Source organism: Rhinoderma darwinii, chromosome 8 (assembly GCF_050947455.1).
Source record: "Rhinoderma darwinii isolate aRhiDar2 chromosome 8, aRhiDar2.hap1, whole genome shotgun sequence".
Taxonomy (NCBI): Eukaryota; Metazoa; Chordata; class Amphibia; order Anura; family Rhinodermatidae; genus Rhinoderma; species Rhinoderma darwinii.
The window spans coordinates 12,499,567-12,738,785 of NC_134694.1; the positions used below are offsets into that span (position 1 = coordinate 12,499,567).

Genomic DNA, 239,219 nt, shown 5'->3' on the forward strand with positions numbered 1-239,219 from the left:
TAAAGATATTGTTGGAGCTCTCAGTGGGGGCCCATAATACCACCATACACTGTCCTCATAATACCACCATACAGTGCCCTCATAATACCACCATACAGTGCCCTCATAATACCACCATACACTGCCCTCATAATACCACCATACAGTGCCCTCATAATACCACCATACACTGCCCTCATAATACCACCATACACTGCCCTCATAATACCACCATACAGTGCCCTCATAATACCACCATACATTGCCCTCATAATACCCCCAGACAGTGCTCTCATAATACCACCATATAGTGCCCTCATAATACCACCATACTCTGCCCTCATAATACCACCATACACTGCCCTCATAATACCCCCAGACAGTGTCCTCATAATACCACCATACACTGCCCTCATAATACCCCCAGACAGTGCTCTCATAATACCACCATAGACTGCCCTCATAATACCCGACAGTGCCCTCATAATACCACCATACACTGCCCTCATAATACCCCCAGACAGTGTCCTCATAATACCACCATACACTGCCCTCATAATACCCCCAGACATTGCTCTCATAATACCACCATACACTGCCCTCATAATACCACCATACAGTGCCCTCATAATACCACCATACACTGCCCTCATAATACCCACAGACAGTGCTCTCATAATACCGCCATAGACTGCCCTCATAATACCCGACAGTGCCCTCATAATACCACCATACACTGCCCTCATAATACCCCCAGACAGTGCTCTCATGATACCACCATACACTGCCCTCATAATACCACCATACACTGCCCTCATAATACCCCCAGACAGTGCCCTCATAATACCACCATACACAGCCCTCATAAAACCACCATGCAGTGCCCTCATAATACCACCATACAGTGCCCTCATAATACCACCATACACAGCCCTCATAAAACCACCATGCAGTGCCCTCATAATACCACCATACACTGCCCTCATAATACCACCATACACTGCCTTCATAAAACCACCATACACTGCCCTCATAATACCACCATACACTACCCTCATAATAGCCCCAGACAGTGCTCTCATAATACCACCATACACTACCCTCATAATACCACCATACACTGCCCTCATAATACCACCATACACTGCCCTCATAATACCCCCAGACAGTGCTCTCATAATACCCCCATACACTGCCCTCATAATACCACCATACACTACCCTCATAATAGCCCCAGACAGTGCTCTCATAATACCACCATACACTACCCTCATAATACCACCATACACTGCCCTCATAATACCACCATACACTGCCCTCATAATACCCCCAGACAGTGCTCTCATAAAACCACCATACACTGCCCTCATAATACCACCATACACTGCCCTCATAATACCACCATACACTGCCCTCATAATACCACCATACACTACCCTCATAATAGCCCCAGACAGTGCTCTCATAATACCACCATACACTACCCTCATAATACCACCATACACTGCCCTCATAATACCACCATACACTGCCCTCATAATACCACCATACACTGCCCTCATAATACCCCCAGACAGTGCCCTCATAATACCACCATACACAGCCCTCATAAAACCACCATGCAGTGCCCTCATAATACCACCATACACTGCCCTCATAATACCACCATACAGTGCCCTCATAATACCACCATACACAGCCCTCATAAAACCACCATGCAGTGCCCTCATAATACCACCATACACTGCCCTCATAATACCACCATACACTGCCTTCATAAAACCACCATACACTGCCCTCATAATACCACCATACATTGCCCTCATAATACCACCATACACTACCCTCATAATAGCCCCAGACAGTGCTCTCATAATACCACCATACACTACCCTCATAATACCACCATACACTGACCTCATAATACCACCATACAGTGCCATCATAATACCCCCATACACTGCCCTCATAATACCCCCATACACTGCCCTCATAATATCATACCTCCCAACTTTCAAATATCATAAAGAAGGAATACCGTTGCGGATTGCTAGGGGCACCGTGGCAAATTTTTTATTTTAATCCACGCCTCTAATCCCACCCAATCCCCGCCAATACACACCCGGTTCTGCCCACGCAGTATCATGCTCCCATAGTGCCTCCCACACAGTATAATGCCAAATAGCTGCCACCATACCGTATAGATCCCCCAATACAGTATAAAGCCAACACAGATGCCCCCATGCAGTATAATGCCCAAACAAATTCCCCCCTACAGCATAATGCCCATAGCTGCCACATGCAACATAATGCCACCATAGCTGCTCCATACAGTATAATGCCCCCATACAGTATAATGCCCCCTAGCTGCCCCATACAGCATGCCCGCCTAGATGCCCTTATACAGTATAATGCTCTCAAAGCTGCCCCTAGTGCCAGTGCCCACATATAAAGTGCCAGTGCCGTTGTAGATAGTGCCACAGTGACCGTGTAGATAGTTCCCCTATATAGTGCCACAGTGTCCAAGTTGATAGTGCCACACACACTCCTGTAGATAGCGCCATTGGGACTCCCTCTAGGAGCGGAATCCCCAGCCAGAGCATAGGCCGGAGATTCACACAGTTTTTGTGCTGATGTTAATACCAGAGGAGGTTTGTACTCTGCAGTTATTGAGTCAGCAGAGCGCAGGTGACTTTTTACACTATGTTCCTCAGCACTCGGTGGCCCTGCTCTTTAACTTTACGTGGTCTGCACTTCGTGGCTGAGTAGTTGTGGCTCCTAAACGCTTCCACTTTACAATAATATCACTCACAGGTGACGGTGGAAGATCTAGGAGGGAAGAAATTTCATGAACTGACCTGTTACACAGGTCCTATTACAGGACCGCGCTGGAATTCAGGGAGCTCTTTACAATGACCCATTCTATTACCAATGTTTATAAAGGCGACTGCATGGCGAGGAACTGGATTTTATACCCATGTGGCAATGGGACTGAATAAAACGCCTCAATTCAGTGCCAGTCCCAATACTTTTGTCCATATAATGTATGTGTCCTGGCCCGTTGTGACGTAGAATAATATTGGCTTCTATGTGTCTGAGCACAGGCGGCTGTCTGATGACTAGAGATGAGTGACGATACGTGGTCAGTGCTGCTGTGAGATCAGTATAAAGCTCATCGGCCGGGATCCACCGCCACCATCTGCCGCTCCATGGATTACCAGATGGCTACAGAAAGCTTTTACTCCTGGCTCAGAAATACAGGAACATTTCTTACCACTGTAGACTGGTGTCTGCTGGGATTTTCCTTGAACTGTCCCTTCTATTACACATTCATTGTAAGGACATATTTACTAGTTGTGTCTAGATTGTGACCAGAAAAAGATTTATTGCCTGCCGGCAAAGAAAGCCCTATTTTCCAACTATGAATTGAAAAATAATAAAGTATTTATTAAGTTTTGCAACAAAGACAGACTACATATAATTAAAATTGAGGTCCATTGCTGACTGCAATCAGCTTAGTGCAAGGTATGAGGAGCTTGGAGCTAACGGCTGCAGCACGTAGCACCCAACCCACAGTTATATTCTAAGAGTCAGCAGGACACGTGTTTAAAATTAAGGTGGAAGCCCCCCCGACATGTTTCGCTACGATGTAGCGTCTTCAGGGGTATCGGGGCTAATGACAGCGCGAGGCGAGATGGCCCTGGTTATATGTATACCAGAGTTGCTCCACATGTTCCCTTGATTGGCCTATAGCCAATCAGAGAGAGAGCACAGGACGTGCCCTCTGCTCAGTGACGAACATCCCACGCCACCAATTAGCAGTTAGTTCAAGCGACCAATGAGGATATAATAAGGAGCGCAGGCGCATTAGAGTAAACACGGGTAATAGAATTACTCGCCGTGAATACATGCAAATCAGCGCGCATGCGTAGTAGCAAGAAATAAGGTGATAGATAAATCCCCAGATATCAAGAAGCTAGAATGGTAGCGATATTATGGTAGGTTGATAGTCGTAGTGGAAGGTAAGTGGAGCTAATTATTTGGTGGTAACATAGTGGGTCACGTTAGGCAGGGGAGGCAGATAGTCAGCCGAGGCTGAAATACCATACCATCCAAGCCAATACGATATCAACAGTGTCAGATAGTCAATACGATATCCACAGTGTCAGATAGTCAATACGATATCCACAGTGTCAGATAGTCAATACGATATCCACAGTGTCAGATAGTCAATACGATATCCACAGTGTCAGATAGTCAATACGATATCCACAGTGTCAGATAGTCAATACGATATCCACAGTGTCAGATAGTCAATACGATATCCACAGTGTCAGATAGTCAATACGATATCCACAGTGTCAGATAGATTGTGACCAGCACTCTATTCAATGTCTCTGGGGATCCCAATCCATGCGTCTTCCTCACACCTTATACCATTATGTGCAGCTTAAAGTCTTGTTTTATCACAGACAACGCCTTTAATATGAGAGCCAATGTGGCGATCATCTGATTGCTGCAAGTCTGTCCTCCATAAAAAGTTTCTGCTAATAGTTCATTTTCTCTGCAGTGCCCACTACAGGGGAAATGTAGTATTACATCTGGCCGTTCAAATTAAAGGGGTTGTGCTAAGGTAGACATTTATCACCTATCCACAGGGTAGGTGATAAATGTCTGATCGCTGAGAGCCCTACCGCTAGGGCACCGGCTGATAACTAGAATGGGGGTCACGAAACCATTGTTCCTCCTGACTGCACAACCGCAGTAAGGAGAACCCTGTGCAGAGTGGCGGCGGCGGTGGTAATGCTTCTTTTATCTATGGGACTGATAGAGTTGGCTGAGTACAGCGCTAAAGTTTCTATCAGCCCCGTAGACATTGAATGGGAGGGAGCATGCTCGACCTCAGTTCTATTCAAGCAGGACTTCTGTTCAAGTGATAGGGGGGGGGGCAGCAGTGGGGCCCCCAGCAATCAGACATTTATTACCAATCCTATGGTTAGGTGATAAATGTCTGTCTTGGGACAACCCCTTTAATGTCCGTCCAAGTAATATATAGACGGAACTGGTCCATGCAGCTCTCCATTCTGGCTCAAAGAGTGGGGGTCTCAAATAAGGAGGACTATCCCCTATAATGTCCATATGCCCTAATCTGACATGTAGAAAGGAATTGTCGAGATGAGACAACCCCTTTGAGGCTGGGTTCACAAATGGACATTCATAACTATGACTGCTAAAACTAGATGGGCTTAAAGGTCTTAAATTGGCAAAGCCGGCCTTAGGTTGGATGGTGCCCAGTGCAGTACCTTCTGCTGACTCCCCCTATATATTGCACTGTCATATAGTACACAGATAAACATACCAAACAGTGCGTAACACTATTCAGTGTGATGTAAAAATAACAGTGCCATATACGGCCAAATAATGTCCATACTTCCATACAGTAACCTAAATAGCAGTGCTACACAGTGCCCCCACCATACACTGCAAAATGAATATACTGTAGCACTGCCACCCATGTAAATACTGCCATACAGTGCCACCACCATACACTGCAAAATTAATATACTGTAGCACTGCCACCCATGTAAATACTGCCATACAGTGCCACCACCATACACTGCAAAAATAATATACTGTACCTAAGTAACACTGCCACCCATGTAAATACTGCCATACAGTGCTCAAATAATACTAACATAAAGTGACCACATTACAGCTCCATACATAATAAGGGTATGTTCATACGAGGGCGTCCGTAACGGCTGAAATTATGGGGATGTTTTCAGGAGGAAACATCCCCGTAATTTCAGCCGTAACGGCATGTGCAGGCGCTTGAACGCCGCGTCCATTACGGCAGGGATAGTTGGCATGTAATATAGCAAAACATTCAAATGCCAGGCAAGCGGCTGACTCCATGTGTGGGTTCAGTCTACTCCATCTGTGCAGTTTCACAAAATATATCTTTTTTTGCCTGTGAAAGAAAACTGGAAATTAATTTATTTATAGTGAAGTTCAGGAGTGGACCCCTTTTAAGTATTATATTAAAGGAGAATTCCCACTTCAGTTACGGAAACAGCTTAATTGAATGGGCCTCAGCTGCAATCTGGAAGTCGGACCCCCACCAATATTGATGACCTATCCAAAGAATGGGCCATCAATATAAAATCCCTGGAGAACCCCTTTAAGAAACGGACCTTGGCTTGCCTGACAGGTGTCAAGGACTCCGGTTGTCCCGATAAGTGGAGGTCCTTGAGGGGGGACGGTGACCTATCTGACATCTATGATTATGCCATTAATGTCTCTAGTATTAACTGCAGTCTGAGAGTAAATCACTAATATAATGTTATAATATATGAAAATTCTGTAAATAATATTTGTATAATAATCACCTTCTGATGTCAGAACCTGGAGATTATACAGAGATAAGTGTCGCCATGTAGGTGCCGCTCATCTCTTCCTGCAGATGTAGTCATAAATGCATAAAAAATGCTACTATAAGAATCCGTCTTTTCAAACTTTGCATGTTCTTATTAGAAAGTTCCAGAGTATAAGGGGTTATTCCTTATCGTCCTCGGCAGCATTACTGGGTTTTCTTCAGTGCTGTCCTTACACCGTGGCCAGGAACCGTGAGATACTCCAATGTGTGCACCAGAGTCGGATTGCAGAAAAAATTACTGACAGTTTTCGCCAGACCAACAGTGCCACAATGGGTCTCTGGGATGTTACCCCCTATTACAGAATGCCACTCGTGGGGTAACACTAGGCAGGGGTGTAGCTAAAGGCTCAAAGGCCCCGATTCAAAAGTCTTTCATGGGCCCCCTTCCACTTCTCCTCATAGCCGACGGCCCGCAGCTTTCAGCTGCATTGCTGGGTCTAAGTGACCCAATGATGCAGCAGCCAGGGGCGTCACTAAGGTCTTAAAACATAAGGGGCATTAGCCCCAATACATATATCCTCCCCCCCCCAAAAAATCTGTTTGTATGTATGTGTATGTATATATATTTGTAAGGGAGACAGCATATCTATAGCACTACGACCCTATAGATATGGATAGGATTAGATACAGTGGCTCAGCAGACAGTATTACACGTGATAGGATGAGATACAGTGGCTCAGCAGACAGTATCACACATGATAGGATTAGATACAACAGCTCAGCAGACAGTATTACACGTGATAGGATTAGATACAGTGGTTCAGCAGACAGTATCACACATGATAGGATTAGATACAGTGGCTCAGCAGACAGTATCACACATGATAGGATTAGATACAGTGGCTCAGCAGACAGTATCACACATGATAGGATTAGATACAGTGGCTCAGCAGACAGTATCACACATGATAGGATTAGATACAGTGGCTCAGCAGACAGTATCACACATGATTGGATTAGATACAGTGGCTCAGTAGACAGTATCACACATTATAGGATTAGATATAAGGCCCAGCTCGCTGACATTGTGGCTCCAGTGCTGGACCCAGGAAAGGTAAGAATAATAATTGTTGTTTTTTTATGCGTTACTAATATTTTTTGTGTGTTTCTGTTTTTTTACAGGTTCAGTTGTTGGACTCGAGGACTACTTCGATCACAGGGTTTTTTTTCATTCTTAATAGAATGGTTAACAAGGATTGTGTGTTTGTTTTTTTTGTATTTCATTCAAATATTTTTTCTGTCTATTTTTTTAATCTTTATTTCTACCGCCTTAGTAATGGCCAGCGTCCATTACTAAGGAGAGTCTTAGTGTTAGCCGGTGAAAAAGCTAACCCCCATTATTACCCCGTTACCCGCCGCCACCAGGGGTACCAGGAAGAGTTGGGTATGATCCAGCACGCAACCATCTGCAGATATGGTCGGGCACTGGGGCGGCTGCAGGCTGGTGTTATTAGGCTGAGAAAGGCGAGAAACCTTGGCCCATCCCATCTTGGTAATGCTAGGCCGCTGCTGCTGTGTTGTATCTGGTTGGTTATGAAAAATGGAGAGAAACAGAAAAATTACGTGGGTTCGCCCATATTTTTAATAACCTGCCAGATACAACATAGCAGCAGCAGCCTAGCATTACAAGGGTGGGAAGGGTCACGTTTTTTGGGCTTTCTCGGCTTAATAATACCAGCCTGCGGCCGCCCCAGTGCTTGCCCGTCACTTCAGATGGTCGGGTACTAGATCGCACCCGGCTCCTCCCCGGTACCCCTGGTGGCGGTGGGTACCGGGGTAATAATGGGGGTTAGTGTTAGCCTCTGTAACAGCTAACAATAAGCCCTGGCTTAGGCCTGATTTACACGAGCGTGTGCGTTTTGCGCGCGCAAAAAACGCTGCGTTTTGCGTGCGCAAAAGGCACTTGACAGCTCCGTGTGTCATCCGTGTATGATGCGCGGCTGCGTGATTTTCGCGCAGCCGCCATCATAGAGATGAGCCTAGTCGACGCCCGTCACTGTCCAAGGTGCTGAAAGAGCTAACTGATCGGCACTAACTCTTTCAGCACCCTCGACAGTGAATGCCGATCACAATATACAGCAACCTGTGAATAAAGAAAGACGTTCAAACTTACCATGAACTGCCTGCTTCCTCCAGTCCGGTCTCCCGGCCGTTGCCTTGGTGACGCGTCCCTCTCTTGTCGTCCGGCCCCACCTCCCAGGATGACACGGCAGTCCATGAGACCGCTGCAGCCTGTGATTGGCTGCAGCCTGTGCTTGGCCTGTGATTGGCTGGAGCTGTCACTTGGACTGAACTGTCATCCCGGGAGGTCGGACTGGAGGAAGGAGCTGGGACTTATCGGTAAGTCCGAACTTCTGTTTTTTTTTACACGTATATGTATATTGTGATCGAAAGTCACTGTCCATGGTGCTGAAACAGTTTAAGTCTTTCAGCACCGTGGGCAGTGACTGTCTCCTGACGTCGCGTACACGAACATTTTTTGCCGGGTTCGGTCAAAACGAGTTCGGCCGAACCCGGTGAAGTTCGGTGCGCTCATCTCTAATTTGACACTCCGTTTGGATGTTTGTAAACAGAAAAGCACGTGGTGCTTTTCTGTTTACATTCATCCTTTTGACAGCTCTTGCGCGAATCACGCAGTTCGCACGGAAGTGCTTCCGTGCGGCATGCGTGGTTTTCACGCACCCATTGACTTCAATGGGTGCGTGATGCGCGAAAAACGCACGATTATAGAACATGTCGTGAGTTTTACGCAACGCACTCACGCTGCGCAAAATTCACGCATCGTCTAAACTGCCCCATAGAGTAATATAGGTGCGTACGACACGCGTGAAAAGCACGCGCGTCGCACGCGCGTATATTACGCTCGTGTAAATGAGGCCTTAGTAATAGAGGCTGTCAATCAGCCAGGGGCCATTACTAAGGCTGTAGTAAAAGTTTTTTTTTAAAAATACATACAAAAATATAGAAAAAATATTTTATTTAAATAAATGAAAACATTTTTTTATTGAAAACCGCCACACAACACTCGTTTGACATTTTATTGAGAATAAAAAAAACCCCGTCATCGAAGTAGTCCTCGAATCCGACGTAGTCCAACAACCGAACCTGTAAAAAAACACAAACACAAAAAAAAAAAAACAATAGTAACACATGTGGTAGGCTAAGATACAGGGCCCAGCAGACAGTATCTCACCTGTCACCGGAGCAGGAGTGAGCGCTGGCGTCTCCTGGGAAGGAGATGCGAGCCAGCGCTCACAGATCCATGGCTGCGGCCGCCGGGGGGTGAGTAATCCTGGCAGTCCGCGACCATGGACGCTACACCACCAAATGGCCAACACAGTCTCAGTCCAAGTCCTTCTTATAAAGGGGTACCGTCACAGCTGCCTGACCTGATGTGTAACACCAACAATAACAGCAGTGATTCACACAGGAAAACTTGCTTTCAGAATACAATGCAATGCTTGAACTCCTCCACGCAGGAGGAAGAATTACTATCTACCACTTGGCTTATCTTCCAAGAACCCGGTGGGCATATAGGGATTTTCCAGTCATAAAAATTGATTGCCTATATTCAGAATAGGCCACAATCATCTGATTGGTCGGGGTCCGACTCCTGGCACCCCCGCCGATCAGCTGTTTTGAAGTGGCCGGGGTGCTCGTATGAACGCTGCTTCCCTTTCACTACTGCCACTGCTCGTACCGTGAATCGCCGACACGCTTTTAGCAGCGGTTCACAGTATTACAGCCTTCGGCCTTTCACTTCACGCCGCTACAAGTGTGTCAGTAATTCACAGTACGAGCAGGTAAGGAATGAAGGGGAAGCAACGCTTTACAGTACTCACCTAGCCCTGTTACCACGATGAGTGAAGAAGATCCCTCTCCTCCTCCGGTCTGTGCTCAGTGTGGCTTGGTGCAGACAAGCACGATGACGTCACTGCATCGCACCTATCTGCGCCGAGCTGCTTATGGCCGGTGTTACATCGTGAATGGTGGCACAGGGAGCTGAAGGCTCCCTGCTCCACCGTTGGGTTCAACTGTATCTGCGTCCTAAGGACGCAGATGCAGTTGACATTGGGAGATACCATTGGCCGAAGGGATCCAGGACTGTCCCGCAGGAGTCGGGACCGTTGGGAGGTATGGCCAACCACTCAATAACCGCTGGTCACTTCCTTTAACTCAGGACTGGCACTTCCAGGGCCCACACAGACCCAGCTATGGCAATCTCTCTCTCACTGGCAACAACACCTGGACCAACCATAGCAGCATCCCTCATAGTCTCTGGAACCTCTGGTCTCTACATTGGGCCCACGGACAGTCTCATGGCGGCTCCACTAGACCATGCAGCACCACTCCACTCACTCTATCTCTGTCCACAGCCCACTGGCTCACTCTACGATGGCTGTACTGACATATTATTGTGTATGTAGATTCTATATAACATGTCACTATTAGATACCGTCACATATGAGGTCATTGTCAGGAAGAGGATGATAATATAGCTTTTACACCAGAGCCCCAGGACATCCGAACAATGTCTCTGTATCTAAGGGAAAATGTATGGTAATTTCAAAGCCTTCAACAACTATATTCTCTGACTCCCCCATAAACACGTATCTTCAGATCAGCCAAATGTGCATGTTTTATCTGTAGTGGATGGGGATACACAGCAATGATACAAATGTTGTTTTGCTTATCTACAAGCGGAACATAGAATCATTCTGCGGCCATACACATTAGATTCTCGCCATATTACGTAGAAATCAGCGTGAACCTGTGACAATTAAGCATATGTGAAGCTTTATATGTAGATCAATAGAGAGAACGAAAAGTATGTGTAGGATGTGTTGAAATCTGTTTCCTTGCACAATGAAAATTTTAAATATAGCAAAATTAATACATTTTAAAAACTATATAAATAATAATAATTAATAATAATAATAATAATAATAATAATAATGATAATAATAATAATAATAATAATAATAATATGTCATTCACAGCATACAAATAGCCTGTGGCTAAGGCATTAACGTTAGTAGCCTGCGCCCTCTAGTGGCTGAAGACGGTAATTTCAGTTTAAATCCCCAGTATCTGCTTCCAAGCTGCACTTGAGTTGGCAATCATTGTCAATAGTAACGCACGCCCTCTAGTGGCCGAAGACTGTAAATTCCGTTTAAATCCCATAGGATCTGCTTGCTAGATGCGCCTGAGTTGGCATTCTGGAGAAGCGAAAGGAGCAGAGGAGGAGAAGCAGGACCGCGTAGAGCAGAGGGGTCCTACACATCCCCCCTCCCATAGTCACAGGGGACAAGGTGTGAGAGGCTTGTAGAGCGACGATCATACATACTGACACAGCCAGGAAGAGGCAGCAGCCTTCAAGATGGGCAACCGAGGGATGGAAGAGCTGATTCCGCTGGTCAACAAGCTCCAAGATGCCTTTTCAGCCATCGGACAGAATGCAAACCTAGATCTGCCCCAGATCGCTGTAGTCGGGGGTCAGAGCGCCGGGAAGAGCTCAGTCCTGGAGAATTTTGTGGGCAGGTAAGAGCATTGCAGCTGATGTGTTGACACCATTCATTGCAAGCTGGATTAGAAAAGCCACAAAGCAGATTTACATGTCTGTGTCCTAGAGGTACCATCTCCTTAGCCATAGTCCACTGCTGCCATCATCACTGTAATGAATAATGGAAGCAGATGCAGAATATGACACCCTAGGGTGCATTCACCTTGAGCCATATACATAGATGGAGCCCAACATAAACCTGCATAGACAGATGTATACATTGTTTAGCATTGCATCCTGATCTGTTACTTTTGCATCTGTGATTATTATTTTTTTTTTACCTAGAGGTTTATGTTGCATTATAAAATTTGATGGATGTAAAGGGTTAATGTGCAGCGGGGGATAGAGGAAAAATGGAGGAGGTGCTGAGGAATACAGTATGTCGCTGCAATGGAGGAAAAAGGGAGGGGGCTCACAAAACCAATGTCATCTGTTTACAGTCGCTGGTGTCATTTCTGCATTCATACTCCATCCCTTACATTCCATGAGGAAGATACATATATGATATAATGTCATATATATATACATATATATATATATATAGGGTGATGTCTGGCCATATATATGAATGGGGGTTATTGGTGACATCATGTACCACATCCATATCCGTTCAATGTGTCCTCACAGTCAACGAGAATCTAAAGATATATCCAATACATTGTTCTTAGGACTGATTGTCTTGGCGCCATAGATGTAAAGATTCTCATTGTTGAATAGGGACCAGCAGACATAAGGCTGTGTTCATCCGCTGCTTTCAAGGTGACACACGAATGTGCAGGCTCCATCATTGTGACACTGGCGCAGTGATGTCAGGACGGTGAAAGGTGACAATAAATTGACCCGCCACCATTGTGTCATCACGAAACAGAATGTTCCATAGGGTTTGTAGACAGACGCTGCACACACCATGCAGTATAAACACCACTGTGCACACATCCAGGTCCAGCGTGTACACCTATGTGTGTGCCGCCTCACTGCTGCCCTGTCAGGGCCTAAACAGACCATCGATGGGTTAAGTGGGATTATACTGCGGGAAGGTACCGACTCTGGGGAGATGGCAGCCTGGTGCTCATAACAGATGGTGCTCGCGACATATTCCTGTGTCACAGATCGTGTGTGGGAATATGTGTAATGTGTGTGTAGACTGGTCATATGTATGTGTACACGGGACATGTCCACGAAAGGGATCTATCTATCTATCTATCTATCTATCTTATATCTATCTATCTATCTATCTATCTCATATCTATCTATCTATCTCATATCTATCTATCTCATATCTATCTATCTATCTATCTCATATCTATCTCATATCTATCTCATATCTATCTCATATCTATCTATCTCATATCTATCTATCTATCTCATATCTATCTATCTCATATCTATCTATCTCATATCTATCTATCTCATATCTATCTATCTCATATCTATCTATCTATCTATCTATCTATCTATCTATCTATCTATCTATCTATCTATCTATCTATCTATCTATCTATCTATCTTATATCTATCTATCTATCTATCTATCTCATATCTATCTATCTATCTCATATCTATCTATCTCATATCTATCTATCTATCTATCTCATATCTATCTCATATCTATCTCATATCTATCTCATATCTATCTATCTCATATCTATCTCATATCTATCTATCTATCTCATATCTATCTATCTCATATCTATCTATCTCATATCTATCTATCTCATATCTATCTATCTCATATCTATCTATCTATCTATCTATCTATCTATCTATCTATCTATCTATCTATCTATCTATCTATCTATCTATCTATCTATCTATCTATCTATCTATCTATCTATCTATCTATCTATCTATCTATCTATCTATCTATCACAAAAGTTTCAACAGCACATTCCAACAAAATGATACTAAGGTTGGTTTTACATGAACGTGTAATACGTCCGTGCAACGCGCGTGCTTTTCACGCGCCTCGCACGGACCTATATTGGTCTATGGGGCAGTGCAGACAGTCAGTGATTTTTGCGCAGCGTGAGTCCGCTGCGTAAAACTCACGACAGGTCCTCTGTTTCTGCGTTTTTCGCGCATTACGCACCCATTGAAGTCAATGGGTGAGTGAAAATCACGCATGCCACACGGAGGCACCTCTGTGGGACGCGCGTGATTCGCGGAACAGCAGTCAAACTATGAATGTAAACAGAAAAGCACCACGTACTTTTCTGTTTGCAAACATACAAACAGTGTCATAATGATAGCGGCTGCGTGAAAAGCACGCAGCCGCGCACCATATGATCATGAGACACGGAGCTGTCAAGTGCCTTTTGCGCGCGCATAACTGCACATATACAGCACACAAAAAAATGACGGCAGCACACTGCGAACACTAATGTCACCTAAGCCACTAAATATAAATAAATCTGCATTACTGCTAAATCTACTTACAATAGGGAGGTTCTTAGTGCACATTTTTGATCAAATTGTGTGAGCCCACCCGCCACCGTTGTTTGTGTGGTCCATATGTGTGGGGTTAGTGACTGCCTCCATTTTTTAAAGAAAGAAATCAGCAGCACATCACAGTCCCACATAACATTCATGAGGAGCGTTTTAGCAGGAGAAAGTTTCACTCGGTGCAGGCAGTGTCGTGTCGTAGCCAATCCAACTCCAAAATAGACACAAGAGGGTAGAGAGACCGCAGCACACCATAATAAATAGCAAAGTTTCGACCCAAGAGAAAGACCCACACTTGGGTCGAAATTCGCTATTTATTATGGTGAAATAAAGACACCTTTTTTGATACCTTGATTACTGCGTGTGCTGCGGTCTCTCTATCCTCTTGTGTCACCATTTTTTGTTCTTGCACTCCTCCCATTCTCCCCCGGGTGATTTTAATTAGTTACGTATGCATTACTGCTGAATCTACTTACAATAGTGAGGTTTTTAGTGCACATTTTGATCAAATTGTGTGAGCCCACCTGCCACGACAAGGTGACCACACTTATCCCCAAGTGTATTCTGCAGGCTTAGACCCAGTTCTGGGTGTATGTTCAGTGTAGGGACCCATCTTATAGAGGTCGCCTTGTCAGGGCAGGTTGGCTCACACAATTTGATCAGAATGTGCGCTAAGAACCTCACTATTGAGATTCAACAGTAATGCATATTTATTTATATATAGTGTTTTAGGTGGCATTGGTGTTGGCAGAGTGCTTTCGCCATTTTCTTGTGTATTGTTTTGCCGTTACAGGAGTACTTGCACCTGTATACACATTTTATCTATCTATCTATCTATCTATCTATCTATCTATCTATCTATCTATCTATCTATCTATCTATCTATCTATCTATCTATCTATCTATCTATCTATCTATCTACCTATCTCAGGGCATGCTGGCCATACGGAGCAGACTGGCCAATCATTCCTGAGTACATGTATACATGTAATCAATACCTTCCCTGAAACAGCAGCTGCTAAGGCTTAATGACGCTGCCTGTAGAATATCATCAAATATATCAAAGAATATATAGAATATACCAAACTTCTGAAATCGGGGATAAGCATGGATTGGACAAGAACAGCAGTGCTCTAGGTGTCCGCAGGGCATTCATACATGGCCGTAATCAGCATTCATGTATACATACAGCAGTGTTAGTCGCCCTTTTGCACGGTGCTCTGGGTTTGGTACAGTGTGAACTGTGGTTTATGGGTTTTACCTACACACTGCTGTATCTGATGATGTCACTTCTAAGGTTTAGGGGTTCAATCTCTATTGGGACTGCAGTAACTCATATTCCTCTGCCACTGCAAATCAGGACCAAGATACAGTTTGGTAAAATAGGGCTTACACCTCAGGCTCTCCATTCATTTCTTAAAGGAACATCCCAGGTAAAAAAGATACTCTGCCTAGTGTAGGACGTGAGTTGGAGGTGCTTGACACAAGAACACTGAATCCGTGTGTCTCAGACCGTGCACTAGTCATAACACATGAAAAATCCTGTTTCCCTCGTAGCCGACTGAACCATGTTATCCCCCCCACTAGAAGGGCTCATTCACACGAACGTGAGTCTCGTCCGTGTAAGGGCCGTTAAAACAACGGCCGTCACATGGACACATGTATTTCAATGGGGCAGTTCACACGACCATTGTTTGTAAACGGTCCGTTGAATAATAGGACACGTCCTATTTTACTGCGTGTCACGCATCCCTCCGTACACTCTAGTCTGTGGGGGATCCGTGACAGCAGTTTTTCACGTCCGAGGTGGGCTACGTACATGTGAATGTAGTAAGGCCTCATGCACACTTCCGTTGGCCGCCATACGGCCGTTAATGATGGATCCTTGAAATACGGACCGCACGTGGATGGCTTCCGTGTGCAGTCCATTGTTTCACGGACCAAATCAATGAAAAGGCCGAGACTGTTCCGTCAAAAACGGACAGGAGTAAGACCTGTCCAATTTTTGACAAAACGGTCTACACGGTTCAGTTAAAACAACAGAAGTGTGCATGGCCCCATTGAAATGAATGTGTCCGGGTGCGATCAGTTTAAAAAAACGAGTAGCACCCTGAAGAAAAGAACTGAAGTGGGCATGAGGCCAAGGATTGCCATTTTTTAGGTCAGTCCATTCTGCCTATATAATACAGTTATTATTTCTACAATTGTTTCCGGTAGGAAACTCAGTGGTGCGACGTGGAATTAACCTTTTATAGTCTTTGTCCAAAGACAAAGGTCTGACATATTTATTGCCCGCTGTCTTTTACAAGACACAACATTTTGGGGTTTGAGACATTGAGACACAGCAGGTAGATTTGTCTGTATTTTGCAGGAGACGGTGGTTTTTTTCCATAGTCCATAGCAACCAATTTGAGTATAGCTGTCAAGTCATCGTACTGCACAGACTCAACCTTCTGTATATCAGAGAACCCTAGGTATATGTACAACATATGTTCTAAGCAGCGCCACCCTAGTGCCTGGTCATGTAGGGGATTGCACAATTGTTTGATATTGATTATTCTTCATTACTGACATTATGTGATTTGGGCAGAAGGATATATGTTACAATGGACAGTAGTCCCGACAATTACAACATTATGTGGGAACTATATGGCAGTATTATGTATGACCTATATGGCAGTATTATGTATGACCTATATGGCAGTATTATGTATGACCTATATGGCAGTATTATGTATGACCTATATGGCAGTATTATGTGGGAACTATATGGCAGTATTATGTATGACCTATATGGCAGTATTATGTGGGAACTATATGGCAGTATTATGTGGGAACTGTATGGCAGTATTATGTGGGAACTATATGGCGGTATTATGTGGGAACTATATGGCGGTATTATGTGGGAACTATATGGCAGTATTATGTGGGAACTGTATGGCAGTATTATGTGGGAACTATATGGCGGTATTATGTGGGAACTATATGGCGGTATTATGTGGGAACTATATGGCAGTATTATGTGGGAACTGTATGGCAGTATTATGTGGTAACTATATGGCGGTATTATGTGGGAATTATATGGCAGTATTATGTGGGAACTATATGGCGGTATTATGTGGGATATATATGGCGGTATTATGTGGGAACTATATGGCGGTATTATGTGGGAACTATATGGCGGTATTATGTATGACCTATATGGCAGTATTATGTGGGGACTGTATGGCAGTATTATGTGGTAACTATATGGCGGTATTATGTGGGAACTATATGGCAGTATTTTGTGGGGACTATATGACAGTATTATGTGGGAACTGTATGGCGCTATTATGTGGGGACTATAGACAATATGGCGGTATTATGTAAGAACTATATGGCAGTATTATGTGGGAACTAAATGGTGGTATTATGTGGGAACTATAAGGTGGTATTATGTGGGAACTATATGGTGGTATTATGTGGGAACTATATGGCAGTATTATGTGGGAACCATATGGTGGTATTATGTGGGAACTATGTGGTGGTATTATGTGAGAAATATATGGCGATATTATGTGGGAACTATATGGTGGTATTATGTGGGAACTATATGGCGGTATTATGTGGGAACTATGTGGTGGTATTATGTGAGAAATATATGGCGATATTATGTGGGAACTATATGGTGGTATTATGTGGGAACTATATGGCGGTATTATGTATGACCTATATGGCAGTATTATGTATGACCTATATGGCAGTATTATGTGGGAACTATATGGCAGTATTATGTATGACCTATATGGCAGTATTATGTATGACCTATATGGCAGTATTATGTGGGAACTATATGGCAGTATTATGTGGGAACTAGATGGCAGTATTATGTATGACCTATATGGCAGTATTATGTGGGAACTATATGGCAGTATTATGTGGGAACTGTATGGCAGTATTATGTGGGAACTATATGGCGGTATTATGTGGGAACTATATGGCGGTATTATGTGGGAACTATATGGCGGTATTATGTATGACCTATATGGCAGTATTATGTGGGAACTGTATGGCAGTATTATGTGGTAACTATATGGCGGTATTATGTGGGAACTATATGGCAGTATTATGTGGGAACTATATGGCAGTATTATGTGGGAACTGTATGGCGGTATTATGTGGGAACTATATGGCGGTATTATGTATTACCTATATGGCAGTATTATGTGGGGAATGTATGGCAGTATTATGTGGTAACTATATGGCGGTATTATGTGGGAACTATATGGCAGTATTTTGTGGGAACTGTATGGCGCTATTATGTGGGGACTGTATGGCAGTATTATGTGGGAACTGTATGGCGCTATTATGTGGGGACTATAGACAATATGGCGGTATTATGTGGGAACTATATGGCAGTATTATGTGGGAACTAAATGGTGGTATTATGTGGGAACTAAATGGTGGTATTATGTGGGAACTATATGGTGGTATTATGTGGGAACTATATGGCAGTATTATGTGGGGACTATATGGCGGTATTATGTGGGAACTATATGGCGGTATTATGTGGGAACTATATGGTGGTATTATGTGGGAACTATATGGTGGTATTATGTGGGAACTATATGGCGGTATTATGTGGGAACTATATGGCGGTATTATGTGGGAACTGTATGGCGGTATTATGTGGGAACTATATGGCAGTATTATGTGGGAACTGTATGGCAGTATTATGAGGGAACTGTATGGCGGTATTATGTGGGAACCATATGGCGGTATTATGTGGTAACTATATGGCGGTATTATGTGGGAACTGTATGGCACTATTATGTGGGAACTGTATGGCGGTATTATTTGGAGACTGTATGGCGGTATTATTTGGAGACTGTATGGCAGTATTATGTGGGAACTGTATAGCGGTATTATGTAGGAACTATATGGCGGTATTATGTGGGAACCATATGGTGGTATTATGTGGGAACTACATGGCAGTATTATGTGGGAACTATGTGGTGGTATTATGTGAGAAATATATGGCGGTATTATGTGGGAACTATATGGCGGTATTATGTGGGAACTATATGGCAGTATTATGTATGACCTATATGGCAATATTATGTGGGAACTATATGTCGGTATTATGTGGGAACTATATGGCGGTATTATGTGGGATATATATGGCGGTATTATGTGGGAGCTATATGGCGGTATTATGTGGGAACTATATGGCAGTATTATGTATGACCTATATGGCAATATTATGTAGGAACTATATGGCGGTATTATGTGGGAACTATATGGCGGTATTATGTGGGAACTATATGGCGGTATTATGTGGGAACTATATGGCGGTATTATGTGGGAACTATATGGCGATATTATGTGGGAACTATATGGCAGTATTATGTATGACCTATATGGCAGTATTATGTGGGAACTATATGTCGGTATTATGTGGGAACTATATGGCGGTATTATGTGGGGACTATATGGCGGTATTATGTGGGAGCTATATGGCGGTATTATGTGGGAACTATATGGCGGTATTATGTGGGATATATATGGCGGTATTATGTGGGAGCTATATGGCGGTATTATGTGGGAGCTATATGGCGGTATTATGTGGGAGCTATATGGCGGTATTATGTGGGAGCTATATGGCGGTATTATGTGGGAGCTATATGGCGGTATTATGTGGGAGCTATATGGCGGTATTATGTGGACTCTGTTCACATGGCTGAATTTTCACATAGGACTGCCATGGCTTTCTGACGTGGTTTCATGGCCAATTCCACGTCAGATTTGTTCACATGAAAAATCTGCCGTGTAAACATAGCCTCAAGCAGTATTATTTGGATACTGAACATTAGTTGGGCACTATATGGTGGCATTTTTTGGGTCATATATGGAATCAATATCTTGGCACACTATGGCAGTATTATGTGAAGCCTTAAAAGGGTTTATCCAGGACTTTTCTAAATTTTTCCTAGGGCAGGTAATAGTATAAAATAATATACTGTCCGATACCCCTGAATTGCCCACCCCCGCTTCAGCACAGCTCCATTCCCCGTTGCTCTCATCCTGGAAGCTCCGGTAGCGGTCAAATACCATTTATCAGTCACATGCCGTTGCTGCCAATTACTGACCTCATCGATGAATGGCATGGGACCGCTGCAGGAGCCTTCGGAACCGGAGCAACGGTGAACGGAGCCGCTGCGCTGAAGCAGGAGGGGGCATTTCAGGAGTGAGTATGAGATAGTTTTTTTATTTTATACGATTACCTGCCCTAGAATTTTTTTTTTAAAAAAAGGCCCTAATAACCCTTTTAAGGGAGTTATATTTGGATGCTACATATTAGATGGGCACTATATTTGGTGTTATATGGGGCATATATGGCATTAATATCTTGGAAGAAGACTGAAATTTCCCAGAGTCCGACTTTCTAGGGTCTATTAATGTATATAACCCATGCAGCAGGGTCTATTAATGTATATAACCCATGTAGCAGAGTCTAGCTATGTATATATATCTCATGTAGCAGAGTCTAGCTATGTATATATATCTCATGTAGCAGAGTCTAGCTATGTATATATCGCATGTAGCAGAGTTTAGCTATGTATATAACCTATGTAGCAGAGTCTAGCTATGTATATAACCTATGTAGCAGAGTCTAGCTATGTATATAACCTATGTAGCAGAGTCTAGCTATGTATATATCTCATGTAGCAGAGTCTAGCTATGTATATATCTCATGTAGCAGAGTCTAGCTATGTATATAACCTATGTAGCAGAGTCTAGCTATGTATATAACCCATGTAGCAGAGTCTAGCTATGTATATAACATATGTAGCAGAGTCTAGCTATGTATGTAACCTATGTAGCAGAGTCTAGCTATGTATATAACCTATCTAGCAGAGTCTAGCTATGTATATAACCTATGTAGCAGAGTCTAGCTATGTATATAACATATGTAGCAGAGTCTAGCTATGTATATAACATATGTAGCAGAGTCTAGCTATGTATATATCTCATGTAGCAGTGTCTAGCTATGTATATAACCTATGTAGCAGAGTCTAGCTATGTATATAACCCATGTAGCAGAGTCTAGCTATGTATATAACATATGTAGCAGAGTCTAGCTATGTATATAACCTATGTAGCAGAGTCTAGCTATGTATATAACCTATGTAGCAGAGTCTAGCTATGTATATAACCTATGTAGCAGAGTCTAGCTATGTATATAACCTTTGTAGCAGAGTCTAGCTATGTATATAACATATGTAGCAGAGTCTAGCAATACCTGCATCTGCTCTTAATTCCAGCTTATAAGCAGCAAGGAATGCCTGCCTATAGTACTTTTCATGGTGGGCCACCAGATGTATACATCCGTTAACAGATGTCGTTCTTACAGTGCAGAATAATGATGTCACGAAGGCAAAGTCAATGAGGGAAACGTTTGTGTGATTCTGGATTTCCTTCCTGCCTAGGCCAAATTTATTAGAGGGGACCTGTCATCACTCTTCACCTGCCTTACTTGTATTCCCCATGAAATAACACTTCTGGAGCTTCTTTTTTCAGAATTCTGCATTGTACCTCTGTTATTCCTCCTGTAAATTAATTAATTCATTGACAACTGGGTGTTACCAGTTGGGGGTGTGTGTCCCAGCACAGACTGACAATGCCCAATCAGTGCTGACAGAGTGAGACTGTTTAGGAACACATCCCTGTCACGGCACGGGGTGTGGACCCACTGGGCCGTACTGCGTAGCGGGATAGCAGCTGGCCAAACAGGTATAATGCAATGTCTATAGTTTTGAAAGGGTACCTGAGGCAATGTAGACAGTAGAGGTGGTTTCAGGCTAAGATGAGGCTCCGGCAGTAGACAGACACCCGGCGTGGGTGCGGTACAGTAGATGCAGCATAGGGCACAACACGACTCCAAATCTTGGAGGCACGGTAGCACGGGATACAAGGTACAGGCGGCAGGAGCGGGAAACACTGGGAACTGGAAAACACTTAGGGTATGTGCACACACACTAATTACGTCCGTAATTGACGGACGTATTTCGGCCGCAAGTCCCGGACCGAACACAGTGCAGGGAGCCGGGCTCCTAGCATCATACTTATGTACGACGCTAGGAGTCCCTGCCTCGCTGCAGGACCACTGTCACGTACTGAAAACATGATTACAGTACGGGACAGTTGTCCTGCAGCGAGGCAGAGACTCCTAGCATCGTACATAAGTATGATGGTAGGAGCCCGGCTCCCTGCACTGTGTTCGGTCCGGGACTTGCGGCCGAAATACGTCCGTCAATTACGGACGTAATTAGCGTGTGTGCACATACCCTTAGGAGACCGTTTGCAAGGACAAACTAGGGTAACACAACAATGCTCAGGCAATGATTGAGAGGGCAGAGCCCCTTTTATAGTCCAGAGGCATTCTGGGCTAATTGCAGCTATTCTGCAAATGTGCGCGTACTGGCCTTTTAAGGTTGAGCACGCGAGTGGGCGCGCGGACCGTGCGGGAGACAGTGTCTGAACGAGGAAGTGAGTGCCGGTGTCTCAAAGGACGGGGATGCCGCCCGGAACTCACCCGTCCATGGCCGCGGCAGTCAGACGATCCGCGGCCATAGACATTACAACCCCTTTAACAGGGAAAATGGTAACACCCAGTTGTCAATTGATTTTTACATTTCTAGGAGTAATAACAGAGGAATGGCACGATGCAGACTTCTAAGAAAAGGTTCTTCAGAATTATATTTTGATGGGTAATACAGGTATTTACTAAAACAGACACATCAGGGGAGATGACAGTCCTTTCATAAAGGGGTTATCCGGGTTTTTAAAATTCCTGGCGAATCCTTTATTGTTTACATAGGTTTCACTCCTGTTCGTACTTTCACACGCCGCTACCTTCGTAGTGGCTGTGCGAGGTATTGCAGCGCTGTCCCATTCACTTGAATAGGGCAACTCTGCAATAGCTTGCATAGCCGATACAAAAGTAAGTACAAGAGTTGGACCCCCACCAATCTAATATTGATGGCCTATCCTAAGAATAAGTTATCAATGTTAAAATCTCGGATAATAACCCTTAAACATAGGTAAAAAGTAGTTCTCATTCCTAGGTCTTGTACACAAGTTTGTGCATGAGTTTTTTTCTTTATTTTAGCCACTTATCCACTTCCGATCTCCCCTATAAACATGCAGGATCGGCCGAGCCTGTATGTTTGTCTGTTGCCATAGGAAGTCGGAGATAAGCGTTTGTAAAACACCTATGGCGGTGCTTATCCCCTGGACGAAATCCAACATCCCCAATCCTTATTTCCCCAACAGCAGACTGTTTGGCTGCCCCCATATACATTAGTTTGTGCCTGGTACTGCAGATCACTGTTGCTCATTCCCATTCAAGTGAAGGGGACTGCGCTGCAGTACCAGGAACAGGCACTAACAAATATATATATACGGTGTCTGGTAAATAATGGAGAGGACGCAGCACGCGATGGAGCGCCGCGGCACCTTTAGTCAGCTTATTGGCGTGGGTGCCCGTAGTCAGTCCTCCATCTGATATTGATGGACTATCCTACGGAAAAAACCTCTTGACCAGTGCTTGAGTATGCAGGGTGCGTTCTCTATAGGAATGGTGCTGGATGACTGCACAGATAACTACACTTGACACCACAGGTGCTATCGGGCATGTTGTGTTAACCGGTGTCACAATGTCATCTCCGATAATATTTTTCCAGGCAGGAAAAAGAGCGCGATGTCCCCGGCGGTTTCAGTACTGAGTTGATTTTTGCATTATAGAAACTGGTAAAGATACATGAACATTAATGCAGTCTGGCAGATGGGGGGGGGGGGGGCACTTTTTTAAAAATGTTTTCTGATATTACCATTACAGCTATGGTGATCATGAATGGCGCATCTGTGCAGAAAGAAGATGAAATCTTCTTTTTTTCCGTGGCGATTTAGTCTTTGTAGTTTATAATTATTTTATCTTGGCTGTAAAGGAAATCTGCTCTCTAGGTAAATGATTGTTCTGTGGTCGTCTTGGGCTCAGACATGGCAGCCAATCTGAACAAGCAGGGCTGCAGTGTAAAGTATGGGGAGGAATGGAGGTGGATCGCAGGCTACATCGTAGGGAGAAATAATCACTGGTTACCTCACTGTACCTTCCATGTTACAGGTTGGCACAGGGGCAGCTAAATCTGCTCTACCATGGGAGAACCCCCACCATACAGCTCTTTATATCTCAGGGGGGATTACACTTGAATTATCAGATTTTGGGGGATTTCCATTTACAGAATGTAATATTTTTACTTTTCCACAATGACGTGTCGTACACGGACACATGACCACGCAGTTCTTAGGGGTTAAACAACCAACTTTAAAAGGGTATTCCGAAAGTTTTTTCTCATTTTTTTGTAAACTGCTTACAGCTCCGTACGGGCACCCTGACGACCCAAATACATTTGAACCTGTTTTAAAGTTTTCTGGCGCTTTCCATGACACCATTCAACGATTCCATTTGTTTATCATATACATTTCCGGTCAGCGTCCATTTCCATTTACGTCATAGCAATGATGTCTCTTCCGTCTCCATATCTATACACCTAATGAAATGTAAGGCCAGCCCGCCCACTTCAATACCCTTTGCCCACGTACTCCACCCCTCTGTGCCCGCCTACTCCACCTCTCTGTGCCCGCCTACTCCACCTCCCTACACCCTCATGTGACAAAATCCTACACCTCCCGGCGTCCGTCCACTTTACCTCGGTGCGCCATTTTCTGTCTGCCACAGACGCAATGGGAGCGCTGAACTGAACATGCGTCTGGCAAGCCAATTTTTTTTTAACGTCCGAGTCGTGCTTTCTGTCACCCAAAGTGCAAAAAAGTGCAGAGGTGCCACACAAAAAAAATGCACAAAGGATGCGGTTTATCGCAGCCCTACTCCTAAAGGAGAGAGGCCCCCGTTTAACCATTCCCGACCCTCCAAACCGTAGGCCCAAAGGATCGAGGATCGATGGTCCTCCCTCGCCGAAGCTCAGGAAGACCCAACAACGCTCCTACCTGGGTTGTCACCCCAGTGCCACCTAGTAGCCTGTATCTGGCTTGCACCTCCCCATCTCAGATAAAGAAGGGAGGCCGGGGTTGTAGGGGAAAATATGGCCACACATTTTCCCCCTAGACCTCAGGAGGGTCGCAAAAGGGGACCACATCCCAGAAATCCTTGTGACAATCCTTGTGATGATTACTAACCTCAGATAAGAGCACCTACACTCGATCTTAGCCAAAGGGCCGAGAAGCAAGAACCTGGCCAGAAAGTCCCAATCTCACCTTAGTGATCATGGTATCTCCCCTGTCTGGCAAGCCAATTGGTCAGTTATACATGTAGAAAGGACGTCCCACTCCGTGTGTACTCGTCCATGACGTACCCGTACACAGTGTCGAACAGCATTATGGGGGAGGTGTGCGTGACGTAAGCGGAACAAGAGGATTTTGAGAAAGCTACAAAATGGGGTAACTGTACATTTACAGGACGCACAATAAATTAGTAACGTGCTTAATTACATTAGAATAAATGATTGAATGGTGGTTTGTGTTATCGGACAACCTCTTCGTGCACATGCATGTAAAGTATGAAGGTAGTATTGTCGACGACAGCGGGTCACCTGGCAGCGGGTCACCTGGCAGCGGGTCACCTGGCAGCGGGTCACCTCACCCGTCATTGTTCTAGTGCAGATCAGGAAATCAAAACCAAATAATGTGGTTTTTTTGCACGTCATATTCCCCTTTGATAGAAGTAAAATGGGAGCCTTATCTTAATCCTCGTGCTTCTCTCTTTATGTCATTCTCCTTTATTCTCTCACATTCATGGCGGCGCCTCGCACTTTTACATTCAGCACCCTCGCTGTGACAGTTATCTATAATGACAGTATCACAGCCCTCTTTCTACTTTGCTGACTTGTTTCTATGGAAACTGACAAATTTTACTCCCCCCCCCCCCATCCTCCCGGGTAGGAAGCGAGCGTCTTTCCTTACCACCCAGTCCAGCTTTGTTTTCGGCTGGGGGGCACTTATGCCTGATTCGTGAGCTATGTATATATTATTTTTTTTGGGGGGGGGGGGGGTGCTGCTCGTCCTCAGGCTGCTCATGTTTTGTTGGTTTTTACTGTGATTCTTTTGCTAAAATCTCCCACAGCCCAAGGACTGTCATTAAAATTGTATTCTTTAAACTTTATTGATAAAATACGCTATGAACAATTTCTGCGGATTAGATCATTTAAAGGGAATTTACTTCTTATTTTAAAAAACAAACAAAAACAAAACAGCAGTAAAGTTTTTTTTCCGGGATTTTAATATTGATGACCTATTCTTTAAAAGAGTTGTCCATGATTAGAAAAACATGGCGGCTTCTTTCCAGAAACAGCACCAAACCTGTCCATGGGTTGTGTCTGGTATTGCTGATCAGCTCTATTGAAGGGAATATGACTGAGCTGCAATACTGCACACAACCTGTGGACAGGTGTGGCGCTGTTCTTCGATAAAGGAGGCATTTTTTTATAATCCTGGAAACCACCTTTAAGGATAGATCATCAATATGAGATCGGTGGGGACCAGACTCCCAACACCCACAACGATCAGTTGATTGAATGGGCCGCATTGCGCTGGCTTCTTCATTGCTTACCTCGCCCAGCTCTGTGCCTTTGGTAGTTCTTTGTAGCTCTGTCCCATTCTAGTGAATGAGACTGAGCTGCAGTACCAGGCACAGCCACTACGGAATATACGGAGCTGTGCCAGCTAAGCAATAAAGATTCTGCAGCGCCCATCCAATCAGCCAATTGGGGGTACTAAGAATCAGACCCCACCGATCAGAGATATTGCTGAACTATCCCTAATAAAACAATAGATAGAGGTCTCCCATTCAGGAGCCTTATCTATTATCCAGGGCGGCTACAGAGCATCTCTTGCTCTGGAGGACCCAGCATGTCCCTGCATAGAAGGGGCAGCCCAGTGATTTCAATAGGAACTGTGTAATGCTTCATTTCTCCTGTGGTGGTGCTGCAGGGGAATTAAACACTTTCCACCAGGTTCCTCCACGGATTACAATGGTCGCTGGGGTCTCAGCAGCGGGCCACCCTGGAATTATCTTATCGTCAGGGGACCCTTCTAACAAGGAGATATTGTCCAAAGTGGACAACCCCTTTAAGTAAAAACAAAAATCATAGTGATTGCTGAGGCATGCCTACAGGAGGAACATACACCGATCCCTTTATTATATTATAATATTATATTATGCAGAGAGATGTCAGAGTAATGTAAGCTGAGGCCGTCCTAGGGTAAGATTGCATAACAATGGAGATTTATATGGTGCAGGGTCTCTGTAAAGCACGGTGACAACCCCTATGGGACCTGTAATGGCTGCCAGTAGTGGTTGTCACCACTTAGGCATAGTTTTTAACATTTTAGGGTGAACACTAGATTGCAAACTTTTAGAGTATGTGCCCACACAAAATCAAGGCAAAACCGCTTCTGATTTTCAGCCGTTGTTTAGCAACTTTTTCGCAGCGTTTTTTACGGCTGTTTTTGGAGCTGTTTTTCTATGGAATCAATGAAAAACGGCTCCAAAAACAGCTCAAGAAGTGACATGCACTTCTTTTCTGCAGGTGTTTTTTTACGCGGCCGTTTTTTAAAAATGGCCTGTCGGAACAGAACGCCGTTTTTCCCAATTAAATCAATGGGCAGATGTTTGTATGTGTTCAGCCCCCGTAATTTCAGCCATTTTTCGGCCCGAAAAACGGCCAAAAATAGCCCGTGTGAACATACCCTTACAATTGCTATTCACTTGGCTCAGCTGTGGTGTTATGTACAGAAACACATGGCATTGACAGATTGGGGTATTTCTCACGCAAAGTTTGTGCACCTAAGAGGCCGTTCTCTTCCAGGTCCTGCTGCTCTTTAAACAATGATTTGCAGTTTCCATGTATGTTGTTCAGGCTAAAAAAAATTATGACATATTGTTGACAGACTAATAAAGCGACACAGGGGTTGAGTGATAGAAAGGTGGGCGAGTAGGGCATGGGTCAAAAGTGGCTTTATACAAGTAAAGTCTGAACATTGAATAATGAAAAGTTATTCCACTTTCTCTTATACTTTGTGTTTCGATTCCTTACCATTTTCAAGATCTCAGCTTGCTGTCAATGCATGACAACATCCTTTCTCAGAACTAAAGGCTGAAACCCATCCTGTTCTAGTTGTGTTCACACAGTGTGTTACAATATATACAGTGTACTCAATCCTCTGGGAGCTAAACAACCTGGACCCCAGACTAATATATGTTGCCTGGACATCAGAACAGGAGAGAGGTATTTTTTTGTTTTTTTAAAGTGCTGGTTTATTTAATTCACATATTACTTGTCTTAACGATTTATAAATCCTCAGCTATGAGAAATACGAGTTCAAGTTTTTAGTCTGTAGGTATAAAAATAATAATAATAAAAATATATATATGTGTGTGTGTGTTTTCATATTCACTGACAGCAAGCAGAGATCTTTAAAATGATGAAGACTGGAAACTAAAAGTATATTTAAAAACTTGCATTACTTTTTACTATAGTTAAAGGGCTTATCCACTAATAACTCAGAATTTTCTAATAGGGTATTTGAAAAAAAATAAAAAATCTAAACCAGACAACACGGAAAACCTTTTTAATGTTCGGCACACTTGACTGATTTAAAGAAAGAACGAGGGAATTGCTTAACTAGAAATTACCTAATATGATGTGACCTCATAACTGTGGTGGCCCTACAAACCCCCCCTACATGTTAGTGGCTTTCTCACTGCAGCCTGCAGTTTTTCGGTGTCTACTAGCCACAATGAATGTCAGTCTTCTGTCACTTATATACCAAAAATGGCCAAAAATTCTAGACACGGCTACACCCCCCCCCCCCCCCCCGTACCTTATTTAGGGTGAGTTGACATAGTCAAAACATGGTGCTTAGACTTGTTTAAGTTGGATAACGGTTCGACTCTAGTGGAAATGGGCATGGGCAGTTAAAGAAGAACTCCAGCAAATAATTTTTTTTAACAACTAAAAGCATACAGATTATTTATATCACTAAATATGAAATCACTTCTATATAAGGATTGTAGAAATTTTTATTTCACTACAAAAAAAAAACAACTCTGGTGGGACTCGAACCCACAACCTTTGAATGTCTACACAAACCTAGAAGTCCAATGCGCTATCCATTGCGCCACAGAGCCCCATGAGGTGGGCTGTGGAGGGGACAATATGTCAAAGGGAATGGGAATGCTCACATGCACTGAAAGCACCACCAACCTTATGTCACAAAATAAAAGTCTGTACCGCAAAAAGGTCTAACTTTTTGATCACCTTTTATTGTTTTGTTTTTTTTGGGAGGCGGGATGAACAAAACATTGAAATTCTGTCATTGTTTTTTTAGTGTTGGGGTTTTTTATTACAATGTGATAATTTTATAGCATGGGACTGTGATACCAACTATGTATCATTTTTACAATTATTTTTTTCTATAATAAAGCATTTTATTTTTGTGGGGTTTTTTTTAAACTTATTTTTAACTTTTTTTATTCCTGCTCAGGGACTTGACTTTTTTTTTCACATGTACTGTTGATAAGTTTGGCTCATAGCTCTAACGTGAGCAAAATCCCCACTGAAATTAATCGAGGGATATATATATCTTTCTAATATCTGGAAGCGTACAGATTGTTTATGTCACCAATTGGATTGAAATTGCAGATTTTGAAAGATCTTAAAATTTTCGTTTCCCGACATGAAAAATGCAATGCTGGTGGGACTCGAACACACAACCTTCGAACGGCTATATTATGCCAGCAGTCTAATTGTGCCATGAGTAGTTGAGGAAGAGCTCCAGAATTTTTGTTAATAACTACAAACATACAGATTATTTGTATCACTAATCGTTACAAAATTGCCATTTTTTTTAAAGAATTTTAGAAAACTTAGATTCACTACAAAAAAAAACGACTCTGGTGGGACTCAAACCCACAACCTTTGAATGTCCACATTACATCTAGAAGTCCAATGCGCTATCCATTGCGCCACAGAGCCCATCTGAAAAGATATCTGTTTTTTGTGGGAGGAGTTGTAGTTTTCATCGGTACCATTTTGGAGTTCATAGGACTGATATTTTCATAGCATGGGCACTCTGAAAAGATATGGTATATCCATCATATAATGTGACCACATTGTCTCCAGCACAGATTAGAGTTCCCTGTGTACACCCGACTTGAAGGGGTTGTCCAGGATTAGGGAAACGTGGCTGCTTTCTTCCATATACAGTGCCACACCTGTCCACAGGTCGTGTGTGGTATTGCAGCTCAGCCTCACTCCATTCAATGTAGCTGAGATGCAATACCACCATTGACAAGTATGGCACTGTTTTTTGGAAGAAAGTTGCCGTGTTTTTCTAATCCTTTACAACCCCTCTAATGATCTACCTTAAAGCGATAGCCCACTGTTCTGCTGGTAAATGCAGATGGAGTTAATTTTGACAGTCATCGTATATATCCCGATTGCTTCATAATCAGCTGATGCTCGGTTTGGTGACCACAGAATGAGTAATAATAATTTTTACTCACTGTCTGCGCCGACTTTTTAGAAAAAAATATATAGGAGACCTCTTTTTCTCAGTCCCTTTTCACACAGTGTTCGTCTGAGCTATACGTCGGGAGATGCTTCCAAAATATACGCCTCTGAGATATACTGTGCCACTGTATAGGCATAAAGTGCCATACGCCGCATATAGGATTACATTGTAAAAACCTTATACCGTGCTGATACCTTTGTATGGAATATGCTATTCCTTACAGCAGAAAAAAAGGTGTACTGACGTATATCAGCCCAAAAGGATGCTCTTTTGGCCTCCATCGGGTGACTGGGGGGCCTATGGATAAGTTTAACGTGTATGACGGGAGCCTTCCTACCGTAAACGTACTTCGCAGAAGCAGTGTGAAAAGGGCCTTACACAACTGTAGCCATAAGCAGGTGCATACGTATGATAGAGGGAGTCCCTGCGTCTGATATGGGACCTATGGAGGTTTGGAGCACTCCTACCACACCTATGGGCTGCTCAAGGCCGGATTCCCACAGGTCGGATATGCTGCGTAAAAATCACGCCGCGTATCCGACCTGGAACCTGCAGAGCACTCCGTCAGTTTTTCGGATGGAATTTCCGCTGCGTAAAAAAGCGCTCATACTTACCCCCTCCTTCCTTTGACGTCCACTCCGGCCTCCTCCGATGATGTTGCAGGCCATGTGTCGCTGTAGCCTGTGATTGGCTGCAGCAGTCACATGTGATGAAACGTCACCCCAGGAGACCAGACTGCAGGAAGGAGGAGATCATTCTGGCTAAGTGAGTTGCGATTATTGAGGTGTAATCGCTGTGAATACGCTGCAAAAGTCGCAAAACACTTGACTTTCTGTTGCGGGTTTTGCATCCCCATTGAATTCAATGGGGAAAACCGGCAACAGAAAATCAACAAAAATGCAGCATAAATTTAAATTCCGCACCGCAGGTCAATTTATTAACGTTTACGCTGCGTTTTTTTTTGTGTAAATGCTGTCGAATTTTCGGTTGCGGAAATTCTGTAGCGTTTACGCTATGTGGGAACCCGGCCTTAAGGTGATCATGCTGCTTTTCTTTCCTACAAGGTTACTCCCCTCTACCACGGACCCCATATAAGTCACGTGGCCATTATACCACTAGTGACACACACATTGATTTCTATGTGCACGTTGTGTCCATGTCTATAGAAGTTATGATAATATATTCACACGTCTCCAGTGTTGCTGACAGTCCACTACCCCAACCTTGTACTCTCTTGTTCTGTGCTGTAATCCGGCTTTACCTTGGGCGCAGATTGATGTTCTGCACGACAAGATTACTTTACCAGATAGCCCGGGATTATATAGTCACAGCCCCCACTCATCTTCGTAAGTTCAGAGGTTAAAGGGGACAGCACCTTTCTAAGGCTTCCGTATTAGAGGTTCATTTATAGCTGTATTGGTAATATTAGCGGAATTTCATTAGTCCAGAAGTTTTACTAATCAGATATAAATTGGAAAATCGACAATATTTAGGGTTCAAACTGGAAATAACATGGGGTGAGTAGTATTATAGGGGATGGATTTATAGTGTAAGAGGTTCTGTAACTACTCTTTAAGGGGATTCTAACTTACTAGAGGACTGTCCTGTAAAAAAAAAAAAAAAGGTAGAATAATTCCTATATACTTCCCTTTACGATCCACTCCTAGTTGTGGCTTCAAAAACCAGAACTTCCCTGTGTGAATAAGGCCTTAGGCTTAATCGCACATGCAGTTTTTGCAGCAGAGTTTGTGTCGTTTTTTTTGTGCCAAAAAAAGAAAGAAAGGTATACAGGAAAGACTGAATCACTCCTGTTTGGCTCAAATAACTGAGCCAAAAACTGCATCAAAATTGCGTGTCATCCTGTCTTAGCAACAGATACTACAGGTAGCAGGTGACACTGCTGGATCATCACGGATCTGGCTGTCACCCACATTGCTAAAAAGGGGGCACCAGTGGCCCAGAATGGGACATCGTTTTTGGTCCGTACAGCTGGAGTAGGGATTGTCCCTTCTTCTTTCCAAACGACATATAGGACTGGAGAGTTAGGCCCCATGCACAAGAACGTAGATTTTGTCCGTAATTACGCACCCATTCATTTCTATGGCCGACGGACACCTTCCCGTATATTTAGGGGAAGGTGTCCTACCGAAAAAAATAGGACATGTCCTATTTTTTTATTTTACGGACCGTTCTCCCATACTGAGGCCGACTGTGCCCGTAATCACGGACCGCAATTACGGGTTACGGGCACGGTCGTGTGCATGGGGCCTAACACATGACTCCAGGATCAGACTATACAGGGTTTGTTTGTAGTCTGTAACCATGGAGACAACATAGATCTGTATAGGAACTGTATACACTAAACAAGTCTACTGCAAATTTGCATCCATTTTTAGATTTTAACTGCATAGTAGCAATAAAAAAAAAAAGACCGCTAAAGTGCACACGTTAAGGCCCCACAGCATTGGGGTTCTTTGCACACTATTGCGGTTTTTCTGTCTGGATGCACATGACACCCGTCGTTCGGTTTCTTGGCTGGTGACCTGCAAGCAATAAATAATTGAGTGGTTTGTGTGAATAGACAGGGCTCCTGTGCACGGCCGGGGTATGTGATCGATACGCTGAAGAATCAGCTAAACAAGTCCGAATTCTATTAGAGGGATATGCTGCGTTCTTAAAGGGAAAAGAATCAATTCAAATTGTAGAAGTCTCTAAGATTAAACTTGCAGAGACCGTAAATGTGTAACCTTCTAGGACTCAGTATATCATTGCTCCAGTACCCCCCCCCCCTACAATATTGAGTTAGACAATATGACTAATACCTAATCATTTTATTTTTCCCGCTGACGGTTTGGTTACTCGTAGTGTAAATCATCTCATCGCATACTGGCTTCCTGATGAGAAGTCAATCTGAACAAGTAGTGCTGCAGTGTAAAGCATAAAGGTCGGAATAGAGAATGAGACAGAAGTTAGATATCAGACTCTCATTAGACAATGCATTTTAAGGTCCTTTTACACAGGCCGTTGATCAGGCAAATGAGCTGCTTTTGGCTGGTCAGCTCATTTATGCGGCCAATAAAATGGTCGCTAGTCGGCAGCACATCTCCCTGTGTAAACAGGGACCAGGAGCGCAGAAAAAAGCAGGAACGTATTACCCACAGGGAGTGACACTGCATATTGTCGATGCCATTACTAAAACTTTCAGGTCGTTGTAGACTATGGGGGGGGGGAATAGTGCAGCTTAGTAAAGAACGCGGATATAAAGATAATCATGAATGGGTGGACTTAGTAAAGACGTTGATGGTATATTGTTAGGATAAACCATCAATGTCGGATTGGTAGCGGTCTGATTACTGGGACCCCTTCCGATTGCTAGAACTGCGCTAGGAAAGTGCTGTGCCACTTCGTCTCCAGTCGCTATTTCTAGAGACTATGGCTGGCCATTGACTATAATGGGCTGACGTTGGGATTCCGGAAAAATCTAAACAATGCTGACCGTAGATGAAGTAGTGCCCTGCTTTCTTAGCGCCAGTGCCACTTTGTTCTACCGATCAGTGGGGATCACAGCTGTTGGACCCCCACTGTCTTCAGCATCAGGAACCCTCCTCAGTTACGTCCGCCCAGGAGAAGCCTTTAGTTAAGTAGTCTCACCCCATCAATTGGTTTTCAACCTCAATTCAGTAGCTTGGGGCATGGTCTAGGGTGAAGCAGTATGTCTATATGTCTAGCGTGATTGTGAAGGTAATCGGAACAATCAGGGACCTGGAGAAGAAAAAAGAGGCAGGCACAATCCCTACCGTTATACTGAATATATAGGAGAAGGTGACTGCATGATGGCTATATATGTGTCGCATTCTCCTCATTTCTCCTTTTTTATGTAATTTTCAGGGATTTTCTGCCTCGTGGATCTGGAATTGTCACCCGTAGACCCCTTGTTCTGCAGCTGGTAACCAGCCCTACAGGTGAGAAAAATAGAACATGGATGGGATTGATCAATGGGTTAAGTTGGTTCCAGAGCTGTGGTCCTTCAAGATCAGCACTCAAGGGCCGAATGTTATGAACCACAGATATGCCACGGGATGATCTCACCTACCCAGCTCCGTACCTGCTCCCAACCTCCGCTCCTGCTGCTCTCTAGTTCTCTCTGATCCAGGAGGAGGGCTCTCATCGGCTTATGCCTTTGTGGCCCCCTTAAGACATCATGACATTCATCCATGGTGGTCGCCTTCTATTTAACTCCCGTTCTGTCTCTTGCCAGTGTATAGGCCTCCTGTCTCTTTGGTATTTTTTATCTGTTCTTTTTTTCTGAGTGCCCATCTGAATACATTTGTTCATCTCTCACCCGGACCGTCCTGTTACCATTCCTTTGCCTCTCGATTCCGCTCCAGTACTGTCCATCTGGCAGGGCCGTCCTTAGGGGAGTGCTACCGCTGTTGGCACAAAGGGCACATCACTAGACACTACTGAAAGGGGCGCCACTGGTTCTAATGGCCTGGGCACCATCGATCCTACATTTGGTGCCAAAACCTAGCGCAGGATGTGTTGTTTAGGAAACTCTCTGGCAGTGTTATTTGGGCACTGTATGATTGTATTATTTGGGCATCATCAGAAGGTACTGCACAGGGCATCAACGAGCCTAAGACCAGTCTTGTTGTCTGGTACTGACTCAGTCTTCTCTTTGCTGTTGCCCCGATCAATCATTGCCAGTTACCACCCTAAAAGGCTTTTTTCAGGGTTGCAAACTAGGGATGCCCTGCAGCAAAAACCCTACCTCCATGAGGTGTCGAAATTGAAGGGGAGATACAGGAATAGCCAAGTGAATGTGATGTTTACAAGTTATTAGGGTTGACAGACACCTTTTGTAGCATGACAAATATAGGAGAATTCATAGGGACTTGCCATTGATGTCATTTTGAGCAGCTTTATGCAGTGTCTCAGCCGATGGGCCTACTGGAAGGCGTCTGCTGAGGAAGTCGGAATTGGGCAGCTGGTCACAGGTACAGGGAGGTGTCCGTGCCTCAGTCCGCGAATCAGATTACTCGAAGCGGGGTCTGCGGGATAGGAGTAGGACAGAAGGTAACCAGGGACAGCGGAGACGTCGGATACTTAAAATGCACTCCCAGACCACAGTATGGTGCCGGCTGACATGGGATGTATGGTTGTACATACACATTAGATAGATCATCTGCTTTCAGGCGGACGATGTGACCCCTGACATACCTGTGCTGTCTGCTGTCGCTGAGCATGTACCATCATTTGTTTCTACTTGATTTTGTTTTATACATTGGCCCATATTTATGTATGTTGCCCCTGAACGACTGTAATGGTTAACGTTGTCTGCCATGTTTTGGGTGGGATCGTTCCAATGTCCAGAGCTATGTACTACTGATGAGTTCATGCATCAGCCCTGCCGAGGTGTACCGCAGCTGAGCTATATGTGGCCGTCAAGCTGAAATATAGATGCCCACCCATCAGGAATCTCTCAGACCTAAAGAAGATTACTAGCCCGGGCTTGGCACTGTCCTGTGATTGGCCACTGACTCACATGTACGTTTCAACTCATGTGATGCAGTGTGGCGGAGATATACATATTGGTTCCATGGCTCGCCTTGTTATGGGGGTACTGGTGCTGTAATTGTTGTTGGGCACTATAGCTGGTACTGTTATGGGGGGCCGTGTTGCCTACACTGTTATAAGGGTTCTTTAGCTGTAACCGTTATGGGTTTCCTGCTCCTGTCAGTGTTATGGTGGACCTTTGGCTGTCGCTGTTATGGCAGTCCTGTGGTTGTCACTGTTATGGCGGTCCTGTGGCTGTCACTGTTATGGCGGTCCTGTGGCTGCCGCTGTTATGGCAATTCTGTGGCTGTCGCTGGTATGGCACTCCTTTTGGCTTTTGCTGTTATGGCAGTTCTGTGGCTGTCACTGTTATGGGGGGCTCCTGTGGCTGTCACTGTTATGGGGGGCTCCTGTGGCTGCCACTGTTATGGGGGGCTCCTGTGGCTGCCACTGTTATGGGGGCTCCTGTGGCTGCCACTGTTATGGGGGCTCCTGTGGCTGCCACTGTTATGGGTGGACTCCTGTGGCTGCCACTGTTATGGGGGCTCCTGTGGCTGCCACTGTTATGGCGCTTCTGTGGGTGCCACTGTTATGGCGCTTCTGTGGCTGCCACTGTTATGGCGCTTCTGTGGGTGCCACTGTTATGGGGGCTCCTGTGGCTGCCACGGTTATGGCGCCTCTGTGGCTGCCACTGTTATGGCGGTCCCGTAATGGTCACGGTTTGTGGCCATATTTAATGTAACCATGGCATTCAGAGAATTGCCTAAAGAGATGATCGCCAATTTGTGCACATTCTGTCAAACCAGGTTCACCACCCCTGCCCTAGATGTTTCTATCTTATCTGCCTCCTTTCCTAGTTTGGCCTTTTGACCTGGAAATCAATGCAAAGGATATATTATTTTAGTAAATTTCGGTTAAGGGATGTTTACAGCTCATTGTCTGCCGTGTCACCAGTGATCTTCAACATTTGCTACTAGATAGTGCAGCTTCCTGCGCTCAGGAAGAATCCATTTTTCTTAAACCTGACACGGCTGAGACACTTCCCTTTATATAGATGTCTACCCACTTGTGATATAGATGCTATAGTCCCTGGTACTGGTGCCAATTTAGACATATTGTATTTTTTGGCATCCTATACATATCGATTATTTCCCCTATAATCAGTAAATACAAGTCCTTGCTTCCTCTAATTCTGTCACATTATATAGATTATTGTATGTGCAGCAATGCTAAAAAGTCTGTCTGGAGTGGTGTATTATGGCAGAATAATTAAAGGCAGCGTGCAGAATTTTGAACGTAGCTTTGGATGTGAAGAGAGAAGAGGCCTTCAATAAATTTTTATTCTGTTACTGTTTCCTTCTCCTTTACTACGCTTTTGTATGACTTTTATGCCTGTTTTATAGACTCCATGTATGTGAATTTTTAGATTCTGTACATAATTTGGAAAACTGTTTGTTTGTGTATGTAGATCTATTTGATATAATGTTATGTGTGTATTACAGAATATGGGGAGTTTTTGCACTGTAAGGGTAAAAAGTTCACAGACTTTGAAGAGATCCGGTCGGAAATTGAGGCCGAAACCGACCGAGTCACTGGGACCAACAAGGGCATCTCTCCTGTGCCAATTAACCTTCGGGTATATTCTCCAAATGGTGAGTCCAACAATGATTTCCTTGAAACTAACACCAGATTTAGATAGTTAGGAATCCTCCATGAAACGGTGCGCTGGTATCTATGCAAAATATATGGTCTCTATTCCATATACACAGAAATATAAGGTCTTTTATTGGTTCTTCATACGTCACTGGCTCATAGAATTAGGTGATTGAACCCACATAAAGCATGCATGCACCTATGTTAGACCCTCAAAGTCTGGGGACCATGGAGGGGAATGGCATAGCCCTTGTTGGCCGCACTCACCTTCCTTCTAACCACTGTCAACCTGTATATGGGAACCCTTCTTCATAGATATTTACTATGGGGGAACTGGGCTGAGGGTCAAGACTTTCCTCCTTCCCACAAGGGACTAGAGAAGGTAGTGATGTTTTTTTTCTGTCCATATGTCCCATCTCCTGTCCGTATGCCCCTGTATGTATATATTTTATTACCTGTGTTCATTTATGTCTATCTTATAGTGCTTAACCTGTCCCTGGTTGACCTCCCGGGCATGACCAAAGTCCCAGTAGGTGACCAACCTGTGGATATTGAGACCCAGATCCGTGAAATGCTCATGCAGTTTGTTACCAAGGAGAACTGCCTAATTTTAGCTGTATCTCCAGCTAACTCCGATCTGGCAAACTCTGACGCCTTGAAAATCGCCAAAGAAGTGGATCCCCAAGGTTGGTCCAGCTAACTTTTTTTGATGGTGAACTCTTGGGAATAAAATTCCAAATATGACCCATAATTTCAATATACTGCATGTCTATGTGTGGATGTTCGAGTATATATTCATGGTTGTCGGTAAGCGACGTAAGGAAGCTTAGTATGTAAGCCATTTATGTCCGTTTCGTCTTTTTTGCAGGACAACGCACAATTGGTGTCATAACCAAATTAGATCTGATGGATGAAGGAACTGATGCTAGAGATATTTTGGAAAATAAATTATTACCGTTGCGAAGAGGTGAGGAAATTTCTCATATTACTGAACTAAGCGCAGGGCTCCATATCAACGTTTGGTCACGGTGAAATAACGGGCTACTGTATCCGCCACACAACTTCAGTGTTTCCCTATGGGGGACATGATCCAAACAATTGTGATCATTGCATGTCGCCCACAACTTTTTCCCCCGTTAGGAAATATTGAGGTCACATGACGATCCTGGTAAGGCCCTGCTCTGCTTAGCGTGTACGTCGGGAACGTGTCCATAGCCTTCCATTGCCAGACAGAGGTCAAAGGAGTTTCATTTTGGCCTCCGTCTGTCCAATATACGTCAGTATACCTCCCAAAGTAGGCTACGCTTTTCCACCCCGTAGAGTCAGTAAAAAAAGTATAAGTTTAACGGAGGCCATTATGACCTATGAGTGACAGATGCCACTGTAGCCGTCATTCCATTAAGCATGTACGTCTGAATGCTTCAGTGACGTAACTGTACATATATGGACAGTTTTCACTGCAGCTTCCCTGAGGATAGCCTATCAGCTACCAATCGCGGTCAGTGCCTGCCTTTCCCACATCCCTGTACTGCGCCCAGGTTGGACTCTACATCACCAGCAATGTCAACTTCCCTGCTCGTTTTGGCTGCACAGGAATCTGCATCCTGCTGCAATCTCTTCCACTGGGACCCTCTACAAAAGGTCCCATTCCCTCCTTCTACAATGGCCTCAGTCACTTACCATGAGGAAACGCCGCCACGGGCTGTCCACATCCCAGCGTCCCATGCCAATCTACACATAGCAGGGGATCTCCTCGGAAAGGAAGGAATGGCAGTTTTTGGAAGACCCTGCATTGGCTGCCCCTGTCCCCATACGCCTGTATTGCCAAGCTTTATCTTGAGTGCCAGTGCTGTGCGTCGCAGCAGGTCTACTACCTCTAACAATCCCCCTCCTACTCCTGGGGTCACCCTCGCAGCCCCCCTTTCATGGCTGGACTCTGGCAAGACCTGCTGTGGCACCTCAGAATACTGTACACTGTGCCAGGAACCCTGCCAGAGGAAGCCACGACGTATCCCACTGTATGCCTATACAGTGAGATACGTCAGAGCCTTCCATCAGAGGTGTATGTCAGGAGTCCTCCCAAGGTTTACCTTCAATGTGGCTGCATAACATGGTGTGAACAGGGCCTAACCTTTGATCTTCAGTCATAGCTTGGGTTCAATTCATTGTCTATGACAGGTTATGTTGGAGTGGTAAACAGAAGTCAGAAGGACATAGATGGCAAGAAAGATATTGGCGCTGCTTTAGCTGCTGAAAGGAAGTTTTTCCTGTCACACCCATCTTATCGACATCTTGCTGAACGCATGGGGACCCCGTACTTACAGAAAGTGCTCAATCAGGTAAATACAAGTAAATATGGATTAAGACGGAAGAGCAAACTGGTTCATTTGAATGGAGCTGCACAGGAGGTGGACTGGAGCTCCAATGTTCAGGGAAAAAGCAGAAGGGGCTTCTGCCTCTTCATTAAGGGAATCGACAGGTCTCAAATGTCGGATCCCCACCAATGATGTAGTGATGGCATATCCTAGAGATGATCCCCTTTAAGTAATCCCAAAAATACAAAAAGTGCAGTGATCTTACTAGCTATAGATAAATATAAGTCCCATCATTTGTTTCTGGGTGATGATGCTATGTTTTAGTTGATAAGTAATATTTCTTAAGTCTCTAAGGCAGGATTCTTTAACATAGGGCCCCTGCCCTACGTGAGCCCTCCCAGCAATGCAGAGAGAGGTCAGTAGCTCTTACTCCTGAAAAACAAGACAAACTCGGCTTGTGGGTCTGTTGGAGAAGTGCTTAAAGGGGTTATCTGGTTCTTAAAAATGAATTACCTATCCTTAGGACAGGTCATCAATATCAGATTGGTGGAGGTCCGACTCCTGGTACCCCCATTGATCAGCAGTTTAAATGGGCTGCGGTGGTACAGCGAGCACTGCGTCCCCTTCATTACACGGCTCCGTACTACACAACTCTGTACTCCTTATGCTTGGTATTACAGCTCAGTCCCATTCATTTGTATGGGATGATGGTGTGCACTACTGAAGTACAAAGCTGTGGTAAACAATAAAGAGGACGCTGCGTTTGCTGGAGCACTGCGGCCCCTTCAAACAGAAGATCGACAGGAATGCTGAGAGTCAGACCCCTACCAATATAATATTGATGGTCTATTCTAAAGATAGGCCATCAATTTTAAAGCACTGGAGATATCTCATTTAACTTTCTCTAACTGACACTTGAGGGAGGCGTTTAATGAATGCTACTACCCCCTCTAGTTCGGCTTTGATAGAGCATTGTAAGTGTTCGATCTCTCGATGTTCCAAATCTCATCAACTTTTCTTGTTGCATTAAACCTGGAATGGCATGTAAAAGCAGGTCGGGTAGAGAGCATTACCAAGGCATTACTAATCAACTCTTTTCCCAATAGCAACTGACCAATCACATTCGGGATACTCTACCAGGGCTGCGAAATAAACTGCAGAGCCAACTTCTGTCCATTGAGAAGGAAGTGGATGACTACAAGAGTTTCCGTCCGGATGACCCAGCTCGTAAAACCAAGGCTCTTCTCCAGTGAGTTCTGGTCAACGTTAATATCTCCTGCAGGTTATCCAGTGTCTATTTGGAGGATAAATTCATACTCATGACAGAGGTTGTCCACCTTAGATCATCCATGTCATAACTTGTATCTCCTAATACCGTGTCTAATGAAGAAGAGGAGCTTTCATGAGCACCTTTCCAAAGTGTGGGTCAGTTGCTGAGTTCGGAGGTAGTCACTACTTCATCCAGTTGCATCATCTATCCAAAAATGATTATGCTCCGAAGTGTCCAACAATATTTCCGAGATCTTAATGGAATGACGAATGATCACTGCTTCTATGCTGCTACTGAACAGATTTGGTTCCCGAGCCCAAACTTCTGCTTATTTGTGTGATGGATCAGTACATGCATCTATGGTTATATGTTGGGGACCAGTCAGTCCCTTGTTAAACCCTAAATAATCCTAATCCAGAACCTTAGCTCATGTTCTTCATCACTTTTGTTCTTCTTTTAGGATGGTGCAACAGTTTGCTGTCGACTTTGAGAAACGTATTGAAGGTTCTGGGGACCAGATTGATACTTATGAGCTTTCTGGTGGTGCAAGGATTAATCGAATCTTCCATGAACGTTTTCCTTTTGAATTGGTGAAGGTATGAATTATAATATCGCCCATGGTTGGTTAGTCTTCTGTGGGACATTTCTTGTAGGACATTTTTGTTGTCTTCTACACAACTAAAATACCTTTTCTTGAATTCAGATGGAGTCTGATGAGAAGGATTTGAGAAGAGAGATCAGCTATGCTATCAAGAACATCCACGGCATAAGGCACGTACAGCATGATGAATGGCTTGTAGATTAGCATTATTGCGCTTCGTTCTCTATAGCCCGTTCCCAATCTAGGACTTAATTTTCAACAACCCTACTGATGCCTGTAACAATTCCTTTAGTTTGTGATGCCTCATCCTTTTTAGAATCTTAGGCGCAGCCACTGGGAGAATAAGGCAGCCACACAAAACTTAGTCTACCCACGCATTTCAGTCTTCTGTTAATTTCTCATAAGATATATATATATATATATATATATATATATTCAAAAGAGAGAGTAATATTTGTATAAGCTTTATATTCTTATGTCAGAACCTAAGGCTATGTTTACATGGCAGTTTTTTCACGTGGAATTGGCCAAGAAACCGTGGCAGAAATCCGAAGCTGACTCTCGGATTTGTGTCGCTGTTTTGCATTTAAGATGGCCGTGTTTCTGCACACAGATTAGCCCCATTCAATGGCAGAAACCGCATCAAGAAGTGACATGTCACTTTTTTTTTTTCAGCAAGGCGGTTTGCAATTCCTCTCGCTGAAAATTCTGCCCCGTCTACACAAAGGGGCAGTTTCTCATTAAAAACAATGGTAGGCTATATACAAGCGTTTTTCATGCTGATTTTGACGCAGAAAACGCATTGGAATCAACTTTAAAAATTCCGCCATGTGAACAGAGCCTAGCGTTTAGACATATATGAGCTGTGCTACATAAGCGATACTGATCTCTTCTTGCAGAAGATGTCTGTCGGAGATATTTTATGTAGGAAGTTCCTTCTCATGTGTCAACCAATGATCGACTGACATGTAGTGCTCCCTCTCACTTTAAAAATAGAGGTTCTTCAGTAGTTGCAGTTTGGAGTAGACATTTCTGTTTCCCAGCTGCTTTAAAAACAACATAATACACACCTCAGCTGCCGCAGAACCTCATCATACACACCTCAGCTGCTGCAGAACGTCATCATACACACCTCAGCTGCTGCAGAACATCATCATACACACCTCAGCTGCTGTAGAACGTCATAATACACACCTCAGCTGTTGCAGAACGTCATCATACACACCTCAGCTGCTGCAGAACCTCATCATACACACCTAAGATGCTCTAGAACATCTTAATACACACCTCAGCTGCTGCAGAACGTCATCATACACACCTCAGCTGCTGCAGAACATCATCATACACACCTCAGCTGCTGTAGAACGTCATAATACACACCTCAGCTGTTGCAGTACGTCATCATACACACCTCAGCTGCTGCAGAACCTCATCATACACACCTAAGATGCTCTAGAACATCTTAATACACACCTCAGCTGCGAGGGAGTTTCATATTAAAATTATTCACTATACGATAATAAGAATTTTAACTTTATCACGATCCTACATGTAGTCAAACTGCCTTGTGGCTACCAGTGGCATTGCCTTATTAGCCAGATTGTTAACCCTTCAAGTTCATCACATTGCAGTCACTGGTGGGTAACGCTGTATATTCTCCTTATTACCTGCCTCACTTTGACGGGTGTTTAGAACTGGGCTCTTCACACCTGACATGGCCTTTGAAACCATCGTCAAGAAGCAAGTGAAGAAGACCAAAGAGCCGTGCTTGAAATGTGTCGACATGGTCATTTCCGAGCTAATCAGTACCGTTAGACAGTGCACCAAGAAGGTAACCCTTCTGGATTCGGAGCTGGACTTTGCACCAGTTCCATCATGTGTGATATTCCAACCTCCGCATGTTCTGAGGAAGCAGCCAATCAGAAAGCATAAAACTTAGCGTTCTGATTGGCTGAGTCACTCCTTGAGCATGCTCCTTACAATATAGTCTTCTTTTTGACCTTGTGCATGGAAAAAGACCATAAAGCCACCGGTATTGAGTGTGTGAGAATACGTGTACATTGAGGTGTATAGAGTATATTAGAATCCTTGTTACATTCTGGACTTAGCTTTAATAGGGTAACCCTTGTCTGGGTTTAGAAATGGGGTCTTTTTTTGTTTTTGTTTTTTACCAGAAACAGCGCTCTCCTCTCTTTTGTCTGTGACTGGTATTGCAGAGCATTCTCTTTCAACTGAATGAGGCTGATCAGCAATGTAGTTACAGCCATAAACAAAAGTGGTGCTGTTTTTGAAAAAAAAAAAGCGGACCCATTTTTCTAATCCCAGAAAACCCCTTTAACAGCAGCTAAGAGCAGCTCAGCAAGGCAAATATAGGACCATACTTATATAAGGTAGAGCCTCCATTATCTTTACCAATAGCGTCTTCCAAAGAAATAGCCCCTACCTACTTCTTTCCATTACTCGTCATTACTTTATTAACAATTTATACATTTTTCTATCCCTTTCTATCTTATCTTCTACACTTTTCTCTCTCTCGCCTCTTCTGATGGTGCTCACAGAAAAGTGTTCTGTTATTATTACATGCAATGCCACATACTCCAATAGGATCAGTTTTCCCATATTATCCGTTGTGGTAAGGCCACATATAGCGCCGGCGGTTTGGCCAATGTGTAAAACACCTCCAACCATAAACGAGCATTGCAAAACTGCACCAATTTGGGGTAGAACTCCAATACTGATATTTTTTTTTTGTCGAACCGCAGCCCCAACGTGTGGTTTTACCCATTGCCCATTTTTTATGTTTTTTTCCTACACAAGACATTGACAATTAATTGCATTACAAAGCAAAAATAATATGTATTTCTAATAAAGCAATATTATACATTCTCGCAACTGGTTTTCCATTTATCATAGTCCCTACGTCCTGTACAAAGTAGGAGGGACACGTCTGCCTTTTCCCCAGTGTTTGACCCTATGACTCTGAAGGGTTAGGCTAATAAAGAGGTTTACCATAGTAGACTCTTAATGAGAAATTTTATTGGTGGGGGCTTGGTAGTTGAGACCCCACTGATGTTGGTAAACAAGAAGGTCTTAATGTCCAAAAATGCGTGACCGCTGTTCCACTGAAATCAATGCGAGTTATGGACTCCATAACATTAAACTAACTAGAATGGAGACGTGGCCACCAGAGTTGGAAACCAATCATTCTTGACATCCCAGCTCCCTGATTCCCACTATTGTGACTATAATGACATGTCTCATTGACATTAATTGCAGTCTACCCCTTTAAATCCATACTCCAAATTTTTCTCATCTTATTGCCGGTTTCCACCAGTTATCGACGTTTCTGCACTTTATGCCATTCCTAAGCAGCGCCTTTCATTTTCCTCAAATTTTGTTTTCTCACCCTCCGGTGTCTCTCCCGTTTCTTCTTACCACTTGACTGTCTACCTCTTTTCTCATTGCACTGTTTTTGCCTTCGCTTCTTCTCTGCCCATCTTCCCTCATCATGATGTTTGTCCTGCTCCTCCTTGGGGTTCACCTTTGATTGTACAGGACAGGACTCTTCACGCCTGACCTCGCTTTTGAAGCCATTGTGAAAAAGCAGGTGCAGAAGTTGAAGGAGCCGAGTCTGAAGTGTGTGGATATGGTAGTAAGTGAGCTGACATCCACCATCCGAAAGTGTAGTGAAAAGGTAAAAATCAGCTCATTCAGCCAGGCACTGTGCCTAAATGTGTTTAGAAGTTATGTGGTCAGCAGGCCTCATAAATCCTGATTTGACCAGAGAGGTCAGCAAGATAAGTGTTCATTTAACAACCATAGACCCCTAACATGCCTATTACAGACCACTCCGTTCGTTCGTTCGTTCGTTCGTTCGTTCGTTCGTTCGTTCGTTCGTACATACATACAGCACCTTATCTATGTGTATAGTGTTACTTTCCTGCTTTATCTAGGTCTCCAGCTGTGAATAAATCCCCATTCCTCTGCTGACTCTGTCCCAGTATACACAGCAAAGCTGACAAGAGAGCTGTAGTTAATTGCAGACTATTGGGCTGCTCTAGTCGCCAGTGTGAAAACTGGAATATTTAATGTGTGTTTTTTTTGTGTGTGTGTATGTATGTATATATATATATATGGATTGTCAAAATAAAGTTTATAATAAAAGGGAACAAAAACATCTGATAATTCCCTTTAGCGGCAGCTGTGCTCACTTGCCTCATAGTTTAATTATGTCACAGTCATGCTGCGGGAGTGATCCTAGTCTATAATGGGTCTCTAATACAATGGAAAATTTTAATTCCAGGTTACAGCAAGTTATATTATGTAGGCCTTAGCAGTACCTCAGCTTTCAGAAATGCCAACCACAGGATGCCAAGCTAGGTGTAGGCTCTGTTTTGTTCACACTGTGGTGATCTAATTGCTAATGGAACATGAAAAAGAGGTGATTGATTTTTGTGCTAAAAAGAATAAGATTATAGAATCAAAGATCGAGAACATATTTCCCATTAAGGCTTGAACATGAACTTTAGAAAGTTAATGTTATCAGTTTCAAAAATCTATGCCATATAAAAGATAGAGGAGAAAGTCTGCCTGAGGGGTAATAATAGAATCTGTGTCACGATCTGTGGGTTTGTGGACCCACTGGACGGCACCGCTGTAGCGGGATAGTAGCTGGCCAAACTACAGTGTACCAAGCCAATATATATATATATAGTCCAAGCACAAGGGTACCTGTGATAGTCCAGACAGTAGTAACGGCAGGCACAGATGGGATCTTTGGCAGCAGGTGATGCAAGACGTGGCTGAGGACACCAGACGTGGTGTAACACAGCAGGCGTAATAGACAGCACAACATGACTCCACACTAGAGATGGCACAAGAACAAGTACAGCACGGGATACGGGTGGCAGGGCACGGGAACACAGGGAAGAGGATGCGACTACGGGACCATTTGCAAGACTAACAGAGTAATACAAACAACGCTCATGCAAGGAGTGAAAGGGCAGAGCCCTTTTTATAGTCCAGGGTAATCATGGGTTAATTAGAACATTTTACTTGTGCGTGCGCTGGCCCTTTAAGGCTGGGCACGAGCGTGCGTGCGCACCCTACGCGAGACTGCAGAGTGGAGCGGAAGTGAGTGCTGGCGTCTCCTAGGAAGGAGACGCAGGCTGGCACCCCCAGATCCGTGGCTGTCGATGGGTGAGTAAGAATGATGGGCCGTGGACGCTACAGTATCGCCCCTCTTACGCCCCTTCTTCTTAGGACCAGAGCAAGAGAGGAATTTCCTAATGAGGGTAGGGGCATTAAAGAGGCTCTGTCACCAGATTTTGCAACCCCTATCTGCTATTGTAGCAGATAGGCGCTGCAATGTAGATTACAGTAACGTTTTTATTTTTAAAAAACGAGCATTTTTGGCCAAGTTATGACCATTTTTGTAATTATGCAAATGAGGCTTGCAAAAGTCCAAGTGGGTGTGTTTAAAAGTACAAGTCCAAGTGGGTGTGTATTATGTGCGTACATCGGGGCGTTTTTAATACTTTCACTAGCTGGGCGCTCTGATGAGAAGTAACATCCTCTTCTCTTCAGAACGCCCAGCTTGTGACAGTGCAGATCTGTGACGTCACTCACAGGTCCTGCATCGTGACGGCCACATCGGCAGCAGAGGCTACAGTTGATTCTGCAGCAGCATCAGCGTTTGCAGGTAAGATCGACTTACCTGCAAACGCTGATGCTGCTGCAGAATCAACTGTAGCCTCTGCTGCCGATGTGGCCGTCACGATGCAGGACCTGTGAGTGACGTCACAGATCTGCACTGTCACAAGCTGGGCGTTCTGAAGAGAAGAGGATGTTACTTCTCATCAGAGCGCCCAGCTAGTGAAAGTATTAAAAACGCCCCGATGTACGCACATAATACACACCCACTTGGACTTGTACTTTTAAACACACCCACTTGGACTTTTGCAAGCCTCATTTGCATAATTACAAAAATGGTCATAACTTGGCCAAAAATGCTCGTTTTTTTAAAATAAAAGCGTTACTGTAATCTACATTGCAGCGCCTATCTGCTGCAATAGCAGATAGGGGTTGCAAAATCTGGTGACAGAGCCTCTTTAAGGTTCTCTTCTGGCTCCCAGGACCTCTCCTCAGGACCAAACTCTCTCCAGTCCACCAAATAGAAAGTCCTTCCTCCTTCCCTCTTCTGTCCAGGATCTCCTTTACCTCAAAAACAACAGATGAACTGCTGGGAGCAACTGCGGGACTAGGACTTTTACTGTAGCAGTTCAGGACCAGAGGTTTCGGGAGGGACACATGAAAGGAGTTGGTGATTTTAAAGGTAGGAGGCAGCCGAAGCTTATAGAAGACAGGATTTATCTGTTGTAGGATCTCAAAGGATCCGAGGAACCTGGTGTAATGGCCGGAAGGAGGTGAAGGGAAAGTGAGCCCTAATCTACCCACCGCCCTGTCCCTGCCTACTTGCAACGACTCGCCCTAGGCGACGAGGTACAACTGGGCGGCGGTCCCTACGCTGTCTAAGTGCACAGGAAAACAAACAGGGAACATGCAAGGGAAGGGGCAGTAGCCACGGAACGCCACGAGGAAACGGAGCGGCGAACGGACAGACAGGACCAGGACGAAGTGAGTACACCCAAGCGGGCAAGGAGACAGAAGCAAGCCAGGGGCAAAGCAAAGCAGGTCAAGCAGAACTGCAGCAAGGCAGAAGCACGGCAGAAGCAGGCTGGAGCAAGCAGCAGTGGGGCCAGGAATCCAAAAGAATTACAAGCACTGAGGGAGAGAACAGGGCAGGTAATAAAGGACAGGGGGCGGAGCTAACTCCGACAGACCAGGCCGCGATAGGCTCTCCCACTCCTGAGCCTGCCACCCTGGTTGGTGGGAGATGGTGTCAGTCGAACAGGTCTGGCCTCAGGTGTGGATTGATTAATCCCAGGAGTATACCTAGATGAAGTACCTGGCAGATCCCTAACAGTACTCCCCCTTTTATGAGGGGCCACCGGACCCTTACTAAGGGGACCCGGTTTAGTGGGGAAGAGAAGGTGGAACCTCCTGATCAATACCCCAGCGTGAACATCACGGGCAGGTACCCAAGTCCTCTCCTCCGGCCCGTATCCTCTCCAATGGACCAGGTACTGGAGGGAGCCCTGGACCATCCTACTGTCCATAATCTTGGCCACCTCGAATTCCACCCCCTCAGGGGTGAGAACGGGAACAGGAGGTATCCTCGAGGGGGACCAGGACGGGGAGCAGCGTTTAAGGAGGGAGGCATGGAAGACGTCATGTATGCGAAATGATGGGGGGAGCTCCAGACGGAAGGATACAGGGTTGAGGACTTCAATGATCTTATAAGGTCCAATAAATCGGGGAGCAAACTTCCTGGACGGGACTTTAAGGCGCAAGTTCCTGGACGACAACCAGACCAAATCCCCGACGACAAACCGGGGGTTAGCAGAACGTCTACTATCCGCCTGAATCTTTTGTGCGCTCTGGGACGCCTCTAGGTTCTTCTGAACCTGGGCCCAGACGGTGCACAGTTCCCGATGAACATCCTCTACCTCAGGATTATTGGAACAACCAGGGGAGACGGAGGAGAATCTTGGGTTAAACCCGAAATTACAGAAAAACGGGGAGACCCCTGACGAGTTACTGACCCGGTTATTCAAGGAAAATTCAGCAAGGGGAAGGAATGAGACCCAATCGAATTGACAGTCAGAGATGAAACACCTTAAATATTGTTCCAGGGATTGGTTGGTCCTTTCCGTTTGGCCATTAGTTTCGGGATGGAAGGCGGAGGAGAAGGACAGATCAATCTCCAACTTTTTACAAAAAGCTCTCCAAAATAAGGAAACAAATTGTACCCCTCTGTCAGAAACGATATTGACTGGGGCCCCATGGAGACGCAGGATGTGTTTCACAAACAAAGAAGCTAACGTCTTGGCGTTAGGTAGCTTCTTAAGGGGCACAAAGTGGCACATCTTGCTGAAGCGGTCGACTACCACCCACACCACCGACTTGCCCTGAGATGGAGGCAAATCGGTGATAAAATCCATGGAGATATGGGTCCAAGGTCTCTGGGGAATGGGCAAGGAACGTAGTAGGCCCGCAGGTCGGGACCTAGGGGTTTTGGACCTAGCGCAAACCTCACAAGCGGCGACGTAAGCCCTAACGTCTTTAGGCAACCCAGGCCACCAATAGTTTCTGGTAATGAGGTGTTTGGTGCCCAAGATGCCAGGATGACCAGATAGAGCGGAGTCATGGTTTTCCCTGAGTACCCTCAGCCGGTATTGCAGGGGAACAAACAGTTTGTCCCCAGGGACGTTCCCGGGAGCTGCACCCTGATCAGCCGCGATATCAGAAGCTAAATCAGAATCCGTGGCAGAGACGATTATACCAGGGGGTAAAATACAAGCAGGATCCTTCTCAGAAGGAGGATTGGCCATGAAACTACGTGACAGAGCATCAGCCTTAATATTCTTGGACCCAGCCCTATAGGTAACCAAGAAATTAAATCTGGTAAAGAATAGTGCCCACCGAGCTTGTCTAGGATTAAGCCTCCGGGCCGATTCTAGGAAAACCAGATTCTTGTGATCCGTAAGGACCGTTACCTGGTGTCTGGCCCCCTCCAGGAAGTGCCGCCACTCCTCAAAAGCCCATTTAATGGCTAGAAGTTCGCGGTTGCCAATATCATAGTTACTCTCCGTGGGCGAAAACTTCCTAGAGAAGTAAGCACAGGGGCAGAGATGGGTGAGGGAGCTGGTACCCTGGGACAAGACGGCCCCCACTCCCACCTCGGAAGCGTCAACCTCCACAATAAATGGCTCCTCTTGGTTGGGCTGAATCAGCACGGGGGCCGAGATAAAGCACTTCTTGAGGGTCTCAAAGGCCTGGACGGCCTCAGGGGGCCAATGGAGGACATCAGCACCCTTGCGGGTAAGGTCCGTAAGAGGCTTAGCGACGACCGAGAAGTTGGCAATAAATCTCCTGTAATAGTTGGCGAACCCTAAAAAACACTGTAACGCCTTAAGGGAGGCAGGTTGGACCCATTCCGCCACAGCCTGAACCTTGGCAGGGTCCATGCGGAATTCATGAGGAGTGAGGATTTGCCCTAAAAATGGTATCTCCTGTACCCCAAAGACACATTTTTCAGTCTTAGCAAACAGATTATTCTCCCGAAGGACCTGGAGCACCTTCCTGACATGCTCCACGTGGGAGGACCAGTCCTTGGAAAACACCAGTATGTCATCAAGGTATACAACAAGAAAATTACCCAGGTACTCTCTCAGGATTTCATTAATAAAATTCTGGAAGACAGCAGGGGCATTACACAACCCAAAGGGCATGACCAGGTATTCGAAATGACCCTCGGGTGTGTTGAACGCAGTTTTCCACTCATCCCCCTCTTTGATGCGGATAAGGTTATATGCCCCCCGTAGATCGAACTTAGAAAACCATTGGGCTCCCTGAACCTGATTAAAAAGATCCGGAATCAAAGGAAGTGGGTACTGGTTCCTTACGGTGACCTTATTCAGGTTACGATAATCAATGCACGGCCTAAGACCACCATCCTTCTTCCCCACGAAGAAGAAGCCAGCACCTACAGGAGAAGTCGAGGGGCGAATGAAACCCTTGGCCAGGCATTCTTGGATATATTCCCTCATAGCTTTACGTTCAGGACATGAAAGATTAAATATCCTCCCCTTAGGAAGCTTGGCACCAGGCACCAAATCGATAGCGCAATCGTATTCTCTATGGGGGGGCAACACCTCGGAGGCCTCCTTAGAAAACACATCGGCGAAGTCCTGAACAAACTCAGGAAGCGTGTTTACCTCCTCCCGGGGAGAAATAGAGTTAACAGAAAGACATGACATAAGACATTCATTACCCCATTTGGTGAGATCCCCAGTATTCCAATCAAACGTGGGATTATGCAACTGCAACCAGGGAAGGCCTAAAACCAGATCAGACGATAATCCCTGCATCACCAGTACAGAGCACTGCTCCAAATGCATGGAGCCAACAAGGAGTTCAAAAACAGGAGTATGCTGTGTAAAATAACCATTAGCAAGGGGAGTTGAGTCGATTCCTACTACAGGGATAGGATAAGGTAAATCAATACAAGGCATCTTTAGAGACATAGCAAATTCCGCAGACATGATATTAGCAGATGACCCTGAATCCACGAAAGCACTGCCCGTGGCAGCCCGGCCAGCAAACGAGACCTGAAAGGGAAGCAAAATTTTATTGCGTTTCACATTAACGGGAAATACCTGTGCGCCCAAGTGACCTCCCCGATGATCACTTAGGCGCGGAAGTTTTCCGGCTTCTTATTCTTGCGCCTGGGACAGGTGTTCAGTAGATGCTTGTCGTCCCCACAGTAGAAGCAGAGACCATTCATTCTGCGAAACTCCCTACGTTGTCGAGGGGACATGGAGGCCCCGAGTTGCATAGGTACCTCCGAGTCCTCCGTGGAGGGGCGAGGAGACGGGACCTCGGGGGGGATCGCAGAAAAGTCAGAGGGGAGCACACTGAAGCGTTCTAGCTGACGTTCCCTGAGACGTCGGTCAAGTCGTACTGCTAGGGCCATAACCTGGTCAAGGGAGTCAGACGAGGGGTAGCTAACCAGCAGATCCTTCAGGGCGTCAGATAATCCTAACCTAAACTGGCACCTTAGGGCCGGATCGTTCCACTGAGAAGCTACGCACCACTTCCTAAAATCAGAACAGTATTCCTCAACCGGTCTCCTACCCTGACGTAAGGTCACCAGCTGACTCTCGGCTAAGGCAGTCCTGTCAGTCTCGTCGTAAATGAGTCCGAGGGCAGAGAAAAAACGATCAACAGAGGAAAGTTCAGGGGCGTCAGTAGCCAAGGAGAAGGCCCACTCTTGGGGCCCTTCCTGGAGTCGGGATATGATGATACCCACCCGCTGGTTCTCGGAACCTGAGGAGTGGGGCTTTAGGCGGAAATACAGTCTGCAACTCTCCCGGAAGGAGAGAAACGTCTTACGGTCCCCTGAGAACCGGTCAGGTAACTTGAGGTCGGGTTCTAGAGGTGAGGTGAGGGGTACTACTAAAGCAGCGTCACCCTGATTGACCCTTTGGGCCAGGGCCTGGACCTGTAGGGAGAGGCCCTGCATCTGCTGGGCCAGGGTCTCAAGGGGGTCCATGATGGCGTCAGCGTAGGAGAAATGGTAGACTAGGTAAGGGCTTGTAATTATGTAATGGCCGGAAGGAGGTGAAGGGAAAGTGAGCCCTAATCTACCCACCGCCCTGTCCCTGCCTACTTGCAACGACTCGCCCTAGGCGACGAGGTACAACTGGGCGGCGGTCCCTACGCTGTCTAAGTGCACAGGAAAACAAACAGGGAACATGCAAGGGAAGGGGCAGTAGCCACGGAACGCCACGAGGAAACGGAGCGGCGAACGGACAGACAGGACCAGGACGAAGTGAGTACACCCAAGCGGGCAAGGAGACAGAAGCAAGCCAGGGGCAAAGCAAAGCAGGTCAAGCAGAACTGCAGCAAGGCAGAAGCACGGCAGAAGCAGGCTGGAGCAAGCAGCAGTGGGGCCAGGAATCCAAAAGAATTACAAGCACTGAGGGAGAGAACAGGGCAGGTAATAAAGGACAGGGGGCGGAGCTAACTCCGACAGACCAGGCCGCGATAGGCTCTCCCACTCCTGAGCCTGCCACCCTGGTTGGTGGGAGATGGTGTCAGTCGAACAGGTCTGGCCTCAGGTGTGGATTGATTAATCCCAGGAGTATACCTAGATGAAGTACCTGGCAGATCCCTAACACCTGGGAACAAATTTGTACAAGAGCACCTTCAAACGAATGTTCCTTGAGGACAGCCAGACTTTTGTACCCGGAAGAAACTGAGGCGGCTCTCTTCTTCGTGTATCCGCTTTTCGCTTCATGCGATCGACTGCCTGCAGAACAGAGCATGGAGATGAAGAGGCGAAGATAATTCTCCATGATTTGGTTAATCCTCTCGACTTGGCCATCGAACTGGGGATGGTAGGCTGAGGGAAAAGTCCAATTTCACATCTAGGAGTTTACAGAGGGCTCTCCAGAATTTCGGGTGAACTGAACCCTCCGATCAGACACGATACAAAGGGGCAAGCCATGCAAGCAGAAGATGTGCTGAATGAATTGAGGAGCAGAAGGTAGGCCAGTCAGCGGAACAAAATGAGCCATCTTGGAGAACTGATCCACCGCCACCTAGACCGTATTGCATCCCGCTAAGGGATGACAAAGTCCATCGCAATATGCTGCCAGGGGGCGTTCGGCACAGGCAGAGGTTGGAGCAGACCGGCCGGCTTGGAGTGAGCAACTTTATTCGAAGCACACACCGTGCAGGAAGAGACAAAGTCCACAACATCTTTGGGCAGTGTGGGCCACCAGAAATAAGTTCTCAGGTTTCAAGTCTTACGAACACCCGCGTGTCCAATCAGTTTGGAGCTGTGTCCCCAGCGAAGGATTCTCCTCCTGTCTGCCAACCGCACAAAAGTCCTCCCCGGATGGATGTCTCTAACTTGCAGGGGATTAGCCGTAATAATGCAGGACGGTTCTATAATACATTGCGGGCACTCCACAATGTCCTCTGTTTCAAATTACCTGGATAGGGCATTGGCCCTCACATTTTTGTCAGCAGGACGGTAGTGGAGCACAAATTGGAAATTGGTGAAGAACAGCGACTACCTGGCTTGATGGGGGTTTAGCTGTTGAGCCGACTGGAGATACGTGAGGTTCTTGTGGTCGGTGTATATAGTAGATGTCTCCACTCCTCCAGCGCCAATTTGATGGCCAATAACTCCCGATCACCAATAGAGTAATTGTTCTCAGCGGAGGAAAAAAGTCTTGAGTAATAGCCACACACCACTGCCTTTCCTTTGAAGCTTCTCAGGAACAGAAGTGCACCTGCATCAACAGAGGAAGCTTCCATCTCCAACGAGAACTGTCAAGAGACGTCAGGATGATGGAGGATTGAGGCTTAGGTAATGGCACTCTTGAGGCTATTAAATGCAGATTCTGCCTCTGGAGTCAACACCTTGGCGTTCACACGCTTCTTGGTAAGGGTAGAGATGGGAGCAGTCAGTGATGAGAAGTTTGGGATAAACTGGCGGTAGAAGTTGGTGAATCCCAAAAAATGGACCACAGGCCCTGAGGAAATGGCCATTCCACGACGGACTTTACTTTCTCAGGATCCATCTTGAGACCTTGATCCGAGATGATGTAGCCCAGGAAGGGCAGAGAATTTTTTTCAAAGACTTCTCCAGCTTGGCATACAGACGATTCTCCCTTAATCGCAGCAGAACTTGACGAACATGCCTCCGATGAGTCGTCGGATCTGGAGAGAAAATCAAAATATCATTGAGATAGACCACAACACAGACATAGTGGAGATCTCGGAAGATATCATTGACGAATTCCTAGAAGACTGTGGGAGCGTTACACAGACCGAAGAGCACCACCAGGTATTCGTAGTGCCTGTCTCGAGTGTTGAATGCAGTCTTCCACTCCTCACCTTGACGGATTCGGATCAAATTGTAAGCCCCACGCACGTCTAATTTAGAAAAAATCCTGGCTCCTCGCATGCGGTCAAACCGTTCGGATATTAGTGGAAACGGGTATTTGTTCTTGACCGTGATCTGGTTGAGACCACGGTAGTCAATGCAGGATCAAAGAGATCCGTCTTTCTTAACGAAGAAGAACCCCTCTCCAGATTCTCCTTGATATAGGCCGACATGGGCTGAGTCTCTGGCAAGGAGAGAGGATATACCCATCCACGGGGAGGAGAAGCTTTGGAAACCAGTTCAATCGGACAGTCGTAAGACCTGTGTGGGGGAAGCAACTCCGCCTCCTTTTTGCTGAAGACGTCTGCAAATTCTGAAAAATTAGTAGGTAATCCCGCTAATGACTGAGGCTGCACGGGCTGGATCTGTAACAGACAGCGGTAGGGACATTTGGGACCCCATTGGAGAACTTCTCCAGAATTCCAATTCAGGACTGGAGTCCAGGCAGAACCAGTAAAAGCGGATTGACTGCTTTAGGCAAGACATGGAATGTAATCAGTTCAGTGTGAAGGAGTCCATCTTGGGGCTTCAGTGGCTTGGTCTCAGACACAATCAGATCGGGCAGAGGAAGACCATTCACCGAGGCAACAGCCAAAGATGTCTCCAGAGGAACAGTAGGCAATTGGAGATGATCCACTAGATCTTGCTGGATGAAGTTTGCCATGGATTCCGAGTCCAGATGGGCAGATACCTGATGCGTCTTCTCGCCGGTCACTATGGTCACGGGGATGGACAATTTGGGAGAGAGTCTTTTATTTAGCGCTGTTCCGCCTAGGGTTGTCTCTCCAACCAAACATAGGCTCTGGAGTTTTTTATTTTTTGGGGACACAGACGCACAAAATGGCCTCCGAGGCCGCAATACAGATATAGTCCCGAAGTGTGTCTGCGTTGTTTCTCTTGGACAGACAATTTGAGGCGGTCTACTTGCATAGGCTCCTCAGGTGGAGCAGCTGATGATGGCAACAGGGTTTGCTGAAATGTAGGAGCCAGCCTAGGAAGTCTTCTGGACCGGCACACTTCTTGAGACCGTTCCTGAATCTGCATGTCGATCCAGGTAGCTAGAAGAATGAGGTTATATAGTGTAGAAGGCAGGTCTCGAGCGGCAAGCTCGTCTTTGATTTCAGAGGATAGACCCTGCCAGAATGTGGCCACTAAGGCGTCGTCGTTCCAGGTCAGCTCGGCCACCAGGGTATGGAACCGAATGGTGTACTCGCCCACAGTGGTGCCTCCTTGGCGCAGGGTCAGCAGGAATGCAGCTGATGAAGAGACTCGTCCAGGTTCCTTAAGTACTCTGTGGAAAATTTGTAGGAAGCACTGTAAGTCTCTGGTTCCTGACGTTCCCAGAAGGGATTAACCCATGCCAGGGTTTTGCCAGCAAGGAGAGAGACTATGAATGCGATCCTAGCTCCATCGGAAGGAAACGCTCTGGCATGTAAACTGAAGTGGATCTGGCACTGGTTCAGAAATTCCCTGCAAGCCCTCGCTACTCCGTCGTAGCGAGGAGGTAGTGGCAGCGAGAATCGTAAGTCGGCACTGGTACTGACAGGAGCTGTAGCAGGAGGAACAGCCGGAGGAACAGGTGCTGGGTGCTGTGGCGGCTGCAGCTTGCGCATCTAACCGATGTGCGATGGAATTGACCGCCAGGAGGAGTTGGTCCTGTCATGACTGAAGGTCTCGTATGTCTGCCTGCATAGCTTGTGACGTAGTCATGGTCTTGGGTTGGTCAGCGGGGTCCATGGCATGAGCGTACTGTCACAATCTGTGGGTTTGTGGGGCCGTAGCGGGATAGCATCTGGCCAAACTACAGTGTACCAAGTATGTATGTATGTGTGTGTGTGTGTGTGTGTGTGTGTGTGTGTGTATGTATAATATATATATATATATATATATATATATATATATATATATATATATATATAATTTATTTATGTGTGTGTCCAAGCACAAGGGTACCTGTGATAGTCCAGACAGTAGTAACGGCAGGCACAGATGGGATCTTTGGCAGCGGGTGATGCAAGACGTGGCGGAGGACTCCAGACGTGGTGTAACACGGCAAGCGTAACAGACAGCACAATGCGACTCTACACTAGAGGTGGCACAAGAACAAGGACAGCACAAGATACAGGATACGGGTAGCAGGACACAAAAACACAGGGAACAGGATACGACTACGGGACCATTTGCAAGACTAACAGAGTAATACAAACAACGCTCAGGCAAGGAGTGAAAGGGCAGAGTCCTTTTTATAGTCCAGGGTAATCATGGGCTAATTAAAACATTTTACATGTGCGCTGGCCCTTTAAGGCCGGGCATGTTCGTGCGCACGCACCCTACGGGAGACTGCAGAGCAGAGCGGAAGTGAGTGCTGGCGTCTCCTAGGAAGGAGACGCAGGCTGGAACTCACAGATCCATGGCCGCGGCCGTCAAGGGTTGAATAGGAACGACGGTCCGCGGCCGTGGATACTACAATCTGTATCGGAGTAGGCAGAAAAGCAATGATAAAAAAGATCAGCACGGATTTTCATAATCCTAGAAGCAGAATTAATTTACTAATGGTGAATATTCCTAGCTCAGATTATGCTTTCTTTTTTTATGAATTGTTTGTTTTTTTGCTGTGTGTGCAGTTCCATATTTTGTCTACAGGGGACATAATTACAGTAAAGTGCTTTGTTTGAATTCATATATTCAATCAGTTTGTCAGGACAATGACCTAATAAAATGAAAAATACATTTTCAAATATGCTCAGTGATTTTTACTTCCCTTCCCCACTTCTCTTTGCACAGTGCAATACACAGCAGGGGGTGGCAATAGAATGTGACTGCAATTGGTCTTTAAAGTGAATCTCCACCTTTTAACCCCCTTAGTTAATATATGCTGGCTTATTTTATAATAAATCTTTCTAGGGTTTGGAGCTAAAAGCGGCTAAATGATACAATTCTGACTGCCTGCAGGCACCTCTAGGGGGAGCTTAAGAGCTTACTGCATACTGTTTTTTTCAATTTAGTATTTAAACACTATGCAGTAAGCTCTTACGCTCCCTCTAGTGGTGGCTGTAGACAAGGTAGACATAGCAACGAATACTGTAAAGATACAGTATATTCAGAAAATAATAAATACAGAATTTTAGACCTATTCAAATTTAAGAAAATAATTCTCAAGGGGCGACATATTATGTCAGCTGGAATTATATAATTACTTACCAGAATTTGCCTAAGCGATCACAACATGATGCAACAGGCACTCATAGTCCATCCCTGTATATGATCCAACCTAGGTTGTCTCTTTTTATAGGCATATATAAATTTAAAAAACATCACAGTATGCCATAGACCTCTCTGGCTCCAAACAGGATAAAGTACTTAATGTTTGGGATGGGTCGGGGGTATGGTTCCTTGTAGGTCATCCTCTCGCTGAATCTTAGGGAAGTAGTCACTATAGGGGGAAGAAAGGCTGTATGCACTTGATGAATGAAGCATGCTGATTCATGCTCAAAGTGGCTCCACTTCATTCTGATTCGCAGAGACGGGCTCAGACAACTCTATCATCATACAATCAACCAGTAACACTAATTGCAATGTATGCCCCTCCAAGTCCATTATAAAAATTCTATAAAACCCCATTGTCAAATACCCTATTAGGGAAGATTGAAATAATGGAGAGGGGTCCCCTATTTAGGATCTGCATCTATTAGCTTCTCCCTGGAGGGCTCAGCATGTCCATGCATTACACAGACAGCCCATGGATTTCAATGTGGATCGTGTAATGCTTAATTTCGCCTGCGGAGGTGCTGCAGAAAAATGTAATACATTTTGCCAAGTTTTCCTGCAGATTACAGCGGACTGCTGAGGGTCCCAGGAGCGGAACGCTCTTTGATTCACTTATTGTCAAGGAACCCTTCAAGCAGGAAGGCATTGTCCAAGGCGGACAACCTGATTCTTGGCCTGATCTTCGTATCAAGTCTTAAAACCATGCAGTGTACAGTTGGCATGTATGTATCGGTAAATTTACATTACAGGAGTAAGCTATTGCAGTTGGAGGGTTTCTTTGTTCGGCTCTTATGGGCTAGATCAAGTCTAGATAAATTGAGCGGTTTTCTTGCAGACCTCTAACAAAATGTATTGGGTCCATGAGTGGTCCCACTGGGCTAAATCGGTTCTGAAAATAGCAGCCCACCAATCACCACTACAGATAATACAATGGATGATAGATTTGATTGTGCCTGTCACTGAAAAATCGCCATTTGCCATTGGAATTGGTCATATTGTATGTGTCTAGCATGCCGTCTGTGGTGTGAGGTATCTCTTCTTTGCATGCAATGTTGTTTCTTATACACCTTTCCCTTTCTAAAGAAATGCCATTTAAGAATCAAGTTCTGAAGATGTCATACAAGGTTCCTCCCCTGTATTCAGGGCTCATCGAAACCTGAAGAAGAATGGACACACACCAGATAGATGTGTTCATAGCATGTTCTAGATGGTCCATTCTTAAGTGTTCAGTAAACAACAATCCACACTGAGAAAACAATGGTTTCCTTAAGATGCTGGTCCATACCCCCTTCCCTCACATCCCAGAATAGATGGTCTCTTTCCTCCACCCTTGTAGAAGAGAAGGGTGACATGATCATTGGACCAGTTCCAATCTCAAAGCCTTTGAAGGTGGAAAACCAAGCTGTGCCACCACCCATTGGTAAGGGATATTTGGCCAATCTGGGACGGCCTCAGTTGTATGAAGTGACCAAGTGGGCAATACAGAATTAATATGGGTACATAACAGAAGCTCTCTACCCAATTTTTACCAAATTATGGGGCACATTTAGTCGAATCTCCTCAGTACCTGCTGCAAAAAACTAGATCGGATTAAATGGCGTTTTTTTTATATGTTATAATGTAATCATTTTTGCAATTCTCTAGAGCGGTTATTTTTTTCTCTCTTCCAAATGCCAATATTTCCGAGCTGCGGACTCGTTTTCATTATATAAGTGAGATGAACTGCGCTTTGATTATTGTTGACAGTCCGACCTGGATAATTGGGATCAGAATTTGCATTTGCAGTAGAATATAATTTGAAGATTGCCACTGGAATTCTAAGCATGTCGTCAGCCTTGCACTGTCCCTTAAGGGAAGATCTCTGGGCTTTCCTTAATAATCCAGATTCCAGTTTTGTGTGTCCTGGCTTCTCTTTAAGGAAACAGGAAGCCGTGTTGCTATGTCAACTTGGGAAGTCCGGCACACTGGACAGGAAACCATACAATTTAAAAAAAAACTTTTTTCAATATATTTCAATTTTTTTTTTAAAGATATTCTAAAAATAGTACAAAACAATTGATGGGTAGAAAAGTTATTGCCAGGCATAGTTGCCTGGCTTTAAATCAAAGCGTTCCTTATTGTACAGGAAGGAATTGAGCGGGAATACCCTTAATTTGTTCCTGGCACCGGTTAGAAAAATAGACGTGAGCGCAGTTTTGTTTTTTTTTGTGGTTAAGTTGAACCATAAGCAGGAGGCAGGGAAATACGTAAAGTGGGCATCTAAGGGCAAAAATAAAAATGGGCTCCCGGTTTTGGTAGTGGATGACGGCACCAAAGGCGTCCATTATAGGAGGGCCCAGAACTTTTTGGTTACATGTCTTCATTCCTGACCCTACGGCAGATTCCCTGTATTTTGTTTATTAAAAGGGTTTTCCGGGACTGTAAAATTAATGAACTATACTTCGGAGAGGCCATCAATATCTGATCGGTGAAGGACCTGTAAATGAGAGGTTCAAGCTGTCCTTGGGAAAGAGGGATGGGTCCCAAAAAAACAGCTGCAAAATCTACCTTTATACTATGTATGTCTTTGGTAGACGGGATCTGGTGGCATGGAATACTCTTAGATTTCTCACTCAAGCATCTTTAATCCCCATTGGTTTTGTATATGATATTATGCTATATTAACTTTGCTGTACATGAGAGATTTTCTACCACGCAGATCTGTTTTTCTTTCCACAGCTAAGTCAGTACCCCCATCTACGGGAGGAGATGGAGAGAATTGTCACCACGCACATCCGGGAGACAGAGGGGCGCACGAAAGACCAAGTAAGAATCCGAAGCGGAGGACGGGTGCTTGACCAAATGTAGTGCAAAACCTGTGGTACATGTATGCCAGGGGTACATGCCATGTCTTTAGGGGGTACTCGCACGGTCTTAATAGTGTACCGTTAACCCATTCTACATTCTATTTTTTTCCTTCCCGCCTTCCAAGCGCCATAACTTTTGATTTTTCCGTCGACACAGCCGTATGAGGGCTTGTTTTTTGCGGGATGACTTTTTATTTTTATTTTTAGTTTTTATTGTACCATATAATGTAAGGTAAAACAAATAAAAAAAAATCTTTGTGGGGTGAAATAGAAAAAAAACATTCATTCCTCCATTGTTTTTTAGGTTTCGTTTTTACGGCATTCAACATGCAGTAGAAATGACGTGTTAACTTTATTCTGTGGGTCAATACTATTACGACGATACCAAATGCATAAAGTTTTTGTTCTAATGTACTACTTTTACAAAGAAAAAACAATTTCTTAAAAAATTATATTCTGACACCCAAAACGTTTTTATTTTTTTGTCGATGGAACGGTGTAAGGGCTTTTTTTGTGGGGTAAGCTGTAGCTTTTATCATTTTGGGGTACATGTGACTTTTTGATCACATTTTATTCAATTGTTTTTGGGGAGCTAATGTCACCAAAAATCAGCAATTGTTGTTTTGGTTTTATTTTATTTTTGTGGCGTTCATCCTGCAGGTTAAATGACGCTATATTAGAATAGTTTGGACTTTTACGGACGCAGCGATACCAATTATGTTTATTTTTTACATTACTTTAGGGAAAAAAATGGTAGAGGTTTTTTTTTATATTTAAACTTTTAATATTAATTGTTTTGAATTTAACCAAAAACTTTATTTAACAATTTTTACACTTGTTTTTAGTTCCCCTAGGGGACTTGAACACACAATTGTTAGATTGCTAGTACAATACACTTCAATACTTATGTATGGCAGTGTATTGTGCTATTTACCAGCCTCTGGCAGGGTTTAATAGGAGAACAACGATGGCAGACCCGGGGGCCTTCATTAGGCCCCCAGGCTGCTAAAACAACCATCGGCACCCTGCGATCGCGGAGGAGCCGATGGAGTGTCAGATGGGGTTCCTCGCACTTTCTAAAGGCTTAGATGCTGCGGTTTCTATTGTTTTTGTGTTATACTGGTGCAATAGAGGGGGCATGGGCATATAGGGGTGCAGTAGTACCAGTTGCGCCCAGCCCATGTTGGCTAAGGGGCCCAACTTCCCCTCTGTCACATAAGAGGACACCAATGCCATAAATGACACGATGGCCGTGGAGCCCTGTAACATATTTTTCATTTGGGTCGAGGAACCTCAAGTTCTCCAAAGTTCACAATCTTCCAAGAAATGTCTAATGTCTATAGCTACCTTTAATACACGGAAGTACAATGGTATCAGGCATTCCCTTATACTACACAGTATATTCTATAAAAGTCATGTAGAACAACGATCGCTTGCCTTCTGGTGTATCTACATTCATTGCAGTCTGATCTCCTCTGTCCACACAGGTCATGCTGCTGATTGACATCGAACTTGCCTACATGAACACAAACCATGAAGATTTTATTGGATTTGCTAAGTAAGACTGCAGTTGCAGTAAATTACCGTAAAGCATACTCCAGCGCCAGTTAGATAGGAACATTCTCCTACTTCTCTAGGTCCATATTCTCGTTCATAGAGGTCAGTTTTATAATAGTTCAGCACTTTGGATATTCACATAAGTTAGTCAGATGAATGGACTTCAAAAGTAACAACCATTTTTCTCAATCTAGGAAGAGCTTCCTTCTTTCTTTCTTTCTTTCTTTCTTTCTTTCTTTCTTTCTTTCTTTCTTTCTTTCTCTTTTTCTTTCTTTTTTTCATTTTCTGTTTTTTTTCTCTTTCTTTTTCTCTTTCTTTTTCCTTTTTTTCTTTCTTTTTTTTCTGTTTTTTTCTTCTTTTTTTCTCTTCTCTTTTTTCTTCTGTTTTGTTTTTTCTCTTTCTTTTTTTCTTTTTCTTCTCTTTTTTTCTGTTTTTTTTCTTCTTCCCTTTCTTTTTTTCTTCTGTTTTTTCTTCTCTTATTTTCTTTTTCTCTTTCTTTTTTCTTTTTCTGTTTTTTTCTTTTTCTCTTCTCTTTTTTTTCTTTCTTTCTTTCTTTCTTTTTTTTCTTTCATTCTTTTTTTTTCTTTCTTGTTCTTTTTCTTTCTTTTTTTCTTTCTTGTTCTCCTTTCTTTTTCTTTCTCTCTTCCTTTCTTTCTTTTTTTTCTTTCTTGCTCTCCCTTCTTGCTCTTTTTCTTTCTTTCTTTTTTTTCTTTCTTGCTCTTTTTCTTTCTTTGCTTTCTTGTTCTCTTTCTTTCTTTTTTTTCTTTCTTGTTCTCTTTCTTTTCTTTCTTGTTCTCCTTTCTTTCTTTTTTTTCTTTCTTGTTCTCTTAGTTTTTTCTTTCTTGTTCTCTTTCTTTCGTTCTTTCTTTTCTTTCTTATCTTTAAGACTTTCTGATTTCAATGATTCGTTGGAAAGTAACAACTCGTGTGGGCACCACAGAATGGCTTCTAAAGGGTTAATGACCTCTGGCTCCTGGGAGTGTAACCCACGTGGTTAGCTTTCACACAACAACTACAAATAAATGTAACCCCAGAGTTATTAAACAGTTGAGAATCATGAGAGTTAGGCCCCTTCACAACTCCCCCAAAGTCCTACCAAACTTGCGGCTGCCTTTTCTAAAATTCTCCACCACTCCCCCATTAGGCAACAGCTAGCGGCTCCATCAGGTGGAGAAAACGCCAAGGTAGCACCTAGCAACTTTACTAGACACACTGGTGAAGTTTTGGTAAAGATCCCTAAATTAGCGTCCTCAAGGTAAGGAGATAAGTTTTACCATTTACAATATGATAGTTTTTAGCAATCACGACCGTTCATATATTTCCTACATTGTGTCCCGCACGGAGAATCTGTAGACGGGTCATAAACCAGATCATGTACTTTTATTGTAGTGCGCAGCAAAGGAGCAGCCAAATGAATAAGAAGAAAGCCTCCGGAAACCAGGTGAGAAAATATATATCTTTACGTATGGATGCCTGAATCTTACAGCAGATGCACGGCCTGTTAATACTCAGAATAACCATTCTCAAGACAAGATTGCCGCCCTTAGATACCCCCTTCTCACAACGAATATTACCATGTTAGCATAGAGAGTTATCCGTCTTGAGGGGCAAGCGTTAGTACGAATCTCAGGTAGACGTGCATGTAAAGTACATGGGGTCACATATCAAAATGGTACGCACGTCCTGGTGCTAAATTCATAAGGGCCCCTGGGCGACAGAATCACATTGGGCTCCCTGATTACCTCGAAGAGGGTTGAGAAGCAACTTTATCGGGGGCAGGAGGGAGACAGTGGGCCCGTTCTGTCCCTACCTATGCAAGACAGGAAGACTTGGAACAATGCTGCGCTACTATTTTCAGTATTTTGGGCCGAAACTGTGACATAGGCCCCTAAGGTTATGTTCACACGGCCAAATTTCAGACGTATACGAGGCGTATTATGCCTCGTTTTACGTCTGAAAATACGGCTCCAATACGTCGGCAAACATCTGCCCATTCATTTGAATGGGTTTGCAGACGTACTGTGCAGACGACCTGTTATTTACGCGTCGTCGTTTGACAGCTGTCAAACGACGACGCGTAAAAATACAGCCTCGTCAAAAGAAGTGCAGGACACTTCTTTGGACGTTTTTGGAGCTGTTTTCTCATAGACTCCAATGAAAACAGCTCCAAAAACGGACTTAAAAAACGCCGCGAAAACGCCGCGAAAAATGCGAGTTGGTAAAAAAAACGTCTGAAAAGCAGGGTCTGTTTTCCCTTGAAAACAGCTCTGGATTTTCAGACGTTTTTGTTGACTACGTGTGAACATACCCTTACAGAGTCTCCAACGCAAGTGTGAACAGGCTCTTATCCCGTTGTATTCATTAATTTTTCTTTCTGCATATCTGATAAACAATCCTTCAGTAAAATGTATTCGTTTGCAGTTCGGTTAAAATATGTTGTCTGCTGTTCCCTAGCATATGCTTATTGCAGTTGTAATTTGCAGTACCACTTTTCACCATTGATATTGTGAAATACTTCCCATAGACACCAATGCAACAGCGCCCCCTTCTAACGTAGAAGAGATCCCAGTTAAAATTCTGGTGTATAAAATGTAATAACTTTGGAATTAAGCTCCCCATATACATCTTTTCAGTCAGCTGAAGAATATATGTTTTCCCAAAATTGGTCTACGAACCCATTATGCCATTATTTTTACCAGCATCTGTGGTATAATATGTAAGAAATTTAGGCCTATTTGTGTAATATCACATGTAACACAGCTGGCAGGTTGCCATGTCAGGCTGTCCATGTCATTAAACTGCGGCCATCTACGGTGCAGCGACATCTTGGAGCGCAGGCTTGGCGAGTGTGTGTGAGAATGAGCCGAACGGGCATGTCATGCACGGGCTGTGAAATCTGTAGCGACTCATAATTGGTTCTGCACCCGCGCTGCTAGTAATGTATGTCCCTCTTCTTCTGCTCCCATCTCTCCTGTGCGCTCTGCTGCTGTTGCTATGGTTACCCTGTGCAGGATGAGATCCTGGTGAGTAGTCAGGCAGCGGCTGAAAACACAAGATGGAGGAAGTGCATCAGGGCAGCCATATACAGACCACTCTACCGCCCCAATTCTTACTTGTATTCATTACCCAGTTATCAATACCACCTTAATGTCCTTGGGGGGATTCATAAAAACGATCTAACAGAAAAACTGTCTTTGTTGCCCATAGCAACCAATCACAGCACAGCTTTCATTTTTTTAAAGCGCTATAAGAAATGAAAGCTGTGCTGTGATTGGTTGCTATGGGCAACGGACAGTTTTTCTTTTAGTGTATGTTCACACAGCAAAAAATCTACCTCAAAATTCCATCAGGATTTTTGAGGCAGATTTTGAAATGCAAGCCTTTTCTGAGGACTTTTTTTAGGCAAATGCAAAAACTGGATTAAAAAAACGCTCTAAATGAACATCATGTTTTTTCTGCCTCCCATTGATTTCCATGGAGGTTTAGAGGCGGAAACCGCTCCAAGACAGGGCATGATGTTTTTTTTCTGCGAGCGCTCAAAAACCGCCCCGGGAACAAAAAAACGCCACTACCTCCCATTGAAATCAAAGGAGGGAGATTTTGGGTGTTTTCTGATTTCAATGCAGTTCCTGTGTCAAAATCGGCACCAAAAAACGCTGTGTGAACTGCGCCTTAGTCAGTTACTATGACTCTCCCCCACAGAGTTGCCCTCTCTACTAAGCTGTTTCTTAGTTCTATCTGTTCCTGAAAAAGCCTAGTGGAAAGCAGTATGGCCGCCATCAGTGGCATAGCTATAGGGGTCGGAATTGTGAACGGGCCCGAAGCCAGGGGAGCCTGCGGCCCCCCCGAACTACGTCTATTAAAAGTTACTACTGGGATCTATGTAATATAAACGACACGGACCCCTGTTACTATAGTAACTGTATACTTACCCTCCTCGTTCCCGAGCGCAGCGGTGGACCTCACGTCTTTGACGTCACAACTCTGTGCGCCTTGCACAACGTTGCGATGCTGAATGGCGTCAGGGCATCCGCTGCGCCCAGAGCAGAAGGGCAACCGCCATTACAGCTTCTACACAGTTATCACCCAGCTTTCCTAGTGATTCAGTGATACATCTTCTTCCTGCATCGCTGTATAACTTGCCCTGTCTCAAAAAATGGGTGACAACCCCTGTTGTAGCTATAATGGCGATCGTATAGGTTGTCACCCAGCTTTCCCGGAAACAGATATAACAAAAAAAAAAACAAGGGCTATGATTTTTTTCTTTGAGGGAGATGTAAATCAGTCAATCAGACGCTGGCTGCACTGTAATGGCAATGTATGTGTGTGTACGATGTATCCTCAGTTTACCTCACATAGCATTGCAAGTGCGTGACATAGTCTGAGATGAATCATAAAGAACATGGCCGCGTCCAACATATACAATTGTCAGGACCCCATTCAGAGGGGTGATGTCTCTTTAAATTGACCCTGCGCAAGCCCAGATGCACCGTCTCCTCGTGCTCAGTCTCCCACCCCCTGTGTGTCCTCATCTCCTTTCCTCCTGTTCCTTTCCTTCTATAAACAGTGCGTATAAGACTAACCCAGACCCAACAGAATTATAACCGCTTGCATCTTGATTTCGGTCATGATGCGCCATTACTAACCTGGGGGCCATCTTAATATTGGCATAATATCCAGACGTTCTTTGCCAATCCAGTACTAGATTAAATCAACGTAATTGTGGTCTGTAGCTGAGGGTAAATTGTTACTGATAATAAATATGGATCATATCAGTCTGATCTTTTCATAGAAATATTGATTATTTAAAGGGGTATTAACACTAAATAAAAAAAAATTACAAGTCAATGAGTCGTCCCCATGTGTGAGGTCTTTAAATATTTGATTCAGCTATTTCCGAGCTGGGTGACAACTAATATGGCTGTTATTAGAGTTCCCTCAAGAGTTGTCACCCAGCTTTCCCAGACTCCTGAAAGTCAAATCTGCCCTTCCCTGCTTCATAACGAAGCCTGATTTGCCATTCAGGATTCTAGGAAAGCTGGTAATAATTTTTGCTTTCCCATTGACACGTATGATGAAGAAATGTCTGATAATCATATTTAAAGGCTGATAAAAGCATCTCTCGACTCTGGCTCTTAAAAGGGTATCCTGAGTGGGAGACCCCCAGTGACATTCATATGCTCTAATAGTGCATATGAAAAAGGGGTTGTGTTAGTGAGAGACCCCTTTAAAGGGTAACTAAACTCTCAAAAAACTTCTGACGTGTCAAAGTGATATGTAAAGTTTTGATCGGTGGGGGTCTGAGCACTGAGACCCCCACCGATCACTAAAACCAGGCAGCTGAAGCAATTGGGTGAGCGCTGTGCTGCTTCGTTTCTTTTTTTGCAAAGCAGAGCAGTTGGTGTACCGGCTCATAGACTTTCTATTGAGCCTGTACACCAATTGATCGGCTGAGTGCTCAGCCGAGCGCTTCTGCCACTTCATTTTAGCGATCGGTGGGGGTCTCGGTGCTCGGACCCCCACCGAACAAAACTTCTGCTGTCACTATGCCATGTCAGAAGTTTTTTGAAAGTTTAATTACCCTTTGAGGTGTTAGGTTAGGGCTACATGACACAGGTCGCACGGCCAAAGATCGTAGTGTCGCGCTGCCGCATCGCAGGCACAAAAGTAAACGTGGTCGCGTTGTGCCCACAGGTTGCCGCGACACGACAGCTGCAAGATATCCAGACTTCATGGACAGACTTTTATAGCGGCGAATGCGATGCAGGCAGCAGAACAAGTTAGGCCGTGTGTTCTATGTCGCGACCAAAGGTGCCGTGTAGCCCTGGCCTAAGGGATAACAGTTGCAGCTATAGCATGAAAAGGTAGATGGCAATGGAAACCTAGAAAAGGTCTGGGGTTGAATATCTCACATACTGCAATTCCATCCATCCTATCTGCTTTTCTGGAGACGAGCAGCGCTCAGATTACAGATGTGAGATCTCGGATCTGGCCGACCTGTCTTCTATGGCAGCAAACACGGAGGAGATTCGCAGCCTCTTGTAGAAGAGTGCTTGCTTCTATTCCATTGCTTGGCTTGGCGCTAAACAATATGGCCACTGTTTTGCGCTGGTGTATGGATTTGCATTTATTTTTTGGCTTGATGGGTGTGCATGCATTTCCTTATCATGCCTCTTCATATTCCTACACAAACAACGTAATGATAACCCCCATCATCACTCATGCTCAGCTTTTCCTAATGTGGCCTCATATCAATGTGATGTGACAACCTTGACTCCAGTAGAAAGGGGGGTACATAGAGGAGAGGGGCTAGTTCAGGCCACCGCACCCCCAGATCATAGACTTGTTCACCTCCACTTTTAACAGAGAAGGGTGGTGTGACCCTCAGATTAGTTTTGGGCAGGTTCACACTGTCAAAAAATAATGGGGATGGTGCCATTCTGAGCTGGACCAGCCCCCTTCGATGGTTCAGTTGCATCCTCTTGGGCTTTCTTTATGGTACATAGGCCCTTGCCAGTGGCCCATTTCACTCTGTTACCAACATATGATCAAATATAATTATCCAGTTACGAGACAAATGCCCCTAAAACAGGGGTCAGCAACCTTCAGCACTCCAGCTGTTGTAAAACTACAACTCCCAGCATGCCCTGACAAACGCTTTATTATGCCAGCCAAAGACTGTCAGGGAAAGCTGGGAATTGTAGTGTAACAGCTGGAGTATTGAAGGTTGCTGACCCCTGCCCTAAAACATGGTTCTACAATGATCACCTGTCTACAATGGCTAGAACATCTTAAAGGGGTTGTACAGCGAAACACACGTGTACACATTGTGTATGGTATTGCAGCTCTGCTTCATTGATTTGACTGGGCTGAGCTGCATTACCACCCCCAACCTGTTGACAGGTGTGGCACTGTTTTTGAAAGAAAGCAGCCATGTTTTTCGAATAGAGTACAACGCCTTTAGTTCTAGAATTCCGCTTTTTTGGTGGCAAAAATAAAATTCACTTATTTCCCTCGGCCATATTGTGGCCATTACATATACGCCAAGAACCGAGATGCCCAATTTTGTCCATAATATATCTAATAATAAAATCCATAGTGTCCTAGTATTTTACAGAACATCTTCTCCACCATTAAAGATGTACTCAGTAGTTTCTTTTATTCCTTGTGGTTTTCTATATTCTGCTGTGTTGCTTTACCTAATGCATGCCCGAGTGTTTTATAAGATTCAAGGTGATTGCCAGTGAACCACAATCCTTGGCAATGCCAAATATGAAGGATTTGGGACGGAAGGGTCTATAAGAATACAAACTCCTTTGACCCCGTTTTCGCCAACAGGTCATTCGGAAGGGATGGCTCACCATCAACAACATTGGTATAATGAAGGGCGGTGCCAAGGAGTATTGGTTTGTGCTAACTGCAGAGAACCTGTCCTGGTACAAGGATGATGAGGTATGTAATTGCTGATTTCATATATTTGCTGATGTCATATATTTTGAAGATTAGCTAATTTACCGAACTATGGTGGTTTTTTGCATCATTTTTACCAACTTCACCAAACATAAATAGACCCGCAGGCTGTAGTGAAGTGTACACCAAGAGCTTAGGTAAGGGCCCTTTTACACCGGCCAATTATCGGGCAAACGAGCGTTCACAGACTGCTTGTTCCCTATAATTGCCCTGCGTAAACAGGGCAACGATCAGCCGATAAACGAGCATGGATATGTTAAACGGATGCCTAATAGTGGCACCTGCCACCCATAGACTATGATGGTATCCGTCTAACGAATACGACATGATCCCAGTTCCTGATGTATACGTTTAAACGATACCATTGAAGTCTATGGTGACGGATGCCACTGTTAGCCGTACATCACAGCCTACACTTTACATATATATCGAGAGCTTTTTCTCGGCATATACGTTAAACATAGGCCAAAAACGTGGTGCAAACATGGTCTTCCTCAATCTCTTTGTAGATTAATCTACTGTATATGTAATCTGTAAAGTGGTGTTCAATGGTGGACATACCCTTTAAGAGTTAAGAGCACGGGTTTATTTTGTTTTCCACTTAGTAGTATTACAGCTGTATTATTATTTATAGCAACTATCCTGCATTTATTTTTCTCTGATCGTAGAGTTTACAACTTACCACTTGCAGCTCTGTAAATAGGTCTAGAAAACCGCTGACACCACACTTCTATATTCCAGTCTCTGCCCAAAATTACTTACAGATGTATCAGTTAGTTTTTCCACTTTGTGGAATTTCCTCTCTAAGTTCTTCCAGGGATAAATTGCTTTTTTCAGAACCCGCACCCTCATTCATATTCACCGGAGATACATCATCGAAAAAGTGCTCCCTGTAGGGTGGAAGCAGAGCCAAGAATGAAGGAAACACTGGTGTGAATGCCAGAAAAGTGTCTGACGCTGCTTTTTTAGGCCTAATGCACACAAACGTGTTTTTGCGGCCGCAATTCACGCGCAAATCTGCGGGTGAATTGCGGTTCCATTCATTTCTATGGGCCCATGCACATGACCGTGCATTGCCCAGGAGCCTGGACCGCAAAAAGATAGGACATGTCTTATTACGGACGCATGCGGTCCGGGCTCATTGAAATTAATGTACACTGCCATGTGCACGGCCCATGATTTGCGGACGGCTCACGGATGACACTCCGTGGCCGTCCGAACCGGAAATCACGGGCCGTGCACACCACTTTGGTTGTGTGCATGGGCCCTTACTACTTAGAAGGATATTATTCTTATTGATTCCCAAAAGATAATAAACTAAGACCTGAATACAAATATTAAATATAAGTAGAATTTTACTAAAGGAACAATCTGGCATTGTGTAATATTAGTGCAAGGCGTGGAGGTGCGTTTTGTCTCTTGTCATGCTCCGCCCCCTCAGGTCCTGACCTCATAGCCAATAGAGAAAAGAGACTTTAGGTTTAGTGTCCCTTTAAGTAAAATTGTTTCACCCTAAGAATTAGTGATGTTACTAGTCAATTGACATCATTATACACATCATTAGTATCGCTACATCCGTAACGACCCAAACTATTAAACTATTACGTTAATGGTGTAAAAAAAAAATATAAACCGTTTATATCTACAGAGAAATAAAGAGTTTGACTTTTGAAACGCGACAACCAAAAAATCGCTCCGTCATTAAGGCCCAAAATAGGCTGGTCACTAAAGGGTTAATAATGAAGGGGTTGCTGCTGGCAAAAGTGATGTATCCCAACCAAGTCACCACTTAAAGGAGCGGTTCCACATCTGCTGGAGGTTTGCCATTAGCAGTAATTGGAAACATGTGCCGGACTGGGTTTGTTCATGGAGTTTTCCATGTGTCTCCTGCACTTGGTTCATATTTCATGTTTGTGCAGTAACCCTTTCTTAGTTTCCAAGCATGAACAATCCCAGTAATATGACAAAATAGATGTTAGAGAGCCTTTAATGAATTTTAGCCAACACATCTCTGAAGAGTCAAGATCCCTGCCGGGAGACAACTACCCTAACGTCGGCCCTGTCCCCACTTTGAGCTATTCTAGTAAAAAACTAAAAGTAATACTTATATATAGCTCAATCATAAATGTCTGATAGGTTTGGATCAATGAGATATCGTTGATCGGCGCTCGTTTGCTCCTGTCACACGGAGCAACGGTTGGGGAGGAGCGGTCGTTACTCCGATCGCTCGCCCGATAATCGTCCTGTGTAAAACCCCCTTAAGTCATGTTTTACTCCACTCCCTCTGTCCCCTCTTCTACTGTCACATGACTACAAGATCAGACCTCACAGAGTTTGTTTATAGTCTGAACCATGGAAACACATAAGTCTGCATAGGAGCTGTATACACAAGATGTTGGGAGATTTCCAATCAAGACTATTGATGATGACATTCATTTACTCCCACTACAGGAGAAAGAGAAGAAGTATATGCTTCCTCTGGATAACCTGAAACTGAGGGATATCGAAAAAGGATTTATGTCCAGCAAACATATCTTCGCCCTGTTCAACACGGAGCAAAGGTAGGGAAGGGGGGGATGAACAAGTGCAGAAACCTCCTCTCTTTGGAGGGAGTAATCCGACCTAAGGGTCCCATTTTAATTTTTGTTATATAATAATGAAATATAATACCAAATCCCATAGTTAAATCTGCTCTACCCAAACAACCAATGCCCAAAAGTTGAGTTTGTGCTTCATTCGAAATGCCTATATTGCTCTCTGTGGTTCTTGAAGGAACGTTTACAAGGATTACCGTCAACTGGAGTTGGCCTGCGAGACTCAAGAAGAAGTGGACAGCTGGAAGGCCTCATTCCTACGTGCCGGTGTTTACCCAGAGAGAGTTGTGGTACGTTCAAAAATATTTAGCATGATCGTAAAACCAGTGATGTCATATAAAAATGCCATCGTTTTGTTATCCGTTGCTCTTTTCGTTACGGTGTATGGAATTTGTTCTTCAATAAAAAACATGTTCTATACCTGTGGCCGAATTCAACATGACCATCTAAGACCATTCGTGGGTTAACCCTTCTTCATTGATGCCCATTAATTTGACCCCCTTTTCTATAATTTTTTTACATACTGCCAAGTGGTTTGTCCCTGGTTTCCTCCACAGTCACGGTCCGCTCACTGTCTTCTCTATCTGAAGTTACATTTCTTGGTGATTTTACGGGATTTTTGTTTTTTCTCGCCAGTCCCCCAATTTGATATTTTCCTGTTTTATAAATTTGAGGCCCCAGGATCCCTCCTTAACCACTAACTCTGGTGTTTTTCTATTTTGTCCCCTTTTGTGTGTTTTATTTTATTCTGTTGTGGCTCAATCTGACTTCAAAGGACAAGGATAAAGTAAGTTGTGCTATTAGCTCCAGGGGAGTCATGATACGTTCTCTCCTACTTCTTTAACAACCTCACTTTCCTTTCTTTTCCTCCCATGAAAGGCCACCGAGGCTCAAGACGGAGTTTTCAGGGGGGCTACAGTTCTTCCCTGGCCGTCCTCATCATTTTTTATCCTCAGTTTCGTCTGTTTCCAAGTCTGGTCAGAACATTTAATTTGTGCTCTTTTCCTCTTTTTCTCTCCTGGTTCTGACATTCTCCTGAATTCTCTTCATTAACATTGTTTTTATTTTGCATGCCTGACATGAGACATTGAACCGGTCCAGCCTAGGAAGCCCTTGAGGGGTGTTCTTCTTCTTTATTACCCACCAAAGTATTGCCCCTTTTTTTAGTATTTTGAGCTTTCAAAATATTTCTCTCTAAAAAAATAATCATATAAAAAAGATGAACTTGTCAGGTATAAGTAGGTGTCAATAAAGTAGAAGTTTAATTTTCAAAAACCTAATTTTGGAAGACCCAAAAATGTATTTTCATTGCCACTAGGTCCCTGGCTATTTCGGTTCTGTGTCGGTAATAAACTAGGCCATGGATGCAGCTGTGAAGGAGTCTGGTGCCCAATCCTAAACCTTCCCTCTCCTCTCTTGTTTCTATTCTGCAGGCTAGTGAGTCAGAGGAGAATGGCTCTGACAGCTTCATGCATTCCATGGACCCTCAACTGGAGCGGCAAGTGGAGACCATCCGTAACCTGGTGGATTCCTACATGGGCATCGTCAATAAGACCGTCCGTGACCTCATGCCCAAAACTATTATGCATCTCATGATAAACAATGTAAGTTTCTCTGTAGACTATGCAAATTTGAGAAGAGAAACTTTATGACCCCATCACACTGTTGCCTTAGGCCCCATGCACCGGGCACGGCCGTCCACCGACAGTTAGCAAACAGCCACTCGCATTTGCGGGTCGTGCTCCCTTAAAAAGTGAAATGTCCTATCTTTTCCGGTACACTTCTATGGCCTGATCACCTTCCCGTGAATATACAGGAAGGTATCCGTTGACAATAGAAGTGAATGGGTCCGTAGTTGTGGACGATTTATGGTTATTTAATTGCTTGTAGTTTTATAATAATTTATAATCATCCTTGTTGTAATGGAAATCAGCTCGCTGTGCACAACTTGGTCCTGATAGAGGTGTCGGGCAGAAATGCAATGGTGGGCTTGTGCTTTTACACAGCAGCCAATCTTAACAAGAAGAGCTGCAGACTACAGATGGATGCAGGAAGACAGGACTCGCCCGACCCTCTGACACCATCAGATATGGCACAGTAGCTGGATTTGTCACTTATCATAACTGTGCCCTTATGGAGCAGAGCTGGGAAGCAATTAAGAGAGAGAATGTTAAGGCAATTGAATAGCATTACCAAAAAGTATTGATCTGCTTACCTGTGCTTACTAGTGCTTACTTTGATTATCTCCTATGCTTAGACTAAAGAGTTCATCCACTCGGAGCTCCTCGCCAACTTGTATTCATGTGGTGATCAGAATACCCTGATGGAAGAGTCGCCAGAACAGGCACAACACAGGGATGAGATGTTGCGCATGTATCATGCCCTAAAAGAAGCCTTACTTATTATTGGTGACATCAACACGACAACTACAAGCACTCCTATGCCTCCACCCGTAGATGACTCTTGGTTACAGGTGCAAAATGTACCCACAGGGCGCAGGTAAGTAGAAAGTAAGGCCTGGGTTAATGTTTTCGAAATGCCATCAATGTAATATGGAAATACTGCATGACATAGTACACATTACAGTGTTATGAGTTATGATAATCAACTGCTTATTGTAATTCAGGTCTCCTACATCAAGCCCTACTCCACAAAGGAGAGCACCCGCTGTACCTCCAGCCAGACCTGGCTCGCGAGGACCAGCACCAGGTCCACCTCCACCTGGCACCACACTTGGGAGTGCACCACCAGTTCCATCCAGACCTGGGGCATCCCCAGATCCTTTTGGTCCACCTCCCCAGATTCCCTCTAGGCCTAACCGTGCCCCTCCTGGTGTCCCTAGGTAAGTTTGTATGATTCAAGGATATTATTCTTAAAGGCACAAAGCTCCTAATATCCAGTAAGAGATTATGATAATTTATACAATCTTTTTGTTCAATTCAGTAGTCAAAGGTGCATTAATTATCCAGGATTTAAGCTATATATCTTGTAATAATGATTGAAAGAAAAAAAGAGAGAATCATCAAGCTAGAATAACCTGACCGAGAAGAACAGCATCACCGTGGACTGTGCAGAGCTGCAATAACCTATTGTGATACTATATAGCAAGTTTAATGGTGACCATACTCTTTAGATGAATGTCGGACCAATTTGCCAACTTCGGCCTGTACCGGCTAACTATCTAATGTGTATGGGGGTGCACATTAGGATCGAGAATGATGGATTTCAACATGCTGAATCCTTTTTTCTCACTGGAGATAAACCACCACCTGAAGAGACCAGCAGCGGCTTCTCTTCTCCCTTTTGAGTACACATGCACATTCGGCAAAGCCAAGCGGGCACGTGAGGGTCCGGAGAAATAGCAGTAGGATGAACGAGCGTTCGGGCCAACAGCTATCTACACGGCCATCTTTAATCACATGTACTAGATGTGACGTCATTATAGCTAGGTGGTAGGCTCGGGAATAGTTTTTGCGCCAGTGTCAAATGACAACACCGCTTATCATATATTTATCTGTAGTGTTGGGTTCCCCTTTGCAGTGGTGAGTTGAAACTCCCAGCCAAATACACCCTGGCATGGATCCTCTAAGTCTGAAAGGTGCAGACCCAATGCATTGCTCAGCTACTTCATATTCCATGATGGCGCAGCCTAACATGGGATATAACTATGGAGATTGAGGAGGCCCCTGATAAAGTAAACTTGTCGTGACACCTTTTGATATAGAGGTTTGTCCTTAGATAAAGAGTAACCATGAGTGAACGGAAAGTAGAAATGTTTAGGTAACTGGTATAATATAGTGAGACCCTAGTTGGTATCAGGGAGCCGCACAGATCTCAAGACATTATCCGCAATTTTATTGTACTACCACTAGATGCGTTCCTTCATTGGCATCCAAGGAATCGGCTTTCATAAGAATGACTTTTTTCAGATATTCTTAAACTTGGGATAATTATTAACCTTTGAATATTGGACTGGATTTTACATTGTTTAATGTACAAGAACATGTCAACCGTAAAACATGCAGATCTTTCATACCATCATTGTGACAGGGAAAGTGCTCCTCCATATCAACTCTATTCAGTTTGTACATGCAGCGATGACCCAGAAGACCTGGCCGGGTACAGTTACACTATCTGAATATCTGGTAGTATTACTAGGAATGAATAACATAGACCAGAGTCATCTTTAATACTATAGTGTCTGTATTTAACTTGTCCCAGATGACACATCTTGGTTCATTGTTGCCCCAGACTTGTTTATGAATAGGTCTGAGTCAGAATATGATGTCGTCATGTGTGACCTTCGCATTCTGTTGGGTGACTGATGTCACTGCATAGCCAGGGTCCAAGAATCAGGAATATTTTGAGTAGATCACTTGGCACATTTCTAGATCTCCACATTCACCAGTCATCTTCATGGAGGGCAGCATGCTTCTGCATAGTGCATCATAACACACTGTCACTACCATGTCATCCATGCTCTTCCCTATTTGCAAACAAATTTTCCTTTCACCCATTTCATACTGCAACTTCTCTATTCTATATACCCCCCCCCGCTTCCTAATCCCTAAGACAAAATAGTGGCTACATGTCTAATTTTAGTTGTCTGTATTAGCCGTAGCATTGCATTGGCCTATAGAAACATTCTCTGCTTGGACTGCGTACATACGCCTGATAGAGCAGTTCTAGCTTTTATATATTTATACATCGATGCAATTCGCATCTGTAAGTAAATATGGCATTGTGACGGACCCCTTTAATTAAGGCTATATTTATGGCTGTGTTGGCGTCCACTGAGTAAGTCTGATTAAGGGGCGACTGAAATGAGGTGCGCAGTAAAAGCAGCTAGTCTCTGAACGAACCCTCTCTGCCAGTCAGAATCCAGAGAGTGCTCATATGACACATCTTTCGGTTTCATACAAATCTGGTCGGAAGAGATGCCCTGGCACAGGAACACAGGAACCCTGAGCAGTTCTGACTGGCCTAGAGGACTCTAAGGGGCATGGCCTGTTATTTGCCCCATTGCTTCACTTTAGACATCCAATTAGCCTTTTGAGGGCCTAGAGCGTTCACAGCCCCCCCCCCCCCCGCTTACTTTCCTAATTCTAGCATGGAAGTAACCGGATGGCATTGCCAGAGTTTGTCACTAATAGTAGCTGACCACATGATTCTTCCATCTTGCCCATTTTGGAAGGAACAGTATACAGTCGTCACCTTGGCAGAAGGGTTCATATACTTCTTTACCCATCCTGAAAAGGCCTCTTTACATTATTGCATCTCACACCATGGTGTGATGGTAGATTTGCTCCCACTAAATGCCTTCCCAAAGTGCCAATCAGGCTGGAAAATAGCGTGCCCCTATTGTGCATCCTCTCGATAAGCAAAGTTGAGGATCACATGACCGCCTCCTCAGTAGCTCTGACTCCTACAAAATCCAGGGCCTTTTGGTAGGCACGAATAGGGGCCATTAAATAAACACAGGTTCCCTTTAAGGGTGTGGTGCAACCCAGGGAGATAAAGCACCTTAAATTAGAATTAAACTGTACCTCCAGTTGCGATCTCCCATCTGACCTGACATTTGGCGCGGAGCGACTTTATCGCATTCTGGGCGGAGTAGTTGCCAAGGTAACCATATGACGCCCAGTGCGTATCGTGCATGGTGAGAGATCGCAACAGGAGTTACACATATCAACCAAGCAGATTCCAGTTCTTCATTCATTTTCTTAAGGACCTCTGAAAATGAAAGACCTTCGAGCAACTCCTCCATTTTTCCTTTGCATTAGTCTTGATAAATCCCCCCATTATATATTCGAGGGGTTTCTGGTTTGCTGTAAATAAAAGCTCAGCAATTTTCTAATATCCTGTTTTACGTTCTTCACCATTTTCAAGATCTTTACTTGTTTTCAGAAAATGGAAACTTTCATATTTTCATCTCGAGGTTGAAAACCTTTCCTGATCATCTACAACTTCCGCAGGTGAAGGACTCAAAATAAAAGAGTGCTGATACAAAGTCAGACATGGTCAGGAAAGGTTTTCAGCCTGTGGTTGTAAACAGGAATGTCCATATTCACTGATTGCAAGTAGAGATCTTAAAAATGGTGAGGAAATTGAAATACAAAGTATTTCACAAAATGTTTCAGAACTTTCTATTCTACAATTATTGAGCTTTATTTACATAAAATTGATTGGAAAACCCATTCTGCAAGTGGTGTCCATGTATATAGTGAACATGTTTGGTTCACAAAATGAACTCCCAAAATGGCTCACTCTAGTTCGTATTGGTGACAGGTGCGCTTTAAGTTTTAGTATAGATGCAAATAATGGGAATCGTTCTCAATTTTGTGTCTGTTTTGGCGCTCCCCCCTCCCCTCCTCTTGTATATAGAATGAGGGTTCATTTTCCACAGCTAGATTCATCAATGACATCATGGTGACATCATCAGTCACAAGTCCCTCTGGGATTGTGTCTGTGGATTGTGCTGATGAAAGCTTTATACACATGGCAACTGGGTCCTACTTAGATTCCGGTGATACAATATGTCACTAACACAGGTCTAAGCTCCATTGCTAGATGCCATATTTCCCTCACCCCGAACGCCAATTAGGCGCTGTACATTGGATCCTCTGAATAGTTCAGCCCTTATGATGTAGGCTGCAGGCTCCACAGAGGTAGTTTCCAACCTATGGTTCTCCAGCTGTTACGAACTACAACTCTCAGCATGGCCTGACAGCCTGCGGCTGACAAGGCATGCTGGGATTTGTAGTTTCACAACAGCTGGAGAACACCGATGTAGTGCATGTATTCTCAAAGTGTGCACTTGGAATTAGAGTCACCTCTTCTGACCTATTTTAGTAAATACTTGTATTCCTCATGAAATTATAATTTGATAATAATTCTTTACGTTGTGCCGTTCCCCTGTTATTCCTTCTAGAAATGTATGAATAAATTGACAACTGGGTGTTACCAGTTGGGGGTGTGTCCCTACACAGACTAACCATGTCCAATCAGTGCTGACAGTGAGTGAGACACACCCCTAACAAGGGGAATGTTAACACCCAGTTGTCAATTTATTCATACATTTCTAGGAGGAATAACAGAGGAACGGCACAACACCGAGTTCTAAGAAAATACATTCCAGAATCAATATTTTATGGGGAATACAAGAATTTACTAAAATAGACATGTCCGGAGAAGTGACAGGTCCTCTTTGAGAGAACCAATGATCTCTCTGCTCTTCTGTGGCCCTGGTCAGGATCCATAGAAACCTGGAGATGTTCCCCGCCTCTGCAAATGCCTTTTTGTAATAGGATTGCTCCCACTTTTTAGCCCCCAAACCACCCATCTTGCTCTGGTCTACTCATTGAACCAGTCAGGTTGTGGAGTATGAGGGTAACCCTCTCTAAGACTATCAGCAATGCCAAGGGGCTGCCTTAGATGCCCAATGGCTAGTGACAAACAGGGCTCCCCGCTTAATTGACTAACAATATTTAATGAGAAATTCACTTGTATGGTAGAAGCTGAATACCAGTACATGGCAGACATGTAGTGGACTCTATAAGTACCCCCTTTCATAACTCTTTATAGGCATCTAGCAGATTCCCCCGTCAACAGGAGTTGCACCTTTAAGAAGACCCTTCAGTAAGGAGAAAAAGACTCCCGAGCCTCCCCCAAGCCAATATTAAAAAAAATATCCATGATCCAGAGCTAGGCCCCTCCTGTCATCTTCCTCCCTTTGTCTGCTGGGAATGGTAGTAACACATATGTATTCCCACCACCTCTACTGAAAAGTGGCAATCCCTGATCTCCACAAAAGCATGGTGATCCAGAGTTGTCACTCACCAGCCACATCCTCTGTCACTTAGCAACGTCCTGGATATATTCCGGGCACTTCTTGACATTGAAATTGATTGGCACAATAGGCACGTAGGTATTTTTTATTAATACGAAAAATTCTTTAGAGCTGATAAAATCTATTTCAGACTCTAGTTAGCATGTGTAAGCTTCATCAAATAATCAGTGCAACTAAACCGAAATCTTTTTGACTTTTCATTCATCGAGAACCAGAATTCACAAGACTGACACTATTCATGATTAGCTGCCTAATTAAAACACACACACACACACACACACACACACACACACACACACACACACACCCCTTGACTTTCCAATGGCGGACCTCTTAGTCCATCCTACAACCACACAGACATCGATGTGCTTCTGTATTCACACTTGGCCTACTATGTTGTCCGAATGAGATGTGTGTGTGTGTATGACTACATTAGTCTCCGTTTTGTTTAGGTGCAAGGAATAGTGCAGCTGTGGCTGTATGTGTATGTATCATGGTCAGACATGGTTCTGTGTATGCATACGTGGCCCTTACATGCTTCCGGCTGTGGCATTCTCAGCCTCTGACTTCATGTTATTTTTCAGAATAACTATCAGTGACCCATGAAGAAACACTCGTCACGGTATGTCACGCATTTCAAGTCATGTGACCTGTGTGCCTACTTTTCCTAGTCATGTGATCTTCATGTGTGTTACGCACATGTTCCCACCCATCTGCTGTCTCTTGCCCTGTTGCCAGGCAGTGTCTTTTTATCATTCTTCCTATCTCCGAGCCAAGTCCATGCGGAGGTCAACATTCCCAGTTTGGGATTGTGATTCTTAAAGGAACTTGGTTGGAAGCTGTGTCCTCCTGAAATAGCTTGAAGGAATAATTATCAATCACGGTAAAGAAATTTTTCTTCCAAAACCGTCATATACAACCAAAAAGTCTTAATCTGAGGGTCAGATCCAAAATTGCTAGTTTAGTTGGATCTTCATGGTCCTTTTAAAGGGCCACAACCATTGCCAATAGCAAGTCCTGGAAGATGTTTGGCAAAGTTGGATGTTGTCTTTTCAACTTGCACTGAGAATTTAATCAGGAGTAGGTGCTGTTTCCAAGTAGTAAAGTCCAAGGATATTTACCCCCACTGGCCATTGTGACTACTTAATTGACCATTAGACAAATCCTCTCCTCATGTTTAGTTTGGATTCTGAAGAAAAGTTTGGACAGAGTTGCAATAGAAACCAGAAAATCCTCGTAGTTAACCCTCTTTACCATTTCCAGGTGTCCTTCCTCTTGGAGATCTGTCCTTTCCTCATCTTAAGCACTGGTCTCCAACCTTCGGCTCTCTAGCTTTTGCAAAACAGCCACAGGTTGGGGACCACTGATCTGTAGAGTCTCAAGTTTACTCTTTTACTGATATCCCCCTACCCTCCTCTAGAACTGTTTCCACCAAGCAGTCCCCAAATAAGCGATTCCCTCCATGAAGACGTCTGGAATGAAGCGTTGAACCTCCATGTTTTATCATTCACCATTGATCTTCGTTGGCCAATTATCTTCTTGAACACTTCGTGATCTTCGGGGTCTTGCTTCGTGTAAACAGACCTTCACCACCAGCTACCAGACTCAGGTCTTACCCCACTGGTGGTCCTAGTATGATAGTTTCTTTTGGTCGCCATGTTTACCTGTCTCTTGCTCTGGCACCTGATGATTCTCCTGCTTTCTGTTCTTCTAGTGTCCACTCTACATTCTCCATCCCTATATCTCACTGTCATCTCCCTTTTTCATTGCTTTCTGGTATTGCCATGCTCTGCTTGTTGTCCAAAAATTAACCGTGCCTGGCAACTCGGACTGATTTCACTCGAATATCCTTCCAATCACATGTTGTGTATTTACCTACCTGTTGTCCCATACACTCATCAAACTTGATTCCTCTCCCTCCATTCTCACCTACATACCAATTGCTAATCACCGTTACCGTTTCATCCCACCATTGAGGGCCATGTATAAAACTAGCGCCGAAAGCCAAAAGCAGCAGTGTCTGTGACAACCCATCGGTTGCTAGCTTACATTTGGAAAGCTTAATTTTCAAAATGACAGCTGTAATCTGATTGGATGTTGTGGGGATCACCAGCCTTCTGATACAGTGCGCTATGTTTCCGTACATGACCCCAAATATTTCAGATTCTCGTGTATCCACCTGTCCTGGATCGTACCGCATGTCCGTTCCATAACAGTAATAGTTGTAATATTGTGATCTTGCTGTGTTTGCTGTTTGTTTCACACACAGTCAGCCCTCCGAAACCTGACATGGACAGAGCATGGAGGACATTGGAGGGCCTCATGTACAACACACACCATAGGCCTCTGATTCGTTTATACTCCTATCAGAAATTTCAGATCTTTCAGAAATTAATGTATACCATAAAAGAAAATACATTTTGGGTCATAAATTCTAACATGGTTTCCATAGAAAGCACCAAGACTTCTCAAAAATTGTATCGATAAAGTTTATTGAAAGGAACACGCACTTTGCTGTATGTGTAGCAAAATGATCCCCAGGTTCTGGTCCATGACTGCACGGTTTGTTTACATGCAGTCACGAACATGAAATGCGTCATGTGCGCAGGTTATTGTCTACATATTCCTTATCCATGGACGCACACAGCAAGGCCTGCGTCTGGGATCCCCAAGGTCAGAGCTCAGTAACCATGTTGCTACACATAATTGGGCCTCGTTTATCAAAACTGTCTGACTATAAACCCAGCCTTGTTACCCATAGTAACCAATCACATAACGGCTTTCATTTTACCAGAGCAGTTTAAGAATTGAAAGCTGAGCTCTGATTAGTTGCTATGGGCAAGTTGTTGCCATAGAAACCAGTCAGTCCTTGTTTCATTTCTCCAATAGTTTATTACTGCCACGCTCAGAGAGTCCACGGGCCTCGTGCGTCCATACTGTCTCAGTATGGGAAAAAATATCCACTTGCCCATAGCAACCAGAGTCTTCATTTCATTTCGCTAGTGCAGTTTAGACAATTAAAGCTGAGCTCTAATTGGTTTCTATGGGCAACAGACCCACTTTTTTTTGCTAATACATGAGACTCTATCAAAACTGGCGGCCATTTTTAATCAACCTAACACATTTGTATTCACGTTTTTATGTACTGGACAGTTCCTCAACGTAATCTCCTATTTTTTCGCATGCACACTTACCTCCGCTAGTATAGCAGTGTAGGAATAAGGATTTTCTCCATCTGACAGGGGAATCTGGGCTGACTGTCTCATATCATGAATGATGCTAATCATGCTCTGTGTTCTCTTGTCTGTTCTTGTTTTTATTTTCGTCCAGCAGGAAGGCTCCCGCATCACCTACACGACCCACCATTATCCGACCTGCCGACCCGTCCCTCTTAGATTAAAAAAAATAGAAGCCTGGCTGCCGAACACAGCTTTCTCCCCATCCCTCCTCCCAACCCCTCATCACACCTATTCCGGGCATGGTGAAAATGTTCCCCCCTCTACCACTGTGTTGTAAACACTGGCTCAGTGTCACTATGTATTGTATTGTACAGATGTGTAGTATCGTCCCTTTGCCCCTCCATATTGTGACGTTTAAACACATACAATGTCTGGTTGATATATAGATATATATATATATTTTATTTTTCTTCCTTTTTTTTTTTCCCCCTACCTCCTACGTCACTCCATTAGTTTACAGAAATAATTTCATTGTGTCTCAAACTATTGTTGTACGCTTTTTTTTTTCTTTTGTATTAAAAGGATGTCAATCAAAATAGAGTGATATAATTAGTAGTCGCCAATGCTGATAAAAGACAACACTCTGCCGTCTCCCCCTACCTCTTTTTCCGACTCACCATTTGTCATATTGAGGTCCTTTGTTCGCACTTAGTGTGTTTCTGCTGCCCTCTTGTGGTCCAGTTATGTTTTGCATCTTTCTCTGCTTGATCCATCTGAAATAATCCAATTTTGAAATTTCCATTTCCATTAAGTAAATATAGGGAGGAGGGGGGGGGGGCATCATTGCTGATGATTTTAATTAAAGATTATGCAATTATATCACGTATTACAGGGTATCAAATTTTTTTACATAAATTAAACTTTTTATTTCGCATATCATTTTCGAGCAGTAGACAAGAATACAAAACAGAATTAATTTAAATGGGTAGTTTACCTACAACCTCTTCCGTACAAACAACCAAAGGTTGGTCTCCCTAAGGTAGATTCTATAAAGATTGAAATATCACTATACAGATATGAAAAATAGGAATTTTTATATTTTCCGGTGCAGGTAGAGTGTACCTGTGTGGGACATATCCTTGGGAGACCTGATAGTTTACTTGTGGCTATGCAGGCAGAATAGGTCAAAGATAAACTATCCCTTTAATAGGGGGCTATAACTATATGCACGACTTATATGTATCCTACAAATAGTGCCAGAAGGGTGCCACTGAGTGGTCCCTTTTTTAATAAAGCCTTCCATAAGTAACTGGAAAGAAATGATGTGCACTTAAAGACAATAGTCATAGACAAGGGGCAGTGCAATGATGACATGAGTACCACTTTCACTTATGCAAAAACAATGGATAATTGTGTTGTGTGGCGCCACCTCCAGTTAAAATAAAGGGCTGCATTGCCCACATGCGCCGTTTTCAGAGTTGCCACTAGTGCCCCTTGAATTAATAACACGCATAAGTTTTCAGGACAATTTGAAATATGTTGTGTGTCAGGGACTACCTGCCTATTAAATGTGGCATAATGTGATGCGGTGTTGTGGGCCTTGAAGAATGGAGGTGTAACAGCACTTATCAATTCTGCTAAAAATGTTTTTAAGGGAATAGCCCTTGAGTGTCTAGAGAGCGCCACCTCCTGGCTGTGGTCCTTGGGTATATATAAAGCACTATCTGCTGATCCTAGGATGTGTGGAGAGCGGCACTTCCTGTTAACCAGTCATAGGGTCTGCAGAGACTACCAACTCTCAGCTACTAGTCCTATAGTGTGTAGAGACAATCACCTATTGGCTGCTATAGCATGGTCTATGAACAGTGCTACCTCACCGCTGCTGTCCCTAGGATATACATTAACCCTCCACCTTCTAGCTGTTGATCCTAGGGATTGTAAAGAGCGCCACCTCCTGACTGCTAATTCTAGGGATTGTAGAGAGCGCGACCTCCTGGTCCTAGGGATTGTAGAGAGTACCACCTCCTGACTGCTGGATCTAGGGATTGTAGAGAGCGCCACCTCCTGACTGCTGGATCTAGGGATTGTAGAGAGTGCCACCTCCTGACTGCTGGTTCTAGGGATTGTAGGGAGCGCCACCTCCTGGCTACTGGTTCTACAGATTTTAAAGAGCGCCTGCTCCTGGTTTTAGGGATTGTAAAGAGTGCCATCTCCTGACTGCTGGTTCTAGGGATTGTAGAGAGCGCCACCTCCTGACTGCTGGTTCTAAGGATTGTAGAGAGCGCCACCTCCTGACTGCTGGTTCTAGGGATTGTAGAGAGCGTCACCTCCTGACTGCTGGTTCTAAGGATTGTAGAGAGCGCCACCTCCTGACTGCTGGTTCTAAGGATTGTAGAGAGCGCCACCTCCTGACTGCTGGTTCTAGGGATTGTAGAGAGCACTGGCTGCTGGTTCCAGGGATTGTAGAGAGCGCCACCTCCTGACTGCTGGTTCTAAGGATTGTAGAGAGCGCCACCTCCTGACTGCTGGTTCTAGGGATTGTAGAGAGCACTGGCTGCTGGTTCCAGGGATTGTAGAGAGCACTGGCTGCTGGTTCTAGGGATTTTAGAGTGAACCACCTCCTGACTGGTTCTAAGGATTGTAGAGAGCGCCACCTCCTGGCTGCTGGTTCTAGGGATTGTAGAGTGCGCCACCTTCTGACTCCTCCGACTTATAGAGTGCCACTTCCTGGCTGCTGCCCAAAGGGATTGTACAGAGCGCCACCTCTGGACTTGTAGAGAAAACCACCTCCTGGCTGCAGGTCCTAGGACTTGAAGAGAGCGCCACCTCCTGGCTGCTGTACATAAGTACACTAAACACTTTAATTCCTTCTCTTTGTTTTCAAGACCTATATGTGTTTGACCTTTTCTTTCCCACTCTTTCTCCCCTTTTCTTTTTTTCTGTGATCAGAGCCACCCGAGTTAGCCCATCCAGGCCCGAGAGTCCTAAGCCTCAATATGACCTGTAAGCCTCCCTGGGCTTAGACTGTTGCCTGCTTCCTAGCTGTTCTGTCTTGGAGTGTGTGACACTTACCACACTGTCTGTCCTGTTGTACAATGGTTGTGCTACACGCATATGAAACGTGATTATTAATATAAGAAAATGCAAATCTCATCTTCTGTTCTATTAATGAACTCATGTCTGTGGTAGTGGCATATCCTTATATAAATATATTATAAATAATTCTAAATATATATATATATGAGATCTTCAAGATATGTAAGCCGGTGTGCTTCCATGTGAATTTCAGTCTTTAGTAGGACATAAATCTTGAGGAAATGATTGGACGTCGGTCATTTGGCAGCTGGATCTGTTGCTCTGCATGTAAAAGGATCATCAATTTTGGGAAGAAGTTCTTGGTCCTGGTGTTTAGCTGTGAATAAAATATGTTTCTGTAAAAAAAATAAAAAAAATTGTCTTGTCTCATACTTGAGTGTGATGTGAGTCAACTGAAGAGTCATTGACCTACCAAGGGATCGGTCACATCGGCGTATATGTTGGCAATAGATATTCAAGGGGTAGGTTCATTGAGACAGTCCCTGTGCATATGACCTAGTAGGGCGTATGGACTTCGGAGAACCTCCCCTCTAAGGCCTCATTCACATCTGTGTCTGTGTTTCCGTTATTCTGCACCATTAGAGGTGCAGAGCAACGAAAATACTGTAAGCGCCAGTTCCATTGTACGACTAACACAATCGGCGCACAACGGAACCCATTGACTTTAATGGGTTCCGTCAAGTTTCCATCAGGGTGTCCGTGGTTTTATTGGAAATATTCGCGCTGCATGCAGCGCTTTTGTATCCGGTATTTTCAGCCAAATCCGCGACGGAGTCTTCTAAGGTCAAATGCCCACGATGAGATTCCAAGATATCTGATCTACATGTTGCAGGCCACTATAAGGGTAGAAACACACACAGTGTATTCAGTGCGGATACTCTGCGTCAAGCTGCGCAGAGTATCCGCCCTGAGCACCACAGGGAATGCCGTCCGGAAAACGGCACGACATTGTGGCGAGTTATTTCAGCCGTACATTCCGCTGCGTAAATTATCGCACATACTTGCCCCCCTCCCTCCTCTGACGTCCGCTCCGGTCTCCCTGGATGACGTTGCAGCCTGTGATTGGCTGCAGCGGTCACATGGCCTGCAACATCATCCAGGGGGTCTGGACTGGAGAAGATGCAGGGAACTCTGGGTAAGTGAAATGTATTATTTTTTTCTTACTTGCGATTTTTGTGGCATATCGCTGTGATTCCGCTGCAAATATCGCAACACACTGCTTTGTTGCGGGTTTAAGCACCCCATTGAATTCAATGGGGAAACCCGCAACAGAAGAGCAGCGTCTCCGCAGCATTAATTGACATGCTGCGGTTGAAGTAACCGCACCGTAGGTCAATTTATGTGCGTTTTTTTTTTAGGTGGAAATTTACCGCAGCGTAGGGGACGACATTTGTTGAAATCTTACCTACGCTGCTGCTACTGTAATACGCTGCGCATTTTCCACAATTAATCCGTTGCGGAAAATCCGCAGTGTTTACGCTGTGTGTGTTCCTACCCTAAGGCCGGGTTCCCACGTGGCATAAACGCTGCAGAATTTCCACAACGGAATTCTGTGTGGAAATTCAGCAGCCCTTAAAGTAAAAAAAAAAAACAAACGCACAAAAGTCACGCGGAAAGCGTTCTGCGGTGCGTTTTTTATTTCCGCAGCATGTCAATTTATGCTGGTGTTCTGTGCGGAGATGCTGCGTGTTTGGCCTGCAGACTTCAATGAGGAGCAGAAATTCTGCAACATTTATGTTGTTGCGGTTTTTACAGTTTACGCAGCGGAAACGCAATAAAAACCGTTGGAAATCCGCAGGTGCGCGTATACTTTGCTATAAAGTTGAAAGTAGCAGAGATTCCGCTGCGGAAAAAAACAGCACCATTTAGTTGTTTTTTTTTTTTTACTACAGAAAATGGTGCACATTTTGCTGCGTTTTTCTCAGTGTTGGGGGATGGTGACATCTCCTGAAAAACGCAGCAATTCAGTCCACTTTCCGCAGCAGGAATTGACGTGCTGCGGTACCGAAAATACGCACCGCACCGCAGCGTGTGGATGACATTTGTTAAGTTTCACCCACTTTGCTGCTACCGTATTCTGCTGCGTTTTTTCCCGGACAGAAAAAAACGCAGCAGTTCCGCTATGTGTAGACAAGCCCTAAATCTACAGGTAAAACCGCTGTGGAAAAAAACTAGGTCCGTCAAAAGTAAATCCTAGAACGTTACCATCTGTTTGTTTGGCATCCGTTAGTGGCACTTTTCACATCCGTGTTGGAGGCTTCATTACAGGCCGCCGTCGCAAATCCGGCCAAGATGACCAAAAACAATAGTGCAGCATGCTGCGCTATTGTATCCGGTCAAACCACGGACACCCTGACTGAAAGTCAACGGAATCCACTAAAGTCGATGGGTTCGGTCAGCCACCAGTGGTGTCACGGAGCCGTGGCTTCCGGTTTACCCTCGTTCTGCTCCTCTGAGTAAGCAGAACATCGGAAAGACCCGACGCAGGTGTGAACACAGCCCAAAAAAGAGAAAAACAAATCAATGGGTACTTTGACAGAAAAGCTTTTACGCTTTTTTTTGTTTTGTTCTTATGATGTCATAGAAAACAGCGCAGATGTGAACAGAGCCTTACCCATCATGGACCACTGACGACACTGGATGGGCACACATGGTATATACAAAGTCCTGACCCCAATCACCTACACGTTTCTGAAGTCTTCTATTGGCCAGTTTTGGTGCCCACTTTAGCTTCAGTCTCCGGTCTTTAGGGGCGGGGTCTTCTGTTGTTGTGGTCCGGCCCATGCGCTGAGTATTCAGAGATGCCGTTCTCCAGACTACTCTTGTAATACGTGGACATTTGCATTACTGGACCTTCCGGTCAGCCATATTAGCTGCCATAGCGCTGGCTTTTGTGTCATCTAGAACAGTGTTTCTTAAAGGGGTGTTCCATTTTCTTGATAATTTATAGAACAGGAAACCTGGGTAATATACATATATATAAACTACTGCTCACGTACCTTTCTTGTACCAGTGCTGTAGCCCCCCATCTCTCCACAGAAGAGGTATAGTCTGGGTTGAATTGGACTAAACATGGTGTCAGTCATGTGACCACTTGTATACGATATGTGCCTGGTCACATGACTTATACCGGTCAGGTGACAAGCGCCATATTTATTTAGTTAGCAGTGAAATACACAGGGCACTGGCCAAGATACCAACATCTCTGTCAGTCAGTGACGCAATTACTTTCCTATTCTCTGAGAGGATTTTTTTTTTTTTTTTAATAAACTTTATTAACAACATTACAATCTCCTCTATAGATAGACAGCCACGTTAAGCTGTTGCTATAATCACTATAATAAGCATGATCCCAACACTGGTCCCGTTCATTTAGCTCGAGGACGTGTCCTGTTATTTGGGCCTCATTTATCAAAACTGTCTAACTGTAAGACGGTCTTTGTTGCCCATAGCAACCAGAGCTTTCTTTTTTCCAGAGCAGTTTAAAGAAATGAAACCTGCACTCTGATTGGTTGCTATGAGCAAAGAGGAAAGTTTTACTGTAAGGATATGTTCACACAGAAGTTTTTTTTTCCAGGCGTATTTTGTAGCTCAAACCAGCCGCATTACGCACCAAAATACACCTTGAAAACTTCTGCAAACAGCTTACCATTGTTTTCAAAGGTTAAAAGCTGGATAATGCATACGAGGCGTCATTTTACACCTCTGTTTTTAAAGACGAGATGTGAAACTACGCTTCATAGAAAAAAAAAAGTGCATGTGACTTGTTTGCGGCAGATTTTGACCATTTCCTATAGAACATGGCAAAACCGCTTTGAAGAAACACTAAAAACAGTTCGGCAAATCTGCCTCAAAAATGTTTTTTTTTTTTTCCCCAGAGGCTACTTGAAAACAGACTCATATTTTTCTGTTATATAAAAACCGCCATGGGAACATACACTAAGGCCTCCTTCACACACACTTTTTGTGTGGTGTTTTTTTTTTTTTTGCCAGAAAAACAAATTGAACTTTTTTTAAACTACAAGTGTTTTTTTTTTTTTGGGGTGCCATTTCTTATGAATGGTGTTAGACTAAAAAAAAATAAAAAATTATGTGGCGAATTTCACATTGAAAATGAGTTGATGGAGGAATTCCTCTGCAACATTGTTTTTTCCTTATAAAAACGACAAAAAAATAAAAATAAAATGACAAAACACGACTTAGATTTTTTTTTTTCCCCCTCTTTGAAAAATCACAAGTAGAGTATGGGACAAAAACGTCACTGAATGATGCAAGATAAAAACCCACACAAAAACATCCAAAGCCGGCCTTGCTGCGATTTTAAGGTAATTCCACTGACCCCAAAAAATGCAAGTTGAAGTAAAATCACCACCTAAAAGAACAGCGATGCACGGACTTTAAGCGACCGTCTGGCTTTTCTGCCGCTAAAAATGAGAAGTTGTGTATGAATTTACCCTTAGGCAGCTTTCATAAAGAAGACCCATATGTCGCGGATGCGAGCTGGCAGAGGTCACATGACGGACTCCATGTTTAGTCCTATTAATTAGCCCATGTCAGCATTGCACAGGACTCGTCTTTATGCCAGGATATTCTACTATTGAGGTCTCACATCACACGTTGCATAAATACTGAGGATTTTCCGCAAAGGAATTAGTTGAGGAAAACCCGCAACTACAGTAGCAGCAAAGTAGATGAGATAACACAAATCTCATCCACACGCTGCGTAAATACAGAGCGGAAAAACTGCTCAGAAATTGACCTGTGGTGCGGGAATTCATTCCCCAGCAAACACTGCTTATTTGTTGCGGGTTTTCCCCCACTGAATTCAATGGGGAAGTAAATCCTGCAACAAATAGCAGTTGCTGTAAAAAACACAACAACTCAGAAAAAAAATAAAAAATCTCAATACTTACCAAGAAGTCTTCTGGGATGCCTTTTCATCTAATGTGACCACTGCAGCCAATCACAGGCTGTAGCAGCAGTGACATGGGATGAAACATCATCCCAGGAGGCCGGCCTGGATGACATCAGAGGGCCGGCCTCGTCAGATGACACGTCATCCCATGTGACCACCGCTGCAGCGGCCTCCTGGGATGAAACGTCCAGTTTGGTGCGTTTTTTTGCCCGAAATTCCCTGCGGCACACAGGGCGTGCTTTTACATAGCGTATACGCCCCATGTGAACTCAGCCTCAGGGTATGTTCCCACACAGCGGATACGCTGCAGATTTTCTGCAATAGAAAAGCAACAGCAGAATCTTAAGAAAAATGGTGGTAAATCAGTGACAGAAATCCGCACCAAATAGTTTCTTTTTTTTTTTCTGCTCATATTGCTGCATTTTTTCTGCAGCAGTTTTACCTGCGTATTTATTGTTAAACATTAGCTGTAGCAACGTACATGTGCACCTGCGGATTTCCAGCGTTTTATACCGCACAAGCGCCGTAAGAGCCACAACGAGATCAATCTGTATTATGTTCAGAGTTTTTTGACGTGGAAACCGCACCAAAAAAGGCCCGAAAATGCCTCCCATTGATTTCAATGGGAGGCGGAGGAGTCTTTTTTTCCGCGAGCGGTAAAACCGCCTTGCGGGAAAAAGAAGAGACATGCCCAATCTTCAGGCGTTTACGCCTCTGACCTCCCATTGACTTCAACGGGAGGCAGAGAAAGCGTATTTCGCTGCGTTTTATGGTCGCAGGTGAAAAACGCTGCGAAAATCGGCGTGCAGGGAGAGGAAAATCTGCCTCAAACGGAATTTTGAGGCAGAAATTCCGCCTGCTAAAAACGGTGTGTGAACATAGCCTAATATGGAATCCACGGGCCAAACACGCAGCATCTCCGCACAGAACACAAAGCATAAATTGACATGCTGCGGAATTGAAGACCGCAATGGACTTTAATGGGGTCCGTTGGAGTATTCGTGGTTTTACCGGAAACAATAGTGCAGCATGTTCTCGGTAATACTGGCCGGATCTGCGACGGTGGCCTGTAATGAAGGATACAATACAGATGTGAACAAAGCCTAACAGATGCCAAACTGAAACAAACAGATGGTAAAGTTTGTCTTTTTTGACGGACCTTGGTTTTTCCGCAGGTGTTAAACATTGGTTATAGCAAAGTATGCGCGCATCTGCAGATATCCAGCGGTTTTTACCATGGTTTGCGCTACGTAAATGCTGTAAACCCGCAACAAATCTGTTGCAGAAATTCTGCTCCCCATTGAGGTCAATGAGCCAAAAACACAGCATCTCCGTCCAGAACACGCAGCATGAACGGACACGCTGCAGAATTTGAACACGCACCGCAGAACACTTTCCGCACGACTTTTGTGCGTTTTTTTTCCCCGCAGCGTGGGCATGAGATTTTCTAAATCTCATTCACTTTGCGCCTACTGTAAATGCTGCAGAATGTCCGCACAGAATGCCGTTGCGGAAATGCCTTGGAGATTTGCTACAGAAATTTCGAAAATGGGGTGGTTTCTGCAATAGGCGCATGGATTTTTTTCCAAACTCATTTCAGATGTATGAAACGGTCGCAGAAATGTTTGCAATAAATCTGCCATATGTGAACATACCCTGAGGCTGGGCTCCCACACAGCGTAAATGCTGCGGAATTTTCACAAAAGAGTTCTGCAGCATTGACATGATAGATATATATATATGTGTATATATGTGTGTGGGAACATACCCTAGTAGTGCCATCAGTGGAAAAGGAAGTAGCCAACTTCTACTACTAGTTGGGTTTAATATAAATGAAAAGGAAGGGGGGGGGGATTTATTAAAACTGGCACCGAGATGGGGGAGCGGTAGCACTAGAAACCAATCATTTTTCAGAGGCCCTTATAGAAATGAAACAAGAAATCTGATTGTTTACGATGGGCAAATCCTTCACTTTTTCTTAGGCCCCATGCACACGACCGTATATTTATTCATCCATAAATACAAATCAGTCGCCATCCGCCACTTATCAGCATATACGAAACGGTATCCGCAAATATGGTCCGTAGCGCATTTGTATATACGGATCCGCAAAAAGAAAACACACAAAATGATGTTCAATATCTGCAAACCTGGCGCCAGCTAGCAACGTTTCTGTAATTACGGACGCGCCCATAAACTTCTATGGGGAGTCAGTGCCGTAACTACGGTCAAGAATAGGACATGTTCTATATTTTACATTTCTATGGAACGGACACCCATGTGAAAAAAAAAAAATAATGAAAGGTGTCCGTAGCCCATAGAAATGAATGGGTCCGTAATTACGGATGAAACATACGGTCGTGTGCACGGGGCCCAAGACATTTTGTATGGCCGGGTTCACAATGCCCGGGAGCATGGCAAGTCTTTTCTTAAAGAGACATCAACGCAGTTTAATCTGCTGAATACATTTATTCAGAAAAGAAAATTTATTTCCAACAAGATGAAATCATTTCAGCAACAGAATGGAAAGTGTAGCCCCCTGACCTGTGATGCATCACCCAATAAATTATAAGAACCCCCCCCCCCTATATTAATAAATCTCCAATCAAGAGGACAGACCAGCTTCTACAGAAGCGCAATCATATTATAGTACAAGATACCTGCAGCGAAAATGCTGCGGAGGTCCAGCGTCTGATCCAGGAATATACAAAATGTTACACTCATACATTATGTACAGGAACCGCTTTCATATACAAGTCAGGAAGGGATGTGGGAATTTCTACCATGCCCGCTCACCCACCCGGGTCACTTGTGCAAAACACCCACCATGGAGAGAAGATTAACCCTGGTGCTCCTCCGGTGTTGATAATAATTGGTTAAAAGAACATGGCGATGAAGAAATACTGTAAACTGAATAGCCAGTCTTATAGAGTATTGGCCTCATCAACGCCATAGTGTTCACGGCACGGCCTCTAAAAGCGCTCAAAATGAATTGTCTATATAGAAGGATACAAAATGTTCTAAAAAATAAAAACAAATCCTTATATCCGCAGAAGCCAAATAGTTTATCAGTTCACCAATAAGTACTGTACGCCTCAATGTGTCTAGCAAACCAATAAACTGTATACTGGGTTCAGTCACATGGCTGTATACATTGGGCATAGGATGGGTACTTCTTTAGGAAGTTCACCACCTAAAATTATTTTAGAAAATCTGATTAACAAGGCAGGCTGAGAAGGAGCGCGGCATTGGAGGCTACTGCCAATCCTATGCTCCTTCCTCTGCGGTCAGTCTAGTGCCCAACCAGCCTGGTCATGCAAGACTGGTTGCTAGGTTTAGAAAAAAATCTGATTAATAATGCAGACTGATGCCACACGAACATGTTATTGCGACTGCAATGCTATGGGCCTATACACACACACACACGAGCGTGGTTTACATGGACCGTTTGGGGGCCGCAATTGTGGACCGCAAAAACTCAGGTCATTGTCATTTTACGGTCCGCAATTGCGGTCCGACACCATTGAAATGAAAGCACATCTTGTGTGAATGGTCAGTGACTGCGGATCGCCCCGTGGATGACTCCGTGGCCGTCCTGTGCCCATGATCATGGGCCGTGTGCATGAGGCCTGAGACGGGGAATGATCCTGCTGCCAAGCGGCGTCTCCTACTCCTGCGCTGTCAACACAGGGACAATCAATCCTTGTCATAGGAGCCAGGCTGGTTGCTAGGGATACACTGACAACGACTACAGTGACTCCATAGGAACCAGTCTGTCTCAGACTAAGTCAAGGCAAGCAGACATTTTAATCAGATTTTTTTTTTTTTTATAAAAAAAAAAATAGATTTAGGTGGAGGATCTCTTCAAGTGTAAATTTAACAGTCGAATGCGTCCGACAATGAACCATATATTTTGCAATGAAAAGTTCTGGTGAGAGCCAAAGCCAAACAATCTTCTAAACAGTATTACAACTTCAAATAGGAATCAGTTATATCAGAGCTTAAATTCAAGGTACGTGTTAAAAATGAAAAAGTCTAAAGTCTAACCTACAATGTGTCCTTTATTTTATATGCGGTCATGTCATTAAATAACTGGGCTTTCTGTTAAAACTCTAAAACCTACTCCAGACACCTGGCCCGCGGCACGGTCACTATAGAAGGTAAACGTAGCGCGCGGACTCCATTAGGTTTAGGTCACGTTGATGTGAATTTTGGAGATTTACCAGGCGGCGTTCCTAAAGTTTAGACATCACGGCAGAGCAGTAGTTTAATATCCATCATCTTCCACCTTTCGACTGGATCCCCCCCACCCCCTAATGTCATTTGAGAACCAGCCTCTATCCTTCTACACAAGGTGAGCGCGTAATACCACTACTACGTCAGGTCCCCTCCTTCATTCTTGAGCCTTTCAGGTCTACATCTCATAAAACATTAGTGTTAGGGTGGCTTAGGTTTTAAAAAAAAAAAAAAAAGGGGAGGCAGCGGTATTTTGTTGGCAAAGCTTAAGTAACCTAACCCCAATGAGCTGAAGAAAACAAAGCAGTGTGTAGTAATCGACTAGCCCACCTAAATGGGATATCAGTCTTCTGGGTTGACCTCCTTGGCAATGCCATTTGGGATAGAGAAGACATTGTCCCAGCCCATTACAATCCCCGGCAGCTGTAGATCCAACCATCCCATCCCCAAGTGACCACATCTCATGTGCATGTGGAGACCATAAGTCACTGTCCAAAGAGGAGATGGAATGGAAGTGGTGGCTTGGATAAGAGGGACTTGTCCATCTCAGACTACCATAATCCGGACCTCATCATTTTCATCCACACGGTAGAAGAACGGGATGCAGGGATTCTGGAGTAAGGAACCGGGACGTTCTTGGGGGTTCTGAATTTCACGTAGAAGCTGCATAATCTGCTGTGCGGTGGGGTCTTCGGAACTTGGGGCCCTGTTTGATCCTTCTTGAGAAGACAGCGGAGAAACCCTTTGAGCTTTCTCCCCTTCAGAATCTTCCAATAAGCTAACGTCCTCAAGTACTATGACAAGAAGATGGGTCATTATGAGCTGCAACATGACAAGCCACTGAAATTACATTTTATCTGCCAATACTCTGAATAAGTTGATCAATAAAGGGGGGGGGGGTTCTCTGAGAGTTTGATTGGTGGGAGTCTGACCTTCAGTCCCCTTCCTATCGAAATGGGCCGTACAGCTCGGAATCAGGCTCATTCAAGTGAATAGGACGAGCCGTGGTACTAGACTCAGCCACCACTTACGGAAGAGCCTCTGTACATGTTAATAGAGGTGTATGATGAAGGTATATCCAGCACTCAGAATAAAAGCTATAGGGTTTATTAGGTCATATTTTAAAAAATAAAAAAATCCCGGGACCACGCTTACGCGTTTCAGACCAACTTGCACCATCTAACGTATTGGAAACGCAGTGGAAATGTGGTGAGCAAACTTTTTGTAACACTTCCATTTTTTCTGTCCTCTGTACATGTGTAAACAATGAAGGGGCCGTGACACTCACAGGACCACCACAGCCACTTCACTGTGCTAATCAGCAGTGGTGCGAGAGGTCAGGGACCCCACCGATCATTGATGACCTATCCTAAGGACTGACCATCAATGTTTTGCCCCGGAAAACCGCTTTAAATAATCCTCCTGGTCCACCCCCACCAATGCAACTGGAACAAAAACATTATGATCAAACGTGCCCAGTACTTTACTACTCTTCAGGCCTCATGCACACGACGGTAAAAACTCCCGTTATTACGGGTCGTAATTACGACCCCTAATAACGGGCTCATAGACTTCTATTGGCGACGGGTGCCTTCCCGTTTTCTCACGGGAAGGTGCCCGTGCCGTTAAAAAAGATAGAACATGTCCTATTTCAGGCCGTAATAACGGCACGGACAGTCCATAGAAGTCTATGGAGCTCTCGTAATGACGGGTGGCTACATGTGTGCACCCGTCATTACGGCAGCATTGCTAAGCGACGTCAGTAAATAGTCACTGTCCAGGGAGCTGAAAGAGTTAACTGATCGGCAGTAACTCTTTCAGCACCCTGGACAGTGACTACCGATCAGTATAAACCTGTAAAAAATAAAAAACGTTCATACTTACCGGCAACTTCCTGCTTCCTCCAGTCCGGTCTCCCGCCCGTTGCCTTGGTGACGCGTCTCTCTCGACATCTGGCCCGACGTCCTGGATGACGTTTCAGGCCATGTGACCGCTGCAGCCAATCACAGGCTGCAGCGGTCACATGGACTGCCGCGTCATCCAGGGATGTCGGGCTGGATGTGAAGAGAGGGACGCGTCACCAAGACAACGGCGGGTAAGTATGAATTTCTTTAACTTTTATTACAGAAAAGGCTGTCCCTTCTCTCTATCCTGCACTGATAGAGAGAAGGGGCTGCCGATTAGTGCAGTGCTATTTTGCCGCCAAAAACGTGCTCGTAAATACGGGTGGAATACGTGTGACACCGGACCCATATTTACGAGCACGGGTTCGTAAATACTGGTGCAAAACGGGTGGAATACGTGCGACACCGGACCCGTATTTACGCCAGTATTTACGGGTGGGAAAAAATACGGTCGTGTGCATGAGGCCTCAAAGTGAGTGACTTCAGCCGATCTCAGAGTGTGGGGAGATCTGGATTTTTGACCTAAGTACTTGATAATTTGTTGCTAAGCATCGTTCTTAACAGCCGGAATGAAAAAACAATTCAATAGGGAGCAGGACATTTTTTTTTTTTTAAAAAATCTCCAGACAACCGTGACCAGTTACATGGCACAAGCGAAAACTGGGACCCTCACTGAGCGCACGATCCAGTGGAGTGCAATACACCAAAAAATAATCACATGAGCTGCAGGGAATAGAAACGATCACATTTATGCCAGACATGTCACTTACCTGCCCCGGTAGTTGTGTCCACCTCCATTGGCCTATCTTCACTCTGTGCGAACTGCTGGAGTTGCTTGGAACCTCTCGCAACCTCTACGTACTTCTTGTACCATTCATTCCTCTCCGCCACTAGTCTCATGACCAAGACCTGCAGTTCCAACAACTTGGCCTGGGCAGAGAGAGGACAAACAATCATTGGGACTCTGCGGCGCTCACAATCGTGGTTTCTCATGCAGCCCAACCAATGGATTTACCAACCTTCATCTCTTCTTTGTCCTGGGCCAGTCGACTGATGTACTCCTCCTTCTCATTATGTCGCTGTTTCAAGATTGCCCTCTGGCTCTGATAAAGTGCAATGTATTCCCCTATAAGCAGAAAGTGCGAAGGCCCTCACTCAACGTCCTATAGAAGCATTGTATTAATGGCAGCATTTCTACTCCCAACCCAAATAAAATTACCGCCAAAACGAAAAAAAGACTGTGCTGCCCATTAAAAACACAGCATAAGGACAGTGAGTCCGCTCTGGAGACGTGGCATCCCCCCCCCCTCTTCCGTCTCACGCTTTAAAAGGATATGCCCTAGTAATATAGCGCTCTACAGGAGTAACAACTACTTCACAAAACTGATAGCCACCATTTTGGTTAGCGGTTGGATCCTTGATAGGAAAGCACTGACCTATAGTATCAGTTTCCCCTGAAAGCTGAATACACCGATGTTCCAAGTCTTCCACCCTCTCCTTCAGTTCCACTCTCTCGTGCATTAAGTCGGTGAAACGGAACTAAGACCAAATAATAGAGCGAAAAAAAAAAAAAAAAAAAAAAAGGATTGAGTAAGAAACATTACATACAAAAGGAGTAAGATCATCGTACATTGTGATGGGGCTTACCTGCAGCTTCTCCATGGCACTCTGCAAAGCATCATAGACCTCTCTGGGAACACTTTCCATACCGACTACTGTCAGCAAGACACACAGGGAACCTCAATAAGTACTAAGCAAGTAGTAATATTTATAAGGTTTAGTATTACAATGACTGTGACTACAGCGGGAAGGAAATAGTAACAATACCCCGCAAAAAGGGCTAAATGTAGGTGGTCACAGAGCCCGTATATACACTGCTGTGGCAGTATATATATATATATATTTATTTTCTTATCTTCTACCTGCGGACTGATGGGGAGGATTGGACATCTGCTGCTGTCTCAGCTCATATATCTGCTGCAGGAGCTGCTTACAATTCCTCTTCTGCTCCGTGAGCTGCCTCTCCACCTCATCCCGCTCTCCATGTAACTTGGAGACGGAAGAAGAAAGGAACGACATCTGCAGAGTAAAAAGCAAAGCATGGCAGATTGAAGATGTGACGGTAACAGTGAATAGTGAAGATTCATCTATTGGCATGTGGGTCAGACCATCAGGTCACTAAGGGAAGAACAGCCTGAGCTGTACCCACAAAACACAGGCCATTAACACCGCTGAAATACTAACCATTTCTTCTCGACTTTCAAAATCTTCAGGAATAACCAGTGCCGATTTAGGGATTTCATCTTCATAGACTTTGCTCTCCACGCCGTCCCCTGAGTAATCGATATACGGTTTAGTCCTAATCCAGCACCTCTCATAGAATCAATAAAAATAAGTCACTTGTCATTACCTTCCATGCGACTCAAAGCTCTGCTTTCTGGCTCGTTGCAAATCTGCATCATCTGAGCTTTCAGATCTTGGTTTTCTTTGGCAAGAACTTGAAGGTTTTTCTGAAAAAGTAAAGCAACAGGTCAAAACAGGGTTAAAAAAAAAAAAAAAAAAAAAAGAATAAACTAGATACATCATGAAAGGGTATAGAAGCATTCAGGAGGGCTTGTCAGCTTTAGTAAATCCTTTTATACCCCATAAAACAATTCTGGAGCATCTGTTCTTAGAACTTCTGTTATTCCTCCTGGAAATGTATGAATAAATTGAAGGTCACCAGTCCTCTTCTCAATGGGGTGTGTCTCACCCGATCACTACTGTAACAAAAAAATAGCGGTGGAGCAGCACGAATTCCACGATTCTGTGCTGGCGACACGATGTACCCTCCTGACAAACCCCTCCTCCGTCCTGTATCACTGCAATACTCGTTATTGATGGCACTCATGTCCGAAGTAGCATAATATAGATATTTATTAATCCAATACCTATAACATAGTGACGTTTCGGCCCATATGCAAAGGTGGCCCTTTTTCAAATGAAAAAAATCAGTATTGGGGTAAGAACAGACATCAGGTCCTCAAAGTTCTTTAAACCATACCAAGGAGATCCAAATATAAACGGATTAAGGTGCCTTGTACATATAGTAGTGGTCGTCATCATATGGTAAAATACCTTGACACTGCTGTGCTAGTATTTGAACATTTTTCAGTGCTAGCGTGCATTAGCCTGGGAACCTTTCGGTAGCTCACCCTGCTTTTCTGTAGCTCCTTCAGGTGCATTTCTGCGCTGACTTTGCCCTGCACCTCATCGTGCTGCAGCCGGTCCATGAGCTGGGCCTGTAACAGGTACTGCCTCTGGAATTCCTCCCTTTCGATGGATACTTGCTGGTACGCTGCAGCGTATTGCTGGAGATGAGCAGAGATCTCATCCCGCTGAGCTTGCAGTAGTTGCCCTTCCTGTTCTCTCGTTGCAAGCTGTAAGATAGAAACCATGTACAGAAGGTCAATGACGCAATACTAAGAGCAAACAGTAGGGGGATCGGCTTGTAACCCTCCTTAGTATAGGCTCACCTGCTCTTTAAAATCTCCTATCCTCTCTTGTAACTGACCCAGTTTCTTGGCCAGTTCTTTTTTCACATGCTGCTCACTTTGTAGTCCGTTTGTAAGCTCCAAATTTTCATTTGTCTGCAGGAGTAAAAGAAATAAACATAAAACCCATGCTCTTTGCAATACAGCGGCACAGGTCAGGATTTATTCAGTGGAAATGTGATCGCGTGCATACACAGGTGACATACCAGCTTGACAAATCCGTTTTGAAGTTCTGCAAGGTGTTCCTTCAGCTGTCGGTTCTGGGTCAGTGCCCGGCTGATGGTGGCTTTGTCGCTCTGCATGTTTTCCAGGATCTGCTGTTTATCTACATTATCCTCACTATGCCTGTCCAAGGTCTTCTCTAGCTCAAGGATCTGCTCCTCCTGCTCCTGGTTGAGACGACTCAGCTGGCTGTTGTCCTGCACCTGGGCCTGATACCTGGATTGCAGCTCAAGGAATTCCTGATGTAGCTTTTCAACCTCTTGCTGTAGGGCCACCTCTACTTCTGAAGGGCCCTGGGGTGGAGAGGGTTCGGAGTCAGCCGGCTCTACTGCTGTAAAGCACAATGATTCAAAGTTATAAAGTGGAAGTGTAGAAGAGGGGTACATCTGACAAGAGTTTAAAACACGCTCCCCTTTCAACACTAGTTTACATAAAGAATGATCTAGATAAAAAATTATGTTCAAATACACTGCATTACTTACCTTGTAATGACCCCAAGTTACAGCCGGATTATACTTCAGAGCTGCATTCACAATTCTGCAGGCGAACTGAAATCTACCACAGAATTTCATGCGGTCTCAATACAGAGCTTGTTCTTGGGATTTAAATTCCGTGAAGCGTCACCTTTACACCAGGCACTGTAGTCACTTGATTTAGGGAAAACTAACTGGCCCTCTGCATTATAGGAGGTCAGCTAAGCAACTAGGGAAATGTCTGACGACAAGCTTGATGACTGTTTCCAATAACAAGCAGATTGTCTGGAATGGTGAATACAGCTCAAGTGGAATATAGGTTGTAAATATGGATCAGTACAGATATATCTATATCTATATCTAAAATGGTGCTCAAAATGTGAAGATAGACTTAATCTGTACAATGTACATACCTGATGCCAATAGAAGCTCGGTCACTCTGGTCTCCAACTGCTCTACCTGTACCCTAGCGCTCTCTTTTTCCTGGTTGAGTGTCTGAACCTAGAAAGAGCAGAAATCATCAGTATTTCATTTGTAACTAATATGATGCCCTAAAACAATATGAAACAAGAGCAATACAGATAAGTGCAAATAGGCACAGTGCCATCCCAAGAGTAGTCCTTTCACCGTCTATATACAGTTGAAGGGCACCAGATTCCCCCACAGCCATATAGGTCTATTAACCCCTTCCTGACATCCGCCGTATATATACGGCGCACACCGGGTGGGGGAATATGGAGCGGGGTCACGGGCCGAGTCCGCTCCATAGAGCGAGTGTGACGGCTGTGTGTTACAGCCGACACTTCCGGGTTACGAGTGGGATCCCGTTTTAGCGCGATCCCGCTTGTATAACCCGATAAATGCCGCTTTCAATAGAGATCACGGCATTTAAATTTCTAAAAACGCGGCGAGATCGGGGGGAGCTGTTGGTTGGCACGGCTGCCTGGGGGCCTGACGAAGTCCCCCAGGTCCGCCATCTTTGTACTCCTATGAAGCTCTGCCTCCGGCAGGGCTTCATAGGAGACGGTCAGAATCACGATATACTGCAATATATTAGCATTGCCATATATCGTGCAAGCGATCTAACGATCGCTGGTTGAAGTCCCCTAGGGGGACTAATAAAAATAGTAAAAATGAGTTTACGTTTTTTTTGTGTGTAAAAAAAAAAATTTGAAAAATTAAAAGTTCAAAAAACCCCCCTTTTTCCCCTAGAGCATAGTAAAAAAATTAAATAAAACATAATTGGTATCGCCGCGTCCGTAAAAGTCTGAACTATCACAATATATAATTATTTAAGCCACACGGTGAACGCCGTAAAAACAAAAAAAAAAAAAATTGTAAACGCCAGAATCTATTTTTTTTTCACCTAATCTCCCACAAAAAATGAAATAAAAAGTGATCAAACCGTCCCATGTACACCAAAATGGTATTATTAAAAACTACACCTTATCCCGCAAAAAATAAGCCCTCATACCACTTAATCGACGGAAAAATAAAAAAAAATTACGGCTCTCGGAATTTGGCAAAACAAAATTAATTTTCTTTTTTACACTTAGGTTTTTACTTGTAAAACTAGTAAAATATAGAAAAAAACTACATACATTTGGTATCGGCGTATTCGTATTGACCCATAGAATAAAATGAACATGTTATTTTAATTGTACAGTGAATTCCGTAAAAATAGCGCGCAAAAAACCATGGAGGAATTGGTGTTTGTCATTTTCTACCACACAAATAATTTTGTTCCCGTTTCCTAGTACATTATATGGCAAAGTAAATGGTGCTACAAAAAACTACAACTCGTCCCGCAAAGATCAAGCCCTCATAGGACTATATCGACGGAAACATAAAGGCGTTATGGCTTTTGGAATGTGGGGAGGAAAAAACGAAAATGAAAATCTGAAAAAAGGGCTGCGGCGTGAAAGGGTTAAAGGGATTGGAACAGCTTGTGAATGTAGTAGTTTTGCTAAAAACCTTATTACAGGGAGTGGTCCATAACACAAAGCTCCGACAAAGAAAGTGTAATGTGGCTCCAAACTGGAACTTTATTTTAGGATGAACTTCTCTCCCTACGTCCAAAGCCATCTGTATTCTGACACGAAATGCCATACACCGTTTACATTTCGCTGGTTCATGAGGAAACTCACTTGCTCAGACAGGTGACGGACTCTTTCTTGCCAAACTGTCCCTTCTTCCTTCAATTTCTCAACATACTGGTCCCGTTCTGCTCGGAGTTGGTGAAGAAAATCCGACATCTGAAACATAAATGAACTGTGGTTTGCTCTGCCATACGGCATATTGAGGATGAAAAAATGTACGACATCCCTATTGACGTACATTATAAAGAATCACATATGCATAACCCGATAGGGTATTGTACCAATATAAGAAATGACCTGTGCTAGCTGACTGCCCAGGTGGTCTCGCTCTTCAATGACCATCCGTAGCTGCTGGTTAGCGTCAGGGGCTCCTGTCTGATTGGAAAACTGGAAAAGGAAATTAAAAAAAAAAGGTCAAGAACCAAAATCTATAGTAATCAATAAAATGGTATAAACCAGGGGTTCACAAACACTTCCCACTGGGGCATTACCCTTCAAATCCCTGGGCCTTAACAAGTGTAAAATAATTATTTGACACCAGGTAGTTTCCAATATGAGTGTTTAGTATGTGAACCCCCTATTTTCCACTACGGCTTTCTCAGCGCTACCTGTTGTATCATAAGTTCAGCCATTTCGAGTTTCTTATGCAGGTCCCCAAGCTCCAATCTCATGGCGGCGTTCTCTGATAGAAGTGCGTTTAGTTTCTCCGACAATTCAGAGTTCTGCTGCTTTACCTCATCGCTGCTCTTACTGCAAACAGAGGACAAGTGAGACCCATGGGAGGTCTGATCGGTTTATCAAACAGCAAACTCAAGGCCAAGTCCTACCTGTTCTTCAAGGTTTCAAGACGAAGGTTGTCCCTCTCTTTCTCCAGTTCTTTATTAAGCTGGAAAATGAAGTCAAGTGTTTATAAACATTATGAGGGTGACCCCCAAAAAAAAAAAAAAAAATAACGTTTCTGGCACCAGTGTGGCAGCTTTTCCAGCCCGAAATATTGTAGTGTTCTTTCCTATCTCCTTAAAGAGGCTCTGTCACCAGATTTTCAAACCCCTCTCTCGTATTGCAGCAGATCGGCGCTGCAATGTAGATTACAGTAACGTTTTGTTTTTTTAAAACGAGCATTTTTGGCCAAGTTATGACCATTTTTATATTTATTCAAATGAGCCTTTCTTAAGTACAACTGGGCGTGTTTAAAGTTATGTCCAACTGGGCGTGTATTATGTGCGTACATCGGGGCGTTTTTACTTGTTTTACAAGCTGGGCGTTGTGAATAGAAGTGTATGATGCTGACGAATCAGCATCATCCACTACTCTTCATTACCACCCAGCTTCTGGCAGTTCAGACACAGCGTGTTCTCCAGAGATCACGCTGTGACGTCACTTCCTGCCCCAGGTCCTGCATCGTGTCGGACGAGCGAGGACACATCGGCACCAGGCGACAGAGGCTACAGTTGATTCTGCAGCAGCATCGGCGTTTGCAGGTAAGTCGATGTAGCCTCTGTCGCCTGGTGCCGATGTGTCCTTGCTCGTCCGACACGATGCAGGACCTGGGGCAGGAAGTGACGTCACAGCGTGATCTCTCGAGAACACGCTGTGTGTCTGTGCACTGCCAGAAGCTGGGCGTTCTGAAGAGAAGTGGATGATGCTGATTCGTCAGCATCATACACTTCCATTCACAACGCCCAGCTAGTAAAACAAGTAAAAACGCCCCGATGTACATACACAATACACGCCCAGTTGTACTTAAGAAAGGCTCATTTGCATAAATATAAAAATGGTCATAACTTGGCCAAAAATGCTCGTTTTTGAAAAAAAACAAAACGTTACTGTAATCTACATTGCAGCGCTTATCTGCTGCAATAGGAGATAGGGGTTGCAAAATCTGGTGACAGAGCCTCTTTAAACCGGACATCAACCATACCCAGGAAGCAGGAGAAGTAGATACAGAAACTTTGTAATGAACCTTACCTTTTCCAGCTGCTTCTGTTGAGCAGAAATAGAGGACAGGGTACGCTCCAGCTCTGCCACTCTCTGTCGGGTCGACTGTAAACGCATAACAAGATCCTCCACTTCCGCTGCAAGAATAACCCCCAAAAAATGTCAGCCTTGAACACTACAATTGAGAACCTATAGGATATGTGAACCCATAAACAGTCGATTGAATCTGGCATCGCCACCAAAAAATAAATATTATTGGGGGGGTGGGGGGGGGGGTGTTATTTAAAAAATGGCTGCTTTCATTTGCAAACTTGTGCTAGGGCTACACGGAGCCTATTAGCAAAACGTTGGCATTGGCTGACACCTCCTGGTGAAATGGTAATTATGTAGGATCCTACTGGAGAGGCCCAGTTGAAAAATCGCTGCAGTGGACTGGAACTACTGTCTAGACCAGGGTCTCTCTACTGGAGCCTCACCATCCATGGTCAAATTAAAAAAGAAGCCCAAAACGACTTTATAATGTTGCTAAACCAGAGTTTTCTGCAGCCAGAGAAGGCCCTGTGCAGCGAATACTGCCGCCCCACCTGCACATCAGACGATAAAAACATGGTTTGTTGGGTAGTCCGGTTTATTTGCTGCATCTCTTGTATAGGTGGAAGTATACAGAATAAGAGGACTTGAGAACTTATACCTCCTTTCTGACGTGCTGCCTGCTGAGTGTAGGACAAGACAGTCTGTAGTTCCGATTTTTCCGATACCAAAATACCAATCGTCTGGATGTGAACCTGGAGTCATAAAACAAGTTTAAAGCTTATGCCATATAAACGAGATATAATTAAAGGTAAAGTACCATCTTTAGTTTACAGCGTAACTATCTCTTCATCACGGACAAATGGTGCAAATAAGAACAATGAAAACGCCCATAGTGACCAATAAGATGACATCTCTCCAGCTGCTGGAACCCTTAGTGATCTGTAGGGAGAACCCAGTGGCAAGTGCTAAAGTTTCCTACAGCGCCTCCACAGGAAAAATTAAGCATTACAGAATTCTCATTTAAAATCAACGAGCTGTACTTGTAATGCATGGACACTCCAGAGCGAGACATACTCTGTAGCCACTCTCGGCTCTGGCTAACAGATCAGGATTCCCTTTATTACCTTATAACTTCTTAATAGGGTATTTGAAATTGGGTTTTCTAAAATAACTTTAATAAGTCTGGTTTATTAAATAAGTCTGTTCGTGATGGGCAAGAAAGGAACGTTTCTTTGACAATCAATATTTAAAGAGTTTTCTGGACGGCTCACCTGCAGCTGTTCTCGGAGGGAGCCCTGCTCCTTGCAAAATTTCTGTTCAAAGCCTTTCTTTTCCTGGAAAAAGTGAAATCCAGATACACCGGTAAGACAATCTTGATAACCTTACCATTCGTCTGCACACCCATTGATAGGATAGAGAGCTTTACCTTGTCAAGCTGATCCATAACATCCTGGTTCTGCTTTTTCTATTGGGTGAGACAAAAACCAAGAAAAATCCACTGGTCAAGACCCGAGAATTCAGATATCAGATTTGGCATGCAGTTTTTACGTCAGTCATCAGGCGCCAGTCAATCTGTCCGCGTGCGACGCGTTTTGCACCAGTCTGCTTTGTGTGTGTGGCGTGTGTTTTTGATGCACTTTTTTTTCCAATGTAATTGATGTGTGAAACACGGACAGCCCACGGATGTGCGCCCATGTGCGGTCCGCTGTTTTCATGCAAAACACACCAATATAGGACATGCAGTGAGTTTCACACAATGGACAAACGCTGCGCGAAAAACAACGCATGTGAAATCAATGGGTCCGTGTGCGGTGTGCTTGTTTCAAAGCACAGCACACTGATGAGAATAACGCTCGTCTGAACGAGCCCCAACGATACCCACACACGCAGGCGGATTTTACCCCTTTTACATTGACAAAAGTGAAATCCGCAGTAAACATCCCGAATCGGTTATTTTCAGGACGCCTGCCCAACGAACTTTGGCAGAACATCTAATAGACATAGGATGGTTGGCCGGTCCCACCAAAAATCGGTGGGTTTGGACTACATATGTCTATTTGTGTATGGCGACCGTAAAGGGGCAGCAGCACACTGAGATTAGTCTTGGCCCAAGTCTGGGATTGAGATGAATACTAAACAGTTACTTAGACGATTAGTCACTTTGCGAATAACAGTAGTCAAGTAACTCTGCATTGAACATCTGTAGAGATTCTAGTTCACACCGGCACCCTCACTGGGGCAGTCAATGCAAAGTCAATAGTTAGGACAGAAACCCCCAGAGAATGTTGTGGAATTTAAAGGGTTAAGATCCTTTGGTATAACATGTGGTATTCCCATGTATCCCCGTTTGCCGACAGCGGCTGCTGTTCCCCTAAAACTCAATGGTGAATATTTTGGTCTTGAAAACCTGCATTTGGACATAGCAATTCCCTATATTGTGCTATGTGTAGCTTTCTGTGTTTTACAGAGATAAATGAGAGGTCAGACGAGAGACGAGTGGAGGAAGGGGGGGGGGGGCTCCATGCAGGTAGGTGAGGAACAGCCGAACAGTGACAGAGCTGATTGGATGCAGCATAGGCAGCCTGTCCCGGACATACATCATACCAGACATGCTAATGTATAGATCGCAGCATTCTGCTCTTACCAGTTCCTCTATCTTTGCACTGAGCTGTTTGTTTGTTAAGTTACTGGAGTCCAAGGCAGCAGCCAAATCCTGGTAACGAGACTGCGGCGCATGCATTCAGTATAGGGAAATAGAGAAGAGGCCGGCACAGGGAAGAGGGAAATATAACAAAGGAAAGACATTCAGATAATAGCGGAAAAAAAAAAAGTAGTCTACGTCATGATATATATAGTAATCTCCACATTCATGAGACCGAACATTAGGTATAAAGACATTGCCCGGGATTAAGACTGTGATGCGGATATTATGATGCCGCAGGCCTGTCTGTATATTCTGCGTCTCGTGATTGCATCCTCCAAATGCTTTTGTGCCGCACTCAAACAGCGCCGTATCGATTAGTGACATGTAATGAATTGGCAACCTTGTAATATATGGGCACGGAGTGGCATCTGCTACGACCCAACCCATAAGAAACTTACTCCGGTCATGAATTTCCATAGAAGCAGTTCGGAATCCACTAAGCTACACTACATAAGACTACCCATCCCAATACTTATATCATACACCACATTCATAGATCTATCCATTTGACGTATTCTTCCAGGTATGGCCACTCACCTCCACGTCTGGGCTTGTGGACGAGATGTTTTCTCCATTTACATAAGAGTTACCCTTAATGAGAAGATCATTTTGTTACTTGGAATGTGATAGTCATTACTTCCAAAAACTTTTCTTACACATAGAAAACACTAAATGGGTTGTCTGATCTAGACTACCTGTCTCTTTATACTGTATTAGTACCCCCCCCCCCCTATGAGATTCAAAGTGCCACAGCCGCTCTATTATGGACGGCGGCGTACGTCTTTGCAACGCATAAACCGTAAGCCTAGCGCTAGTCGCTGGCACATTTATTTCAATGGCGAGAGGGTGAAATAAGCCTCTGCCTCCACCTCCAGCCGTCCATCTCCTGGGAGACAGAGGATCGGACATGTTGCTATCCAACATGCTTGATTATTCTCTGCCGGACGTTCATGTGCAAAACTAGCGGAAAGGGGTTCTCTGGGCATTTTATTTTGATGACATGTCCTTAGGATCGCTCATCAATATCCCATTTGTATCTGCACCACTGCCGATCAGCTGACAAGGTCTACCAGGCACATCACGTTACACATTCATGGCGGCTGTGCTTTGGATTGCAGCTCAGTCCCATGGAACGGTTATTGCAATATCACACACAGCCGCTGTAGAGAAGTAGGATGCGGTGCCTGGTAAGCTGGTTCATTACCGCGGCCCCTTAAGTCGGCTGATCGGCGGTGGTGCAGGTGGTCCGACACCCACCAATCTGATATGGATGAGCTATACTAAAGATAGTCCATCAATATAAAATCCCCAGAGAACCCTTTAAAGACTTGTAGTTACTACATTAAATCAGGTGCATCCGAGCGTATGTACGGACACCTACCTGCGACACCAATCCATTCAGTTGTTCAGACAGCTGCCGGAGACTGTCCGTTGAGGAGACAAACCTAAGAGACAGATTCAGGATACATTAAACGGAGTATTTTACTCTGACTAGTGTACCCAAGTTTTATTAGAAAAGTTTCCTGCCCATATATTTGCAATAGCTAGAGGTTCTTTTAGATATTGGCTCTGAAAAACAAAATCGACGATACAGAACATTGATCGGCGCTCGTTTGCTTCAGTCACAAGAAGCAATGTTCGGAAAAACGATGGGACAAACATTCGCTCGTCGACATGCAATTGCATTAGGTCGGCGGCACATCCACCTGTTTACACAGGAAAACGTGCGACCGACTAGCGATCATTTATTGGCCACATAAGATCCGATCAGCTGTTTGCTCGTTCAACAACTGATCGTTGCCACGTTTACATAAGGCAATGATCCGGAACGAGCGTTCATATAAAACAATTGCTTGCCCGATCATTGGCCCGTGCGAAAGGGCCTTAACAATATGTAAATAGAGCGAAATAGAGCAAAACCCTGAGCTGAAAATATATACATGAGCTACAGAACCCAAAAGAAACCAAAAAAAAAAAACAAAAACAGGAGAATAAACTCAACTAAACTTGCAGCACATTAAAGCTGGGACTACTCAGATTTGCCAGTTTCTTTCACGGTGCTGGAGGAATTGTAGATACCTAAGGACTGTTCAAAGGGACCAGAAGGCCCCTTTAAGAGCATCTTCCAGGTGGCCTTAAAATGTGCCCTAATATGCATCCATTGAACGTTCCACCAATATACCCGAGCTATACTTCAGGGGCCATTGAGTGGATGAATTGGAGTCAGCGACTCTGCTTTGACACAGATACTCTAATTTAAGGGGAACCAGTCCTGGTAGTAGGTGTTAGAAGGGCTCTAAAGACCCTTTTACACTGGCCAATTATCGGGCAACCGAGTGTTCCCTATAATTGGCCAGTGTAAACAGGGCAAAGATCAGGCGATGAACGAGGAAACGCTCGTTCATCTGCTGATCGTCTCGTTTTAAATGCGTCAAATATTATAGTTGTCGGCAGCACATCACTGTGTAAACAGGGAGAGGTGCTGCCGACATGATACAAACGTATGGGGACGAGAGATCGTAGTAAAGGAGCAAACAAGCGACGATCAATGAGTAGTCTCATTGATCGGCGCTCGTTGCACCGGCCAAACAAGGATAAACACCTCCGCTCTTTACTTGTGCGATCCAAGAACAAGTATTACCTAGCCAATAATAATGTAGATCGCTCACCTCTTGCCATCTGATGCCATCTTTGTACCATCGTAGTCATTTTGCTGCAGATGAAAAAAATGTTTTTTTCAAAAAAAGGAGCTGTAGATATTAACAGAGATATTGAGCAGCATAAAAAGGAGGGAGAGCAAGAAAGAAATCTAGGCAGGGTACAGACATGGCAGCATGCAAGCGAATATTGGAGGGCCAGCACCAAGATAATTAAAATAGGGGTGGAGAGTCTCGAACATCACATATTTCATATAAACGGTTACTGACAAACAGCACTCGGCATATTCATATTGAATCGTGAAGGTACAAGAGCGGCTGTCACATTGGCGAACCCAGCCTGTTCACATAATAAATGGTAGGCAGTTCATTTGAGGGCGATTCTGGTGGCGGACCTACGACCACCAGCTGATCGCCGGGCTGGCATCAATTTGTAAATGGGACAGCCCCTTTGTAAAACCTATAGAGTTAAGAAATGCATGATATTTGTATCTTAAATCCACCCAGAGTCCATGGGAAAAAGTGAGGGATAGAAACGCGGCGAGCCACCTCTTATCACAGTTAGCCTAGTCATCAGAAATACAATAATCCGTGTAGTCTTTATTTTTGCTGTTTTACATACTTTTAGTCAGTATTTAACCTGTAGCTAAATTGGAAACCGTCCGCAAGCAGGTAAGCTGCTGCTGACTGATTTTTTTCTTTCGCTTCCAATCAGAAGTGCCCACACATTATCATATGAACACTACTTGATCATGAGCAAGACTGCTATGGTATTTAGCCCATTCACAGAATACCACCATAATGCACTCAAAGTACTAAATACAAACATTTTAGAAAATCAGATCTGTCAACAGCAGTTTGTTGACCTGCTCTGTTTAGCACCAGATGTTGTTCTACTCTTCAAAAACGATGAATTTCCCCTTAAAGCAGAGTAAAGCCCGGATTTATTTCCATAGGAGACAGGTAAGAGATTAAAGGAGAACGGCTAGAGAAACTCATACAGAAAGCGCAGTGTGTGGCAGTCACACACCTCGAACAGTGGGCTATTAAACTGGGTTTCTGTTGGGGTTTGAGAATTATCCAAGACATCCTCAGTTAGGATTTCTGCATCAGGATCATCACTCTCCAAGAGCACCTGTTAGAGCACACGACAGGGGTTAGCACAACAAATGGATCCCCACGGCACAAGGTTAGGATGTTCATTATAAAGGGCGTCCATCACCAGACCGACCATTTAATGTCACGTCATCTATAAGACGAGGATCATGTGAGACTTCTAGGTGCGAAGGTTCCGGAATACTACATTAGGTCGTGTATAGACCATCTTTTGGCGCCTGGACAGGAGGGTGGTTTATTGGTTGAAGATGCACCCACTAGTTTTATTAGAGTATGACCAAAAACAATAGTCTCCGACCTGTGGGTTTCCAGCATGGCCTGACAGCGGCATGCTGGGAGTTCTAGTTTCACAATTGCTTGAATGCCAAAAGGTAGGAGACCCCTGTACCAACTTTAAAGGGTCAGTCTGGTTATAGATACCCTTTAAAACACAAAATAAACATAAAATTTACATAAACATTTTTTAATTCAAAAGGCAATGAGCAAAGAGATTTGCCGGCAACATAAAAGGATTAAAAACTTGACGCACATGGTAGTTTCAGTATTGGGTTGCGTCTCTAATGACAGAAGTTTAAGGCCTCATGCACATGACCGTAGCGGTTTGCATGGCACGGAGGGCCGCGGAGTGTCATCCTCAATTCACGAACCGTGCACATGATAATGACTTGTCCTATTTTTTTTGCGGTCCGTGCTCCCGGACAATGTACGGAATGTGGAAACCATGGTCGTCTGCACTGGCCCATAGAAGTGAATGGGTCCACGATACATCTGCATTTTTTGCGGATGCAAAAACACATTCGCGTGCATCAGGCCTAAAAGTGACGGAGTAGCGGACGGTCCGGCTGGCTAAGCAACCGTACGACGGCGGAAGCCTCTCCTGCAACTTTATTGGGAGATGCAGCCAAACACATAGATGGGGGAAAGGATTATGAATGGAAATGGGTACTCTGCCAGTGTCCCCAATATTCACATCAATGGATCCTACAAGATGTCTAGGACACATTCACATTGGCAGCTTGGGAAGGGGCCAGCAATCAATCAATGATCAATCCCCTTTTCTCTAGAGTCCTCCAGGCAAGATGACAACTGCTGCAATGCAGAGGGCGGAGCATGACAGATTCTCTCTTTGGCGTTCTTTGAAACACGGTGTCATGCTCCGCCCCCTCAGGCCCTGAGAAATACACACACGTTGTAACTTACCACATTGGCTCCTCATAACCCAGATTTACTCATATTCCAAACTGCTGGCCTAGATCGTAGATGTTTTATGTAATGGAAAATACCTCAAAATGGTCAAATCGAAATTAATGACTAATATTATTCCAAAAGAAACTCTGAAGATAATGAGGATTATAGTCACATCGCTCAATGATCACAAGTATCCGGAGAGGTAATTACACTGCTCGGCAGTCTGGGGTTTGTAGTTCTTCAGAAGAGAACGGGCACAAACCCTGAAGATAGTGCACAGGGAGTGACGGATGTGACTCACAATTCCAGTTTGGCCAGTTAGAGGTGTTGGGAGGAGAGAACAGACGCCTGTGACATTGACACTATCCACTTGTTAGTTCCTGCACCCTTCATGATTCAGAACTCGTGGAAGCTCCGTACTGCAGCCTCAATGAAAAGGAATGGCCGATAACGATGGCGGCAGCTTTATGTATCTCCATACTTACAGACGTCAAACAAACCCAGTCTGATCCTCTGTAGGGGAGCAACAAGAGGGGCGGACAGAAGAGTAACACTATACACAGGGTTTGTTTCTGGTCTGCAACAATGGAGACATATAGATATGCATAAAGGTTGTATACACAAAACGGTTGATTTTTATATTTCTTTATTAAATACAGATTTGAAGAGTCTTCATTTTATTTTTGTATTTATTTGGATGCATTGGGTCAATAAAGGAATAGTCATTAGGTAAGCCTACAAGAATATTTTAGGGTGCTTATAGTATCTTAAATATGCCTACCGGGGGAAATCTGCACTAACCAAACATTACCCAGATTGTTTTGGGGGTAACCATTGGCTAATTAGAAGAGAAAAAGGTTCATATGTGGGAATGCAACTTGTTCACAGTAGGATCAGTCTAAGGGTTTATTCACGTCATGGCCAAATTACAATTCTTTGCAGAAAGTCACCGTGAAGTGTGAATAAACCCTAAAGAGAATCATATACAGCCTAGCGGTGCTTCTGATTGGCCAAGACTGTCCTATGAGAGACGGCATGCATGTACTGCAAGCTACTTGGCCCCTCTCACCCCTGTGCAAAAGCTGCATTTGGCCATAAGACCATCATATGGGGAGTCCCCTTCTGTGCCAGCAGCTCTGGCGGACATGGCCTGTCCATGCATGATGGTCGCTGAAGGGGAAACATATTGCTGACAGCAACACCCCATCAAAAAGGAATTCAATACAAAAAATAAAAAAAAAGTTATAAACGCAAAAAATAGAAGTCAGCTGCGCAAGCCATTTACTGACACTTAATAAAGTGGGAATGATTTCATGGCACTCCAGTCATACTGTGTGCCCAGCAACAGCGGAGGAATGCCAGGCAGCTGCGTGACAAATGCTTGAAGACAAGCGACACGGATATGCTTGATTTCAAACAAACTTCTTATCCTGCCAGGGTGAGTGCAGAGACAAGAAGCAGCAAATGTCAGGATCGCTCAACACAGCCAGGAGCCTGAGAATATCTGTCTGCAGCAGGAGACACCAGCGATCCAATACACATAGCACCGCAGGCTTCAGTCATTGTAATATGGCCGGCAGATCTCATGACACACGACAAAATCCCCTTCAACTTTTAAAGGGGACGTTCACCTGCAGCTTCTTCAGCCTCTACAGGACGCAGACGCCTACGTGACACTAATAAACTTTATAATAAGTCTAATAAACGGAGCTCCTGGAGGGCTATAAATCAGCACTGGAATGTAGGAAAGGTACCAAACCGCTGCCACACTAATACAAGCAATAGTCCTACCTCAGCATAGTGCCAAAGGTTGCTCGGCTACACTACAGCAAAATGCGCTGAACTGCCACTATAGAATACACTGCAATATATCAATATAAATAGCAGCACAGTGCAAGACGACCATTCTTAAAGAGGCGGTCACCACATTATAAGTGCCCTGTCTCCTACATAATGAGATCGGCGCTATAATGTAGGTGACAGTAATGCTTTTTATTCAGAAAAACGATCTATTTTTACCACTTTATTAGCGATTTTAGCTTTATGCTAATTACTTTAACGCCCAACTGGGCGTGTTTTTACTATTGACCAAGTGGGCATTGTACAGTGGAGTGTAGGACGCTGACCAGTGACCAATCAGCGTCATGCCCTTCTCTCCATTCATTTACACAGCACATATGGATCCTGCTAGATCAGTATGTGCTGTCTTATATGGACACATTAATGTTAGTGAAGTGTTTAGACAGTGAATATACATCACCTCCAGCCAGGACGGGATTTCTATTCACAATCCCAACACTTCACTAACGTTTGTGTGGGATTTACAGCAGAGCAAAGCGTAATCTCCCTGTAACCTGTCATTTAGAGTGATCTCGCGAGACTACGCTTGCTCTGCTGTAAGTCACGCAAAAACGTTAACAAAGTGTCGGGATTGTGAATACACATCCCGTCCTGGCTGGAAGGAATGTCTATTCATGGTCTAAACACTTCAGTATGTGCTGCCTTATACTGGCACATTAACATTACTGATCTAGCAGGATCCCTAGGCGCGGAGTAAATGAATGGAGAGAAGTGCATGACGCTGATTGGTCACTGATTGGTCAGCGTCATACACTTCTCTCCACAACGCCCACTTGGTCTAAAGTAAAAACACGCCTAGTTGTCCATTAAGAAACTAAAATTACCATAAAGCTAAAAGTTGCTCATAACGTGGTAAAAATAGATAGTTTTTATAAATAAAAAACACTGTCACCTACATTACAGCGCCCATCACATTATGTAGGAGACAGGGCACTTATAATGTGGTGACAGAGCCTCTTTAAAGGGGGTTGCCTCCTAAAATCATAAATTCTCCCGTTAAGGCTATGTTCACACGGAGTATTTTGGGGGAGGAATATCTGCCTCAAAATTCCGTTTGGAACTTTGAGGCAGATTTTCCTCTCCCTGCACGCCGATTTTCGCGCCGTTTTTCGCCCGCGGCCATTGAGCGTCGCGGGCATAAAACAGCGCGAAATACGCTTTCTGCCTCCCATTGAAGTCAATGGGAGGTCAGAGGCGGAAGCGCCCGAAGATAGGGCATGTCGCTTCTTTTTCCCGTGAGGCAGTTTTACTGCTCGCGGGAAAAACACGGCAACACCTCCCATTGAAATCAATGGGAGGCGTTCTCGGGCCGTTTTTGCGACGCGGTTTCCGCGTCAAAAAACTCGGCAAAATACTCCGTGTGAACATAGCCTAATAAATCATTTGTGGGGCGTCCACTATTATACTTGCTTTTCAGCTGCTTATTTATATATCTCTGGGAAAACCGAGTGACAAGCCACCCTGCCGACCAAGATTATTGAATGGTAAAGCGGCCTCCTAATTAAGCAATATGGTAGATGTACCATTCAGGATCCCGAAAAAAGACTGATCGGACCCCCTCTATATTAGTCAAAGTGGAGAACCTCCAGATGTGACAACTTTTGTTTCAGCTCTTTATAGGTATCAGAGGTCAGTGGCCACTTTTAGAAAAGGCATCAAGTAAATGATGATCTATAGATAGATATATATATATATATATATATATATATATAATATCTCTCTCTATCTGTATTCTTTATGTATAGGATGTTTTTCCCTTTACGTGTTATAAGAGTCACGTCCTACAGAAACGACACAAAGTAACCTAAAGAACTCGATCTAGATATAGCATAAAAGCTATTATACTACAACAATAACACTGATCAGCATGACTGTACATCAAGCACAATAATAAAAGGGCTTCTATACTATAATAAAAAAAATTGGTGCACCCCATCCCGACTGCTGGATAATAATGAACTATGACCAGGTGGGAGACAATCAAATAATAAGGGACAACGTAAAGCATCAGGGTAGAGAAGCACAAGCTCAGCGAGGAAAACGGCAGAACCTCCCCATTAATATCTCACCTTCATGTCTCCCAAACCAGGGATGGAAATCCCATTGGATCTATGAAGATCTGATACCAGCCCCTTCAAAATGGCCTCAATCTGAAGATAGTGAGAGAAACAGAAAGGAGAAAAGGCAGATAAGCAGCAAGAGGAGAGCACGTGATAGCATCTCAGGGACAGCAGCTGCCCGCCACCATCACTGGCACCCAATCTGGTACTAAAATCAGTCAAGATGTCCAGGAAGCGGAGATACAGGCGCTGTTTGGTGTGGCCGTGACACTGTAGAGCTCCTTTGGCTATCCCCGTAACATAGGATCGCTGCAAGGTCAACCAGTCAAAAACGCATTTGTGTTTTTGCTCTGCAGAACAGACAGACGCCACCAAACATCTCCTCATACCTCAGCTTCCCGGAGACTTGTGACGGTGACATAGGGAAGCATGGACACGAGTCAGCCGCCGACACCGGAATAGGAATGTTCTTGGTGGAGATTTTAAATTGTATCTGTTCGGCACTGACAGAAAATCAACACGTATCGGCATATACACACATAGGACACTGCGATGCCCATCAGCACGAGTGTAAAGCCTAAGCGAGCAGCCCAAGCGGCTTCCTGCAGGGTTATTACAGGAACTGGTGGTAACAACATGTTAGGGAATTGCTTCTCGTGCAGTTTAAGGGGTAATTCCAGAATCAACATTTATCACCTATCAACTGGGGGTCCCAACGATCGCTAGAATGGAAGTCCCAAGTGTCCAGCTCCTCCTCCCAGCAACCCCCGCAGTGAGGAGGAGCATGTGCCCGACCGCTTCATTCGATTACTATAAGACTGACGGAAACAACGGAGCGCCGTCTCTGTCATTCCCATAGACTTTAAATAAAGCAGCATTGCACCTGCTCAACCGCCGCTAAATTTTAAGTCCTCCTCACTGTGGTGGTGCAGTAAGGAGGAACGGGGGCCTCGGGACACTCCTAGTGATTGAGGGGGTCCCAGTGATCAGACACTTATCCCCTACTATGTAAAAAGGTGATAAATGTCAATTCTAGGAATAGCACTTAAAAAGGAGCTCCGAGCTGGAACAGCCCTTTATATCCTATACCTACAGCGCTGTAAATAGGAGCGTCAAGACCCTGGCAAAACGAGTGTATTGCTGAAATATTCAGGAGGTGCAGTTATCACTAATCTGGAGACTGGACGGGCTGCGGAGAATAGCTGTTTGGCGTTTGCTACCTGAGGTGGGATAAGTGATCAGTCCACATACAGAGCATTCATATGGAAGCAGACGGAAGGCATCATACATAGAGGCGGTCAGCACGTCCCTTGTCAGCTTCATAAGACACTCCTATGAAGACGCCTGGCAGATTATTCAGGAGTCATTACCTGGGATACAGGATTTTGGAAATTGCAGACTCCAGATCAGCTTGACCTTGAAATCTCTCCCGTTTCTGAGGTCTTACAGCAGCTTGTATTCCGATGTTTCTTTTAAACATGTCAGCCGCTCAGTTGCGAAAGGACTTTACAAGAGAGCACCCTAGATCTCGAATTCGACTGGGGGAAGTGGGGGTAATGGGAGACATCTCAACGCCTGTCCAATCTAAATCAGGTTTTTTTAAAATGAGAATTAGCAAATCATGTTGCTAAGAAGTGGAGAGCGCAGATCTAAAGTAGCAGAAGCTTCGTATCCAACATCCGAATGGGCAAATGTATAATTAAAAAGGCAATGAGAAAAGTCCGGGAAGCAAAAGAACATCTCCACCTAAATAAATCAGTAAGGCCTCATGCACACGACCGTATTTTTTCCCACCCGTAAATACTGGCGTAAATACGGGTCCGGTGTCGCACGTATTCCACCCGTTTTGCACCAGTATTTACGAACCCGTGCTCGTAAATATGGGTCCGGTGTCACACGTATTCCACCCGTATTTACGAGCACGTTTTTGGCAGCAAAATAGCACTGCACTAATCGGCAGCCCCTTCTCTCTATCAGTGCAGGATAGAGAGAAGGGACAGCCTTTTCTGTAATAAAAGTTAAAGAAATTCATACTTGCCCGGCCGTTGTCTTGGTGACGCGTCCCTCTCTTCACATCCAGCCCGACATCCCTGGATGACGCGGCAGTCCATGTGACCGCTGCAGCCTGTGATTGACCTGTGATTGGCTGCAGCGGTCACATGGCCTGAAACGTCATCCAGGACGTCGGCCCGGATGTCGAGAGGGACGCGTCACCAAGGCAACGGGCGGGAGACCGGACTGGAGAAGCAGGAAGTTGTCGGTAAGTATGAACGTCTTTTATTTTTATTTTTTACAGGATAGGGGATACATGTCTTTTGTTTATGGCAGAGCGGGGAGATACCTCCCCGCTCTGCCATAGTTTTCATTGTAGTCCCGGCGGTAGTTACGCCACTGGGCTGTGGCCTGCAGACCGGGTAGTCCCCTGACCTCGCAACGCTCCCGTAATCACGGGTTAACACACGGAGCCACCCATGATTACGGGAGCCCCATAGACTTCTATGGGATGCCCGTGCCGTTATTACGGCATGAAATAGGGCATGTTCTATCTTTTTTAACGGCACGGGTACCTTCCCGTGAGCAAACGGGAAGGTACCCGTGGCTAACAGAAGCCTATGAGCCCGTTATTGCGGGTCGTAATAACGACCCGCAATAACGGGTGTTTTTACGGTCGTGTGCATGAGGCCTAAATAGAAGTCACTGAATCATCCCCTTCGGTCAAGTAGCAAATAAATTCTACAGAACGGTTTCTTAGCTCTATCTGATCCTAGGAAAGGTGTTTTCCCCATCATCATGATCACCCATCCACAGGATAGGTGATAAATATCTGGATCGGTGGGAGTCCGACTGCTGGGACCCCCACTGATGACGAGAATGGGCTTACCTTGCCGTTCCTGGGAGCCTCATATGAATGGAGCGGTAATGCTCAGCCGCCGCTCCATTAATTTCCACGGGGCTGCCGTACTCCATCTTTGGTGGCCGAGCATGCGCACTACTGCTCCATTCCTATGGGGTTCCAAGGAATGGTAAGCCCATTCCTGTGATCGGTGGGAGTGCCAGCAGTCAGACCCCCAGCGATCAGATATTGATGACCCATCCTGTGGACAGGTGATAATGATTAGGAGAAAACCTCTTTAATACTGGAATACTCCGGTACAGAGAAGGCTTCATTTCTAAACAGACGTGATATATTTCGACATGATGACGGTATACACATTGGTAGAGTCTGCCTCCATTATAATAAGAGTCATTTGAAGAAGTAACTGCGGAGCTGTAATCAAAATGCGCTCCTGCAAAATATCCACAACGGTGTAAAATGAATTGTTAATAAAAAGCGCATGATGTTATGTGATCCTGTGACTTACTGGGTCTGGAGAGAGACGATTCGGGGTGTCAGGTTGGCTATTTGACTCTTTTCCTTTCTTTTTCTTCTTGCCGCCCGCAGGAGCTGGTGGAGTAGTCTTCTGTTGAAATTCCTTTAACTATAAAGACAATGAGAACATTAAAATCATCTCATTGTTCTAGTTTGCAGTTGTCTAGTCTATATAGATTGCTACCAAGATATGTAGCACCAAACACAACAACAAAGAAAATCTACTCTGTATACAATCTACTGTTCCCTGTTATCAGTCTATCCAGGATGGGGAGGGTCTGATTGTAGTGTTCTTCAATGCGAAGTCTGACAAAAAGTCAACAAAATTATCTGCCCCCCCCCCCGATAACTGCATTATGTCACATCTCCAGTGCGGATAACCCCCAGAGACTTTTACATACAAAAGGTGACACTAATATCAGCAGCTCTTCTTCTAGAAATGGCCATAAACCTTAGATAGCGGTTGGCCAAACACGTTTTGCCCCAACTATTGCTCCAAATCCCCCCATACACACCCGGTTCGGCTGAGCGAGCGTGTGTTCCCAATGTGGAGATAGGAAAAAGCCTACGGCTGGTCTCCCAAGAGAACAAAGCATCGGGTGTGTTGAAATCCAACATGGCCGATCTTTCTCTTCCCGTCATCTGCCCTTGGGGTCAAATCGGACACCCCCATATGCATCAGCTGGTCGGCATGTACAGGAAAAAAATGGGGGATCTGCCGATATTCATCTAATGCGTGCGGACACCGTAACATATTTCTGTCACCCCTCATGATTTGTAAGATCCAGAAATTTTAGTTCCAAAAACCGGGAAGAGGAAAATATTCTCTTTGGAAAAGGCTTTTGTTCTTTCCTCTTCAATCTCGTTTTTGGCACAAAACAGAAGGCCTGCTTATACGGAGGAGTGAAGGAAGACCTACCGCGCCCATCGCAGGAAGCTAGGGTATGTCATCACTTTCTGATGAGTGGGGGGGTCCGACCTCTAGGACTACCAATAATTCGGAGAATTAATAGGTGGCAGCACCGATTTTGCGCTACGGTACCTTCACATCTGCGCTTTCAATAACCACCTGTGTGGGGAACCGCAGCTCACCCCCAATGAAGTGGATGGGGCCCGTGTTACAGTACCCTGCACAGCGGATAGCACGGCTGTCTCAGGATCAGTGGCGTTCCCAGAGGTCGGACTGTCACCGATAAGAAACTGACGGCATATACTTGCGACATGCCATTACTTTTTCTGATGGGAATAACCCTTAAATGCCAGCAGAGAGTCCTTAGACGTACGTGTGAAAAAAAATATTTTTTTTTATATCTTCTATGCCGAGATATGATTTCTTGAAGTTACAGGCCCAAAGCCTGAGGCTGCACTACTGGGAGATTCCGGTGACAACACGCAACTCCTCTTAGGAGTTATATTAGGCGACACAAATATTATTGTATTTGGTATCACCCAATGTCTCCACGGCAGCCCTGCACCACCCAGAAATCAGAACACGTCATCAGGATCTCTCACTAGTGCAGACTCGAATGACAAAACCGGAGTACGTTAAAAAAACGTGATTGTTTACTAAAGGGCCTTTATAAAAAGTTATTCTGGACGGTCCCCTTTAAGAGGAAGTCAGTGACAGTCTTGTTGGGAGTTGTACTTTCACCACAGTTGGAAATCATGGAACTCTATGGGTCTCTCCAGTTGCTGCAAAACTACAACCCCCAGCTGAGAGTTGTAGTTTTACAAGAGCTAGATTGCTACAGGTTGGAGACAAACTTATTCTGCAAGGATACATATGGCATAAGTGACAGCTCTGAACAACAAGGATGATGAAGAACCGTCCAGTCCAGCGACACAGGTTCATAGCCGGACGCAGTCACAATAGGTACGTGTGGGAGGGACCCGGCTGTCACCACCAACCCCGGCAACGGAGCCAACACATTTTCTAAAGTCTCAGCCTTTCCTACTCTACAGAAAAGACACACTGTATTCTTCACCAGGACAATAGGCCAATTGTAGAGAACAGGACTCACAAAAATGAGCCGATAATACGAGCAGACTGCAGCTTATACGCAAAGCGTACTCGTCCAGTGTCTGTATGCTGCCGTTACCATGTTCACCCTCAGAACCTCATCTTGCAGGTTACATACAAAATCTGTGTAAATACATCCCGTATCCTGAGTTACATCCTGTATTGTACTCCAGAGCTGCACTCACAATACTTCAGAGAAGAAATCCCCCAGCGTCTGCACAGATTCCATGGTTTTAATTGACGGAGAGCGGGATCTGTTGCACAACAGATACCAACAGTGCCCGATGGACTCCATTGACCTACAATTGGTTCTGTTGTGTTCCACTGCGGAATCCATTCCTTTGATGGAAAAATTAGCCCTGCGTGCTGCGCTATTTTTGAAGTCAAATATGATGGAATCGGCAGAAGTGAATCATCGCCGTGTGAAGGAAGTCTCTGATGACAAGCTGGTTGACTGTTTCCAACGACAACCAGCAGAATTGTGAATGCAGCTCTGGACTATAATACAGGATGTAGTCTCAAATATACACCAAGGACTCGGATCTCATCTCTCTTAAAACATTGGAAAAAAAACGACCTCACACGATCCAAACTTGTAGCGATTTAATAGAGTACTGCAAGTCCCCCCCCCCCTCAGGTGACTTCCGAACTACGTTAACGTCCTGTGGTCTCGGAAGCTAATTTCAAGTCTGGCAAATAAGTTCACCCAATACATCCAAAACCGATGTGCGAATCGTGACACCGTTCACAGGTCTGCATGCAGTAGACCCTGCAGTCCCTCAGAGACAACACTTTAACACTGCTTTACTAAGACCTGGGTCACATGATGAATTTGTAGTCACATGACACATTTAAAGGGATAAATTGACCCGCGTTTTGATTGATTTTTGGTGTAAATTCCAACAGTAGCAGTTCAACAGACGTGAATGGGGACAAGGGCAGTCACATGGCTATAGGCAAGTCTAACATTGGCCCAGGTACGTGACCCTATATTTTATCAGTATAGGACACTTTTGAAGGGGCCATGAATGAGAGAGCCTGCACAGCCAATAGGATCTAAATCATGGACCCTCAGGAAGTGGCCAAGAGGGCTCAGGCTGGTCATAAACATTAGCCGAGTGCTCATTTGGCCGACAGCTATTCGTCCCGATTCCCCCCATACAATGCACGCTAGGCCCGACCAAGTACTCATGTATTCTGAATGGAGAGAAAGCGGCCGACACTTCTGGCAGCGGCTTATCTCCCCTGAGAAGAAAAGGATCGGGCGTATAGAAATCCAACTACCCAATCCTTCTCTCCACTGACATCGGCCATCACAGAAGTCAGGAGGCCCCCATACACATTAGATCAGGGGTCAGCAACCTTCAGCTGTTATTAAACTACAATTCCCACTATGTCCTGACAGCTACAATAAAGGCCTGGGCTCTCAGGGCATGCTGGGAGTTGTAGTTTTACAACAGTTAATCTGGCACAGGTTGCTACCCACTGCATTAGATGGTTGGCCGATCCTGATGAAATAGTCAGGTTCGGCTGACATTAATCTATCGAGTACGGCCACATTTAGGCTTCCTAATCTACATACTATGAGGAAAGGTAAGCCCCCCCCCCCCCCCAAGAGAATAGAGGGGCTATCTTTCCTCTTTAGGGCATCTAACATACACCCTAATATTAAAAGGCTCAATCCGGTGACAGACACCCCTCGATACAGTGAGCATTACAAAACCTCAGCAGATCTATTAACCCTGAAATTAGAAGATCACTTTAACATACACTTAAAGGGACACACTGGGCAAAAACAAACCAAACACTGGGTTACGCCAAGTGGGAGGAGCATGACAGGGATTCTCTGGTGTTTTTAAAATGTTAGTGTCATGCTCCACCCCCTCAGGTCCTGCACTTGGCGTTACCCAGTGTATGTTTCATACCGTGTCCCTTTAACTTCAACACAACCCACCAAATCTCTAATCGTCCAATATTTATCCACATCAGACAAGCACTTCAATGTTCGGAGCCAATTTTTCGAATACAGGAAACCATTACATTCGTGGCAACGCATTTTCTACGGCGACCGTGCTCCGGTTGTCATGTCATAGGGACGGTCAGGATGATTAGCATGGATGTTACTGTCACATACATAGACTGGCATTGAGTTACACACAAATATAAGGCGCCTCCTTGCGTCTGGGGCGACAGTTTCTTTTGACACTATAGAACCTGCGCCAATTACCCTACACGGCGCGTTCACACGTCAATTTAATTGCAATAAAAAAAGTTGGACAACTTGAATCGTACAGTCGCATCACGTGACACAATTGGCAACATGGCTGCCAACATGTAGCCCCATATTTATTTTACCATATGCCCCCCCCTAGGCAGTACCAGTCACCCCTCCCCCATTTGATGTGTGTACTCCACAACCACCAGCAGCCTGTCACACAACACACACCCTGTCATGACTGTCATAACTCCCAATATCCTGCTGTCACCTCCCACTGCCCCCCGGCCCCTGTCTCCAGCCTCCCTCCTGGTCTCAGGCGGCATATATCAACAGTAACACGGCGATCTGCAGGCGCCCCGCAGTAACCGGGCCTACGTGACGTTCGTTACCTTCCTCCGGGCCGCCGCCAGCTTGTGCTGTCTATCGTCAGCCATCCTGGGTCCGGCCGGGGGAACACGTCACCGCGCACCCAGAATGCACCGCACAGCGCACTCCCGAGCAAAGCGCGATCTCCGTGACGTCATTGCCAGCTGTACCATCCCAAGAGGCGGGGGGAGAATGGGCGGTTCCAATATTCAGCAAAGTGCAGGAGTGTTTATTTGCTGTATACTGGTAATGACTGTGCCCACCCCATGTATTTACGTCACTGTGTCCACAAGCGAGCCCGAATGAGGCAAAAAATAAAAAAAGCCTTATACCTGACACCTTATGTGGTGGAACTACAAGTCTCAGCATGCCTTGCTCATTTGTAAGTAGGAATTTGCAGCAATAAACCTTTAGGTGCGGGTCTTCATGGTCTTGTACCAAGCAAAGCTGTGGCTGGCGCTACAAGGTCCAGTATGGCGACTCCTGCATTGCAATTGTCCAGCGTTAGCTGAAGTCATCGCGCAAAAACGTTTAATCTTTAGTAAATTTCCGTAAACATAACGGTAATTGTTAACTAATGTCGTTTACGATCAGAACATTGGCCCATACTCATGAAGACTGGCGACTGGCGTACGCCAGTCTAAAAAAAAAAATATTTGTAATTTGGAGTAAATTGCGACAAATTTATTTAAAAAAACGCACACCTCTTGATAAATTTGGCACCTTTTAGACTCTCCTAAAGTCAGAAAATGAAGTCTAAACCTGCTGTGAGCGTAGATGTGTGCCAAAATCTGCACCATTTTCGTAGGGTACGGACCCATATAGCAGCGGTCGAAAACACGCCCACATGCGGTGACGAATGACCACACCAATTAGCTGGGATATAACGGTAAAATTGTCTTCCGGCCGCATGTGGCTGCTGCTACGTGGGACTATACCCTGAAAGCAAAGATAACCCCTTCCATAGGGGAACCTCTACAGAGATCAGCGGCTACCGACACCCCAATAAACAGCTGATTTTTCCAAGGGAACCCACGGACAGCCAGACATTTGTAGTATTACATGGCGGCCGGTCAGATGAATGGCCCTACATGTAATACGCGGACGGTCCAAGTCTGCCAGAACAGGAGCGGTTCTTACCGGGCGCCTCTCCGCTCTGACTCAAAGAGGGGGGTCCTGGGCTGGGGAATCCTCCTTTACGATGTGCCCTAACAAGAAGGGGTTCTCTAACTTAGAACATTTATCACCTATCCACAGCGTGTGAACCTTGAAAACAGCTCCGTATTTTCTGACGTTTGTTGTTAAACGTGTGAACATAACCTAAAATATTCCTATCAGGTTTTTTCCTGCCCAATCTGAGATCAGGCCTGAAGAGATGCAGGAAAATGCAGGAAATTCGCAGGTAAAAACCGCACCTATTCGCTCGTGTTTCAATCGTTTTTCCGGTGCGTTTTGTTGTGTAAATAGGTGCGTTTTCATGCTGCGGGTTTTGGTGCATATTTCATTAGAACTAGGCAGATACAATTCGCAAGCGGAAATGCAAGATAAATTGGCGTTCTGCGGATTTTAAAATACGCACTGAAGGTCAATTTACGTGCCGAAACAAACCGTAGTGTGTACATGAGATTTCCGGAACTCCGGTACTGTATTATGCTGTGGATTTGCGGCACGCAAATACGCGCAGGAAAACCTCATTATATGCATCCTGAGCCTTAAGGGTATCTTCAAACGTTGAAACCACATCCAAAAATCGCAGACGTTTTTACCGCCATTTAATGCGTTTTTCAAACTTATTGGAAAAAGTCAAGGAAATGCTCATAAGGCGAAATATTCATACGCTGCGGTTGCTGCTAAATGGCCGAGAACCGCGCAGAAAAATAAGTGTGCGGTTTTAATGAGCGCCACCTGTGCCAGCTGTGGAACTGTGGCAATTCACTGTAGAACCGCACGCAGCTTTTGCCGCCTGGTCCTCAGCCACACGGCAACAACCGGAGCACAACTGCAATGTCTGAATATAGTCTACAGCTCTGTTTTCATCAAGTTCCGGCGCTACGTTCATCGGTATGTGTTGTTTGTTTTTTTTGGCAATATCCACCTGTATTGAAAAACGTAGCTGACGACACTTTTCAACAAGATATGCCAAAATTCTATGGGCACGTTGGCATATACATCAGGAAGTGGCGCCAAACATACATCAGAAACGTGATGTGAAAGGAACTTATTACTACATTCATGGTCTAGCAGTGCAGTTACTGTGCCGGGAGTGTTGGGGGGGGCAGATTTTATTGAGACTTGAGATGTGACACACTTTGCAAAATATAAGTGACCCCCAATAAACATTACTGTCAGCAGAGTGGCCCCTCAGACATTGGCAGCATATAGTGCCATAGAAATCTGATAAAATTGTGTCTGCCAGCAGCCGCCACTAGGGGGAGCTCACTGCACACATACCGATATTTATAAAGCTCCCATTAAAAATAACGGGAGTAATATAAATTCATATGCATCTAGCTCCCCCTAGTGGCGGCTGCTAATAGCCAATTGCGGGAGTCTTGCGGTATTTATAAAACTACCATTAAAAATAACGGGAGTAATATAAATTCATATGCATCTAGGTCCCCCTAGTGGCGGCTGCTAATAGCTAATTGCGGGAGTCTTGCCTTCTCTGCTGGGGTTCTCCCCTATTTGTAGAGAGTAGGCAAGTAGATTGAGGAGAGGATGGAATTGACAACACACAAGCTATGTGGCCAGTGGGCGTGACCTTGACGCTATCAGGCGGACTACGAAGGCAGCTTAGTCATGTGACTAGCGTCATGTGACCGATCAGCTGACAGAACCTTGCCGGATTTTTTTTTTCCCGGCGCCAGGTTCTAGTAACCTGGTGTTCGTGAGCACGTGACCACCCGTAACCGTAAGAGACCAGCGGCAAAACTGGAGTCCCCCAGCGGACAAGGGCTCCCCCAAAGTGGGGGTTCTCTTTGTACACCCGCCCAGAAATCCTCCTCTCTGACACCCAGACCCAGGAGCAGTCTGCACAGGTATTCTAATCGGTTATACTTCACATGTACCACACATGGCTTATTAACCCCTTAAGGCCGCTATCCATTTTAGCCAATAGGATGCAACATTTTTTTGGGGTACATATAATATATTCTAAAACTTAAAAAAAAAAAAACTAATTTACGGTGGAGGTGGAAAAAAAACCCAGTATAACTTTTGGCGTTCATTTAATGCTTCGTTCAAATCTGCGTCAGGGCTCCGTTCAGGCATTCCGTCGGAGCTTCTCGTCAGAACGGGACCCGGACTGAAACCATAGGTTTCCGTTTGTCAAAGTTGTGCAAGGGTTCCGTAGTTTTAACGGGATCAATACTGACTTCATTCCGTCAAAACGACGGAACCCTTGCACAACTTAGACAAACGGAAACCGTTTGCACCCGGTCCGTCACCGTTTAAATCAATGGTGATGCAAACGGAAACCTATGGTTTCAGTCCGGGTCCCGTTCTGACGAGAAGCTCCGACGGAAAGCCTGAACGGATCCATGGCGCAGATGTGAATGAAGCCTAAGACCCTGTTCACACAGAGATTTTTGTAGGCAGAAAATTCTACCTCAAAATTCCATCTGGAATTTTGAGTCGGATTTTGATCTGCCTGCACGCCATTTGCAGCGTTTTTTGTCCGCTGCCATTGAGCGCCGCGGGTAAAAAATTCCACGAAATACGCTTTCTCTGCCTCCCATTGATGTCAATGGCGTAAACGCCCGAAGATAGGGCATGTTTTTCTCACGAAACGATTTTTCTGCTCGTGGGGAAAAAAAAACCTCCGCCTCCCATCGAAATCAATGGGAGGCATTTTTGTGGCGCAGTTTCCGAGTCAAAAATGTGTAAAAAAAAAAAAAGTTCTGTGTGAACTGGCCCTTACAGCTATACCAAATTGATATATATTTTTTTGTTTTACAAATTTGCACAATAAAAACACTGAAAAACGAAATTAGTTTTTCTCGACCTATTCTGAGATCAATAGCTTTTTTTTTTTTTTTCCCGTTGGCGTAGCGGTGTGAGGGCTTGTTCTTTGCGGAATGAGTAGACTTTTTCATTGGTACAATTTTGAGGTACATACAGCGTTTTAATCAATTTTTATTTGTTTTTTGGGGGAAGTGGGATGAATAAAAATCAGATCTGTGCAGTAACAAATAATGTAATGGTTCTATAGTCCAGGTCGTTATGGACAATTATACATAATTTTTTTTTTTTTTTTTACTGCGATCGCATCCTGGTGAGGTGGATTGTTAACCGATTGGCTGAGAGAAATAGCTGCTTCCCGCTGTCCGTACATGGACTTAATTTTGCAGAAACTGAGTAGTTCCTATGATGTAAATGTACGTGACGGGAAGGGGTTAATACTGGCACCAGTTCACCAGTCTCTCCCTGCATATTGCAGTGGGCACGACATTCCTCAACGGGTGCGGGCTTTAAACAACGACCGATTGGACCTTGATAAACAGAGTGCGGCTCTGAAGCGCCTCCTATTTTTAAATATCGAAAACTCCTGTAAATTAACAAATCTGCGCCAATGTCTGATGGAATTTTACTTTAAAGCTGGCCCTATGGGTAGAATACGTAGAAAACCTTATAATGTCCGATGGGTTATAAGGTGAAACCGTGCGTTCCAGGCCTCCATTTGATATTCGCACTCTGGGCACACACACCTCTGCCCCTCACGATGGATCATATTCTTTGGTACTAGTTGGGCAGAGTGGCGTCGGAGGATTTGAAGGGCTTTCGTGGCCATTATCACAATCACGTTTGAGAATATCTGTACAGCAAGAGCTTGTGCCTGTAAGTGTTGTCATAGTACTGCCACGCACAAAAGGGTGGTTAGAGATAGATATAATTTATTTTGTCTGGTCTTCTGTGTGTTTTTTACCTAGAACTCCTCTGGGAATAAGAGGAAGATGCAACAGCCGATTCAAGTCACCGGTAAGTACGACGTGATACTACTATAAAGATGATCTATTAGGACAGTGGTTCTCCACACTCAAGGAGTACGCTCCATAGTCTCTGGGTACGCGATCAGAAAATAAAAATTAAAAAAATGGAAAAACCTCTTTAAAGGGAACCGGTCACCAGCATTTCACCTATTAAACCAGCAATACCTGGTGGTAGTGGGTGAAAATCATTTTTATGTAACCAATAATTATCTTGTAAGTAGCTCCTTACCTTTAGTGTCCCGCACCGTATGCTAATGAGCATAAGTCCTATCTTCATTCCTCAAGCATTTCCAAGTTAACCCCGCCTCCTTACTTTTGATTTACAGCATTCAGGCTGGGCCAGTTTTCGGCGGTGGGCGGGCATAAGAAGGGGAACTAATGAGATTGACGGATTATTACCATAAAAGGTTTGCAGAACGTTATTTACGGTCGGAGGAGGAGCTTAGGGGTACGGATAACGCCAATTAACTTTTAACATCAGCGAGGGGTGAGGAAAGTTTAAAAGGTGAAATGCTGGTTCCTGTTTCTATCATTCCCTCTTTCACCCGACCTCAGGACAGGTAATCCAGACCAGATCGGTAAGGGGCCAACTCTAGGCTCCCCCGCTGATTACTGACTGAAGGGGCGGTGGTGATGGACGCCGCGGTCTCTTCAATGTTTACCAGGCGTGGCAGCGTTTGTGCCTGAGATTACGACTCCGTTTTATTCACTTGAATTGGACCGGAACTGCAATCCCTGGCACAGCCGCTACGGATATGTTTGGTGCCGTGCTGGTAAGCTATGATGAGGCCGCAGTGTTTGTTGCCGCAGCCTTTTTAGTCAGCTGATCGGCGAGGGTGCCGTGAGTCAGACCCCCACCGATCAGATATTGATGACCTGTTCTGAGGATAGGCCATCAATTTTTATCTCTCAGGATATCCCCTTTAAAGGGGGTGTCCACTATTTGGAAATTCTTTATTGGTTAAAGGGTCACCTAACAAAAAGCTGATCACAAGGTGTCCTGCTGCTGCTCCGCATGTCTCGACCTCCGCCGCCTCGAGGTTTGTCCCACCTGCCTGCCCAGAGTTGCGCAACTGTCGCCGGCAGTATTACAGGAAGGTTTCTGGTCCTGCCCCTTCCTAACCCTATACCACTGTGGTTACCGTGTTGAGGAGGCGGGGGGGGGGGGGGGGGGTCATTTGTCTTTTGCTTGCTTTGCTGCTTGAATTTAATAGAATGGTAGAGCAGATGGTCACTTCACCCCCCCCCCCCCATATACATTTCATATAGTGGTAGAGCAGGTGGCATTTTCATGTGTTCTGTCGCCATATACGTTTTATACAGGGGGTGCATAAGTAAGTTACAGTTTAAATAATAGGTAAATATAATAATAGGTATATAGTTTAAGAAAAAAATATATACATAATAAAATGTCACCACATTCTGAGAGCTGTAACTTTTTTTAAAAATTTTTTGTCGATTGAGCGGTGTGAGGGCTTATTTTTTTGCGGGACGAGCTGTCGTTTTTATTGGTGATGTTTTTTGATACACCGTGCGAGTTAAATAATGGTATATTGTAAAAGTTCGGACTATTACGGAAGCGGCGATACTAATTTTGCTTATTTTTTTACATTGTGTTTGGGGAAAAATGGGAAAAGGGTATTTTTTTTTTTTTTTACACTCCTGAAAAATGGATTTAATTTTTTTTTATTCGTGCCCCTAGGGGAATTGAACCAGCGATTTGATCACTGGCACAATACACTGCAAGTATTGCAGTATATTGTCATTTTTACAGGCTTCTGCTAAGACCTACCAGAGGCATGGCTTAGCAGAGACAGACAGAAGGCAGACCTGGGGGCCTTCATTGGACCCCCAAGCTGCCATGACAACCATCGGTGCCCTGCGATTGAGCTTCAGAAGTGGGTGAGGGGCTGTCCTAGAGCTCCTCCCCCCTCCTAAGGGTTTAAATGCCATGGTCGCTATTGACCGTGGCATTTAACTAGTTAAACAGTCAGGAACAGAGCATTCTCTGTTCCTAGCCGTTAGAGCAGCGTGTCCGCTGTAATACACCGCTGCGGACTCCGCTCCAAACTTCACCCGCCCGCCCTGCTCCATGATGTCTGGTTTCGTCATAGGGCGGGAAAGGGTTAAATAGTATTTTATAGGATAACAAAACCATTCCGTACAATCTCTGATAGGTTCACATTTCTTGGCTGCTTCTTTTATGACCTGGATCATGTGATCAGCCGTTTCTGGTTTTCCTGAATATTCCTTATATCTCCGATAACTCCACAAAATAAAAAGTCCGTGGGGGTAGAGTCTGGTGATCGTGGGGGCCATTTACCCGGCCTCGTCCATCGATCCACCTATTGGGACATTTTCCGTCAGGATAACTCCGCCGCGCTGCAGCCCAGTGAGGAGGCTCCGTCCTGCTGGATGTAGACGTCTTCGTTTTCATGTTCCAGCTGCAATTGTGGGATGAGGTTTTCTTGGAGAAGGTTCCAGGTCCAGGTCTGAGGCGACCGTCGTATTATAGAAGGAAGGCCCGATTACCCCATTACATGAAAGAGCCGCCCAAACTATAACCCAGGGGGATTCATCTGTTCAATTGTTACCAGGGGGTTTTCTTTCACGTAATAAACACGGTTGTGCCGATTAACAGCAGCGGAAAGTTTGACGTTGGCTTCATCGGACCAAGTTATTTTCTAATAATGTCGTCGTCTTGTGTTTCTTCGTTCAAAATTGCCTCACAAATTTGTAATTAGACTGTTCGGAACCTCCCCCTGTATGCCTATGTGCGCGCTCCCCCCCCTCTGTATGCCTATGTGCGCGCGCCCCCCCTGTATGCCTATGTGCGCGCGCCCCCCCTGTATGCCTATGTGCGCGCGCCCCCCCTGTATGCCTATGTGCGCGCGCCCCCCCTGTATGCCTATGTGCGCGCGCCCCCCCTGTATGCCTATGTGCGCGCGCCCCCCCTGTATGCCTATGTGCGCGCGCCCCCCCTGTATGCCTATGTGCGCGCGCCCCCCCTGTATGCCTATGTGCGCGCGCCCCCCCTGTATGCCTATGTGCGCGCGCCCCCCCTGTATGCCTATGTGCGCGCGCCCCCCCTGTATGCCTATGTGCGCGCGCCCCCCCTGTATGCCTATGTGCGCGCGCCCCCCCTGTATGCCTATGTGCGCGCGCCCCCCCTGTATGCCTATGTGCGCGCGCCCCCCCTGTATGCCTATGTGCGCGCGCCCCCCCTGTATGCCTATGTGCGCGCGCCCCCCCTGTATGCCTATGTGCGCGCGCCCCCCCTGTATGCCTATGTGCGCGCGCCCCCCCTGTATGCCTATGTGCGCGCGCCCCCCCTGTATGCCTATGTGCGCGCGCCCCCCCTGTATGCCTATGTGCGCGCGCCCCCCCTGTATGCCTATGTGCGCGCGCCCCCCCTGTATGCCTATGTGCGCGCGCCCCCCCTGTATGCCTATGTGCGCGCGCCCCCCCTGTATGCCTATGTGCGCGCGCCCCCCCTGTATGCCTATGTGCGCGCGCCCCCCCTGTATGCCTATGTGCGCGCGCCCCCCCTGTATGCCTATGTGCGCGCGCCCCCCCTGTATGCCTATGTGCGCGCGCCCCCCCTGTATGCCTATGTGCGCGCGCCCCCCCTGTATGCCTATGTGCGCGCGCCCCCCCTGTATGCCTATGTGCGCGCGCCCCCCCTGTATGCCTATGTGCGCGCGCCCCCCCTGTATGCCTATGTGCGCGCGCCCCCCCTGTATGCCTATGTGCGCGCGCCCCCCCTGTATGCCTGTGCGCGCGCCCCCCCTGTATGCCTGTGCGCGCGCCCCCCCCTGTATGCCTATGTGCGCGCGCCCCCCCCTGTATGCCTATGTGCGCGCGCCCCCCCTGTATGCCTATGTGCGCGCGCCCCCCCTGTATGCCTATGTGCGCCCCCCCCCCCTGTATGCCTATGTGCGCGCCCCCCCCCTGTATGCCTATGTGCGCGCCCCCCCCCTGTATGCCTATGTGCGCGCCCCCCCCTGTATGCCTATGTGCGCGCCCCCCCTGTATGCCTATGTGCGCGCCCCCCCCCTGTATGCCTATGTGCGCGCCCCCCCCCTGTATGCCTATGTGCGCGCCCCCCCCCCTGTATGCCTATGTGCGCGCCCCCCCCCCTGTATGCCTATGTGCACGCGCCCCCCCTGTATGCCTATGTGTGCGCCCCCCTGCATAATGATGAGAGAACAGGCAGCCATTTAATTTCCCCCACCTCATTTACGGGTACTGCGGGCAGCCATTTTATGTACTCATCCATATTTACTTCAAATATTAAATTTAAAAAGGGGGGTACACATGAAATGGAGTGTTTTTTTGGGGGAAAACATAAAATGGACGTCTTCTCTACCATTATATGAAGTGTATTTGACTGCCGCTTATCTCATCCCAAAATAAAATGATCGTTGGCACTTGTCTGAGCTGAACATGCATGGTGATGGTGTTGCCAGGCACTGACCGTGCGTTCTACATATAACCATCGCTCTTACACCCCGATTAATCTACAGGTTCAGTCTCCAAGTGTCTGCAAATCTTCCGGATCTCCCGAAGACGTCCTGCAAAGAGATCTCTGCGAGCTGAAGCTCAGGGAAGCCTCCCTAGATAAAGAAATAGAACAACTACATGCCGAGTAAGTATCTGGTTATCCGTGTAGTAAATCTATTATCGGGGTGGCGAATCTGCCTTGTATTTCCGCTGCTGAAGACTTTACAACGTTCTCTGATCCTTCTTCTCCCGATCTTGCTGTAATTACTGGTGACAGCGGAGGATGAGGACGACATCACAACTTGGTATTATATTCTGAGAGAAGTGGATTGATAAGTAGATTTCAGATTTAACGTCCGTGATAGGAACGCTTTCCTTTTCTCCAGAGGTTACAGTACAGAAGAACTAGACCAGCACATCTCCCTGCTTCATGAATATAACGAGCTCAAGGATACGGGACAGATGCTATTAGGCCGACTAGGTAAGACCTGTCACCCGCACATTAGCGTGACGCCCTAATACACTTATACTAGTAAGTACTATGGTGCCCACTGATCTGTCCCCAAAAGGGGGGCGCTTCCTAATTGTCTTTGGCGTCAAAGAACATGTCACATGATATCTGTCAGCCAGTCAGCAGCCAAGATTGATGTCCTTTTTTTTTATACAGAGTGGTTACCCTTGATGCATTTAGGGTACGAACACACATAGCGCGCTCAAGGCGGATACACTGCGCAGCATATCCGCCCTGAACACCACAGGGAATACCATCCGAAAAATCGCACCACCAATTTGGTTCGTTTTTCCGGCAGAGTTTCTGCTGCGTAACAAAAATAAAAAAAGGTTCATACTTACCCCTCTCCCTCTTCTCTGCACCCAGTCGGGCCACCTGGGATGACATTGCAGGCCATGTGACCGCTGCAGCCTGTTATTGGCTGCAGCGGTCACGTGGCATGAAACGTCATCCAAGGAGCCCAGACTGGAAAGGAAGCGAGGAAAACTGGGTAAGTATAACTTTTTTTTTTTTAACTTGCGATTTTTGTGGCGGAATCGCCGTGATTTTATTTACCTTTTTTTCCGCTGTGTTGATTTGTTGAAATATCACCCAGACTGTTGCTACTGTAACACGCTGTGGATTTTCCGCAATTAATTAGTTGCAGAAAATTCTCAGTGTTTACGCCTAGTGCGTTCGTACCCTTAAAGGGGTTTTCTCCCCACATAAATTTGACATGCTTGCCTTAAATGTGTGCGTGATAGTGGTTCTAGCATTGAGACCACCAGTGATCTAATGACAGCGGGCTGATCTTGCGTCCGTTGGGTGAAGGGGAGCCATTCTCAGAAGAGCGCTGCAACCCATCTAGTGAATGTGGGTGTACCGGCAGTCAGACCCCCACAGATCAGACATTTCAAAGAGCTCTCCTGACTTGTCGATTTTAGTCCATAATTGCATCCCCATGAAATACCAGTTGTGGAGCAATTTATTTATTTTTTAGGACTCTGCATTGTGATGTTCCTCTGTTATTCCTCTTGGAAATCTATGAATACATTTTAGGTTACAATTCCAGGGGTAAATGCAGGATTTTTAAAAGGGGGGTTTCCAAATGCATACTCTTTAAACCAAACCATTTTCTGGTGATACCATCTGGTTTTTAAGGAACAAGTAGTGGTCTGCAAGTATTCACCAGCCTAGCCCTTTATATTACAAGCTATAATATAAGTGACTAGGCTAGAGGATATGTGCTGATCACTACTTGTAGCGTAAAAACCAGCGTCGCTAGTGTACCACAATAAGCGGCCACCTGTTCCCATGTCGTCCTCCAGCGATGCAAGCCTGGCCTTTTCTGACCAGGCCTGCTCCAGCGGAAAGACGCAGGTGGCGCGATGACGTCATCGTGCAGCCTGCATCACAAGGTAAGCACCGAATGGCGGACCAGGGAACTAGTGGTTCTCATGCCTCGTCATCGCAGTCAATTGAATCTGTGTCCTAAGGATTGTAGGTGTGGGTCCCTTAATCCAGCGGGGACCGCCAGGGGGGTGACAGCGAGGCCTGGTATAAGAGGTCCAGTAATAATGGCCCTGGTAATAGGGGGTTTTCCGGGCAACTCCGTGTGGGATCCTGCGTTAGACTGTCTAGGGACACATCCCATTGACAGGGACAACACTGTCAGTACTGATTGGACGGTGTCAATGTGTAGGGTCACGCGCCATTGACCAGGGGAATGGTAACGCCCAGTTGTCAATTTATTCATACATTTCCAAGAGGAATAATAGAGGAATGGCACAGTGCAGAGTCCTAAGAAAAAATCATTTAGACTTGTTGTTTTATGGGAATGGAAGTATTTACTAAAAGGGACTTTAAATACATTCTCCCTGCCTGGTTCATGGCCCGGAATGAGGTCATGACTTTTTTCCATACATTTCTAGGACCATCCTATAGTCCGGATCATTTGATGATCCGATACCTCCTGTCCGGTCCCGTTCATGTGGGATAAAGGAATTTTATGTTTGTATATTCTGCACTTTGCATTGCCAGCGGTCCTATTCCTGTGGTCTGCATTGGCAATAATAGCTAAAAAACAAAGTTGAGGGTGACTGGGTTAGAAGCCGCCCGTGTTCTGGTTCTTTATCGCGCTACTAATGCCAATTATTGTGATGTGCTTTGTCGACAGCCGTTCTTAGGGGAGTCACCACCAAAGATCTCTACGCAGAATTTGGTTTGGACTTGGAGGATTGAGAACAGACGATGAATTTCATCTTTACCCCAGTTCAGTTCTGGCGTATAGAGGCTTCCTGAATGAGGGACTGTATGTATCGATCTCTATGCCAAAGGTTTTTCATGCCCTTGACCGTATGAACAGTATACCCATTCTCTTGTGTAAAGGGGCCCCCACCAGTCCCAATAACAAAGGTGCCCATATTACATGATACAAATTGCGACTCCATTCATCCTTACGGGAGTGATGTCACATGAGTTTGTATGACACCTTTAAAGTTTGAACCTATAGGAAAGATTCTTATAGTTTGTACATTTTATCAGGAGACCGGTTATACCAGTTGGGAATGGAATTCTTTGTATATTTGTTAATTAAAATTAAATATTTATAGGTGATTGGTGTCATTTGGTGTTTAAAATGATGTTATGTCTGCAGTTATTAGAAATTGAGTTGAATGTGTTTTTCCTCTTTTCAGCCACTGGGTGGCAGTAGTACTCACCACAAGTTACATAGAACCTGGATACAGCATCGGCTCCGTCATATCTGCATTTTTTTTTTTTCCCGATGCCGTGCTCCGTCATAGCAGCAGAAAACAACTAATAAAATGGAAGCAGCGGATCCGTCACATGACGAGCACCAACTGGTTCCGTTGGGTTTCTGTCATGGTGCTATTTTGCCCAGCATTTTAATTTTTTTAATCCTTTTAAGGGTTTACCATTTCTCGTCTTTATTTTTATACTTTATAATGTGCTAGCATACTCCTGTATGCTAGTACATTCTACTCTGTTTCACTGTGACCCTAACAGCGGGCTTAGTGTCAGACTGCCCTGGGATCCTTTCGAGATCCCCAGGCCGACTTCACGAGGATCCACCAGATCGGAGGAGAAACCCCTTGATCATGCTGCATTGACCATGAATCGTGACGATCAAGGAGTTAAACGCCCGGGATCGTATACTAGAAAAAAAGTTTATCATAGTCGGAGCCAAAGGTGTAGCCTGGTGCAAAAGCCTCACCAGTCAGCTGGTAATGACTGCAGGACAACACCACCCCCCCCCCCCCTTTGTTTTTCAATGTCAATAAAGCTAAGTGGATTTCCAGGAGACTGGCTGCTGAACCCCCTTTACCCCACTAGGTGCTACTGGCAGTCGCCAGCACCTACACAAATTATATTTTCAACAAATATTTTGTTGAATTCAACGGGGGACCATGGCATACATGGTTGCGGCGTCGCCCTCCTTCTCTTTGCGGCGTCGCCCTCCTCTTTGCGGCGGCGCCCTCCTTCTCTTTGCGGCGGCGTCTTCTCTCCTCTCTGCGGCGACTCTCAGAGGTTAGAACACATTTAGTATTGTGCTATATTGTCACAACCAATATGGAGGACAACCAAAATCCCCCCACCCCAGCATAGAAAGAATCTCATATTTGTGATCTACATCATATATTAGGGGATGGCCTACATAGCCCAATCTACGCATGCTATAAATGATGGAAACTCGCTAAATGGAAATAAAAACCTACAAGAAAAGGAGTCTATGATCCACCAGTATCCGTATAAAACGTACAAAATATAAAAAAATTATTTAAAACAGAGGTGATGACCGCAGTGTGAAAAAAAAGATGGATGCCAGGTAGCAAAAAGGCTGCACGGACTCAGGTACTGAGTGAATTGTAGCCGCACATCTAGCACTTTACAGGAATATCATTCAATATGAGCGGGCGTAAATGGGCGATGCAGTCCCAATATATGTTATAAGCCCACATTAATGGTGGTGGTGGCAGTAGGGAGCCCCCCTCCCCCCCCCCCCCCCCCCTGCGCACTTATCACAGTATAAAGCAGCAAAGTATATAGGTATGTTTTATGCTGATACTGGTGGATTATAGACTCCTGTTCTTGTAGGTTTTTTTCTGCTATTTTGTGTTTATATACATGAAAAATGTTCCATCCTCCTAAGGGCTTGTCCACACGTAACGGAATTGCTGCAGAAAATGCTGTTTGTGGCCGTATTTGCCCAGATTGGGGTAAAGCTCGATGTGGCAGATAAATTCTGATGTGGATTTTGCTGCAAAAAATGTATGTGTAACGGCTGTGTTCGGCTGAGGGGTTCCGTCTGAAGTTTCCGTCGGGTTAACCCCTCAACGGAAAGGCAAATGGAAACTTCTGTTTCCTTCACCGTTGAACTCAATGGTACGGAAGCTCAGGTTTCAGTTTGCCTTTCCGTTGAGGGGTTAACCCGACGGAAACCTCAGCGGAAGGGCAACAGTGATGTGAACAGGCCCTTACATGTGGGTTTTGACACCAATTCTGCGGGCAGCTTATGCCATGTGCGTTGCAATGGGTGAAAATCTGCGCAGGAAATCCACGGCTTCCCTGCACAATAATGAGTATGCTGTGAATTTGAAAATGTCATTGTGGGTGATTTCCCGCTACCTGTGAATGGGGTTTTGAAAATCCCATCCACTTGTATTTTACAGCAAATCAACTATGTCTGGTTTTACCCTAAGGCCTTATTCACACGAACGTGTTTTACGTCCGTGCGACGCGCGTGGAAATCACGCGCGTCGCACGGACCTATGGAAGTGAATGGGGCCGTTCAGACTGTCAGTGAATTTCACGAAGCGTATGTCCGCTGTGTGAAATTCATGACATGTCCTATATTTGCCCGTGTTTCGCGCAGCACGCACCCATTGAAGTCAATGGGTGCGTAAAAAACGCGCACGGCACACGGAAGCATTTGTGTGTGCGCAACAGTAGTAAAATAAATAAATTAATGTAAACATAAAAACAGTGTCATAATGATGCCGGCTGCGCGAAAATCACGCACCATATGCTGATGCCACACTGAACTTTCGTGCGAATAAGGCCTAAAAAATAGATTCCTAGGTTCCAATCGCCGGCTGCCTTGGTGAATGGGTCATCATGCTGCAATATGATTGGCTGGGGTGTTGGACGAGGCATCACTGACCACAAGAAATGACAGAGGACCCTGGTGACCAGTGGTATGGAAACTGCGCCAATTTTTTTATTGTCAGCTGGTAGGAAACTATTCTAATGTGCTTGGGAAAACCCCTTTATATTTTGCAATCTAAATAAACCTATATATATATATATTGCCCAATTAATGTAAAAATACAAAATTGAAGCAACCTTGCGAATAGTCAAAATTAAAAAAAATATTCTCCCGGTTTGTGTCTACAGCTCCTATGCAGACCTATGTGTCTCCATGGCTACAGAAAACTACAAACAAACCCTGAGTATCTGATCCTCATGATTTCTTGCTAAACTAATGTAGATGAGTGTGAGTGCAGAATCTGACTACACAGGTTTGTTTGTAGTCTGCCGCCATGGAGACAAGTTTTAATTTTTTACATTTTCTTTTATGCGAGACTATTGATGTTTGTCTAGGTAGAGCTATACTATATGATATTGACTATAGACGGAGAAATATTTAGAAGCGAGTCCAATAAATGTTACATTTTAAAAAACTGCTTTACAACAGTGGTCTCTTCTGCCTGACGCTTTCTTGCTGTTGCAAAATGACAACTCCGCCGGCTGACCGGGCATGCTACGAGTTGTAGTATTGCAATAGGTATATAGCTGCATGTTGAAGCAGTCTTATCATACATCATCATAAAATATACTACTCCACCCGCCATGTACCACATAACAATCCGATTATCTGCAATCAACTACTCGCGTCTGGAGGCAGCGCACACAATCCTGACTCCATCTCCCGCCATGCCTTGCGCGCCGCACTATCTCGCGTCAGGTATTCAGGTTTTGTAGAAGGTTGTGCTGTTCGGACTACAATTCCCAGCGGCTCTTGGGGGCTGCGTCACGTGTTCTACCGGGGGGCGGGGCTTTGTGTCTCCGCATGACAGGGCTGCTCCCGGAAGATCGAGCACACCGGGACAGAACGGAGGAAGAATCCGCAGTCACCGGGCTGGGAAGGACATAGACTGCCGGTGGGAGGAGTAGTGCTGCAGGTTAGTGTGTGGTTACCAGGCGTGGACGACAGCTGCTCCATTATATTATACTATTTACTGCCTATAATATAGAAATCTGGTCTGCGAGGCTCCAGCTGTGATGACACTACAACTCCTGGCATGGTGGGACATGCTGGGAGGTGTAGTGTCACCACTACCAATACAAAGACCATCAATACTACAAATCTAATACAATGGCCTCACCATCCACCACCCCTCTACTGATGATCTTCTATACCCTGTTATATATATGTATGGGCTTACAATGAGGTGCCCCTATACCCCCTGCTGCCATTCTAATCCTCCCTGATCACCTATTCTCCTCTGCAGTATCACCCCCAATATGCACATATGTTGTGTGTGTGTGTGTGTGTGTGTGTGTGTGTGTGTGTGTGTGTGTGTATATATTATATATATATATGGGGGGTGAGTATATAGTCTGTGTACATCCCTGCAGAATATGCTGCCACTATAGGTCAGGGCTGTGTGTATTGACTTTTGACATGACTGGGGATTTCACGCCAATGACTCGTTGAAACATCAATTTATTTTATTCTGTATCGTTTCAATTAATTTCCGTACTGGATGTATATAGTGAAATGATTGGGAAGTGCGACTAATTCTTTTAGTTACGGTCCTCTTCTATTTGTGGCTGGTGTTGCGCCTCCCTGCGTGCTGATGTCACTCGGCGGCGGCCGGATGATGGCCTCAATGGTCACATTGTTCATAGTGACGTCAACACGGCCACCAATAACCGACCACCGAGGTCGCCTGATGTCACTACAGATGCCCTGCTAGTGTGTCCGGAGGCATAACAGGGATGGCGGTGGAACCGGACAAAGTTTATTTTGCAAATTTTTAGGTAACGTGCCCTAGATTTTTAAATCACGGATAGACCCCACAAAGTTACCAGATCATGGCAGGAGCATGGAGATCTCTGTTGCTAGGCAACCTACCAAAATCATTAGGCACCCCTAGCAAAAGGAACGCTTAGAAAAATTATTCCTTAGGACCTCGATCTCCAATTTGTTGCTTTCCAGCTGTTGTGAAACTACAACTCTCAGCATGACGCAACGGCCTGGTCAGCAATAATATAATGCTGCGAATTAAATGGAAGATCTAATGTGGACAGTTCTTGTGAATTCTTCAGGTCAGTTCACCAGGAAAATAACTGGTACTTGATTTTGTTGTCCAGGACTAGAAAAAAAATTATCTGCTTTTTACCCCAGAAACAGCGCCACATCTGTCTATGGGCTGTGTCTGGTATTGCAGTTAAGCCCCACCAACGGGATATTAAGAGAGAAAATGATCTCTAGTATAATCTGCCTAATACCCCTAGGCAAATATATGTTCAGTACCAGCTTTTGTATGTCCTTTGGTAGTTCTTCCGGTCAATCATGTCACCACAGTAGCGCCAATTATCTGTTTTTATTTCCTATTCTAGACGCTGTTGTTTTCTGTTATGGGGAACATAAGGAGCTGTGAATAAATCTAGTATTCTGCCAAGTGTGATTGCCCAACGCCAGTCTCTGGAACGGGAGTGGTTTCCTGACACCTTACGCTGGCAGCCACATTGGTTTTCACGTGGCTGCTTTTTTCTGTCAACCGGTCACTGAGGTCGTGGCTACTTTTTTCTGTCAACTGGTCACTGAGGTTTCTTACTCCTACCAAACTGCGTGACCACTATACTACGGATCCATCTTCATAAGCCGGCCATTGGATTCAGCAAGCCGTTTATTGAAACGGGAACTTAGACAACAGTACTTTAAATGATTGTCCAGGTTTGGGCAGCCACTTAACACATCCCCTGACGTCAACCTGAAGGGTTCAGTTGTGAAAGTCGCTAGGTTTGTTTTTTTTCACGGAAGAAAAAGTGCTGCAGACTGCACTTTTGCTTCCGTCAAAAAAACGGAAACCTAGCGAACGGAGGCAAACGGAAACAAAAGAATTACCATTGAAATCGGTGATCATTCGAACGGCGGCGATGCTTTCCGTTTGGACTCTCGTTCACCTCTTCCTCTGACGGAAGACTCCTAAACGTACTATAACAGTAGGGTGAAAGGCACCTAACCTGAATATCTTAGGCTACATCCTCTCCTTATTTGAACTCTTAGGCCTTGTTCACACAGTGCAGATTTTGCATGTCTTTAAGCCAAATCCCGGAATGGAGCCTAAACTGAAGATTATATAAAAGGACCTAAACGGAGTTTAACGGTAGTGTGAACTTCGCCTTAGTGGTTTTTGACCTACCGGGAGTCAAAGAACTTTTACCTTGCCCAGTTGTAGGCTGGGTTTAGGCCTAGTTCATACACAACTTTTTTTTTTTTTGCAGGCAGATTTTGAACTGCCAACGTGGTTTTAACGTGTTGGGGGTTTTTTTTCAACTGTTTTTGCTGAGTGTTTTTGCCCGCGGCCGTTGAATCTAATGCAGGAACCGCAGGCAAAAAACGGTTCAGAAATGAGCGCCGCAGTTTTTTTTCCGCTACCTATTGATTTTAGTAGGAGGCGGAATCTACTCGAAGAAAGAGGGTTATTTGTTTTTTTTGCGCGAATGGCCAAAAGCCACTCGGGTTAAAAAAAAAAAAAATATCATTTGCGTCCCATTGAAAACAATGGGGGCTATTTGGGCCTTTTTTTGCTGATTCCGGCGCAGTTTCAGTGTCAAACTTGCACCAGTAAACTCCGTGTGATCTGATGTTTACACTTTGCGATTATCTCTGCTGGCTGACAACCTGTCCAGCAATTCCGCTCCCTCCGGTATTGTCACTCAGCTTTCCCACACTCCAGAATGGCAAATCTGTAGTGATAGATCCTCCCATATCTCTGCTGAGGACGACTGTCGGATTTGTTTACTAGGGGAATAAATTATCAGGATGTTTCTCGGATTGAGGGGGTATCTTTTTGTCAGGGTCCTACCTCCGCTTGCTGAGCGTCCCTGATCTGCTGCTTGTATGGCTCCTGCGCTCCTCAGGTTATGACCTTGTGTCTCCTCATCCTCTTGGACACAAGCAGTAGTGCTAATAAGGTTCAATGAGATTTATACTAATGAGATTAACCTCTTAATATCCGGAGCTTGCTGCCGCAGTTTTGTTACATTTCTGCATTTGTCCTGTAATAACCCGGGTGGCGTGTGCTTGTCAGCCCGCGGACACTAGAATCACTTCTCGCCTACTTTCGTCCCGGGCAGACGTCGGGTAGCGCTGGATGTGACTCATTTAACCCCTGTGTGTGCATTTCACAACTGTTGTCACACATCCCAAAACCAATGTGAACTCTCACCTAGTTTTGGAGAATTGGCCGGGTGTTCTAAAGATAGTTGGACTGCTGTAAAATCTTGTTTGTCCGATTTTTTTTTTTTTTTTATTTTTTTTTTTTATTTTTTTGATTTTTTTAAACTTTTTTTTGGCATGCAGGACGAACAAAATATAAATAAATCTGGCATTGTTTACATTTTTTGTGATAATGTTCTAGTTCGGATCACGGACTCGGTGATACCAATTTTTTTTTTTTTTTTTTGTAACCTATTTTTATCATCTTAATTTTATTTTTTTTAGTCCCACTAGGGGATTTGACTATGCGATCACTTGTTGGCTCATGTAAATCGCTACAATGGTTCTGTATTGCAGTGTATTATGCCTTTTTATGCTGGCAAGCATCCGGTCCAAATAGGTGTACAAAGATGGCAGACCTGTGGGCCTTCATTAGTCTCCCATCGGTACCCGCGATCATCTAGCTGTACGCCTGCAAAGGCTCCTCAACGCTTTGAAATCAGTGTCATGTGTATTCTTATTTCTCATGCATACGACCGTTTTTGCGGCCGCAATTTATCGGCATTTTTGCGGATAAATTGCGGACCGATTTATTTTCTATGGCCCCATGCACACGACCGTGATTTACACTGATCAGTGTGGGGGGAGGGGGGACAAATCTGGACCGCAAAAACTCGGGACAAGTAATTTTACGGTCTGGATATGCACAAGGGTTTTTTGCGGGCCAACAGACCGCAACGGACCCGTGCATGATCTGTACGGTCGTGTGCATGAGGCCTTACGCATGAGACTGAATTAATTTTGAGGAGGGCGCTGGCTGCACAGAGCTCCAGGTAATAGAAGTACAGATGGAGAGGTTCTCAGGACCTCTTTATGTACTTCTTTCTCGTGCTGTGCCGGCAGCGCAGCACTGCCGGGAGGTTTCTAGTGACGTCAGTCAGGCGCCTGCACATTCAGCCAATAAAACTATATATGAAGCTTAGAAGGGCCCTAAAGGGCAGGAGGAAGGAGATAAATCTGTGGCAGCGTCCGGGTCAGAGTCCTCATAGGAGAGAGAGCTGGAGGTAAGATCACCAGAACGGCTGTGGTCCTTTCCCTGCGCCATTCATTGCCGTCTCCTTATTCATTACCCTCCCCTGCCCCTGTGTTTGTGTGCCCATATGTATTGTCCAGCAGTGTGGCCCTCCAGGGTCATTTTCCCCTGCTCGATGTTTGCTGCCTCACCCATTTGCTCGTGTTTTCTTATCTGAGTTCAACGGACGTGGTACAAATGTTTATTTTTTTTTGCCTGGAACTGTGTGGCAAAACCGCACCACTTTGCCACAATTTAGGAAATTCCAGCCAAAAAAAACAAAACACAGTTTGACTGGAAATGGGATCTGTGCGAGTTCCACCGGACGCTGCTGTACGTTCTTCTAATAGCGATAAAGAAAAATATTCTCGTGTGTGTGTATACGACAGCCATTTTATTTGGACTGCGCGTTTTTGTGTTTTGGGCAGGCGCCATTTAGTACTGGTAACTTACCACAGATTTAGTACTGTTACCGCTATTCAGTACTGTTAACCCTGAACTACAGATTTGCGCAGTCCAGATGGGAGAACCTACCTCTGTCTAACTGGTTAGATGCCGCCATTGCTGTTGACCAATTCCAGTCATTACAGCGGAGTATCCGATCTGGGAAAGTTGGGTAATATCCCTGTGTGAGCTGTAATAATGGCCACATTAATTGTCACCCAGCTTTCCCAGAAATGGATGTAATTAATGACCTGAAGGATTTGAGTTTATTGTGAATTGAACCTTGTTGGAATAATCCGTTAGGCCGGGTTCACACCAGCGCATTTTTGAGCCTGTATTACAGCTGCAAGTCCCGGCCCAACCTCACTTCTAATGACCCAAATTAACAGTATCAAAGGGACATTGGATCCTTGGTTGGGCTACAATTTGCGGCCAAAAATGCGCCCGTATTACACTTGTGTTAAATCGGTCTAACGCCTCATGCGCACGACCGAGTGCGTCATCTGAGTCCCATCAGTGATCCGAGGAAAGATAGAACATGTCCTATCTTTCCTCTGATCGGAGACTCGGACCATTTTTCACGGCCCCGATTCACCCGCTAAAGTGAATGGGTGAAGACTATCTGGTGCCACGCAGATGCCATCAAAAACCGCCAGAGTGGCACAACGGTCTTGTGCATGAGGCGTAAGACTTATCCTAATGTTTATCAGTAATTATAACAAACAAAAAACTTCCATTGCCCTGTAAATCCTTTTGAAGAATGTCTTGAAACAACCTGTGTCTGATGACAGACTAATAGGAAGTATTTGGGATATTTAACATTCAACCAGTCTACTGTGTAATTGGATTTGGACTAGGGGTTAACCGGAGGAAAATACTTGCATCCAAGAGGAAACTATCAGTAAGTAGGGGAAGACCTTATGAAGGGTCCGTTCTATCAGAAATATATACACACACTGAGGACACAAGTGACAGAGAGAAGTGGAGCGATCATCAGTTGATCGCCCTCTATGCGTCTTGTTAATGCCCACAAGGCACACAGAAGCTCAAAGTAGTCTGTGTACTTCCCAGCATGCTTTGCCTATCTTATGTGAGCTCTGGGCAACCATATTTCGGACCTCTGCTCATGGAACGCAAATGCTGCGGATTTCCCGTGCAGATAGTCCGCAGCAGATTACAGCACCAGCCATATGGACGAGATTTGAACAAATCTCATCCACTTATTGAGGAACATTTTCCACGCGAATATTTGAGCATGCTGCGGATTTTCAAAACTTCAGCCTGGTCATTCTGTTGCCGATGTTCACAGCGGATTTCACCCTTTTCATTAAAGTGAGGAGTGACAGCCACGATGAATCCGCAGTTAAATCTGCACATAACCCGCTCAGGTTGTGCTGCGGATTTGCCACGTATGTGGGTAGGGCTGGGCAATTCATTAGAAAAATAATCAAAATCGAAATTCAGTGCAAATAAAAGACGTTGTCTTGCAAATTTCGGTTTTATCAAATTTTTTTTTTTCCGCTTTAAACTGTATCTGCATCTTCAGGACGCAGATACAGTTGAATCCAATGGTAGAGCAGGGAACCGCAAGGTCTCTGCTCTACCATTCGCTATGTATCGCTGGACGCGAGGCGGTGACGTCATCGCGCCTGTCCGCCCCGAGCTGCATAGACCAGAGGAGCAGAGGGATCTTCTCCACTCGTCATTGGAATGGGTTAGGGGAGTATGTATCTTATTTTTATCAGGCACTATTGGGGGCAGCTGTGGGGGACTGTATACTGTGTGTAGGGCAACTATAGGGGCATTATACTCAGTGGAAGTCCGTTATGGGGGCATTATACTGTGGGGGACAGTCACAGGGTATTATACTGTGGGGAGGGCAGTTATGGGGGGCATTCTACTGTCTGGAGGGCAGTTATGGGGGCATTATACTGTGTGGAGGGCAGTTATGGGGGGCATTATATGGTGTGGAGGATAGTTATGGGGCATTATACGGTGTGGAGGATAGTTATGGGGGCATTATACTCTGGGGACATTATACTGCGTGGGGGCAGCTATGGGGCATTATACTGCGTGGAGGGCAGCTATGGGGGCATTATACTGTGTAGGTAGCACTATTGGGGCAATATACTGTGTGGGGGCACTGTGGGGATTTTTTATACAGTGGTATACAGCAGGCTCGGAATAAATATTCAGTGGCGTTTCATGCAAATAGGGGGAGTGGCATAAATAATCGTTCATCAGTTGTAATTGAGGTTACATGTTCAATTAATCGTGATTTTGATTTATGTCATAATAGCCCAGCCCTATATGTGGGCACCCTAAAGGGGAGTGTGAACAGTTCTCCAAGAGTAACGCTTGATTGCCGTTAAATCGAATAGGCCGGCTGTAATGCACTGGTGCTACGGACTCTGTATCAATAGACGTGCGTCGGGGCTTCTGTCCTAAACCGATGACCCCTATATGGTACTACCATATACTCCCAGTAGTATGTATTTAAAGGAATTGTCCATAGTAAACAAGCCCATGGAACTAATTGCTTACAAACACTTGCCCATAGGAATCTTGTACCTTTCCCATCCATACGTTACAGCTATGGGAGAAATGTTCTGATACCATGCGCCATCAGACCCCCAGTGGTGCAGTGCAGTATGGCCGACCTGCCGGATCCTAACCACGGAGAGGGTCAAAGTATTAGGTGCCAGCCTGTGTTAGGGTTGTTAGCTCATAAAACAGGAATTTGCTCCTCTGATACGACCAGACTTTATAGTAGCGATCCAAAGTATCTCGGCAGCTGTGAAAGTCAATTACGAATCTCGCAGCAGATCTCCCCGCCCTGCCAGGGATATGATTGGCTGTTGGCTGAAGCACTCGCCTGTCACTGTGACAATCTCCGGAATTGTGCTCTTGCCAGTGGACGCTGTGAACTTATTCATTTCTTGCTGAGCTTTTGCTGCCGCACTTTCACTGTCCGCATAGAAAACTCTTTGTTGTAGAATGACTATTAGTTTCAGTTGCTTGCACGCTCTGCACAAGCCGGTAACGTGTGGGTATTTGTGTGCCCACGTGTGTGTGGGGTTTATTTTTAACCCTTTTTATGCAGGCTTTTACGCTAATTTCCATTCCAATTTTTGTGTGGAACGTTTTTCAATGCAGCTATTAGGATTCCTACGTGTATCAATCACACGGGGCATTTAAGATCCCCTGCGCTATAGGACTGCTGCTTCATTTTGTTGTTTTTTTTTTTCCACATTTCAAACAATGTTTAAAAAAACCGCATGGGGAAAATAAACCCACGATATCTCAATCACAGTTTTCTATAAGGAGTGGTCCACATGACCGTGGCGTCCCAAGAGTGAACCCAACCAGATGACAGTGGTGTCCCAAGGGTGTCTGTTACCACCATGACAGTGGCGGCCTAAGTGTCCCCCCAATGACGGTGCTGGCACCTTACCCCTATGACGGCGGCCTGAGTGTCCCCTACCCCATGACGGTGCTGGCCCCTTACCCCAATGACAATGGCGTCCCGAGAGTGACCACTTATCCCTACGACGGCGGCCTGAGTGTCCCCTACCCCATGGCGGTGCTGGCCCCTTACCCCAATGACAATGTCGTCCTGAGAGTGACCACTTACCCCCATGTCAGTGGCGTCCGAGAGTGACCCCTTACCCCCATGTCGGTGGCGTCCCGAGAGTGACCCCTTACCTTCATGACCGTGTCGGTCTGAGAGTAGCCGATACCCCATGATAGTGACAACACAAAAGTGGCCCCTACTCCTATGACCATGGCAGCCCGAAAGTGCCCCCCGGTGTAGTAGAAGTAACGTGAGTGGCCCAGTGCCGGCCTTTATCAGCAGAGATCAGTGGCAGAGAGTGGTACTTGTTCATTCCGGGTCAAACTTCTGGATTTGTAGGAAACATATCTACTTTACTGGGAGATGCCTCCTATTTTTCAGGGTAGTCCTGAACAGTCCAGGAAAGATGGCAACTATGGATCTATGTATGAATTCCTTGTCGAGATATGAGCTACATGTACAGTATTGCAGCATCCCCTCCTGCCACAGTTTCTGCTCTGGGACCAAACTGACGCATCGGGGACATGGGGAGAAATCAAGGCACTTGCAACCAATCAGATTCCAGCTCTCATTGCTCAGATGCCCTTTGGAATATGAATGTGCCAGCCTGATTGGTTTCTATGCGCAGCACATCCACTTTTCCATTGCACTAGCTGCCTATAGCAACCAATCGGGGTTAAGGTTTCACTTTTCCAGTGCAGGTTCTCTTAATGGTCGTCCCAATGAAGACAATAATAGAACAAGTTCCCATAGCAACCAATTTAGATTGCAGCTTTTATTTTTTCTAGAATAGGTTAGAAAATTAAATCAATGCTCTGGTTGCTAGGGGCAACTACTCTTTTTACCTTCATTAGTTTGTAAAAACCAGGGCCAATCAGAATGAGAATGTGAGCTTGCTCCGTGCTCTCTTCAATAAACTTTATTTATAAGAACAAATTTAGAAAATTGCATTAATTTGGCATAAAAATCCAAATTACACTTTAGAATTTGTTACCAATGAAACACCTGGCACCGTCTCCAGAAAATTCGGGACAGCTGGCATTTACAGGATGAACGTTAATGCATATTTATAATGCCTGATCTTATGTAGATGTATGTAATTATATAGAATATGTATAAAGTAATCATTCCCGCTCCAGCCAGGAATGGTTTGTTGTATATATATATTTTTTCCTTCTATCTGCCTACTGTGTCTAGTTAGCTGTGGGGCGACTATCCGCCACACGTGACCTTTGCACCCTTGTTGGACCAGTGCGGCGGTGTGGTGAACACGTGTGGGTGTGGCGAGAACTGTAGTGTCTGACTGCCGGTATAAAGTCAAATATTGGAAGTCGTCTTGACTCTGCTCACTTTTACTGTTATAGGAAGATGCTTCGTCTGGCGTCCTGTACGTCCCTACTGCTGCTGCTCAAAACAGGGGTAGGGCTGCCCTGGTTCCAGTCGATTGGCGCGGCATTAGTTTTCTACCTGGGCTCTGGAGGATGGAAGTTTATGAAGGTTTTCTACAAAACCATTGGGAGGGATGTGAGGTAAGGAAAAAAAATTAGTTGTTTTTTTTTAAATTTAGGTGTGTATAGCTTTATATGTAATGTTTATGGGGCAGATAATTGGCCTTTAATGAAGGTTAACACATTCAGGTAAGTGGTGTGGCCACTTTGTGCAACCTGATTGCTGGGATCTCCGCAATTAGTTTTTAGCATAAGCGTAACCTAGTTCTCTGCACTGCGTCCCATTAAAATCAATTCACTGCCTATTGATGCCCATTGACACGCCGTGTCCGACAAATCAAGAGTCTCGTTTTGCCGTAGCTCTCCACTCTGACTACTATAGTGGGGTTCATGATTGGGAGACCACCCCTAAAGGTGTGGTAAAATATGGCCTCTCTAAACTAGATCAATGCCACAAAGCGTGGGGATGGCATAAAACATAAATCATAACTTCGGAGCTCCCGCTTACACCATTACCCTTGCCCAGCCTAAAAAAGATGTGGAAGTCCATATTCCCATATCAAGGCCAGTGTAATGGCTGCGGAACCTGGGAGCTTTCACGTCACAGGGTGACCTCTAATGAATTTGCAGCCTTGCGACTAATCCTTTTTAAGGCTTTGATATTACCAATGGGTCTATTTACTGATCAGTTTGGTATGGTGTATATAGAGTTGATGACCGGAGCTGGACCGATATGTAGGGGGATGCATCATATTATTGACCTCCAATTATACTGACATAATTTCGAAATCCGATTATATTGCATGAGTTTGCACTATAATAATTTTTCTAAATAACTTTTATTAGCGATTCTGCTAACTACGGACTGTCTATAGTCTGTGCTGCCGGCGGCTCATAACTCTGCAGTAGGAGAGAGAGAGTGCCCTGCTCGTCTCTATGGCTCCCCTATCCAGATTTGCTGCCAGTGCTGTAGGATCACATTTATATTTTACCGCACTGGCGGCCGTTCTGGATTTAGGGGCCATGGAGACCAGAAGGACTCTCTCTCCTATTGCAGAGTTATAAGCTGCCGGTTGCACGGGCTATAGTCAATTTTTGATCTAAATTTGTATTCGCGATTCTGCTTCTAACTACAGCAAGGACTATTTTGCACACTCCTGCACTATAATATTTTTGTAATATTATATCCGTATAATTAGAGGTACACTTTAAATTATCTTTTCCATCTTTTTCCATATGCCCTTTTGTTTCCTGTTTATCAGCCAGTTCTGCCTGCTTAAGAAGACTGACTGTAGTGTCTAATGGGAAGTCCAAAAAATGGCTGCCTTTGTGTTCAGTGCATGTGCCAGTTATTCACTTGTCATGTTCACTTCAATGCAGATACAGAAGATATGTTGTAATATTCCCATACCCCACCCATGTTTGTGCCTTGTTTATAAGCAGGGGGCCATACTTAACTGGGTGACATCCACTTAGTGACCTGTGACAGTGCAGATGTGAGCATTAAGGCCAGGTCCTCACAGCGCGTACATTTTGCACCGTGGAACCAGCCTAGAAATCCGCACCAAAATCTGTGACGAAATCCGCATGTGGTACAGGCATTTGTGCAACGGGGCATGCTGCGCCACCGAGATCCTGCCACAAATACGCTATGTTTGAACCTGGCCTTAAAAACATTTCACCCTAAAAAGGTCCTTAAATCGTCCTAGGTCAGGTAACTACCGTATATATTTTATTACATTTGAAAAAAAAATGTTGTTGTGTTTTTGTTTCTGGAAAGACTGGGCGATTACCAACATGGCCACTATTGCCGCTTCCAAAAGGGTTGTCCTGTACCACTGGTCCTTGACTTTTAACCCCTTAGTGACCAGCCCATTTTAGGCCCTAATGACCAAGCTATTTTATTCGTTTTTCTATAGTCGCATTCAAAGAGCTATAACGTTTTTATTTTTTCGTCTACATAGCTGTATGAGGACTTGTTTTTTGCGGGATTAGTTGTGCTTTTTAATGGAACCATTTTTGGGTACATATAATTTTTATATTAACTTTTATTAACCTTTTAGGGGGAGATTATAAAAAAAACCTGAAATTCCGCCATTGTTCTATGCGTTTTTAAATTGACGCCGTTCACTATGCGACGTAAATAACATGTTATCTTTATTCTATGGGTCGGTACGATTACGGCGATACCACATATGTAGAGGTTTTTTTTATGTTTTACGACTTTTGTACAATAAAAACACTTTTGAACTAAAATTATTTGCTTTTGCATCGTCGCTTTCCAAGAGCCGTAATTTTTTTATTTTTCCATCAATGTAGTGCTTTTTTGGGCTTGTTTTCTGCGGGACAAGACGTAGTTTTGAATGGTACTGTTTTGGGGCGCATGGGACTTATTGATTCATTTGTATTATGACTTTTTTGGGGGGCAATGGGAAAAAATTGCAATTTCGCCATGGTTTTTTGCGTTTTTTTTTTACGGTGTTCACTTTGCGGTTTAAATTACATATTAACTTTATTAATGGAGTCATTACGGTCGCGGCGATACCACATATGTGTACTTTTTTTTTTTTTTTTTACACTTTTACTAAATAAAACCACTTTTTATGGAAAAAAATGGTTTTATTTTTTTTTACTGTACTTTTTATTAATAATCTTTATTTCACTTTGATTACTGATTTTATTAGTCCCACTAGGGGACTTTACTGTGCGATGTTCCGATCGCTGCTATAATGCTCTGGTATACTTCGTATACCAGAGCATTATTGCCTGTCAGTGTAAATCTGACAGGCAATCTGTTAGGACGTGCCTCCGGCGCGTCCTAACAGGAATATGTCCAGAGCAGACCTGGGGGCTTTTATCAAGCCCCCGGCTGCCATGACACCCCATCGGAGACCCGCGATTTCATTCGCGGGCCGCCGATGGGTGACAGAGGGAGCTCACTCCCTCTGTAAACAAAGTTAAATGCCGCGGTCGCTATTGACGGCGGCATTTAACGGGTTAAACGGCCGCGATCGAAGTAAACTTAGATCGCGGGCGTTGGAGCAGGAGCTCAGCTGTCATCAGACAGCAGAGCCCCGCCTCCTGCCTGCACGGGAGACCCGTGCAGCACTTAGACTAGGCTGACGTGAAAAGGCGTCAGCCTAGCCTAAAGCCCATTAGTGACCGACGTAAAAAGGCGTATTAGTGGTCACTAAGGAGTTAATGACAGATCTTAGTTGTGTAGTGATAAGTTACCAAGTTGTGTGTCTATCCTTGTGAGAGCTCTATTGGCGGACATAGTTGTCACCCAGTTTTCCAGAAATGGATATCACTAAGAAACTGTGTAATATTTTTTTTAACAACTTCACAGGAGAGAATGACTTAAGGATTTTTATTTACTTTTGGATTTTTTTTTTATTTGATGGCGAAATATTCTTTTAATTACGTCGAAAACCTTCCGACGTTTGAACAAAATGGTCTGAACTGCAATAAGCGATTTGTAGATGGATCATCAGACAAACGGTTCTTTGTGTCCGTGAATGTAAAGCCCTCTGTGACAGGCTGAATTCTAATGTCTCATCCATAAAAAGAATTATAAAGAATCCGGATCCTCAGTACAAAGTCTTCCTTATTTCTAACACTTAGACCGCTCTGTTTCTTTTTCCCCTCTGCTTAAACAATGTTCATATTCCTTCGGTCAATGCATTGCTGCCCACATACACTGTGAGCGATGGCTTTGTCCACAGGAGCATGAAATTGCAGCGTAACTATAAGATCGTCGCTGCACAAAAAAAAGTTTAAAGGGTGTTGACCACCCAAAAAAAAAATTAATCCAACTCTCCACAGACCCTGAATGGCAAATGAATCCACATTCCTATGCAGGTATGTTTCATACCAGTTCAAGCTAGGCAAACTCGCTATTCTGGACTTGAGGGCAGCTGGAAAAAAAACACCCAAGATATGTGTTATAACCGCAGCGCTCGGACTCCTAAGGGTACTAGTGAATGAGACTTACATGACCATAGAACCCGATGGTGAGCGAAGATTGGTTCAGTAGGACTGTAGCGGTCTGCACTTCTTTTCACTACCGCTTGCTTGCCGATTTGAGGACTATTAGTTTGGCCACTATTGCAGCTACCAAAATAGTTGCCACCCAGCTTTTCCAGATGTCTTAGATGTAGTTTAACCGACGTTTTACTGACGTGGCTTTTTTTGTCCAGCGGCCTATCAAGAGTACAACTCTCTGTACCCACAATAAATCTGTTTATTTTGTTCATTTGTCCTTGAACTTGATTTTCCAGTATAGATGAGAATGCTGCAGATAAGCCCTGGACTCTGCTCCATGCCCGGGACACTTACCCTATTTCTAATGGATTATAATTTTGTTTTTATAGTTGTGGCTTTTTAAGGGAAGCTATCACTAGGACAGCGCCACATTCATTACATCCTTGGGTGCAATTGTACCATCTGGACTGCTGCCCAAAGTGCCAGTCAGGAGGCTGGAAGATAGCTTGCCATATCTGCCCTACCCACTGCGAGAGGGGACATAACACACCTCGCTGCCATTCTGATCAGCACTTTGGAGGATAGGGGCATATAAAGGGTGCACTCATTAACATTTTTTGGGGCATATTGTGGGTGCCGTAATTTAAAGGCGTTGTCCCATGATTAACATTCATTACCTATCCACAGGATAGGTGATAAATGTCTGACCCCCTGGAACCCCAACGATCACTAAAAGGTGGTTCTGTACCCCCTGTGCTTCTTTGCTGCACGATTGCAGTAAAGGGGGATTCTTGAATGGAGAGCAGGACGAGTATACACCCTGCCGCTCCATTCAGTGTCTGTAGAGCTGGCGGAAACTGCCTTGCGCTGTACTCTACTGAATTGGGCAGCAAAAGAGCACCTTGTAAAAAATGACGGCAGCAGAAGATGAATATGCTGATCTTGGCAGAAGCAGTGACCTGTGATTGTGTTAGTGAGGACAGTTACAATACACGGCAGTATGAAGACGGCTCTCGTGACTAAAAAGGATATTCTTGTCGTATGAAATGGCAGCGACATGTGTGTGTGACAAGCTCGGTGGCCAGCCTGGTTACTGAGGCCAGGGCTGCTTGTGAAAGGTGTAGTGTCATGATATATAATACTGTATAGACCAATTGGGAGTCCATAGAAAAATGGCAGCAATTAGCAGGTTCACAGCAGCGCTGAGTGTTTTAGGAGAGGAGTGTGCAAGTCTCGTTGGAGGAAGTAACCTGGTGGTAGGAAGAGTACTTGGCAGCACAGAGTATTTCAGGAAAGGGGTGTACAGATCTCGCGGGATGCAGTGAGACACATATCCCTACATAATTAGGAAGGCTGGTCAGAGTCCTGGAAGGCTGGATGACAAAAAACGAGTTGAGAGTTGTAGTCCCTCAGCTTTTTCACAGTTGACTAATCCTAGGAATCCGCTGAATAGAACTTTACTGTAGGTTCACACTAATTTACAAATCTCAGATTTGATCTTGGGTGGTTTCTAATTGCTATACAGGTGGATGCATTGTTATCAGCAGTATGTATAGCTTTATACACACAGTCGCTCGGCTGAGGTTACCTCGGGGGATATGAGCTAATATATAAATATATACCATGATGGACTATATCCTGCAATCACCTATGCGCCATTTTATAGCCATTGACACATTTTGTGAGGGTATTGGAATCGTGTTCACTGAGAACGTATGAATAAAGTTTATTCAATAGAAAGTAGAATCGCTGTCTGTCTGAGAGAAAAACTTGTTGCACATAGCAACCAATGAGAGTTCACGTTTCAGTTTAGATAATGAAAGGTGGACTCTAATTGGTTGATGTGAGCAGCAAGGTCACTTTCCTCTAAGGTGGTCTCCAACCTGTGGTAAAAACTACGACTACCATCATCCTCCGAGAATTTGTGGCTGTTAGGGCATATTTAAGTTGTAGTTTTGCAATAGCTGGCGAGCCACCAGTTGGAGACCACCGGTATATAATGTGTAAGTGTGGGCTCTTTAATAAACGTTCTATATAATATAGGGAAGCGCGGCTTGCTATGTTTACATTGCTGGCAGATGCCATTAGTCATGCCCATAGGGATTTACGGACCCGTTCAGCGGGTGCTCTGGGAGCATTTCCTGTCTGAACATAGAATAATATAGTCATCGGTTACCTTTTCGGTCTACATTTTCTCACATGACCTATAAATGTCTATGTAAATCTTTTATTTTGGCAGAGGTGCTATTACATTAGTCCGGGTGAAGCTGCAAGTTAAAAAACACCTGCGAGAGAAGAATACCGTCCCCATCATATTTAAGGAATGTGTTAAACGTCATCCCAACAAGACGGCGCTGATCTTTGAGGGCACCGGAGCATCATGGACGTTCCAGGAGCTCGATGAGTTTTCCAATGCCGTCGCCAACTTCCTGTACGCCGAAGGCTTCCGGGCCGGGGATGTCATAGCGCTGTTCATGGAGAACTGTAATGAATATGTCGGGTTTTGGCTTGGCATGGCCAAAATAGGGGTAGAAGCTGCTTTAATCAATTTCAACTTACGTCTTGATGCCCTCGAACATTGCTTCAGTGTCTCCAACTCCAAGGCCGTGGTCTTTGGACAGGAGATGTCCCAAGGTGAGGGGATAGTTGGGGAAAGACTTTGCTTGGTGGGGATATAATTGCGCAGGCGATAATATAGACCGCAATGTGGGATATGTACCATAGTGGGGGAGGGGGGGGATATCACCGGTACAGATGAACTTACGCGTTTTTTTCTTCGTTGCTAAAATTATGTGTTTTTTTCTGTTTTTTAGATATATCTGTATCTTAGAAAGTTGGGTGACACCCTTTATGGCTGCTCTGATTGTCACCAAGCTTTCCAGCGTCCTGAAAGTCAGGTCGAACTATATGCAGAGATACTGGAATTGGGACGTATTATTACATAAGGATTGCTTTTCAGGAGTCTAGAACAGCAGGGTGACAGCCCCGTATGGTAGCCATATTGGTTTGCAGCAATACTGGAGTTGTGAGGCATTACTTCAGGAGTCTTGGAAAGCTGAGTGACAATGACGTATGGTCCATATTGGCTGTCATTCAGCTTTTCCTAAAACAACTTATAAGTAAAAAAATATATATTTACAGGATAGAAATCTTATTTTTCTTCCCAACATTTTGTTTTATCCTTAGCAATGACTGACGTCTACGCCATGATGGGAAAATCCATACGACTTTACTGCATTGGTGACTGCGATCGCGCAGCGGTTCCCGCCAGCACAGAATTCATATCGTCCTTGCTGCAAAGCGCGTCCCGTCTTTCTCCAAAAGACCCTGGCAGGAGTTTTACAGGTAAATGCTGGTGTTTCTGTGGATGCATTACTAGGGTACCCTCCTTACACAATTTGTGAAGCACCCCAAAACTTTAACTGCTAAATTAGGGAGATCATTTCATGGTAGGGAAGAAAGATGGTTAGAGGGGTTTTCAGGGATTCTAATATTGGTGGGGTGCCAACTTCCATCTGACTGACTTCAATGAGCACCGCATCACCTTCATTGTTTACCTGGCACAGCACCGTTTATTTGGTACTAATTCCAAGAATTGTACTGTCCCAAAATTAAATTGTTTTTTATTCCAACATGTGACGTTTCGGCTATTAAGTCTTGCTCAAGCATATCCGTACATGTAACATGCTGAGTGCTATTGCCAAATATTCTTGGAATTTGTATTCTAGTGTGAATGAGTTGGACCAAACCCACCAGGTGATGTGCACCAGACATCTATCTACTATGGCAGGGGTCAGCAACCTTCTGGTTCGAGCATGCCCTGACAGACTTTGGCTAGACTACTAAAGCCTTTGGCAGGTCAGCATGCTGGGAGTTGTAGTTTCACAATAGCTGGAGTCCTGGTGGTTGCTGACCCCTGTACTAAGGTGCACCTTCCAATATCGTTTTTTTGGTTCTAGCTTAGCCTGATATTGCCACTCCGTCCTATTCACTTTCAGTCAGCCAGGACCCCAAGCAATCTGATATTGATGGCCCATCCTAAGGATAAGTCATCAATATTATAGTTCCTGAAAAACCCCTTTAGTGTTCCTATATTTGATATATATATGTGTGTGTGTATATGTTTTGATATTCTGATGCAAATGATTATAAGTTGTTTCCAGGTGATTAGAAATTGCGCCACTCATGGGCTGCGTCTGGCACTGCAGTTCATCCACCGTTCTGTTTACGCACTGAATGACCTGTGTGTACCCAAATATCATATTGTTAGTCTCCAAATGAAAGATGACAGAACTTGCTATATCTTTCTTACCTCTGTACTTTGTATTCTTTTCTAGATAAATTATTTTATATCTACACCTCCGGAACCACAGGGCTTCCCAAGGCTGCCATAGTGGTGCATAGCAGGTGAGTAGTAGACCTCTGCCCAATAGAACGCACACATCACTGCGGTTCCATTTATTTACTTTTCCTTTTCTTTGCAGATATTTCCGCATGGCTGCCTTGGTGCATTATGGCTTTGGCATGCGATCTGATGACGTGATTTATGACTGCCTGCCTTTGTACCATTCTGCAGGTAATCGGACCATAGTATAGCCTGACTGAGAGGGTTTTTCGGTGTGCAGAGTACCACTGCCATCTTGATTTTATTCGCCGAAAGCAAACGTTGCCTTTTCACTGTTCGGTATTTGCAAAAAAACATTTTTGCTCAAGGGCTGCACTCTCATAAATAGAATGATCTAACAGAGGTGAGCTAGTGTATGCATGTGCACCCCATAATTCCATATCCCCATTGAAGAGTCTATCGGGGGCCCCGCCGAGAGAGGTCATTTTTGAGGTACAGAAACCACGCACATGAAACCATTTATGCTTTGAAAGATTCTACAGGGGCATTAGGCTTCTTAGCATGACCCTGCTTGGCATCTCTGAATATGAGAGGTGATGTGGTATATGCGTATTGTGAACGCCAGAGTTTTGCATGACATTTAACCCCTTGTTTATGCAAGCTGACTTACCAGCGTACCTCTGATAGATACTTTTGTAGATGCCCTTTTTTAAAAGGGTTGTGTCATGAAGTCAACCCCTTTTGAAAAAGATGTCGGTGTGGTCTGTTATCACCAGATGAAGGTAGGGCAAGGCTCACGCTGGCTGCTGCAGGGATATTTTAGCATTACGTGACGGTCATTTAAATGAGTGGCCGTCCATGTAAAGCAAAAGATGGCTTTCTGTTCTGGCACGTTTAGGGGGATCCCAAGCTGGAGAACCCCCCCTCTGATGTCCATATGTCCTAAAACGGCATATAGAAAGGAGTTGTCCCGATTAAACAACCCCTTTTAAAGTGAAGTTAATCCTAGAACACGTCTCTAAATAATATCATCCGTGTTATCCCCTAATAGAGTTCTACTAGTCAGTGTAATCTACTAAACAGCCCCCTAAAGTGCAAAATGGGGGCTGAAAAAGAAAGAACTTCCTGGGTCTGTGGAGTCACATGGTGCATCACATGACCCCTCTGTCTGTTTGCATCACATGATCCTTTTCAGAACTGCAAACAGACAGAGAGGGGTCATGTGATGCAATCTGTGACTGCTGCATCTGAGGATTCATGAAATGTACATCACATGATCCTTTTTAGAGCTACTATGTGGCTGAGACGGATCATGTGATACATCATGTGGCCAGTGTTCCCTATAAGGTACATGGCCGGGCGGCCATACACCTTCCACAGTCCGCCCGCTCACTAAAGTTTAAAAGCCTGCGTACTGTCACGGGCGGATGCAGTGGCGTCGCTAGCACTGGAGGGGGCAATCACTTGTATGTGTGTCCTCAGGACGCAGATACAAATGAATACTATAGGCTGCAGGCCACGTCAGGCCTGCAGCCTATAAGGCACTAGGAAGACTCCCTGCGCAGTCTGGTGTGATGACGTCACGTCATCACGCCAGACTGCGCATGCATCCCGCCCAAGAGGCAGTGTAGCACTCCGTCCGTCATGGGAGCGGGGCAAGGGAAGTACAATCTTTTGTTTTTTGAGGGGGCTGTGTGGAAAGATACAGGGGGGGATTGCTGTGTGAGTGTGCAAGGGGAGGGGGGCCGTGTGACAGTATGTACAAGGGGAGAGGGGGGATGTGAAGCAGTATATACGAAGGGAGGGGGGGGGATTGCTGTGTGGCAGTATATACAATGGGAGGAAGGATTGCTGTGTGGCAGTATATACAGGGGGGATTGCTGTGGTAATATACGGGGCAATTGCGGTGTAGCACTATATACATGGGGGGATTGCTGTGTTGCATATACAAGGGAAGGGGGACTGTGTGGCAGTATATACCAGGGGTGGGGGGATTGCTGTGTGACAGTATATACAAGGGGAGGGGGGATTGCAGTGTGACAGTATATACAAGGGGAGGGGAACTGTGTGGCAGTATATACAAGGGAAGAGGGGGCTGTGTGGCAGTATATACAAGGGAAGAGGGGGGGCTGTGTGACAGTATATACAAGGGGAGGGGGCCTGTGTGGCAGTATATATAAGGGGAAGGGTGAGCTGTGTAGCAATATTATACAAGGTGAGAGGGGGCTGTGTATCACTATATATAGGGGGATTTCTGTGTGACAGTATTTACAAGGGAAGGGGAATTGCTGTTTAGCACTATATACAGGGGGAGAGGGAATTGCTGTGGCAGTATAAACAAGGGGTCTGTGGCGCTATCTACAGGGAGGGGTCTGTGTGGCGCTATCTATAGGGACGGGTCTGTGTGTGGCGCTATCTACAGGGACGGGTCTGTGTGTGGCGCTATCTATGGGGGGTCGGTAGCGCTAACTGCAGGGGCAGTGGTGTAATGAGGGATTCTTTCATTGATGCCTATAATTGATGTTTAGAACTGTCGTCTATTTTACTGCTGCACTTGTAATATTATAGAATTTAAATTACGTTTTCTTATTCTCTGATTTAGTTGCTATATTAGCGTTTACTGGGGGTATTACTTTTGGTCATCAGATCGCCCACCATTGATGGAGACTTGCCCTGCTCCCTAACTGCCCCGCTCAGGAGCTGCTAAGACTTAGAGTGAACATTGCATGTGGCCCCACAGAACCAGGAAGTGCTTCTATTTCACCCCCTATTTTGGCATAATGGGGTTATCCTGGTGGGTACAATTATACCTACTAGTATAATTGTGCCCACCAGGAAAACACTATTAAGGTATCATTCTACTGATATCCTTATTTTAATAAGCCTGTCGCAATGACCGATTCTTTTTAAAGGGACAGATGCTTCTTTTTTCTTTTCAGGTGCATGATAATTTACTGTTTAATCCCTGTCTGTATTTCTTAGGTAACATTGTTGGAATGGGTCAGTGCATCCTCCTTGGTCTGACGGTTGTAATCAAAAAGAAATTCTCAGCCTCACGGTTTTGGGATGACTGTGCGAAGTATAACTGCACGGTGAGGATCCTTTATGGATTGCCTGTAATGCTATCCTAGTTCATTTCTTGGTAACGAGTTATTAACATGGCTGCTTTGTATACAGATTGTCCAGTACATTGGTGAAATCTGCCGCTATCTCCTCAACCAGCCAGTACGGGACGCCGAGGCTACACATAGCGTGCGCATGGCGTTAGGAAATGGTCTCCGTCCTGCCATCTGGACTGAGTTTATGACCCGGTTCAGGATTCCACAAATCGCAGAGTTCTACGGAGCTACAGAATGTAACTGCAGCTTGGGCAACTTTGACAACAACGTAAGCGTAGCAGGTGTGGTATTGTTGTATACATTGTAAGCAGACCTACCCATAGGTAACCATTCCATGACATTTCTTTATAGGTTGGGTCCTGCGGATTTAACAGCCGCATTCTGCCCTTCGTGTATCCTATCCGACTGATGAAGGTAAATGAAGACACAATGGAGCTTATCCGCAGCCCGCAGGGGCTTTGTATTCCCTGTCAGCCGGGTGAGTGCATTACAGCGTTCATTTGCTTTTACGGCAACATATAATGACTAGTCCTAAATGCTCAGGGCATCTGCATAGAGTTTACATGTTCTCCTTGTGTTTGTGGGTTTCCTCTGGGTACTCCGCTTTCATCCCACACTCCAAAAACATAATGATGGGTTAATTGGCTTCCAATGAAATTGACCGTGTGTGTGTGTATGAGAAAGTGAAAATAAATTGGGAGCCCCACTGGGGGCATATTGCCACTATATATAAGCAACAGAAAATAATTATATATTAATATACAGTAGGTGAAAGGTTTAGAACCTCTTAAAATTCATTTCTGGATTAGAAAAATAATTCTAAAATACCCTATAAAAGGTTAACAAATTTCAAAAATTTCTGACATGTCATAATGACATGTCAGAAGTTTCGATCAGTGGGGGTCCGATCACTGAGACCTCCACCGGACACTAAAATGAAGCGGTAGAAGCGCTCGTGTGAGCACGGAGACGCTTATTTTCTGATGAGCATTTCTCGTGAAGTTGACTAGTTAGTGTACGGGCTTATAGACTTTCTATTAAGCACGTGCACCAATTGCTCTAGTTTCCGAGAAAAGCCAATCCGAAACTAAGCGGCTCCGTGCTCACACGAGCGCTTCTACCGCTTCATTTTAGTGTCCGGTGGAGGTCTCAGTGATCGGACCCCCACTGATCGAAACTTATGACATGGAATTTGCCCTTTTAAGGAATTCGGGCTTAATAGAAGGGATTCCCCCATTCAGGACTCTCATCTATTAGTCAGAGCAGCTAGAAAGAGAGCGTTTCTTGCTCTGAAGGACCGAGTAGGTCTCTGCTTACCAACGGGCACCGCCGCCTGCTTATTGTTTACACGGCCTCATTCATACGGCTATGTTGAGTCCGTTCGGTTCAACTGTGGTCGGTCCGGGAAATACGGCCCTACTATCACAGACCGAACACAGCCGTCTGAATGAGGCCTAAGGATAAGCCATCAATGTCGACGTTTCGTAGAGCCCCTTTTTATTAATGTAATCCCCTTCACTCAGAGCCCCCTACCTCTGACAGCAGATGTTTACCGGTGTGTCTGTCGTCTTGTATCACAGGTGAACCCGGGCAGCTGGTCGGCCGTATTATCCAGTCAGACCCGCTGCGAAGATTTGACGGTTATGTGAACGAGTCCGCCACGAACAAGAAAATAGCCAATAATGTTTTTAAACCTGGAGACCTGGCATATCTTTCTGGTACGAGTTATCCGCAGCCTATAAATCATACAGACTTCTTTATAGCATGGCCTCCTGCAGTCTCCTCATGGTCTTGTCTTCACTACAGGCGACGTGCTGGTTATGGATGATCTGGGCTATATGTATTTCCGGGATCGTACAGGGGACACATTCCGATGGAAAGGGGAAAATGTGTCCACCACAGAAGTGGAAGGAATCCTGAGCAGACTCCTTGAACAGGCGGATGTGGTGGTCTATGGAGTGGAGGTGTTAGGTACATGGGCAATTTGCACTTTTTTTTTTTTTGAATTCTTCGAGCTGTGGAACGAGTGGTCCTTGTTTTAGGGGGTGTTGAAGGTTTATTTATTTTTTTCTCTCTGGATTAAAACAGTCTTTAATTTTTTTCTTAGGAACGGAAGGGAGAGCTGGAATGGCAGCCATCGCTGACCCCGATCATAAAAGCAATCTTGAAAAGTTTGCCAAGGACCTTAAGAAGACGTTGCCTGGGTATGCACACCCGGTGTTCCTCAGATTGCTGCCAGAGGTTAATAAAACAGGTGAGTACCCCCATACAGGCATAGCATACAGATACTGTACATGTAAAGCTGCGTGTAAGAGACCTGTTAGTCTATTGCTGTATCATCGGACATCATTTTGAATAGTGAATATACTGCTGTCCTAGTATGTGCTGTGACTGAGGACTGTATTGGACTGTGGTTGGACTGTGGAATAAATAACCCTAAGGGCCCGTCGTCCCATATCATGGTCTAATAGGTTAATTGTGATTTAACCCCTAACAAATAGATCCTAGAAGAAAGTGATTGACTCCAAAGTCAAGTTTTATTAGGTGCCGAACATTTTGTCAGAACTTGGGCCCGTTGAAGAAGCCCTTTGTACTCTAATGGGGCAGTCCGATCCTGACTGAGGACATCTGCTGAGAAGGCTTAGGCACAGTTCACATTATCGATAAAGTACAGAGTTCAGACGCAGCATAATAAAATATGATGTGAATTTTGTAGCGAGTCTGCTGCAAAATCTGCATGTGTTACACGTGTGGCCCTATAGTGCTAGTGGGAACCAAGCCTGTAATGACCAAAGCCTGCTACATTATGATAGCATTTTGCCTATAAATCAGATCTTGCAGTTCCCTCACCATCCAGCAGATGTCGCTGTTGGCATATAAAGTTGCTGATGTTGTGAATCACTGTTGGTTCCCCCTTATATGTTCTTATCTCGCCTTCGGGAACCACTGACACCTGCTGGAAACTTTTAACACTGAGTTGCAGAGTCAATACACTATGACATGCCTATTGAAATCATTGGACGTCCGTTTCATTCACTGATTTTTATGCTTTACAGAATAAGGAAAAATCCGCACCTAACATACCATATCCCATTCACTATCTCCACAGGAACATATAAATTCCAAAAAACAGACATGAGGAAAGAAGGCTTTGATCCGAACGTGGTGAAAGACGCCTTGTACGTCCTGGATTCCCAACAAGGAAAATACATCCCCTTGGACGATGACATTTTTAAAAAGATCCAATCGGGAAAGCTAAAGCTGTAGTCTCCAGGTTTTGGGCTCTTCTTTGTTTTTTTACATTGTTTTTTTATTTTTTCGCTTTGGTTCTGGTCATGTGACACAGGTTGACCCATGGATCAGACCAGATTCTTAAATCACCGGAGATTATTTTCACATACCAAAGTATTACGGCTCAATATATCTGGGAAATCTATGCGGCATGTTGGGGATACGGGGTGCAGACCCCACTGTTTAAAGGGACTTTGTATTTTAAACTCAGTTTTTCTAATTTATTTTTTAGTCCAGCAGGAGAGTTTTAATTCGCTGTACAGATTGTTTCATCTCTCCGACACTCCGGCTTTTGGCTTGGATGAGTCCTGCATTCCTGGCATAAATGCAATGACGAAGGGAATAAATATTACATGAACTTCTATTAGACGTACTGTGATCTGAGGACGGGACAGAACAGGCGAGAGGGACTCCATATTGGAAAAAGAAAGTGGAGGAACTATAAACGTGTTTCGTTTCCGAGGGAGGTTCAATATAATGTAAAGCTGTGAACTTGTGTATATAGAATCGGACCAACCGAATTCTTCCAACATGATTTACCTGTTCAGGACCTCATTGCTCTTCACACTGCGTCATCTGTATTATAATCTGGGGGGTCAATGGCTGAACTGTCTACACTTATACCTCTGACTTCAATTCTTTCCCTGGCAGGATAATATCAAGCCATAACGTAGACGTCTTATCTCTATCTAACCACATCCTAATGTCCCTGAGTAGCGTCCATGCTGGCGGTACCCAGGCATTAAATCCATGAATAGCGATTAATGGTCTGATTTTACTGGTCTCTTGGCCAGAGTGTAGAGCGCTTCTAAAGAGTGTCTCTCCCTCTGGAGGACCCGTCTTGTCCTGTATTACACAGACAGCCCATTGATTAGAATGGGCACTGTGTAATACTTCACTTCCCCTGTGGTGGCACTGCAGGGAAATTAAACACGGCCAGGTTAACAGCTGATCGCTCAGTGTCCCAGCAGTTGGCTCACTTGTGATCCGCTTAGTTTCAAGGGACCCTTCTACAAAGTAGGGATTGTTCGACGCAGACAACCCCTTTTAGGCTATATTCATACGACAGTGAAAAAAAACAGCCGTTAAAAACAGATCAAGCTGTTTGTTTTTCACTGACGTTTTCACAACGATGGCTTTCTGAAAAAGCCTGTTAAAATCGGATCCGTTTACTCATATGAGGGCCTTTGGGCCGTGAAAACGGCCAAAAACAGAACATGTTCTTTTTTTTTTTTATCACGGTCACTATTAGCGGTCCCTTAAAAAAACGGACGTGTGAATACACATACAGGTCTTCATTGTTCCGAAAACGGACGCATGACTGCCATTTTACAATGTCATGCGAATATAGCCTTCATCTTTGTTTTTATTATTTTATTGCCCAGAAAAATAGGTCTCCCCCCACCGAAACAGCGCCACTTTTATCCACTGTTCTGTCTAGTATTGCAGAATATTTCCCATTTCTAGGAGGAAAAAAAAGGCAGGCCTTTTTGTTCTCATTTTGGACAACAGCCTTTTAAGGGGGTTTTACACTGGGCGATTATCGGGCAGACGGGTGTTCATAGAACGCTCGTTGCCGATAATTGTCCTGTGTAAACAAGGGAACGATCAGCAGATGAACGAGCAAGCGCTGCATCATCTGCTGATCGTATTGTTTTAAAAAAAGTTAAATATTATCGCTGTCGGCAGCACATCCCTCTGTGTAAACAGCGAGACGCGCTCCCTAAATGATAACGCATGGGGACGAGCGATCGGAGTAACGACCGCTTGTCCCCATCCATAGCTCCATGTGACAGGAGCAAATGAGCGCCGATCAACGATGTCTCGTTGATCGGCGCTCGGCTGCATCGGCCGGTGTAGAAGGTCCTTTAAAGCTTCGTTTTAGCGTGCTCAATTACAGCATTAGTCATTCTTCCGTTATGTAGGATTATTTCCTTATCGCCGACATAGTTTTATAACATATTCATTACTTCCCCTATTACTTATCTTTACTGTATGGATTAGACACAAGTATTGACCACTTATCATTATATTAAAAGATAACCAAACCTTCAACAAACTTCTGACATGTCAGAAGTTTTAAACGGTGGGGTCCGAGCACTGAGACCCTCATCTATCGCTAGAACGAAGCGGCAGAAGCGCTTGTGTGAGTGCTGAGCCGCTTCGTTTCTGATCGGCTTTTTTCGTAAAGCCGATGTAGCGGTGCACAGGTCCATAGACTTTCTATTGAGTCTGTACACCGCTATATCGGTTTTTCGAGAAAAGCAGATCAGAAACCAAGCGGCTCAACGCTCACCCAAGCGCTTCATTCTAGCTAACTTTAAGCTCCTCCTTGACCCTAATCCGGAGGGGAAAACGAACACCAGACCCTTCTTTCCTGCGTGGCAAAATCTTGCTTCATAATGTGGGATCATTTAGATCTTTTGCTTAGGGTTTCCCTCCCTTTTGTGCCTCCAGGAACGAGGTCCTGGGGTGACCAGTTCTAGCGATGGATCGGTGCAGGGGCAACTTCTGGGGCCACCATCGAACTTACACCGACCATAATAGGCTCTAACCGTGCCAAGTTTTGGGTGGAGATCGCCTTTAAATATAGCACATTAGATGTTTGTATGGAGAAATGTGAATGTCCTTCCTTCTGGGATGACCAGAGATGACATGATGGAAGGTTCTAGGGATTGTCCATTGTCCTCTACATGTTTCCTTCTCTCGTCTGGACCGTTCACTGGTGGTTTGTTTGGGCAGGAGATAAGAGCCGGTATCTTTGTGAACCGGTGGGTAGTAAGTATGTATGGCCGGTTATAAATACAAGACCCCATAGCAGCAATGCACACCGATGTTTCCTATAAACGGCTTTGATCTGACTGTGTCCTCGCTCCCACCACCCAGTGCTGCATGTTGTACATGTTTCCCACCCTTTCTCTATGGCTCACAGTAGGGACCTGTGCATTAAGCCTGATGGAGTCCATGTGTGACAAACACCTTAAAGGGGAACTCCATTTAGGTGGGGATCATGAGCTGTGTCCCTCACAATTTGCTGGTTAGAGATTTTACCCCGTCCCCGCTACCCACTGTTCCTTTAATACTGAACAGGGGTGCACAAGCTGTTCTCCACCCCTGCAATATTTGGGCATGTCCGTTTTATAAAGTGCAATTCTCCTTTTAATATTTCTGTCATTCGCATATGAGGCTGTAGACTGCATTATTCCAGGAAGGGAAATCTATGCAAAATATGTTTTCAATGTCGTACAGATTTATCATAGCCAAGAACATATCTGTCTCTAAAGGTGATGTCATCTGCTGCTGATAACCAATCCGCTTCCATTTCCCATTTTTCAGGATGAAAGCAATGCTCTGATTGGTTGCAGTGGACACGACTGGTTTTCCTCTACAATATTTTTTTTGTATGTGACGTGGGCATCGTGTCATAGTAGCAGTATTACTTTATAGAATTCTATTCTTTCACAAGTCACGTGTTGAACGTTTGAATGCTGGATATGTGTGGTACGTATCCTACGCAGAATATCCGTGATCATTAACGTACGAGTGCATGTAACTGTCATTGCTGAGTGATCCACGTTGAAAATGGTTCAAGCCACCACCTCATCATGGGGCCGGGAGGTCTCCATACCCCCCACCTGCCTTCCTTTACCTCGCATGACCCCCCCCCCCTTGTTTCTAATGTCGTGCCACCTGTGGAGAGGGGGTGCCCTGTGCAACTTCTACCCCACCATGGAGTCGGTAGGATGGGGCCAATCTGTGCTGGGACCCCATAGCTGCCTTAGGGACGGCCTTATAGATGCCCATTGGAGCAAGCTGGTTGGATCTTGTTATCTTACGAGGATTTTGCTGCTATTAGCCTGTGTTTTTAGTTTGTGAGAATGTTCTCTATGCTTGAAGTAGCCATTTTATATCTGAGCATTCCCTCCTATCGCCCTCAACGTTAGAAAAATTCCGACGTTAGTTCTTGGGAAAGCTGGGTGACAACCAGCATGGCCGCCATTACAGCTCCTATAGTTTCCACACAGCTTTCTCTAACTCTTGAATGTCAAATGCCCAGCTGTATAGTCCTACATTTATATTCGGCAGATTTCTCCACTGAGTCGTCGAGCTGTGACGGCGGCCATATTGGTTTTCAGTCAGCCATATCCAGGAAATAGATCCACTAAGAAACCCCTAACTTGACAAGTCTTATTTATTTCAGGGACTACTTTTATTCAATATGTAAATGGAATAATGTCATGTAGATTATATTTAAGGTATATAATACGTTTATTGGGGTGAGGGGGAACCAGTGACCAGGACCAGCTGACAAAAAGGATTTCTGATTAGGTGACTGGTGTACGCTGTTCCCCAATCTGCGGCTCTCCAGCTCTTGATGCCCTGATGCATGATGGGAGTTGTAGTTCTGCAGCAGCTGGAGATCTGTATGTTGTGGGACACTTCTAAGCATATTGCCAGTCACCACGTCACGTGCTCACGCTCTGCTCTATATCCATGTATTGTATGTAACCTGTCAATAAATCCGTACATCGTCCGTTATACTGCAGCGCACCCCTCCTAACTGCGACCCAAATTGTCAGTATTCTGGTGACCCCTTTTTTTTTTTTTTTCCTTTTTTTCTAAATGGCATGAACTGCATATCTGAAAGGAGGATGGGGGGGGGGGGGGTATAAAAATATGCTTTGGAACCACTTTTGGGGGGCCAGGCCTGTAAATACCTATGCGGATATCCAGTTGAAATCCATTGGACTACACACGCTATGATAACTGGTGTACAGATGACAAAACTCAACTCAACGCATTGCCCAACCCAGTGACAACCAATATGGCTGCTTTTACAGTCTTCATAGGGGTTGTCACCAGCTTTGAAGCCTGAATGGCTTAGTGATGCAAAAGTAAGGGATGTAACTAGGTAGATGTACCCTTCAGGACTCTAGGAAAGCTGGGTGACAACACCTTCTTGCTTTTGGTTTCACTATAATTGCATCAGTCATCATAATGTCCCTTGATGACTCTGGACGGATCAGCTACAAGCATTTTTAGAATAGTGCCTGAAAAATATGCCCCCTGACCCCCCCCCCCCCCCAATGTAGTCTATCCATGCAAATCATGTGTCGTCTACATAAACTGTATGACAAGAATTTTCCATGTGCAATAATAAAAAAAAAAAAAGTATGCTATTTCATTTGTTTTATATTTTATTTTTTTCGTATTGTTTTTTTGGGAAGACCATTATAATGCAATACCCTAATAACAAGCAAAGGGTCAGTAATCACAAATTGTGTAGTGGAATTTTATTCCTGCATTACCCTCGGTGGCCACAAGGGGCTGTCGTTGTCCTGTGTTAGAAGAATGTGCAGTGCTATATTTTGCAGGTGACCGGAGGCGGAACGTGGAGACGACATCGCAAATCCCGAGTGGAAGTCGCACTGGAACATGAGGATGTCTCCGCCAGTCTATGTATGTATAAAGTCTGCAGAAATTCCCATTCGTTTTAATCCGATGTAAAATAGGAAAACCCCTTTAGTCTCCGGTTTCCTCAATAAAACACATTTATAATGTCAGTCACTCGACAAGTTTGACGTGTGTGGGGGCAGCTGTTGGGGGAGCCTGCAGATCCCAAATACAATCTTCTCAATGAAGTGTTGGCGCTGGTTATATATAATCCAGACACTCGTCATTAAGAGTTAATGGGGTTGTTTGAGATTCGATAAAAGGGTCTGCTTTTTTTTTTTTTTTCCTAAAAACAGCGCCACTCTTGTCTGTGGACAGTGTCTGTTACTGCAGCTTTGCTTCATTTACATGAATACCAGACACCGCCCAGAAAATGGAGCAGTTACTGGGAAAAAATATATTAATCTCAGACCACCCCAGCGCTGGCATTAGCACCAGGCAGGGCTGGGCAGATATCAGAGTCCATTGGGCTTGAGAGGCCCATGTCTATCTGGATAAAATGCTCTACACCTGTTATTGTGTGGTAGACAAGGAGCCCGTTGTAAGTGCCGCCCAAGGGCCCTCTTTCTCTTCTGATGGATCAGTGGGATGGGGACCCCAGAGTTCTAGAACTTCTCCAAAATTATTACGTTTAAGATCTAGGTCTGATTTTTGCCCTCTTAAAGGGATATTCCCATCTTCCACGTTTTATGTAAATGAGCGATAGGTCTGTGTCCCACCTCTGAGGATCCGTGACTCCTGTTCGTTGACTTTCCTTCATCTAATTCAATGTAGATATGGGTGCACTTGCTCTGTTTTTTCTGGAACGCCCATAGATTTTAATGTACAGGGCCACGTGGCTACTTCTCCGTTGAAGAAGCGAACTGACGGACGGGGTCACAGGACCCTCGTTCTGATAGGTGAGGGTCCCAGAGCTATCCTGTAGAAAGGCCATAAATGTGTAAGAAGGGAATAACCCTTTAAATCGCTATCATGTGGCAGATGGGACGGACTTCAGATGATGCCCACTAGCCCAGTCATAATTTATAGTGTGCGCCATGACCGTATAAACCATGCTAGGGGGCGCTGTTCTCTAAATCTTACACCAAGAACACATTTTGGGGGGAACCTGGCTTTTGCCGTGCAAATGGCCTCCAGCCTCAGTGAGAAGTCGGGGGAGGGAGAGGTGGGATAAAGCCTCATTTGCTGCTTTAGTGTCACTTTCAGTCTTTTTGGAAGGTTAAATGGCTGTTTGGAGCGGAGCATTGAAGGCCGAGCAGGGGGTTTATTGTGAAGGGCTTCTCCTGCATTGTTGAGGCCTTTTCAATGGTTCCTTGAATAAGAATGCAGCGGGCCCCCACTTCTTCCTCCTCCCTCAGCCGGAACACAAGTGCTTGGTATGGGGGAGGCCTGGAGTTTCCTGCGGATTGTGATGGTATTCACGGCCTCCATCGCTTCAGCTCACTCTTTCTTTCTTTTCTGCAGTTTAACCCGGGCAGAGAGACTCACTGATCTCTGCTTGACACCCAATTACCACATGAATACACTGGAGTGGCTGAAAAAGGCCTCTCACTTTTGCTGACCCCCTCACTCCTTGTGCTGAGAGGCTGCGGATCAAACAAAGCTACAGCGGGCAGGCCTCCATTGTCACCCCTGCCGAGGGGTCCTCCTCTATTCCAGCAAACCATTGTCTGCTATTATATTAAACGCTTTCACTGCACAGGATGCAAACAGCTGTTCCAGGATTGCCGTGTGCTTTATGCAGAATAAGCGGGCGCCTTTTTTGTTTTTCTCCTTACGACCACATGCCACAAAATCCCACCTTATTACCTACAAATGCCAACTTCTTGGCATTATTTGAGTAATGCCTCATTCAAACGACCGCAGAAAAAATCTTTATCAATCTGTACAGATGCGCAAACTGAGGTATTTTTTTCCCCGTATTTCTGTGGTGTTCAGTATAGGTACTGTATGAGTTCTATAGGCGATAATTAGCATCCATACAGCGTCTGACGGAGCATGGCGTGATTCTTTTCTCACAGAGTGCGTACAAAAACACCTGTAAAAACATGCCGTCACGCAATCCCCCACAGGATAATATTACCGGCACCTTCTTCAGGACTAATATAGACGTTTGCATGAGCCCTAAAAAGAAAAATCAATGGATACAAGCTCATAAATCGTCCTCTTCTATCGCATTATTATTGGTTCTATCTGGGAAGCGGAGTTATAACCAATATGGCCGCCATTATAGCTGTCAGAGGCTTTCCCAGACTCCAGAGTAGGAAATCAACCTAGTTATGCCATGTTATATCCACGGCTTTCATACCTCCGTATAATTAGACGTTTGCTGTTCAGGAAACTCATGTAGGAGTAGTAGTGGCGGTTATATTGGTTGTCACTTACTTTTCCCAAGAAAGTCATATAACTGATACAGAATCTTCAAACAAGTTCTCTAGTGTTGCAAAAAAATGTTCTGTCCATGAGCTATGTCTGAAATTAGAGAGTGAAGATAAGCTGCAATACCAGACACAGCCCGAGGGCAAGAGTGGCACACACAGGATCTCACTCAGGATCACACACCGTTTTGATCACACACCGTTTTGATGCAGTTTTTGGCTCCGATTTTTAGCAGAAGTGGATCCATAAGGAACGAAAGGTAGTTTTTGCGGTGTTTTTTAGTGCAGCCAGATGTTACATTAAAGTCTATAGTGAAATATCAAACCCACTATATACAACTTCATTTTGGCTTTATGAGGCAATTTTGTGGTACGTGGGGTTTTTTTCAGGAATTTTTCCCATAGGCTTCTCTATAGGGCTTTAGAAACTCCATAAAAAAAACACGTGTAACATTTTAATGTTTTTTGATGCATTTGAAATTGCCAGAAAAGTTTTGTGTGAAGGACTTAAAGGGAACCTGAAAACCTTGGAGCCAAGTTGAACTTTAAAGTGGAACTAAACTTTTTAAAAACGTTTGACATCATAGTGACGTGTCAGAAGTTTTGATCAGTGGAGGTCCGAGCACTGAGATCACCCACTGATGGCTAGAACGAAGTGGCAGAAGAGCTCGTGTGAGCGCTGTGCCGCTTCATGTCTGTGGCTTTCCTCGGAGTTATGTACGGGCTCAATAGTACACCGAGGAAAGATGAGCAGAAACTAAGCAGCACGGCATTTACCCGAGCACTTCTGCCTCTTCATTTAAGCGATTGGTGGGGGTCTCAGTGCTCGGACAACCACCGATCAAAACTTCATTTCAAAAGTTTAGTTACCCTTTAACTTTCTTCTGTAATGTCATTGAGAGCTGCACTCCCAACCATTGGTTAAAATGAGGGATCCGGTGCTGGCATTCAAATATACGAACTGGACCCTCACCAATGGTAACATGTCAGCAGATAAAGGCTTTTTATGGCTTCTCCCATCAGGACACCCCTTCTCAAAAAAAAAAGCCCCCAGCAATCAGCCACTTGTAAATGGAGTGATCCAAGTAACTGTTATATATTGGGTAATCTCTTCGTGTTGGTTGTTTTTGATTTTTTTTTTTGGGGGGGGGGGGTTCTTTTGACACCTGCTTAGTCCCTTTGCACTTGTTAGTTTATATTTATTAGTACCTCTAATGCATTTAGAGTCTAAAGAAACCGGCCCTGACCTTATCCTGCTCAAGCAACAAGGGTTTGTTGCAACGTATCTGGACAGGAGAGAAATTTGTGCTGTTTTTCTGTCGGAGAATCTGACTCTACCTTAGTTGCGTGAGCAGGACTATAATGAATAATCCTGTTTCCATTCACTGACCACAAGCTGGGATCTTGAAAGTGGCAAGGCAGTGAAATACGAAATATATTCGAATGTTGCAGAAACATTTACTATACAATGATTAAAATGAATTTACGTAAGACTGGGAGACCCCTAAATGCAAGTGGCCTCCAGGTTCCTGTACCCTGAAGTGAGCAGCAGGTGCAGATGGCAGGAGCCATAAGACCGGCAAGTAATTCCTCCGCACCGTAAGACGTCTATTTGTACACTAATGACGGTATTGTCTCAGGGAAGGATCAGCGAGTCTGTTCTTATGCAAAATGCAGCCATTGTAAGGCATTCCTCTCATTCCTGGCTGCCATCACTACGTTCACAGGTTTCCTCAGCGTTTGGTGAAAGGCATTATCTTGACCCCTGTGCTCTTTTGCCTCCTTTTAACGTTTTCCTTTCAGCAATTTCCCCTGGATCAGCGATTCCTCCTCCACTCTGGAATAATTTAGGGTAAGATTATACACAGAGGTTTAAGGGGTTGTATGGGAAAATAGGGGTTTGCTATTTTTTTTGTAGAAACAGCGCCACTCCTGTCTAGGGGATGTGCCTGGTATTGCAGCGTATCCGGATTCACTTGAATGGGCTCAGATGCAATACCATCATGTTTGGTGATAATCGCAACGTGTTGATGGGGTCAGATAAATTAAGATCTCGATCAGATCTATGGACCGGTTAGACACATCAGTTTTTATTGATACATTTTCTGATTGGTCAGAAATTGGGCCAAAAATCTGTGCAGCCTAATTTATACCACTATGAGGGCATCAATGATCTCTTCCTGAGTGGGTGCTGCATCCTCCCCGCCATATTGTGCCCTAATCATACCTCCTCATATAATACTGGCTTTCAATGTGGGAAAAGTCACTGCAGTGCCCAAACAGGAGCCAACTTTTTTAACATGAGCTACAGGGCGATATAAGCCGACGGCGGAAAATATAGTAGAGAAGGCGACCATGCTGGTCTCATATTGACGGGTCTATTGCTAGGCAGCCGCCGAGGCTCCCCTGATATGTCCTAATGGTGGGAGCCATTACTCTGAGTTGGTGACTTGCCTGTCCTCCCCTTATTTCAGGAGGTTCCCAGACAATCTTGAGAATCTAGGATAAATATAATGGGGTCCTTCTAAGGCAGTGGTCCTTCTCGTGCTGATCCAAAACTACAACCCCCAGCGTGCCGTGACGGCCTTTGGCTGTCAGGGCATGCCGAGAGTTGTAGTTTCGTAACCGCATTTAAGGAGTAAGGAGCCATATGTGATGTCCATGAGCAAATACAAACTAGACTGCATTATAACAATGTCAAGGAAGATGCTTGGAGGCCATTGATCTGTGCGGTGACATTGAGGGATGTGATGACACCGCAGGGACTAGCAGGACTTGTCCTGTTTTTTTTCTACCTGCCTCTATAGAGATTAATGACTAGAGGGACTCCGTAAACCCCCTCACACAATATAACAGAACAGATCAGCAATGGCCGACCTTAAAGGGGTTGTCCTCTCCGCCTAATAGGGCGCTTGTGTATTATGAAAGGGGGTCCCTGGCCCTGAGGCCCACCAGACCAGACCTCCACGGCAAAGTGTGGCTCCACTTTGATAGGTATTGGTGCCACCACGGTTTATGATTTCGATGGGCATGTGTAGGTGCCAGCGTCTTTTGAGGAAACATGTGACAACTTATGGCTGCCATTATATCTCCAATAGGAACTGTCATTCAGCTTTTCTAGCCCCCTGAATAGAATATATGCCCAATTATGCGGTGATCTATGCTTTTCTCCCATATCGCAACTTAACAAGGCAGATTTCCTGTGCAGACGTCTTGGAAAGTTGGGTGAAAACTCCTATGGGAACTGTAATGGCAGTATAGTAGTGGTCACCCACTTTTCTGACGCGTATAGCTAAAAAATAAGTGATTCGTATTTTTGATATGAAGCGCCCACAGGGCTTGTCCCCCATCTTTCCAATAATCCTGAATGACAGATCTGCCTAACTATACAGCAATAGAGAGGCAGGCCATGAAGATTGCTGCATAATTAGGCAGATTTACCATTCAGGAGTCTGGGAAAGCTGGGTGACTGCACATAGTTGGGCATTTTAGTTACCACCCATCTTTCCCAGAGATCTAACTTAGAAACAATAACGTTTATGTATAAAGGAAATGGCTGAAGAATATTGTCCAATACTAAGAAAGCCGGAGAAGTCCTGAAATAATCAGGAGGCGGCGGGACTGTGATAAATAAGATGAGCAGCAGAGCACGTGACTACACACGGAACGATCTGAATAATTCACCGTAATAGGTGAGAGGGCGATGAATAACTCATGAGGAACATTTCATGTGGTTCCCTCCCCAGCCGGCTTCCCGTCACCAAGGCAACAGGCCGAGCTGCGAACACTTCCGGTGCAGGTGGCGACGACTTCTGGTGGGTGTGGCAACATGGCGGCGCCCATGTGTGTGCAGCTTGAGTTTGGGTGAGTAGCGGAATTGGCCGTTCATTCTTCTATAGGGGACTGAGCTATAGGATTCTGCTGCCTCCCGTGTGGTCATTGTGTATATATCATCATGACCTCTAATGTAGAGAGGGAAATATCCATTACCATTCACTCCTACTGCGTGTATTCACCCACTTCACAGTGGGACCTCTATAGGACGAGCTGTGTGTCTGTGCATAGATATATATTGTTTCTTTGTAAAATATAAAAATGTCACCCGCTGCAGTTCTGCTCACCAGTTTACAAACCGGTCATGTAAACGCATCACCCCCGAGTCGTGTTGCAGGGGATGTTTGGACAGCAGCAAGTAGTGGCATGAATATTGTTGACCATGGTAAAATATATATATATTTTTTATACACTTCTCCTTTAAATTGTGTGCCGCTCCCCCACTACTAGTCACTGCGCCCCCACCCCTTCCTGTAGTCCTCAGCCTGATGACTTGTTGTCTAGCATCATGTGACCACAGTGATGTCACTATAGATGACACGTCACCGCTGCGGCCAGGTACGGTTTCTGGCAGTTCTTAGTTTATCGGGTCGGAGAACCCCCTCTATATAAAGATCGCCATAAATGTAACAAAATCATTATTGATCAGATCATAAATGGGGAAAAGATGATCATTGCTACTAATTTCTACGGCCATGTTTCGCGGTCGGGCAGTCTAGGAAGGGTTAAAGTAAAATTTAGTCTTTTGGAGCAACTTTATTAAATCATCTGATAATCCAGCATATGCTGGGGGTGCCGGATTATTGGGAATTCTGAACTATTGCTCGCAGCCCGTGCTTCTGTATAGTCACTCCTGTGAATGTGGTCCAGCACTGAGCTGACAATGACGTGTCCAGTGCCGGATTATCAGGTAATTTCCTGATCATCCGGATATAGGACCATTTTGAGTTTTAAATCCTGTGCGATGGCAACGTTTCCTTCTCCTTAGACTGGCACTAAAAATCTTGCCCATTTTATAGGTGACACTGGTTAAATGTTCTGTATAAAGAGCAAACACCTAGAAACTGCAAGGCCTGAAATAAATTGCAATCAGTGCGTCTACCTTTTAGCTGATTGGCTGTGACAGGTCACTTGACCAGCCATTCATGTAAGCCCTGACAGCCAATCAGTGAAGAGGGAACTGCTGTTTAATATACAGCACAATGGGAAGTTAAGTGGGTACAATAGCACCCCCTATCTTCATGTTATTAGGGCATCTGTCTGGTCGCATTCCACCAATAATTATCAATCTTTTAATCCCCATTAAAAGAAAACTCTGGGCAGAAACGGTAAACTGTGTTAATGCTTAGAGGGCCTGAAGGGGGTGGAGCATGCAGGAAGTGAGAGAACTGTTTGTCATGCTCCACCCCCTCAGCCCCTACTAGGCTCAACAGTGCGTATTGGTTTTGCCCGGAGTGCTTATTTAATATGCATGTTTGGTTCGTCTAAAGGAGCATGTTGTTCTAATAAAGCAGGGAGAAAAGTGGCTGCCTTACACTATGATGAGCCGCTTATCTCTGGGGGCAACAAAGGATCGTACAGGTTAAAATCCATTGTTACAAATCTTGTGCTGTCCATGACATCTTCTCTTTCGCATGAAGTGTAGAAGTGCTTATGGAGGGCACAACATGCGCCACCTGTGTCTCCAATATAGTGAGTGATTCAGCCGGGAGCGCGGAGATCCGGAGGTGTCACCGGCTGGATGTGGCTTGTGTTGCTAAGCAATGGGTGGAATTATTTAGGACCAGTCCCACGAGCTGCATGGACAAACCTTCATACATTGTAAAGTCTGATGGAATCCGGAATGCTGCCTACAATGGGAAACTTTTAAAATATTTTTTTTTTTTAGTTTCCTTTTCCATTCTCTGATGCTGGGAGCCTGTTATGTGTAAATAGTGATCATCAATGTACCGGCCGGTCTATGACCGCTGTAATTCGGCTGCATTTCAGTGTCCTGGGGTAACAACCAGACTCCTTGTGCTTATGGTGATCTGTGTTTGGAGCGGGCGGGGGAGGGGTCAGAGTTTTGCAGCTTTTTTCTTGTACGATTCGAGTCAATTACAGGTGGATACATTTTTATAACTCTTAAGCATATATATTTTTTTGTTACGAGCCGTGGTATAAATAGAATACTTGTTCCAAAAGCCATGGGGCGGTTGGGATAAAAAAAAGTTAGTGGTGCCCATAGCAACCAATCAAATCACTGCTAGAGAAAGCTGACTGGTTGCTGACATTGACTCGCCACATACTAGACGCGCTTCTCTAACATGCGCCAACTCATGGCTTTCATATATGCATGTCCGTATTTGTGCTAAAAATGGTGCTAGTCCATAATTTGGCACATCCATAATTGCGACTTGTTTAGCGGCGCCCCCTTGATGAATTTTGTCGTGCACTTTTAGTACAGAAATAAATATGGCGTGCGTTATAAAACAGTGATCTTTGCTTTGTATATACGTTACAGCAACCACAATTTCATCATTGCAATGCAGTGTATATAACGTACAGTCCTACGTGAGATAATAGGGGACTATAGCAATTATTAGAACCTCAAAAGATCATGTCGTCCGTCCATAAGCTGATACTTTGATGAACACGGCTTAGCGAGGGTTATGATAAACGGGTAAGCAGGCGTTCGCAAGATTTGGCTATGTTCAAAAATAGAGGTAGTGGTTCCCAGCGGAAACGATCTACGGTGGATACTGGTATATATGGACGGTTGGAGCGGATATGTATGATGGTGGTTAGAATACACTATTAGGCATAGTAAGTGCACATTCGTGACTCCATAAATTGCTAGTATATAGCTCTGTAGTAGGAGTGTAGATAGAGGATCTGCTCTATCCTAATTGTGTAGGGTCCCATAGTGCTGCCATCTAGAGGCTGCAATAACGAGATGTAACTACTATACTTTATTTATGAAGACCTGTATGAGGTGAGAACTTCCTTAGTTACGTAACATAAAGGGACACGCAGCTTAACTTGGGCTACATGAACGCGACCGTTTTCATCCGTGTGCTATCCGTTTTGGGTTTTTATACGGATAGCACACTGACCCATTCATTTCTATGGCTCCATTCACACTACCATGTTTGGCCGCAAAACTCAGAGCAGGTCCTATTCCTGTCCATGTTTGCGGCTCGATCTATGGAACATACGGAACGGATGGGGGAGACACAAAGACAAACCTTAGTAGGTTCAAGATCCAGTGCGGCACAGTGATGGCTAACCACGTCTTGGCCTCGTCCTGTTAACATAGTGTACAATGCCAGCGGTAGGTAAAACCGGGCATCTTGGGGAAGTTCTGCCCACTGTGTGTATAATATATATATTATAAAACCACACACAAACATTGGGGGAAAAGTATTAATTCCATTCTAAATGTAGATAGGATAAATCTGAACCAGGCAGTCAGAAGATGCGCCATATTGATCACATTGGCACACGCTGTATGATATTTGTGCCACTTCTTGCCAGACGCTTTTCTCTTCGTTGCATCAAAATTTTGCAGCAAAACAATGGCACACGCCATTAATAAATCCGGGAAGGTGCAAACATTGTGAAAACGGAATGAAACTGGTGCAACTTTTTGGCGCAGTTTGTGTCAGAGTTTTGCTTGGTGAATTTTGCCCGTTATGCCCTCCTCCATGTCTATCAGTACATAATACGGGCAGGCCGCTGTCGTCCTCCTCCCAGACAAAACTTGTTTCACTTTTCAGTCGTGCCCTAGAGAGCCTGACATAGAAATGCTAATAACGGCCCGTGTCCTGCGGGAGCCTGCGGGGAATCCTTTGTCTGTGCCCGGCTCTGCTTGCGTGTAACACCCCCTCCTCTGTGTGAGCCGTGTCAGCATATCTCATGTTTTTATTATCTTATTTCAGAGGTGGCGCAGAGCTGCTGTTCAAGGGAATCAAAAAGCACCACGTGACCCTGCCCAGCCGGCCAGATCCTTGTGAGTAACCTCCGTGTGATATTCCATGATAAGTGTTCTACATGAGACCCCTTGGAGTAATGATTAGTGGGCTCGCGCCCGCTCAATGCCCAATACCAAGTTTTTGGTAATGTGGCACAGAGGGGCACAAGCGAGTGCACTGGGTCATGTGACAAGTGATGTAAGTGAGCGCTGTGATGTCAGGCTCTCCATGATCACGTTTATTTGGAAGCCATGATGATGGGGGTTGCGTAGAGGACAATCCGGGAGAACCTGTCACAAGCCGTTTTCGTCCCCCCGGGTTCTCTCTCGCCCGCCTCTGTGGAATTTATTGTCAGGATGCTGCATAATGTGGGGGTGGACTGTGGTGTGAGCCATTTAAACTGATTAGAATGCAGTTCACATGGAAGCTGATGCCAGCTGTTCCTCTGCCCCCCTCCTGCTAACTGACCGGCACTGTTTGCTCAGCGCTGAGCCCCCTGTACGAAATTGCTTTTCAAAAGGACCACTTTCTGGTTAATTAAACAAAGAGTCAACACATCTGTGAAGTTTTCTTGCGTCCCTATTATCTTTATATTGATCCCCCCCCCCCTCCCCAGAATCCCACCCAGTCTTTTGGATTCTCCATGGTGGATATTTACCGGGGTCTACGGAAGAACTCAACTGATCGAGGCAAATGTAACTTAAGGGGTATTTCCTCCTCCTACAACTTGAGCCGTTTCATAGTTACAGTTGTTTCTGGGAAAGCTGGGCGACAGCCAATATGGCCGCCATTACTGCTGCCACAGGGGCGGGCATTACCCAACTAACTTGGCATGGGAAGTATAATTGTAGGGATGGGAGTGCCCAATAAAGTGCCCACTTGGCCAATCTTTATATTCATATTTCGGCCCTATGTTTCCCATATAGCTGCAGGTTTTTTTAAGGAGTGATACATTTGGATAGTCATCCATCTTTTTTACTCTTCTGAACGGCAAATCTGCCTATGCTTGATATGGGAGCGGGTAATGAGTCATTGCGTTGCTAGACATATGCCTAGGTGACCACCACTGTAATAACAGCGATTTTAGTTGTCACCCGTCTTTCCCAGATAACGAAGCGTTAAATATAATTTTTATTTTTTAAAGGGAAAGTCAAGTTTTAGTGTCCCCGGTTTGATTGGATGGAGTTGTATTGTACGACATTGTGGTTACTTATGAGACGGAGGGAATGGCCCCTTCCCAGACTGGGAACAATGGGAGAAGCGCAGTGATGCTGGGTTCTCCATGGTAACTCCCCTATACAATAGCTTCCCCGGACCGAGAATGTGGGCGGGTGGGAACCAGGCAGAACTCTCTGACCCTCCCGAGTCAGGCTGATAAACGATCCTTCCTATCCCGCACCTGACCCTGCAGTGACCAGCGCCGCTCTTCATCATACGTACAGCCCTCCCCCTCCCCGCAGCGCGGGCGTCCTCTCCAGCGCACCATATTGGCGAAGACGGGGGGGCGTTTCTGCCGATGCCACTGATCCATGACATATGAACCATGTGAAAGACTAATAGTGTCCTATATATTACACCCCACTGAATTGGTTTCTGCCAGCAGGACCCCCACTCCCTACTTCACTTTAGATGCAACTTCATATTTCCCAACCGACCTTCTGCACCCGACTCTTCATTTCCAGATGGGTCTATGAAAATGTTCTTGTCAATTTTAAAGGAATTTTTTTTTTTTTTTAAATATATTTATCTTTGAAATTCTGCTCGGAGGGCCTCCCTGCCGGGCTTTGTTGGTCTCTGGTGATCCAATGTTCAGGTCCTGGTGCGATGACGTGTCATGTGAATGATGACATCACGTGAAGGTGGCAGCCAATTGCTGCCACAGTACATTACTTCGCTATGGACAAAATATCCCCATGGATGGCAGCGATTGGTCATCTGCGTCTCCGAGCCTGAATTGACTGATAACAGGAAACAATAGATTGCATTCACCTACGCAGCAAGTAAAGATAAAACAGACATTAGTGTACACTTACAAATCATCATAACAATAATGCCTTGCAAAAATAGGCCTAAAAAAGAAAGGAATCCTAGGATCACGTCCAGGAGGAAAGTAAGGAGACAAGATGCCTGTTGTTTAGGACTTCGAGGTACCAACGTGGACGAGGGAGCGAAAAGAGTGTCGAAAGAAAATGGGAAGATAAAAAAGTGCAGGAAGGAGACGGGGGGGAGGGGGTTCACCTTTTAGGGAGAGGAAGAGGAAGGCGCAAGAAACCCCTGAACAGAAGTATCTTAAAGGGAATCGGTCAACCAGGGAGACGCGGTAAATGCTGTTGCATTCACGTAATGGCACCCAGAATAAGGGCGTACAGGATGCCGTTACATGAATGCAGCAGCACCAACCGCGTCTCCCTGGTTGGAGTCTCTTTAGTCCGGCTGGTTAAAATGCGCACAGTTTTGGAGTGGAGGGGTTGTGGTTGCAGTCATGAGGTGCCTTCCGGCCAATCGGATTGGGAGGCTCGATAATTTGCATGGAACACACGTTTTAATCAGGTGCCCCATAGCGCTGCGGTTCACCATTCAGCAGGTGCAGCCACTGAGTTATTTCCTACACAATCTGTTGTACCGGTGATAAAATCCTATATCATTTAGGCTTCGTTCACATCTGCGTTGTGGCATCCGTTTTAGCAGATCCATTAAAATAAAAAAGGAAATGGACAGACTGACAGATGCCGGACTGAACGCAACGGGAGGTAAAATGTTTGTTTTTACCGGATCCGTCAAAAAAATTTACAACTTTTAGTTTGTGTCAGTTTGTCATCAGTTTTATAACGGAACCGTTTTTATCTTTGCATCGTTCTTGCTTTCATTTTTAGGCTTCGTTCACATCTGCATCAGGGCTCCGTTCATGGGTTCCATCTGAGCTTTCCGGCAAGGGAACCCATGACCGGAATCCAAACAAACGGAAACCATAGGATCCGGTCACCGTTGTTTAAGGGTTCCGACGTTTTTACGGAATAAATACCGTAGTCCACTGCGCCAATTATTCCGCCAAAACGACAGAACCCTTGCACAACTAAGACAAACGCAAACAATTTGCACCGGATCCGTCACCTATGGTTTCCGTTTGTTTGGATTCCGGTCATGGGTTCCCTTGCCGGAAAGCTCAGATGGAACCCATGAACGGAACCCTGATGCAGATGTGAACGAAACCTTATTCTGCGCATGTGCAGGAAAAAAACCGGATCTGTTAAACGTAATGCGTAACTGATACAAACGGCTGGCATATCAGTTTGTATCCGTCATCCATTTACTTCAATATAAAAAAAAACAAAAAACAACGGAAAGCTCCGTTCCGTCAGGTCTCCGTCATTTTTGACAAACGATGGTGCAGCAGACTACGGTATTTCTTCTGTCAAAAAAACGGAAACCTGACGGAACGGCGCCTGACTGAGCACAACCGATGCAAAAATAAAACCTATTGAAATCAATGGTTTTTTTGACGGAAACATTAATTTGCGTTCTTGTGGTCCTCTGACGGATACGCTAAAACGGAAGCCACAACGCAGATGTGAACGCAGCCATAGTGACTTTCTAATTCTTTCAGTCTCCGGTCCGTGTTCACTGGGTACGATGTCTGTCGTGTAACCGTGTTCTGTTTCCTGTCAGGGGACATCAGGCAGTTGCTCGTCTGGATAAAAAAGAATTTGCTGAAAGAACGCCCCGAGCTATTTATTCAGGGGGATACAGTGTGAGTATGCCGGACCGCTCCTAGCTTTATATTCACTTCTCCAGGAGAGACACCAGTATAATATGATTATTACGGCTTGGAAGCTGAGATATGGGGCGCTGTTTGCTGGGAACCTTACACTATAAAGCCGCTGATCAGTGATCCCTCCATGTCACAGACCATACAGGACGGCTAAAACAGCTGAACAGGTTGAGGACCCCACCAGACATCTCCCCGTATCTCCGCCCACGCCACACCGTGTCACATGGGTGTAGAGGGACGGTTCTCCAGGGGATTATAGGTTTGTTTTTTTAATCATAATGATCATGTATCACCTGTCCACAGGATACTTCATAAATGTCTGATCAGCGGGGATCTGACCGCTGGGACCCTCACCTATCCAGAGAGCAAGGGGTCCCTATGTGAATGGCTTTTTCCTAGGATTGGTCAAATGATTGATCGATGGGGGAAGTCTGACGTCCGGGAGATTGTTTACATACTGTACGAGTGACTGTGCCTGGTAATGCAGCCTGTCCCGTTCACTTCAAAAGGCATTAAAAAGACAACCGCTTGGGTGCAGCCATTTTGTTGGCTTGACCAGTGTGTAATCTACTGGTGTGTAGTAGGATCTGCGGGGCCGGAGGTCCTCACTTCTGTTCTGCGGTTCATACATATTGAACTATGAGATGTAAGAGATCACCAGTAATGGAATGTAGGGCCTTGGGACAGCGGACGGACCCCCAGTGAGGGTACATTTGTCGCTTAGCCTGTGGATCGGTGATAAATGATTTTCGTGAGACAACCCTTTATATCGCACTATGTGAGGAGCAGCGATGATCATCGCAAGGAAGGACATTTAAAGGAGTCTCCATTTCAATAATCATTGACCTGTCACTAAGGCCCAGTTCACATTTGCGTTGGTTTTTCCGATTCCCTGTTCCGTCTGAGGAGCAGAACAACGAAATTATCGCAAGCATTGTTTTCGTTGCATCACGGACACCAGCGACGGAACCCATTGACGTTAACGGGTTTCCGTCGGGGTGGCCGTGGTATTACCGGAAACCATAGCGCAGCTTTCTGCACTATTGTTTACGGTAATTAAGGCCGTGAGCTGCAACGCAGATGTGAACAGGCCCTTAGATGTGTTAGAAAATTCTGTTGTTGAGGGTCTGACAACTGGGACCTCCGCCGGTCCTGGCACCTGTGATCTTTCTTTCATATGTAGAGATACCCAAATAGGGGGCTGCTTAGAGCCAATGGGGTTCGGTGCCTTGGTGGGGGTCAAATTGTTATATAGTTTTGGATAAATGAGGCCCAGGATGTACCCTCTGCTTCATGTTGTGTCTTTGTTGCCTGCAGGCGGCCGGGTATCCTGGTTCTTATCAATGATGCGGACTGGGAGCTGATGGTGAGTACGTAACAATGGTCTCCAGACCTTTCCCTTTCATTTACACCTAAACGAAGTCTGCGTGATGAAGCCTCGACGGGCCTCTCACTCATTTGCTTCATTACGGCAACAAACCCATTTGGACTAATGTGAGCGTATGAATGCAGAGTCCGTCGCCTCGTTCCCATGCGGCCATCCAGCGGGCGGGACACTACAAGCATCCCAGCTTGCTTTCTCCCTCTGGGTTACAGTGGATGTCAAGGGCAGGAAGGCCACCCATTGACTTACATTGTGAGCGACATAAGAAGGGGACACAATGAGGGTTCCACTTCCCCGCCCATGAAAACAAGCCCCATTAACAAAATGGTCACTTGGTGGGTGGAGCGGCGACCTGTTTAATTACTCGGCTTTATGAGCTGAATACAGGACCCGAGGCCTGAGCGAAGATTTGTCCGTTTTATTCCGGGTCATTTTTTTAAACTGGAATTTTTTGTAATAAAATGAGATTAGTTTTTTTTGTGATTTGTGGGGGTCTTGTACGGTCAGAAAATACTGCTCCAGCGGCTGGAATAGTGATACACCCCATCACAATGGAGCGGAGACTATGGTTTTTATGGGGGGCTGTGTAACGAGCGTTGAGCTCCCCATACACATTAGATATATGTTGGCAGATCTAATATAAGGGGGCTCCCGACTGTCCCCTGAACAAGAATCAGACATGTTGGTGCATATTAGAAAGTTGCTCCCAGTCTTGTATCCAGAACCATAGGTACTGGGCGACAGCCTATATATGCTTATCACACAGCTTTCCCAGAGCCCTGAGTGACAGCTGTTATACCACCGTCATATTGTTGTATAACAAGCCAGATTTACAGATTTTGTATTATATGGAGATGACATGGGAAACTCCAATGGCAGCCACAACAGTGTCCATAGGGATTATCACTGCACTTTCTATACAACCTGACAATCTGCATAACAATGAAGATCTATATGCCATTCAGGGTCTATGGAAAGCTGGGTAACGACCTCTCTGTACACTGTAATGATAACATATAACCCATGTGTAATCCAGGTCCCCAGATCAGAGGTTTTTCTCGCCTCACGTGTGTTTTCCGTGTCACGTCTGCAGGGTGAGCTGGATTACAAGCTTGAAGATCAAGACAACATTGTATTCATCTCCACGTTACACGGCGGATAGAGGAAAAGGTCTGGCCATCTGGAAGAAACCATTCAATCCGTACAGGGGAGGCTCGCTTGCATCTTCATCTACGGGAAATCTGTGTGGATTGACATTATTTCTGAGAACGTTTGCGCCTCTCATTCTCAATGAAGTGGTATCTATATACACGCGTGCCCATTACCGCGGGTGACGTCTGCCATGGCTCCTCTCCTGTCACGTCTCCAATAGGTCAGACCCATCTGCTCTGTGACATCTTGGACGTCTCATTTACTGGCGGCCTTATAAGACGTGAGCTACGCCAGGAGCATCCTAATAAGTATATTGTATTTTCCGGACGCCATTAGTTACGTTCTTATTAAATATAGCAGTTTTCACTATTGGGTATCGTCCTTTATTTCAGGTTGGTGCATACATTACTATTAAAGGGAACCCATCACCAGGGTATTTTGACCTCGGACACGGGCTATACCGTACCATTCTAAAAGGTTAAATTCTCATGAATATCCGCCAAAAATGGCGAGATCTCTAACATGACCTTTTATATTTTCACCGTGTGAATGAAGCCGCTGGTTGGCACGTGTACAAGGAGGTTGGCTTATACAGAAAAATGACTTTGCTTCTGCTTTTCAGTACAGCAAATGCCTTTTGTGAACCCTAGCACCACAACGCGTTTCACTTTACAGCAGCATTGTACTGCAGCAGAGACCTCTTGATGAGATGAGTGAAACGCGCTGTAATATCTTGATTTATTAAAGCAGCGGAAAAATAATCCGGTAAGCCGGGGGTGATGATTGCAGCGTCTTGTCTTTTTACTCGGTAGCCATCAAACGCACTGCTGCTCACCCCTGCCACTTAAGCACTTTATTGGGTTTTCAGGAAAGGAGAACTTATTCTCTGACATCTAAACTCCACCTCTTTCCTATCCCCCCCCCCCCCCGTGCGTCTCTCCGTCCTTCCCCTTGTCCTGCCTCCTCGCTGCTGCAGTGTTTGCAGTAACGGAGTAATAAAAAGCGCTCTTGAATCTCCTATCGATTCATTGGGATATAAAAGGTCCCCGATGGATGACATTTCTCTGGCAGCAGATATTGTACAGCATCAGTGACTGCCGCAGCCTAAATCAACCAGTGCTACGGCTTACATTGGGTTAATTTTTTTGGGCTCTGCTGTTTTTTATTAGTAAGAGTCGGCCCATTTCGTACAAAACGGCTGCGCGGGTTCTGATCACCCAATATGAGTTTTATATTTTAATACGTACAGTACGTGATCGGGTCGTCCAGGTCTGTGGTAGGGGTGACGTATTGTTTATGTCACTGTGAGCTTTCTAGTAGAACGTCAGAGGCATGTTTTATAAGCGGGTGAATGTATGGAGGGGGAAGGGAAGGAAATGGCTCCTTCTAGAAAAAAATCACAAATATACGGATGTAAAAAAAATATATATTTTTGGAAACCATTTTTTTATTCAAGTATATTAAAAGCAATAAAAGAGAATAGTTATAATTGTTACTCAAGCATGGCAAATAATTGTGAAATTTATTTAAATATTTAATGAAATTATTATTTATTTATGTTTTATTTTTTTTAGATAAAATATCTAAATAAAACGGTGGACGCAGCCGGTCCAGCACACAACACCACACCGGTCATTTTTTGTAGTTCTTAGAAGAGTCCGGCAGTAATAGACTTTATGTTCTTAACCCGTGTAAAATTCAGGTTGTTTTTTTTTTTTTTAGTGTTCTATCTGTCTGCCCTTTACTGCTTGGGAAAAAAAAAATCTGTGCCTTTTTTTTGCCGTTAAATTACCGCTTACAGAGGCGTTTTTAGTGCTGAAGGTCATTTATCAATGTCTCGCTGGTTAGAAACGTGGTGATCTTGATAAATCTGTTTCAGTCGTATTAAATTCTTCTCAAACTGCTTGCAGCACGGGGGGTGCGGCGCCATGTTATCAGCGGGAAGACACCGATCCTTGTGTGGCCTTACCGTGGTGACCTCCAGAGCCTGTCGGCGTTGTCTGGCCTGCAATATTGTTTTACAATGCGGAAGACGTTAAATCTGACAGAGATCGCCCTCTATTCTTTCATATATCAGAGTAAGACATAAAATCCTTTCTTTGTTCTCTGATCTGAGGTGCATTAAAAAAAAAAAAAAAATAAGTGATGTGAGCTGCATACAGTGTTACATGAAGGTTCTAGAATCCAGTATAGAATCCATCACTTACCAGTGCGGAGGACGTATGAATTTTGAAAGCATATCTACAGGCATCTCATGATTGACGTCGTTTTGTACTCTGTGGTAATTTTTTTTTTTCTTTCATTTTTTTCTTCTTTTTCTTTTGAAATAATGTAATATACAAGTAAACCTTCCTGAATGACCACCCCTGATCTACGTCACATCTTATTGCGCTAGGTTTTCAGTCACCATATATTGGCCTTTTCTTTGAAAGGACCACCCCTTTAGAAGGCCATTTTTTTCCTGTGATTAGACGGTCATCTCCAGGCGGTTTTATTATATGTACTTTCAACAAATATGGCGCATAGCTGACGTTTGTGTATAAGGCGGTTTCTGTAATTTTATCTAATCTTTTCCTTTTTATTCAATTGTTACCTGTGTCTGCCAATGACGGAGCGACAACCGAAACGTAGGAATTGGATCAATTCTTGGAGGTGCGTGTACGTTGCCATTACCCTTTTTTTCATGGTTGTATACATAGATGAGTTTAGTCGCCGTTTTAAACTGACATTTATATATTAAAACAAAAAAAGGCGCCTCAGACTACGGCCTACTGTTACCTTCAGGCCAATTGTCCCTCGTAGTTGACCAAAAGTCAGTCTATGAATTACCTGTGACGGTGATGCTACATGCGTTATTTGCAACGTCACCCTCTTGCTTGTGTTGTAATGGTTTATATTTATAGGAATTTGCCGCCATTTCTAAATACATATTTGGAACAGTGTAAAAAAATAAATAAATTCGCCATGTTCAACCATCATTTACCTCATCATTCGGCAATAGTCAAAATGGCTGCCTGTACAGATGTACAAAAGATACACACGAGTCATACAAAAGGTATAGTCTTAAAGTCTGGTGGAGAAAACCCAATTTGTGCTATATGGGGACATAGAAGTGCGGCCTGACTTGGGTGAAGTTTGCATGTGATTTGTGACAAAACCGCGTGAAGATTGAAAAAAAAAAAGTCTTGCATTATTACTGCGGCCATGATAATCTGAATTGCTCTATGGGTTGTCTCAATATGCTTCAACAAGTCTGCACTGTATACAACTGAAACCTAATATTTCTGGCTTCTATAAGTATTCCAATGATGTGTCGTGTGATACAGACTCTGTGTAGAACTAGAGTATATAGGTTTGGTGCCATGGTGTATGTATCTGCGTATTCGATAAACCTGAAATCCCTTACAGTTCAAGGCATCTAAAAAATAATACTAACATATAGGATCTAATAGGTGAAAGTGACGGTAAAACACTATTCAAAGATGGCTGTGAGAAAGGCCAAGAAACGTGTTGGGATCACAGGATACCCATATCCGCTTGTGATCGAATGACCGGATTTCATAGTCTATACCAGACCGTGTCACAGCCATTTTGTGAACTCATATCTTAAAGGGATTGTATAAAATTAGAAAAACATGGCTGCTTTCTTCCAGAAACAGCGCCACTCTTGTCCATGGGCTGTGTGTAGTATTGCAGTTCATCTGTATTTGAGTGAAAGGGGCTCAGCGCCATTACCACACACAGCCTATGAACAAGAGCTGTTTTATTTCTAGAGGAAATCAGCCATGTTTTTCCGATCCCATACAACCCCTTTAATGGGGTTTTCTGAACCACTAAGCCTTGAGTATAAAAACGGCCTCGGCCTTGTAGCCTAAAACAACCAATAAGGATCCATCTTTTCTTTTCCAGTTGTTTTAAATAAATAAAAAGCTGATTTGTGATTGGTTATTTTGGGAAACATGGCAGTTTTTTCTCCCAGGATAATTATTGTGATTAGATAGGATGACTATTCCCAGCAGTTGGTGCTCAGGTGTCTACACATCCATTAGTCGCTGCGTCATATTGTAATTCTACTAGATGCGACCCCATGACATTTGGATGGGCCTCATGTATAATAACTAGTCCAGGCCAAAAGTGGAACAGTTGTCCATAGCAACCAATGAGATCACTTCTTTCATTTACTTACTTGCACTGAAAAAATGAAAGCTGCAATCTGATTGGTTGCTATGGGCAACATCTCACACTTCCAGTTGGTTTTATACATATGTTTTAAAGGCATAATTGTGTATATATAATATATACTGTGTATATATAGGGTAGATTGATCGAAACGGTGCAAGGGAAAATTTATATGGTTGCCCATGGCAACCATATTCCATTTCATTTTCGTGTTTTTTTTAGTGTGTGATAATTTTTATTATTGGTCTGTGTAGTCGTATTATTATGCCGATTTATCGCAGTCTTACATCTGTGGGACAGTCACTTCTATGCTGGCGACATCTCCTTTTTATATCGGACACGTTTTCGGCACGTGACATTTAGATTTCAATGATTATGGCATTTGGTTGTAGTTATTCGCTGAAATCATTGGTTGACGCTCGACCTCGTAGTGTGTAGACCCCGCCTTACCCTATAACAGACTACATTGCCTAATAGTGTGGCAAAGATGGAGTAGTGTGCAGTGTATATTGTATAGATGTGCTTGGCGTATACTCATTGTGTGATGTCATGGTGGTATTCTTAATGTAATGAATAGGGGTAGCCATGTATAGCTGTTATGGAGGAGTACAGTCCACGTATCTGGTGTTGTAATTTTATAAACTAGTTATATAGGGGTAGAGCCATGGGGGAGATTTATTATGACCGTAGATGAAGGCGGCCTGTAATAAATAATTATCCAGGACACATGACTACTAACCCGGTATCTGCCAGTCCATCACACACTGTTTTTGCGAAGCTACATGTATTGTAAATTGGAATATGTGAAAGTATCAGCAGTTATTTAATGGCAAAAAGAGGGTCCAAAAACTGAGACTGTACCTTTAAATAAAGGCTATAGTCAGTTGTATAATAGTTATATTTATAGTCAGCATTGTGGTCGCTGTGTTGTAGTTATGGATGAGAGTAGTAGTAGTAGTAGGGAGGAGTGGTTATTGTAGTCATGTGATAGTTTCTCGCCTCCCTGTGTTTTTACACTTCCAAGGAGAGAAAAATCTTATAAAGTTGTGTATGTTTTCAAGTGTCCAAAGACAAAATTTGTGTGTGTAATAAATACACACACACACACACACACACACACACACACACACACACACACACACACACACACACTCTTTAAACACAAACCACAAAAATATCCAACTACATTGTGAATTAATACCCTAAATATAAGAGGGTGAATTTGACACCATGCGTAATTGTAAAAATAATCATTACAAATCACACACACAAAAATTGTATCCATTTTTTGTAATGATTTTTTTTTTAATGTATGCCGATATTGTAAGAAGGTCATTGAATAGTGTAGTATCATTTATTATTGTGCTAACCTGGCAAAGTACTGCTTTTACTATGTTACTCGGTAAATGTTGGCATCCTAGGTACGTCTGGATGGAAACAGTCAGCATGTATAGATAAATGCAGTCCCTATGCATACCACCAGTCCAGTGTCACCCATATATTTAGTTGTAGGTTGTGTTGTCTGGTATACACTTTACATAGTTTTTATAGTCACGTGTGCTATGGTTGTTGCGTATGATACTATTCCTGTATTTGGGATGCCTTTGTGGTTGATGGGCAGGTATGACCTCCTATAGGTGCAGTTTTATAGGTGAAGTGTAGTGTGGTTGCCTCCGTCTGGTATTGGCACACAGCCTGAGTGTGTGGTGATCTGATCAGCATTTATACCCAATATATCACTATGTTCTACATATGTGGCGGAATTACTATAAGCAAAGCGGAAAGATGACTGTGCTTACAGTGCGTTATTGATGATGGACCGTAGTAACGGTGTAACGGGGATATTACGGCGTCCTATGTATTGGTGGCATTGATTGATTGGGTGCAGAGATATATCATGTAGGTGTGGTACATTGCTGTAGAATTATTAATGATGGAGAAAAGACAAAGTGAACGCGCGCCATAAATGGGTGTTCTATAAGGTAATGTATCGGTTTTAGGACGGGCAGATGTGATTTTTCAAATATTTTTAATTAAAATGATCCATCCGCTTGAGCGATAGGGAAGTGACGCAGTGTTACACGGTCAATGGTGGTAAAATGGCGCAATGCCTGAAGTGTCAGGAATGGAGAGGCAGTGCAGAGATATCTATGTTGTCTATGGTGACGGCAATGGGGCTCACATTGTGTTCAGACATCCAATCACATGACCTGGTTCCATACACAATACTACACACAAAGGCTCAGATCTTTTGTTGGTGTTGACAAGTTTGTGCACCCGGGGATCACCGTCTTATTATTCCAGAAATAACATGGGAAAAGGATGCCGTCCGATCCATTATTACATAGAAAGTCAACTAGAGCAAAAAAAACAAACCTACCAAAAAACAAATCGTATAAAATATTTCTATCGTGCACGCTGCTGCCGATACCTAATGCAGAAGCAAAGAAATGGAGCTGCAAACACAATATCCATGGTGATGTTACCCTCCTGGGAGGGGGATATGAAGCAGGGGGCAGTGTTAGGTTTGGGATTAGGCCTTTTTGTGAAGGCCTGAATTATTACGAGCTCTGGATCCTTGCAGCAGATATTAACTACGACCGTGTGCACACTTATATGTGAGCCCTAAAGAAATTGGCCTCACTGCATTATGATGAATTTGGAAGGATCCAGCTCTTTATACCATTCTACTTCTAAAGAAGCAATGGATATTTGAATATATATATATATATATATATATATATATATACACATACACATATATTATGATCAAAAAAATCCCACTTTTTTTTTCTTTCGTTTTTTTTTTTTTTTTTTTAGATATTCTCCATATATGTTCCCCTTTAAAGCATTGCCACTTACTGTCTAGAAACAGCCCCCTCTTAATATTCTCCTTACAAATCATCAGCAAAGTTGTAAAGAATTATTTTTTTTTCCCATCAGGCATTACAATAAAACAAATTAATGCAGAATGATTGGTCGGATTTATGGCGGGATTTGGAATCCCAAAACAGAATAAATGACTGACCCTTTTTTTTAATAAAATTCACTTTTTTTTTACCCACTTTAAAATAGAATACGGTTTTCCCCTTTTTTTTTGGTGGGGGGGGGGGTGTCTAATGCTTACTAGATTTATTCCATCAAAAATTATTTAAGAGACCAATTTCTACAATATCAGATGTATAAATGTCAATTATTACAAGCTTGTTAGAGTTATATATATATTTTTTTTTTTAAATTTAGATACTGATTTGACAGATTTATTTTTTTTACACAATGTATAAAATGACTTCATTTTTTTTATTTTTTATAATTTCATTTAAATTTGACTCCTATAGCCAAAATAAACCATTATTTTCTAACTGTACTTCTGGGGTGGGGGTGGTAAAAAAAAAAAAAAACAACAGAATATCTTGCAAAATTTCTTTATTTTATAATTTTACCTTTTTTCTTTTGGATTATACTAATTAACTAATTTGAAGGGGAAAAAAAAAACCCATAAAGTAGATTCCTATTATAAAAGAAATACGTAAAATATACAGGAAAATTCACATACCAATATAACCAGCAATAACATTTTTTGGATTTCTATAGAAAAAAAAAATATAAATTACAAATTTAAAAAAATCTTTACCATCATAAAGTGATGTGGTTTTAGTGAATTGGAAGTTTGGTCCGTCCAGTGCTGGTCCTGAAGCTCCAGACTTCTAGCCACAGATGTCCAGACACAACCCTTGGCTGGAAATCTCTATTGAAACAAGAATTGCGTTTGGACAATCAGTAGCGAGCGCCTTGTGTGTCCAGCTGTGTCCGTAGCTCCTTGATCTCCCCCAGACCCTGCCCTCCACCCCCCTTCCTCAGGGGGTTCCCCCACATATAGTCCCCTCCATCATAACACCGCCTGGGCAATGTACACAAACAGCATGATCCCCATATACTCACTAATTATAGCTCGCAGTCTGCTCTTTTAACCCTTCTATTACTAGATGAAAGCAGCCAGGAATTGCAATTCGATCGGAAGGTTCATGTCCATTCAATATGCTGCAACTGACTAGAAGCGAACAAAACAATTTTTTTTCTTATCCTTTGAATTACTAGAAACAATTTTTTGAAAACATTTTTTAAAATAAATTAAAAAAATGTCACTTTTTTTTTTTTTTTCATTTGATAAAATTATTCTAAATCTCATTTAAACCCTTTACGTATTCTGTATCATCATTTACAATCCTATGCTTTCACCCAATGTGAAGATCTCACAAATCTTGCCCCCTCCGCTGCACCTCCCCCCCTTCTAGATCCCCAGATCTTGATTGCAAAATGAAATATGAATGCAGCAAGAAGGTACTCAGACCTGCAGAAAACACCGCACTTCCCACCTACCCCCTCCAGGGGCACTTCCTGGGACACCCAGCTTTCTCTTTACCCTCCCCCCCCCCCCTAAATAAATAAATTACCCCACCTTATATCATGTGAATTTTAAATGCAAAAACCAAATACATCTCCTGCAACACAAATCCACATAATTTCAGATTCAGACAGAACAAGTAGCGCGTACCGCATATCTACACATTCTATAAATCATGAAGCCCTCTGCAAAGACCAATTGAACCACCCCAAAAAAAAAAAAATTCAAAAAAATTTAGAATAAATTCAATTTTCTCCTGAGGAGTCGTATAAATAATCTAAGGTATTCTCTTCCCATCCCTAGAACCTCCTCACCCGGATCATAGCTAAACAAGTCTGAGGAACATGGAGGAAGATGGAATGGATGGACGGATGGGACAGATGTTGGGTTCTGCACCTGTTACCCTTGAGCATTTAGAGGAGTAGGTTTCCCCAAAAAAAAATTGCAGATCCACACTGGGTACCTGGAAGCATATAAGGGGGAGGCAGGATGACCCCATCGGAGGTCCACCCCAAGGAATCCTCTGCTGAATGTTTTGTATCGGTGGCTGGTGGTCTTCGTTTTGCATGTAAGGTCGGTCCGTCCACCCAGTTGGAGATGAAATGAAGAAGAAGAGGAGGTAATGGTGTAGTGCGTTGTAGGTTAATGTCACCGTCCGTCAGCTCTGGAGACCTCGTCTTGAGCTTTGCTGGATGTCTCTGATGCTCTGGTGGGTCCTTGAAGGCTTTTTTACTTCAGTCACACAACAATGAGTGTGTTGCAGAGGAGGGATAGAAAAGAATGGGGCAGGCCTTCAGATGGTACTGAATTTGAATAACACCACAGGATGATAAATGGTCATTGTGTTTTTAGAGTAATGAATCTCTACTGTCTCCATAGCAGAGAAGCAGCAGCTGCAATCTGGAGCCTGCCACCTCTTAAAGGCATCTCCCCCCCCCCAACCCCCCAAAAAACCCTCAAGAACCTGCAAACACCCCCCCCCCCCCTTCCTTTCACTTCACCGCCTCCTCAAGCCCTCCCATACTACTTACATATAAGCCCTTGATCCTAATCGGTGCATTTCTCTGTTGGAATTGAGATTTGGAAAACTAGTAGAGGAATTTACTATGCCAATTGATGATAGTAGCGGGGGCGATATAACCGCTGGCTAGTTAACTGGTTAGGTGCCAAAGGGCTTTAATGACGGAGGCCTGAGGTATCGGCATTAAGGCCCCTTTTGTGTCTGTCCATCCGTCCCCCTATCCGAACGTATGTTTTTGAAGCAGGTGCGGATACCTTGTTGTTTGGGGAGAAGTGACGTCTAGTAGTTGTGAGATGCCGGGTCAATGAGTTATCAATGCTGGGGAGCCTGGTCTGTATTGAGAAAATATTAAAACAGGTGGAGAAAATACTAAAGCGTATTATAATAATCATAAAACGACTTTAAAAAGAAGTTAGACTAAAACCACAAAACCTCAAAATGTATCTTTAAAAAATAAATAAAGTTTAAGCAAAAAAAGTAACAAAAAGTAAATACATTTGGATAGGCTGAAAGGTTTTCGAGCGAATGATAAACCTTTTTGAAACTGATTCCTTCATCCCAAGTTTCCAATTGGCTTTATGCTAATGAGTAGGTAATGACATCTGCCCATTGTGCCGCGCCATCCACCTCTCGATAAGCACTAAATAATAATGCCATACAAAGCCAACGGCTACTGCTGTTCTGTGTTCTTTAAATGACCCTGTCCTTCTTTTTTTTTTTTTGCTCTTTATTATTTCGGCTCTCTACTCTCTTCTGGAAGTGAAGGCTGTGTAGACGAGGGGACACTTTCTCTCTCTCCTTCTCATTATTTGGGAAATTGATGGATTGTCTTCCTTGTGTTGCAAATTTCCCTCTTTTTTTCCTCCTCCTCCTCTTCTCTTTCAGGCCCTGCTCACCCTCTGTTATTAAAATCATTTCACTACCAGAAGGGACTTCCAATGCACACAGGCCTGAAGAAGGGTTTCGGTAAAATTGGTATGGAAGTACATATAGGAATATACTACTGGTGCCATCGTGGGTTGCAAGTGGATGGTCGGGCCGTCTTGGCACACATGGTCATTTTTGCCTGAGCAGCTGTTGCTCGGTGGCATGCTATAACCTTCTTGAAAGACCCAATGGGCAATCCTGACCATCAATGTGACTGGTGGGAGGTGCAGGAAAGTAGTGACGGCCATATTTTATACAACAGATGCTCCCATGAAGGAATATTCACGTATATCGCCCACAACGGCCTCCTTTATTGAAGTGTTTGGTAGATTAACAAAGAACAAGGCAAACAAAAAAAAAATCACCCAAGGATCAGATTGTATATTTGGTGTTACATTATTGTTACATGGGCTGAAAGTTCTTTATACCGAAAAATTTTTTAACCAAGTGTCATGGTGCTCAGGGCATTATATGGGTTGTCTGGTATTTCCAGGGCCGGGACGAGGGTTAGGCGGTCAGCTGGGGTGCCACCAATGGGGGATGTGTGGTGGGGAGTCATTTTATGGATTCCTATAATAAAAATACAGTGCTTTGCCTTAATATATATTTGTACAACCAATTAGAGCGCTGGAGGGAATGGGGTTTGGATTACGTGTAATAAATAGGAATGCGAAGGATTGGTGGAGGCAATTTTATGAGTGACCTCTATTAAACTTCAAAGACCAAGGGCACATTCTGAAACCCCTGTCTTGAGCACCAAGAGAGCTTGTCTTACCCCTGGGTATTACAGATCACCCCTATTCAGAGGAGAGGTGCTGTGCTGCAATACCACACACTACCTATGGACAAGAGTGGCGCCGTTTCCTTGTAGAAAGTTTAATGTTTTTCTAATCTCAAACAACTCTATAAACTTGACCGGTGTATGTGGCATAGCAACACTGCAGGGGTGGGGTTGCGATTGTCATATGTACCTATGTTTGGAGGCCCGCCAGCTCCCTTGCAACAAAATTACTAAGTGGCACAGATATGCAGAAGACAGGTCGTGATAATATCTAATGATCTAATTACCCTAGACAAGGCGATCTCATTATACAAGTACATATGTGTATTTATCCTCTACAGTGTGATGTCATCAGTGGTGGGTGAGTCCTAAAGCTTCAAGCTACCCCTCACCGAACTCTCAGCAGGACATGCAACCCAAAGAGTGTGAGACCTCAATAACCAGGAATTGGGCGTATTCTGTGTATATTTGGTATTTATTATTTGTCCACTGTATGGAGTTATGATTTGAACATAATACATAATAATGGCAGTATTATTTTAACATAGTAGTGCACAATTATTTGCGCCTTGTACGGTGCTATTTATGCGCTGTATGATGCTATTATTTGAGCATTGTGTGGTGCTATTATTTATGCGCTGTACGGTGCTATTATTTATGCGCTGTACGGTGCTATTATTTATGCGCTGTACGGTGCTATTTATGGACTGGTGCTATTTATGCGCTGTACGGTGCTATTTATGGACTGTATGATGCTATTTATGCGTTGTATGGTGCTATTTATGGACTGATGTTATTCATGCGCTGTACGGTGCTATTTATGGACTGTATGATGCGATTTATGGACTATGGTGCTATTTATGGACTATGGTGCTATTTATGGACTGTATGATGCGATTTATGGACTATGGTGCTATTTATGGACTATGGTGCTATTTATGGACTATGGTGCTATTTATGCGCTGTGTGGTGCTATTATTTATGCGCAGTATGGTGCTATTATTTTATGCGCAGTATGGTGCTATTATTTTATGCGCAGTATGGTGCTATTATTTTATTCGCTGTATGGTGCTATTATTTTATGCGCTGTATGGTGCTATTATTTACGGACTTTGTGGTGCTATTATTTACGGACTATATGTATGGTATTATTTTGGTAGTATATGACCGTTCTTATAGTAGAAGACACTCCCATCTCTGCATATCCTAATTGTTTACTTCGCAGCCAGAAACCACATTACTGAAGATCTCCTTACAAATAATCCCTTCATCTAGGATGGTAAAATGTGTAAAATATAAATACAAGTGTATACATATATATGAGTGTTCTGCATCATAGGGCTCAAAGAGGCTCTAGTGGACCTAGGTAAGAATGGAGATTGCCAACCCCTTACTAGACTGTAAGCTCTTGCGGTCACACACACTCTTCAGTATTTTACAGCGATCTATACTGTTCCTTAGGGTTTTGCACGAAAGAATAAAACGGCAAAATCCATATACCATGCTACAGATAAGGACAATAATATCATATAGAGCACAGACATGAATTCATACTTGTTCCTACCACTTGGTAACTTCCACCGGCAATGACAAAGCAGTATATAGTAAATGGCTATATGTATAGCAGCACAGCTGTGCGGAGTGGACAGACCGCCTTACCCAGTGACCCGTGGTGCATGTACACTGGGCTCTCCGCACAGACACTGCGGCCTTTTCAGGCGGGGGTGGTAACCCTTACAACCAGATAAATAATCCACATTGTCTTCAAGCAATGAATATTATTGACTTTTTAACACAACAGCTGCAGTAGGCGCCGGCTTATAGAGACTGCAAGGCAAGGGACAGGATAGCGAAGACAGAAGCCACATAGATATATTCTAGTCTATATTAAATATATATGTGAACGTTCTAGATCGGTTTCATTAGGTTCTATGGATCGCTGCCCAATATGCAGATTTTTTTTTTTACCGCTGATCATCACATTAAAAGGGGACCATCAGCAGTTGCATAATCCCCTGTATACATAGCAAAGAAATTGGGGTTCTTAAAGATAGCCGTTCTCTGGGAGGGGGATCGTTGTGTCTTATACATATTACTATATCCCAGGCAGGCCGCTGCTTCCCCTACAGGAACGTGCCCAGGATTGAGTATCCATAATAAACAAGACTATTCGTTCCACTCAATCCTGGGCATGTCCATGTAAAGTTAGTGGCGGGGATATAGTAATATGCCTAAAACGTAATCCCCCCTCCCCCATCCAGAGGACGGAGATCTGTAAGAACCCCAATTTCTTTGCTATGTTATGAAACTGCTGCTGATCCCCCTACATGTCTGTGTAGGGAAAAGTAGCTGTCGGCCCTGGTGCAAGACCTATTGCTCTCGCTTGGGAAAATGATGTTCAGTAAGCACCTTAGGGCGCGATGCCCTGTATACGTAGACCTTGTGATTTGGAGCCATTAGGTTTGAAGAACATGGTTGTATGACTTCTCTGTACGATCTCTGTCGTAATACACTTCTTTGGGGCTCTACCGTACGAATCCGAATCAAAATTGTGGCATTCTGTATTATGGAACCATTGCTTGTAGGTGCGAACAACCCCCTAATACAGGGACACCTACACGAGGCCTTGCATGTAGCGCTGCATGGTATGGTATGTCGCCGGAGCACCGTCCCCCCCCCCCCCCCCCCCCCCCCCCCCCGGAGCTTCCTGGCTCCTGAATAAAATGCCAGCATGAAAACGTAACCGTGAATGGCATAGTTTAGTAGTCCATGCATTTAGGTTTCTGACCACTCCGGGGGCACTGTAATGCCGGCCATTAGTCACTTCTGTAGAATGGATTATTGAAATACTGAGGTTGAAACCAGGACTAATATTTTCAGATTTGTTTTTATTTTAGTAGAAATCTTTAAATGGATATTCTCATCAGACAACCCCTTTCATATTGGAGCCGTGGGTCCTGTTCCCGAGACCCCGGGAGAAGCGCATCCATACAGACCTGTCCCCTGGGATATGTAGCATTACATGGCAGCCATTCAGATTAGCGGCTCTAGCTCATAATAGGGTGCCACACATGACGCCCATATCTCCTAAAGGGGCACATGTACAGGGGTTGTCCTTTATTAGCTATAAATTATGAGACTATATCGCCTCTGCCGTCAAAGTTTCATTTACTGCCTTACGTTTGAGTGTGACTTGCTGTGGCGGATGCCATCCTTGTCGGCCTTTACTACTGACCGCGTCCGGAGTGATTATACCCTAGAATAGAAAGTAGGCGACCAGCATGCTGACCATCACCCCCTCCTCTTCATTGTACAGGGGCAAACTGGACCATATACTAATGTTTCATAAATGTAAGACCACTGACACGTTTATCTATGCCACCCAATGAAATGTACGCCCCCGACGTGTGCTATGCAGAGTGATATATAGTATAAAGGGATGTGAATTAGGGGGGGGCGGGGAGATATTAAGCTCTTAGAACAGAGCAAACATTTGCCGTCATCTTCAGGATTGGTGGTAGTTATCCGTACAGTGATGATGGAAAATAAAGCAGCTATTGTGTGGCATGTGCCTACAGATGTCTCAGTTACGCAGATGTGAAGGGGGTAACGGATGTCAGAGCACAAAGTCGCCACCTGCTGTCTGAAATGAGAACAGCAGCATAACTGGCAAAATCGCAAGAAAAACTTTCCCCCCCCCCCCCCCACATAGTAAACCAGACAAAATAATTCCGGTATATATTTTCACATACACTGCACTCAGGAGATCTTGTTTAACCTGAAAGGATAAACCTCATATCTTCATAGATGGTGGCATTACTGGACGTGGCAAGACTCCCTGCAGATTGCATAGAAGACTGAACTGGTGCCACTCTTAGGGCATGTTCACACGGTTATGAAAACACGGAGCTGTTTTCAAGGGAAAACAGCTCCTGATTTTCAGCCGTTTTTTAATCAAATGACCGTTTTTGGAGCTGTTTTTCTATTGAGTAAAAGAAAAACGGCTCAAAAAGTGACATGCACTTCTTTTTACAGGGCGTCTTTTTTACGCTCCGTTATTTGAAAATGAGTCGTAAAAAAACACCCCATCGCTATAGCGCCTTATTTCCCATTGAAAACCACAGGCAGAAGTTTGTAGGTGTTCCGCTTCCGATTTTTCATCCGTTTTTCGAGACGTTTACGGCCCGAGAAACGGCTGAAAATAGCCCGTGTGAACATGCCCCTACTCCAACTAAAGTGTCTCCATGCATACTGCACAGCAATGCTCCCCTGCTTGTAGTTCTTCACGTGCACAAACTACAACTACCAGCATACACAGGCCCCTTCATTGTCCTGAGCTGAGTGGAAGTTGGTCTCGGGTTAGACTGGTTACTGGGGACGTCCTGCCTGATCAATAAATGAGCAAATTGCAATTCGGCAATTGCCTCCATTATCCCGTATCGTGCACGGTGATGACGGCTCCATAGTTTAGTCATTTCATGTACTGGATTCGAGCTCTACCCTGAATTGTGTCCTTTACAATGGAGATCCAAACAGGGTTTGCCCAGGGCCCACCACGGACCGTGATCCTGTCCTGGCAACTAAATCTCCCTAAAACATTTTTTGGGTAACTTTGAGAATACTTCTAGTCTTGCATGGATTAAGAGTCGCATGAAATTTTCTTCTCCATTCATGTCTAAAGCTAGATTCACAATTCGTCTGGTTTCCTTGTTCCCGGGAGCAGAGAACTTTGGAAGCTCAGATTAGTGTTCGACAGAAGTTTAGGTTTCATTCTGTGTTTTCCATAATGCAGCACTGGGGCCGTCTAGGATGCTATGGGGGGGGGGGGGTGTAATTTTATAGATTAAAAAACTAAATTTATAGATTTAAAGACCACATATGTACAGCCAATTGGTGGCTGTATGACTGCTGACAGTGATGTCGGTGATGAGCGCTTCCATTTACTGCATTGCTTAGAGCACAGCGTCTGTCGCACAGGAGTAGGTACTGACCACGTACGTGGAGGAGAAGGAAATGGGGAATATGTATTATTAGGGGGGGGGGGAAGGCAAACATATCATTTTCCAGTTGACCGTTATGCTGAACTTCAGGAACAAATGGGGTGATGCATCCTGAAACCCCTGTCCAGGAGAGCTTGTCCTGCCCTCGAGATATTATATATATATATATATAGAGAGAGGTATGTGTTTCTCCCTATAGAGTATACCTCAAAATAAGCAGATGAATGGTGCCAAAATAGTTAAGAGGTCACGCAGTCTTATTAAAAGTTTATAATCTTTTCTCTATCTGAAACTAAATCTTTTCACGACTGAGCGCCTCGTGTTTCCACCATCTACTGGTCTACCTAAACCTGGTGTCTCCGTCTGTGTGTGTGGCGCTACCATAACTCCTGGGCAGCTCGCCCGCTGTCGTTTTGGGATTATGTTAGACTCCATTCTTTTCCTTACTCCTCACTTACACCTCTGATTTATTCTCATTTTCACTACTGTAACTCATTACTAATAGGTCCCCCCCCCCCTAAACTTTCTCCTCTCCCATCTGTCTTGAATGTAGCAGCCAGGCTCCTCTTTCTGACCGACCACAACACCAATGCCTCTACCCTGTGCCAGTCACTCCACTGGATCACAACACCAATGCCTCCACTCTGTGCCAGTCACTGCACTGTATCGCTACACAAATGTCTCTATCAGTGACTTCTGTACTGGTTGCCCATTCCCTTTTAGAATACAAATGAAAACGTATTACTCTCACCCACAAAGCTCTCCACATATCCCTCATCTCCCATCCACCCTACATGTGCTCTACATTCTGCCTACGATCTAACCTCCTTCATAATCCAAACCTCCCACTCCAAGACTTTTCTCGTGCTGCACCAGTCCTCTGGAATGCGCTACAGACAATCCGATTCATTCCCAACATTCACAGTATTAAAGTGGTTTTCCAGTCCTAAGAAACTGATGGCCTATCTTCAGAGTAGGCCATCAATATCTCATCGATCAGGGTCCGACTCCTGGCACCCCTGCCGATCAGCAGTTTTTAAGGCTGCCCCTTCAAAACAGCTGATCGGTAGGGGTGCCGGGAGTCTGACCCCAATCAATGAGATATTGATGGCCTATCCTGAGGATAGGCCATCATATTCTTAGGACTTGAAAACCCCTTTAAAGGGGTTTTCCCATCAGGGACATTTATCCACAGGATATGTCAAATGTCAGATAGGTGCGGTTCCTACCTCAGGGACCCGCACCTATCTCTAGAACGGGGCCCTCTAAACCGTGTCCTGCTGCTCTGTGTTTCGGCAGAAGCAAGTGAATTCTGACCATGACTTGGGAAACTGCGTAGCTCGCTGTGCTACGCTGTTTCTGTAACTCCCATAGTCGTGAGTGGTAGTTACGGAAACAGCGTAGGTCGCATGCTACGCTGCTTCCGTAACTGCCATTCACTATTATGAAAGTTACGGAAACCGTGTAGCTCAGCGACCTACGCTGTTTTCGTAACTCCCGACCATATAGTCAGGAAGTGGCTGGGAGTCGGCTATAGCAGAAAAAGGTAGAACGGGGTTTAGGGGGCCCGTTCTAGAGATAGGTGGGACCCGCATCTATCTGATGTTTATGACATATCTGGTGGATATGTCATCAATGTCTCTCATGGGAAAACCCCTTTAAAAAGGCTCTGTCACCACATTATAAGTGTCCTGTCTCCTACATAAGGAGATCGGCGCTGTAATGTAGGTGACAGCAGTGCTTTTTATTTAAAAAAACGATCTATTTTCACAACGTTAGGAGCGATTTTGTTTATGCTAATGAGCTTTCTTAATGCCCAAGTGGGCGTATTTTTACTTTAGACCAAGTGGGCGTTGTACAGAGGAGTGCATGACGCTGACCAATCAGCATCATGCACTCCTCTCCATTCATTTACACTGCACTAGCGATATAGATATATCACTATGTGCAGCCTCATACACAAGCCCTAACATTACTACAGTGTCCTGATAATGAATACACATGACCATCCAGCCTGGACGTCATGTGTACTCAGAATCCTGACACTTCTGAATCTTTTTTGTGAGATTCCGGCAAGTGAAACCAAATCTCGTTTAGCTCCGTAATCTCGCGAGATTTGGTTTCACTTGCCGGAATCTCACAAAAAAGATTCAGAAGTGTCAGGATTCTGAGTACACATGACGTCCAGGCTGGATGGTCATGTGTATTCATTATCAGGACACTGTAGTAATGTTAGGGCTTGTGTATGAGGCTGCACATAGTGATATAACTATATCGCTAGTGCAGTGTAAATGAATGGAGAGGAGTGCATGATGCTGATTGGTCAGCGTCATGCACTCCTCTGTACAACGCCCACTTGGTCTAAAGTAAAAATACGCCCACTTCGGCATTAAGAAAGCTCATTAGCATAAACCAAAATCGCTCCTAACGTTGTGAAAATAGATCGGTTTTTTAAATAAAAAGCATTACTGTCACCTACATTACAGCGCCCATCTCCTTATGTAGGAGACAGGACACTTATAATGTGGTGACAGAGTCTCTTTAAGCGTGCCCTGAAAACACATTTGAAGACCAGCCTAAAATCTAATCTGACTCCTCTCCTTGGCCCCCCTATTACAATAGTCATCAGAACCTGACCCCCATCACTCAGCATTATCCCCCACACTCCTTGCACCCTAATACACATTGTCCGTCATACACAGATACTGGCTGGCAGCTTTGTTACTACCCCATGTGTATAAAGATGGCCGGACCATTGTGCAGAACAAGCACTTTTTACATTGTGTCTCCCTTATTTCCTCATAGATTGTAAGCTCTTGTGAGCAGGGACCTCACTCCTCTTTAATGAATTGTTTTATTAGTTTTGTCACTATGTAATGTCGGATATTGTCTGTACATGATTCTTCTGAATTGTAAAGATCTGCGGAATATGTGTCTCTATATAAATAAAGATTATTACTATTTATAATTAAGAATTCTATTACTTTATAATAAACTTTTTGTTAAAATTCCTTACCTTTTTCTACATTATCTGAATACTCACCTAACCCTTCTCACAGTTGCGGGTTTGCTACAGTTATATCTTCCACTTGCTACAATGTATCTCAAGGAGGAATGCCGATATTCTTAGGCCTCGTTCACAAGAGCGTATCTGATTCACGCGCGTGAATCTGGTCCGTATGCGTTGCGTTATGCATCAGAGTGCTCTACGAGAGGCGTGCGTTGTTCACGCACTCGCAAAGCACATTTTTTTTTTTATTATTATTTTCAATCGAATTGATGCGCAAATCACGCACCGCACACGGATGTGCATGCATGTGCGGTGCGTGGATTTCACACACCCATTGAGTTCAATGGGAGCGTAGGTGCGTGACATGCAGCGAGTTTTACTCAGACTCTCACTGCGTGAAAAATCACGCATTTGTGAATGGCCCCATTGAAATCAATGGGTCTGTGTGCTGCGCGTTGCTTCAATGCACAACACAAGGATGTGATTCACGCTCGTGTGAATGAGGCCTTCTAGTTAAAGGGGTTGTCTGGTTTAGAAAACCCATTTTCAAATAACCTATTAAGGGATTTTGAATGGAGGGCGAGGTCCACTGTTCCGGATCCTCATTTGTCAGCCAGACTGGAAAGTGCAGCTCTCAATGTGGAACAGTGTAATGCTTAAAGAGTCTCTGTCACCAGATTATAAGTGGCCTATCCTGTACATGATGTGATCGGCGCTGTAATGTAGATTACAGCAGTGTTTTTTATTTAGAAAAACGATCATTTTTGACGGAGTTATGACCTATATTAGCTTTATGCGAATGAGTTTCTCAATGGACAACTGGGCGTGTTTTACTATATGACCAAGTGGGCGTTGTACAGAGGAGTGTATGACGCTGACCAATCAGTGACCAATCAGCGTCATACACTTCTCTCCGTTCATTTACACTGCAGATAGCGATATATCTATATCGCGATGTACAGCCTCATACACACTATAACATTACTGGAGTGTCCGGACAATGAATATACATTACCTCCAGCCAGGACGGGATGTGTATTCAGAATCCTGACACTTCACTAACACAAACCGCCCACCACAGCACAGCAAGCGTAATCTCGCGAGATTACGCTGTAAACTGTCATTTCAAACAGATTATGCTTTCTGTGCTGTAGTGTTGGGATACGTGTGCAATATATGGATATGCAATATGAGAGGGATATATAGATATGAGATATATAGGCAGACTGAGATAGATAATTGTTCTCCTCTGGGCAATGGAGCTCTCTGTAACCTGAATGTCACCGGTGGAGAGGGAGCGGATACAGTAAAGAACCGGCGCTGGCTTGTGATAATACGGATGTGGTTATTTAAATGACTTTTAGTGGTTTTGGCAAATTATACAACCTATTCCGCATATAACGGTGTAGAACAATGAACGTTCCCATTGTAAGCAAGCAGAGATCTTGAAAACCATGAGGAATTGATACATAAAGTAGATTGGAAAATTGTATAACTATTTCCTGAAACGGCAATATTCCTTTAAGAGTATCTATATATGAAAGAATCGGCTAAAGGCTAGAGATTGGCTATACAAATAAATGTAACACTGCTCACTGAACAGAACCTAAAAAAAACACCGCCTATGGGCTTTCTACAGCCTGCCACAGAATACTGCTGATGGTATATTGTTACGTCCTGTGCAGTATGACGACAGGTGGGTGCAGGAGAATGTATACAGGGCCCACAGAAGACATTGGGTAATATATATATATATACACCGTTCGCTCGCAGTATTTATTATTTGCAATAAATCCTCCCACTAGACGTCACCGCTCTCACCCAGATCCCGCACCATATGGTTTCATATTCCGTGAGGCTCTGGATGTGTGGGACATTCGTGTTTTCCACACACACACACTCAATACTCACACACACTCAATACTCACACACATAAATAATATTATTACAATGACTTTTTACAAGCGGGATCCATATGACGATAACCCAGCAGGAACTTTCACAATCTCTACGCTCGTCATGAGCAGCTGGACGTTGCTGCACCAGAAAGGCCATAGTGTGCCCGTGCGATCAGGAACGGGCAATGACTGTAATAAACAGCCGCAACCCCGCTCTAACGGCGGAGATCTGATCTCCCCCATTAGCCCCTTGAATGCAGTGATCAGTTTTGATTCAAAGGGAAAATCAGAAGGGGCATCCCTGTGATGTGGTCGAGGGACATACCTTATATAGACAGACAGCCCAGGGTCCATTAATGGACCCCAGGGCTGTATGACCATATTGCCTGCTGTTAGGGGGATACTTAGTACATAGGCAGTTGTTAGGTCTTACTCATCAGTACACAGGCTAGATAGATATATGCCATTGCATTATAGTGAAGAAATAAAAATCCCCCTATGGGATAAAAAAAAAGTAAAAATTAATATACCTCTGTAAAGAATAGCATAGTCGACTATGCTAATCTAACCAGCCTGACAGAGGCCATAAAACCTATTTTGGCCTCCATTGGGTAAATGGGGGGACCTTTCCCGGAATATATACTTTAAACCTACACTGCAAAGCAATGTGAACACAACCTATTAAAGCGAGTGAGTGCCGCTGCCCCATCATACTGTTGATTGGTTAAGGTCTTGGTGGAGAGACCCCCCCCTAACACACTCTCACACTCTCTCACTCTCTCTCTCTCTCTCACTGATGGCCTATTCTAAGTGAAGTCCTGGAAAAAAAATTAAGGAGTGTGGGCCCCGGAGCAAAAAAAAAAAACTACAAATTGAGGTCCCCCTTTCTAAAGTATGCCTTCTGCTACAAAACGGTCCAACAATACCCTTAAAATATTACCCGGAAGGTATGTGTCTTTCATTGTGTGATACCACCACTGCTCCTTTTAACTGCCAATCGATAAAACAGATAGACATGGTAGCTGTGCCAGAGTTGGGGCTTGTGCCAGGCGGATTTTTATAAACGGGTCGGAATAAAATGAAACTATTTTTCATCTGCAGGTAGCTGTTCAGCAGAGCGGAGCCGAGGCCGTAAATGATGACTCCGTGAATTACTCCACCTACTGGAATCCTGCGAGAGGTTCACTGAATGACATCTGAAGATCAATGCGCTCCTTCCACTGCCAGCCGCAACACGTACATATGTAGTGGTCTCAATGTTTAACAGGCCCAGGTTAGACGAGGACTGTGGTGACACGTAATCGTTGCTCCCATACCACCGTATGTACCTCAAAACATTTGATAACCCTTTGCAGAAGCTCTAGCTAATATAGGAGGAACCTATTTAGGAACAAGCCCCCCCCCCACACTACACATGCTACCCTAATGGGGCATTTTAGAAGGGGTCGTATGAACCACTCTAATCCCTTAGGGTATGTTCACACGCAGCGTAAAAAACATCTCAAAATACGGATTTTCAGACGTTTTTTGCGCCACTCGCGATTTTCGCTGCGTTTTTTACGGCTCCAAAAACGTCCCAAGAAGTGTCCTGCACTTTTTCGCAGCCGTTTTTTTACGCGTAAAAAAACGCCAAAAAAAACGCTCCGTTAAAGCAGAACGCCATTTTTCCATTGAAATCAATGGGCAGATGATTGGATTGCTTCCGCTTTTTCGGGCGTTTACGGCCGGAAAACCGGCCGAAAATAGGCTATGTGAACATAAGGGTTTTTCCCAACTTAGACGTTTATGGAAACATTTATGAGTTCCCTGTTCTCCAGTTAGGTGGGGTCTTAGAGTTGGAATCTCGACCCATCAGACTTTTACGGCCTATCTTGCATCTTTCAGGGCATGCTAGGGGTTGTAGTTTTGCAGTTAAGGGGTTGAAGACTAAGGTCTATAAGACCGGTCCTCAACTCGTCGAATCCAGACCAGAGACGCCGGCAAAAACTTGGAACCAAAAGGTTCTTATTTAAGAGAAAATCCTTTCCATCTGTAGTTTAGAGCTTCATAAAAATGCCACTTGTAAAAACTGTAGAATATTTCCAGCTCCTACATACACAGTTTAACCGTATGATAACTGGGGAACATTTCATCACAATTTCATCTAAAATGGATCAACTTTTTAAATAGACTGGATTAAAATGTCCTACGGCTTTGGGTATGCAGCTTCTATGCAAACCTATGTGCCTCTATGGTTACAGACTATAAACAAACCCTGTGTAGTCTTGATTCTGCAGTCCTGTTCCCTTCCACCTAACCCCCATTTCTTGATAACCTTTGCAAAAGTATGTTATCAAGAAATAGGGGACAACTTTCCCAGGATCCTGAGTGATAAATATGTCTAGTTATTATATATCCCCCTGCACCCATATCTTGAGGATCACTGGAAAAAAAAATGACGCTCAAAGGAGTGAAGGAAAACAAAAGATGGATGAAGAAAATCACTAAAATCATCATCACAGAATGAAGAAGCCTCAGGGGTGTAGCTATAGGGGGTGCAGAGGTAGTAGTCTGGCCCTGGTGCCTGAGCGAGCCACATAAGACACCAGTATTATAAATGGCACGTGGTAGATCAGGGCCCTGTAACAGATTTTGCATTGGGGTCCACAACCTTCAAGGCCTCGGAGAAGCCCAACATGCTGCAAAGAACCTGGTTTGCTCTGGAAGACCCAATATGTCTGTGTATCACACGAAAGCCCAGTGATTTCACTGCATACCATGTAATGCTTCATTTCTCCTGTGGTGGCGCTGCACTTGCTGCCGGCGGATTGCTGTGAATCCTAGCAGAGTGATCCCTTTAATGCAAGGTACCTATGACTGTAGGTAGATGCAAGAGAGTAAGATTTAGAGCAGTGGGATTTTTGGTTGACTTCACACCTTCAGGCATTTTGAAAGGTAGAAAGTTGGCCATCCCTCCATAACCTTAAGAAAGTATGACTGCCTATTAATATTCGGTATACGACGGACAGTTTTCTATGTTGTTCTATGGCGTAGTATCTTTGATTATTTATAGTTAGCCTTGTATTTGTGTTTATGGAAATTGTCTTGTATTACAGATCTCACAGCTCGGCAGTGATGGTGAACTTTGCCCAGCATGATGATCATCTGGCCGTGTACACTCCGGAAGAAGTAGGCCGCCTTTCAGGATTTTCTATTTTTCTTAGATTAGGTACTTAAGAGGCCTTTATGGCAAGATTAGAGAATCAATAAATCAAATAAATGCCAACCCAGATCAGAGTCTTTGATTTAGTTATTGTATGACTGCTGTTCACATTTTTAGCTTTAATTTTGTCACAGAGTCACCCCGACTTCATCACAATGCAGAGCCCCTGCTATTTCCTCCTTCCATGATCTCTCTTGACAGCTCCTCCTGCAGGAAAACTATACATTTTGAAGGGGTTTTCTGGACTTTTATATTGATCCTAAGAATAAGTCATCAATATTAGATCGGTGAGGGTCTAACTCCCGGCACCCCCACAGATCAGCTGACTGACGAATGCCACGCTCTGTTCATAGTTTACCATGCACAGCGCTGTACAGATCTGTATCGGCTGTACCAGGGATTGCAATTCTGGTCCCATTAAAGTGTACAACGGATTGGTGGGGGTGCCAGGAGTTGGACCCCTACCACTGATATTAACGACCTATCCCAAGGATAGACCATCAATATAAAAGTCCAAGAAAACCCCTTTAATAATATGTCCTAAGAGCCATCTGCACATGCCCTTTTTTCATTGTTATTAAAGGGGCCTATAACACAGATTTGGAAAGGTATGAAATATTTGGGACAATGATTAGCATTCGGCCTCAAAGAGGGATAGATCGGGTATGTTGTATCTTTATCCTTGGCCCTCAACAAGAAGAAGGGTGAATGTACCATACATTAAAACAGCTATGGGGCCAGTGGAGTGGGCCCAGCCCTAGTTGACTCTATCCCCCTTTCTACTAGGTGGTAAGATCCTGTGCAGGACTTCTCTATATAGTAGTGGTATCAAACCTGTGGCTCTTCAGCTGTCGCTAATCTCCAACTTCCAGAATGCTGGGAGTTGTAGTTTAGCAACAGCTGAAGAGTCAAAGGTTAGACAACACAACTCTAGAGGAATTGCATTGTTGCAAGCATGGGGGGGGCGTTAAACCCAAGGGTCATGGACAGAGCCTGGAGAAGGACAATAACACTAGGACTTCGTGACCATAATGGTGGGGGGGGGGGGGCGGCTCATTTTGATCTTTGCTATGGGCCTTCTCCTTTATGTGTGGTGGGCACATGTATAGATTAAAACACTTTTGAGAGTATTTTGGAAACCAGAAAAATAGGCAGATCTCCTATATAATGTTACAGTGCCTTTGTGGACGAGGAGTGGGAAAGAGGGATTGAAGCCGTCTAATGAAGACCCCTGCTCTATGTTAGTATATTACAACTTGATATGTTAACAACTGGTGCTCTGCAATAACCCTGTTGGTTTTCATGGAGCAACATATAGTTGCCGCCTTAATGGAAAAAAAGAAATAAAGGGAACAGCTCACAGACTGGTAAGTGGATCCACAGGATCCCAGCAGAGTAGACACTGCGGATCCAGACGGATGCATCAAATCTTATATTATTACTTTCTAATTAAAATATAAAAGGTGCCAATCAGAAATTATCAAGCCTTCTTGTGTCCTGTTTAAGACCTGCCATCAGGGCCGGACTGGCCATCTGGCAGTTCTGGCAAATGCCAGATGGGCCGGGGAACAGTGGGCCGCCTGCTGGCCGCCCAAACGATCAGTGTCTCAGGCGCCAGGGTACAGCATTTGTAAGGGGACGGCACAGCAGCTAAGAACTGCTGTCCGACTGTAATAGCAGCCGTGGTCTGTGCTGCTATTACTAAAACTCAGTGTGCTCCTTTAAGATCTCCCCCTCCAGCCCCCCTTCTCTACTCTTCACACAACCTCCCCTCCTGCTGCGGTTACGTCGGGACGTGAGGGATGGGGAGGGTAGACTGTCGGCGGGCTCTGTGTTGGGCTGTGAGCAGGAAAACTGCTGGTTTGAAGAATCTCACCCCATCAACCTGCTGAACTCGCTTCACAAATATCCTACATAAAAAGTAAGTGCACGTGTGTTTACAATGTGTACTTTATAGGTGTATAATGTGTGCATGTAATGTGCATATTTGTGTGTGTTTGTGATGTGTACGTGTGTGTGTGTGTGTGTGTATATATATATATATATATATATATATATATATATATGTACTGCGCATAAGTGTGAGTGGTGTGCGTGCGCATGTGTCCTAGGTGTGAGTGGTGTGCGTGGGCATGTGTCCTAGGTGGGAGTGGTGGGCGTGAGCATGTGTCCTAGGTGGGAGTGGCACGAATGCAGCATGTGTCCAGCTTCTGGGTTGCATCTGTGCGTCATGTTTCCAGGATGTGAGTGTGTGTGTATATATGGCGGAATATGAGATTGAAATCATACTATTTAGTTACAGTATAGGGATATTTTAGCATTGTATACTGGTATAATTTGCAATCTTTATACGTCCGTATGAGGCCATGATCACGCAATCAGGATTTGATTAGGACTAAGTTCCTGATTCCACCCCCAATTCCCTATCAAATCCACTAACATTCTGCATCCATTAATAGTGAATGGGCTATTTTATACCCCATTCACATGCAGCAGAAATAAGTCTGCTTCAATTATTTTTTTTCGGTTCCTTGAAAAAAATCCTCTAGAATAATGAGGATATTCATTATTCTCGTGGGAACGCAATCGATTCATTGGAGCTATCAGGAACTATTCCTCTTTTCATTTACACCTGATTACACATGTTTTAATAAATCTCCCCGTGTCTTGTATAGCTAAAAGGTGGTCCCAGCCCAACACTGGTGGCTGCGTATGGACTGCGATGGGCCTGTGTGCTTAAAAATGCCAGCGCTGATTTTAAGTCCCAGTCTGGCCCTGTCTGGGATCCACGCCTATCTCTAGAATGGGGCACCTTAAACCCCGTTCTTCCAATCTGTGATGCGGCTAATGCGTGTGATTTTCGATCATGAAGAAGAAAACAGCGTAGCTCGCTGAGCTACGCTGTTTCCGTAACTCCCATAGTAGTGAATGGCAGTTACGTAAGCAGCGTAGCATGCGAGCTACGCTGTTTAACTAACTTCCATTCAGTTGTATGGGACTTACAGAAACAGCGTAGCTCAGCGAGATACGCTGTTTTTGTAACTCAAGACCATATAACCTTTTTTTATGGTCGGAATTCACCTCATTCAGCCGCAAACACAGAGCGGTAGAACGGAGTTTAGGGGGCCCCGTTCTAGGGATAGGTGCGGGTCCCAGATGTGGAACCCCCATCTATCTGACATTTATGACATATAATGTGGAGATGTCATAAATGTCCCTGCTGGGAAAACCCCTTTATCCATTTATCGGATCATCAATAACTTCAAGAATTGAGGTTCGATTACTGTGAAGAAAGCTTCAGGGCACCCAAGAAAGTCCAGCAAGTGCCAGGACCGTCTCCTCAAGAGGATTAAGCTACGGCATCGGTTCTACACCAGTGCAGAGCTTGCTCAGGAATGGCCGCAGGCAGGTGTCAGTGCATCTGCACGCACAGTGAGGTGAAGGCTTGTGGAGGCCGGCCTGGTGTCACAGAGGGTAGCAAAGAAGCCACTTCTCTCCAAGAAAAACCTCTGCAGAAAGTACCGGGATTGGACTGCAGAGGACTGGGGTAAAGTTATTTTCTCTGATGAAGTCCCCTTCAGACTGTTTGGGACATTTGGAAGAATGATTGTCCAGAGAAGAAAATGTGAGCGCTACCATGAGTTCTGTGCCATGCCAACAGTAAAGCATCCTAAAAACCATTCATGTGTGGGGTTGCTTTTCATCCAAGGGAGTGGGCTCAAAACTTTGCCTAAGAAAACTACTATGAATAAAGAATGGCATCAAAACATCCCCCAAGAGCAACTTCTCCCAACCACTCAGGAGCAACTTCTCCCAACCACTCAGGAGCAACTTCTCCCAACCACCCAGGAGCAACTTCTCCCAACCATCCAGGAGCAACTTCTCCCAACCACCCAGGAGCAACTTCTCCCAACCACCCAGGAGCAACTTCTCCCAACCACTCAGGAGCAACTTCTCCCAACCACCCAGGAGCAACTTCTCCCAACCACCCAGGAGACACTTCTCCCAACCACCCAGGAGCAACTTCTCCCAACCATCCAGGAGCAACCTCTCCCAACCACCCAGGAGCAACTTCTCCCAACCATCCAGGAGCAACTTCTCCCAACCGCCCAGGAGCAACTTCTCCCAACCATCCAGGAGCAACTTCTCCCAACCATCCAGGAGCAATTTGGTGATGGTCCATCATGCTAGAAATAGCATTGTTCATTTCACAAGGCAAAAGTGAGAACTAAGGGGCTCAGTGAACAAAACTTTTAAATTTTGGGTTCATGCCCAGAAAACTCCCCAGATCTCATTCCCATTGAGACCCTGTGGTCACTCCTCAAAAAGTGGCTGGACAAAAAAAAAAAAACAACACAGAAATTGTGATAGACTCCAAGCACTGATTAGGTAAGAATTGGTCATCAGTCAGGATTTGGCCCAGAAGCTGACATCCAGCATGGCAGAGCAAATTGCCGAAGTCTTGAAAAAGAAGGGTGAACACTGTAAATATTGAATCTTTGCATGAACTTGATGTATTTGTCAAAAGTTTAAAAACTTATCAAATGTTTATAATTGTACTTCAGTGACCATAGAAACATCTGACTAAAAGATCTAAAAACCCTGAAGCAGAAAACTTCGACACAGATTTTGGTTTTACAGTCTCAAAACTGTTCTCAGATGTGTTATCTGTGGTGACTCGGCTCTAACAAGTGGTACAGAAAGTTGGTTTAGACGTAATCCGTTAAAGGGGTTTTCCATCTTCTGACAACTGATGACCTATCCACCGGATAGGTCATCAGTATATCATCGGTGCGGGTCCAGCCCGATGTTATGGCACATAATGCGATGTACGGAGCCGGAAGCAGCTGGCTCCGTACATAGCATAGCGGCCGTGCTGTAGAAGCTCGGCCGCTATTCCATGGCCGGAGACAACTGCTTCCGGCATGTAAGTCCAGTGCACAGAGGCACCGGACCAGCTGATCTGTGCAGGGTCGGTCCCCCACAGATCGTGTACTGATGACCTATCTGGTGGATGACCTATCCGGTGGTCATCAGTTGTCAGAAGGTGGAAAACCCCTTTAATGAACTACCCGGCTTCTCTAGATGTTAAGGACGCTGTTCTCTTGTATAATATTTGATGGGGGGGACAAGACCATATGCACTTTAAATTAGCTTTACTGCTCGGAGTTGTGCCTAAAATGATCATGTTGCCTCCTGTTGTTTGGTTTTTTTCCATGTAAAAATAATAAAAAAGTTCTTGCTTTATATTTGCTCTGTCAAGATCGTCTTTAAAAAGAAAAAAAAAATATCACGTCTTTGTAATTTGATTGTGTCATTTCTTTTTCTACTTGATTTATATTGAGGTTCCTACACCCCTTAAAGAAGCGCTCCTGTGGAGACATGATATCTCCTTCTGCCATTCTTTAACAAGAAATATACATTTTTAAAAAAGCCCGTCAGTCCTGTGAATATCTTTCTCAGCTACCGGCGATAAAGTGTTTTCCTAATAAGGTGCTAGTGGCATTTAGTGTTGTGTCTGAACGCATAAGCTGCAGGACGACAGCTCCATCAGATCACAGTTTTCACCTCATAAAAAAAGCGCGGTAATCTGACTTTCAACAGAAGTCACTTTTGACCACATAGTCTCATGAGAGGGCTGTGACTGAGGGGCTTGGGGCTAAAGTGCTGAGTTCAGGAACACTACGGTGTTAGCCCATGTACCTGGGTTTGCTGCATGCAACTTGTGTGGTAGATGGCGATCTCATTACTTATATGAGTGAGCTGCTTGTGCTTAAAGGTGAAAAAGTTTTCCCGAAAATTTTGGCAAGTGGCTGGCGCTCAACAGGGCAATGCATTTCTCTTTTAAATGAACGCCTCGCCTTGCGAACCTGCACTGGTGAAGGGCTTTCTAGAAGGGGATCCTGGGGATAGAACCTGTATGTTTCTGACTCATCTAATTCATCAGCAGAGAACTTTACCAGTGTACTACCTCTGTTGTCGAGAGCCAGCTGCAAATTCTTCCAAAGATTAAATGTTCTTATTCCTGCTGGAAGTGACAATTATATTTGGTCTTATGGGAACAATAAGAAAGCTCAGCGATCAACATGAGCTGGTGGTCTGCTGGTTAAGCTGCACCCTAAACAGTGAGTGTCTTCTGTGCAGACCCTGGTTCAAATCTTGATGTGTAGCCTTGTCTAAAAGGAAACTCTGCTGGGTGGTGTTTATAGTGGTGTGGAGGCAGCGCAGTGAGATTGTTGCTGCATAAGATAGTTAATTATGTAAAGAAAGTTACTTATGCAGCTGTCTCTTGTGAGGCAGCTGCATTTATATAGCAGATTATTGCAGATTTCAGCAATATACTCATCACTCAAACAGTTATCATAATCCATCACTCCATAGATGGCACTTTGGGAAAGGGGGAAGCAGCCCAAAGTCACCAGGAGGACAACATGGGGATTAGAACCCACATTGTACAGAAGTGATTCCTGCGCTCAACTTGGATCACGCAAGCTGTGAGCTAGCTGCACAGCAGCCTTATGAGGACATGTTTTTTACCCCTTTTAAAAAAAGGGTAATCGGACCTTCAACAAGAAAAACTTTAGATCACATTGTGGGAGGCCAGCTGCATTAAAGTGTGGTGGCTTGGGGCTTAAGTGCCAAAGCCTGGTTTGCTATGGAGTTAGCCCATGTTCCTAGGTTCAAAGCATCCTGCATGCTGCTTGTGTGGTAGATAGCGGTCTCCTTACTTATATGAGTTTGTTGCTTGTGCTTGAAGGTGATAATAATTTTGGCAAGTGGCTGGCGCTCAACAGGGCAATGCATTTCTCTTTTAAATAAATGTCTCGTCTTGCGAACGTGCACTGGTGAAGGGCTTTCTAGGAGCAGATCCTGGGGATAGAACCTGTATGTTCCTGACTCATCTAATTCATCAGCAGAGAACTTTACCAGTGTACTACCTCTGCTGGCAAGAGCCGGCTGCAAATTCTTCCAAAGATGACATGTTCTTATTCCTGCTGGAAGTGACAATTATATTTGGTCTTACGGGAACAATAAGAAAGCCCAGAGATCATCATGAGCTGTTGGTCTGGTGCTTAAGCTGCACCCTAAATAGTGAGTGTCTTCTGTGCAGACCCTGGTTCAAATCCTCATGTGTAGCCTTGTCTAAAAGGAAACTTTGCTTAGTGGTGCTCATAGTGGTGTGGAGGCAGTGCAGTGAGATTGTTGCTGCATAAGATAGTTAATTATGTAAAGAAAGTTACTTATGCAGCTGTCTCTTTTGAGGCAGCTGCATTTATATAGTAGATTATTGCAGATTTCAGCAATATACTCATCACTCAAACAGGTATCATAATCCATCACTCCATAGATGGCACTTTGGGAAAGGGGAAGCAGCCCAAAGTCACCAGGAGGGCAACATGGGGATTAGAACCCACATTGTACAGAAGTGATTCCTGCGCTCAACTCGGATCACGCAAGCTGTGAGCTAACTGCACGGCAGCTCTACAAGGACACATTTTTCACATCTTTTAAAAACGGGTAAATCGGACCTTCAACAAGAAAAACTTTAGATCACATTGGGGGAGGGGTGGGGCAGTATGACAGCATGGTGGCTTGGGGCTTAAGTGCCTAGGCCTGGTTTGCTATGGAAGAGTTATCCCATGCTCCTAGGTTCAAAGCATCCTGCATGCTGCTTGCGTGGTAGATGGCAGTCTCCTCACTTATACAAATTTGTTGCTTGTGCTTGGTGATGTTTTTCCAACAATTTTGGCAAGCAGCTGACGCTCAACAGGGCAATGCATTTCTCCTTTAAAATGATGCCTCGCCTTGTGAACCTGCACTGGTGAAAGACTTTCAAAACTGAGACACAAGGAGAAGATCCTGGGGATAGAACCAACATGTCCCTGACACTTCAGTTTATCAGCAGAGAACATTACAAGTGCGCTACCTCTGCTGCTGAGAGCTGGCCGCAAACTCTTCCATAGATGACATGTTCTTATTCCTGCTGGACGTAATGATTTCATTTGGTCTTATGGGGACAATAAGAAAGCTAAGATGCCAGTGTAAGCTGGTGGTGTGGTGATTAAGTGGTGTCTAAACAGTAAGTATCTTCTGTGCAGCCCCTGGTTCAAATCCTGATGTATGTTTTGTCCAAAATGGTACTTTGCTGGGTGGTGTTTATAGTGGTGTGGAGGCAGCGCAGTGAGATTGTTGCTGCATAAGAAAGTTAATTATGTAAAGAAAGTTACTTATATAGTAGATTATTGCAGATTTCAGCAATATACTCATCATAATCCATATGTAGCAATTTGGGAAAGGGGGAGCAGCCCAAGGTCAACAGGAGGTTAGAACCCACATTGTACAGAAGTGATTCCTGTACTCAAATCACGCAAGCTGTGAGGTCGCTGCACGGCCACTTTACAAGGACACATTTTTCACCTCTTTTAAAAATGGGTAATCAGACTTTCAACAAGAAAAACCTTGGATAACATTGGGACATGACAGCACGGCCTCTTGAGGGTTAACTGCTTTTAAGGCTGGAGATCCTGTAGATAGAACTCACATGGTCCTCACGCCTCTAATTTATTAGCAGAGATCTTTACCAGTGCACTACCTCTGCTTTCAACTGTTGGCAACAAATTCTTCCAAAGATGACATGTTCTTATTCCTGCTGGAAGTGACGTTTACATTTGGTCTTATGGGGACAATAAGAAAGCTCAGAGATCAGCCTGAGCTGGTGGTCCAGTGCTTAAGCAGTGTCTTCTGTGTGGACCCTGGTTCAAATCCTGAAGTGTGGCCTTGTCTCAGAGGTTACCTGGGTGGAGGCGGTGTAGTGAGGAGGTTGCTGCATAAGAAAGTTACTTATGCGGCTGATCCAGTTGTCTTTTACAGAACATTATTGCAGATTTCAGCAATATATTTATCACTCAAAGTATCACGTTCCGTCACCCCATAGGTGTTGCTCTATGGGGAAGGGGGAAAGCTGAATGTTGAGCACATAAGCTGTGAGCTAGCTGCTCCACCGAAACGCATTTTCACCGCATAAAAAAGCGCGGTAATCTGACATTCAACAGAAATCACTTTGGGCCGAATCGTCCGACGTGTGCTGTGACTGGGAGGGCTTAGGGTCAGGGACGGTTTTAGACAGACTGTGTTGGCTGCTGGGGCTTGTGTGCCAGGGCTGCTTTTTTGTTTCAGTTCAGCCCTGCCTGCCATGTTGACCGCTAATTGGAAAATGTAAGCAGACAGTGTAACAGAGTAATCAACGTTCTCCTAAAGGGTTACTGATCTGTGTGACAGGGCTTAGAGAGATCGATCGAGATATCGTTCGAGATCGAGATATCGATCGAGATCAATCAAGAGAGATAATGAGAGAGAGATATGGAGAGAGAGATATGGAGAGAGAGATATGGAGAGAGAGATATGGAGAGAGAGATATCGAGAGCTAGATATGAGAGAGAGAGAGAGAGAGAGCGAGAGAGAGAGATAGATAGATATTCAACTATTTCTATCTATCTAGTGAGTTCAAAGACAGGAACATGACCCACTTTTGATTAAAATATATTAAATAGTGGAAGGGCATGTCAGAAGTGTACCCATTAATGCCATGAATAAACACCAAGGAAGCCAGTTTCATACACCCTATTAGGGAAATTCTGAGTTTAATAGAGGGGGTCCAATGTTCAGGATCATTGTCTCTAGGTCAGAGTGGAGATCTGTTACGAAGAGTGTATCCCGCACTGGAGGACCTGTCCTGTCCTGCATTACACAGATGACCCATTGATATGAATGGACACCGTGCAATGCTTCATTTCCCTTGTGGTGGCGCTGAAGAAATGTAATACTTACTGCCAGATTTCCCCAGATTACAGCTGATTGCTGGAGGTTCCAGCAGGGGGACCCTTTGCGATCAGCTTATTGTCAAGGTACCCTACTAACAAGTAGGGGTTGTCCAAAGCAGACAATCACTTTAAGGATGGTGCTGTCTTTTTTTTTCTGTTGGAATTTATCATGAGGGTATGTGCACACACACTAATTACGTCCGTAATTGACGGACGTATTTCGGCCGCAAGTAGTGGACCGAACATAGTGCAGGGAGCCGGGCTCCTAGCATCATCCTTATGTACGATGCTAGGAGTCCCTGCCTCTGCGTGGAACTACTGTCCCGTACTGAAAACATGATTACAGTACGGGACAGTTGTCCTGCAGAGAGGCAGGGACTCCTAGCGTCGTACATAAGTATGATGGAAGGAGCCCGGCTCCCTGCAGTGAGTTCGGTCCGGTTCTTGCGGCAGAAATACGTCCGTCAATTACGGACGTAATTAGTGTGTGTGCACATACCCTGTCAGCAGCTGCCATAACCCCTTGAGTAAGTAGTAATACCGGTAACTGCCTGTTATACAATTTTCTTATAGTTGCTTTGTTTTATTATATTTTCAAATGCTGGTGCGCACATGCCACGTGTTCACTATGCCCAGGCTGCGGTGACGCTGGAAGACATAGTCACGACTGCACCCCCAAGAAACAGAGATGTCCTGAAGAAGATTTCATATAATCTGCAGTCCATATTTACCAGTTGTGCCGTGCTGTATAAAAGCTTCAGCAGCATCTCCTACAAGTGCCAGGCTGTTTTATCCTAGCACACAGTGGGGATATTCATCTGCATTAAACTAGTAACTCGAGTGACTTGTACGCCATGATATGTATTACCCTATATAATGCTGACAGTCCAGAAAGCGCCTTCAAGACCTCAAACCCACGCAACAATAATAAATTCATTTGGGTTTCATGCTTTAAAGTGCACAAATAGCCCTTACAATCAATATTGCAGAGAGTGCGGTCTATCAATCCAATAGAAACTAATGTTGAGTTGAGGCGCGAACCTCGTACTTCAAAATAAAATTCATGACTGGATGCTAGTTTAACCCTCAGTTAAGAAAACATACACAAAGTGATAAGCTACCTGTGAGTTACCTCTTTATAGTCATTTTCTTTTCCCATCTCTTCTCTATCTATGGAATGGAAAACACAAATTCAGTGAGTGGGAATTCCGGATGTTTAAAAACTGGTAAAATATCTACAAATTTCCTCAAAATGTGGTAATTTACCCTAGTATGGCACGCTATACATTTCTCTAATGCAAGGTACACAGTGACTCCTGGGCTAAACTTGACTTTAAAGGGAAACTCAAGTTTAAAAAAAAAAAAGGGACTTCTCGAATTTTACTCACAGAATCTTGTATATGTTCAGGGAACTGCTTAGCAACAGAGGCTGCAGGTGGTGGGTGACAACACCAGACCTCCATGGTCTAATGAAGATCCAGTGTGGTCACTTGCATTCTGTTTAAGGGGGCAGCACTTCCGGTCCAGGCTGTCAGGGAATGAATACCGGTGGCCATATGTTATGGAGTGAGCTAGGGGGGGCTAGCAGGGGACTTTTTGCCAACCTGCTGAAGTATTCCTTTAAAGAATTGTCTAGTTTAATAAAAAAAACATTTTAATAAACCCTGTTCGGGAATTCAGAGTTAATATAGGGGGTCCTTTGCTCAGGATCTTCATTTCTTGGGAACCAATTATAATGAGCGTCTCTCACTTTGGAGGACCTGTCTTATCCTATATTACAAGGACAATGAATGAGAACCGTGTAATACTTACATTTCCCCTGTGGTGTCGCTGCAGGGAAATTGAGCCCCTTACTGCCAAGGTTTTTGTAGATTACAGCTGATCGCCAGGAGTCCCAGCAGGGGGACACTTTGTGATCAGTTTATTGTACTTTGTGCCACTTCTAGTATGTAGGGATTGTGCGAAGTGGACCACCCCTCTGAGCAAAGGTCTTGTTAGAACCAAGATTTGTGCTTTTGTCTAATGAAGTGTCAAGATAAATTTGAGGGTGGACCCAGCGCTCCAAGCAATAATTGGTAGGAAATCTCTCTAGATTTTAGGTACTGTAGCATCGAGACGTTGTCAGCCCCCTCCCTTTGATCAGTAATGAAGTTATAGGCTTCCATAAATTGTGTTTGTTTCAGCTCCTTTCTCTCGCTCTCCTTTCTCTGCCCTAAACGCTGGAATATCTGGCCTGCTTCAGCTGGTTTCCTGGCAACACCGCCTGAGAAAAAAGGAACAAAACGCTACCAATCCGCTGATAAAGACGGAGATTTTGCTGATGTGACCTCCTGTTTGAAAAAGAGCAGCCGCTCACCAGCCCTAATGCCCTACGTTGACCCGCTCAGACTTCATGTAGGAGGGGGCTCCAGGTTTAAGGTCCACTCACCCCCGTAATTAGGGACAGTGAAGGGGTCCTGAGCTTGACTAAAGCGTCCATCTGCTCACACGACAAATACCAAAAGTTTGTTGGAGCAAAGAAATTAGTGTCACATCACAGAGGGGTAAAGACATGGCCGCTCTGAGGCAAGGTCGTGTGAGAAGAACCAGCTTTTCTTCTGCCCAATGAATACATTAGAAAAGTCACAGGGTTATGTGACGGGTTCCTACAGTTGTAGCAGGGCCAGGTTTGTAAGATGCAGCAGTGCTGAGTTTGACAGATGTAGCAGGGTTGGGTTTGATAGATGCAGTAGAGAGTTTGAGAGATCCTATACATATCATTGGACTGGGTTTGTCACATGTAACATTGCTGGGGTGGACAAATGTAGTAGACAGGAGTTTGACAGAAGGAGCTGAGGTTGACCGCTGTAGCCGAGCTCAGGTTGACCGCTGTAGCCGAGCTCAGGTTGACCGCTGTAGCCGAGCTCAGGTTGACCGCTGTAGCCGAGCTCAGGTTGACCGCTGTAGCCGAGCTCAGGTTGACCGCTGTAGCCGAGCTCAGGTTGACCGCTGTAGCCGAGCTCAGGTTGACCGCTGTAGCCGAGCTCAGGTTGACCGACGTAAGAGTGTTTTGATTTTCTTTACAGATATAGCAGGTTTGAGCTTGACAGATGTAGTTGAGATGAGTTTGGGAGTTTCTACAGATGTAGCAGGACTGGATTTGTCAGATGTAACATTGCAGGGTTGGACAAATGTAGCTAAACCAAGCTAGACAGATACAGCAGACCTAGGCTTGACAAATGTAGTGTGACTAAGCTTGACAGATGTAGTAGAGCTGTGGCTGACTGATGTATTGGAGCTTGACAGATGTATTAGAGAGGAGTTTGACAGATGTAGCAGAGCTGAGTTTATAGATATACTAGAGCCGAGTTTGATGGATGTTTCAGAGATTGACACACCAAGCAAAGTTTGCCATCTATGGATTTTACATAGGACTGCAACCAACCAACAACATTATCTTCAATCACAAATTCCTTATGAACCCTAGAGAGTTTTTGGACTTGTATCATGAAGACAACCCCTGTCCATCAGCCCTATTAGGACTCCTTTATGAGCCAGAATGGAAGTTGCTTTGTACGAGCCGCTCCTGTTTCGCTGGACTCGAGATGTCCATTTATTACCAGAACGGCCATTCATCTGGATGGCCGCCAAGTAATAATACATTTCCACCGCAGTGGCCATTCAAGAGTCTGGCACGGCTAGATGTCAATCGCTGCAGGAGCTGTATCGCCAGCCATATTGTCCACCCTACTTTCCTGGGATATAACTAAGCAACAGCTGAATACAATTCTCTGACGACTCGGATTCATCCATTTTGGTAATTTTTATTTTTCAGCGGCCACAATATGAGGTCATGAATCGTTTCAGGTCTTATTACATCAATATGATGAGATCATGGATCTAAATCCAAGCCGAGTCATTTATTACACGATGTACTGGATTCCTTCAGTTTGTGCTGTATCATCAGACTTCTCTCTATAAAAGACTGATTGGGTTGAAAACATGCCATGAGAGGTTTGCTGCCAATATCTGACTATACGGGAGATCTCAGAAATATGGCAAAGTCCCGAGAGCGTGGCTATGACCTTCAGGTTTAACAGGTCCACTCACAAAACCTCTGAAGACCCCCCCCCCGCCCCTCCCCAGGACTGATAGGAGATATTACCACTGTGCCTCCTGCCTCGGGGACATCACTACTTCCGAGTACAATTGTACTATGTAAAATACAGCAGCAATATTTGAAGATTATGATTTGGCACATTATAATGATATAAAATCTAGGTAGCACTTATTCCCTTTAAAGTTTAGGACATATGTCGCTAGAAATGTTTTGTTTTTTTTTAGTTAAACAATTATTATTTAAGTGATTACACATTGTTTTAATTTTTTTTTTTTTTTCACAAGTCAGGAAGTATTATAAATTAGATTCTAATTTATAACATTTCCATGTGCTGGGCACTAGAGGGAGCAGTTCCCAAAATTGCAGCATGGTCAATGTGGTAAAGTAACCTCATTGCTTTATGCTGCAAATTTGGGGTGGACACACTCTCCTCTAGTGTACTCACACCCCCGTCCCTTATTCTGGCTAGTGCCTGGAGAAGGAGGGGTTTGTATCTTCAAACCTCCTACACGGTGTGCCGCCATTTTCTGAGCGACTGCGCAGTGTAGGAGGATTAGATACAGGGCTCAGTAGACAGTATCACATGAACATAATACACACATCACATACACAAACATAAATTACCTTCTCCTGCCGCCGCCTCCGCTCCCATTCCTTGCGTCTTCGCTTCCTTGAACATATGGCCGGAAGTCGTCATCTTACTGTCCCGGCTTCCGGTCCATATGAAAATGGCGCCGTATTTCGCTCTGCGAACGAGCTTCGTTTTGGTCTGTGTGGGAGCGGCGCATGCGAAGTTCCCACACAGACGGCGTACGCTTTCTCTATGGGGTTGTAGGTGCCGTATTCCATCTCTGTATGTGTCGTTAATCGACACATACAGAGATGAAAAATAAATGGCAGCCCCCATAGAGAAGTAAAAGTAAGAACAAAGTAAAAAGTAGAACATGAGAACACAAATAAATAAAAATGTATGTTAATATCATATTAAAAGCAATATAATAATACAAAAAAATTAATGACACCTTCCCTTCAAAGGGATTTTCCTGTAGAGTCATCATTACAGGGAATTAGTGAATTGCTTAATTAACAAATTTCATAACACAGTAAAATTACTTAAAATGAAATTCCACATTATACTGCAGTTTAATGATAGATTCGATTTTCTGGATTATCGGATTCTGGATAAAAAGAATTTCACTTTTTTTTTGTAAACAAATTTTATTGGATTTTATAACATTACAAGAAACATAAGATCAAAGAGAAATCAAATATTATACATCAGAATTGATCCCTGAGAAAAGGAAATGTACAGTAATAGCAACATATTGCATAAGATACAGCAGAGAATACGATATTCTGCAACATTCGCAGTATCGCCAATGACCATTGAGGTACTTGTTGTTACAAATGACATTAGACCAAAGTAACTTAAACAATCAAACAAACATACCCCCCCCCCCCCCACCATAGCTCAGGGTCCCATCAGTTTTCAATTAATCTTCAATAGCAACCAATATACGACATTTGGACATCAGATCTAATAATCATATATATCTTCATGATCAAGCTTTGTGCACCCCCCCACCCCTCGCTAGACCCTCACCGAGACCCCAAGTTACCTAGCGTCCCCGCCACCGCTCTTGTCAAATACCAGGACGTGTAATGAAATGGTGCCATCAATTCCACAATCTCGCTTTGTCGGTAATGCTTGGAAATAAAAGTCTTCCATTTCTGAAAAAATTTGGAAGCTTTAGCTTCCGGTGTACGCTCTATGCCTAACTTATCCATTTGTATACCCTTCTTCATCTGGTACATTAGATCTGTAAGTGTAGGTATAAGGGGCGTAAGCCATTGTGCCAATAAGCATCTTTTAGCGATCAGCAAGAATACATGAAGTGCTTGTGGTGCACTAGGGAGATCAGGAAAGACATGAAACAGCAGAGACAGTGGGTCCAGGGTTAGTGAGATTTCCCAAGTATCTTTTATAAATTGCACTATCTCGGTCCAATACGGAATGAGTTTGGGGCACTTCCATAATCCATGTAAAAGATCGGTTTTGGGAGTGGCACATCTTGGGCAAGCCTCCAATCTATCTGGCGCATTTGGATGTGGGGGAATATTGAAACCATAAATAGCGCGATGTATAAATTTAAAATGTGTCTCACGCCATTGCTCATTTACTACCGCTTTTCTCACTTTTAACCACCCTTCCAAGATTTGTTGAGATAATTCTGAGACCGGGAACTCTTTGCTCCATGCTTTAAACAGAAGTGCTGCCGTAGACCTCCCCTGTTGATCCCGAAATGTTTTATACAGATGTGATAAGGAGGTTTTAGCTGGGGGGGATTCAATCATAGAGTCAATGGGATTTTCCAACCACACCTGGGTCACACCTCGACTTAAGGAGCGTATAAACGAGTGTAGCTGACAGTAAGCTAAATGATGATGCGAAGGGACATTAAAAGTATCTACCAGTTCCTGAAAGCTCCTTACACGGTTTTCAGAGGGGTGCAGAATGTGCCTGAGTGTTGTAATGCCCAAAGCCCGCCAATGTCGAAAATTAGAGTTTTCTCTCCCCTGTGAGAAACCCGGGTGTCCCCATAGATTCATGTGTGGGGATATTCGCTGAGGAAGCCCAAATGAAGACCTAAGGGACTTCCATGCCATTATTGTATCTCGTAGTAATATGCTGTGTCTCACCCTGTCAGGAAGTATACCAAAAGCAGTATGCAGTAACGATGACAACTGCAGCGGGTACACCACTCCTGCCTCTAAGGAATAATTGGAATAAAAGTTAGATTGCTGCAACCAATCTATCTCATGGCGAGCAAGGCATGCTAAATTGTACCTACGAAGGTCCGGGAAATTGAGGCCTCCCTGGTCTTTGGGTAACATAAGCTTCCTCAGCGCTATCCTTGGTCGTTTTTGGGACCAAATAAAGGAAGTAAAGGCTGCATTAAGCTTCAAAATATCAGTGTGTCTAAGGAGAAGGGGTATAGTCTGCATCGGATACAGCAATCTGGGAAAGCTTATCATCTTAAGTAAATTACATTTTCCCATAAAAGATAATGGCAAGCTGCGCCATCTCGTTAATTCATTAACCAATTTAGACAACAGGGGGGGGGGTAGTTGAGAGTATATATAGAATCTGGGGTACGGCCTATATGGATTCCCAGATATTTGATTGACCTTTTGGCTATAGTCACCGGGATGTCTAAAGTGGACCAATTACTTGAGGTTCGTGTACGGGACAGATCTAGGAGTTCACATTTCTCCACATTCACCTTAAACCCAGAAGAGGCCTCAAAAGCCCTCAGTAGGTCAAAAACCCTAGGAAGGTCCTTAAGCGGGTCTGATAAAAAGACCAATACATCGTCTGCAAAATATGACGCTTTAACTACTGTCGAACCTACCGCTATACCATGAATGTCCACATCAGCCTCCAATGCCCTAATGAAAGGTTCAAGGGCAATGTTAAAAAGAAGAGGGGAAAGCGGGCAACCTTGTCTAGTGCCCTTAAATAAAGGAATAGGGGATGACAGGAAACCAGGAGTGTATACCCGTGCTGACGGTTCAGTGTAGAGTGCGGACAAGTATGTACGAAAAGGGCCCACTATATGCATGGAATCTAGAGTCCTACCCAACCATCCCCAGTCCACCATATCAAAAGCTTTTTCAGCATCCACGGTAAGGATTGCCGGAGATGGATGAGCAGAAGTATTAAGATTTACTTCATCTAGAACACTCAGAATTTTCCGTATGTTTGACACTGCTGAGCGGCCCTTGATGAAGCCCACCTGGCTAGGGGAAATTAATCTAGGGAGAATGAAGGCTAGCCTATCTGCCATTATTTTAGACATCAACTTAAGATCCAAATTAATTAACGAGATTGGTCGGTATGATGATGCTAGAGCAGGATCTTTATCCTGTTTCGGCAATACCTTTATATATGCGACATTAGAGGCTGGTGGAATCGGCTGCCCAGACAGGTAGCCATTATATAGTTGAAGCAAACATGGAGCCATTTGATCCCTCAGAGCTTTGAAATATTCCCCAGTATACCCATCAGGGCCTGGCGCTTTATTAAGTTTCAGGGAATTGATCGCAGATTTGAGCTCATCTTCCGTAATTGGTGAATCTAGCAATACCTTCTCTTCCTCGGTAAGAACCGGCAAATTCAGGGAATCTAAAGAAAGAGGAGTCACCCCCGGTATACCCTGGCGACTAGCGTATAAAGTGGCATAAAAATCCCTCAAAATGGAATTGATCTGTTTGGGGTGATTCTGCATCTGCCCCAGTTGATCCTTCATCCTAGCGATAACAGAGTGTGACCATGGACCTTTTGAGAGCCTGGCCAGAAGACTGCCTGCCTTGTTGCCAAAACGAAACAATTTCGCCTCTAAGGCCGAGCGCTTCAGCTTCTCACCCTTATCTAACCACAGCTCGTAGTCGCTTTTGGCTTTTTTCCAGGCTTCTCTATTAACTAGAGATGGCGACTTCTGGAAAAGAGTGTAAGATGTCCTGAGAGTTGTACTGTAAGTCTCAATTTTTTGTTTAGTTACTTTCTTAAAATTAGCAACATATGCCATAATGTGACCCCGCATGACTACCTTCGCTGTATCCCAATAAAGCTGGGTGTTATCTGCATGAACTCCATTTGTCAATTCATACTCCTGCCACCATCCTTTAAGTTTGCTTTGGAAGGATTCCTCCGTAGCCAGATTTGACGGAAATCTCCATAAGTAATCCGTCCCGTGGGGGAAGCTATCATGTACTTCCAATACTACAGGGGAATGATCCGAGATAAGCATCTGCTCAATTACACACCCTCGCATTCGGTGTAATAAAAGTGGGGATACTAACATATAGTCAATGCGAGACCAGGATTGGTGTGGATGTGAATAATGGGAATATTCCCTACCATCTGGGTTTTGAAGTCTCCAGATATCCGTCAAATCAGTGGCTGTAAGGAATTTTTTTAATATCGTTTCAGTTGTGATAGAGGTGGCTCTCCCCCCCTGAGCTGTGGAGGTCCTATCTTCACTCGGGTGTAAAACGACATTTAGGTCACCTCCTAGAATTTTATGTGGATGTCGATCCACTTCAATTGTAGTGCTTAAACTATGAAAAAAAGATGAGCTACGTGTGTTTGGGCCATAGACATTGTACAGACTGATTTGTTCAGCGGCGCCAGTAAGTAATACATTTATCCATCGACCCTCCGAATCTCTAGACACCTGTGACACTGTTGAGGAAAATTTTTGGTGTATAAGAACAATAACTCCCGCTTTCGAATCAACAGCCGGGGATCCGAACACTTGACCCACCCACAACCTTTTCATCCTGAAGAAATCTGCCTCTGCCAAATGCGTTTCTTGTAAAAGCGCTATGTCTGCACGCAAACGTTTCAGATGACGTAATACCATCATGCGTTTATGTGGAGACCTTAATCCTTTGACATTCCATGATATAATTCTCATATAAGAGCTATTAAATATACGGTACAGAAATAGATGTCCCTGAGCATGGATTCCCACAACATAAACTGCCTGTTCAACCGTTTAACTAAAAACAATAATACAATTCCCGCACTGGAGGTGTGGATTAATACCTTATCACCCACCCATTGGTGCAATAAGACTTCACTTATTTCCGACACACAGAAATACATTACCAAAAAAGCCACTAGGTTATGTATCATAGTGCAATTACATTCAATAGCCTTCCATTCCCCCCTTCCTAAGTAAAATCAACTGGGGTTGCTTAATAAAGAACAACATGAAACAGTTAGTATGTCCATACCACATCTTCCATATCGGCAAGACTCAGAAGAAATGAAAAATCGTCATCCAGACCCTTCTCTTTTGATCTGGCCGGTAATATAAAAGCTGACTCAAAACAGGCAATCATCAGTGATCATCAGCTCCTTCCGACCATATTATCCATCAAAATCTTGTCAGGTATCAGCTGAAACCAGGCGTCCCACCCGCTGAGGCTTCGGAGAAGATGGCGGAGTTGTAGTAATGTCCCGATTGCCTTCTACGCTCTGTTTTCGAAATCCTGGAGCCGAGCGATGAGGTACATCCTCTGAAGTTGAGGACTTCAAGCTTGCAATGGCCTCTTCCGGAGACTGGAACGAATCAAATGACCCATCTGAATGAAAAACTTTTAAAACCGCAGGGTACAGTAAAGCGAATTTCATCTGGCGTTTGTATAAATCTGAGCAAATTTGAGAGAATGCTCGCCTTTTCTTAGTAACTTCCGCCGAAAAGTCTCCAAAGATGAGGATACGATGGCCTTTGTAATCTAGTCCATCTTTTCTGTTCTTGAAGGATTTGAGCACAGACATCTTGTCAGAGTAATCTAGGTACTTTACAATTACTTGCCTCGGACGATCTCTCATTGTATTCCCATCGCTACGTTTATCTGGTTTTGCCGCACGCAAATCAGCTCCAATTCTGTGTGCTCTTTCCACCCTGCACGGATGGTGAATGCCCAAAGCTGCCGGCAGATCCAGCTCACATAGACGCCTCAGATCTTTAGCTGGTACCGATTCTGGTAAGCCGACGATGCGCAGATTATTCCGCCGAGAACGGTTCTCTAGATCTTCTACCCGCTCCCACAGTTTCTTGTTCTCCAACCGTGTATCTCGTACCAGTTGCTGTACCTCCTCAAGTCCAGAATCCATATCCTGAATCGCCGTTTCCAGCTTATCAAGACGCTCCTCGTGTTGTGTCACCGAGGCATGTAGGTGCGATAATGAGGTTTCTATCGTTTTAGACAGAGATTCCTGCAAATCTGGGGTAATTAACTGTGCCACCTGTAACGCCAGTTGCTTGTAATCAATGACACAGGCTGTGTCGCCCATGCCCCGTACTTGTGAGGAGCTGAGCTCCGAATGTTCAGACAAGACATTAGGCGGGGTAGGCCCGTCCGCCATATTGGGCAGTTGTTCAGCCACGCGGCCTGATTTGCTTTGCGTCTTGGATTTCCCCATTACTGAGACAAATCTGTCCATGCACTCACCGGTCGAACGGGTACTGCGTCTGGGAGATGGCTGGATGATTTGTGCTTCCCCAGAGGACGTAAGTACGGTCTGACAGAGAGATATGTGGAACGGAGGCAGGAGCGCTCTCAGGCGTGCATCTCTACATGCCGGGGCCGGAACCGGAAGTCAAGAATTTCACTTTATGTATTGTGGGAATTTCTCCCTTATGAATACAGACTTTGGCCCTAATTGAAGTCTATAGTCTATGAATGAGGCACCGACTAGAGGCAAACGTAAAATAATCTGTATTCTAAGGGTGAGAACACACGTTACGACACCAAATGCGGATGAAGCCACGCCCACAAACAGTAGCCATGCTTTTCAAATAGCTTGTTAATTGGCCGCACGATTTTGACGATAAAACAGCAATTTTGTCCTCGCCTTTAGGGAATTCTGAATTAATATTGTTGGGGTTCTCCTGTTCAGGTATCTGATCTATTAGTGGAGAGCGTCTAACTCTGGAGCACCCGAGATCATCCATGCATTACATAGACAGACCATTGATTTCAATGAGAACTATGCAATACTTTATCTCTCCTGTGGAGGCGCTGCAGGACAGTTGAACACTTGCTGCTGATATGAACAGGCAGAGCTGCAGTGTAAAGCATAGGGAGGACACAGAGCAGCAACGTGAGGCTGATGAGATGGGGGGGGGGGATTTCAGACTACCCTCAGTGTACTAAACAGAGCTAAACCACGTGTAACTATACAGCGATGTGAATGTAATAAATCGTAGAACTTTGGCAGCGTGTAACAAGAGTAGTCCCAGGAAACACGGCAACCATGGCAACTGTTCTAACCAATAATTGTGTTTTAATTATTGTCATCAAAATATCATTATATTTTATAAAGAGTTCTGCAAATGTATCTAGATAAAAACTGAGCAGAGCTTTAACTATCTCGCTTTTGCCTTAGAAATTCTGAGACCTATAGAGAAAACTCCGATCATATCCAACGCCGGGGGCCACAGATTAGAGTATATTCACACAGTGCGGTTGAGGTGCTTGATTATTTTTTTTTTCAACCTAAAAAAAGCTGGCAAATAAATTTCTACGGTTGTAGAATGTGTTTTGAACTTTTTCTCATGCGAGCGCTGGGTTTGTTGGCCGCTCATTAAGTTTGCTGCCGCATTGCACTTTTACGGCGGTCAGAACTGCAATTTTGGCCTATTCTTTACATTGCCCATGAGAATAAACCCTTATGCGGTGATCACATGTCACAGTCAAAAGACATTTTTTTTTACGCAATTTCTCTGTAATCACAACAAAAACGCACCATTTTGCCAAAATCGCAGGAAAAACGTAAAATTGTCTGCGATGTGTGAACACAGCCTTAACCAATCTGAGCAATCAAGTGATTTGAACAAGAGATGTGTGTCCTGGTCAGATCTACGCCTCAATATAATACTCAGCTCTGACAACTGTACTGTAACGAGCCGTGCACCTGTGCGATCATCACATGACGAGAACGGATAATTATCCACTGGAAGTAAACAATATAAGTAATACCGCCATACAATGCGTAAATAATATTTCCATATACTGTAGTATCCAAACACCACTGCCATATAGAGCCCTCAGAACACTGTCACATACATACTTGCCAACAGTCCTGAATTTGCCAGAACTGTCCCAAATTTACAGAGACAGTCCCGGCAAATTACTGTCTCGGGACTTGTCTCGGCAACTGCTACAGTCAATTGTATCTGCGTCATCAGGACGCAGATACAATTGAATACTATGGCAGAGCAGGAAACTATCCGCTTCCTGCTCTGCCATTCACTCCTCCTGGAGCGTGGGAATCCCCGGCCAAAGCATTGCCGACGCCCTGGCCGGGGATTCCGCTCATAGACGGAGCCCCTGACTTCACTGTCCATATAAGGGCAGACACGTCAGGGGCACCTCCTGCAGCGGAATTCCCGGCCAGAGCTTTGCCGATGCTCTGGCCTAGGATTCTGCTCATAGAGGGAGACACTCACGACGTCACTGTCCATATATGGACAGTGATGTCAGGGGCTCCTCCTGGGGCGGCAGAATTCCCTGTCAAAACGTTGCCGACGGCTTAGCTGGGGATTCCACTCATAGAAGGGGCACCTGACTTCACGGTCCATATAAGGGCAGTGATATCAGGGGCACCTCCAGCAGCGGAATCCCCGACCAGAGCGACAGCAACTGTCTGGCTAGGGATTCCCGTCCTAGAGGAAGCCACTATGGCTCTATCTACAGGGGGAGGGGGTTGGGGGTGGCATTGTGGCTCTATCTACAGGGAGGCTGTGTGGCACTATCTACAGAGGTCAATGTTGTATTATCTACAGGGGGCCATGTGGCACTATCTACAGGGGGCACTGTGGCATTATCTACAGGAAGCAGTGTGTGGCAATATCTACAGGGAGTAGTGTGTGGCACTATCTACAAGGGGCACGGTGTGGTACGATCTACGCTGGTTTTTACGCTGCCAGTGGTCAGCACATATCGAATAGCCCTAGTGAGAAAAAGTGAGACATCACCTGCCTGTAAACAACCGGATAATCAGAGAGATACTGGCCACCATAGTAGTGGTCAGCCAAACTAGTGCAGACATTTTTGTATGTAGAAATTCTGGAAAGAAAGCCATGCCCACTAGCCACTCCGACCAGCTAAACACTGCCATACAGTTCCCTCAAACCACTGCCATGCAGCGCCCGCAAAACACTGCCATGCAGTGCCCTCCAAACACTGCCATACAGTGCCCTCAAAAAACTGCCATATAGTGCCCCAAAACACTGCCATACAGTTCCCTCAAAACACTGCCATACAGTGCCCCCAAAATACTGCCATACAGTGCCCCCAAAACACTGCCATACAGTGCCCCCAAAACACTGCCATACAGTGCCCCAAAACACTGCCATACAGTGCCCTCAAAACACTGCCATACAGTGCCCTCAAAACACTGCCATGCAGTGCCCCCAAAACACTGCCATACAGTGCCCCCAAAACACTGCCATACAGTGCCCCCAAAACACTGCCATATATTGGCCAACTCAAACTACTAAATAATACTGCCGTACAATGCTCCATAATGGAGAAGACTGAAATCCTGTGCATCACCACTACAAGTGCGTCAGCATTCAGTACGTAGAAGTAAAAGGAATGAAGGGGAAGCAGCGCTCGCACAAGTTCCGCAGTCCCTTCAAACAGCTGATCGGTGAGGGTGCCAAGAGTCAAACCACCACCAATCAGATATTGAGGCTTGGCCATCAATTTTCTCTTTCTGGATAACCCCTTTAAAAGGGAACCGGTCAGTAGATTTGAAGCCACTAAACCCCCAGAATGCCATTTTGCAGCTGGGGTTAATGTTCCAAACCTGCCTACCTCAAAAATGGATGTTTAGGGAATAGTTAGTAAAGTAAATAACATATTACCGAGATGAGCCCAGGAGCGGCATTGGACAGTACACTGCACATGAAGTGAGGTGTACAGTTCCCGGCTTCAAATGTGCAATGCACATGTGCCCGATGCCGCCGGACTCCTTACCCAGACTCCTTTTGATAAGTTGTAATTTACTTTACTAACTATTCCGTCTTTTTACATGGGCAGGTTTGGAACACTATACCCCAGCTGTATAACGGCATGCTGGTGGTTTAGTAGCTCCAAACCTACTGACAGGTTCCTTTTAAGCCTTATGCATGAAAATTGTTCTAACAAAAATGGTCAGTGTAGCCCGGAGCAACCAATCAGATTACTGTTTATTTCATAACAAAGCTGAAATCAGATTGGCAGATATTGGGCAACATTGACACTTTGTCGGAACAGCTTTTATGCATGAGGTCCAATATTTTTTATGTCGAATTATTTTGATCTATTCCGATACTATCCCTGTAGTCCCTGTGAGCAGTGCGTGCAGGTGCAAGGCCGGGTATTTAAAAGCCCCTCTAGCTCGGCAGGGTTATTATATAAGGTCCCTGCCTGTAAGTGGAGAGGTTCTGCTAATAACATTACATCAGACAACTGCTCAGAATACAATTCCCTAATATAATATTTCGCAGCCTAACTCGAGCTTAGCTTTATATTGCATTTGAGCTCTGTTCACCCGTCACCTCCATCACACTTGACCCCCGTGTCCGCACTCTTGTAACGCGCGTTTCCTTTTCAGACACTGGTGTATAACGTGCAAAGCTCTGTCGTTTTTTTTTCCTGGCACTAAAAGTCTATAAACTCAGAGAGGAACAGACATCCTGTCCCTCCCAACGTCTGAAAATATTACATGCATAAACCCAGAGATATAAGTAGAAGCCGGACCCTGGAGGACCGCACTCAGGAGAACGTCCACTACCAGCCGGGTAAGGAGTGTGCATGGCGTATATACAGTAACGGTGACACCTGCAACAGGAATAGCA

At 44.6% G+C, this 239,219-nt stretch overlaps 5 protein-coding genes, 3 long non-coding RNA genes and 2 other non-coding genes across 20 annotated transcripts; 5 read left to right on the forward strand and 5 right to left on the reverse strand.

Moving 5' to 3' along the window:
- The first annotated feature begins 11,576 nt into the window (after positions 1-11,576).
- DNM1 (dynamin 1) lies at positions 11,577-88,258 on the forward strand. 8 transcript variants are annotated; one of them, XM_075835130.1, is made up of 22 exons: positions 11,577-11,956; positions 34,941-35,014; positions 38,111-38,260; positions 38,744-38,947; positions 39,130-39,228; positions 40,440-40,600; positions 41,683-41,825; positions 42,307-42,442; positions 42,550-42,617; positions 44,140-44,278; positions 62,015-62,101; positions 63,630-63,700; positions 65,089-65,140; positions 66,711-66,722; positions 71,038-71,151; positions 73,621-73,730; positions 73,942-74,053; positions 75,197-75,367; positions 76,021-76,262; positions 76,390-76,605; positions 82,197-82,234; positions 84,943-88,258. In XM_075835130.1, exons 1-21 carry the CDS (start codon positions 11,796-11,798, stop codon positions 82,216-82,218), a joined length of 2,544 nt encoding a protein of 847 aa, XP_075691245.1. In that variant the 5' UTR covers positions 11,577-11,795; the 3' UTR covers positions 82,219-82,234; positions 84,943-88,258. The 8 variants fall into 8 exon arrangements, with proteins under 8 accessions (XP_075691245.1, XP_075691243.1, XP_075691246.1 ...); XM_075835128.1 differs by having other exon boundaries at positions 84,946-88,258; XM_075835131.1 differs by having other exon boundaries at positions 87,741-88,258.
- Positions 29,582-29,667, reverse strand: TRNAR-UCU (transfer RNA arginine (anticodon UCU)). The gene is given in 2 exon segments: positions 29,582-29,617; positions 29,631-29,667. It is a non-coding gene; the product is annotated as a tRNA-Arg (tRNA).
- Positions 30,428-30,514, reverse strand: TRNAR-UCU (transfer RNA arginine (anticodon UCU)). Its single transcript is given in 2 exon segments — positions 30,428-30,463; positions 30,478-30,514. It is a non-coding gene; the product is annotated as a tRNA-Arg (tRNA).
- A 6,993-nt stretch (positions 88,259-95,251) lies between the features above and the next one.
- GOLGA2 (golgin A2) lies at positions 95,252-126,947 on the reverse strand. 4 transcript variants are annotated; one of them, XM_075835134.1, is made up of 28 exons: positions 126,823-126,947; positions 122,188-122,304; positions 118,835-118,915; positions 113,632-113,736; positions 112,614-112,657; positions 111,326-111,389; positions 110,482-110,535; positions 109,885-109,965; positions 108,667-108,705; positions 108,512-108,574; positions 107,899-107,992; positions 107,238-107,344; positions 106,097-106,155; positions 105,878-106,019; positions 105,567-105,656; positions 105,318-105,425; positions 103,584-103,671; positions 102,682-103,028; positions 102,458-102,571; positions 102,137-102,361; positions 101,353-101,452; positions 101,187-101,275; positions 100,865-101,021; positions 100,590-100,657; positions 100,379-100,481; positions 99,962-100,068; positions 99,713-99,872; positions 95,252-97,832 (listed from the first exon to the last, which is right to left on the reverse strand). In XM_075835134.1, the coding sequence occupies exons 1-28, from the start codon at positions 126,865-126,867 to the stop codon at positions 97,585-97,587; spliced, it is 3,099 nt and encodes a 1,032-aa protein (XP_075691249.1). In that variant the 5' UTR covers positions 126,868-126,947; the 3' UTR covers positions 95,252-97,584. The 4 variants fall into 4 exon arrangements, with proteins under 4 accessions (XP_075691249.1, XP_075691250.1, XP_075691251.1 ...); XM_075835135.1 differs by lacking the exon at positions 118,835-118,915; XM_075835136.1 differs by lacking the exon at positions 113,632-113,736 and having other exon boundaries at positions 126,823-126,946.
- A 2,729-nt stretch (positions 126,948-129,676) lies between these two features.
- SWI5 (SWI5 homologous recombination repair protein) lies at positions 129,677-139,419 on the forward strand (the record flags this gene model as incomplete). Its single annotated transcript, XM_075834568.1, has 5 exons — positions 129,677-129,837; positions 131,728-131,776; positions 136,314-136,435; positions 136,677-136,771; positions 138,957-139,419. Coding segments are annotated over 5 exons (492 nt in total), but the record flags the coding sequence as incomplete, so codon positions are not given.
- Positions 139,420-142,783: 3,364 nt separating this feature from the next.
- On the forward strand, positions 142,784-168,079 carry SLC27A4 (solute carrier family 27 member 4). Its single transcript, XM_075835138.1, has 13 exons — positions 142,784-142,983; positions 152,707-152,871; positions 159,014-159,408; positions 159,961-160,119; positions 161,112-161,181; positions 161,259-161,350; positions 164,102-164,211; positions 164,297-164,506; positions 164,590-164,716; positions 165,819-165,956; positions 166,045-166,209; positions 166,346-166,492; positions 167,348-168,079. Exons 2-13 carry the CDS (start codon positions 152,711-152,713, stop codon positions 167,503-167,505), a joined length of 1,932 nt encoding a protein of 643 aa, XP_075691253.1. The 5' UTR covers positions 142,784-142,983; positions 152,707-152,710; the 3' UTR covers positions 167,506-168,079.
- Positions 168,080-176,799: 8,720 nt separating this feature from the next.
- LOC142658591 (uncharacterized) lies at positions 176,800-179,163 on the reverse strand. The gene is made up of 2 exons (XR_012850127.1): positions 179,046-179,163; positions 176,800-177,198 (listed from the first exon to the last, which is right to left on the reverse strand). It is a non-coding gene; the product is annotated as an uncharacterized LOC142658591 (long non-coding RNA).
- On the forward strand, positions 179,133-189,774 carry URM1 (ubiquitin related modifier 1). The gene is made up of 5 exons (XM_075834169.1): positions 179,133-179,225; positions 183,116-183,186; positions 186,815-186,896; positions 188,235-188,283; positions 189,395-189,774. The coding sequence occupies exons 1-5, from the start codon at positions 179,191-179,193 to the stop codon at positions 189,461-189,463; spliced, it is 306 nt and encodes a 101-aa protein (XP_075690284.1). The 5' UTR covers positions 179,133-179,190; the 3' UTR covers positions 189,464-189,774.
- A 1,502-nt stretch (positions 189,775-191,276) lies between these two features.
- LOC142658592 (uncharacterized) lies at positions 191,277-213,945 on the forward strand. Its single transcript, XR_012850128.1, has 5 exons — positions 191,277-192,105; positions 198,341-198,656; positions 201,108-201,237; positions 211,776-211,994; positions 213,770-213,945. It is a non-coding gene; the product is annotated as an uncharacterized LOC142658592 (long non-coding RNA).
- LOC142658593 (uncharacterized) lies at positions 197,046-198,721 on the reverse strand. Its single transcript, XR_012850129.1, has 3 exons — positions 198,501-198,721; positions 197,575-197,683; positions 197,046-197,380 (listed from the first exon to the last, which is right to left on the reverse strand). It is a non-coding gene; the product is annotated as an uncharacterized LOC142658593 (long non-coding RNA).
- Positions 213,946-239,219: the final 25,274 nt, after the last annotated feature.

Coding starts and splice junctions, on each gene's coding strand:
- DNM1 (XM_075835124.1), top strand. CDS start 11,796: ATGGGCAACCGAGGGATGGAAGAGCTGATTCCGCTGGTCAACAAGCTC. Junction 44,279..62,014: donor TTAGACAGTGCACCAAGAAG/GTAACCCTTCTG, acceptor TTCTTTCCACAG/CTAAGTCAGTACCCCCATCT. Junction 74,054..75,196: donor TTTACCCAGAGAGAGTTGTG/GTACGTTCAAAA, acceptor TCTATTCTGCAG/GCTAGTGAGTCAGAGGAGAA.
- GOLGA2 (XM_075835134.1), bottom strand. CDS start 126,867: ATGGCTGACGATAGACAGCACAAGCTGGCGGCGGCCCGGAGGAAG. Junction 100,482..100,589: donor GTGCCATGGAGAAGCTGCAG/GTAAGCCCCATC, acceptor ATTTGGTCTTAG/TTCCGTTTCACCGACTTAAT. Junction 100,069..100,378: donor AGGGGAAACTGATACTATAG/GTCAGTGCTTTC, acceptor TTCTGCTTATAG/GGGAATACATTGCACTTTAT.
- SLC27A4 (XM_075835138.1), top strand. CDS start 152,711: ATGCTTCGTCTGGCGTCCTGTACGTCCCTACTGCTGCTGCTCAAAACA. Junction 164,717..165,818: donor TTGTATTCCCTGTCAGCCGG/GTGAGTGCATTA, acceptor CTTGTATCACAG/GTGAACCCGGGCAGCTGGTC. Junction 166,493..167,347: donor GCCAGAGGTTAATAAAACAG/GTGAGTACCCCC, acceptor CTATCTCCACAG/GAACATATAAATTCCAAAAA.
- URM1 (XM_075834169.1), top strand. CDS start 179,191: ATGGCGGCGCCCATGTGTGTGCAGCTTGAGTTTGG. Junction 186,897..188,234: donor TTTATTCAGGGGGATACAGT/GTGAGTATGCCG, acceptor TGTTGCCTGCAG/GCGGCCGGGTATCCTGGTTC. Junction 188,284..189,394: donor ATGCGGACTGGGAGCTGATG/GTGAGTACGTAA, acceptor TCACGTCTGCAG/GGTGAGCTGGATTACAAGCT.